Raw genomic sequence first — 284,289 nt, 5'->3', positions numbered from 1 at the left:
CAAGCTCCTGACAGTGGGACTTCATTTTGGATGGTCTGGGGAGCGGCATCTCTGTTTGAAAGTGAGCGTCATGCATTGCTTTTGTCTTTCAGGGAGTATCGTGAGTCTGGGCGAGCCAAAGAACAAATACACGCTGCTTAAAGAACTTGGACAAGGGTAAGTGTGACACTTGCTTTTGTACAAAACCGTGGGCCTTTCACTGGTGCAATTATCAAGCAGGAAGTCAGGCAAGCTCCAAACATGGTCAGACTCTGGCTTTACCTCCTGCCACCTCTCAGGACTGCTCAGTCAAGAGCAGTCAAGAAGGCATCATCAAAGACGAAGTGATGCTGGCAAGGTCTCGCTTGTGGCAAGGAGCAGGACCTGGCAGATTTCCTGCCCCCGAAGCTTTATGGCCTAGAAGAGCAGCTTGCCGCACAAGAGCTGCCAGAAAACAGCTCTCAAAGACAGTGTTTTCAAAGTTAGTCTTCTCCAACATTTGCGCCTATACATGCACACAGGCACACAGAGAGAGCCCCACTGAGGTTTGGTGAGGAGCTAACTGGGCATGTTCCTTGGAGATCTGCAGCAGCCCTTGGTCTTCATGTTGCACCTGGGTGTTCTCTTGGACACCTGCATGGCAGAGGGCTGGCAGGCTGATGTGCTATTGCCTGCAGAGGTGCTGCAGCTAGGCATTTTCTAAAGACTGCAGGCAGTCTGGGGACACCTCGTGCATAGGTTTGCTTTTACTGCCAGGGACTAAGGGGCTTTTTCTGCTGCCGTTTTCTTTCTAGGGGGTTTGGAGCTGTTTATAAAGCCGTTGACACCAGCACAGGACAACAGGTAAAATGCCAACACCACCGGCAGATTTTGCCACTCTGGGGTGCTTTCCATGCTGCTTTGAGCCATGGCTGGAGCTTTGGGAGGCCTCTCCGTCTCTACAGCAGGGGCTGTTCCTCTGAAGCACAGACTTGGCTCAGTGTGTAGAGTGCATTTGGGATGGGCTTTGGTGCTTCTCCTAAGTTCTGCTGCCTAGTAGCAAGGCTCAGCTGCGTCATTGCACAAGCGCTCGCTCTGTCTTCCTTGTGATCTCGTGCAAGGAGCAACTTGTCAAGTTAACGGTCTTCAATGTCCTTTTAGGTGGCCATCAAGAAAATGATGCTTCAAGAGGACATGTCCGAGGAGCTGGCTGTCAGTGAAATCCTGGTCATGAGGGACAACAGGAATCCCAATATTGTTACCTACTTAGACAGGTTGGGGTATTCTCATGTCAGTATTCCTTTAGATAGTGCAAGCCAGAAATGAGAAACCCCTTTGGCCAGTGGCAGAAAATGGAGCTGTTTCTGTTTTCTCTACTTGTGCCCGGTACCCAGGAGTAGGTTGCGCCTGGCGTGCAATAACCTTTCCTGGCATATGTAGCTTGGAGAAGAGTTGCAAGAATCTGGGTCACGCCTTTGGGTGACTGAGCTGTGCCCATTCCTCTCTCTCCATGCCATGGTCTTCTTCTTTCAGCTACCTGGTCAATGAGGAAGTCTGGCTAGCAATGGAGTTCATGGACGGTGGCACGTTGTTTGATGTACTCAGGGCAGTGTACCTGGAGGAAGGACAGATAGGCGCTATCTGTCGGGAGGTGAGGGATCCCGCTTGTGCTTCCCCTGGCCTGCACAGGATGGTCTTTGTCAACTGGTGGGTAGGAAGAGCAGAGATTCCTTGCTCCCGGGTTTGGTTTGGTGCTGCTGTCACGACACAAGACGAAGAAAGAGCATCTGAAGTGAACTGTCTGCCGTTGACCCTGCACTTCTTAGGTCTGCTCTTGCACTCTTACATACCCTCTGTCCTCTGACACTCATGCCCATTCACTCACGTGGTTTCACTTGTTTCCGGCAAGCTCATCCTCTTGACAGCACCATGATGCTGCGCTCACAACTCCCTGAGAAAGCTGTCAATCTCATCAAGCCCTTTCCTTTCTTATGGGATGAAATCAAGTCCTGGATTTTTACCCTTCCCTCCCTCCTTTCTCTCTCAGTGCCTGCAAGGACTGCATTTCCTTCATTCCCGCCAAGTCATCCACAGAGACGTCAAAAGCAGCAACGTTCTCATGGGCATGGACGGATCTGTCAAACTGGGTGGGTATCCCTGGTCAGGCACATTGTTCCCAGCATGTGCTGTGGGAATATTTTGGGTGACTGCCAAATGCCCAGAAGTGCTGCTTGGACAATATGTGAATCGTGAGGGCATTTTGGAAGCAGCCAGTGCCTCCTTTCCCTGGCTACCGCTGTGTGGAAGCAGAGCACTGCTGCTTTTCCAGGCAGATTCACAATGGCCTTGTCAGGCTTGGAGTGGGTGATGCTTTTGCCTGGTTTGCCAGTGGTAGCTGGCTTTGACAGGGTTTGTTTTTCTCCTCAGCTGACTTTGGTCTCTGTGCTCAGGTCACCCCTGAGCACAGCAAGTGCAGCTCCAGAGTTGGCACTCCCAGCTGGATGGCACCGGAAGTGGTGAGAGGAGAAGCTTACGGCCCCAAAGTGGACATCTGGTCCCTGGGGATCATGGGGCTGGAAATGGTGGAAGGGGAAGCTCCTTACCAGAGGGAACCCCCTCTCAGGGTAAGGCACATCTTAAAAAGAGGGGGTGTGTGTGGAGAGAGCTGTTGTGGCTAGAAAAGCAGCAGGTAGAGTGTCCTCTTCTGGTTTTTGTAGGTTTTTGAACTGATAGAAAGAAATGGGCCCCCAAAACTGCAAAACCCCAGGCACCACTCAGCTCTCCTGCGCGACTTCCTCCACTGCTGCCTGCAGGCAGATGAGGACTGGCGCTGGTGTGCCCAGGAGCTCCTGCAGGTAAGAGAAAGCAAAGCAGCAAAAAAGCCCTGTGAGCTGAGGGCACCTGTCTGAAGGGATGGAGAGGACTGTAGGCCACGTGGGCCTGGGTGAGACAGGTCTGGGACAGGAAGGTGGAGGGGTGGATGGTCCTCTGGGTACTCTTTGTGTGTCTTTCTCGTAGCTGAGGAATCCTGCTTGAGCCCGTGAGGATGTGATCTTGGAAAGTAATGGTTCCTTTCTTTTTTGTTTTTCCTCTGGGCAGCATCCATTTGTGACCTCAGGCGAGCCTGCCTCCAGCCTGGCTGCTCTGATCATCTCAGCCAAGCAGGTGCAGGAAGAATGGAGGGGAGACACTTGCGCCTGAGGAAGACTTTGTGCTTCACCAGCTCAGAAGAGTGAAAGGGGGATGTGTGGTGTTTAGGCAGAGATTCAGCCATCCCCTGGATTTGATGAGGAACTGTGCCATAGATAGGAAATCTAATGTTTTGTGATTTTCTTAGCTTAGACGTTTTTAGTTAGGACTGTAGACTGTAGGAAGATTCATTGTTAGATCCCTGTTTAGCTAAGAGTATTGTTGATGTAGGGAAGCTGTCTTGGTTTGTGAAGACAGGTATCTGCCAGGGAATAAAAAAAAAAAAAAACAACTGAAGTTTCCTTTGGAATGGAGAGTGTAAACCCCCCCACGCCCCTTTTTTTTCTTTTTCAATTATCAATTTACAATCAGAGGCTCTTAGGCAAAGATTTGGGAAATAGGAATAGCAGTTCTTTACTCGTATGTATTACAAAGCAAACAAACACACAAAAAAACCCCACCAAACAACTACAGCGTTAATAACAAACGAAAACAGTACCAAGAACCTTGAGGGCTTTGTTTCACAAAACCCAGGGCAGTTTGGTTTCGGTGTCCCTGCAGGAAGGATCCTGCAGCACCTGCAGCACTCAGAGCACCAAGCTGAAACAGTGGAAAAGTCCCGGGCTGGTAGCTGGGATGGCAGGGTGTCCCAGCAGGCAGGGGCAGGATGTCCCGGCAGGCAGGGGGTGCAGGGTCACACTGTAGCAAGAGGAGCAGCGCCGAAGAAGCCGAAGCCGAGGCAGGGCCGGCCCAGCTCCCGCGGGTGAAAGAGAAAACTCAGGATTCAGGTCGAACCGGTGATAGTAGATTTCCCAGGACTGGATCCCTTTGGCCACAGTGAAACTCTTCCAGCCAGCAACAGCCGTTCTCTCTCTCCCCGAACGCCGAAAAAAGAAGAGAAGAGCCCGCAGCTGCCTCCAGCTCTGTCCTTTACCTGCGTTATCTCCTCCTTCCAACTTTGTCCACCTCTTTGTTTTGGTTAAGTACTCTCAAGTATCCAACACTTGGTCTCCTTGGTAACTTATGGGGAAAAAATTCTTTAGAGAAAGAAGGAACAAACCTAACCCCCAACAGAAGCTCAGAAGTATCCTTTTGAGGAGAAGTGAATGAACTGTAATGCAAAGATTTAGGCTATCAAAGAAGAAGTTGTGACTCAGCAGAACTGGACCAGGCATACGCTCTGAGTTGTCAACCTAAGCAGGCCACCCAGAGGACAGAATGATGAAGATGTAGAAATAGCTAGAGAATATTTTGTTTTAGCTGGGCTGGCAATAAAACTCTAAAATATCCACAGTGTTGGAAGACATACTTCCTTGCTGTGCTGTAGGTAAGCTGGACAGTCCCTGTCAGAGGCCCAAAAAACATGCTGAGGTGAGCAGCTTTGCCCACCCGAACTGGGGAATGCCCATGGGCAGCTGAGAGAGATTCCCGGGCAATGTGCACCCAGCAATGAGCTCACATTCAGGACAACACCAGCAGGCAGATGTGCAGTCCTTCCTGTGCCTCTTGTCCCAAAGATGTCAGGGTGGTCATCAGGAATCACCATTTTGTTCCTGCCCTCCTCTCACTATGTCACCTGTGGGATGTAATGGCATTCTCATAGTGACATCCGGCTCTTCCTCCCTGCTCCCCATTTCTCCTTTTTTCACCACAGACCTACCCCAGAAACCCTCTGAGCCAGCCTCATCCCCCACGAGTGTGTGCAGACACGAGGGCCTCCTGCATAGTCCCAGTCTCACTCTGCTACATCCTTGGCCTCTTCCCACACCTGGGCCAGGCCGCTGTTGGCCTGGTGTTGGACATGCACACAACATGTCACACCTGTCAGCGACCAGTCTGATGGAGGAGCCCCTGCTACGCCCAGCTCACTGCCCTGGCACTTTCCCCACCACGCTGTGGCTCGGTTTGGACTCCATCTGCTGGGACACCCACAGCAAGGGGCTGCTCACGGACTGGGGATGCTCCTTGAGTGGTGCCCACAGGCCCGATTTCCATGCCTCCCCACTCCTCCTACCCCTAAGGTTGCCTCAGCCTTCTTCTAAGCAAAATTTTTCTTAGTCTAATGGCTTCTTCTGCTTTACTTTATGTAAGCAGGAGTACACACTATTGATCTTCTTTATTCTAGAATTATTAGAAAAAAGTTGATATACTCCTACGTTTTGCCATTTAAAAGTTGAACTAAGTGAGAAAAGTAGAGAAACTTTCTGTTCAGCTTTTAATTTAATTTGCAAGTCTCCTTCCTCTTCACTCAGTTTCAGTGTATCTGTTGCTTGTCCACGGCTATTGTAATAGATACATAGTTTTAAATTCGTGGATTAAAATTGTGTGTATTAAAACTTTGCAGTAGAATGTAAAAACCCCTGAATTCCTGGAAACAGTTCCAGGGCATCTCTTTGCATACCACAGTCTTTTCACAGTCCAAAGGTGTTACCTCGACATCTGCCAGAGAGATAACTGGGAAACGGCCCATTAAGCATGGGCTGACCACATCTTCACAGTTCACCAGGAGATCCGATACCAATCTGGGCGGAGGGCGGCAGAAACCTTCTGACAGAAGATTCAGAGACTTTTCATTCAGACGTCTTTTCAATTTCTCAGGAAACTGTCAGTGACATTGAGTGGCCCACCCAATGCTCCCACTGATGGCTGCCCCACCCCAGTCCACCTGCCCTTTCGAGATGTTGTCCCCTGTGCCCTGGCATCCCCCAGTTCCAGCTGCACCTCACGGCGGGACAGGAGGAACCAGGCCCTGCTTGTGCCCCTGTCCTGGCCATCACTTTGCATGGAAGAGTAAAGGAGGGCTGAAATGGCATATCTTCCTAACGCTCCCCTCTTAAACCTTTGGGGCACCCAAATGCTCTACTCAAGGGGGTCTGACGCCCTACACTTGGCTTTCCATCCTAAAGTGTCATTCGTCCTCCACTAAGCCCTACAGTTGGCTGGTTGATGTGAGCTGCCTAGGAAATGGGGAAAAAGAGATGCTTTCAAATTGAGGGAACTCGCCTGGGTAACTACTCCAGGTTTTCAGCAAGAGAATTTCAAGGTAGAACTGAGCCTTTCAGCAATTGCATCCATTTTCAAATGCCACCCTCAGCGTCCCATGTGTGAAGAGCCCAATGTAAAGCTCCTGAAAGACACTACACTGTGCTGTCCAGCAGCAAAGGCTGTGTCTGTGCTGTGTGACCAGGAAAGCGAGCTAAGCCTAGGATCGTTATTCCACAGGTGAACAGAGTTGATTTCCAGAGGAGTTGCATGCACTTTTTCCCCTCTCCCGGCCAGTCCATTTTTCCTCTTTTAAGCTGGCTCCTGGGTTTAACTTGGGATATTACAAAGGAAGGGAGCAACTGCATCGCATTTTAGCAGTTGGCATGTGACTATCCAAAAGTCTGCAAGGAATCTTACAGGGAGCACAGAGCCTGGGAAAACATCTGTGAGACTGCGGGTTTTTGTCTGTTCAAAAGGGGCCTCCCTTGGGCCCCGAGATTTGCAGGGCATTGCAGAGCAGTGGCGGCTGCCAGAGCTCCAACACAACAAAACTGTGGCAGCCCAAGAATCACTGGACAGCTCTTCTGGATGTTCTCTGACGTGAATTTGTCAGGGAAACAGCAAGTGGGAAGAAGAGAGGAGCTCTGTGTCAGGAGATAAGCCAACATCTCCCTGCCACAAAGCTCCAAAGTGAGTCAGAGCAAGGGTCAGCACGCACTTATGTGCTCAAGAAGCAACTGCACACTGCAATACTCCTGGAAATTTATTCCATTTGTTTCTTTTGTCCCCTAAGTATCATGGTAGAAGTTAGGCTCTTCAGAACCAACTAAGATGCCAGCTGGAAGAAGCGCACTTGCTTTCAGTCATGGCCTTGGGGACCAGAAGTCATGTTTGCTTTGCTTTCTTTCCATCCTTGTTCCTTCCCAGGGTTCTCACGGGGGTGAGGGACCTGCAGGATCACTGTTTTCTGAGCTAGCCTGGGAAGCTTTGAGCACTGGATTATGGACTGTAAGCATTTTTTTTCTGCTGTTTCATGACTGAGGAGAACTTCCCAGGCTTTTCTTCTGCATCAGCCGCACAGAAGATTCGGTTGCTGGCCACAAGTACGGCAACAAAGCCAGAGCGGCTGCTATTGTGATGTCAAGGGAGCAGTGCCACGTCACTGTGCTGCCAGCACAACGTTGTCCCAGTGTGCGCAAGGCCTCACTATTGGAGAGCAGCTCTTCTGCTCGCTTGGTGCAGGAGGATCCTTGTGATCAAGGAACTCTCAGCAGACGGCCTGCACCGCGACAGGAGTCTGAGTTTTTCCCTTTGGGTGTCATTCAGTGTGCAAACCTGCACAGCACTGCTAAATGATTGGGCAAGTCTGTGCCGTGGTTTGCACTGTTTTTTCTGTGGTATATTCTGGCTTCTACCTGACCCACCTGACACGTAAGGAAAGGTTTATCCTGGGGGTATCATCACCTGGCTCTTGCTTCACTCTGCTCCTTATGCCCATGTAGTGACCCAGTTTATTTGGGAAGAAAATTGCCATTAAGGTGCCAGCACCTTGCTAAAGCTCCTGCCAAAAGCATCAGCTGCAAAAGGGGGTGTCTGTACTAGGGGGAGGGTGGAGAGTGCACGGCAGTGGAGTCTGTCATTTCCTCAGCTTGCTGCTTCAACCTGCAAGTTACAGACTCTAAGGAAAGATCCTCAGAAGTACCTCTAAAAACCCTGTGGTTCTCTCCAGGAGTGAGGGAAAGCATCTTTTTGCTCCAGATTCTGCCATTAGAAGCCTTGGCTGTCTGACTTGACCATTTATGGTTTGCCAAGATAGCAATTCCCTTGGTGTTGAAGCACAAACTCCAGACTAGTTAGGCTTTGCTGCTGATCGCAGGAGCTGTTCCCAGGCTGCTTCTGCAGAGAACCACCACAGCTAGGTGGCCCTGAGGTGAAGCTTTCCTGGGGTAGCGTCTTCAGCAAATTGGTGGGAATTAGTGCATGCAATTAATTCCAAAATTTATAAAATGCAGGAAAGAGAGGAGGTAAAAGCTGCTCGTGCTTTTGGGCTGAGCAGAAGTCATGACCGTCAAAGAACAACTGGCATTTCCATGGCTCTGTTTCCATTTCTCTCCTGGCCAAAGAGGCCCAAACGCAGGCAGAACCTAGCATGCTGTCCTGGTTGTTCTCTTGCTTGCTATGGGAAAGGACTATTGCTCCTGGAGGGATGTTGGGAAAGGGAAATGCTCTCTGTTAAGACTGACTTGTCCTGTGGGACTACACATTACAGGCACTTTTCTAAGTGCATCTGGTTCCTTTTCTCTTTCTCGCTGCAGGTCACCTCACACGCAGATGGAGACAAGCCTGTCCTTTGGTGAGTGGCAAAGGAACCTCTGACTTGGCTGGTGTGTAAGAAGTGTGGAGCAAGGTGTGAGCTTGGCCTGTTGCAATAGGATGTTGAGTGCCAGCCTGGGAGGCTGAAAGAAAGCCCAAATGGCTCTTGGCATCAGCAGTAGCAAAGGGAGAACCTCTCAAGAGGTGGGAGCCAAGTGTGGCAGCCCAAAAGGTGTCTTGCTGATTCTAGCCCAGGTGGAAGATGGAATGCACAGCAAGATAGAGTGCCACCTAATTCACCCATCTTTATAAGGTTTTTATGACTCAGAATCCCACTGGTATCAAAGTCTATGATATCCCCTTAGTCCTGGTGCTTAGCTAGCTCAATAGGAACCAGGTCCTAAAGAATTGGCTGTTCCCAGTCTCTCTCACTGCTATCTGTCTGCAGGGCTCAACAGCAGGGTCAGCACCTCCTCTGATTCCCTCTCTTGTTGAGGAAGAGGCTGAAGAGGAGCATAACAACGTCAAAACTCCAGCTGCCGTCCCTTCACAGCCTGAACGTGCAGAGCCAGTAAGTGACACCTGTGGCTGGCACTGCCTTTGGTGCAGGGCCAAGCTTCAAGTTTCAGATGATCCAGGCCTTGGTGCTCATGGCTGAAGATGCTGGGGGCTGTGGGTCTGCCATGACCTAGTGCTGCTTCAGCCAAGCCACGGAGCCCTGGCTAATGGCTTCTGAACTTTGACTTTTAAGCATCACTTTGCTGGGATGCTGAGAGGGCCCGAGAATGTCTCTTGGGATCAGACAAGAGGCAGCATGAAATTATTCCCTGTGTAGAAGTGAGTCTCTGGTGCCCAGTGTCAGTGCAGGCTGTCTGTGGTCAGTGGACAGAGCAGTCCAAAGACATAGTTCACAGCTTTGCAGGATACTTGGGAGACAGCTGGCCCCTGGAGGGGACCTACCCCTCTCCATGGGCTAATTAGCTTCAGGTTCAACAGAGACTGCACTTCACTTTCATGTGATCAGAACAGAGTTTGGTGAGGAGAATCCTACACAGTTCCCCATTGTAAATGGCAGGTGGGTCTTGGAAGGGTAGGAACGCAGCTCCGAAGAGCTGCTCCCTAAAGCCTGAAATACCGAGGGGAAATCAGTAAAACAGATCAGAAAAGGGACATGCTCTGGCCTTCGGGTCAGACACTTCCGGGCCGACTCAAGGATGATTTCATTGCTCAGGAGAACTCAGGAGGAGGAAAGAAACAAGGCTCTGGGACCCTGCTCCAATCTCTTTCTTGATCATTGCAACCGTGTCAAAACCTTGCTGCAGTCTTCTTGCAGCAAAGCCGATAAAATGTAGCCTGGAACTGGCCATGAGCTGCTGTATCGCAGTAGCCCTTGGGATTTTCTCATTGCCTTCGAGTAAGGGACATCCAAAACGTGTGAGCTGAGGAGGCCTGAGGGTGGCAGACAGCATCTTCCTAAGGCCTTGCTTTTGCGATGTGCTCTCCGGAGCATCTGTGCCAGCCAGCCTTCTGACAGGCAATCCTTTCTTGTCCAGCTCGACTCGCACTCTGCAATTCAACATGCCGCCAGAGCAGCATCACCTGAAGCAGCCGGCACTCCCCCAGCTGCCGGCACTTCATCCAGCAGCCCACCCCAGCAGCCCGAGACGAGGGAGGAGCAGAGCCTGAAGAGACTGAGTATGTCTGGTGTATTTCTGGTCTGCTAGAGCAGTGTGTTGTCTGCTTGTCTCAGAAGTTCCTCCTGGGTTTAGTGTCTCAGAGGCACTTAGGCCTCTCTACAGAAGCTATTGTTCTTTCAGGCAGCAAGAGAGCACTCAGGGTGTTCCTGCTGCCTCTGAGGGCAGCTGGGCCTGGCTTGGCTCTGCCTGGGCTACCTTCTGTGCCAAAGACAAAAGCAAAGATATTTTTGGCTAAGCAGAAGGCTGGTACTCAGCGAATGACCATGCCCCCTGGGAGTTCTCAAGCTCCTGACAGTGGGACTTCATTTTGGATGGTCTGGGGAGCGGCATCTCTGTTTGAAAGTGAGCGTCATGCATTGCTTTTGTCTTTCAGGGAGTATCGTGAGTCTGGGCGAGCCAAAGAACAAATACACGCTGCTTAAAGAACTTGGACAAGGGTAAGTGTGACACTTGCTTTTGTACAAAACCGTGGGCCTTTCACTGGTGCAATTATCAAGCAGGAAGTCAGGCAAGCTCCAAACATGGTCAGACTCTGGCTTTACCTCCTGCCACCTCTCAGGACTGCTCAGTCAAGAGCAGTCAAGAAGGCATCATCAAAGACGAAGTGATGCTGGCAAGGTCTCGCTTGTGGCAAGGAGCAGGACCTGGCAGATTTCCTGCCCCCGAAGCTTTATGGCCTAGAAGAGCAGCTTGCCACACAAGAGCTGCCAGAAAACAGCTCTCAAAGACAGTGTTTTCAAAGTTAGTCTTCTCCAACATTTGCACCTATACATGCACACAGGCACACAGAGAGAGCCCCACTGAGGTTTGGTGAGGAGCTAACTGGGCATGTTCCTTGGAGATCTGCAGCAGCCCTTGGTCTTCATGTTGCACCTTGGTGCTCTCTTGGACACCTGCATGGCAGAGGGCTGGCAGGCTGATGTGCTATTGCCTGCAGAGGTGCTGCAGCTAGGCATTTTCTAAAGACTGCAGGCAGTCTGGGGACACCTCGTGCATAGGTTTGCTTTTACTGCCAGGGACTAAGGGGCTTTTTCTGCTGCCGTTTTCTTTCTAGGGGGTTTGGAGCTGTTTATAAAGCCGTTGACACCAGCACAGGACAACAGGTAAAATGCCAACACCACCGGCAGATTTTGCCACTCTGGGGTGCTTTCCATGCTGCTTTGAGCCATGGCTGGAGCTTTGGGAGGCCTCTCCGTCTCTACAGCAGGGGCTGTTCCTCTGAAGCACAGACTTGGCTCAGTGTGTAGAGTTCATTTGGGATGGGCTTTGGTGCTTCTCCTAAGTTCTGCTGCCTAGTAGCAAGGCTCAGCTGCGTCATTGCACAAGCGCTCGCTCTGTCTTCCTTGTGATCTCGTGCAAGGAGCAACTTGTCAAGTTAACGGTCTTCAATGTCCTTTTAGGTGGCCATCAAGAAAATGATGCTTCAAGAGGACATGTCCGAGGAGCTGGCTGTCAGTGAAATCCTGGTCATGAGGGACAACAGGAATCCCAATATTGTTACCTACTTAGACAGGTTGGGGTATTCTCATGTCAGTATTCCTTTAGATAGTGCAAGCCAGAAATGAGAAACCCCTTTGGCCAGTGGCAGAAAATGGAGCTGTTTCTGTTTTCTCTACTTGTGCCCAGTACCCAGGAGTAGGTTGCGCCTGGCGTGCAATAACCTTTCCTGGCATATGTAGCTTGGAGAAGAGTTGCAAGAATCTGGGTCACGCCTTTGGGTGACTGAGCTGTGCCCATTCCTCTCTCTCCATGCCATGGTCTTCTTCTTTCAGCTACCTGGTCAATGAGGAAGTCTGGCTAGCAATGGAGTTCATGGACGGTGGCACGTTGTTTGATGTACTCAGGGCAGTGTACCTGGAGGAAGGACAGATAGGCGCTATCTGTCGGGAGGTGAGGGATCCCGCTTGTGCTTCCCCTGGCCTGCACAGGATGGTCTTTGTCAACTGGTGGGTAGGAAGAGCAGAGATTCCTTGCTCCCGGGTTTGGTTTGGTGCTGCTGTCACGACACAAGACGAAGAAAGAGCATCTGAAGTGAACTGTCTGCCGTTGACCCTGCACTTCTTAGGTCTGCTCTTGCACTCTTACATACCCTCTGTCCTCTGACACTCATGCCCATTCACTCACGTGGTTTCACTTGTTTCCGGCAAGCTCATCCTCTTGACAGCACCATGATGCTGCGCTCACAACTCCCTGAGAAAGCTGTCAATCTCATCAAGCCCTTTCCTTTCTTATGGGATGAAATCAAGTCCTGGATTTTTACCCTTCCCTCCCTCCTTTCTCTCTCAGTGCCTGCAAGGACTGCATTTCCTTCATTCCCGCCAAGTCATCCACAGAGACGTCAAAAGCAGCAACGTTCTCATGGGCATGGACGGATCTGTCAAACTGGGTGGGTATCCCTGGTCAGGCACATTGTTCCCAGCATGTGCTGTGGGAATATTTTGGGTGACTGCCAAATGCCCAGAAGTGCTGCTTGGACAATATGTGAATCGTGAGGGCATTTTGGAAGCAGCCAGTGCCTCCTTTCCCTGGCTACCGCTGTGTGGAAGCAGAGCACTGCTGCTTTTCCAGGCAGATTCACAATGGCCTTGTCAGGCTTGGAGTGGGTGATGCTTTTGCCTGGTTTGCCAGTGGTAGCTGGCTTTGACAGGGTTTGTTTTTCTCCTCAGCTGACTTTGGTCTCTGTGCTCAGGTCACCCCTGAGCACAGCAAGTGCAGCTCCAGAGTTGGCACTCCCAGCTGGATGGCACCGGAAGTGGTGAGAGGAGAAGCTTACGGCCCCAAAGTGGACATCTGGTCCCTGGGGATCATGGGGCTGGAAATGGTGGAAGGGGAAGCTCCTTACCAGAGGGAACCCCCTCTCAGGGTAAGGCACATCTTAAAAAGAGGGGGTGTGTGTGGAGAGAGCTGTTGTGGCTAGAAAAGCAGCAGGTAGAGTGTCCTCTTCTGGTTTTTGTAGGTTTTTGAACTGATAGAAAGAAATGGGCCCCCAAAACTGCAAAACCCCAGGCACCACTCAGCTCTCCTGCGCGACTTCCTCCACTGCTGCCTGCAGGCAGATGAGGACTGGCGCTGGTGTGCCCAGGAGCTCCTGCAGGTAAGAGAAAGCAAAGCAGCAAAAAAGCCCTGTGAGCTGAGGGCACCTGTCTGAAGGGATGGAGAGGACTGTAGGCCACGTGGGCCTGGGTGAGACAGGTCTGGGACAGGAAGGTGGAGGGGTGGATGGTCCTCTGGGTACTCTTTGTGTGTCTTTCTCGTAGCTGAGGAATCCTGCTTGAGCCCGTGAGGATGTGATCTTGGAAAGTAATGGTTCCTTTCTTTTTTGTTTTTCCTCTGGGCAGCATCCATTTGTGACCTCAGGCGAGCCTGCCTCCAGCCTGGCTGCTCTGATCATCTCAGCCAAGCAGGTGCAGGAAGAATGGAGGGGAGACACTTGCGCCTGAGGAAGACTTTGTGCTTCACCAGCTCAGAAGAGTGAAAGGGGGATGTGTGGTGTTTAGGCAGAGATTCAGCCATCCCCTGGATTTGATGAGGAACTGTGCCATAGATAGGAAATCTAATGTTTTGTGATTTTCTTAGCTTAGACGTTTTTAGTTAGGACTGTAGACTGTAGGAAGATTCATTGTTAGATCCCTGTTTAGCTAAGAGTATTGTTGATGTAGGGAAGCTGTCTTGGTTTGTGAAGACAGGTATCTGCCAGGGAATAAAAAAAAAAAAAAAAACAACTGAAGTTTCCTTTGGAATGGAGAGTGTAAACCCCCCCACGCCCCTTTTTTTTCTTTTTCAATTATCAATTTACAATCAGAGGCTCTTAGGCAAAGATTTGGGAAATAGGAATAGCAGTTCTTTACTCGTATGTATTACAAAGCAAACAAACACACAAAAAAACCCCACCAAACAACTACAGCGTTAATAACAAACGAAAACAGTACCAAGAACCTTGAGGGCTTTGTTTCACAAAACCCAGGGCAGTTTGGTTTCGGTGTCCCTGCAGGAAGGATCCTGCAGCACCTGCAGCACTCAGAGCACCAAGCTGAAACAGTGGAAAAGTCCCGGGCTGGTAGCTGGGATGGCAGGGTGTCCCGGCAGGCAGGGGCAGGATGTCCCGGCAGGCAGGGGGTGCAGGGTCACACTGTAGCAAGAGGAGCAGCGCCGAAGAAGCCGAAGCCGAGGCAGGGCCGGCCCAGCTCCCGCGGGTGAAAGAGAAAACTCAGGATTCAGGTCGAACCGGTGATAGTAGATTTCCCAGGACTGGATCCCTTTGGCCACAGTGAAACTCTTCCAGCCAGCAACAGCCGTTCTCTCTCTCCCCGAACGCCGAAAAAAGAAGAGAAGAGCCCGCAGCTGCCTCCAGCTCTGTCCTTTACCTGCGTTATCTCCTCCTTCCAACTTTGTCCACCTCTTTGTTTTGGTTAAGTACTCTCAAGTATCCAACACTTGGTCTCCTTGGTAACTTATGGGGAAAAAATTCTTTAGAGAAAGAAGGAACAAACCTAACCCCCAACAGAAGCTCAGAAGTATCCTTTTGAGGAGAAGTGAATGAACTGTAATGCAAAGATTTAGGCTATCAAAGAAGAAGTTGTGACTCAGCAGAACTGGACCAGGCATACGCTCTGAGTTGTCAACCTAAGCAGGCCACCCAGAGGACAGAATGATGAAGATGTAGAAATAGCTAGAGAATATTTTGTTTTAGCTGGGCTGGCAATAAAACTCTAAAATATCCACAGTGTTGGAAGACATACTTCCTTGCTGTGCTGTAGGTAAGCTGGACAGTCCCTGTCAGAGGCCCAAAAAACATGCTGAGGTGAGCAGCTTTGCCCACCCGAACTGGGGAATGCCCATGGGCAGCTGAGAGAGATTCCCGGGCAATGTGCACCCAGCAATGAGCTCACATTCAGGACAACACCAGCAGGCAGATGTGCAGTCCTTCCTGTGCCTCTTGTCCCAAAGATGTCAGGGTGGTCATCAGGAATCACCATTTTGTTCCTGCCCTCCTCTCACTATGTCACCTGTGGGATGTAATGGCATTCTCATAGTGACATCCGGCTCTTCCTCCCTGCTCCCCATTTCTCCTTTTTTCACCACAGACCTACCCCAGAAACCCTCTGAGCCAGCCTCATCCCCCACGAGTGTGTGCAGACACGAGGGCCTCCTGCATAGTCCCAGTCTCACTCTGCTACATCCTTGGCCTCTTCCCACACCTGGGCCAGGCCGCTGTTGGCCTGGTGTTGGACATGCACACAACATGTCACACCTGTCAGCGACCAGTCTGATGGAGGAGCCCCTGCTACGCCCAGCTCACTGCCCTGGCACTTTCCCCACCACGCTGTGGCTCGGTTTGGACTCCATCTGCTGGGACACCCACAGCAAGGGGCTGCTCACGGACTGGGGATGCTCCTTGAGTGGTGCCCACAGGCCCGATTTCCATGCCTCCCCACTCCTCCTACCCCTAAGGTTGCCTCAGCCTTCTTCTAAGCAAAATTTTTCTTAGTCTAATGGCTTCTTCTGCTTTACTTTATGTAAGCAGGAGTACACACTATTGATCTTCTTTATTCTAGAATTATTAGAAAAAAGTTGATATACTCCTACGTTTTGCCATTTAAAAGTTGAACTAAGTGAGAAAAGTAGAGAAACTTTCTGTTCAGCTTTTAATTTAATTTGCAAGTCTCCTTCCTCTTCACTCAGTTTCAGTGTATCTGTTGCTTGTCCACGGCTATTGTAATAGATACATAGTTTTAAATTCGTGGATTAAAATTGTGTGTATTAAAACTTTGCAGTAGAATGTAAAAACCCCTGAATTCCTGGAAACAGTTCCAGGGCATCTCTTTGCATACCACAGTCTTTTCACAGTCCAAAGGTGTTACCTCGACATCTGCCAGAGAGATAACTGGGAAACGGCCCATTAAGCATGGGCTGACCACATCTTCACAGTTCACCAGGAGATCCGATACCAATCTGGGCGGAGGGCGGCAGAAACCTTCTGACAGAAGATTCAGAGACTTTTCATTCAGACGTCTTTTCAATTTCTCAGGAAACTGTCAGTGACATTGAGTGGCCCACCCAATGCTCCCACTGATGGCTGCCCCACCCCAGTCCACCTGCCCTTTCGAGATGTTGTCCCCTGTGCCCTGGCATCCCCCAGTTCCAGCTGCACCTCACGGCGGGACAGGAGGAACCAGGCCCTGCTTGTGCCCCTGTCCTGGCCATCACTTTGCATGGAAGAGTAAAGGAGGGCTGAAATGGCATATCTTCCTAACGCTCCCCTCTTAAACCTTTGGGGCACCCAAATGCTCTACTCAAGGGGGTCTGACGCCCTACACTTGGCTTTCCATCCTAAAGTGTCATTCGTCCTCCACTAAGCCCTACAGTTGGCTGGTTGATGTGAGCTGCCTAGGAAATGGGGAAAAAGAGATGCTTTCAAATTGAGGGAACTCGCCTGGGTAACTACTCCAGGTTTTCAGCAAGAGAATTTCAAGGTAGAACTGAGCCTTTCAGCAATTGCATCCATTTTCAAATGCCACCCTCAGCGTCCCATGTGTGAAGAGCCCAATGTAAAGCTCCTGAAACACACTACACTGTGCTGTCCAGCAGCAAAGGCTGTGTCTGTGCTGTGTGACCAGGAAAGCGAGCTAAGCCTAGGATCGTTATTCCACAGGTGAACAGAGTTGATTTCCAGAGGAGTTGCATGCACTTTTTCCCCTCTCCCGGCCAGTCCATTTTTCCTCTTTTAAGCTGGCTCCTGGGTTTAACTTGGGATATTACAAAGGAAGGGAGCAACTGCATCGCATTTTAGCAGTTGGCATGTGACTATCCAAAAGTCTGCAAGGAATCTTACAGGGAGCACAGAGCCTGGGAAAACATCTGTGAGACTGCGGGTTTTTGTCTGTTCAAAAGGGGCCTCCCTTGGGCCCCGAGATTTGCAGGGCATTGCAGAGCAGTGGCGGCTGCCAGAGCTCCAACACAACAAAACTGTGGCAGCCCAAGAATCACTGGACAGCTCTTCTGGATGTTCTCTGACGTGAATTTGTCAGGGAAACAGCAAGTGGGAAGAAGAGAGGAGCTCTGTGTCAGGAGATAAGCCAACATCTCCCTGCCACAAAGCTCCAAAGTGAGTCAGAGCAAGGGTCAGCACGCACCTATGTGCTCAAGAAGCAACTGCACACTGCAATACTCCTGGAAATTTATTCCATTTGTTTCTTTTGTCCCCTAAGTATCATGGTAGAAGTTAGGCTCTTCAGAACCAACTAAGATGCCAGCTGGAAGAAGCGCACTTGCTTTCAGTCATGGCCTTGGGGACCAGAAGTCATGTTTGCTTTGCTTTCTTTCCATCCTTGTTCCTTCCCAGGGTTCTCACGGGGGTGAGGGACCTGCAGGATCACTGTTTTCTGAGCTAGCCTGGGAAGCTTTGAGCACTGGATTATGGACTGTAAGCATTTTTTTTCTGCTGTTTCATGACTGAGGAGAACTTCCCAGGCTTTTCTTCTGCATCAGCCGCACAGAAGATTCGGTTGCTGGCCACAAGTACGGCAACAAAGCCAGAGCGGCTGCTATTGTGATGTCAAGGGAGCAGTGCCACGTCACTGTGCTGCCAGCACAACGTTGTCCCAGTGTGCGCAAGGCCTCACTATTGGAGAGCAGCTCTTCTGCTCGCTTGGTGCAGGAGGATCCTTGTGATCAAGGAACTCTCAGCAGACGGCCTGCACCGCGACAGGAGTCTGAGTTTTTCCCTTTGGGTGTCATTCAGTGTGCAAACCTGCACAGCACTGCTAAATGATTGGGCAAGTCTGTGCCGTGGTTTGCACTGTTTTTTCTGTGGTATATTCTGGCTTCTACCTGACCCACCTGACACGTAAGGAAAGGTTTATCCTGGGGGTATCATCACCTGGCTCTTGCTTCACTCTGCTCCTTATGCCCATGTAGTGACCCAGTTTATTTGGGAAGAAAATTGCCATTAAGGTGCCAGCACCTTGCTAAAGCTCCTGCCAAAAGCATCAGCTGCAAAAGGGGGTGTCTGTACTAGGGGGAGGGTGGAGAGTGCACGGCAGTGGAGTCTGTCATTTCCTCAGCTTGCTGCTTCAACCTGCAAGTTACAGACTCTAAGGAAAGATCCTCAGAAGTACCTCTAAAAACCCTGTGGTTCTCTCCAGGAGTGAGGGAAAGCATCTTTTTGCTCCAGATTCTGCCATTAGAAGCCTTGGCTGTCTGACTTGACCATTTATGGTTTGCCAAGATAGCAATTCCCTTGGTGTTGAAGCACAAACTCCAGACTAGTTAGGCTTTGCTGCTGATCGCAGGAGCTGTTCCCAGGCTGCTTCTGCAGAGAACCACCACAGCTAGGTGGCCCTGAGGTGAAGCTTTCCTGGGGTAGCGTCTTCAGCAAATTGGTGGGAATTAGTGCATGCAATTAATTCCAAAATTTATAAAATGCAGGAAAGAGAGGAGGTAAAAGCTGCTCGTGCTTTTGGGCTGAGCAGAAGTCATGACCGTCAAAGAACAACTGGCATTTCCATGGCTCTGTTTCCATTTCTCTCCTGGCCAAAGAGGCCCAAACGCAGGCAGAACCTAGCATGCTGTCCTGGTTGTTCTCTTGCTTGCTATGGGAAAGGACTATTGCTCCTGGAGGGATGTTGGGAAAGGGAAATGCTCTCTGTTAAGACTGACTTGTCCTGTGGGACTACACATTACAGGCACTTTTCTAAGTGCATCTGGTTCCTTTTCTCTTTCTCGCTGCAGGTCACCTCACACGCAGATGGAGACAAGCCTGTCCTTTGGTGAGTGGCAAAGGAACCTCTGACTTGGCTGGTGTGTAAGAAGTGTGGAGCAAGGTGTGAGCTTGGCCTGTTGCAATAGGATGTTGAGTGCCAGCCTGGGAGGCTGAAAGAAAGCCCAAATGGCTCTTGGCATCAGCAGTAGCAAAGGGAGAACCTCTCAAGAGGTGGGAGCCAAGTGTGGCAGCCCAAAAGGTGTCTTGCTGATTCTAGCCCAGGTGGAAGATGGAATGCACAGCAAGATAGAGTGCCACCTAATTCACCCATCTTTATAAGGTTTTTATGACTCAGAATCCCACTGGTATCAAAGTCTATGATATCCCCTTAGTCCTGGTGCTTAGCTAGCTCAATAGGAACCAGGTCCTAAAGAATTGGCTGTTCCCAGTCTCTCTCACTGCTATCTGTCTGCAGGGCTCAACAGCAGGGTCAGCACCTCCTCTGATTCCCTCTCTTGTTGAGGAAGAGGCTGAAGAGGAGCATAACAACGTCAAAACTCCAGCTGCCGTCCCTTCACAGCCTGAACGTGCAGAGCCAGTAAGTGACAGCTGTGGCTGGCACTGCCTTTGGTGCAGGGCCAAGCTTCAAGTTTCAGATGATCCAGGCCTTGGTGCTCATGGCTGAAGATGCTGGGGGCTGTGGGTCTGCCATGACCTAGTGCTGCTTCAGCCAAGCCACGGAGCCCTGGCTAATGGCTTCTGAACTTTGACTTTTAAGCATCACTTTGCTGGGATGCTGAGAGGGCCCGAGAATGTCTCTTGGGATCAGACAAGAGGCAGCATGAAATTATTCCCTGTGTAGAAGTGAGTCTCTGGTGCCCAGTGTCAGTGCAGGCTGTCTGTGGTCAGTGGACAGAGCAGTCCAAAGACATAGTTCACAGCTTTGCAGGATACTTGGGAGACAGCTGGCCCCTGGAGGGGACCTACCCCTCTCCATGGGCTAATTAGCTTCAGGTTCAACAGAGACTGCACTTCACTTTCATGTGATCAGAACAGAGTTTGGTGAGGAGAATCCTACACAGTTCCCCATTGTAAATGGCAGGTGGGTCTTGGAAGGGTAGGAACGCAGCTCCGAAGAGCTGCTCCCTAAAGCCTGAAATACCGAGGGGAAATCAGTAAAACAGATCAGAAAAGGGACATGCTCTGGCCTTCGGGTCAGACACTTCCGGGCCGACTCAAGGATGATTTCATTGCTCAGGAGAACTCAGGAGGAGGAAAGAAACAAGGCTCTGGGACCCTGCTCCAATCTCTTTCTTGATCATTGCAACCGTGTCAAAACCTTGCTGCAGTCTTCTTGCAGCAAAGCCGATAAAATGTAGCCTGGAACTGGCCATGAGCTGCTGTATCGCAGTAGCCCTTGGGATTTTCTCATTGCCTTCGAGTAAGGGACATCCAAAACGTGTGAGCTGAGGAGGCCTGAGGGTGGCAGACAGCATCTTCCTAAGGCCTTGCTTTTGCGATGTGCTCTCCGGAGCATCTGTGCCAGCCAGCCTTCTGACAGGCAATCCTTTCTTGTCCAGCTCGACTCGCACTCTGCAATTCAACATGCCGCCAGAGCAGCATCACCTGAAGCAGCCGGCACTCCCCCAGCTGCCGGCACTTCATCCAGCAGCCCACCCCAGCAGCCCGAGACGAGGGAGGAGCAGAGCCTGAAGAGACTGAGTATGTCTGGTGTATTTCTGGTCTGCTAGAGCAGTGTGTTGTCTGCTTGTCTCAGAAGTTCCTCCTGGGTTTAGTGTCTCAGAGGCACTTAGGCCTCTCTACAGAAGCTATTGTTCTTTCAGGCAGCAAGAGAGCACTCAGGGTGTTCCTGCTGCCTCTGAGGGCAGCTGGGCCTGGCTTGGCTCTGCCTGGGCTACCTTCTGTGCCAAAGACAAAAGCAAAGATATTTTTGGCTAAGCAGAAGGCTGGTACTCAGCGAATGACCATGCCCCCTGGGAGTTCTCAAGCTCCTGACAGTGGGACTTCATTTTGGATGGTCTGGGGAGCGGCATCTCTGTTTGAAAGTGAGCGTCATGCATTGCTTTTGTCTTTCAGGGAGTATCGTGAGTCTGGGCGAGCCAAAGAACAAATACACGCTGCTTAAAGAACTTGGACAAGGGTAAGTGTGACACTTGCTTTTGTACAAAACCGTGGGCCTTTCACTGGTGCAATTATCAAGCAGGAAGTCAGGCAAGCTCCAAACATGGTCAGACTCTGGCTTTACCTCCTGCCACCTCTCAGGACTGCTCAGTCAAGAGCAGTCAAGAAGGCATCATCAAAGACGAAGTGATGCTGGCAAGGTCTCGCTTGTGGCAAGGAGCAGGACCTGGCAGATTTCCTGCCCCCGAAGCTTTATGGCCTAGAAGAGCAGCTTGCCACACAAGAGCTGCCAGAAAACAGCTCTCAAAGACAGTGTTTTCAAAGTTAGTCTTCTCCAACATTTGCACCTATACATGCACACAGGCACACAGAGAGAGCCCCACTGAGGTTTGGTGAGGAGCTAACTGGGCATGTTCCTTGGAGATCTGCAGCAGCCCTTGGTCTTCATGTTGCACCTTGGTGCTCTCTTGGACACCTGCATGGCAGAGGGCTGGCAGGCTGATGTGCTATTGCCTGCAGAGGTGCTGCAGCTAGGCATTTTCTAAAGACTGCAGGCAGTCTGGGGACACCTCGTGCATAGGTTTGCTTTTACTGCCAGGGACTAAGGGGCTTTTTCTGCTGCCGTTTTCTTTCTAGGGGGTTTGGAGCTGTTTATAAAGCCGTTGACACCAGCACAGGACAACAGGTAAAATGCCAACACCACCGGCAGATTTTGCCACTCTGGGGTGCTTTCCATGCTGCTTTGAGCCATGGCTGGAGCTTTGGGAGGCCTCTCCGTCTCTACAGCAGGGGCTGTTCCTCTGAAGCACAGACTTGGCTCAGTGTGTAGAGTTCATTTGGGATGGGCTTTGGTGCTTCTCCTAAGTTCTGCTGCCTAGTAGCAAGGCTCAGCTGCGTCATTGCACAAGCGCTCGCTCTGTCTTCCTTGTGATCTCGTGCAAGGAGCAACTTGTCAAGTTAACGGTCTTCAATGTCCTTTTAGGTGGCCATCAAGAAAATGATGCTTCAAGAGGACATGTCCGAGGAGCTGGCTGTCAGTGAAATCCTGGTCATGAGGGACAACAGGAATCCCAATATTGTTACCTACTTAGACAGGTTGGGGTATTCTCATGTCAGTATTCCTTTAGATAGTGCAAGCCAGAAATGAGAAACCCCTTTGGCCAGTGGCAGAAAATGGAGCTGTTTCTGTTTTCTCTACTTGTGCCCAGTACCCAGGAGTAGGTTGCGCCTGGCGTGCAATAACCTTTCCTGGCATATGTAGCTTGGAGAAGAGTTGCAAGAATCTGGGTCACGCCTTTGGGTGACTGAGCTGTGCCCATTCCTCTCTCTCCATGCCATGGTCTTCTTCTTTCAGCTACCTGGTCAATGAGGAAGTCTGGCTAGCAATGGAGTTCATGGACGGTGGCACGTTGTTTGATGTACTCAGGGCAGTGTACCTGGAGGAAGGACAGATAGGCGCTATCTGTCGGGAGGTGAGGGATCCCGCTTGTGCTTCCCCTGGCCTGCACAGGATGGTCTTTGTCAACTGGTGGGTAGGAAGAGCAGAGATTCCTTGCTCCCGGGTTTGGTTTGGTGCTGCTGTCACGACACAAGACGAAGAAAGAGCATCTGAAGTGAACTGTCTGCCGTTGACCCTGCACTTCTTAGGTCTGCTCTTGCACTCTTACATACCCTCTGTCCTCTGACACTCATGCCCATTCACTCACGTGGTTTCACTTGTTTCCGGCAAGCTCATCCTCTTGACAGCACCATGATGCTGCGCTCACAACTCCCTGAGAAAGCTGTCAATCTCATCAAGCCCTTTCCTTTCTTATGGGATGAAATCAAGTCCTGGATTTTTACCCTTCCCTCCCTCCTTTCTCTCTCAGTGCCTGCAAGGACTGCATTTCCTTCATTCCCGCCAAGTCATCCACAGAGACGTCAAAAGCAGCAACGTTCTCATGGGCATGGACGGATCTGTCAAACTGGGTGGGTATCCCTGGTCAGGCACATTGTTCCCAGCATGTGCTGTGGGAATATTTTGGGTGACTGCCAAATGCCCAGAAGTGCTGCTTGGACAATATGTGAATCGTGAGGGCATTTTGGAAGCAGCCAGTGCCTCCTTTCCCTGGCTACCGCTGTGTGGAAGCAGAGCACTGCTGCTTTTCCAGGCAGATTCACAATGGCCTTGTCAGGCTTGGAGTGGGTGATGCTTTTGCCTGGTTTGCCAGTGGTAGCTGGCTTTGACAGGGTTTGTTTTTCTCCTCAGCTGACTTTGGTCTCTGTGCTCAGGTCACCCCTGAGCACAGCAAGTGCAGCTCCAGAGTTGGCACTCCCAGCTGGATGGCACCGGAAGTGGTGAGAGGAGAAGCTTACGGCCCCAAAGTGGACATCTGGTCCCTGGGGATCATGGGGCTGGAAATGGTGGAAGGGGAAGCTCCTTACCAGAGGGAACCCCCTCTCAGGGTAAGGCACATCTTAAAAAGAGAGGGTGTGTGTGGAGAGAGCTGTTGTGGCTAGAAAAGCAGCAGGTAGAGTGTCCTCTTCTGGTTTTTGTAGGTTTTTGAACTGATAGAAAGAAATGGGCCCCCAAAACTGCAAAACCCCAGGCACCACTCAGCTCTCCTGCGCGACTTCCTCCACTGCTGCCTGCAGGCAGATGAGGACTGGCGCTGGTGTGCCCAGGAGCTCCTGCAGGTAAGAGAAAGCAAAGCAGCAAAAAAGCCCTGTGAGCTGAGGGCACCTGTCTGAAGGGATGGAGAGGACTGTAGGCCACGTGGGCCTGGGTGAGACAGGTCTGGGACAGGAAGGTGGAGGGGTGGATGGTCCTCTGGGTACTCTTTGTGTGTCTTTCTCGTAGCTGAGGAATCCTGCTTGAGCCCGTGAGGATGTGATCTTGGAAAGTAATGGTTCCTTTCTTTTTTGTTTTTCCTCTGGGCAGCATCCATTTGTGACCTCAGGCGAGCCTGCCTCCAGCCTGGCTGCTCTGATCATCTCAGCCAAGCAGGTGCAGGAAGAATGGAGGGGAGACACTTGCGCCTGAGGAAGACTTTGTGCTTCACCAGCTCAGAAGAGTGAAAGGGGGATGTGTGGTGTTTAGGCAGAGATTCAGCCATCCCCTGGATTTGATGAGGAACTGTGCCATAGATAGGAAATCTAATGTTTTGTGATTTTCTTAGCTTAGACGTTTTTAGTTAGGACTGTAGACTGTAGGAAGATTCATTGTTAGATCCCTGTTTAGCTAAGAGTATTGTTGATGTAGGGAAGCTGTCTTGGTTTGTGAAGACAGGTATCTGCCAGGGAATAAAAAAAAAAAAAAAAACAACTGAAGTTTCCTTTGGAATGGAGAGTGTAAACCCCCCCACGCCCCTTTTTTTTCTTTTTCAATTATCAATTTACAATCAGAGGCTCTTAGGCAAAGATTTGGGAAATAGGAATAGCAGTTCTTTACTCGTATGTATTACAAAGCAAACAAACACACAAAAAAACCCCACCAAACAACTACAGCGTTAATAACAAATGAAAACAGTACCAAGAACCTTGAGGGCTTTGTTTCACAAAACCCAGGGCAGTTTGGTTTCGGTGTCCCTGCAGGAAGGATCCTGCAGCACCTGCAGCACTCAGAGCACCAAGCTGAAACAGTGGAAAAGTCCCGGGCTGGTAGCTGGGATGGCAGGGTGTCCCGGCAGGCAGGGGCAGGATGTCCCGGCAGGCAGGGGGTGCAGGGTCACACTGTAGCAAGAGGAGCAGCGCCGAAGAAGCCGAAGCCGAGGCAGGGCCGGCCCAGCTCCCGCGGGTGAAAGAGAAAACTCAGGATTCAGGTCGAACCGGTGATAGTAGATTTCCCAGGACTGGATCCCTTTGGCCACAGTGAAACTCTTCCAGCCAGCAACAGCCGTTCTCTCTCTCCCCGAACGCCGAAAAAAGAAGAGAAGAGCCCGCAGCTGCCTCCAGCTCTGTCCTTTACCTGCGTTATCTCCTCCTTCCAACTTTGTCCACCTCTTTGTTTTGGTTAAGTACTCTCAAGTATCCAACACTTGGTCTCCTTGGTAACTTATGGGGAAAAAATTCTTTAGAGAAAGAAGGAACAAACCTAACCCCCAACAGAAGCTCAGAAGTATCCTTTTGAGGAGAAGTGAATGAATTGTAATGCAAAGATTTAGGCTATCAAAGAAGAAGTTGTGACTCAGCAGAACTGGACCAGGCATACGCTCTGAGTTGTCAACCTAAGCAGGCCACCCAGAGGACAGAATGATGAAGATGTAGAAATAGCTAGAGAATATTTTGTTTTAGCTGGGCTGGCAATAAAACTCTAAAATATCCACAGTGTTGGAAGACATACTTCCTTGCTGTGCTGTAGGTAAGCTGGACAGTCCCTGTCAGAGGCCCAAAAAACATGCTGAGGTGAGCAGCTTTGCCCACCCGAACTGGGGAATGCCCATGGGCAGCTGAGAGAGATTCCCGGGCAATGTGCACCCAGCAATGAGCTCACATTCAGGACAACACCAGCAGGCAGATGTGCAGTCCTTCCTGTGCCTCTTGTCCCAAAGATGTCAGGGTGGTCATCAGGAATCACCATTTTGTTCCTGCCCTCCTCTCACTATGTCACCTGTGGGATGTAATGGCATTCTCATAGTGACATCCGGCTCTTCCTCCCTGCTCCCCATTTCTCCTTTTTTCACCACAGACCTACCCCAGAAACCCTCTGAGCCAGCCTCATCCCCCACGAGTGTGTGCAGACACGAGGGCCTCCTGCATAGTCCCAGTCTCACTCTGCTACATCCTTGGCCTCTTCCCACACCTGGGCCAGGCCGCTGTTGGCCTGGTGTTGGACATGCACACAACATGTCACACCTGTCAGCGACCAGTCTGATGGAGGAGCCCCTGCTACGCCCAGCTCACTGCCCTGGCACTTTCCCCACCACGCTGTGGCTCGGTTTGGACTCCATCTGCTGGGACACCCACAGCAAGGGGCTGCTCACGGACTGGGGATGCTCCTTGAGTGGTGCCCACAGGCCCGATTTCCATGCCTCCCCACTCCTCCTACCCCTAAGGTTGCCTCAGCCTTCTTCTAAGCAAAATTTTTCTTAGTCTAATGGCTTCTTCTGCTTTACTTTATGTAAGCAGGAGTACACACTATTGATCTTCTTTATTCTAGAATTATTAGAAAAAAGTTGATATACTCCTACGTTTTGCCATTTAAAAGTTGAACTAAGTGAGAAAAGTAGAGAAACTTTCTGTTCAGCTTTTAATTTAATTTGCAAGTCTCCTTCCTCTTCACTCAGTTTCAGTGTATCTGTTGCTTGTCCACGGCTATTGTAATAGATACATAGTTTTAAATTCGTGGATTAAAATTGTGTGTATTAAAACTTTGCAGTAGAATGTAAAAACCCCTGAATTCCTGGAAACAGTTCCAGGGCATCTCTTTGCATACCACAGTCTTTTCACAGTCCAAAGGTGTTACCTCGACATCTGCCAGAGAGATAACTGGGAAACGGCCCATTAAGCATGGGCTGACCACATCTTCACAGTTCACCAGGAGATCCGATACCAATCTGGGCGGAGGGCGGCAGAAACCTTCTGACAGAAGATTCAGAGACTTTTCATTCAGACGTCTTTTCAATTTCTCAGGAAACTCTTTCAGATATCCCTTGCGAACACCAGCCATTTCAATGATTATGTTATGTACGTGATGTCATGTTCTTCGGGTTCTTTGTTACCGTCTTGTTTATGCCTCAGGGTAGAAAAATGGTATAAAACACCTACCCTGAGACCCTGAATTTGTGGGCAGTACTCCGGAGAAGCACCCTTTGCTGCTCCCGGATTGTCCACCCAACATTCGACCGATGTTGTCCTGATTTATCATGGCGTTTCCCGAAATTGCTTTTCAAATTTCTTAAATAAATCTTTGATTTTGGAAATTGGCTCTGATCATTTATAACAGCTATCATCTTTTAAGCTTCATCACTTGTCTGTAGAGCTGTAAAAAAACCCTGTAAACCTGAAGCAAATTCACTGTAGTTTGTGTTTTTCCTCTTCTGGAAAGGCTGAGGGCCTTGTGACCTACTTCTGTCACCTAGACTTTGATTCCCATTCTTGGCTAAATGTAATTTTTAAACTGCTAGTAAGGTCTGCTAGCAAAGGTCACAGTTAGAGAGCTAAGCATGATGCATCTCTCCCTCCCCTGAATAAACATCTTCGTGTTTAGGCCTGGTGATTTCTAGAGGCACCGAAGCCACTGCTAAGGAGAAAAGTTTCACCATTGCTGGTTTTGACATTGATTTTTTTGTAGGATTTTGATCTATATCTACAGTGATCTACAAGAACCAGATCTTTGACACGAGCTGCCTTCAAGAAACATTTCTAAGCATAGTGGACAGTGGAGTCTGGATACTAATGAGTTGTGGTTGCTTTAACTCTGTGTGACATATGGTACAATAGCACAAAACATGTGAGGGTTTCAGGCATTTTAAACTTAGACTTATTCTTGTCAACAGTTTTCTTTCTTCCCTTCAGAAAGCTACATGTCCAAGTACTCATTTCTTTCTCGGTTTGCTGAAGCTTTACCAACATACAAGTTTTGTGCTTTATAGTCAACCACTGAAATAAAATAGGAACACACATGATGAAATTTCAAGTTCTGAAGAGTGGTGTGTGTTGGGGTGGGGAGAAGGGGAAGAAGGGAAATTATTTAAAAATAAATTAAAATTAAAAATGGAGCCCTCATCCATTGTGAAGATGTTTCAGCCCGTGGTTAATAGGCCGTTTCCCCGTTATCTCTCCTGCAGATTTCGAGGTAACACCTTTGAACTAAAAAAAGACTTTGGAATGTAAGGAGACACCCTCAGATTGCTTCCAGGAATCTGGGGTTTTACATTCCACTGTATAGTTTTACACACACAATTTTTAATACACGAATTTAATATAGTACATCCAATACAGTCCCCCACCTTTTTGTTTACCAATTAAATTCGTATTTATTTTATTGTTACATTTTAAGCATTACATTTAACACACCCTTTACCAAGATTTTTCTTTTTTTTTTTTTCTTTTTTTTTTTTTTTTTTTTTTTTTTTTTTCCCCAAGGACATCCCAACACTTTTATTTATTGTTTTTACCAATTTTCCCAGATTTCAAATTCATCATAGTCTCCATGTGTTATTTCACAGTATTTTTGAATCTTTCCTGTTCAATTCTTTTTCTTTTTGCCTCTGCCTCCTGTCTCCTCAGTTCCTGTGATAATATTTGCATTTTATTTTCTGGGTCTAATTTTTCCTTGTTCCTTGAAAAACAAAAAGTTTCATCAAATTGTGAACATGCTTTATCATCATCATTCCTGAGGAGATCCAGTACCATGGGTTCATTCCCAGAGAGTGTTTTGCCCACATATTCCAAATTCTTTCCTACCCAGTACATTTTTCCCACCCATTGTACACATTTCCAATTTGTTTTTATCATGACACTATTGATTTGATAATATCCCAAAAAAGGTGGATTTCTTCCTTCCACCTATTCAAACAGTTTGGTTATATTTATCACAAACGGGGATAGTTGGCATTCTTTTTGTTTCCCGTTGGTAGATTTTATGTACCATGGACTACCTGATGTCAGTAACTGCCTTTGGGTTGTGGCACACCATCCCCTTTTCCAATTTGCAAATTTGGAATTGAGTGCTGTTGATGTAACAGTATCCTTTTCTCTTCCCCGATTGGCAATCCTGTTGTGCTTGATATTCCAGGGTCATTTGTCTGTCTTGTGTAGTCTTTAGACAAAACTCACAATTGTTCCTGGGGTTCAGCCCTTGCAGGTTCCTGGGATTGAATCCCCCTGATTGGCTTAGGGTCAGGCTCAGGACTACTAGGATTGCCCACCAGAACATACCTCTGCCTCTCCCTTCGCCCATGGGGTAGCAATCCGCAGCGGGGCATTCCATCTTCTTGGCAGCAAGCAAATGCCTCTGGGATCCTGTGAGTCCAAGCTGCGAATCTCCTTTTGACAAGACCCAAATGAACAAAGAGAAAACATTCACACTCTGGTTCAGTGCAACTTATCTGCTCCCTTCTGTTCATTTATGGTGACGTTGTAATCTGATCTTGAGGTCTCCAGGAGACAAGGATACTTTCCACTACGGAGTATGTTGTTTAGGTTCCACCTTCTTAATTCTTGATGCGTGGGTCCAGCCTTTTTCAGCAGGCCTGATTGCTGTATCTGTGGTGAGAAGGACAGTGAAAGGACCTTCCCAATGAGGTGCTAGAGGGAGTTCCCTCCAGGTCCTCACTAGGACTTCATTTCCCGGCTTTATCCTGTGGATTGCAAATCCCAGAGGAGCACTCTGGGGAATCAGTCCCATCTTTCGCAGGTCCTACAAATTCCTATTTATTGTGATTAAATACGGTTGGATTTGGGTATCCTCTATCTGAGGATGCCCAACAGGCATTCCATGCTTATATGGCATCCCATAAAGCATCTCAAATGGTGACAATCCTGTATCAGAGCGAGGCATGGTTCTAATGTTTAGGAGAGCTAGAGGAAGACAATTTACCCATGACATTTTTGTTTCTATCATCAATTTTGAAAGTTGAACTTTTAAAGTCTGATTTATTCTCTCCACTTGTCCTGACCTTTGGGGGTGCCATGGAGTGTGATACTGCCACTGAATACCTAAGGCTTCTGCAATTTGTTTGATAATTTTGGAAGTGAAATGTGTCCCCTGATCAGAATCAATGTTATCAACTATCCCATAACGAGGGATAATTTCTTCCAATAGTGTTTTTGACACAATTTGGGCTGTGGCCCTTGCCTTGGGGAAGGCTTCCACCCAGTGGGTCAATTTGTCCACTATTACCAACAGAAATTTGTACTTCCCCACCTTAGGTAAGTCAGTGAAGTTGACCTTAATCCTTTCAAACGGGCGATAGGCAACTGGACAGCTTCCTAAAGCTGTTTGTCTGGATCTGGCTCGATTTACTTTTAGGCAGATCACACACCCATATACCTCTTGTTTTGCCAATTCATAAATTCCTTTACATCCGAAAAACTTTAAAAATTGTTCTGCTAGGGCTTGTGCCCCTCCATGTGTTTGCTGGTGCAGTCTTTTTAGAAGTTTTCTGGTGTATTCTTTGGATACCAATTCCCTCCCATTGGGCAATTTCCATTTCCCTTCCTCTAGCTTACCTCCTATTTTCTCGAACCCCTCAATCTCCTTTTTGGAAGGTTGTGGGGGATATTCCAGGATCCCTTCTTCCTCAACCTCGGGTATACTTACTGTAAGTAAGGCAGCTCTTTTTGCCTCCATGTCAGCCAGGTTGTTTCCTCTGACCTGGAATTGTATACCCACCTGGTGTCCTTTGATGTGAACGATTGAGATCGTTTCTGGTTCTCTGATTGCTTCCAGGATCTGTCTTATTATTTCCCCATGAATCAGTCCTCGCCCTCGAGTGTTGATCAAAACTCTTTCTTCCCAAATTTTTCCAAAAGTATGGGCCACCCCAAATGAATACCTTGAATCAGTATAAACCATGCCTACTTTTCCTTTTAGTCTTTTGAGTGCTCTGACCAAAGCATATAATTCGCATGCTTGAGCAAACCAGTTAGAATTGAGAGGTCCTGATTCCACCACCCCTCCATATCTGCCATCTATTATGGCATATCCTGATTTTCGTTTTCCCTCAATCACTTTAGATGATCCATCTATAAACCATTTTTCTCCTTCTTCTAATTCCTGTTCTCCCAGATCTGGCCTTACTTTTTGTTTGTAGCTCTACCATTTCAATGTAGTTGTGTGACTTTCCTTCCAGTGCTTCCCCAAACAAAAACTGCATTGGATTCTGAGCAGTTGTTGTTTTCAGTTCCAAGCCATGGGAATGCACCAGGATAGCTTCATATTTCAGGACCCTGGCATCTGTAAGCCACTTGTCTGCTTTTTTTTGAAGAATGCTCTTCACATTTTGTGGTGAATAAAGAATCAGGGGAGCCCCAAAAGTTACCTTCTTGGCTTCTTCCACAAGCAAGGCTACCGCTACGATAGCCTGCAAACATGTGGGCCACCCTTTGCTTACCGGGTCCAGAAGCTTAGAAACATATCCTACTGGCTTCTTGGTCCCGGCCCAGTCCTGGTTTAGGACACCATGGGCAGTGTGATTACTGACATGTAAAAACAATTGGAACTGTCTTTTCAAATCGGGCAGACTTAACACCAGGGCAGTGGTTAATGCCTCCTTTAATTTCTCAAATTTCACTTCATCTTGTTCAGTCCACTTTACCCTATCAGTGTTCAGTCTTTCATAGAGAAACTTTACCTTTTCACTGTATCCATCAATCCATTGTCTACAGTTGCCTAGAAGTCCTAGTAATTGCCTAATTTCCCTTTTTGTGAGTGGAGAGGGCAGAGCAATGATTACAGCCACCCTCTCAGGATCTAATTTCTTTTTGCCTTTTGATATCCAGTGTCCTAGGTACTTTACCTCAGATTCCGTGAATTGCAGTTTTGCCTTTGACAGCTTCAATCCCTTTTCCCCTAGGAAGTTCAGTAATGAAATAGTACATTCCCTTACCTCATTCTCCCTGGGGCCAGCCACTAGTAAATCATGGACATACTGTAGCAATTTTGTTCCTTCTGTTTCCGATAGATACACTCAGGATGTTCCTTTTTTTTTTTTTTTTTTTTTTTTTTTTTAGTCCAGAATCCTTATCTGAAGGATTTGTGGTTTTTGGTTTTTCTCTGCGTTGTTCTTACCTTATCTCGATAGCGTTCTTGTTTTTGCACCTCCTTCACAGCCACTCCCAGTACCTTAGCTTGTACCTTTTGACTTTCCTCATCCCTCCTCATGTATATCTTTTGGGTTTCCCTTAATAATTCCTGCAAAGTTTCCTCATGCCAATTCTCCATTTTCTCCTTATGTCTTCCCAAGATTTTGCAACGAATTGTGTTTTAACAACACTTCCCCAATAGGGGAATTAGAATCCATTCCGGAATAGACCTGTAAACTTTTCCGGAGTCAGTCTAACCAATCCGACGGGGATTCTTCCTTTCTCTGACATTCTCCAAACACTTTACTGATGTTCTGCCCCCTTGGTACCGCTTCCCATATGCCCTGAATCATGATATTCCTAAGATCTATCATATTTTGCCTACCTTCCTCGGTCTGAGAACTCCATTCCGGACTTTGTCTAGGCCATTTCAGGTCCCCAGGAGTACCCTGGGTGTTGCGGCAATCCCAGTCTCGGATCCCTGCTTGTCGGATCATGTCCCTTTCTTCGGGGTTAAGCAGTGATCTTAAAGTGGACATAAGGTCCTCAAAAGTGTAAATGCTACCTTCCAGGAAATTATCTAATCTTTCAGCTACCCCAAACGGATCATCCAACAGTCTGCCCATCTCTTTCTTGAAAGCCCTTACATCTCCAGTATTTATTGGAACATTTACGAAACCAATAATCCCAGGGGCTGTGGGCACTTCCCTTTAAGGGAAGAGATGGTGCTTTTCTTCCCCATTCTCGCTTCCCTCCTCATTCGCTTGCTTCGCCTTTTGTCGGGTTTGGCTAGGTGGGGCAGGGGAACCACTGGAGTCGGTTTCCAGACTCCCGTGGGTTGCGGGGCCGGTGGATGAGGGAAAAGCGGCTGAGGAGAAATCAGGAGTTGTGCCAAGGGATGTGGTATTTCTGATGGTTGTGAGGGAAATGAAGATGAACTCTGTGAAGCGGCTTGTGGGACTTGTAGTCCCAGAGCCTGCAGGTGCGGTGTCTCTAGAGTTTGAGGAGACAATGCCGGGGGTTTTGGTGTGACCGCCAGGGTTGTGAGAAGGGGTGTTTGATTAGAAGTTGTTTCAGGAGGTAGAGGCAAAAGTGGGGGAGGCAATGGAGGTATTGTTTTAGAGTCCTGTGGTGTAAGGTATGCGAGGTTTTGGTCCAATCCTGTGGCCGGGATTCCTTGTGAGGGACCTGAGCCAGCAAAGGCTGAATTAAATGTCCCAGAGGAGCTGAGGGAGATGCCTGAGCTGGTACAGGTGGCAACGTGGGTATTAAGTATGGAGGTGGGAGATAGTCAAGGGGGTCCCATGTGTCACTTGGAGCCAAGACACCATTTTTAGATCTTATAGCAAACAATCCTGTCCTGGATCCTACCCATAATTTTGCATATTCCTTTTCCTCATGGTCCTGCAGTTCTTTATTAGCTACATAGTTACATAAAGCCTTGCAGGTCCATTTTTCAAATGTGCCAAAAGTGGGCCAAACTACATGATTCCTTAGCTCTTTCCCTCCCTAAACCTCCATGCAAAAATAAATCATTTTTTCCTTAGACTTACCTTTTCTCTTAGAACCATCCTCCCAATGTTCTAACATCCATCCCAATGGGCTTTCCTGTGGGATCTTGAGAGACTTACTCTCTTTTTCTGAATCATGTTTCTCTTTTGGCTCTTTCTGAAACTTACTCTTTTTCTGTCCCATTTTCCAAGGGTAGCTTACCTTTTCAGAGGTGTTTTCTTAGCTTTCGCTAAGAACTGATTTCCTCTCCAAGGTGTTTCCACACACACCGGGTCCCGCTTTTTGAGCTGGTTTACTTACCCTTTCAGCGAGCTGAGCTGGGGGCTTTTCAATCAGCAACGGTCCTCCACCTTGTGTCCTGGGCTTTTACCAAGCCCGTAGCTAAAAGGTTTACCAATTTCCCAAACTCAAAGGAGCGTAACCTTCTCTTTTAGCTTTCCCGTGATTAGTTCCCTGGACTCCCCTTGAATCCAGGTTTTATGAGCAAATGAGTTTTTTCCCGATTCGCTTCCCTGTTTGCTGACCAAGTCCCTCGCGGGAGATTGGAACTGCGGCACGCAGGGCCACACTCGGTTCATGACAAAGTCACGTCTCACTCACTCACCCAATCACACTCACTCAAGCCGCCATACTTACAGCTATTTTCTTGCATGGAGTCTTCGTGCAAGGAGAATTTTACGAGTGAAAGTTTTAGCCACGGCTCCGAAGGACCTTCCTTGGTCCTTCCCGAGTTCCCTGATATTTCTGGATCCAGAACCTCCTTTTATCGTGGCATTTGGCCTAAATTTGTTCGTGATACAATAGGTACCAAAGGATTTCCCGTTTTGCAGGGGCCGCCAAAAAAATCAGCAGAGGTGCCTTCCCACAAAAAGGGGTTCCGTAGGACTGATATTGTATCCGAGTCACTGGATCCAATTTGTTATAAATGATCAGAGCCAATTCCAAAAATCAAAGATTTATTAAACAAATTTGAAAATAAATTTTGGAAAATGCCACGATAAATCAGGAAAACTTCGATCGAATGTTGGGTGGACAATCCGGGAGCAGCAAAGGGTGCTTCTCTGGAGTACTGCCCACAAATTCGGGGTCTCAGGGTAGGTGTTTTATACCATTTTTCTGCCCTGAGGTGAAAGCAAGACTATTACAAAGAACGTGAATTCGCCCAAAGAACATGACATCATGCAAATAATGCAATCATTGAAATATCCTACACCCCGTGAGGGATGTTTGAAAGGGCTTCCTGAGGAACTGAATGAAAGTCCGAAAGAAGAGTCTCTGAATCTTTTGTTGGGAGGCTTCTGCTGATCTCCACCCAGATCGATATCAGATGTTCTGATTAACTGTGAAGATGTGCTCAGCCCGTGATTAATGGGCCGTTTCCCCATTATCTCTCCTGCAGATTTCAAGGTAACATCTTTGAACTAAAAAAAGACTTTGGAATGTAAGGAGACGCCCTCAGATTGCTTCCAGGAATCTGGGGTTTTACATACCACTGTATAGTTTTACACACACAGTTTTTAATACACGAATTTAATACAGTACATCTATTACAATATCATGATAAACACAAATTAATTTCCAAATATCTATCACACTAATCATCTTCCAGCTGCAGCAAAATATTACCTCCTGTCTCAGAGAGGGAATCGGGGATGAGCCTGTGGCTTGTGCATTTGGGTGGGAGTAGAAGGGTTTCAGTAGGTAATTTGTGTTTTCTTGATTAATTTCTGAAAGAAAGACACAATGTGGCTTCAGTCAGCAAACACATTTTCAAAGTACAGTGATAAAATGCTTGGGAGCAATTCCCAGAGAAGGAAGGTGCTGAGAAAATCTTGAACTGAAACATATCATGAATTCCTTTGGCATTAACAGACAGTGTTGAGCCCTCTATTTCTTCCAGTGCAGTGATTAATGTGTGCGAGTGGCTACCTTAGCCTTGAGACTAGAGTAGTCCTCCTAAGAAAGTAGCTGGAATGCATTCAAGAGGAAGCAAGTGGTTGTAGGAGGCTCTTGACCATCAGAGGAGAATTTGAGGAATGGGATGTTCCCTGAATGACCACCAGAGATCCTCAAGAGACCCCTACTCTTCCGTTAATAACTTCTGAGAAGTGATTTAAATTTGTCCAATAATTTGAGGGAATGTTTAACCTGTGAGTTTCTGCAAAGTAATGAGTATGTCTTATTTCCATGGTTACAAATCAGTAGGTGAGATTTCTGAGTGAGCACATGTTAGAGAAGTGATTTCCCACACACCCAGCACTGAAATAAAGTAATGCCTCCTGTCTCACACTGAGCTGGTGCCAGGGACCAGGCCCTGCTTGGGAACTTTCATTTTAGTCACTTCTATTGAAAGGTGAAAATGAAACTTCTTCCAGCTGTTTCCCTCTGGTTTCCCTTTTTGAGGGCCAAAGCTCTGTGCTGCAGGTGGCCCAGGTGTGTGCAGAGCAATGCAGCCTCTACAAACCCCTTGATTTCCCCACAAGTCATCATGATTTGTTCCTGGATGTGCCCAGCTCTGGCAGAAGAAAAAGCATATGGCACAGTGATCACTGTGCCCTGCCCAGCCAGGGCTCTCTGGCACACAGCGGCAGCAGCAGCAGTGCCAGCACCTTTCAGCCTACTCCTGCCTTGGCTTTGCCTGGGACACAGAAGCCTCTGGAAATCAGCACCACCTGTTGTTTTCCTGGCTTGGAGTAGCTGCTGCTGGTGGCGGGCAGACCCTGCCACTTCTATTGCTTCCAAATGGGAATCAAGGCAGAGGTAGAGACATACATACAGAGAAACCCTGGGCTTGTCCAAAAAGTGGGTAAATGTATGGGGGAATGTGTTAGGAATCATTTCATTTGGTATGCCAACACTGCCTACTCTCCTTTCTTCACATTTCCTGTTCTTTTCCCTCTCACATTTTCACCCCTTCCCACTCACAATTCTCACAGTTTTCCTGTCAGGTTTCCCTCCCAACATTTTCTTTTTCCCCACCCTTTTCAGCCCACTTTCCTCATACTTTACCTTTCACATTTCCCCACCTTCCCACTGTTTCCTGCTTTTTTCTTCCCTCATGCTTCTCACAACTTTTCCCTCACTTATCCTCCCCTTTTCTCCCCTCATGGGTCTTCCCTTTTCTCAGTCATTTTTCTCAACGTTTTCTCCTCCTGTTTCTCACTTTCACCCTCCTGTTTCTGACACTTTTCCTCTCACATTTCTCACACTTTTCCCCTCATGTTTATCATTCCTTCCCTGTCAGGTTCCTTATACTTCTCGCATTTTGTGCCCCTTTTTCACTCCTATTTTCTGCCACTTTTCCCATCAAACTTCCCACCCCTTCTCCCCCTCACCTTTTCTGTTTTTTTCTGCCCTTTGGTTTCTCACTCTTTTCCCCGCAGGATTCTCACAATGTTCCCCTCAAATTTTCTGCCCGTTTCTCTCTCTTTGCCAGTAAAGTTTCCCACTCTCTTCCCCTCACATTTCCATCCATTTTCCCCCCTATATTTCTCACTCTTTTCCCCTCATGTTTTTAGAATTTTCCTGTGTTCCACTGTATTTCCTGTCTTTTCCTCCTCTCACCTTCCTCTCCTATTTACACTCACATTTCCCACACTTGTCCCCTCACATTTGCTGCCTTTTTTCCCTCACATTTCTTAAGCCACTGGTTCCTGTCAGTGACTGTTCCTCTTCAGAAGTTGAGGAGCTTCTCTTCTTTCCTCCTGCAATCCCCTACTCAAAATAATGGGTACCAGAGCAGCGGTCCAAGAAACCCCTGCCTGTGAGTCTGCTGAACTGAATGTCCGTGTTCAGCTTGAAGAATCTCATTAAGAACAACCTCAACTGCACTGGACTTCTTGCTGTAGTTTTGGTTTGTATTTCAATTCTATGGAGTCTTCATAGTGTTCTAAATAAATAGGTATCCTGAGGGATACACATCGCAGGTGAGCAGCCACTGCGCCATCTGCCTCAAGCAGATGCCATCTCCATTTTCATCACCTCACAGTCACTAGGACTCCTGCCTGGAAAAAAACAATTGTGATGCTTCTTTATGCTAAACAAAGTCCATCTGCACAGGAAATGCTTTTGGCCCTCTTTTGGAAAAAAAAAAGAAAAGGTGTTTTTTTTAAACATTCAGCCCCTGGAGTTTCTTCCTATTTTCACCTATTTAAATGGCCTCGACATCAAAATACTGCCAGCTGATGTTCTAAACCAGCTGGTATACGGTTGTGTTCACAGACCAAAGGTGTCACACCGTGTCCGTTTCCCACGTGTCTGTTAATGTCCATTTAAACAGACAGCTGAGGGAGTGGGCTCTGCCTGCTCCGCGTGGCTCCAGGGCTGGGGCTGCTGGCAGGGGCCGCAGGTCACACTGGGAGGCACAGCCTCATCCCCAGCTGCCGTCTTGTGCGTGGCTGTCTCTACTATCTGGCCTCCGTCTTGGGTGTGGCTGCCTCAGCCCTGGCCACCATCTTGTACATGGGCCTAGTCCAACTCTGAAGCGAATGTGCTGCTGCTTTGTCAGCAGTCAGTGTCAGCAGCAGACACCAACACCAGCTTAAGGAATAAGCGGCATTTACAGTAATGCAAAGCAGCAAAGAAGTACCAAAGGATAAGCTAAGCAATGCACCTGATTATTACTACAGAAGACTGCCCGTAGGGATTAAGAAAGGTACATCACCAGTTACCCTAATACTTGACCATCACCCTGACACACTCGTCAGCTGGGGAGCCCTTGTCACAACAAAGGATGGGAGAGGCACTCCCAGTAACCGGGGATTCCCATGTGACTGGCCCACCTGCAGGCGAGGCTGCAAACTTTGCTGTGAGAGGCCCCAGATTTTATCCTGTTGAATAAACAAGCTACCATAACTTCTAGTGCAGGAACATCTGGTTTCATCCTCCTCTTGGCCAGGGCTCACAGAGGAACCAAGGCAGTTTGCTTTGACCATTTATCTTCAAGCAAGACCAGATAGAGAGACCTGATTCTGTGGCCTTGTCTGGCTTCTAAGTGTGAAAAGGTAAAAACCTGTTTCACTAACGAATGTATTCATATCTCATACTGGTAATGGTCATGCGTATTTCGCTTATGAGCGAATAGAAATACAATGTTTGTTTGGAAGGTTTGTCTGGAGGTTAACTTTGGCTTAGGGCCTGTTGTTCAGTCCTAAGTAATTCACTAGAATTGTGCTTTTACAGGCAGTGGTCCTGTCCCCTCAGCCGCAATGGAGTCTTCACCTGGTGCCACAGGGATTGCCAACGCTCTGGTTGTGCTGAACTCCTTGTGAGTGGAGTCATCAGTTTCTTGGGTGAGCAGATTCGCTATCACGGAGTCCAAAATTTTGCTCTGGGATCCACCAAGGTAACAAGAGGAAAGCGATTCTGCAGCTCTGACATGGAAATTGTCCTGCTGGGTGGGCTTTGCTGTGAGTCTGAAACACAGCAGCTCTCTGGCCATATGGTGCAACTTGCAAGCTAGCTGCGGCCTACTCAAGGCTCAGGTAGGCACCTGAGCTGCCTTGTTCCACTGCAAAAACCATCTCAATACTCATGGCACCCCCATATCCCTTGTCTCAGTCCGAGTCCCACTGGCAGTGTCAGAGCAGCAGCTCCTCAGCATCAGTGCTGCCAGTGCTCTCCAGCCTGGCCCTGGCCCTGGCCCTGCTGGTGCTGGTCCTGCTGCCCTGCACGCACAGGGAATGGGAACTGCTGCCTGAGGTTTTTGAGCTGCACCACTGCTGTTGCTGAAGATACCTTGATGAATGGATTAGTGGGATTGTGGGCCATATGAGCCTGTGATAGCAAGGTCCTGGACATGAAGGCAGAGGTGCAGAGTGTCCTGCCAGTCCTATTTCGGCATATTTCTGGAAACCAGGGAATCTCTCTTGATCCTGTGAGGCACTGAATTTGCAAAGTAATGGTTCCATTGTTGCTGTTGTTGTTGCTGCTGTTGTTGTTGTTATTGTTGTTTTCCCTTTGTGCTGCATCCATATTTGATGCCAGCTGAGCCTCTGTCCAGATGGGCATCTCTAATCATTGCAGTGAAGCAATCGGGGAGTTCAGGAGGTGGTGATGACCATTTCAGGATGACTCTGTCCAGTTCAAGCCCTGAGTGGGACTCAGAATAAAAACTCCATTGGAAGGTTGCCTTCCTTGTTACCCTGTGAATAAGCTCTACATTAACTTTCCGAATTGTCCATTGCTTTTTCAAGATGGAAAGTCCTGGTGATGGTGGTTTTGGTATGGTTAGGAATTGGGGAAGAGTCTCCTTCTGATGCCAAAATGTTTTCTGCTTTTATATTTCCTTCATATGTATTCCTAACTCTGTAGACTATTGTTGTATAGTTACATAGTTCCTAGGTGTCCTGGGTTGTAGTATAGGATGTGTACAAAGTATTCTATCACCACCTTCATGAACTGCTGAACCCAGGTGGGGCAGTGTTTTCCCAGACCCCCTCCCTCTGGGCCATTAGCTTCTGTTAATGCCCCATCAAATGCCTTGCCCATGACTCATAGATAACTCCCTCCGGGAGCTATCTCTGTTTAATGGGCCATCAAAAACCCCCTGCATGACTCATCATCCCATTGTGAGATGCTCCGCCCAGGGGGAGGAAGCAAGCATTCTCACCTGGATACAATATAGGGTTTGGGACAGTACAGGGGCCCCTACCCACTGGGTTCCCAGAGGACCGAAGCTACCAGACCTTTCTACAGGATCACTGCTTCAGGAAGACCACCTCATCTGGACTGCTTCCATCACTCTGCTCAGGTTGTATTCTGACTCTGTCAGTGGTCTTTTGTATTATTGCATCTATTTTATTTTACTTTTTTTCCTTTCTTCCTATTAAATTGTATCTCTGACTTAGAGCCTCTCATTTGTTTTGCTTTCAAATCACTACACTAGGCAACTCCCTTACTTTTCCTCCTCTGATAGGCAGAAAGACAAAACATGTTCCAAAGGCTCCTATTGTGTCTTTCCTCCTATGGGAGTTAAGGTTAAAACAGCTTCTCAAGATACTTTCTCATAAACTAGATATAGGCAGTACAGCTAATACAGCTAGTAGCAAGAAAGAGGGTCTCCAGAGGAGGTGGAAGCAAAGCATGGATATTTCCTCATTACTTGTGCTTCTAATTGAGAATTCTTGTCAATTATGCTAATCTTCCAAACTTATAAAACCACATTCACCCTATGTGGCATGGGCGTTTTTCCATATCTGCCCCTGGAGGCCTCCAGTTAAAGACCAGATTTGATATAACCTGCTATACTAATGTTGTCTTGAAAGCATGTTGTTTTATTTCTCAGTCATTAGGGCATCACTTCCTCCACACTGCGGTGCCTTTGGAATACGGCCCACCGGCCCTTGTTTGCACAGGTTGTGGTCTCCCTTGACATCACAATAGCAGCCGCTCTGGCTTTGTTGCCGTACTTGTGCCCAGCAACTGAATCTTCTGTGCAGCTGATGCAGAAGAAAAGCCTGGAAAGTTCTCCTCAGTCATGAAACAGCAGAAAAAATGCTTATAGTCCATAATCCAGTGCTCAAAGTTTCCCAGGCTAGCTCAGAAAACAGTGATCCTGCAGGTCCCTCACCCCCGTGAGAACCCTGGGAAGGAACAAGGATGGAAAGAAAGCAAAGCAAACATGACTTCTGGTCCCCAAGGCCATGACTGAAAGCAAGTGCGCTTCTTCCAGCTGGCATCTTAGTTGGTTCTGAAGAGCCTAACTTCTACCATGATACTTAGGGGACAAAAGAAACAAATGGAATAAATTTCCAGGAGTATTGCAGTGTGCAGTTGCTTCTTGAGCACATAGGTGCGTGCTGACCCTTGCTCTGACTCACTTTGGAGCTTTGTGGCAGGGAGATGTTGGCTTATCTCCTGACACAGAGCTCCTCTCTTCTTCCCACTTGCTGTTTCCCTGACAAATTCACGTCAGAGAACATCCAGAAGAGCTGTCCAGTGATTCTTGGGCTGCCACAGTTTTGTTGTGTTGGAGCTCTGGCAGCCGCCACTGCTCTGCAATGCCCTGCAAATCTCGGGGCCCAAGGGAGGCCCCTTTTGAACAGACAAAAACCCGCAGTCTCACAGATGTTTTCCCAGGCTCTGTGCTCCCTGTAAGATTCCTTGCAGACTTTTGGATAGTCACATTCCAACAAAAATGAGATGCACTCGTTCCCTTCCCTTGCAAAGTCCTGAGTTAAACCCAGGAGCCAGCTTGAAAATGGAAAAAATGGACTGGCTGGGAGAGGGAAAAAAGTGCATGCAGCTCCTCTGGAAATCAACTCTGTTCACCTGTGGAATAATGATCCTAGGCTTAGCTTGCTTTCCTGGTCAATCAGAACAGACACAGTCTCTAATGGTTGACAGCAGAGTGTCTTTGAGGAGCTTTACACTGGGCTCTTCACACTTGGGATTCATAGCACTTTCATCAGGAGGAACATCTGAAGAGCGCAAGTGAGTAGGAAATAGGTTTACCTTAGCATCCCAAGGCATGCCAGATATTTTCAGTTGTGAGTAGAGTTTTCAGGAGTAATGGTGACTTGAAGATATCCCGGGATTAGATTGCCTATTCTGAGTCACAGCATTGCAGAGTGACTTTTCAACCCAACCCTTTCAAAACCAGGAATTACCAACCAAAATAGATTGTCTCAAACTTGTCCAGATTTACCTCTGCTATGTGAGCAGATTTTCCTTACAGCTTTTTTATCAACATACAAATTCTCTTATTTCCCCTACTTTGGGCTTAAGCATTAAAGTAAACCCCCTGCTTTTGAAATGCAGCTCAAATGCAACTTCTTCTGCTCTTTTGTATAACTTTTCCTGCATGAGATGGAAATATTAATTTGTGTTCTGCTTTATAGCATTCTGTCTAATTGTGGGACTGAAAAAAGACCACAGGAACTTCTCCCAGCAATAGAAAGTATGTAGAATAGAATTACAAACATGCTCTGGCAATATTAATGCTTTATATATAACTTTATTAATTTCATATTTTAGCATAAATGTTACCTAGCAGGATTTCAGCTCAGTTATAGCAGTTGCTTTTCAGCAGTCAAATTTTCCTGTAAGAGTGGACAAGGAAAGTAATCACTTAGGAAAATTAGTTTTCCACATACATGTGCAGCACTCTTGCGTCTGGCTTACTCTTGAAAAGGTCTGAAATTGCTCAATTTTGCTGACTGAGCCCATAAGAAACTTGGTTTTTCTTGAAAATAAATTAAGGTGATCCATTAAATTACAAAACTACTTTTAAAACACCACTCCAAGGTACTATGTACTTCTAGGACCAACAGCTCCCGGGTATTTTCCTGTTGTGGATGGATCCCTCAAAATTAAAATCAAGTATCCTGCGGACTCTGGAGTTCGACTCCAGAGATATCATAGTTAAAAGTCACACCTTGAAACATAGCTCCCATCAGTTTCAAAATAAAATAAAAGACTTCCATGTATGTCCAATTCACACATGAGGAGGGAGGGAAGAAACGTGCTAGAAGATTTGTTGGGGAAGATGAATCAGGGAAACCTTATAAATATGATTGCTTAGCAAAAGATTCTGAAAATATGAAACCTATAATCGAAATAGAAATGGAAGCTTACTTTGAGTTGTAGGATACCGAGTCTTAGTTACTATATAACCTGAAAACAATAGCCTAACCAGCTGAAAGAGAATCCCTTTTGATTGAGCAATACCTTTCTGCTGGCTAAGGGATCCAAAGGTCAATGTCGCAAAACAGAAAAGTCTAAAGAGTAGTTTTTAGAGTTTAAAATATAACACAGAATGGTAATCTAGTAGTTCTTTTTGGCCATATGTAGATTCTATAGGATTTTGTGTCTTGTATTGTTTGGTAACTGTAAATTAGAATATTCATCACAAAAGGAGATATAACGTATTGTAACAAGGACCTCCCTCTCCTCTTCCCCCTACTCTCACTCTCTCTTTTGGCACTCTTATCCCTGCTCTCTTACCTCTGCTCTCTTCCCCCTGCTCTCTGACTCCTGCCACCTTGCTCCCTCGCTCCCTTCTCTCTTAACTCTTACTTAACTCCCTCTTGTTCTTTCTCCCTCTCTCTTTGGGACTTCCCTTTAGCTGAGGCTGGTGACTGAAGGCAAAGCCCTTTTTACCCACGACCCTTGCAATAAAACCACGTATTATAGAATATCTCAGATCAGCAGAGTTCCTTCTCCCTGCCATCCATGAATGCTCCTACAAAGATTCTGAGAGGAGGAAAAAGATATTATAGAACTACTCATTCTTGTCCATTTTTCCACCTATGTGAACTCCTTGCTGTTCAATAATTAGACTGATATTACAAAATGATCAGCCACTTTATAAAAGTTTAAAAGGTTACGTTAACTATGCTATTAACTAGTTATGTTCTCTCTTCCCATACCACTGCTCTGGGCATGGGGCACATTGTCACTCATTTCTAATGCAGCAGAGGAATATGTTACTTCCAGTGGATTGTGTCCAAGAACATAATGTGGGTTATTCTAATTAGTAATTAAAGTTGCAAGAACTGAGAATTTTGTCAGAACCTAATTTTTCCATAGTTTTTTTGATTCTTGTTCCAAACATTCCTTTGACAAGGCAGATTGTACCTGGAACTAGATTTTCAAATGAGCTCATGTTTCAGTATGTCCAACTCTCTCAGTTGCTGGGGGTTGGACATTTATTCATTTACTTGGACCTCTGGTGCCTGGAGGACTGCCCCCAGTCACCTTCTGTAAGCAAGACCTGGGAAGGTGCCTGGGACACCAAAAAGCTTATTGTATTCCATATCTATCCATATCTGTGCCCAGATACTGTTACTGTGTGTTTAAGGCCCAGCGACACAGGTCGACCCAAAATCACAGGGCAGGTGCAGCTCATGCTGCTCCCTTTAACAAGCTTGGAGTACCCAGGCAGACTGCCCGTTTTGGCCTTTGGCCCACTCTCTTGCCTCTTGCCTCACTTGTTTCTTGGCTTTTGCCTTAGAGCTGCGGTAGACTGGGCAGAGGCTTCCCTTTCGGTCCCTCTTTTGCCTGATGTCATTTTGTCAAAGGCAGACAGATGTTTAGGGTGGGTTTTTCTGGGCTTGCAACAGTAGCAACTTGGCAAAGCTGCATCTCCCACTCAGAAACTGTTTCATAGTGACCTTTTCAAACACTATGGTGAATCTTGAACAGTCTGGGGGCCAGGCCACCCCACGTCAATGCCGACAGACAGTCTCTTCCCCTCCAGCCACAGTGCAGGGGACAGCAGTGCCAGCACTGGTGGAGTCTGGCAGGTGGCAGGCAGAAGTGGCTGTTGGCAGTGCTGACCTAGGCATGCTGGCTCTTCTCTGCAACTAGAACTGTTCTGTAAGCTCCAGCCTTACTGGTAGGGTTTGCTGCCACCCTTTCCCCTTGTCTCTCAGACCACATAGCCACCTATGAAGGCTGCTGTATTGAGGGGAGGGTCAAATGCCAGTTTCCCTTTGTCTCCCTGTGGCTGGTGCCATCTTGGAAGGGGTATTTCCACCATTTTGGGTTTCTTCTTTTTCTGTGGGGGATTTGTGAGATTTAGCAGTTCTGTATCTAGTGATTATTTACTGGGGATTTTTGTCTGTTTCAATTTTGCTTGTTAGTAAGCTGCTAGTCTTTCACTTATATCCATTTGTATTTAGTTTCTCTGTATTGGTGGAAAGGGATTGGTTAAAACAAAGGGGGGGGAACTCATTTTAGAGTGTTCCCCTGTAAATTGCCTTAGGTGAGGCTGATTCCTGAAGATGCTGTGGATTTCAGTGGCCCCAGGCTTCATCACTTCATCTGAAGTGACAATAAGAGTCCCTGAAAGGCTGCAGGACTCAGGCAGGTCCCTGCCTTGGCCTCTTGTTGGACTGAAAAGACTGGGGACTAGGGGCCTGTGTCTTTTGAGTGTGCCAGGGCCTCCTGGGTGAGCAGGTCCTGACCTGGCTGGGAGTGGAGGGGCTGTGGCTACAGCCCTGGGCAGAGGGACCTGCCACCACTGCCCTCCCTGGCTCTTCCTGGGGTTGGTTGCACTCTGTGGGGGCAGGCACAGCTGGTGGGGAACTGCAACTTCCATGGAGGGCAGCCTCTGATGTACCAGCTTCCTCCTCCACATTGGAGCTTGAAGGGCTGCTGGCAGAAATCCCCTCATAGGAGCTGCTGGAGCTGCTGAAGCTGGCAGACCTGATGCTGGCTGAAGGTCTGTGGGTTTCCTCCTAATCAGCATGGAAGTGCAGCAGTCTCTCGGCTTCCTTGTTGCATTGGCCCACAATGACACTGATGAGGCCATGAACCAGCTGTGCCATGCCTTCCCCGAGGCTGTTCTGCAGCCTCAGGACCAAGGTCTCCACATCCAGACCACAGACACAGAGATCATTCAGGATGCTTCTCTCTGCAGCCTGGACCAGCCACCACCTGCCCCAGGATATTCTCTGCAGCCTTTGTCACAGACAGGGCAGCACGGGGTCCAGGAGATGCTGTTGTTGTTGGAAAAGTTCTGCCCATACCTCAGGCAGAATGTCACCCATGCCTGCTGAGGTGGGGATAGTGTCTCCTATGGAGAAGATGGAGGTGACACCACAGGATAGTGTCTCCCGTGGAGAAGATGGAGGAGACACCACAGGGTAATGGCAGCCATTTCCTCTATCACTGGGGATACTGTCAACTATCCAGGAGCTCCTCCTGCCTGGCTCCTTCTGGTGACCTCTGGAGAGAGTAATAGCATACTGTAGATAGTCCCATTCATTCTGCTCAGAGAACCTGAAAGATCTTACCACTCTGCAGAGTGGGCACGATGGATTTCTCAGTGCCCATATGAGGATGCAGCCCAGGCAGAACTGGCGGTGACAAGGCAGAGCAGAAGATGTATCATTCTGAGTGTCTTGGCAGATAGGGCAACTCCACTTTGTTTCCATGGCCATTTCTATGCCCTGCAGCATACTGGGGAGAGGTGAGGACCAGAAGCTGCTCCCCCTTGTTGGTGTCATGCAGAGCAGTGTACGAATTATGTGAGTATTGGGGATTAGGTTTGATCCTTTTTTACTCTAAAGAATTTTTCCCCATAAATTATTAAGGAGATTAAGTGCTGGGTACTTAAGGGTACCTTACCAAAACAAAGAAGTGGCCAAAGCTCGGAGGGGGAGATAACGCAAGTTTTGGGGCAGGTAAAGGATGGAGCTGGAGGCAGCTTCAGGCTCTGTTTTTCGGCGTTCAGGGAGAGAGAAGGGCTCGGGCTGCTGCTTGCTGCAGGAGGAGTTCACCGTCACTGGAGGGATCCAGGCCTGGGAGGTCTGCCATCATCTGCTCCCCTGCCCTGGAATTCTGAGCTTCTCCGCCTGCCCTGCTGGAGCTGGGCCAGCCCTGCTCCACCCCCACGCTGCTCTTTTTTTGCTACAGTGTGACCCTGCACTCCTTGCCCTGCTGCAACACCCTGCCCCTGTGTGCCAGGAACATCCTGCCGTTCAGCTGTCAGCCCAGGACTTTTCCACTGTTTCCAGCTTGGTGCTCTGAGGATCCTGCAGGGGCACTGAGAACAAAACTGCCCTGGGTTTTTTTTTGTGAAGCAAAGCCCTCAAGGTTCTTGGAACTGTTTTGTTATTAATACTATAGTTGTTGTTTTTGTCTGCTTTGTTATACTAGATCTTACTTTGTTACTAGTAAAGAATTGCTATTTCCTATCCCCAGATCTTTGCCTGAAAGCCTCTAACTGCAAATATATAATTGGAAAAAAAGGCGGGGGGGGGGGGGGGGGGGGGGGCCGGGGTGTGTGTTTACATTCTCCATTCCAAGGGAAAGTCCAGCTTTCCCTGGCAGATATCTGTCTTTTCAAACCAAGACATTGAGAACCTTCCTGACTGTCCCAGGGAAGGGAAGAAGAAATGCCCAGCCCTGTCAAGGACACCATCTTGGGTGCCTGAGCCCAATCACCCGCCCCACTCTAGGGGGATGTTTTCCTGCACAGCCAATGTTCACTGCTGCAAACACCTGTGGTGCTCAGGTGACTAAGCCAGGCAGGACCAGGGAACCAGTACTGATGGCTCCAAGAGCTGCCAAAGGCAGCCCCCAGTGTAGCACCCAGCACTGCAAAAAGCCTGGCTAGACCCTCCAGACGATGCTCAGCAGGAGTCAAGCCTGGAGCCAAATCGGCTCAGGTTCTGCCAGTGCACAAATACAATTAGCGAGTGATGTGATGTTACAATCCATCCCCCAATGACGTTACAACCTGACACTTGGGATATCACCTTATCACTCAATGATGACATCATGGGATGCTCCCCCCTGTAGATGCATGGTGCTAGGAGAAAAATAAAGGACCAGCTGTTGACCAATGACCCCCTTGCAACTAGACCATAGCACCAAGTGCCACATCCAGCTGTTTCTTGAACACCTGCAGGGATGGTGACTCCACAATCTCCATGGGCAGTCTGTTCCTATGTTTAACAACCATTTCCATGAAGAAGTTCTTCCTGATGTTCAACCTGAACTTACCCTGGTACAGCTTGATGCTATGTCCTCTTGCCCTGTCACTGGTAGCCTGGGAGAAGAACCCAGTCCCACCTTGCTACGATCTCCTTTCAGTTGTAGGGAGAGATAAGGTCTCCTGACATCTTATCCTATCTGGCTAACCCAGTGGCCTTCTACAATGCAATGACTGCAACAGTGGAAAAGGGAAAAGTCCCAGAAACCATCTACCTGGTCTTTTGTTAAGCTATTGAAAGTCTTCAGCAGTATTCTTCCACCTAAACTGAAGACAGATGAGTCTAATGAATGAAGTAGTCAAGTGATTAGTAATTGGCTGGATGGCTGCATTGAAAGGGTTACAGTCAATGTCTCAATGTTCAAGTGGAAATCAGTAGCATGATCTCTATTCCTGTGAACAAGAAATAGGGAAAAAAAGGGAACATCCAGGACTCACTGGAAGATGTTAGAAAGAACCACTGTCTTAAAGCATGGAGTATTGATTCAGAATTTGCTCTTGTCCTCAGCTTTCCAGATCACAAAATTTCTTGAGATTTAGGATTTGCATCCTACTAGTGTAAATAGAGTTGTATACTAGTCTTTGAAAATGTAAAATCCAGTCCCTCACAAATTCTGTGGAGGTAACTGCCCTGAACTGGTAAACGGCTTCCACTTACAACATCTAAATTTTTGAAGCTGAAGGCTGAAAATCTGTTTTTCATAAGCTCCTAAATTATTGCTGTTCTCTCTAATTACTTTCTAGTTGCTAACATCAGTTGTTCCTTACCTGCCTAGTAAAGAAAAACCACAAAAAACCCTGTAATTCATTGTTCTGCTATTACATGGCTCCCAACAGAAGGGCATAAACTAGAGTTTACTTAGACTGGGATTAAAGTTCTACCATTTGTATAAACAGGGAGATGTCTTTTTATGCACAACATTGTTCTACAAAACAAATTTTAACAATTTACATCAAAATCAGCCAAAGCAAAAGTCAATATATACAGATCATAGATATAGAAAAATTACCTTAAATTAAAAAGATTTTTGGGGTTGGATTTGGGGATTTTAAAAAAATGTTTCTGGGAGAAAGTAAAGCTACTTTACATCACTGAACAACTGAGCCCAAGATTAAAACCAAATATGAAAAAGCTAGATTGTACTGAACTTTCATTCTGATCAGCAGGAATTTAGAATGTTTTATACAGCAGTTAAGTAGGATTTCAATGTCTGATTAGCATCAAGACTGCATGTTCATCTCAAAAGGAAAATTTGTAATCAAATTTGTTTGGCAAGTATTGAAATACACGACTTTGGAATGAAGTGCGTGACTATATCTGTCATACCCATTTGGAAGTGGGAACTTTCCCTCAGAAACACCCCATAATAGGAAACACCTGGGAAGGCTAAGACTAAGGTTTTTCCCATCCAAAATTAAACATTTATTTGGATTGTCCCAAGTATTTTGATGCTGAAACAAAATTCCTTTTTCCTCCAGAGGAAGTGCAAAACAAATTGTTGTGGGTGACTTCCTTCTCAGGGAAAAGAAGGGCCCAATATGCCAACTGGACCCATTCCACAGGAAAGTCTGCTACCTCCCTGATGCTCTGGTAAGGCACAGGAGTAATTCCTGAGAAAAGCCCTGATATAAGGGATGTTCTCTTCTGCCATGTCTCAAGCAAAAGGACTAGAAGAAATGGCCTTAAGTTGCACCAGGGGAGGTTCAACTTAGATATTAGAAAATTTCTTTTTACTGAAAGAGGGCTCAGGCATTGGAATAAGTTGCCCAGCAAGGTCATGGAGTCACCTCTCGAAGCATTCAAGAGGCATCTGGATGTGGCACTTGGGGATATGGTGTAGGAGTGATTATAGTAGTGCTTTGTTGATGATTAGACTAGATGATCTCGAAAGTCTCTTCCAACCTTGATGATTCTTGTAATTCTGTGTGATTTACCAGAAAACTACATTTTTAATTAAAAAAAAAAAAAAAAACTCTACTGATAAATACTTCATCTGCTCCAGCAAGAGTTTAAGCTTCTTAAAGCGTCACACTCGTATGGAGTTCAGGCTAAGCATGAGAGCCTTTGCACTCAAAGATGCCTTTTCTTGCCAGGGCCAGCAGAGAGCACAAGGTCAGTTGATATCACTGCAGAGCTGGGCTTTGGAGTGGGTCACTCTGTCCTCTGCTTTCTGACACTTAGATTTTCCAGAGGTGATAGTGACAGCTAACCTCTGGGCTGTAAGTTTGCTCCCATCTAGCCTGTGTAAGGCTATTGGCCAGGTGAGCTTACCTCCTCTGGGAACACATTCTTGCCATCCAGGGCCTGTGGGCTGAGTTGCATCTACAGATGGCTCAGGAGTCTCTACCAGAGTGACCCTGTGTTGGGATAGATGAAAGTTTACAGGAAAGTTTTAAAGATATGGATGCTTAGCAGAAGGCTTTCTGAATGTAGAACCCAAAAGCGGAATAGAGATAGAAGCAAGTTTTGATATAGAAGAATAAAAAAATGTTTAAGTTAGGGGTTGCTGAGTTAGTTGTTACTGAACAAAGGATGAGTTGGAAGAAAATTTGTATGGTTAAGAGCAAAGGCTAAGTTGTCTACAAACAAAACCATGTTTTTAACAAGAGAAAAACCTAGGCAAACAAAAATATGTTTTTACCAAGTAGAAAAAAGGTGTAAGAATTTTCCACTGCAAGAAAAGAGAAAAACAACTTTAAGCTTAAACTGTAACATACTAACTCAATGTGATTGGATAGTACTAACCATAATAAGATAATAATAGTAGTTGTGATAGGCTATAGGTAAAAGTATTGTGTATGATGCTGATTGGTTTTTATGTATTAAGATGCTCAGTAAAGAAAACTATATAATGCATTGTAATCAGAACTAAAGGGGCTTCAGGTTTTGCCTATAAGCTGAAGCTGACAGCTATAGGCTTGGCTCTGTTACCCATGACCCATGACTGCTGTGACTTCAATCTATGAAATAAACAGCACCTTTAAAGAGCCGCCTGGAGACCAGAACTCTTGTTCAGGCTCTTACAACCCTGGATGTGAGAAATGGATTTGTAGAAGATTTTAGAAGTCTAATTGAAAGCTACATAGTTTTATATACCTGTATAACCTGAGGGCTCACAGCAGCCCACTTAATCAGTAAAGCCAACAAGGGTCAATGGCCATGAGGATGCAGCATGGCGGTCATGTCTGTTTAGTTAAGGTATTTGCTCCTTCTTAAAAAAACAGGTCACAAAGCTACAATTTTTCCAGTGTATCTCATACACTTTCATTCTCTGTGTTCAGATTTACCTGTGGTAAATATTTTGAAGACATATCAGAAAAAAATTTACTTATTACTTACATGCTTAATATGGCTTTTCCTTTCCTTCTTCAACTGCCTTTAATATTTTTTTCCTGCTCTCTAAAGAGTATCAACCACTATATAAAATGAATTTGTCTGAAAACAGTTTCTGAAGTTTCAAAGAATATTGTGTAAAAACCTTTTTTTCTGTGTTTTGGGTTTTTTCATTTTGGTTGGGTTTGGGTTTGGTTTTGCTTTCGTTTCATTTTGGTTTTTTTCATTTATATATTTATATTCATTTATATTCACTGGGAATATACCAGTAGTGTTCATATGAAGAGTGCTTTCGGTATTACTTACTTTTTCCATCCATGATCTGCTGTATCTTTTCCTTTCTTCCTCCTCTCCTCTTAAAATACTCATTTTTATATTAATAGGGGTTTTACATCATAGGGGTTTCTTTCTTCCCCTGCTTAAACTGAACTCTAACTGCATTAAGGAAACTTTACTGTCTGACTTTTCAAGAGCCCTCCTGGCAATCACACACCCATCACCAGAGACTTCCACTTCTGGCATCAAAGCCCCTTTAATGGTAAGCAGATACTGTACTAGGCATTATTAGAGTTTTCCTCATCTTGCATGAGGAATGCCTAGCCAATCTTTCACTCATGACTCCTCTATAAGCATGACTCTGGTGTTTTTTCAGAACTTCTTCCATTGTCCTGTCTGCTTGAGAAAGCACCACTGCTACTCTGATGGGACTTGCAGAGCTGAGGAGAATCCAGGGGCTGGGGGCCTCCTCTCTGGGAGATTACTGGGACACCCATGGACAGCAAATTCTGACTGCTGTGTTGGTCTGAATATCATGGAGATGGACATCCCATTGTGATGTAACAGGGTAGTGGAAGCAGATGACTGGCAGTGGACTGTGACATCTACTTGTTGGATTGTCTCCTTGTGTCCCTTACTGTGTATATTTGGAAGCCGCCAGAGCCTGGCCTAGTCTGGATTATGCCTGGACTCCTGCTGAACATGTCCATGAGGTCTGGAGGGTCAAGTCAGCCCTCTTCCAGTGCTGCATGCTGCTATTGGCAGCTCTCAATACCCATCCAGGAGCCCTCAATGCCCATCCAGGGGCCCTCAATAGTGTTTCCCTGGGCTCAGGCAGCTGGGCATTGCAGGGATGAGTTGTGCAGGGAAATGTCCCTCTAGGGTGGCCACAGAATAAAGTTCAAGCTTGGGGAACTGGAAGGGTCCTTTTTGAGGGGTCTGAGCATTTCTTCCTCCCCCTCCCCAGGACAACTCATGACCATGGTATCCCCATTTTGTAGTGTGTGACATCTTTTGGGAGTGCCATCCCCAGTGATGGGGAGCATCTTCTCATTCTTAATTCAATCCAGACTGCCAAAAGGCATAGACAGGGCCACAGAAACAGAATGGAACTGCCCCATCTGCCGCAATGCTCGAGATGACCTTGCTTACGTGATGCCCTGTCTCCATCAGTTTTGCCTGGCCTGCAGTATGCGTTGGGCAGAGATGCAAAGAGTGTGCCCACTCTGCAGAGAACTGATCGAGGCTGTCAGGTTTTATGTGCAGACAGACAGCTATATAGACTGTGTCTTCACAAGCTCTGAAGAGTCAGTAAACGCCAGCAGCTGGACAGGAATAACTCTAGGACAGCTGGTTAAAAACAGCCCCTTCGTGGAGTCCCCTTCATGTGCTCCACAGGGGATGCCATGCACAGCAGACCATGGGGGCACAGGAACACAGCCCGTGGGTGGCCTCCCACCTAGAGTGTGGGCAGAACTTTTCCAGAGAGAAGAGCATCTCCTTGACCCTGTGGTGCCTTGGCTGCATCAGGAGCTGGAGGCAAAGTATGGAACTAGGGGGTGGATGGCAAGGATTGCAGAGAGCATCATCCTGCATGCTGTGTCCATCTGTGGTCCAGCTAGGAATGTCTTGGTCCATGTGCTGCAGGACTTCCTTGAGGAACATACAGAACCTCTAATCCATGGCATCATCAGCATCATTGTGAATAACTGCACACAGGAGGCCTGAAGGCTGCTACACCCCCATGCTGTCTTGGAGAATAATCCTGCGTCCATCTGCAGCAGATTTCAGACGGATACTACCGCTTCCCACCCAACCCCTGCCAGCAGCCCTGCAGGGTCCAGTGAGGAGCACCAACTCAGCACATCGGAAGCTGTCCTCCACACCCTCCACCCATCTGCTCCCACCCCTGCAGAGCAGGAGGATCTGGGGAAGGAGGCAGTAGCAGAAGAACCTGCCAGAGAGGAGGACAACAGTACTGTGGCCATCTCCTCCATCCCTCAGGAGGATAATCTTGCCCCACAGGCAGCCCCTGCCAGCAGCCCTGCAGGGTCCAGTGAGGAGCACCAACCCACCATGTCAGAAGCTGTCCTCCACACCCTCCACCCCTCTGCTCCCACCCCGGCAGAGCAGGAGGATCTGGGGCCAGCAGAAGTGGCAGTTCCCTCTGCCCACAGTGACAGCCAAAGCCCCTCCACTCCTAGCCAGGGTAGGGACCCCTTGGCCAGGAGGCCTCAGCGTTCCACAAGGAGGAGGGCTGCCAGCCATCTGGACTCTCCCCAGCCCCTCAAGAGGCCACCCAATCAGCAGTAGTATCAGGGCTGCAGTAAGTCTTTATTAAAGAAAAAAGAAATAAATTCCTGTATCCCTGATAAAGTCTCTGGGTGCTGCTTTCTCTCACTTCTCTTACTGTCTTTTCTTGATCCTGCATAACCTCACCAGCCAAGGGCCCTGAAGGTCTAGGATGTTATTGGGAGTGCCATCTCCCACAGGAATTCCTACTGCAGCCACAGCAATGGACATGTTTCCAAAAAGGCCTGGAAAAGGAGTACTGCATTTGCAAAGGAGAATGTGCAAAATCAAGCCTTCTTGTGCCTGTGCCCAGATTACATGACCATGCTGCTCCCTGCATTGCATTTCATCTGCAGCTGAGGGGACAGAAGGGGCCCTACAGCGACCTGGTCAGAAAGGTTTCTGGGAAAACAGGCCAGGGAGCTTCAGAGCACTTCTCTGCATCCAAACACCACTCTGTAGGGATAACCATAGCTCTGTGGCTGCTCACAGAATGCTCTCAGAGAAAATTTGCTTTGGCAAAAGAAAATGGTGGCTTTGAGGCTCCTTGAAGAGCCGTACTTTTCATGAAGGTATGTTCTTCATCGAAGATTCTCCTCAGTTGAGCCCCTGATTTATCCTCAGAAAATATCCAATGACCTTCTTGGTATAAAGTTTTTTCATGTAGGAAAGAGAGAAACTTTTAAAAGAGAAAAAGAGAAAAAAAAAAAAAAGATAAAAAGAGAAAAAGAGAAAAAGAGAAAAAGAGAAAAAGAGAAAAAGAGAAAAAGAGAAAAAGAGAAAAATGAAATTTTTTGCTAGGTAAATTACAGACACAGAAGAAGAAAGCTGTAATCAGAATCACAGAATCACAGATTCACAGAACCACAGAATCACAGATTCACTAGGTTGGAAGAGACCTTTAAGATCATTGCGTCCAACCCAGCCCAAACACCTCAACTAAATCATGGCAGTGAGTACCACATCTAATCTTTTCTTAAACACATCCAGGGATGGTGACTCCACCGCGTCCCTGGGCAGATGATTCCAGTATTTTATCATCCGTTCTCTAAAAAAACCTTTTCAGGAAGGGTATAGAAACACTAACAGAAGCACATACAACTAAGGCACACATGTCTAGCGTGTCAATTTACAAATGTCTCCAAAACAAAAATGATGCCTCTAATCTACTTTATGGACACAGTGAGGAACTGGAATACTCAGATATTGGAATCTCAGGTATTGGAATACTGACAGCTCTACAGAATGGGTTAGATTTTATAGAAACCCCAGGGGCTTAAGTGAAAATCATCTAGAAAAGCAGGGGGGGAAAACCCCATTAATTTTCCTCTATCAATGCAGATAGCTTAAAAAGAAACACACATGAGGCAGTAAGCTTGACATCAAGTACGAGCATTTGTAAAGAGGTGTTTCCAATTCATGGTAGGGTGACAGAAATAAGCAGAGTAACTTTTCAAGCCAATTAGGCTAGATCATGAAAGAGCTAGTCCTAAACCCAGCTGTTTTGGAAGACAGTCCACACAATGGAGAAACTTCAGAGCTGGAGGTTTCACTTTTATGGGTGCTCAGTGGAGACAGGTAAATAATTGCAGAAGGGTGAACTTCAGTGCAGAAAAAACCAGCACATGTCTGCTGGCTACTTCTCAGCTCTGGACATGTGGTTTGTTCAGAAACATTAATGTGACCCTGAAGGACATATTTTCAAAGACACTTGGCATATGTGGCACTCAAAATATGGTGTTCCAACCAAGTGCTTAAATATCCTAAAAAAATGGGATTTTCAGTGAAAGAACTTAACTGATATTCAATGACTTTTTCTTGTATTTTATTTTCAGATTCTATTTAAAAGCATAGGTAGAAGATCCAGATAAATATTACATTAACCCTACTGAATGGAAGTGTGTTTTGTGTGCTCGGAGGCAATGTAACACCTCAATACTAACAGGAAGGAGCATGCAATTCCTCCTTGCTGGAGGAATGCAAACTGTCATCACCCCCTTCCTGCCAGAGCTGGCTAAAAGGTTTCCCGGGGTCTTACAGCCAGTGCTTTGAGTAGACAAGAAAGAAGCAACTGTAGGGACACTGTGACTTTAGAGAGATCAGCATTATCTGCATAAGAATAGTATGGACAAAGTTCTGCTCAGATGCAGTGTTTAGAGAAAACAACTGAAAAAATGATTATAGAGAATTCTCTCACAGTGTAAGATTTCTTCTGATAATACTTTTTACTTAATAAAATTCCAAATTTTTGGATAGCATGAACGTAACTTCACTGAATTTGAACATGTACAATTCTGTGTGTTTAAGGGGAAATAAACACTACTGCTATGGACTCTCACTATTAAAAGTAAAGAAGTTGATTTTTACCAGCCATACATCAAGGTCTTAGTGATGATGACACAAACAGACCAGCTGACAAGTAAGTCTAGTCGAAGTACCTAGAATTACAAAGTTATTGGCTATATTATAAATATTGCTTCCCTCTGTTGGAGAAAATATTTTTTAAAAAAAACCAGATTGAACCAGAGTAAAGAATAACATTCAAGAGTTATGTTATGAACTATGTAGAGAGTGATAAAGAAGAGCAAGTCAGTATAAATCTTAAATAACTTCACTTTAGTAGAAAAGTAAGAATGGAAAACATGCTACTTTCACTGACTGGAAATTCCAGTGGTTCACTTGGAGCAATGGTTCACTGTGTGAGCAGCAATATACTTCTCCCCATCAAGACAAATCAGCTGATTTCTTACAGCTCTGTTTTTCTCTTATGTGCACATATCTTCAGGCATAAGTATGTATTTTTCCTACCTGCTGAACAAGAAGCTGGAAAGCAGCACCACAGAAAGGGACCTAGGCGTCCTGGTTAATGGTGAGTTGAACATGCACCAGCAGTGCCCTGGCAGCCAGGAGGGCTACCATGTCCTGGGGGGCATCAGAAACAGCATTGCCAACCAGGCAAGGGAGGGAATTGTCCTGCTCTGCTCAGGGGCAGCCTCAGCTTGAGGCAATTCTGGGCACCACAAAAATATGCTAAACTGCTAAAGAGTGTCTCTTGCCATCCACTTCATGGGGGTGCAACTACTCCCCTGGGGCCCTGGTGTCTCAGACAGCCACTGATGATCAGCGTAGATAAAGATGAGACAGGTTCTTATTTGGAAATCCGAGTATTTTTTATTACAACATAACTCCAATGCTGACCAGGAACAAGAACAAGAACAAAGGTAGGGTGGTAGGTTTTATAGGGTAGAGCAAAGACGGAGTTTAGGGTCAGGGTCCAATAGCGAGAGGAACAAGGACTGCAAAGGGGTGGGCTGAAGTAAGGTTACCAATAGGAATAACTGAAGTGGGGATATTGCAGTCTAACTTTAATCAATGATAACAAAAGAGGAGGAGAATATTCTAGGTTGATACCTGATTTGTAACTTGGGGTGGAGTGCTTTTTCTTGGGCTTGCAGGGGCATACCTCACAGATGATTTTGAAGAAAATTATCTGCCCAATGAGCCTCCCAATTATGATTCATCTGTAAGACGGATCACCACCTCTAACATCAAGAAGAAAAGAAGGGTAATTGTAGAAGGTGACTCCCTTCTGAGGAGAACAGAGGGCTCCATATGTCGACCAGACCCATCCCACAGGGAGGTCTGCTGCCTCCCTAGGGCCTGGGTATGAAATATCACTGGGAGACATCCTGGGCTGATTCAGCCCTCTGATTATTACCCACTGCTGATCCCACTCTAGGCTGGCAGTGATGAGATCGAAAAGAGGAGTGTCAAGGCAATTAAAAGGGACTTTAGGGCACTGGATCACGTGGTTGATAGGACAGGGGCACAGGTAGTGTTCTTCTCAGTCGCTTTGGTGGCGGAGAAAAATGATGAAAGAAATAGGAGAACTCACATAATTAACAAATGGCTTTGAGGGCTGGTGTTGTGATGAATATCCTGGAATTAATTCGTGTTTATCATGATATGCTGTATAAAATCGTATTTTTAAGTTTAAGGAATGTTTCATTCCTTAGGAAGGACTGCCTTTGCCAGGAATCCGGGAGTCGCCCACTCTCAAGAGAAGGGAGGGAGGCACCCATGAGAGATGGAGCTAAGCACCGCCATCAGCGGTCATTGGCCCGGTGATCAACACCTGATATCAATCTCATCTATCTCGTCAAGGATGTACATCTGAATACTAGATTCCTGTAAGCCCAGACAAAAGCCTATTCCTCCCCGGAAAAAAACTGTTCACCAGACCAGCGACCAGAAAAGGAACCAAATGAATATGCATCAAGAACCAGAGGAACAAAGACAGATGAAGTAATCGACTGTGCAAACCAGAAAAACTGTATAAATGTAAACCCTGCACAGACTGAAATTGTGAATCAGGGGGGATTCGCTGCCAGAAAGCCGGATCCGTAGTTCACCCAGCGCCGATTCCTGGGATCGGAACTGCATTTTGCTTGTAGCTTTATCAGGTTTTTTATTATCAATTTTTAATAAATTCTTTTATTTTATGAAATTAGCTGATCATTTATAACTGTGTCATTGGCAAAATTTTGGATTCTTTGATTGTGGGGCATCTTTTTACACCACCTGCTCTGTGGGAACCAGATGGGATACAACTCTGTTAAGGGCAGAAGGTTTTTAGCTCATTGTTGGGGGTTAGGTTTGTTCCTTTTTACTCTAAAGAATTCTTTTCCTCATAAGTTACTAGGAGACTTAAGTATCCAACACTTAAGTGTTGGATACTTAAGAGTACTTGACCAAAACAAAGAGGTGGCCAAAGCCCAGAGGGGGAGATAACTGAGTTTTGGGAAAGGTAAAGGAGTGAGCTGGAGGCACCTTCGTGCTCTGTCTTTTTGGCATTCAGGGAGAGAGAACGGCTGGTTGCTGCTTGCTGTGAGAGGAATTCACTGTCGCTGGAGGGGTCCAGTCCTGGGAGGTCTGCCATCCACTGCTCACCTGACCTGGAATTCTGAGCTCCTCTGCTGCCCTGCTGGAGCTGGGCGAGACCTGTCCCGCCGCCTCGTGGCTTCTTCAGCACTGCTCTTCTTGCTACAGTGTGACCCTGCACCCCCTGCCCTGCCGGGACACCCTGCCGGGACATCCTGCCATTCCAGCTGCCAGCCCGGGACTTTTCCACTGCTCCAGCTTGGTGCTCTGAGGAACCTGAGGGGGCATCGAGATTAAACTGCCCTGGGTTTTTGTGAAACAAAGCCCTCAAGGTTCTTGGTACTGTATTGTTATTAATGCTGTAGTTGTTTTTGTTTGCTTTGTTATACATACTAGTAAAGAGCTGCTATTTCTATCCCCAAATCTTTGCCTGAAAGCCTTTAACTGCAAATATATAATTGGAAAAAGCGGGAGGGGGGGGGGGGCGGGGGGGGGGGAGAAGGGAAGGGCATGGTTTACATTTTCCATTCCAAGGGAAACTCCAGCTTTTCCTGGCAGATACCTGTCTTCCCAAACTGAGACACTCATGAACTAGCAGACCTCATTAAGAGGGCTTTAAACTAGGTTTAAAGGGGGAAGGGGATGCAGCTGGGCTGTCTGGCAGCAGGCCCAAGGGTGGTAAGCCTGAGTTAGGGGTGAAGTCAGTAGCCCAGCTGAAGTGCATGTATACCAATGTATGCAGCATGGATAACAAACAAGAAGAGCTGGACACCATGGCGCAACAGCAAAGCTATGATGTAGTTGCCATCACAGAAATGTGGTGGGATGACTCATAGTTGGAGCACTGCACTGGATGGCTACAAGCTCTTCAGAAGAGACAGGAAAGGAAGAAGAGGTGGAGGGGTGGCCCTTTAGATTTAGGAGACTTTTGACACCATAGGTATTGAAACTAATGAAGATGGAGTTGAATGCCTATGGGTAAGAATTAAGGGGAAAGCCAACAAGGCTGACATCCTACTGGGAGTTTGTTATCATCCACCCAACCAGGAAGAAGAGGTGGACAACTTCTTCTATAAGCAGCTAGATAATGTTTCAGGATCATCAGCCCTTGTTCTTGTAGGTGACTTCAAACTGCCAGACATCTGCTGGGAACTTAATATAGCAGAAAAGAGGCACTCCAGGAAATTTTTAGAGTGTATGGAGGACAATATTTGTCGCAGCTGGTGAGTGAGCCCATCAGGGGAAGGGACTGTGTTAGATCTGCTGTTTGCAAATAGAGATGGCCTGGTGGGAGATGTGGTGGTTGGAGGCTGCTTGGGGGAGAGTGATCACGAAATTATAGAGTTCTCAATATTTGGTGAAATCAGGAGAAGCACCAGTAAGACTCTTGCATTGGACTTCCGGAAGGCAGACTTTGGCCTAGTTAGGAGACTTATTCAGAGAGTTCCTTGGGAAGCAGCCCTCTACAAACAAAGGAGTTCAGGAAAGGTGGGCATGCCTCAAAACAGAGATCTTGAGGGCACAGGAACAGACTGACCCTGTGTGCCAAAAGATAAGTTGACGAGGTAAACGTCCAGCCTGGTTGGGCAACAAGATTTTGGAGGAACTTGGGAATAAAAAGAGAATGTATCATCTTTGGAAGGATGGTCAGGTCTCTCAGGAAGTATTTAAGGGGGCTGCTAGAGCATGCAGGAAAAAAATTAAGGAGGCCAAAGCTCAGTTTGAACTTAAAATGGTGACTTCTGTAAAGGATAATGAAAAATATTTTTACAAATATATTAATGGTAAAAGGAAGGGTAAGACCAACCTTTATTCTTTATTGAATGAGGGAGGGAACTTAGTATCTGCAGATGAGGAAAAGGCAGAAGTGTTTAATGCCTACTTTACCTCAGTTTTTAGTGGGAAGATGACTTGCCTTCAAGACAACTGTCTTCCTGGGCTGGTAGATGGTGTCAGGGAACAGAATGGTCCCCATTATCCAAGAGGAGGCAGTCAGAATTGCTGAGATGTTTGGGTATTCATAAATCTATAGGACCAGATGGGATCCATCCGAGAGATGAGAGAGTTGGCAGATGAGCTTGCAAAGCCACTCTCCACCATTTACCAACAGTCCTGGCTCACTAGTGAGGTTCCAGATGACTGGAAGCTGGCCAATGTGACACCCATTCACAAAAAGGGTGGGAAAAAGGATCCCAGTAATTATAGACCAGTCAGCCTGACCTCAGTACTTGGAAAGATAATGGAAGAGTTTATACTGAGTTTCATCACACAGAATTTACAGGATGGCCAGGGTATCAGACCCAGCCAGCATGGGTTTAGGAGGGGTAGGTCATGGTTGACCAACCTGATCTCCTTTTATGACCAGGTGACCCGCCTGGTGGATGCGGGAAAGGCTGTGGATGTTGTCTATTTGGACTTCAGCAAGGCCTTTGACACTGTCTCCCACAGCATACTCCTGGAAAAGCTGGCAGCCCATGGTTTGGACAGGAGCATTCTTTGCTGGGTTAGGAACTGGCTGAATGGCCAAGCCCAGAGAGTGGTGGTGAGTGGTGCTGCATCCAGCTGGCAGCCAGTCACTAGTGCTGTTCCTCAGGGGTCTGTGCTGGGGCCCGTTCAATTCAATATCTTTATTGATGACATGGATAAGGGAATTGAGTCTTTCATTAGTAAATTTGCAGATGACACTACGCTGGGAGTGTGTATCGATCTGTTGGAAGGTAGGAGGGTTCTGCAAAGAGACCTTGAATGGTTGGATGGATGGGCAGAGTCTAACAAGATGCAGTTTAATAAGTCCAAGTGCCAAGTCCTGCATTTGGCCACAATAACCCCCTGCAGCATTATAGGCTGGGCACAATGTGGCTGGACAGTGTCCAGGAGGAAAGGGACCTGGGGGTTCTGGTGGCAGCAGCTGAACATGAGCCAGCAGTGTGCCCTGGTGGCCAAGAAGGCCAAAGGTATCCTGGTCTGGATCAGGAATAGTGTGGCCAGCAGGAACAGGGAGGTCATTCTTCCCCAGTACTGGACACTGGTGAGGCCACACCTTGAGTGCTGTGTCCAGTTCTGGCCCCTCAGTTTAGCAAGGATGTTGAGACACTTGAGCGTGTCCAGAGGAGGCAACGAGGCTGGTGAGGGGCTTGGAACACAAACCCTGTGAGGAACGGCTGAAGGAGCTGGGGTTGTTTACCCTGGAGAAAAGGAGACTCAGAGGTGACCTTATCACTCTCTACAACTTTTGAAGGGTGGTTGTAGATAGCTGGGGATTGGTCTCCTTCTCCAGGCAGCAACTGACAGAACAAGGGGACACAGGCTGCACCAAGGGAAATATAGGTTGGATATTAGGAAAAAGTTTTTTTTACTGGAAGAGTGATAAAGCACTGGAATGGTCTGCCCCGAGAGCTGTGGAGTCATCATCCCTGGATGTGTTTAAAAGAAAGGTTGCCTGGATGTGGCACTCAGTGCCATGATCTAGTTGAGGTGTTAGGGCATGGGTTGGACTCAATGATCTTGAAGGTCTCTTCCAACCTAGAAATTCAGTGATTCTGTGATCTCGACCTCTTGGGGCGGAGGAACTCCACAGGTGTTCAAGGAGGGCCATGAGTCTGGTGAAGGGCCTTAGAGGAGAAGCCTTATCAGGAGTGGCTGAAGTCACTTGGTTTGTTCAGCCTGGAGAAAAGGAGTCTGAGGGGAGGCTTCATCACAATCTACAATTTCCTTGTGAGGGGAAGAAGAAGGGCAAACACTTTTCTCTGTGGTGACCAGTGGCAGGGCCCAAGGGAATGGCCTGAAGTTATGTTAGGGGAGGTTTAGGTTATATATTAGAAAAAGATTCTTCACACAAAGGATGTGGGCACTGGAACAGGCTCCTCAGGGAAATAGTCACAGCACCAAGCCTGACAGGGTTCAAGGAGCATTTGGACAATACATTCAAGCACATGGTGTGACTCTGGGGTGTCCTGTGCAAGCCAGAAGTTGGACTCAATGATCCTTGTGGGTCCCTTCCAACTCAGGATACTCTGGGATTTTTTTTTTTTTTTTTTTTTTTTTTTGGTTGGTAAGGAGTGCTCTAAATCCTGAATATTTTGGTTAAAAAATAAACAAACAAACAAACCAAGAGATGCAATACGGGTGCAACTCCAAAAGTGACTTCTGCACCTTTCTCTGAAGAGGAGCAACAGCTGTTATCTGAGTCAATGACCCGTTTTAACATGCCTTATTTTCCTTAAGTACCAAAAGCTATATTTTTCATATTTCTTGAAGCCATGTCTAGACAAGCCAAGCAGGTGTAAAATTGTTTTGGCTGAGCTAGAGAGCCAAACACAGTTGAAATAATTTCCAGATTGTCCTTCCTTGGAGTGCATCTAGTGGAGAAGGACAAACCACGGTCACGGCAAGACTTTGAAGGGAAAACAAGGAGGAAGAATACTGGGGGATGGTAAAGTTAAAGGGGGGTGGGGGGCGGGAGAGGGAAGATATGAAAGCAGGGTAGAAGTTCCTCTGCTCTTGCCTCACACAACATGGCAAGCACCCAGGCATGGGTGGCATTCCACCCACGTTCATGCACACACAGGACACACGTTCTGATCTCTGCCAAACCTCGTCCACTCGTTGGGGTGGGCGCCAAAAATGCGAAATGCAATCCAAAGGCGTCCCGCACCCTCCTCCCAGTAAAGAGTTATTTTAAAACTTTACGCACAGTGCTCGGTAGCAACAGTGACCAGGCATAAAAGGGCAAAGGAGAATGGCAAGGGAAGGAGCACAGGAACAAGAGGACGGGTAAACCCCACCAAAACTATCGCAAAAAGGCTACAGCAGCATCAGTGGGGAGACCCGGGACGGGAAGGATGGCTCAGGGTCCGGGAGAGCAGAGGACGGCTTCCGAGCTCCGGCGAAGCACCTTGCGCCGGGCTCGGCGCCGGCTGGGAGGGTAGCCCCGCCACTGCTTGGTCAGGGCCGGTGTTGCCCGCCGGAGAGCGCAGCGGAGCCTGCACGGGAGGCGCGGCGGCGGAAGCGCCGCAGGAAGTCGGTGCCTGAGGGGCTGTCACGGGGGCGGGGGCGGGGGCGGTGGCGGGGCGGCCCCGCCCGGCCCGGCCCGGCAGCCGCAGCGGTTGCCCGCTGAGAGCCGTCGCCCGCGCCTTCCGTGTCGCCCCCGATGGTGCTGCCGGGGTCCCGCTGCCCCAGACGGCGGCGGGCTCTCTGTCCGCCGCGGGGCCGGGCTTTCGTCGCCCCGCCTCCGCCCGGGCGCGCCGTCGCGCCGCCGTCCGTGCCCCCCGCTGCCTTTCCACCCGCTGCTTGGGCTGGGGCTGCTGCAGACCGGCCTGGGATGCGCCCTGGTGGCCCTGAGCTTCGGGGCGCTGTCGCTGAGCAGCGCCCCGCAGGTGAAAAGCGCGTGTGCCGCCTGGGCCGGCTGCTGGGTAAGTGACGGTCGCGGGCCGGGACACGCCATGATGGGGTCCGGCCGTGCGTGCGCGGCACCTGCGGGATTGGCTGTCCCGAGGGAAGCGTGATCCTGCTCTTCCGCGATCGCTTGGGAACGGTCGCCGGGTATCGGGGTAACGGCTTTTTGCAAGTTCTGTAGGATGTCTGCAGGACCTCAGCTGTTAACAAACGTCGAGACAAGCTGTTAAAAATGGCAGGAGACACAGTTTCCTCCTTTAAATGCCTTTATTAATAAGCAGGGGTCTCGAGGGGTGGCCTACGCCACTGCTGCTCCCTTTCGTCCACACCGCTGAGGAGGAGGTGCAATCCACTTTGCTGCTCATGCTGCACACTGGGAGTTCTCGCCTCGCGGGGGTTCCAAAGAACTCCCCTTGGCTCATAGAGTCCAGGTGTGTCTTGCTCTTTAAGTACTTTGGAAGTTATGGTGAGATACAAGAGCTTGTCTATGAATACCCTCGGCATAAATACCCTTGTGTATGGTCAGTCTAGTGCTGTCTTTGGCAGATTTAAACTTTGAGTTGGCTCGTTTCGGCCAGGGGCTCTTGGTGTTGATCGGGTCCCATCATGCAGCTGGGCTCTTTTAATTCCCATAAGGGTGGCAGCAGCAGCCTGACTGACAGGCCGATTGTCATCAGGAAGTAGGAAGAGGATCTGACAGGAAGTGGAGCAAGCAGGGAACGAGCCAATGGGACAGGCTGGGTACAGGCAGGTAGAGCAGCAGCAGAAATGGAGAGTGGTGATGCCAGGGAGCAGCAGTGGCTTGACCCGACGGAATCAGGTAAGTGGGATTTTGGGGTAAGGGATACAGAGTGGACAAAACTGCCAAACAGCATTATAACTCTTGAACTAAATTTAGCAAAACATTACAACTCTATAACCAACAACTTATAACTTCATCACAATTCTTATTTATCACAAAACGAATAGGTGAATTATTTAAAAAATTATGAATATCGCCCTAATGCCAATATCCAACTATGACGGACAAAAGACTCTCTAACAGTTTAAAGTTAGAAAGTGTATGTTTAATTACGACGCCGGGCAGCGTGCGGGATAGCTCCCAAACACACGCGCACCTACAGAAGATCACAGGGTCTTTTTTATGTACAGAAGTATTGAACACCCAAAACACAAATGTATATTCATGACTTTAGTACATCCCATTCCCCGTTTCGTATGGTAATTAGCCAAAAGCTATTAAGCATGCGTGGTTTGTTCTTTGAAATGGGTCAGTGGTCTTTTTTTATGGGGCAGGGTCTCAAAATGATGAAGTAAGTGAGTCTTCTTCGTTTTGACTTTTGAACCTTTTAGTGTTGCATGACAACTGAATCCTGTTTTCCCAGGAATATTTAATTTATGAATTCATTGTCCTTCTTGAAGCCTATTGATTAGTCAGAATACACAAACATAAGGTGACAGGCCTCGTGATTTATCAGTTCCTTAAATCCAGCCTCTGCTTATCAAAAGGGAAGTTTATCTGTCTTACTTCAGCAATATTTAGTTAAAGTCTTTAACTAAATAAAATTAATGTTTCATAGGGGATTTATTTCCTATTTTTGAAAGACGTTTTTGGAAAAAAAAAGTACTTGGTTGTTTTGCACTGTCAGACACATGATTTTCAAAAGTTGTTGTGTATGTAGATGTTGCATGTTTGTGCTTTGTGCCTTTACTCGTAGGCATAACGTACAAATAAATCAGCAATGTTCGTGGGGAAAAATCATGGGCTTAGGACAGTTTTGTAAGGAGTACTGAGAGAAGTTATTCTATCTCCTGGTGGACCCTGCTTTAAATCTCAGCTTTATTAATACGGAATATATATGAAGGTTTGTATTGCAGGAGCTAGGCAGTAGGAAGCAGAAGTTAATAAGTGTAGGAGAGTCAGATTGATTTGTCCCAATTTGTGGGCCTTCCAACAATCCGAAAATCCTGTGCTGGGACAGAACACTCAGGTCTTGCTGCCTGTGTGAACAGTATCAGCTGGCTTTAAACATTTCAGTTAAATTGCTGGTGTTGTTCACCACTTGTGAAAATGTGCTCAATGCAGTAGTTTGGGGATCAAGTAGTTCCTGTTCACCTGTATAATGCAGTGTTCATCCCTGAAAGTACACAGTCCTTGAGGGGTGAGGGAAAATCCAGACCATCCAAATGTCTATGTATGGTATCTCTTGAGATCTTTTGTCTTTTTTTTGTTTTCTTGTTGTTTTTTTTTGTTTGTTGGTTTGGTTTTTTTGGTTTTTTCCTTTTTTACTCTAGGTTAAAAGAAGTTTAAATGTATGTAACCAATGGATTTTCTTTGAATTCTGCACACAGAACCATGCTTATGCTTTTAAAATACTTTAAAGTTGCACATGTAAGATAGAAGTATTCAGTATTTTTAATAATCAAGAAGGGTATTGGTTTTGTTTGGGGTTTTTAAATTATATTTCTGAAACAATAGTACACTGAGAAAAGTTACGAAAATACCATTTGTGTGTAAAAATATCAGTGAAAATTTTAGCCCCGAAGCAATCTGGAAAAGCAGATGCCATTAAAAGCTGACTGATGTGTCTGGTTGGGTGCTTTTTGGTTTGGTTTTTTTTCATTATGGATGTGACATGCTAATTTGTGAGGGGCATGTCAGGAAAATTTTGAGAAAGACTTTCACTTATTCTCTTTAACAGATGCCATGAAATAAATTGGTTGCCCTTAAGGGAAAAAAAAAATTACATCAGTATTGATGTGCTTTGTTCTAAAATCTTGTGTCCATCTTGCATTCAGAGAATTAAAATAATACTTTGTTATGAAACAGCAGAGTTATGTATGTGGTTTTGCAACACCAGTGATGATAGCAGTAGGTGTTTGGCCAAGTCATATATGTGTGTTACGCTAGATCAGATTGGTCATGTCAAGTGAATGAAGTTACAGAAGGGATTTATTAAAAATACTGGTGGATGACTTCCTGCTTGTTCCAGTCTTCCTGTTTCTTTTTAGGGTAGGAGCTTGGTGTCCACTGGCTTAGTCCCAGAGTCCAATGAATTAAAAGCATATCTGCCGATTTATGGGATATAAATGTATTTGCTTTTCTTTATAGGGTTCCCATTCTTCCCATTCGAGACAATGTTCAGGTAGTTTAGAAACTGTTTGTTAAAGTTCTACAGCGATTCTTTACCATTTCTTAATTGTTTTGCCCTGTAAGGTAAAGAAAGAATCATAGGGTTCAATTCTGTGGTTCAGCAAGTTTGGTCTAACAGCTGCTGTTGGCGAAGGGTATGGTTTTATTTTGACTTCTTTTCTTGTGCTGATACTAGCATACACCTGATTAAATAGCAAAATGTTTCAGGGAGCTAGTGCTGGTGCTCTTTATTGATTTTAGTAGGGTTCATGCCCTGGGTTTTTGTTCACCAAAATGGTCAGAAGTCCACAAAGGGGAAGACAGAAGTAGGCACTTAATGAGTGCTGAGCTGGTGATTGAGAGTGGGGCGGAAAAGGACAGCTTTTAGACTTGCTAGCCATGTTGCAGAGAACAAGTACTCAATTAGCTGAAAGCAATTACTTAAGGCAAACGTGGAGGTTGGAATTGCTGACCTACTGCTTCTCCCTATGCATGTTTTCTGGGAGAAAAAAAAAGAAACAAGCAGATTTTATTTGGTTGTTATTTCACAAGATTCTCTTAGGAGCAAAGAACCTCATCAGCATTCTCTGCTGATGGATGTTCTCTGCTCTAAAGAGGATCTTCGTATCTTCCTAGCATTGCTGTAGTGTTCCAAAGCACAGTAATAAAAACAGTGTAAATGGCATTTTGTGAACAGTTCTTTGCTTCTTGGTGATGCTATGTTTTTTGATGTTGTAGGCAATCTTATGTGGAATCTTAGGGTTAACAACATGGAAGAGGCCAATGCTGCTTTTGGTAAGTATGGATTTAAGTTTGTAAGGAAATTATAAAAAAATCATGCTAGTTTAATAGTCATTGGTAAAAAAAAAATCACCCCTTTCTCCTTTAAAAAATAATGTAAAGTCTTTCTTTTCCAATTGTAGAATCATAATTATTTAAAGAGAAGTCAAAGGCCATGAAAGGCTATATTCTTTCCTGCATGGATGAAGTCCCCAGTGAGAGCAAGAGTGAAGTCTGGAAGAATTGTTAATGTTATTTAAAGCTCACGTTTTATGTTTTCGTATGTATAAGAAAATGCTGACTTAGACTAAGTAATTTAGGTTCTCTGAGGCAGTGCATCTTAAACTGAAAGGAAGGAGATGGTTTTAAATCTTAGCTTAGTTGTAGTGTTACAGTTTTTGACAATGGGTTTGAGACCCAACTTAACACCTTACAGCAGGATCCAGTGCTAGTTTCATATACAGTTGACATTGCATTGCTGTGAGAGAAGTAGATTGATGTGCAAGGTGTGTAAGCTGTTTCCACATGTAAGTGAAATCTTGAGCTGTGTTGCTTTTAACGTCCCAGAGTTGGGATTTGAAAAAGAGTTTTGGAGTTGCTTTTGTTTGTGTGTGGGTTTAGAGAATTTTTTCATTTGGTTGGTTGATTTGGGGGTTTTTTGTTTGCTTGTTTATTTGTTTGGAATTTTTTGCCTTACTGTCACTTCTGAAGACTTTTTTTGGGCCAAGGCAGTTGTTTCATTTTTCTGCAGCACTTCTTTGGGATCCAAATGGGTATCAGTGAGAAGTACCAAGGATTAGATGTGTGAGCTTAGATGAGTGGATAGAATCACAGAATTGTAGATTCACCAGCATGTTGGAAGAGAGATTTGAGATCAAGTCCAGCTGTCAACCCACCACTGCCCCAAACCCCTAAACCACATCACTCAGTGCCAGGAGGTGTTCAAAATGCCTCTTGAACACCTCCAGGGATGGTGACTCCACCAGGTCCCTGTTGCATCCTATTCCAATGCGTGGCTAACCTAACAGCAAAAAAGCTTTTTCTAGTATCTAATCTGACTCTCCTTTGTCTCAATTTAAGGCCACTTCCTCTTATCCTCTCACTGCAGGCACTATAGCAGATACGGGCCCCCGACTCACCACAACCTCCTTTCAGGGAGTTGTAAAAAGCAATCAGGCCCCCCCTGAGCCTCCTCTTCATGACACTAAACAACCTCAGCTCCCTCAGCTTCCCTCATGAGAGATGTTCTTTAGTCCTTTCAGGAGCCTCATTTTCCTTTGCTGGACAGGCTCCAGCCCCTCAATGTCCCTTTTCAGGTGAGGGACCTAGAACTGAGCACAGTTCTGAGCAGAATTGAGCAGAGAACTGAGGCCTCCCCAGTGCCCAGTAAAGGGGCATGATCACTGCCCTCGTCCTGCTGGTCACGCTGTTCTTGACACAGGCCAGGAGGCTACTGCCCTGTTTGGCCACCTGGGCACACTGCTGGCTTATGTTCAGCTATCTGTCAACCAGCACCCCCAACATCCATTGTTATTTCTCAGTGTGCATGGGTTAACAAGGGCAAATTTTTTAGTTTTGTGGATATAGAGAGGAGCCTAGTGTTAGAGACTCCCAATCTGGAAGGGCCATATTTTCATCAAGATAAATGTACATGCTATCAGTCTCAAACTGCCTAAGACTTGTGCAGTACTCCTGTGTCAGTATTACCTGTGTTCTGTGCTGTTTCTATAGCATGCTGTTGCTCTTTCACTCTTTAATATTCTCCTTTGTATAAACCTTATTTTTCTTTCCTAATTTTACTTAAATAGAAAGCTCAAACTCTTCTTTATCCCCTCTTTTATTTCAAATGATCTTTAGGATGGTCACATGCTGAAGCAGGTTGCCCTCGAATATTGTGCAGCAGATGGGAAAGTCTCTAACATGAAACTGATGAAAGCTCTGAGCAGCCTACTGTGATTTCATAGCTGACCCTGCTTTTGAGCAGGAGATTACGCAGGAGTCTTCCTCAGCTCTCATATAGCTACAATTATTATGTGATTCAATGATACTGTTCGGGATTTTTTTCTTTTTTGTATGTGTGTTCTATAGAGGTTTGATTTTTGATAGCCAGATTAGATCAGCCTTAAGACTGGGAAGCATTTCTGCTAAAAGAGCAGTGAAACCCTGGAACAGGCTGCTAGAGATGTGGTTGATGCCTCAAGCTGTCAGTGTTTAAGAGACATTTGGACAATGCACTTAATACTGGGCTTTGATTTGTGGTGAGCCCTGAAGTGGTCAGGCAGTTGAACTAGCTGGTTGTTGTTGGTCCCTTCCTACAGAAATATTCTGTTCTAAGTGGAAAAATAAAAAGAAAAAGGAAATAAACATTAAACTCTTCTTGAGGGTAAGAAATTCATGCCTTAAACTAGCTACAGTCTTTCAAGGGCAGATGGTTAGTTTTTGTGAGCCTATATATGTATATATATATAAAAATAAAATAATATATATGAATTATAATATATATTATATTATATATCTTATGTATATTATAATATATAATAGAATGTATATAAAATATATATTATATACATATATATATTATGTCTACCCTCTAATAATTGAGTTATGATGAATGGACAGTTACATGAATTATAAAAGCAAGCTTCTAAATGTCTTAGCAGTGAGAATCATTACAGAGTCATGACTTAGAATTATGACATTCTTAAGCAAAAATAAAAAACTCATTCAGAACTAAAACATATCCTTTTGTCGGTTGTGACTGTCCTCCCTTTCTAACTCCTTGTGTATGGCCTAAGCACACCCAGTGATGGTTTCTTACTATCTGTGTTTGGGTTTTTGTAAAGGGTCAGGCTGTCATGGCTGCCACTTCAAGCCACAGCCTTGGTCATGGAGAAAAACAACCAGACTGTAAGCTTTTCCTGTGATGGGAAGATTCTGGTGCTGCTGATGCTTGCAGAAAGCACAGGGCTGCAATGCTGTGAGAAAGGAGCTGGGGTTGGGCGGTGGTGTTTCAGCCACTCGTGTTTTTCCTTGGAGGAGAGAAAGGAAGGGAAACACATTGGTTAGATGTTAGCACCATCTACTACTGTGAGAAAACAGCCATGAAGTGGGATGGCTGCGATAAGACGTCAAAGTGAATAAAATGGAGAGCCATATTTGGGGTTTGCCATCTGCGCTGTTTTACAACTGTATTAACAGTATGGGATGATACTAGATAAAGAATGTATCTGGGAGACAGGGTACTGCAAGGCAAAATCAAGCTACAGTCATATCTTTTCAAGGACAGTTTTGCAAGAGATGCCTAACCTTGAGCAGTACAGCTGCTGAGAAGTCTGGGCTTTGAAATCCTTCCTCGGTTTAGGTGTTTGAGAAATCTCTGTTCTGGATATTGGTTGTCAATCAGTTTTGGAAGTCAGCTTGTAATGCTTGTGCTTTGAAGCTGATTTTTCTTTGAGGTAATGCTGAGTTAACACTGGACTCAGTGATCTTGGAGATGGTAATGATCTTATGTTTCTTCTTTAGGTCTGTCCAAATGTATTAATGGGGAAAGGGAAACTCACCACCACCACCTGCCCATCCAGATTACTTGGGTATTGACTCTGAGCTGTTCTGGGCTCAATGTTATCTTTCATGTATAGAATCCGGTTCCTTCCTCTCTGCTCCTAAGCTTCTTCCTTTCGCACAGCTTTAAATCTTAGTTTTACCTGAAGGAACCAAAGTTTTTTCAGAAAGTACATCAGTTCTCCATTGTTAGATTGACTGTGTGTGTTTTGAGGGCAGCTCACATCTTTGACAGGTCATGCTTGCTGTTAAATTTTCTGTCCTTACTTGTATGCCATATTGGACTAATTTGAGTTTATGTTGCATTCCCAGGAGTTGCCAGAAGCATACATGCTTTGCTGAATGCAGAAGCCCTTAGCTAGTGAAGCATCCTTCCCTTTCAGTTGCACATAAATTAGTTGCAATCCTGTAGAGTGATTTTTAGGGGACTCTCTGATTGTGTTTGTTTCTGGTTTTGGGGTTGTTTTCACCCAGCTGAAACAAAGACTTCAAGTTAAGTATCTCTCTGGTGTCTGCTTGGTGCTTGGGTTCTGCTGCTAAAGGGGAGACTTAGCTGTGGTCAAATGAAAGGGAAAGGAGTGCCGGCATCCAACAAGACACCAGCCTGTTGTGCTGTGCAGAGTTTAGCTGCTGCAGCTGCACATACTGGGGAGCAGTGTGGTACCTGCAAAATGCATGAGATCAAGAAGTCAACAGAACACATGCAGGCTGGTTGAATGAGACTGTCTTTCAGCTACATCAAGTACAGCATGCTTCTGTTGTTTGCTAGTGTGGCGGCTTTTGTGTTCATACATGTCATTGTTTTCATGTAAAGCTTTGAGAGGTTTCACAGAAAACTTGCATGTGCAGCATGAGTCATTCGGTCTGGATTCTTCACATGTTTTACAATGTGGTCACATAAAGATTTGAAATTTTTATTTGAAATACTTTTAATTTAAATGTGTTAATATTTTTGTTTATGACAAATATTTACACATCTTACATTGAAAAAAGAAAAGTTTATGGAATTCAGCCTTTATTTAAAACCTGGAAATTTTCGAAGAATGTTTTTGTGGTCAGCCTTGTATTTAATAGAAAATTTTTATCCAAGGAAAAATATGTTCCAGAAAACTTTAAACAAAGATTTCTTTAGGGTGACTTCTGCTACTATATCTGCACCTTCACAGATTTTCATGAATTTAACTAAAAGTTAATGTATAGATCAAGATACTTCATTCTGGTAATGTTCTTAAATTTTAGCTCTGCTAGTAGCAGTGAACTGTGAACAGAAACTCCATATCATGTCCTAACCCTGAAAAACAGGCTCTCCCTAGGCATGTGCTTTATAACAGTCATTTGACTTGTGAAAATTACTGTAATAGTATCTTCTTTCCCTGGATTTTAGAAGTAAAATAACTCAGTGTTAACCTCTTTGCTCACACTCCAGACTCCAGCATTAAGTCAATAAGCAGTAATTATGCAAAGGTTTTAAAGTCAGTATAAGCAAATAGAAATATGCTTTTAAGTGTGAGATTATGAAAAGCCATTAGAAGCTTATAGCCATTTTTATGCTGCTGAGACTTTTCTCTTGTGCATGGAGTGTTTTAGTGCTGCATTTGAATATGTGACATTTTAAACTAGATTATTTATTTTGTCTTTTCTTGTGGGCTTTCTTTTGTTGACAGTTGTCTTGTGGGTCTCCATACGTACAATAAATAGCTCTCACAACTGACAGAAATCTAGTAAGGTCCTGTGAGTTTTAATTATTGCTATTGCTGCTGTATGTATGGACAATTATTAAAGGATGTTCTCTTTTCTACAGGATGTTTTTAAAAAATATACATAGGCAGTAAACTGATACAAGAGTTGCTGATTGTGAAACAACTGTTTTTTCTTTCATTTAAGTGCTTGCGTGGGCATCAGTCCTGCATCCTCCTCTCTGCAGCTGTTCACAATCCATGTGTATCTAATGCTCCGAAGATGAAGCTGTGAGCCAAACTAAGGCCATAATTTGAGTTGTTTCCATTTTTATAACTGTAGTCAAGACCAGTTATATCCGTTTTTGTTTTTGAAATACCATGTTTGCCTTTCTCTGTTTTGTTCTAAATTGAGAAGTACTTCTCTCCTCTGGGTAGGATCTTCTGTCACTGGGATTAAGTGTAACCCTTGTTTTTACTTGTAAAAACACAGGGAAATTATCCTATTACACAGGAGAGAACAACTTGGTGGAAAGCAGCTCTGCAGAGAAAAGGCTGGGGAACTGGAGGACAGCAAGCTGCCCATGAGTCAGCAAAGTGCTCTTGTGGCAAAGAAGACTAGTGATGTCCTGGGCTGGATTAGGCAAAGTCTTGCCAACAGGTCAAGGGTTGTGATCCTTCCCACACCTGGAGAGGTGTGAAAGCTGGGGCTGTTCAGCCTGGAGAAGAGGAGGCTCAGTGGGAATCTCCTGCATCTCTATGCATAGCTGATGAGATGGAACAAAGATTATGGAGCTCGACCTTTCTCAGTAGTGCTTACTTCCAGGACAAGAGGCTGTGAGTAGAACTGAGAAAATAGGAAATTCCATCTGAACACAGAAGACAACCTTTTTTACTGTTATGATGGCCAAAAACTGGTGTAGGTTATCTGTAGAGATAATCAAAACTAATCAGATATTATATTCAACAACTTGCTGTACGTCATAATATCATAGAACGATCTGGGTTGGAAAGGATCTTATTGTTCCAGCTCCCTTGTTGTGACACCTGCTTGAGTGGGACATTAGATTTAGATGGTGTCAAGAGGTCCCTTCCAGTCTCAGTGTTTGTGTAAAAATGAGGACCAGTGATGGAGCAGAAAGAAAAAAGATATTTTCTCTTGGTAGTCAAGTACGTCTTGTCCACTGTCAGATGTGTGGTAGAGAATTTGTGGTTATGGTTCAGATCATGGTAGTGGTTTAGATATTATGTAGAGGAATTATTCTTATCTTCTGCTCATTTGGCAGGATTTTCTGCATGTTGGATTATTCAGTCAAAAATACACTATACATACAATGAAAAACAGATCATGATTATACTTGTGCATGGTAGAACTTATTAGAGCATATATGCAGAAATTATCATCCTTCTTTCACATATTTATGATAATATTCCTTCTCTTCCTGTTTGTTCTTTGATTTCTGTGCTTTCTTTAGAAAATTATTAATAATTTTTTTGGTTTTCAAAATTTTGGATTGGAAGTCTGGATTTTAACTGTAACTTTTTGTATAGCTGTAGATGGAATTGTTTCTATTGCAGCTTCTGTGCCAAAGAAGACAACTTAAATGTGGGTTTGCTAGTTTTTTGAGGGTTTTTTTGAGTCTTTCTTTACTTGGCCACATAACTTTTCTCCGTTTGTTCATCAGTTGAAAAAAGACAAATACACCTCTTGTTTTTATTAATATCATTTCAGGAGATTTGTGCTCTAAAGATGTTTTATGTTGAAACAGCTTCTATTTCACTTACAATACTCGCTAATTCCTAGTTGTCAGTGCCCTGTGTTGAACCCAGTTGAAAAGTTTTCTTTATATGAAATACCTGTGTGTAGCAATTTTTTTTTCTTAAAGTAGTTTTTTTTGTCAGAAGAATAACTATGATAATTTAGGTAAAAGCATAAGGAATGGGTTTGATTAATTTGTGTGCTGAGCAGGGAGTTAATTTTTAAAAAATCATTAGATTCTGTGTTTGTATGGAAAAAGAAATGACATTCAGAGTGCTTTCTAGAACTAAACACCCCTTATCTGTGGTTTTGTGATTAGTACAAAGCTAGAACAAAACACACTTCCTCTTAATAATTTATAAATTATTTTGTTCTTAGAGTGTCAAAGACAAAGTAGTCCCAGTCCTCTTCAGAGATTTACTAATAACTACATCAATTACTGGGGTTTTGGGGGTTAAAATCTGCCTTACGGGAAAATGTTATGATCAAACTAGTAATGACTAATAATGTAATTGAAGAATTTAGCTTGCACAGTAATGCTCTTTGCCATTTGCTCTTGTCCATTCACAGGGGATTATTTCCCTGAACCTCAGAAAATGGGAACATAATTTGTGCAATAGCTGATATGTATTTCTGCTTCAGATTCCAGGTAGGTAACTAGGGTACATCAGCTACATTTATTTGAAAGGCCGTGGTGTTCTTAGCATGTTTAGGAAGTCCTTGTTGCTGGATCTCCTGAAAAGCTGTCTGTAGCAGAACTGAAACTCTTGTCCCTCATAGTGTCCTTTTTTCCTCTGTTTTTTTTGTCCTGTCCTGCTTTTTTAATTCAGACCTTTTTGATACAAAGAAAGCTGAGTGAGCAGATTGTTGTTAAAAAGGATGCTTTAGGACATTAAGAATCTGATACTTGCTTTGTAGGATTGAATGCTTAAAGGAGGAATCTTATTTGTCTCTAAAGTAGTAGTGTCACCCATAGTAGTTTCTCTTGGAATACGGAATATTTTTGCCTGTATGAATAGGGACAGGGATAGTTCTTTTGTATGTTCAAAACCCATATCCAAAATCATGGAAACATGGATTGCAAGGGCATATGTGAAAGCAGGACATAATTTTGTCCCCTCCTTCTGCTTGTCCTTTTTTCATGCATTTATTACGCCTGCAATTTCTTGATTTCAGCTGGATTATAAATCTGAAAGTATTGTCTGATTTATGAATATTCTGCATTTATTAGCCAGGAGGAAATAAAATCATGCATCTGCAGTCTCTTAAGTGTTTCCATCCTCACTGTTCTGGGACAAATATTTTACATTTATTTGTGCTGCAGAATAATTTTGGAAATGCGTAGAGTGAATGTTGGCTTCAGATGTTTCTTCCTCGCCATGTTTCTTTGCTGTTCGGCATGTCTTGAGAGCTAAACTTTGTGGAAAAGTATGATGCACCGTGGAAGTTGGGCAACTTGCAGATCATACTTTGCACTCCAGCAAAACTTTTAATTGTTTCTACTATTACCACTGACATTTTCAATAGTTGCATATATTTTATTTCTGCATAACGAGGGTGGAATAAGGAGAGAGAAGACAAAGAATTTTGGGACCAGGTTAAAACACCTTGGGGCACTGAAGTCATGGTCAGTTTTGAAAGAGCAGAGGATCATTCCCAGCTTTAGTTTGTGACTGGGATTTGGTCTGTAAAAGGTTCCTTGAGTTGTGTTCCTGTACCCACTGAAGTTAACTTTGTTTTGGTGTTCCAGGTTAACCTGTTTGTTCTGCTGTCTGTGATCAGTGTTATGCTGAACGTGACTGGATTAATACTAGGATGTCAAGGCATTCAGTTTGTGTCCAGGGTACCCGGATGTGATTTGGTGAGCACACATACTGATTTACACTTATTTCTTCTCATTATGGCATATTACCTTGCTGTGCTGAGATCACAAAATGTCCTGATTTAGAGTTGCAAGTAATTTAAAAACTAGCATAATTGTAGTAATGTAAAATTATAAACTTGAAAAAAGCCTGAGTGTGGGTAACAGTGAGCTACCCATAAAATGTTCAGTCTGTTATGATCTGTGGGTGGGATTATTCTTTCTGTTTGGCTTACCTGGTGAGGACCATTGTGTCATACCTTACAGCAGAAGCTGTGAGGAAAAAAACTAAGATAGATCAAATCATGCTAACTTTTTGGAACAGTTCCACTTAAGGAAGATGCAATCTGTACAAGGCAGGGCAGAATGCAAAAGATTTTTCTCAAGTGGTTGTCATGAGAAATAGAAGAATCACTATTTATGAACTGGAAACTGTGCAGTAATTGTAATTTAAGAGTACAATACTGGGTCACTTGGTGATGAAGATGATTGAGTGTAAAAACTTGAAGGACTTTGTGGGTTAATGGAAAGATCTTTGAATATCTATTCTCATTCATTTATTCTTTCAGGAAAGCAACCGTTGGTTCCTTGACATGCCAGTAGGTGTATTGCAGTGACAGTCCAAGACTATAAACCCATGGCAATCTAGATTCACCCATTATCACTACCAAAGCCACTACCAAAGAGAATTAATAATGATATTCCAGATGAGATGGTCAAATGTTGCAGGAGTTTCTGAGATGTCTGTAGTTGGAATTATAGAGTACAGCAAAAAGACATTCCTGAAATCATTATTTTGTAGGGTGGCTTCTGTAGGTGGAAGAGTGTCAACATTGTGGCTCTAGAGTTTGAAAGCTAAAACCACAATTATTTCTAGATATAGGAACATTGAATTTCTACTTTGAAAGCTAAGATGATAAGATTAAATTGAAAGTAAGACTTACAAACAACAGTGGTATACAGATATGGCTGCTGGTGATTTGACTGGGTTGAAATAATAGTTGTGGGTTTCATTCCATCCATAGAAATGAAAGATACATTCTTGAACCATAGAAAATATGCACAGGTTATAAAGAGTGGTTTACACAATAGTCACAGAAATAATTTCTAGGCTATTATGCATTGGAAAGAGTATAGGTAGTCAAATTGCTTAGTAGTCAGTGCAGCTTTGTTCACAACTAAGTTGTATTTAAATGTTTTAATGCATTACCCATAATGCTTTCTCTCAGATAGGAAGTGTATAGTACAGCTTTGTAATGCAGGAATCATTGGCAAACCAAACTGTTCAATTATATGATCCTGTATTTCCAGTTTGCTTTGTGGTTATGGGTTTAGTTTAAGACATAGGGTCCATATTATGCAGGTAAAAATATTGCATAAAACAATTTAAAAAGTAGAGTTTTGTTTTTTAAATATGGGTATGGATGAAAACAAGACTTGTTTGTGCTGTGAAGAACTTCATTCCACTACATGCACGGAAGTAGAGGCTGTACTGAAGCTATATCATGTGAAGTCATGCAGTGCTGCTCACTTTCTTCTCAAGGTACTCTGCACACACATCCGTAGTACTGCTTTTATAATGTCCAAGCTTGTGCAGCAGTGCAGTGCTAAGTGATTGCTGTGTTTACTGGGAAAAGTTGCTGTTTTTCTGATCTTCCACACTGGTCAGAAACTCGTCAAGGTTCTCTAACATGCTTGGGGTGGGGGGCAGGTTTCATGTCTGGGTTTTGACCAGTACATTGCTGAGCCAATAACCAGTTCTTGCTCATTTTTGTGTTTAGTGCAACCAAAACTGCAGTTGAATTCAGACAAGATTACAGGGGTAAATAGGATCTAAATTTTAGCTAATGATTTGATGCCTTTGTTGGTCTTTTGCACTTCTCAGCCCTTCATGGCTTACTGACTGCTGAAATAAAACTCCCAACCATCTTCAAATATCAAAAAGCTTTGACATTTCTTTAAGGGTGATCATCTTGAATCTGGATTTCCCACAGAGAATTTATGAGGAAGGTTATAATTCTTGGATGAATAGATGGATAAATCACATCTGAGCTGTATTAAACCCTTCTGGATCTCTCTGTGAGGACAATAAATAGTGTAAAACAAGTTTTTGCAAATTAGTTCAGTCTTTGAGATTGTGCTGAAGACTTCATCCCATACATTTCTTAGAAACAACTGCCATGGTCATCCTTGTGTTTTCTCTATTTGTTTTATTATAATAATTATTATTATTTTGACATTTACTAATACCATTTTTAAATATTTTAATTTCAATAATCATCATGTTCTTCAGAAAGTTCTCTTGGCTCTTAGTGCCCTGAATCCTCTCACCGCTACAGTTTGCTTCATAGCAGCTGCCCTGCATTACTTACAGATACTTGCATCAAGAAGATCCTGCACAGTAAGTGAGCACAAGGCATTGCCATCCATAAAGAGTGGTACAAACAGTATTAATAGATTACAGTGTTCAGCAATATTTATAGCTCAGAAGGGTTTTAACAGAAGTTTTGTTTGATTAGGGTGAATGTGAGATTGAAGATGATCACAATTTGGATCCTGTTGATTTTGTCCCACCTGTCCCACGTCCCTCCTATTTTGCAACTTTTAATTCTTTTACTCCACGAACAAGTGTCAGGTAAAACAGTACACGCTCCTCCTTTCTTTTAGTGTATTTCGAAACACTGCCTGATCTTTTAAGACTGTTTTCTCTGGTGAAAAAGATTTGTGATTTTAGGGTGATTAAAAAAAAAGAAGAACCCATTAGTTTGGAGATAGCATAAATACAATGCGGGTAAGGGTGGTAAAATTTTGTGGGTTTGAGTTTAGATTCCCTAGGAACTATTTCTGAGTGAGAGAAATACTACTGCTTAACACAGCTGAGAACTTACATGATGATGTCAAGAGCAGATGAGAGCAGCAGTGGGCAGCCAGACACTTGGCATGCCAGAGACCCTGAATGATGTTCCCCCGTGGACCTTCCTCCCAGAGTCATTCTCCCTCTTGGATTGTTAGGGCTGACTGAAGAGTGTGTTTTGACTGCACTGCCTGGAAAAGTAATCCTTTACCCTGCAGGTGGTTACTTGCTCTTAAAAGTAACTTGCAGGTTGGCTTTAGTTTATGACTCAGGTGGGGCCCCATTATTCTGTTCTGAACACACAATATTTATACATAAAGTATTTTGGTGCTCAAGCAGACTGTATGGCTGTTGTTTAAAATTCCTTCATTTTGCATTGTGCAGGAATGTTTAATTTATTTCACTGTTTCATCAGGAATAGCATGCATGACTTTCAAGACTCTCTGTTCCTGGCAGAGGTAATTACAGATCCTGGGATTGCCTAGAAAATGATAACATGGCACAACAATAGGATTTAGAATGAACAGGTCCTCTGAAACACCAGAGACTGGAGCTGAATGCAAAATTTTACTAAAAACTCCTATGTAATTCTTGGTGCAAGCTGCTTATGAGAGCAGAATGGAATGTGTAGTGATCTCTTTGGAAGAATAATTATTTATCGAAACATGCTTTTCAGAGTTCCCCTGCTTTAAAATGGACCTGTTGTTTTTTGTCTAGCATGTCATTCTAGATGGTTATCTCTTTCCCAGATAGATTTTTTTTTTTTTTTTTTTTTGCAAAGGAGGTGCTGCTGAACAGTATGTAATGCTCCTGTGGTCTAAAACTGAGTAACTGCCTTGCCTATGACTGTGTTAAAACTTGTTGATAGTAATGTTTAAGTGATGATGACATATTTCTGAAGTCAGGCTACTTGTTTCAGAGTGCTCTGGGTAGTTATACACCAGTGCAGAAGTTAAAGCAACAGACAGGCTTTATTTCTGTTTTGGAAGATGAGTAATTATGACTCAGCCCAGGCTGGATCTGCATGAGTGGCTGAGATGAGATGTGGCCATTTCTCAGTCAGCCTCCTCACACTTCTTCCTCCCAGACTGTACTCTGAACTCCACTGCCCTGGCTTTCTGTGCTGAGCTCCCTGGTGCCTGCATCCCGAACCTTTGTGTGCAAGGAGGGTGTGACAGGAATCACATCCAGGGAGGTGAGCCCCATCTGCAAGCTCCAAGACAGATACATCCCCTGAAAAGGGAAACGCCACAGTCATCAAAAGTTGTGCCAAAGACATGTTTGGAATGGGTAGGCCTTCTCTGCCACTCTTTAAATTGAAAAGTCAGAGGCCCAGCCATCAAAGCCAGTTGGTTTGCCTGCTTGTTCATGGGAAAATTGTACATTTGTCTTATTTAATGGCAAAAAACAAACTAACACTACAAGTGTCTGGTCAATTCCTACCTTTACTCTTGTTGTTTCATACCTTAAAAAATACTAATTACATTATTTTTCAGGATTGGCACAACATAAACTGAGAGTTGAGTTTCCAGGTGAAAAACAAAATGTGAAGTTTGCCAGGAGTTGGACTTTGATCCTTGTGGGTCCCTTCCAACTCAGGATATTCTATGGTTCTGTGAAAATGTCACGAGACACATAAATTTAAGGGAAGAGGTGATACATGCTGGGCAGCAAGGCCTAGAAATCTACCTCAGTTCAAAGTACTGTTTGGGTACATCCTGGAAATGACTTTTACTATTAAGGGACTCAAGGGAATGCTTTTCTAGTTGCATGTTCTGTAATAAGTTTTAACATAATTGTTGGATGTAGCATTAATTTTCAAGGTGAGACTGAGCTGGGTGGGCCAGATCAGGCATGTTTAAAGACAGAACTAAAATTCAAACTGCATATAACTTTGTGGCTTATATTGAATGTAAATTCAGCACGAACATACTAGGAAAATGTGAGGAAGTAATGTCAATGGAGGATCTGTCTCCATCATACTCCAAAATTATTCTGAAGCCCTTTTGGAACAGATGAAGTAGATTGTAATTAAAAACTATTTTAACGTATTTTATCTCCCTGTTTTAAGGACTAAAAAAGACAATGTCCAGCTGTCAAAATATCTGCTTTTCTTTACTCAGATTTCTCCATGCGTTGCCTCCATTGCCTTCACAGGAGCCTTTCATAAGAGGGCTTCCAGGTTCTCATTTTGAAAATTTTGTTCTTTTCCTGTCTGTGCAAACAGTCTTCCATAGGCATTTCTGTAATTCTTTCCTTTCCTCTGAGCTTGCAAGAAAAAAAAATTCCATCATCTTTATTCCTTTCAGCTAGTGTCCAGAGAAACCCTAAATTCTGGGAGGAAGAACTTTGTAGAGAGTAGCATCCACTAGTGATAGTGGATGAATCCTGACCAAAATCCAGAGACCAAAATGTGGCTTTCTGTGTGTTGCTCAGCACCAAATCAGCAACTTAAAAAAAAAAAAAAAAAAAAAGGCAACAAGCAGGAAGAATGCTTGAGATGCTTTGAGCCACAGACTTACCTTGGGATTGTGTGGGGAAGGTCTTGCCAGCTTTGCTGTTGACCACTACACTTTGTTACAGTTTTACGGGGCCAATGTAAATGTATATTGTCTTGGTTTAGATAGACAGGTATTTGCCAGGGAAGATTGGAGTCTCCCTTGGAATGTAAGCTCCTCTCTCTCCTTTTCTGAATTAATATATATTTGTAATTAAAAGGCTGTCAGGCAAAGATTTTGGGAATAGGTATAGGGATATTAAAATACAAATGTGTAGTACAGAAGAATAAGCAAGCAAACAAACAAACAAGAAATCCTAGAAAACCCTCACAGAGTCAGAAATACAACTTGACACCCTGTTGGTCAGGGTGTTGGAAGCAGTCCAGAGTAAGTCCTCCTGGAGTGGCAGATGTGGTTCTGTTGGAGTAGAGATGGTTCCATCGAAAAAAGGGTCCAGTAATGGTGAGGTGGGTCCGGTCTTCCTCCAGGAATCTGGGGGAAAACTGGATGACTGGTGACACTTGTGGCTCTTTTTATCTAGGTGAAGATGGTTTGGCTTCTCCTGCCTGGGTAGAGCGTCTTCAAATGGTATGATGTAATGTGTCATGTCATTGGTGAGCTTTAATGGTCCATTAGCAGAAGATATCCCCATGGGGGTAGTGGAACAATGAACAGAGATAAGTAACACTGCACCATCATCTGATTTCAACAGATGGAATAGAATAACATTTTTTTTGGTTACAAAACCCAAGACATATATCAAAATTAAGGTTTATCCAGGCACTGTGCTGTTTTCTTCCTTCTCAAAGCTACCTTCTAAGAGAAAGATGTTACAGCAAAAGGTCTTTGGGATTTCTGCTGTGTTAAAGGTTTCAGAGAGCTCTTTGGAAGCTGGGGAGTAAGGTTAGCCATGAGGTGCCTTTGCCCCATACGAGCCTTTGTGAACTGACAACCATAATATTCTTGCATGATCACAAAAACAGTCTTTGGTTTGAATTTGGCTTTTTCTCTGCAGTTATATATGAACATAAGGCACCAGGTGAGAAGTATCTTGAATTTAGGTTATAGTTAAGAACTCAGTGGTTCACAAAACTCAGAGCTCAGCTGTCACATTTTGAGTGACAACCTGTACTTTAATCTTTTGTAACTAAACTGAATCTCTGAAGTAAGACTGGAATGGTTTCCTAGGCCTAGTACTGTGCAAAGATCTTTGAACACTGGGGAACACAGTGGAGAGGTACATCCTAAGGAGCTAAACTGGGAATTACTCTTGCCATCTTCTGGGACAGTGTCTTGCAGATCTTGGCAAGTCCAGTATCTGTGACTTACATCCCAAAATCTGAGCTGGCAGAGGAAAGCCAGTGGAGTTTGGTAGCAGGTGACATTTTTCTGCAGCAGGAAAGCCATACTGACAGATTTGCTCTGTGTTATTTATTGCAGCATTCCTGTCTCTCATGTGATTTCACTGTCGTATATTCATGGAACGCGGATCAGAGCGGTTGAGGTGTTCTGCCATCTGGACCCACCTCCACCTTACGAAACTGTGTGCAGCTTAAAAAGCTCTGAGCAGGTATGGGCCACAGAAGTTTAACCTCTGATTTGTTGTTCCCACTCTAAGGGAGAGGTTGCACTTAAGCATGGTAAATGTAAGTCAGGAGGATACATTTGATTACAAATGTAAATTTCACCAGAGCTTTTAATTACTCACTAACCTCTAGAACTGAAAAGTTTTCTCCAGTTGGAAAACTGCCTGGGCATGGGAGAAGGAGCAAAAAGCAATGTGGAGCACACCTGTTGCTGATTATTCTAAAAGACCTCCTTGCTTTACTTCACTTAAGTACCTGCACTCCTCCTGTGAAGGACTAGGTAAAGGTTTTGGCATCATTGGTCATCCCTTTTCACTGGTGTTTTCAAAAGGCAGGTGCTTTCCCACAGAAAATTCTGGATAGGATAAAATTGACTGACCTGGATCATGAACATGAATGTTAGACGTTCACTGGCCTTGATTCTGCCATGCAATTAAATTCACATCACATGGTCTCTGTGCAATTAAGAACAAGTATTCCATTTCTAAGGTGGGTGTTGCAATTCTTACGAAATGCCAGAGAAAAATGGTAATCTGTGATTTTTCAACTCTAGCATTTTATTCCAGGGAAGTGCAATTCAAATAAATGGCATGGAAGATGTTGGTTCAGGGGTAGTAAGTGACAGGCAGTCCTCTCAAGGTAAAAAGTAATTTTAAAGTTTGTTCTAGAATGTTCTCTCCAAAACGTAAAACTTAATGCAGCAGCAGCATTATTAGTTTTTTGAAAGACAGCCACGATACTGCAAACCAGAAATAGAGAATCATGATTGTTTTGGGCAGTGGGAACAAGGATTAATATTTAAAATGTTTAAAAGCGCAAGTTGTTTTCCTACAAGATACAAAAAGAAGGACATGTTTCCTCTTTAGCAACCTAAAAGTTAGTTTTGACACTATATCCATATGTTGCAACAAATGATGTCCAGCTCCAGTGCTTCCATTTGCGAAGTGTACATGATGGTGCCTGTTAACATTTTGTGGCTGGTAAAAATAGGAAAAGGATAGAATAATGTGGTACTGTGTGGAGCTAAACTGGGAATTACTCCATTATCCTGCCTGAACTGGAAGAATTGCTAAATAGTTTCTGCATCCTGGTACAGGAAGTAGCTAAACTGTCTTAGTGACCACATCTCTAAGATGCTTTGCAGCTTTGCCCTGCACTGTTTTAGAAAACCAGGCCTATGGCTCCAAGTTATTTTTAGCCTAATGTTTGTTGCAATGTGTGCTTGTGGCTAAACAGTATTAACTTCCAGGTTTTCCACTACAGCCTATGAAAATGTGTTCCAATTTTCATTTGAACTTGGCCATTATGGCAAGATTGTCTCATCTGCAGTATTCACAACACAGTAAAGACTGGGGCGGGGGGAAGCCCCAAATCTTTTATTTGATTGTGGCCTGTCTTCTGCCAACTTACTTACCAAACAATAAAAAAACCTCGAGTTTTGAACTGAAATCGTTCCTATTATGTGGAGTCAGGAAAAAAAAAAGATTTTGCATAAAATCATACTTAAGCCAAATGTGAGCTTTGTCAAAGTTCCCTTAAACTCTGACAATCTGCCTGAAACATCTGAAAACAAGTACCTGGATGCTTCTGATCTCTTGCCAGCTGTGATAACCAGAATGAAACCTTTTGCTACAGTTTCCCTGGATTTCTTTCCCAAAGCTTTCTCATGGTAAAACTTCTGTTGCTTTTCTGAGCTTCCTGAGCTCAAACTAAAAGAGTTTATCAAATACAAGGGTACATGGTGACTTACTTAAAACTATACGGACTGGAAACAGGAAAAAAATAGTATAGAAAATGCACCTGCAGTGAAGGACAGTCAGGAAAGTCTCTTTTTTTTTTTTTTCTTTTTTTTCTTTTTTTTTGTTTGTTTGTTTTGTTTTGTTTTGTTTTGTTTTAAAAAGAGGCTCTGATAAGACATTGTTTGAGGCATTTGTATTTAGAAATTTCCTGTGTAAGAATTGGAGTTACCTGAGCAGGTATGGCAAAGTGTACCCTCCTCTCCATCATCTTAACTGGTTTGCTCAGTTTTTTTTTTTAATAAGGACATCTGTAAAGAGATGTTTAATTATCAGCCTGCCTGTTAAATTCTGATAAAAAAAGAAAGTAAACCTCTTAAGAAAGAAAATTAACACTGCTGCTTCTTCTAGATGCCAAGGCTTCCTAGAATTTAAGAGAAAGAAATACTCTGAACAGTATCTCTTCCTTTATTTAAATTTGGAGATGTGTACTACCTCTGGCTGGAATTGAGTTAATTCCTTTTACAGCAGCCTGTGGTGCTGGTTTGGAATTCTGACCTGGGAGGAGTACGGTTCAAGTGTTGTCATTGTTCAGGGACTGGCTGGGCATCAGCCAGCTAGTAGTGAGTGACTGTGTTTGCATCACTTGTTTTCCTTTGAGTTTGTTGGGGTTTTTTTCTCCCCATATCACTCCAGCTGTCCTTATCCCAGCCCATGAGCTCTGCCACTTTTGTCCTTCAGTTCTTCTCCCCATATCGCTGGGGAAGAGTGAGAGTGACTGTGAGGGACTGAGCTGCCTGCTGGGGTTAAACTGCCGCAGGAGGGAAATACAAAGTGGGGGCTTATGTTAGAATTATGTTGGAAGGCAGAGGAAGTCTATGGGCTGTCTCAGCTGGTGCAGTGTAGCAGTCTGTAAATAAAACCTGAACTTTCAGTTTATGCTGGCAGGCTGTCATGCCAGGGTATTTGTGTATGATGCTGTGATTCCCTTGGCATCATCAGGGCTGATAAACTGAGCATAGCTCCCAGTGGAAGTTAAAGCTGAGCACTACTCTGCCAGCAGAGTAAGGGGAATCCTGACTCCTGGCTCCAGGAGGAGCTCTAAACTTCTCTATGCCAGCTAAAATTGTTTTGCTGACTTCATAATCATTCCTGTCAAGCAGAATGGGATTTCCCCTGCTGGAGGTAGTAGGCAGGCATGCAGCCTTTTACTGGTGGCAGGAAGTGCTTGGTAGCTGCTCTGTATCATCACAAACTAGTTATATGCATTTCCAGTACACACCACCATATGACAATTATCTCTCTGAAACATTAACATTATTAAGGATTATCTTAAGATCATGAAATCTGTTAATTAATCTGTTCAGAATTAAAAAAAAAATACCAAACAAACAATTTCTCCAAAGTAACTGCAGCAATGTACCTCCAGGACTTACTGCTAATACAGCTCCACTGGTGTTGAAAAGTTTATATTGGTGATGGATTCTGTAATCCTGCATGTTTCTTGGTCTGCCTTATTTTGTTGCTGGGCCTTACCTTCTGATTTGCTAGGCTGGCACCTGTTTTATATAGGTTGTGTCACTCTTCTCTTTAGAAATTCTGAGTTGCATTTGTGTAGGTGATAAGGTGCTGTGTTCAACAAGTACATATCAACCAAGCCTAAATTTTCTTGACTGCTCCTGCCACAAGTGCATACTTGTTAGAGTGACACCACAGATTTTTGCCATGTTCCGAATAAAAGACTGTTTACATGAACTTGGTTTTGTATTGGGTTTGCATGGCCAGGTTTTGGTAGTGGCGGGTAAGCTGCTGGAAGGTTTGAAGCTTCCTCTATGCCTGCAGAGCTTCAAAGATGGACCTGCTGCTGGAGTAGGCTGGACCAGTTAGAAATTATGGTAACACCTCTGTGACAACATATTTAAGAAGGAAAAAAAAGTTACTTTGCGGGTGTATTGGCACTCAGAGAAGAGTGTAGTGAGAACATGTGAGAGGAGCAGCCCTGCAAACACCAGGATCAGTGGAGAAAGAGGGGCAGGAGGTGCTCCAGGTGCTGGAGCAGAGTGTCTCCTGCTGCCTGTGGTGCAGCAGATGGAGAGGCAGCTGTGCCCCTGTAGCCTTTGGAGGTCCATGGGGACGCAGAGATCCACCTGTAGCTCATGGAGAACCTTTGCTGGAGCAGATGGGTGTGTGCAAAAAGGCTGTGAACCCCTGTGAGGCCTGTGCTGGAACAGGCTCCTGGCAGGGACCTACAGACCCATGGCGAGAGGAGTCCGTGCTGGAGCGGGTTTCCTGGTAGGACTTGGGAGCCTTAGGGGAACCCACGCTGGAACAGGCTGGGCGTGAAGGACTGACCCCATGGAAGAGTGACCCACACTACAGCATTTTATGTAGAACTGCTGTCTTTGGAATGGACTCAAGCTGGAGAAATTCCTGAAGAACTGTCTCCTGTGGGAAGGACCCCACACTGCAGCAGAGGAAGGACTCCTCTCCCTGAGCAGCAGCAGAAATGTGTCATGAACTGACCATAACCTGTGTTCCCTGCATGGCTGCAGGGCAGAAGATAAAGTCTGGGGGAAGGTTGGGGGAGGGTGTTTTACTGCTCATTATCCTGCTCGTTTTTGGATGAAGTCAGCCAATACCCCAAGCTGAGTCTGTTTTGCCCGTGATAGTAATTGATGAGTGATCTCTCCCTGTCCTTATTTCAAGTCATGAGCTTTTCATTATATTTTCTCCCTTATCCAGTTGCAGATGGGAGTGGCTGTGGTGGGTACCTGGCATCTAGCCAGGTACAAATTTTTTAACTCCTGATCAAGAAAATTGTTTTGTATAATATGCCAGGTGCCACTAGATGGTGGTACAGAGCCAGGCTTAGTGAGAAATGTACACAGCTTCATCCTGTCCTGTTCATTAATTTGCAGTATGTAGTTTCACTCTTAGGAAAAGGCAGAGTGGGAAGGATGTAACATATCACAAGGATCCAGGAAAATATTTAGGTAAAGATTTTAATTCCTGTTTAGGGACTGGTGACTGATTTATAAGATAACTAATTGCAAAAGTTGTCTGACTCCTCTGACCATATGCTGTCATGGTACAGCTGATTATAAGCAGGAGGATTTGGGGCTCTCTGAGATTTGGTTTTTGGCAATAAAGCTGTAGCTTCCTTCTCTCTGAGCAGGTAGTTTAAGGTGATTTTTGTAGTAGGGTTTACTAGACTGGAGTCTTTTGCTACTTCAGTTGTATAAGACTGAACAGGTTTTTGCAAACATTTTAACAGACTAATATTACTGTTCAGTAAGCGTGGGTCTGAGCACACATACATACATACACCTCTAGACCTTTGTGTCCAGTTATTACAGATTTGCAGGTGGGATGGGGGAAAAAAACCCCAGTCTAATAGAACCCCAGGCTTCTACAGATTACTACTTTTTTGTTTCTAGTAATTCAGATGAAGAAATTCAGGAGCCTTCCAGCAGAGCGAGCCTTTCCCCTTCAAATGCAAGCTGTGTGCCTGCAGGAGCGAACAGGAGAACCTTTGATCCCTTGCAGAAACATTCTAAAAGTGACCCTGTGCTCCTGCGCTGCCAGCTGCCTGAAGGTGACTCCGTTTTCTCTGTCAGTGATTGTGTAACGGTTCTTTAAAAGAAAGCTTTTCAAAAGCTTGGTACACTGAACCTAGTACCTGCAGAAATCAGCTATTGTTTCCCAACAGAGCACCAACATAACAGGAGTTTGTGCTTTGCCAAACCTTCTCCACCCAACTCCTTAGTCTTGCTGCTCTTGAGGTTTTCATATCTAGGAACAGGGTCTGTAGAACAGCCTGGGTATGAGGGAGGTGTAGTGGAAAATGAGGAGGGAGAACACACAGGATTCCTCAGTGCCCTGACATCTAAGGTCTTTTAAGTGCTGTTGTCAATGGAAGCAATTTAAAGCAAAATTGGCTTGGGGATTTGGTATTAGCCTATAAATTTGCTCCCCTTTTCTCAATCCTCATATCATCAAAAAAAAAAGCCTCAAAACTCAACACAACTCATGGTGAAGAGTAGATGAAACTGCTTTGGTGTCAGTGATCCTATTCTGTTGCACTGGGAAAACTGCTAATGTGACTACACAGTCCATGATACTGCTGACAATTTTGAAAAATGCACCAGTCAGGGGTCTTGCAGTTTTTACTAGAGGATATTGGAATCCCCACAGTAGCTGCTGACACTAAAAATGGGGCCAATGGGGCATGTTAGTAACAGCCGTTTATTCTGGATATTGGGAGCATGCCTATCTGGATTACATTTGCTGTTTTTGTGGAATGTTTTCAGGGCTCTGCTGTATCATGTGCTTTGTCTTGTCTTCCTATCAACTTCCACCACAGCAGCCCAGAGAATCTGATGCTGGAGCAATAGTTACATGACACAGAGCCTATTTATAACTGTGAAAGCAGAGTGTTTCTGCTGTGCAGAGACTCCATGTCAGATGCATTTGGAAGCTTTAGCTCAATGTTACTGAGGTTAGGTCTGTTCAGCAGTTAGATCTGAGTTAGTCACAAGTGCTAGAGAAAAGGAACTCACTGAAGCAATGGAATTTACTTCGGGTTGGTGCTCTTCTTGCTGAGAGGTTTTGCATCTCCTTCTGATATTTTTTGGTCTGAAGCCAACATTAAAGTGCTTCTTGAACAATCTGTAGTTGTGGTTTTGGTGGGGTTTTTTGTTGTTGTTTTTTCTTCCTTTTAATGGGGTCAAAATTTGGTAACTTGTTTACACCGAAGGCAGTGAATTTTTATTTTGACCAAAGGCAGTGAAATTGATTCTGTATGGTCCTTTGTTTATTCCCTGCAAGAAAACTGTGAACATTTTGGTGTGGGTTTGTTTGGTTTTTTTTCTTTTCATTGAATTTCTACTTTGTAGTATTACTAGTTTCCAGCTAGACAAGTAGTTATTTTCAGGTACAACTTGTCCTCTTGACTGCTAATAACTAAAAGTTACCAAGAGTTTAGGAGAGATCATAAAAGCCTTCTACCTTTATATTTACGTTAACATTCAACATTCATTTCAGGTCTCCTCAGATCAGAAACAAGAGAAAGGACCAATGTACACAAAATGACAAAGAGCTTTCCAAAGGGCAAGAGTCCCTCCAGACCCTTTGACACGTAATATGCACTCAATCATAGCTATGTATTACTATTTTACAGGCATTTTGTGTAAATCCAAGTGTGACTACTCTGACCATGCCAGACTATTAGGTTTTTCAAGGTTAAACTATGCACTCTATCCTCATTGAATCAGGAGGAGAATCTCTGGGAATACCGTGAACTATGTGGATTGTTTGCTTTGTTTCTTGTCTTCAGGGACAGTGCTCAACTGTGAAAATTCAACACTCAATGACATAAATCCACTGAACGCTGTCACCTTGAGGAAGAGTTCAAGAGCAACAGCTTTGAGGGGAAGACCCCAATCTCTGATAGACTATAAGTCTTATATGGACACTAAACAGCGTGTGGTGTGGATCCTTGAGCAGTCCTCCTGCAGCATGAGCACAGACATACATGACTTGGTGGAAACTATCAAGTCTATTTTAAAATCAGATGAGAAACATATGGCAGAAGCTGTCACCAGTGCCACTTTCCATGAGCAGGTAGTTTTATTACTTGTATTTATCAGGTGATGTGGAAAACCACTGCCCCTGGTTTGGAAGTACAGGTTTGCATTTGTCAGTCTGTGTGTCAGTTTTTGGACCAAATTGGCTTCCCTCAGCACTTTAGTTTCATGTAGGGAGTGTGCGGGAGGCTGTGACATTTCTTGCTTTATCAGCCACAAGCCAGAGCATGTATTTAAAAACTGAGTCAGTCTTCTGTTGAGGAATCATGAACTGCAAATAACACGACAGCATTTTACAGTGAGGGCAGGGGAGAGGAAGGTGATGTTATAAATATGCATTTGCTATTGCAAACCAGAAGGAATGGAGGCTGACAAGGAAATTTTTATGTAAACCCACTAGAAGCAGCTTTTTTGTGATTGGCTCCCAGGATAAAAATAAGACCTACTACTAAAGAATAAAAAGCAGAAAATAGAAAATATGTGTTTACCTTAATGGAATGAATATCTGGAAGTTTTAGATACCACAGACTTCATCAAACAAATGTTTTTGTAACTTAAGAGACCATTTGGGTAGAATTGATTCATGCATAGCACAAGTGATTTGCTATGACAACTGGTTTTGGTTTGGGTTCTCATGCAGAACACATCAGCATCTTTTAGACTCTGCAAATAAAGTGGGATTTCCCACTGCAGCCTTCAGGCAGCAAAGGCCTTGACAAATTTGACAGAAACAGGAGAGAAGAAGGCTCTATATGAGAATTTATTTTTATCACACAGGCTTGAAGGTTATTACAGTTCGTTGACTTCTGCAAGGAACAACATTTAGGTTCCTTCTAAACAATACCACACATGCTGTAGGTTGGAGTGAGAGAATCCTGTGCACCTTTGAGAGGGATACCTAACCAACCTAACAAAAACCTCACAAAAATCAAGAAAATAAAAAATTACCCCACTCATTTTCCCAACTGGGACTTCCTTTCCCATGCTTCCTTGGCAAATGCTGGGGTTTTATAGCTTTTTAAATTATTCTTTAAACAAAACAGATAACACTATAACTAGCTTCTTTCCAGTTGGGTAAAAAACTATTTTAATGGAACAAGAGCCTGAAAACAAAACTGGTTTAAACTTTTCTTTTTAAAGGTGATGACACCTGCCCAGCAAGCCGCATCATTGAGAGTCCATGTATCGCCTTTCAGACTGCATCCTGAATTGCTGTACCTGGAGAGCTGTGGTGACCTGAGTACTTTCACCATAGAGGGAGAACAGCAAGCAGAGAGGAGAATACAAAGAGCAAAATGTGAATGGCCTCACAGTCTTATTGGTGTTGTCAAGGAAACTGTACTTTGAGCTGGATTTTTGGTTACTCCTTAGCAGAGCACTTACCTCAAACATACACATACTGCAGAGGAAAATCATCTCTGGCATGTGGGTGGATGGGTTTCTCAATAATCACCTTCTTTTTTAATACTTTTATGCACAGACTCTAAAGGGGAAGATCATTCTATCAAGAGTATTAAGCAGACTGAAAGCTGACCTTTATTGGGCTCTCAGCTGCAGCTCATCTGTTTGTGACAGAATAGTGCCCTGCATCTCTGTGAAGTTTGGTAACTTATAGTTGTGGGGTATGATGATACACCATCCTTGAGGAAGGAACTGTCAAAAGCAGTATTGAAGAACTCGGCAAGTTTTTGGTTTAAATTAAAATCTCCTGTCACAAAATGGAGACCTTCAGATACAAAGTAAGTTAGAAAAAAAAATGGTGTACAGAATTCTAAAATAATTCTTTATAAAAGAAGGTTGTTGATGTGCAAACTGGACCAAAAATAAAAGCTATCTTGAAGAAGTGCTCTTTTGGCTCAGTGAACAACTCATTTAATGGCAGAACATTATTTTTGTCTTAATGATGGAACAACATCCAAACCCAAAAGCACAAGTGTTTTGCAACAGGTGATGCTGGCTTGCTACTGTCCCAGGAATAAAGACACTCTGTATAGTCTCATTTAAAATGCTGTTTATTACAGTAGGTGCTATGAACAAAGAAGCTAGTATAGCTAATTTTATATTCCTTCAGGTGCTGGGAACCCCCAATTATGCAGCATCAAGCAGGGCACAAGTTATGCAGATCCTATCCATTTTATGCCACTTAAGTCATTTGAAGTAATAAATTTTTCTTAAGAGAACAACTCTATTCATCACTTTGGCTGTCAAACAAAAGGACTGTTCATGTGGGACCTTACTGCTGCACGAAAGCAGGGACACACATGTACTGCTGGATGGTGTTTACCATTTTGTGTACCAATGGGGCTGCCTGCAGGCTCCCTTCTTATAATCAACCATCTAAATTTATTCTGTGGCCAAAGGATTTTCCTGGAGGTCCATCTGTAGGAGCAGCACAAAGAACAGCACAGGCCTGGCCCTACTCAGGTAAGAGGCACATGGAGCACAAACTCTTCATATACCATGATTTTAGGTCAGGATTGTTCCATATGCTTCTGCACTGAACATTTATTTAAATTACAGTCCCAGCCCTGACACTGACACAGTCAATCCACATAGGTCACCAGCATCACCTCTTCAGCGTGCAAGACACTACAGGGTGCTGGAACTGAGAGGGAGGGGTCTGCCTGTGTGTGGATGGATCCAAACCACCAAAACACTGAAGGAGAGGGCAAGAAACGTACCCCTGTCAATACAGCAGATCTGCAAAATTTTTGTCTGTACTGCTAAAATAAAGGGCTTATGTTTATCCAACAAAATGCAGAAAATTTTGTAACACAGAAATTGGTATGTACAGCTAATGGTAAGAATAAGTAGCTGGATGGAGAGTGGCATACAGGGAAACGCAGAAAGCAAGCTCACTTTGTCTACTGCACCCTTTACCAGGGACTTCACAATTTCTTCCATCTGCCATTTAACCAAGTAAGGTGAAATACTTAAATCTCTCATATTGATGGTATTTGTATTTCATGTTATGAACAGTCACTAAGTGACTGAACGCCCATGTTTAGTTTTCTTCTGAATCAGCTGTGGCATATATTTTCATTTCTGTGGTTTCAGAGTACTCCTAACAACCTATGAGGCACAGAAAATCCCATGAAGCCTCACCAGAAGAAACACTCCCTTGATGACTTTTTTTGGTTGACTTTCAAATATAATCATACTTTTCATAATCTCTCATTATGCAAGTATTTTTAACCTTAGCACAGGCAGTTCCATGATTAATTCTAAGGATAGACATATTACAATTCTATTTTTTATTTTTTCAGATGGTGTTAGGTCTTTAATAATAAACCATGCTGATGACATTTGAAGGAAAACAGTGATTTCAGAAATTACTCTAAGTGTGAAGAATTTTTATCAAAGCCTCATCTATGAAAAAATCCTTCTTAAAGTTATTCAGTCAATGAAATAGTATTTCTGTCACAATCACAGTGGCATTTCACACAGTAAAAACTGGGATGCCACCTTAGATTAGGAATCAACTTTTTTTAGGAGCACTAGTATCATGTATTGCCTGAAAAGAGTGCTGTTTTAAAAATAAAGGTAGCAGCATTGCTTCACACCTGCAGAAACACAGAGTTACTCCAGACTAAGCGGCAAAAAAGAAGTTCAGACACCTTCCAATTATGTATGCATTCAGCATTGGCAACTCGGCCTCCAGGTCAGTATGAGCAAATTCTCAGCCTTGTCTGAGGTATTTTTGTTTTGTATTTTATTGTTGCAAATCTTAACAGACATTAGCGCTCTGTTAAATAAAGGAATGTAGCACAGTAAATACATCACAACAAAATAACTGGCCAGAAACCCCCTACCTTGTCCCCTGTTTCTCCCCAAATCAAACCAGCACAGCTTCATTAGAGAGGTCAGAGACCTGTGGCAGAAAACATCAGAGTAACTACATTCAGTAGATGTGCAATATCAACATTCCAGGCTCACATATATTTATATATATTTATATTTATATATAGAGATCATTAAATGTTTACAAAGAACAATATTGTTACAAATACAATACTATGCTTTTCCCCAACGCTTTACAATAATTTCTATTCATCCTCTTTACAGAACAATAGTACAACTTTGTAGTCTAGGTACTGCACTAAATATATACAAGAGATCTCAACCAGGCTGCTGTCTTGAGAAATGCATTTCTTTTAGAAAAGAAGGAAAGCTAGCAAACTTGGAAACCCAAACTGAGACTCAAACAAGACTCAAAACAAATGGGAAACTTTTCAAAAATAAAAAATACAAGGGACATTTCATCCTTAATGTAAACACTGAAGAGTTAATTAGACTGTATGAAGTAGCAAGGATGAAAGAAAAAGAATTCAAGTCTGTCACTGAAGACGGAATGTAAACCTTTGAAGGAATGTTCCTTTGCATCTGTTAAAAATCCCCATATCTGATCTATCAAACTGCTGCAACAGTCTAGAGAACAGCCAGCTTTCCCTTTTGAGTTCCATTTTCTTGGAACTCTGTCTACAGAGTAAAATGGGATTGTTTAGAAGACTGTTCTCAGAAGTGTGCACACACTATGGACCTCTCAGTTTAGGAGTCTTATGCACATATTGTAACTGAAAAAATGAGATTTTTTTTTTGCTATGCTCTGGTCCTGCAAGGATTCATTTGCTTAATGTTAAGCACCTATTTAGGATGAACAGCAACTTCACAAACTCCCAGCTACAAGATTTCCAAAGAAACAGTTGTTTCTTCTCTAAATACATTTGCATGTTCGGATTTTCATCATTTCCCAGTGAAGTGAGCTAAAGACTTCACCACATAGGCTAGACAGAACCACAGAAACAAATGAAGTGGAGAGCATACACATAGCAGGAACCAGGAGCGTAACTGTGTCTTCAAGAGTTCACTAAGTTTCCTCAGGCAATGTATGGAAAGGCTGCACTGTATATAATCTTCTAAATTGTACATGGTTATATACCATATTTACATTTATTACTACATATATGGAAAGGTCTAGAAAAGAGGTTCAAATTACCATAAATCAGATGTCTACAGTTTAACAATATATTCACAAGCCATTAATTATCCTGTTGCATCAGTGAGGCAGCAGAGTTAAGTACTAACCTGGAGTACTAACACCATTCTCTTGTGCAATCTGCTATTCCAAAGCCTTGAATTAAATTATATAACAAGAAATGCAGTAAAATCAAGTCATAGTACATTATTCTCAACACTAAAACGTATCCCCTTACTACAGTTTATGCACCACTTCATGATGTCCCTTAAATACCTGCTTCCCACAGAAATACAGTTTAACTCTGATCAGGCCGTGGTTATCCATGATTTTAGAAAGCCAAGAAATGGACCCCTGACAAGAGTGCTCAGTGGTTCTCAGAAGTGTTTGCAACAAGTGCACATGCACACACCCACTTCCATGAATCCCCACAGCAATGTCTAGGATCACTACTGGACAGCAAGCAATGCTTACTTTGCACAGCTCACGTCACAACAAGTGAGAAACAAGTGACTATGAACAACACCACATTTGCAAAGCAGAAGTGGCATGTGACTGTGTGTTGTCTGCTCTTGTTTTCATCTCACTGTACCTTCCATCACAGCAAAACACAGCACAAACTGTTTCTTTAAAAGAAATCAACATTTGAACATGGATTAAACGCATGGTTCCACTTTAGTATAAACACCAGTATATAGTCCTTAAAAAAGTAACTACAGAGAATGTAGAATTCTCTCACTAGGAAGAAAAGACACTGCTTCTTTTTTATCTTGAACCCTCTTAAAAAAACCCAAAGAACCCAACCCAGCCCCCTTTCCCCCTTTTGTCTTTAGCATGCAACTTAGAGGCTAATCAAATACAAGATTTCATACATCCGTACAGTTAATCATCTTCATACAAGTGCATATAGTATACACATATCTCTTGTAAGTGCCATACATATGGGGAAAAAATCACAAGCTAAATTATATAACAAAATAAATAAGTTTATTCCTGCCTCATCCCTTCCACTATTACCTATATCATGAACTAAACAGGAAGTCAAGAAAATTAGACAGGTCTTTGGACAAAAATATATGTAAAAACTGGCTCAGAACAAAAAAAATTGCTTAGAATAGTCTGCAGATCTCTTATATTCAAACTTCATAAATAGGAAGCACAATTTTAAAAATGTCTATATACACTGGCACACATAGCTATGTGCACCAAAATTGGAATTAAGAGCCTAGAAAAAGTGTAGCTATTCAGCAGATCCCCTCATTATTTTTCTTTTGGATATTTAAAGATCCTCCCCCTGACTTCTTTAACCTCTAAAATCAGGAAGGGACTATATAAGACAAAGCAGGAGAAAACTAGGAGATAGAAGCCTGGGGGCAGAGAGGGGGAGGCAGCTGTAAAAAATGCCTCCCAAATTTCTTAGTGTCAGTAATGCAAGAATAACATGTTTCAGGAACTTATGGAGTATCTTTTGGAGTCCTACTATCATGAAGAACTGATGACTGAGGGTAATTAAGACGTGTGTATTTGGACAACTCATTTTACAACAGCAGCATTTACTGAGTCTTCATAAGCAGGCAATTTTTCCTGAGGGCAAAACAATCCTTTTGGTATTCTACTTCCCCACAGACACAAACCTTTAGTATTGAGCTTGGTGCCTGTGGGAAAATAGAGCAAGAAAAGCAAGTCACAGGCAGGATATTCAAGAGAACATTTTGTACCCTATACTTTTGTGTTTGGTAAAATCATCTTTCATTCAGCAACATTTAATTTACTCAGTTTGTAAAATTATAGCCACAGAAATGATACTGATTATGTAGCATGTAAACTATGCTGCTGTTATTTTCCTGTTTTGCATGAGGAGCTGTATGAAGTTTCACTTGTAAAAAGATGCAAACAAAATATTTCCAGAGATACATTTTTCCCCTTACCAAAATGCAGGAAAGTGGTGGGAAGGAGAGGAAAAAGGGATAAAGGAGAGAGCAACAGTGTATTTGTGTTTGTGAAGTGGGGAGAAAGAAATGTCTTTGCAGACACAGAAATGCAGCACTAGAAAGACAAGCACTAATGAGGAAAAACATCTTCCATGCACAATGTGGCGGTGAGATGTCAGCTTCAGATGTAAACTGGTTGCTCCTGTGCAGTCAACAGTCTGTACATTGCAGCTGGCATAGTCTTCATATGGATCTAGAGGAAATAAACCAAATTAATCAATGTTCCTAAACACACATACCTCATGTGAAGGACCCAGATAAGGTAATACAAGGCAGAAAAAAAAGTAAAACTTGAGAGCTTTCATACCCTTAATAAAGTATTGCAGGTGATGATTTTATGAAACAGTATGTTTGGTATTAATGAACCATCTAAAATTGTGGACACATATTTTCAAGGTACAGTTCTTCTAAAGCATAGAACTATGGGTCAAATAATGAAAGAAATCTTGTGCAGGTTTGCTCTTACTTCAGTGTTTTGGCTTTGATAAGCAACAGGCCAATAGAGGTAGAACCACAGAATTATGGAACAGTTTGAATTGGAAGGGACCTTTCAAGATCATATAGTACAAACTGCCCTGTTGCAGGTATCAACATTTTTCACTGGAAAAGATTGCTTAGAGCCCCATCCAACCTGGCCTTGAACGCTTCCAGGGATGAGGCATCCACAGCTTCGCTGGGCAATCTGTTCAGTGGCTCACCAACCTTACAGTGAAGGATTTCTTTCTATGCCCGATCTAAATCTACCCTCTTTCAGTTTAAAACCATTGCCAATTCTAGTGCACTGGAGACCCTGGTAAAAGTCTCTCTCCATTTTTCTTAGAAGATCCCTCTATACATTGAAAGGCTGCTGTCAGGTCTCCCTGGAGCCCTCTCTTCTTCAGGCTGAGTAACTGAACCTCCCTCAGACCTTTCTCACAGGAGAGGTGCTCCAACCCTCTGACCCTTTTCATGGCCTTCATCTGTATCTGCTCAAGCAGGCTCATGCCTTGCTTATCCCGAGGGCCCCAGAACTGCACACAGTACTCCAGGCAGAGTCTCACAAGAGCAGAATACAGAGAGAAAATCACCTCCCTGTTGGCCATAGGCAGGGTTTTTGATGCAGCCCATGATACACTTGGCTTCATGGGCTGCAAGTGCCCATTCCTGGCTCATGTCCAACTTTACTTCCACCAAGTTCCTCTCTTCTGGGTTATTCTCAATCCATTCAGCCCCAGTCTCTATTGATGCTGGAGATTGCCCAGACTCAGATGCAGGACCTTGCACCTGGCCTGGTCGAACTTCACAAGGGTTACGTAGATGACTTTTCTAGCCTGTTCAGGTCCCTCTAATGACATCCCTTTCTTTAAGCACCACTGATCTTGATGTCACCTTCAAACTGGCTGAGAGTACAACTCAATCCCACTATGTCACTGATGAAGACATGACAGAGTGCTGGTCCCAGTACAGTCCCTTGAAGGACACTGCTTGTTACTGGTTTCCGCTGGTTGTTACTGGTAACAGCAATGAACTGTGCTACAGTGCCTAGACACACTGCTGGTTCTTACCTCGCCAACAGCATTTGAGAGGATGTGAACAATTTTCTCATGGGGTGTTGCTACAACACTCTGCCCATTGATTTCAATGATCCGATGGCCAACACGCACACCTCCTCGCTCTGCTATACCTCCTCTCATAAGGCTACAGATCTGGAAAGGAGAGGACAAATTTATCATAAGCTGGGTATGGAACAGAGACTTTTGATTACCCATTTTTTGCCTGCAAGCTATGAATCAACATTTCAGCACAAACTTGCAACAACAAATTCTAAGATGAAATCAATCACTGACTCAAATGCAAAATTTGTTAGTGACAAGTAGCTAATGGATATTCTCTTCCAAGAGCAGAACAAACTGCCAGAAAAGGCTGTTTGTGTTGTACATTACATGTCTTGTGGTTTGGAAATTTATGAGTGTATGAAGGACCTCAATTAAACGATGTTCATTAGGCAGATGCCTTACAACAAAAAGAATCAAGAACAGGCTTTTTCTTTTGAGATCATGCAATGGCTTGGTTAAAGACATGTACGGTGCATGCTGAAAGCAGACTCTTCCACACATTTTTTGTTTTATAAGCAGAAACAACTTTTTTATTCCTCTGGCTGACTGTAAAGTTGTGAAGTAAGTAGAGTCAAAAACAAAAAATAACTCCTATTAACACAACTTTTATATCTCAGACTTAACAAATGCAAAATCCTGCTTGCTTTAAGGGAGAAAATAGCAGCTTCCTTCTTCTCACACTGAAACTTACCCACTAATGGAGAGGAAATTTCATGTATGTTAAAGCTTGATCAGAAACTGTGGAAGCTACTTACAATCCCATTCTGCACACTGAAGCCCAACTGATATCTGAGGTCTGGTCTTCTGATCAAGACTGTGGTCACTGGAGGACATCTAACTATGTTCAGTTTGACCCGTGCCTGGTTTTTCAAACCCTGAAAAAAATTGAGAGTTAAACATGTAACATGAGCAGAAAAAAAAAAAAAGGCATCAGAGCACTGACATGGGAGCAGCCTTGAATAAACAGATCATTGTATCCATTGTACCAGAATCTGATCACAGACACAAGCATCAGACTATTCAGTGAGAAGAGTGATAAAACATCAAATTTTTCTTGCCAAAAATCGGGCACAATTGTTTTAGGAAAACCAGATTCCTGTAGGGAGTTTCTCCATTTGATAACAGAAATCATGGTTAAAAGGAATATTAAACAGGTCTATGCAGCTCACCAAAAAAGTCAATGGCTTTTAAATTAGTAGCTAAGTTAGTTACAAAACAATTCTTTCCCTAATGAAATATAGTAAATTCTGTCAAGCACACAGCAGGTCCTTCTTTTATCATTGTTGTATCAGCAGTGCTCAGGATTTCCATTATTCACAGAATCAGGAGATGAGTAAGGTTGGAAGGGACCACTCTGGGTCATTTGTTCCAACCTCCCTGCTCAAGCTGGGTCATCCCAGAGCACATGGCACAGGATTGTATCCAGATGGTTCTTGAATATCCCTAGTGAGGGAGACTCCACAGCCTTCCCAGGCAATCTGTTCCAGTGCACGGTCACCTACACAAGTTATTCCTTTATGTTCTCATGGAATTTCCTGTGCATCTGTTTCTGCCCATTGCCTCTTATGCTATTGCTCAGCACAACTGAGATGAGCCTGGCTCCATCCTCCTAGTATCCCCCCTTCAGGTACTCACATTGATAAGGCCCCTCTCAGTTCTCCCTTCTTGAGGCTGAGCAGGCCCATAACCCTGAGCCTTTCCTCCTAAGAGAGATGCTCTGGTCCCTCGATCATCTTTGTCCCCCTCTCCTGGACCCATTCTAGGAGCTCCATGTCCCTGTTGTACTGAGCCCAGAGCTGGACACAGCTGCACTCCAGATGTGCCTCACCAGGGCTCAGTAGAGGGGCAGGATCACCTCCCTGGAGCTGCTGACAGAGCTCTTCCTAATGCACCCCAGGACAATATTGGCCCTCTTGGCCACAAGGGCACACTGCTGGCTCATGGACAGCTTGTTGTCCACCAGGATCTCCAGGTCCTTCTCCACAGAGCAGCTTTCCAGCAGGTCAGCCCCCAGCATGTGCTGGTGCATGGAGTGGTTCCTCCCTAGGTGCAGGATCCTGCATTTGCCCCTGCTGAATGTCAGAAGATTTCTCTCTGCCCATTTCTCCTGCTTGTTGAGGACCCTCTGAAGAGCTGCACAGCACATGGGTGTCAACCACTTCTCCCAGCTTGGAGTCATCAGTGAACTTGCTTAGGAGGCATCTGCCCCTTCATTGAAGAGATTGATTAATAACTTAAAAAATACTGCACCAGTATTGAACCCTGGGGGACATTGCTACCTAGAGGTTTCCAACTCCAATCTGTGCCACTGACTATGACCCTCTGAGATCTGCCATTCAGCCAATTCTCTATCCACCTCACTGCCTACTAACCCAGTCCACACTCCCTGAGTTTGCTTATGAGGACGTTGAGAGATAGTGTCAAAAACCTTGCAGAAGTCAAACATACATTCCTCTCCCCTCATCCATCCAGGTAGCTGTTCTTCCTTAAGAAGGCAATTAATTTAATCAGGCATAATTTATCTTCAGTGAATCCATGCTGACTACTGCTGATCACCTTATTGTCATCCACATGGCTGGAGATGGCCTCCAGAATGAGGTGTCCCATCACTTTTGCAGGGATTAAGGTGAGGCTGACTGGACTCTGGTTCTCTTTCTTGCCCTTTTTGAGGACCAGGGCGACATTTGCTTTTCTCCAGTCCTCAGGCAAGTCTCCAGATTGCCATGAACTTTCAAAAGATGATGGCCAGGACCCTTACTGTGGTGTCTGCCAGCTCTCTCAGCACTCACAGATGCACTGCATCAGGACCCATGTATGTGTGGACTTTCAGTTAGCCTGGGTGTTCTCTGGCACAATCCTCTTTGACCAAGGGAAAATATTCCTTTCAACATTTTTACCCTGATTTCCTGGGTCAGAGATTCCTGAGGGCTGGTATTGACAACAAACACCAGTCCAAAGGCAGTGTTCAGTAATTGTCTTGTCAATTACTGAACAATCCCCTATCACCAGGGTACCCCCTCAATTTAGAAACAGGTCCACCTTATCCTTTGTTTTCCTTCTGTTGTTGATGAATTTGAAGTAGCCCATCTGGTTTTCCTTGACATCCTCGGTCAGATATAATTCCAAATGGGCCTTGGCCTTCCTTGTCTCATCTCTCAGTCTGACAACCTCTCTATATTAATTCCAAGAGGCCTGACCCTGCTTCCATCTCCTGTGTATTTCCTGCTTATGCTTGAGTAATGACAGGATTCTTCATTCATCCATGGAGGTCTCTTGACCCCTTGTCTGACTTCCTGCTCATTGGGATGCATCATTCTTGAGCTCAGAGGAAGTGATCCTTGAGTATCAACCTTCCTTCCAGGACCTCTTCCCTTGGAATTCTGTCAACACCCCTAAAGAGGCTAACGTGAGCCCTCCTGAAGCCCATGGTTACAATCTTAGTTGGTCACAGGCTGGCCCCAATCTTCACACCTCCAACATGCCCTTTCTTGTTTGTTGGATGAGAACAAGCAGCACACCCATTTCTTGTGGGATCTTCCACCATCTGTGCCAGGAAGTTGCCACCAATGCTTTCCAGGAGTCTCCTGGATTGTTTATGCTTTGCTATGTAGCTTCTCCAGAAGATGTCAGGGTAGTTAAAGTCCTCCCCAAGAACCAGGGCCTGTGACTTTGAGGCTGCTTTGAGCTCTCTGTAGAAGGCCTCATCCACCTCTTAATCAGGCATCCTGCAGCACACACCCACAAGTGTCACCCTTTGCAGTCTGCTCTTTTATCCTCACCTATAAACTATCTACTCACTCATCATCTACCCCAAGACAGAGTTTGATACATTCCAAGTACTCTTCTTCCCTTCCAATTGAGTTATATCACATTCATCATAAACTCCTTGCTACTAGAAGAAAACTGAATTAGAAAAATTTATTTTTACTGTCTGGGTGGTAAAACACATACTACCCAGAGACGCTGTTGAGTATCCAGTCTTGGAGTTACTGAAATCCTAGTGGGCACAACCTTAAGAAGCCTGCTTTACTTGGAACCAAAATGTTGGTCTAGACCAGCTACAGGAGTGACTGCCTGACTCAGAGATTGTGTTCATATGGCTCAGTGAAAACAAAAATGTAATAAACCACAAATAAATGCAATCTGACCCCTTGTACAACTTCAAGTACTCAGAGCTCTTGGAGACTGTTAAGACAGATTTTTGAAATGCTTAATTCACACAAAATATTACCCACAAATCCATACATAAAAAAATCCACATAAAGAATTAAATGCTTTCTAAAAAACACAGCAACTTTCAGCTCACATAAACACCTGCCAATTCCAGTATCTGCTTCTGAATTCCTTTCATATGTACAACTGAAATGTAGGTCCCACTGCAATCAAGGTGTCAGACACGGAATTCAAATGATTAATTCTAGAAAGTAGTTCCTACTGTAGCTAAGGTAATACACTGAAGTCTCTACATACAGTTTACTGCTGCTGATTCTCCTGAGCAGAGCTCCAGATTCAGCAGTGACTTGAGAAAACTGGCATCCTGGCATGACGAACTACCTTGAAGTCTGTTTTTTTGTCAGTGCCTTAAACAGGATGTCATTCACACTAGGTGCAAACAGCTGCCCTCACTTCCACACAGTTCTGAGCTCAGCTTAGCTCACTCTTGAAAGTGGCTGCAAGACAATGAATGGGTGTCTTAACACAAAATGTCAAAGCTCATGGTTGTGGGAACTGCCTGTACTCCACACTCTGGAGAAAGAAGGTCTGAACTCTACCAATTCCATGACTATGGACTCCTCTGTTCTGGTGAGGAATTAGCAGTGCACCTCCCACACTCAAGGGCCATTCACTTTCTATAGGCACGTCTTGACAACAACACAAACCGTAGAGGACAGGGACTTCTCAACTTGAATGACATTGTGGGCATGAAGTTTATGGAAAAGTCTAAGGGGCTTTTACCTCAGTGCTCTAATCCTGAAAGGTACGAGTCATGCAGAGTACTGGGGATGCCCATTTCTATGAAGAATTTAAGTGTCTAACTTCAGCCATCTGAATTCACTCAGGGTACATGCCCAGAATAGACTTAATATCATCATGCTCTTACTTCCCCGATGAATGTGCAAGTTACTTACACGTATTCCTTGGGGAAAAAAAAGTAATGAGATCCCTAACAAAAATTCTTTTAATTTTACACAAAGTGCATATATTTCAGAAGTGGGTGATCTTCACTAGTACACAGACTGCTAACATAAAGTGTTCAGAAACAAACAAATTGCATATTTTGACCACCTTTCTTTCTTTATCTAGCTCCTGAGTATACTTCTGATAGTAGCGAGCACCAGATGCTTCTGAAAAAGAAGCATAATCCTATTAGAGAATAGTCACAACATACGGAAAGTTTCTTCAGCGCTCTGTCAGTTTGCAATTGGTTCATGATAAATTAGGAGCAGAGATTACCTGCATAATACTGAATTATCTTGTTTGAAGTGCTTGGGACATATGTTTATCCATATCATCATCTTTTCATCGGAATCCTTCCAGCATGCTAAGGAAATCTGAAATCTGGAATATTTCTACCACATTTAATGATCTGCACTTAGATCATTCATATACATACTTATTTCCAATAGTGCTGTATGAATAACTCCAGATATGTGGTTATGAAGATCTGCAAACATACAGATTAAGTTCTCCTTAGAAAGACAAAAAAAAAAAGGCTGGCAGTTCCTGTGGAAACTGTAATATCAGTGAAGAACAGAAAAGCCTGCAGAAGCTGGAAACAGCAAAGCTGACTGGTTCTGTATTGAGAAAGTACTGACAAGCACAACAAAAACTCCATCTGAATAAGGGAAATATAACTTATCACAGTTTTAGAAATAAAAATTATGCGGGAAACAATCACAAAGAGCCTAAATTTGCAGGGAGTTTTGTTTACATGATGCTGGCACAAAGATATTTAATATAATTTTTTTTCTTCCTTTCTTTACAGATGTAAGAATGTTTTTGCCATATTTTCAGTATGTCACACAGGCTATCGTTTCTACTCACTGAATCTAAAACGACTGATTTTGTGACTAATGCATCTATTACTTATCAGAACTCAGTATTAACATTTTGGGAAGCCTGGATGAGAAGTCTTTAGAACAAGCATCTTAGTTCAAGTATTAAGAGATAATCTATGAAGAAAAAAAAATTACTTTGCACTTTTTTCACTTAGCAAATTGACCTTGTAAATGGAAAATTTATTTTGCAATTAAAAAAAATACAAAGTGAAAGAAAAAAAGTTACACAATACAACTTGTTACCAAAAAGTTGCCCAAATGAATAAATCTAACAGGGAATGTCTGTATAATGCACCATCAGCATTACATTATGTATCTGCATGTGATGATCTGCACAGCTAGGCAGGACCATTTCAATAAATAACTAATTTCAATAAATAAACAATAAGTAACTAATGAGGTTTGTCACAAACACTCTCTAGTGATGTATCTCTCCTGTTTTTTAAACTCTGATGTTCAAATACTTATTCCTTTATATGCGACAGCTGCCCCACGCAGTGTTCAGTTCCAGATGACCTGCAAGCTCTTCATTGTCACATACTTTGCTGACAACTAGAAGAAAGCTTTTCCAATTAAAATATCCCACTTATGCAAGTGAAGAGAAGCATCAAGTAAGTGAAATACTTTCAAATAACTTGGGCACAGATACCACAGAGAGTATGTCTTTAAGCCAAAGTTTTAAAGCTTTAAATATAGGTACAAACAAACTAACAAAAAAGCATTTATGCTATTTCATCCAAATATTAAGAGGTATTTGTCAGCTAGTAAGGTTTATGACAAATACTAGGCATCTGTGCTTTCATTTGTGATATAAAATTTCAAGTGTGTATCTGGTAATATCTTCCTTCTGCACAAAACACTCCCTTGCAAAGTTGTGCACAGAGCCCTGGTACACAAGTAAATGGCACAACACTCTGGAATGGCACTGGATGTCGATCTGGACTTCATCAAGACTTTTGATGCTGTCTCTCAAGATAACCTCATAATCCTCAAGCTCACAAAGCAAGTAGTGAGGTGGCTGGAGAACTGGCTGAATGGCAGAGCTCAGAGGGTTGGGATCAGTGACATAGGTCTATTTGGATGCCTGTACCTAGCAGTGTCCCCTAGACCTAGCAGGTCTATACTGGGCCCAATCTTATTTAACTTATCATCATGGAGCACCTCCTGAGGAAGTTCACTGATGACACAAAAGCTGGGAGGAGTGGCTGACACCCAAGTGCTGTGCAACTCTTCAGAAGGATCTTGACAAGCAGGAGGGGTGGGTAGAATGGAATCTTCTGAAATTCAACGAGGGCAGATGCAGGATTCCATATCTGAGGAGGAATAACCCCAGGCCCCACAACAAGCTGACCATGATCCAGCAGTGCTCTTGTAGCCAACAAGGCCCATGTTATCCTGGGGTACATTAGGAAGAGCTCTGCCAGCAGCTCCAGGGGGGTGATCCTGCCCCTCTACTGAGGCACATCTGGAGTGCAGCTGTGTCCAGCTCTGGGCTCCTCAGTACAACAGGGACATGGAGCTCCTGGAGCAGGCAAGTCCTGTCGAGGGCTATCATTAGGGGGGTGGAGCTAGGAGGTAAAGGTCTGACAGTTGGACTCAGTGACCTTAGAGGTCTTTTCCAACCTAAAAAATGCCACAGTTCTGTGAAAGGCTGAGGGAGCTGCCCTGCTCAGCATTGAGAAGAGACAGCTGAGAGGGGACCTCATCAATGTGTGTAAGTATCCGAGAGGAGGATGTCAAGAAGATACAGTCAGACTCCTTTTAGTGGTGCTGAGCCATAGGATGAAAGGCAAAGGCACAACACTGGAATACAAGAAGTTCCACCTGAACATGAGGAAGAATTTCTTTCCTGTGAGGGAGACTGAGCATAGGAACAGATTTTCAGAGAATCTTTGGAGTCCCCTTCTCTGGAGATACTCAAAAGCCATCAATACAGAATCTTGAGTAAGATGCTCTAGGCAGCCCTGCTGGAGCAGGGAGGTTGGATTAGACTACTTCCAGTGGACCCAACCTTACCCATTCTGTGGTCCTGCATGGAGTCAGAAAATTGGTGTAGCATAACTCACATATGTTTATTAAGATCATTAAATGGAAAGTGCTATGCAAACATTTGGTAAGAATTTACTTCACAGTTTTATACTTTCTGCTCTTCAAGTATGTCATCATTTTAAAATGTGTAGCTTCCAGAAACATTTTCCGTACCTTTATAATGCTCTGACACGTTGAGAGGGGTAAACCAACCAAGCTGGTCCCATTGATTGACATGATCTGGTCCCCTATGTTCAGCTTCCCAGACTTCTCTGCTGGTCCTCCATGCATCATGTTGGCTATGATAACTGTAGGCAAAATAGATCCCCATCCAGACTCCACAATCACCACACCTAGGATTTCTCCCTTTTGCTTTTCAATATAAACCTGTATAGTAAGAAAAAGTGTTTCAAGAGTTTCTTTCAAATCCATGGAACCAATATCTTTCCCCTCCAAACATTTGCAAAACCAAGAAATATATCCCTTTTCATTTGCAACCTGCCTTCCTAATTCAAAAGCAAAACAACATAGGGTACATGTTTTATTACCCTTCATTGATTTTCAAACATTAAATGATATACAATACAGACTTAGTGCAAAACACCTCTCAGAAGTAATTTCTGTATATAAGCAGAAGAAATTGCAGTGAAGGAAACCCTGGTGCCATCGGCTTTGGGGGACAAAGCTAAATAAGAAGAGATTACAAGATTTTAAAACTTTGCATTGGAAAACCATTACTTAAGTGTTCCAGTTGCACACTGGTTCATTTTCACTAAGCAAGCTGTAAAGCCTTCTGGCACATACAGTTATTTAAAACCTGGCATCAGTCATGTTCATAAACACTGGTGCTTCTATAAATTTTGTATTGTTTACTGTAATTTTTAAAATTGTATTAATCTGTAAATCTGCTTAAAGTTCATATTCAAACATGTCTGAAAAGTGTCTGGTAAAAAGAACAGAAACAGATGGTAAATCAGTTGACTGCTCATAAATTTGGGGTTCATTGATTGCCTTCGAAAGAGAACTGATGAGAGGGTGTCCTACTAGGGAGGATATTCTAGACCGAGATAATTTTTAGGAAGTGCTAATATTTTTTTAATTTCTGCCAACATAGGCCTGCAACTGATAAGAGCAGCTGAATACTTCTGCGAAAAAAAAAAAAGAGACATACATCTTTGCAATTTTCAGATTTCGAGAAGTGAATCAGATCATCATTGTACATGTCCTGGGTATTCAGCAAGTCACTGTATTCCTTCTGGCTAAGGTCTTCAGGGTTGATTCCATTTGCCCTCAGAAATTCTTGGTAGGCCACACTAAATGCTTGACCTATGGACTGTGCAATCAGCTGCGCCTGTAGCATTTTCCAGAGAAAGGAAAAGAAAAAAGTGAAAATTCTGACGATCATGCCCACTGACACTTTCTGTTACAACCACACTGTAAAATGGATCATCGAGTAGATGAACCTACAAGTTACCACAATATAGCCTAAAAAATATTTGTGCCTTACGAATTAGTTTTAAAGACCCACAAAATGTCAACACATTCAGCTCTGCCATGAATCTAGCTCAGTAATCAATTATAAATTACAAATATGAGGAGAAAAAAAGACATCTTTTTATAGGTAAGAACCTATATTATAGGTAATATAAGTGTAAAGGTAGAGTCACTGCAGTGACTGTGGCTTGCACCCACAGCTCTTCCCACACAAGCTGTTCCCAGATGGCTCACCCTTCCAGCAGAGGCAATGTCATTCTCTGACAAGACAGCAGTGAAAATGAAAATGTCTACTAGGAAACACACAACCACATTTAAAAGGGTATTTCCAACTTTTCTTACCATCTTTAGAACATTGATAGTGACTACTCCTACCTCAGCCTCAGACAAAAAAAGGAAAAAAGCAGCAAGTATTGACCAGATCAAGCCTTGGAAGTAACTGCAAATGATCATATGCATCTCCTTCTTCACCCTGCTACCACCTTCAGCCTTTATCCCCTACACTTATTTCCCTCCTTCCAACCTGCACGATCCTGCCAGCTCTCTGCCTCTTTCCTGCTCATTCTGTCCTTTGTAGGCAGCCTCTTGCACCTGCAGCTTTCCACAGTCTTGTTGGCACCCAAAGCCACCAAATGCACCAGTCACTACATTGCATCGCTCCCACCATGAGCTGTTTTACTTCTGCAGTTGTGGGAGAGAAACTGGGCAGCAGGCAGACATGAGGAAAGGTCTGTGCTAAGCAAGGCCAGAGGGATGCCTGTTTCTGACACAGCAATAATGGTGAGGGAAGTAACAGACAGGAGAGGAAGGCACAGCATGGTGCAGAGTTCTGCTGTGTATGGGTGGAGCGATTCATGCAGTGAGAACTGTGTAGTGCTCAGGAGGTGGCTGTAATGTGCATTGAAACACAGTGCTGGCTGTGGTAAAGGCAGGGAAGAGAAATGGAGAGCTCCACAGCTGACAATGGAGGCTGGCAGAGTGCTGGTAATGAATGAATGACTGCTGCTCAGGTGTACTTTTACACAGTCTGATGGCCATATTTAAAGCCCAGTTTGGGCCCTAATAAAAGAAAGATTCCCAACACTGAAATAAAAATTTGATCTTAAACACTCAAACTAGCATTAAACCTGCTGATGAGGACAGCATGATTGCTGGTGCTGAAAAGACCAATATGCAGACTGGTAGTATATTACCAAAGCTAGGATCGAGCTAATTTTGACAGCAAGAACAAGACAGCAAGAAAATGGGAAAACTGCACCTTCATAACTCAGTAACCTAAGTGAAGAGCGCAGACTTTACATTCATACACACGTATCTTCACTCCAGGAAGAGATCAGCTCCCACTGAGACATCCAGCATTTGGACACAACACCAAGGTTCAACTCATTCAAAGGTACACCACTAAATACAGTTGAAAATCTGGTGCTGTCCTCCTTAGACAAAGACTCATCCAAGCAGAGACATGTTGTGGCCAACACCCACTTGCAGGCTTACAGCTTCTGTTTCACTTACTGTGGAGATTCTGTCAAGTACCCAGCTGTCCCACAAGAAAAGACAAGTTTCATAACATAAACAGGCCATATTACTACACTGGAGGTGCAAAATCTTTGAAGCTGCCATTTTCTTGCTGTTAACAGGTGCTACAGTGCTTCCATTCTGACTGTTAGCCACCTCAGTATTTGGGATAAATTTTGCAAGTTACCTATGAGCTATATACCATGATTAAAGAGAGTTGATATAATTGACAGTTTCTCAGCTTATTTTCCCCATCAATGAGCAATGCTTTTATTGGTTCTATAGGCATTTTACAGGCCAGCTGGATCTACAGGCAAAGAAAGGATCACACATGATACAAATACAGGCTGATCCAAACAAACCATAGATTGGGAAGCTCAAATTTTAGCTAGCCAAAGTACTAAGAGCAGCCTAGGAAACAGATTCAGGAAGTATGGACCATGCAAGGTGTCAGACCACCCCACAGTGAAGGACAATAAGTCCCAGACTCTAGTACCTGACAGTTTGATTTCTGCTTTTTCAACTGGCCAGTAAAAGAGCAAGCACTGTCCAAACTTGTGACTAGAAACACATGAACAGCAGCCTCAAAGTGGGTAGCATGTCAAATGATTTGCAATTAAGCAAAAAATACATTGGCTGCTCTAACACTAGATTCTCAAAAGGCTTTGCAAAACAGGGTTATATGCTATTTTGTGGAAATAATCCAGAATTTTTATACTCTGTCAATTTTCATCCAGGATTACTTTTATCAATGCTCATCCTTACTTTTTAACTTCAGCAGTGGTCACGTATATACATTCATGTGCAATCAGATAACATATTCATACACTGTTTAGAACAGATTATATGAAATAAAATCATTACATAAAATCAGCTTATTCAACACTACCTTCCCATCTCAAAGTCCTCGCTGTTCACTGTAGATTGAAAAACATGTATTTTGTAAGAAATCAATATTTTCACTTACTTTCTCTTGACTATGTTAGTTTCCCAAATAATTAGGGCTAACTTGACTACGATCCTAAAAACTACATATCTAAGTACTTCAATGCGATAAGTTTGATTTTATTTTTCAGTTACTGAAAGTTATTTTTTAAAAGTGCATTAAATCAGCAAGTTATACACACTGATTGTGAAGACAGGAGATCAAGTCCCATGTAAAATAATTTAGTCCTGTGTAAAGTAACTTAACTGCACCACAGATTAGAATTTTGTCATTTTTGTCTCTATTCAGCATATTTTGGGATTGCTGAAACCACAAACTTTCTTTGCTGGCTTTTTGATATGATGACAGCAACTACAGCCACAACACAAACCTCCTGAAAAACAAAAATCACCTTTCTGGTATGTATCAGGGATCAATCCTCAATGCAAGACTTGGGATTAGAATTTCCCCATGAAAATAAGCACTTCTGATAGACTTTCCCTCTCTTACTCAAAATTTGAGCTGGTGTTTGTAACCTGCAGCAACTGGACCCTCCTAACACTATGACTGGAAGGCACTCACGAAGTTCCAAAATGATAAACATTTCTATAAACACCAATTTCCTGTGACACATCAGGTCCAAACATACAAATGGCAGGCAAGTTCCTCTGCTTAGATGAAATATTGGTTGCAGTTAAAAAGGAAACAGGACCACTCACAACGGACTTTGGGTCTTTTAAAATGTGCCCACTTTTCTACTCCTAGAAAATTACAAGACAATGTAATTGCTTACATCCTCAGACTCAAAGACATGACAAATCATTTTGTACTGCCTCTTTCTGTCTTGAGAGGGGTGAGATGCTTCCACATTATCCTGGGAATTAGAACGTGGCATTCGCCTACGAGCCATCAAAACAACTATATTTCCTATATCAGCAATGTAAGAAATGGTCCGCAGGGGATGATCCATCATGGTTTCCTAGGGAATAAGAAAATAAACATAAGCAGCTGCTTCAACTAAGTTCTTATTGCACATCTAGTATTATCAAAACACACAGACAGCCCTAAGACCACTGCTAAGTGAAGTCTGTAATACCTCTCATGCATTCAGGAAGACACCACCAGAAATCAAGAGCTTCACTTTCCAAAAATAAAACAGAGAGAAAGATTTACAGGCTTTTTTACTCTGCAGAAAAGCACATCAAGACCACAACTGCAGAACCTGCATACGCTGGGCATGTATGCGTAGAGGACTATGAATAAATTATTGCAGCTAAACATTTTGGGCTAGTCTGGGCACCGTCAATACTTGATGCAGCATGGACTGCAATTATCTTACCCGCAAATTCCAATTATTTCTACAGTCAGACACACCAGAGTAATTGCTTGTATGACATGGCTCTTGACCATGGATTTCTGACTAGAGGGGAATACAAGAGCCAGCACATTTTAAAAACAAATTTCAACATCTAGGTGAAAATCTATTCCAGTAGTATACTCTAACAATATTGACAAAGGTGCCTATATCTATACCTGTGTGTCTGCATTCAGTACTTTAATTCTCTGTGTAGAAATGAAGAGGTCCACTTCAGTCATGGGTTGAGATTCACCTTCTGGAGCCTGCAAATAAATGGATTAGAGTCAAACAAACACATTAGGTAACACACTTACTAATAATGATGTTAGTTCACGTACATGGGTGCACTAAGACACAGTCACCAGAACAGCAATGCAGGATAGTATTAGACTGCAGAAGCAGAAGATAAACACAAAGATGTGGAAACTATATCACATATGTGAAAGTGAATTTGGTATTGTTTGAAAAAAAATTCAACCTCATAAAAGCTTGCCTGCTGTTTTTCCTGATTCAGTAAAATTATACCTGACTGCAAAATCAACTATAAAGACTTCTTGAAAAGCAGTATGATTTTACCATTTTCTGCATACTGTGAATCCCACTTCAAATGAAGTTTTTATGCAAGCCATAGAAAGGCCTAACAGCATCTCCTGCCTAAGGAATTTCTATTTGGGCTAGCAGTGGGTGCCAAGACCAACGGAAAAACCTGTACCACAAGAGGTACTGTTTGAGCTATTCATAATGCAGTTCTGGCAAGAAGACCTTTACAGTCAGACAACATATTTTTCAAGCAGTAACCCACTTTAGAAGTCATATTTTGTTAATAGAAAGCAAACATTTTTAGTATTTTTTAAAATTACATTTGTTAAAAGGTAATTGGAAATTCCACAAACAAAACTTACTAAAAAGATGAGTTAATCTCAATATATTACTGTATGTATAGACATAAACTTTTTTTTTTTTTTGCATCCAGCAATTTGACATCTCTGTAGGTCAAACAAAGCACTCTTACATAAATATAAAATAGAAGGAATAGTAAAAGAAAAAAAAAAAAAGAAAAAACAAACAAAAAACCCCCGCACTTCATTTTAATATTTTAATCCATCATTTTACAAAGTTTAAACTTTTGCCATGTCAGCCCTGATTCTTTAATATGCATTTTGGGTACTGCCTGTAACCATTTGATAAATCCAATCTTTCTTCTATTTCTAACATGAAATGGCTAATGATAAGCAACAAAAAATGGCTGATCAGGAAACTGATTTCCAAGATATGTCAACTTCTATGATGGTTCAGAAATAAATCTGAAAAGACCTTGCTGGATGCAGAAAATAAAACCACAAAATAAAAAGAAAAGAAAAAACCCTCCCAGAAAACAAAAGAACAAGCATAACATCAAGCTGATGGAGTTTGTACTGCACCTTCTTCCTGCTTTTGGCTAATTTCTGGGCCATCTGCTTAGCATGGAACAAACAGAGACAGGAGAACAGTTAGAGCAGAACTTACAGAGACTCCAAGTCAAGCAGGAATCTAAAAACTAATGTCAGGGTTCACAGACTACTAGCTGGTCTAAATTAGTCCCTGCTTAGATTAATTTCCTCCTTCTCTTTTTAGCTTAAAAAATTATAAAATTTCATGTTTAGCACAAATAATATTGGAAATGAAAAGAAACAGCACCAGAAGAGTCAGGAAGAACACAAAAGGATTTTTTTTTTCACTTAAAATGTTACTTGCAACAAACAAGGTTATTTTGTATGCAATTGTTTTTGAGGTTTGGTGGGGGGAGGGTGGTTTAAGAAACAGAACAGAGCTTCCCCTCATGGCAGTGTAAACCATGATATTATTTCTTTTGAAGGCACACCAATATAAAAGGTAAGAGAAAAATTTTATGCCTTATTATTACAGCTTTTTCAGATCTCATACTTCAATAGACTTAAAAAAAAAAATAACCTCCCTAATACTAGGCTATTTTTTCCTGGAAAAATAAAATGACAGACGGTAACCATCACCTTCATTTTCTCTTCCTTCTGAGCAAATAAATCTCAATGTTCACACAGTGTCTCTGGTCAACAAATTTTCCTGTGACACCTACACAAAGATATGTCCACACTATCACATGCTATTTTTTCAAGCAAGCAGTGGAGCATGTATTTCAGCTCCAGAAACACCTTAAAAGAGGTTTCTACTAACAACCCAAATAAATTTACCTTTTACAGTCTTGCAATCATGAATTCAAATCAATGGTGAACTGAACTTAAGAGACCTGCCCACTGAAAGAATGCATATTCACCAGGCTGGCAGTCAACCCTTAACTTCCAACAAAAACATCCTCTTTGCTATTTAAATTTACAGGTGTGCTTGTGGTGGGAAGGAAGCTTATAGTTACAAGCTCCATACAGATTCAGCACTAACTACTTTTACAAAGAGCAAATAGGACCCCTGAACCATAAGACACATCAAACATTTTATACTGATGTTCACAACTTATATCTGTCAGGTTTTGTCTAAACAAATCGGAAAGCAGATACTTAAAAGTTTAGGCCACGCTGTTTATTTACAAACAGAAAGAAAACCTAATTATCAAATTAGCTTTTAGTCACCTTTTTCAAACGAAGAAGTATTTTATAGCCTGATAGGTTATTTTGCAACAGGTGATTGCAAACTACTGCAAAAGCAATTAAAACTGCCTTACATGGCAAGCTCTTCATTACATTACCCTCAACTGAAGTTAATACTCGGAAATATTATACTTATTTTGAATAACAGCTGCCTGTTATTCACAAGGGGCACAGTGGGCAAGGAGGAGACACTCCTGAGATAGAGCATTTAGATTGCTTTCCAAAATCAAGCTTTTCTTTCTCACCCTTCCCAAACTTTAGAATGATGGACCTCCCAAAAGAAGAAAAGCACAGACCAAAATGAAGAAAATGGGGGAAAAAAAATCCTTGAGCTACAGCTTTACAATGTAGAATCAACAATTTATCAAAATACACTATGATTCGATTTACTGAAAAATATGTTCTTCAAATGGAAGCATATTGAAGAACTACTTCCAAGTACTTCATAAAACCAAGGCAATGATATGGAACAAGCACTTTTAATAAGTGATTTAACACTGCACAGAAATGTCACAAAAGACGTTATGGTTCCACAAACAACAAAAAAATTAGGGTAATTCTATGCAAGATACTTTATTAGACAAATATAAATCCCTTAATCACCACATTATTTTGCTAACAAAAGACTCCTTTGGTATTCCTAGAAAAAAAAAATGGAAAATATCTAATCTATACAAGTTTGTTTGTTTTTTTTTAATATACAGAATTCAGGAATTTTCATTTTAGGCAAACTATCTATTTAAATAGATGCAATTTCCAAAATTACAAAACATTAAAACCCAACAAGCTTCTGCTTTTGGTACAGGGAGGTCCTAAGTTTATCCAATCCATTTAGTCTTGACAAAAAATGTTCTGCAACTCAGTGAGCATTGAGAGGACACTGAGTGTGTGAAAATGCGTGAAATACAAAACTAAATATCCACATATGGGTTCTATTCTAAATTACACTCAGAAATTAAACCAGGTGTTACCTAGAAATGTTCAAACCTGCACTTAGCAAGCTAAAAGTGCCTCCTAATGAAATATTCCTAACTGCATTTGATGAACACCTTCAAAGCAGTGTATCTGTTTTAACTTAGCAAGACTTCACAGAGATGAAAGTCAAGCAAGAAAACATCCAACTCTTGTACCTTTAACTGAAAAGATACTTCTTTAAAGAAGAAGCACGGAGAATTGTTTACAAAGCCTGAAATGAATATGTGGTCTGAAGGCTCAGCTAAAAGAAAGCACTTTAGGGGTTAATAATTCAAAAGGTATACACTTATGTGAAGGTATAAATAGCAGGGCTTAAGAATAACCCTTTTAAATACTCAACTTCAAGTCTGTGTATTTTAAAAGCTCACTCTTAATTCATAAGCTTTGTTTTCTGTTATAAATGATCAGCCAATTTAATAAAATAAAAGAATTTATTATTTTTAAAAAATTGACAGAAAAAAAAAATGCTGATAAAGACACAAGCAAAATACAGTTCCGATCCCGGAAATTGGTGCTGGGTGAACTAAGGATCCGGCCTCTTAGGCAGCAAATTCCCCCCGGTTCACAATTTCGGTTTGAGCAGAGTCCACTTTCATACAGTTTTTGGGTTTGTGCAATCAATTACTTCATTGGTCGATGTTTCCCTGGTCCTTGATGCATATTGTTATAAATGCATATTGTAAAGTTGGCTTTTCATGAAATGTGTGCTATATGATTAATAACGTTGTGGGAAGGATATGAGTTTTTATTGCTGCTATTAAAAATGAAAACTAGGCAAAGTGGTAATAGTTGATATAGTATGTTTAAACTATCTGTTTAATAGATAACATCCAGGGAACATGTAAAGAAGACCCTGCTATTGAGACACCAGCTATCAGCATCTAACATCTAAAGAAAGTATGGATCAAGGCCCAAACTGGAGGTGATAATGAAGACACAGCCAAGAAACATGAATGCTCTAAAAAGGCAGACCCAAGGAGGGACCATGCAAAACACTTCCTGGAATATGGAAAGTAGTTTATGGAAAAATATGAATATTCAACAGACTGATGCAATAGAAAGGGTATTCAAAGAATGACTCTGATATAGCAGTGTGTGGACTTGGCTGAATGCTAAGTCACCCAGCCAGCCAGCCTTACTTTGCTTTTTTTCTATCTCCTAATTGTCTTATTTTTTTAATTAAACCTATTTCTTAAAATTTACACAGAAAGTGAACCTTGTTTTTCACACATATTCATTGGTTCCTTTTCTGGTCGCCAGTCCGGTGAATAGTTTTTCCGGAGAGAAATAGGCTTTTGTCCAAGTTTACTGGCATCTAGCATTGAGATCTATGTTCTTGACAGATAGAGGAGATTGATATCAGGCATTGAGCACTCAGCCAACGACCGTTGATGGAGGTGCTTAACTTCATCACCCATGGGTGATACCCTCTTTTCTCTTGGGAGTGGGTGATTCTCACTTTCCTGGAAGACGTGCTTTTTCCAGGAATTCCACATTCCTTAGAGTTAAGAATATGGCTTTATACAGTGTATTATTATAAACATGAATTAACTCCTAAAAATCTACCACATTTTCTTCAACAATGAAGAAAATGGTTGACATGCAACAAGCATGGCATCCTGTTTAATACATATGAGTAGGGCATGTTATAAATGATTAAGAGCCAATCCAAAATCAAAGAATTTATTTAACAATTTCCAAGATCAATTTTGAAAATGCCACAATAAATCAGGACAACACCGATCGAATGCTGGGTGGACAGTGGAACAGCAACAAGGGTGCCTTCTAATCTTGCCCACAAATGCTGGGTCTCAGTGTACGGTTTTTATACAGTTTTTCTGCCCGGAGACAATGTCCATTGAAAAGTCTGAATATTCATGCATTCCTTTATTTCTACGTGGAGTTTGAAAGGATTTATTGGTGGTATGAAAAAGACGTCCCAAAAATCCTCCTAAATCTTCTCTTTGGGGCGCTGATACAATTATCTTTCGGATCCTCCACCACAACTGATAACAGATCTTGAGTATCTGTGAAGTGTGGTCCACTCTTGATGAATGGGCCATCTCCAGGCTAGCCTTATCGTTTCTGTTGCAAATTTTGTGGTTTTCACAGCTGAACAATGGACTTTAGAATTTTGAGGATGCCCTCAAGTTGCTTTAGAGAATCCAAATTTTAGTGACAATGTATAACTTTACCACATACAATACTTTATAAGTGAATTTATACACTGCACCTATTACAGGCACAACCTTCATAATCACTGTGCAAAAGCCGTAATTTCCACATGTGGGATGTAGAATATCTGATGCAGAGATGAATCTGGCAGCAGGAGATCCATCTGTCATAATGAATTTCTCTCTGAAAATCTTTAGCTTTAATGACAACCAGAAAAAAACCAGCCAAAGCTAACCCTAATAAGTCAAAGAGCCTAAGGTGCAGGGGGGTTGCCTGAACTTTACTTAGAAGCAGAAAGCAGTAATTGCCCAAGAAGTGTTTAAAGGAATTGTGTACAATATCATACAACCCAATATTTTTCTGAAACGCACTAAGTTTCAGAATATTAAATATACCAGATAGGATTTTACCAGGTCAAAAAATGCAATCACTTGGGCCTCAAGCCTGCGACAAATATAATATAAGCAAGGATATGCATGCCTGTTGATTTACAAAGATGCACAAATCATACGGTTTATGAGTGAAATGCATTAAATAGATTTCTTCGGTTTTGACACACAGAAATGCTGAGGTATAACAGAATCCTCAGAATGGTATTTTGTTAACGAATTTCTATAAAATATGTTTAATATCAGACTAAGATTCTACACTCTTACATCTCACAGGCCCAGTTTGAATCAATTCTGTTTCATTTTTGTCCACCATATCCCTGCAATCTTTTGCTAGTGGGTATTCCTACACAAGCTTTACCTTCTAGGAACAAACTCCCTGTGTAGTCCCAGGTTCAAGTTCCACACCTGATATCTATTTCCTATGATAGCTGAAGCTAATCTTTCCTTTCACCTTCCAGTGATGCGCCCCTCCTAGATCCAGCCTCACCAAAGCCCTTGTTTCTCTCCCTTCTCTTCCTTATCTTTTGTTTCCCAGCTCATTCAAATCAGATAAGCTGATTCTAACACACAGCCAAGCATCAGGAAGGAACACAAAGAGACTATTAAACACAAGGGCACAGCCTTATTTGCCCAGAGCAGGAAAAAAACAGACTCTATAAGGAAAACTCTTTGCTGAAGGTTTGGGGAGAACTCACGAAGACCTGCCGCTGTTGAAAAAGCTGCATGAAACGTATTTTTAAAGCATGTCACTTAATCCAGAGTCTCCAATGAACAAAGATAAACCACACTTTTGCAAAAGGCTCAGTAGTTCAAGTTAAGTGAAGACTTCTATAGAGATGGTGGAGGATAATCTCTAACAAGAAGGCTACATTCCTGCCTTTTCTAAAAGGTAAGAGTGTTAATGACTTTCAGACACAAGGTTACAAGAACTTATTCATTTGAATACCAGCAAAATTGCAGTTTTTGAAAGTTGTCTCAAGGGCTCTATTTGGAGCTCCTGTGACAAAGTTATATACAGAGACTAAACTGAACACCTGCCCTGGAAAGCACTGAAAGGAATAACAAGAGTAGGAAGCAACAGCTGACCTTAACCAACAATACTATTGGTCTTGCTGATAACCTTCTCTCCTCTTCCTTTCTCTTTTATACAATAGCACACCAAATCTGAGTTGGTACCCAAAATAAAATATACAAAAGAAAAACACACAGATATTAAACTAAGAAAAATTCCCAGAGTAGGTTGTGTTGATTAGCTGAATCAGCAGGAGAAGCTGTGTGCCTAGCAGCAAGTATGGGTATTGGGAATGTTGCAATATCCTGTTCAACTGTGTGATACTTCATTCAAATACCTTAATTTCAGCTGACAATGTCATAATTGTAACTTACATTCCCATTGCTGAGAATGGCCTGTACAGAAATCAGTTGGCATTTCTCTTCTGAAACAAAATTGTACCATCTTCTCTGTTCCTTCACATGCTTTTTTTTTCTTTTTTTTTTCCTTTAATCAGCTCACAGCTGTTACGTGTAGAGAAACAAGGATCCATAACAGGGTCAAAAACAACTGCAGTCACTACCACAGCAGCAGTTCCACTGAGTGCCAAGCCAGAAGTAGCTGCAATACTAACTAATTATTTCCTTAACCTGTTCTTCCAGATAATATATAACTATGACCACCACTCACTTCAGATTCTGCTTTAGTGTACATGGCACAAGTATTACCAAAGGGAATTAAAATGACTTGGTAACATCCCCTTATCTGTCTTGTTCCAAAAGCAGTATTAAATAAACAATTTATTTTGCACAAGGAAAGGTGAGGCCCTTTTCATTCTGAAACGACAGAGAGCCTCACCTGAAAAAATTACTGCCTAAGAAAAAAGTTCATACCCACAAACATAAAGCAGCCATACAAGAAGCAGCAGGAATTCCTACTCACCTTGATCCTACTGACAGCTTCCTGAGCCTGCATCATTCTCACATTCTTGGATGGAGTTTTATCAGAAAGGAGATGAGTTGAACCAAGGTAATTGGCAGCAAAAATTATTCCATCAATTAAGTCTTCAGGATCACAAGGTCCAGGAACTGTAACACAGGAAAGCCATCTCTGAAGACAACCATGGTGAAATACAGCAAAACAGGAGAACTCTGACAACTTGAGCTTGCACCTGATGGCAGCAAATCCTCCTCTGAAATACTTCAGTCCAGCATGACAAAAAGGCAACCAGTACTACCAAAGGCACAAAATATCAAACAAATTATATCAAAATTTGTGGTGGGTTGACCCTGCCCAACAAAGCCCTTCTATCACTCCCCTCCTCAGAAGAGCAAGGGAGACAAAATATAACAAAAGTCTCATGGGGCAAGACAAGAAAAGGGAGAGATCACTCACCAGTTACTGTCATGGGAAAAACAGACTCCAGTTGTGGAAACTTGTTTAATCTATTACTAATGAAGTAAGAGCAGAATAATGAAAAATAAAAACAGATGCTCCAACATCTTCCCTCATCCCTCCTTTCTTCCTGGACTCATTTTCACTCTCAATTTTCTCTATCTCCTGCACCCAGAGGCACAGGGGAATTGGGGCTGTGGTTAGTTCTTTCTGCTGCTCCTTCTTTGTCATGGGGAAGAGGCCTCACACTCTTCCTGTGCTCCATTCCTGTGCTCCAGAATGGGATACCTCCTGCAGGAGACAATCCTTCAGAACAGACTGCTCTGGTGAGGGCTCCCTATGGGGTCACAAGTCCTGCCAACCAATCTGCCACAGGTGCACTCCTCCCTCCAGTGGGCCACATATCATGCAAGGAGCCTGCTTCAGCTTGGGATTTCCATGGGATCATAGCCTGCCTTTTTTGGTCATGCACATGATCTGGCATGGGGTTCTACAGGGTCTGCTTGTGGGTTTGTGGTCCACTGTGGACTTCCATTGGCTGTAGGGACACAACTGCCTAACCATGGTCTTCACCATGGCCTGCATGGGAATCTCACCTCTGGCACCTGGAACATCTCTGGTCCTTCCTACTCTACGGACCTCAGCTTCAGAGATCTCTTTTTTACACATTCCCAGCCCTTTATTCTCTGGCTGCAATTGCTGTGGTGCAGAGCCTTCTCCCCCTTCTAAAACGAAAAATCCCAGAGGTGCTACCACTGTCACTGATGGGCTCAGCCTTGGCCAGTGGTGGGTCTGTCTTGGAGCCAGCTGGTGCTGACTCTATCAGACAGGCAGGAAGCTTCCAGCAGCTTCTCACAGAGGGACACCCTTGTAGACACCCCACTACCAAAACCTTGCTATGCAAACCCAGTACAACATCTCTACAGCAAAAGCTGCAATTGTTCATCCAGCCTGCTTCTCACAATAGTTCTTTCTTTTGTGAGTAGGGATCAGCTTGGAGCAAAATAAGCTGTGATTTTTCACTGTGATAAAGGACAGACACAGTTACTCAGCTTGCTCCTCATCCAGCAAAAACAGCCTTGCAACAGTCACAAGCAGAACGAGGAAAGGTGCAGTTTTATACCAGCCACCAGCCTCTTTCTTGCTTATGCATTAACCACAGTTGGTGCAACAGGCAGAACAACCTCCCTGGGAACGCTCTACACATACCACACATCTCAATATTTTTATGCCACAGAACTTTAAAAATAGTAGACTTAACAAAGATACTGTGGTAAAATACTGAGTTAAATAAAATGTTATTAAATACAGAGAGTATGGGCACTCTTGATGGCAAGCAACTCCCTTAGTCCACAGATCCTTAGAGATCCAATACTCATCAACTTCTGTGGAAAGTGATGGGGTGTACAGTGTTCATGACCAAGCAATGCAAATCCTTACAAAGCAGCACTTATGATTTCTAAGATTTTTGGTGTTTGGCAGCTTTATGTAAAAATTTCATACATGAAAATGTTTCATTTTGATACCATGTTCAAGCTGTTATGATCCAAAAGGGAGGCTGGTTAACTTAAGAAACTTCCTGTTCTTAGAAGGGAAAACCAATTGTTGTTCAAGACAAGTATCAAAGAATGCTCATGGTAAATACATTCACATTCTATCACAAAACACCTGTGTTTACATTTGTCTTTTGTTTTTTCCTCTTAAAAAGACCAAAGGGTGTCTTGAATTATAAGGTGAGGGGCTTCAAGTTTCAAATTACTCAGAATGCCGATTTTGTTCTAATGATAACATGAGACTAAGAACCCCTCAGAATGAGCATGGGCAGTCTTGTTCTCAAGGAAAAGCAAGTCATTATTATGATTAAAATAACAAAGAAAGAGCTGGAGATAAATATTACACTGAAACTACACAAACAGACAGAAGCACATGTATAAATCTTGTGAGTAGATTTGTCTTCTTTATCATTTCTTTAAAAACAAAAATTTATGACTAGCAATTTTGAGATACTTATCTCCAGTGTGCAGTTTGCTCAGGCAGTATGTATCTGAAAAATTCTCAAAATGAACAAGTCACTGCTAAGCACATGACCAAAATTTACACAGAAGTCACAGCACATTTTAAGTGTTGCTATTTATGACTCTACACATGAAAGCCTTTTCACCACTTCCACCACTTTACTACAAAGGGTGCAAAACTCTTTACAGTACAATTTCTGATCAAAATGAGAAAAAAAGTATGAGCAAAGGTGTTAAGACTCCAAGAAACTGGCATATAAAATGCCAAAAAGGTACACGCTCCAATTGCATCAGTGGTGAATTCACAGATAGCACTGCTTTTGAGAATACCTCCGCCTTTTATTATTTCTTACAACAAGACTATTACCTCAATGAAAGCATAGCATAGGTGCTACCAAATTTTTCCTTGCACTGCTGGTGCATAAAAATGGAACAGTGGTAATTTTAAGGAATTCTGTGCTGGACAGTGAACCAAGAAAATTTTAGTTCACAATTTATTTGTTTTTTCCTAAGGTGGAGACAATTATTTTAAAAAGCCCTTGAGAGACAGGACTATCAACAGTGCTTACCTACGGACTAAGTGAATTCTAACCAGAGACTCCAAAACAAGCAGCTTATAATGCAAAGACTAAAACAAGGATCAATTTGCAGTCTAAAGAAAATTATCACATAATCAATTAAACAGAGCGCACTGTAAAGCAATCTAAGGAGTGACAAGGAAGTCCAAGTAAGGTATTACATCAATTGTATTTCTAAAATTTGATCAAGCATGTGGAACAACCACTGTCAGGGGAAAAGTTAAAAAAAAAGAAAAAAAAAAAGAAACTCCTATTTTCTGCTTCTATCATAACTGCACACAACTTGGGTTCTCCTTGCAGTACACACAGGATGCAGACTCATACAAAAGAATACAAAAAGTAACAGCAGTTCATGAGGCAAGTAACTTGCTTTTTCATATTGTTCAGAAAAAATTCAGCACTACTGAAACCTTAACTCTGAGATGGGAAGCAGTAGAGGGAAGGAGCTGCCAAGCAAAGCAGATTTTCAGTGGCAGGCCTGCCAATAAATCCAACTGAGATTAGACAGAGCACTAGTCTTGCTTAGTCTGTTTTCCTTGACCACACACATTCGTGTATGCTGTTATCTTGGTTTGAAAGACAGGTGTCTGCTAAGGAAGGCAGGAGTCTCCCTTGGCGAATGGAAAATGTGGACCTCCTCCCTCCAAATTATTATAATTCTGAAATTAAGGGGGCTCTCAGGCAAAGATACGAGGATAGGAATAACAGTTCTTTACTGGTGTGTGTCACAAGGCAAACGACCAACAGCAACTCTGGTGTTTACAGCAAACAGCAACAGGAGCCCCGTGACCCCTTCCTGGCCGCGGGCGCTTTCCCCGCCGGTGCAGTTCCAATCACAGCCAGCGGGGGCGCTAGTGGCTCCCGGCCAGCAGGGCGGGTGCGCTGATTCCCCTGCGGCTGCAGGGGGCGCTGTGGCATGGGGAGCAGGCGGTAATGGTGGCTCGGCCGGGACGGGAAGGGATGGAGGAGAGGCCTTGCTGCACAAACCCCTGGGACAGCCGATCTCGGTGCCCCTGCAGGGATTCTTGGAAACAGCAAGCTGGGATGGCAGGAATGAGAAAAAATCCGGGGGCGGTACATGAGGTGTATCACAAGCTCCGGAGCTGTAGCTGGAACTGCGGGAGGTCGCAGCAGGAAGGGGCTGCGGGGCTACAGGGCAGCGAAAGCTCGGAGCAGTGCTGGAGAAGCGGGGGCGGGACAGCGGCAGCCCGGCTCCCAGCAGGGCCAAGAGGGGCGAGCTCGAGATCCCCATGGCAGAAGAAGGCAGGACCGATCTGGGTTCCGGCGGCAGCAGGGAACTCCTTTGCCCAAAACAGCAGCTCCCAGTGTCCTCCTCCAAAGCCAAGCAAGAGAGCCCGGCCAGCCACTGCCCCCCACCCCTTTACCTGCCCAGTTCCCAGGGTATCTCCGCCCTTTGGAGAGAAACCCCCCCCAGATAAAAGAAGTGCCACCACATGCCTGAGCTTGGCCACTTCTTTGTTTTTCTTAAGTACCTATAAATACCCAGTAGTTAGTGTTTCCTAGCAACTTAGGGGAAGAATTCTGTAGGTAAGGAGGAACAAAAGAAAAGAAAGTAACCCCCCAACAGTTGTGTAAATATCATAAAGAAAGCAATGTTTGATGTGATTTTGAGAAAAAAAACCCAGTACAACTGATACAGAAACTATGAATGAAGCACTAAAAAACTGAAAGCTCCATGCTTCCAAATTTTTGAAAGAGCACAGTAGGATTTAGCTCACGTTCTAAAAAAGACACATTGAAATCCAAATCAGCACACCCAACCATAGTAGCTTTTCTATTCAGCAAATAAAAGTAAAATTCTATACATTATAAATACAGGTGGGTTTTTTGATGTGAAAAAATGTTTAGAAACTGTAGAACTATCTTACCTTCAACATACGTTGGAAATGAAGCCAAGCTTTTTCTGGACTGTAATTAAGACAAAAAGGATTTCAAACAGAACACAGCATGCACAAATATGCATTAAAAATTTCTCTATGCCAAAAAACCTCTGAAGTTAAATCAACCGGAATTATTAATAAAGGTAGAACACCACTTATTATTATTTATATTTAGTATTTTTAAAATCTAAGCACTTACTAGAGTAAGTTCAATGTATTCCATTTGTGTCTGTCTACTAGACAGTATGGTAAGACCAGACATCACTTATTTGTTGGTTTTCTCTAGTGCACTGATTATCTACCAAGAGTGCTCTACTTTTAATAATCAAGAAATATGCAGGAAAGTACATAATACCTCAAAGATAGCACATCTTCCAACTACAAATAAATGCATATAGAGTATAATATTTGCACTTTACAGTTATAATTCATAACTGAAACCATCATAAACAAAATACAATTATTCATTAGGAATGGTTTCAGATGTATCCCTCACATTAACAGAGCCTACAAAAAGCTTTCTAGATTTTAACGGTTTAGGGAGCAGTCTATTCTGTGGGATAACCAAATTCACCATGACTTCACCACCAACTGTGCTTACACCATATTGAGCACAAAACCACGTTTGGTAGCACCAATTACATAAAGAGTGAAGGAATAAATAGAATCTTGACTTGTGCATGTAAATACACACACTGAAGTAGTACCAAACATCCTACTGGTATTTTCTGTGAAAGACTATGGGACTAACCCTTCAGACATCTGAAGGTTACAACTTTCAGAGCGTGAAATTTGTTTAATCAGTGATGTAAACCACATACAAAAATTTATCAAACAAAATTGTGTGTGACACTATATAATTAGTAATGGATATATTGAAACACCTGCTGCTATCATAGGCAGGTAAGTGGATAGTTAACGAATCTGTAACTGATTGTACTAGGCATAACTCCTCCAATGACTGCCTAAATATTTCCATTTTAAAAAATCTATACAAATTATCAGAATAATGCATAAAATCTTCATTAATTTTCAGTATATTTCTAGATGATACACATGGAAATACATGCCAAATTATTTTTCCTTATGACAGGCAACTTACCAGCATCTGTGTACTAGTGGAAAAACCAGGTAAAACTAGAAAGGTGACAGTTATGTAACAGGTGGACTGACTTAGCCCCAAGGAGTTTTTTCCTTTGTACTATATGGAAAATTGATATCAAAAATATTTTTAACCAATAATGCATGTCTTGCTATAAATTAAAATTTATGAATTAAAAACAAAAGGCATCTGACACAGACAGCTGAGCCTGTGGAAGCTGTAAGTTCTTTTCACGCCCTATGAAAATTACTAAGGTATACTGAGAATTCAACAATTCTGTCCATCAGATTCTGTACTAGCATCAATAAAGATGTCAATAATCAGTGATCTGCTGCTGCCAACCTATTTAAGCTACTGTGAGGACACTGACATGCCTTTTCACATGTGTGGTTCCTTCACCTCTTTCAGATGAATGTTCCTACTGAACCACTTATCCATACAGATTCCAACAACTGTCTGCAATAGTTGCTGATGTAGTGCTAAAGGAGAAATTCAAACATTGGGCTCTGTCAGGCTTAAAGGTCAAATTCCCTACACATGAGAGGCAGCTCACATATATATATACTTCACAAAGTATTTATTTCTTTTTAAGCAGTGAACAAAATCTATGATACAGATTTAGGAACTGTTTAGCACTTTAAGTAGCAACTTATTTTCAGGATAGAGTGGTGCAAACCACCATCATCTATGTCCTTATTCTCGCTCACAAATTTCATTTTTCTTGTTCATTACCCATGTAGAAAGGCATTCTACTAAAACCACTAGAAGAGTAAAGTAACAGATAAAGTTACCAATAGGTGGAAACCTACACCTTTTAATTGTACAGAGCCATGAATAATGAATTATCTACGTCATTAATAATTTATTACTTTCAAAAATCTTGTTTCCATCTTGTATTATAAATTTATATTTAATAAAAAGGTTTCTCTAAGACCTAAAAATCCAGAAATTATGAGGCTGTTTTATCACTTTTATTCTTGCATTAGAAATACTAAAGCAGGAATAATTCCCCATCTGAGGGAAACTAATAGCCCAATACATCCTACAGTGAAACCTGGTTTACCACCTCTGTAACTATGTGTAAGCACATCCTAACAATGGAAATCAACAGTGTTTAGTTTGATTTCGTTCTTTTAGTAAGTTTATTGATACCTAAAAATAGCTAAAATATAGAATACATAGTGACAAAGTCTGTAGTGAAGAATGCTTAAGGCTTTAATAAGGTAACAGTAAAGCAGATGAAAAAAAGCATGATCTATAGTTGAAAACTTGAGAATATGAAAAATTATGGGTTTTTTCAGTCTTTTGAAATTTTTCAGTATTTTCTAAATGCAAATGCAGACTGGCACAATTACATACATGTTACAAGCCTTCCTATCCCTTGATAGTTGCAAAATTTAAAAGGAACAAATGGATTATTTAATTAGTGGTTCATTTTCAAACCACTTATAGTAGATAAGATTTTTAATTTTGGAAGATAACTCATGCACTGCTATAAGTAACAATATGGTATTTTGTAATGGTAGTTTCTAGATTGTTTTCAGTTTATTTTAAAAAGCCAAATAAACCAAATATTTGCAGATTTTTCTTTTTACAGAACCTACCACTCTATACTAATCCAAACCCTTCTTACAACAAATTATTTTCTTTTCATACTACAAGCAATTCTATTCACACTTATTTTGTTTTGGTGGAACTACTGCAGTCTAAAACACTACCAGGTGAGGGGGAAAATCCCCAAATTATGTAGCTTTGTTCAGAGAAGCCTGGAGTCAAGAACTGAATTCTGACTAAGAATCACTTGCAGGCCAGTTTCTACAATGACAAAATATTAAACAACATAAGTTATTACATAATTAATTTTAATTAAACACTTTTTCATCTGGCTGAGAAATACTCTTTTGTAGTGGGGGGAAAAAAGGACTTCGTTTCGTCTCTACTACGGAGTGAATGTTGGCTCTTAGGTAAATCAGTACCCTGCAGCCTGTTAAACAAATTTTGTGACAGCTGAACACAAGAGTCAGAAATGCCATGACAAAGAGTCTTTAGCATGTTAGAAATTCAGTCAGATAGCTAAGCAAGCATAAGGGAAAGAAGCATAAGGAAAGAAAAAAGAAGAAAAGGGATTGCACAGGTACAAGGAAGCAAGGAAAATTAAGAGGCATAAGCAACATGAACAGGACTGTAGCTTTAAAAAAGGTTTTACCTCTTTATTAGTAGAAGCCTCTGCTGTACTGCAGACATCCTGGTGATGTGGCCTGCTTGATGATTCAGCACCTCGAGGTGAAGAGGAATCTGGAGATGGAGACTAATGGCAAGAAAATCAAGTTATTGAGAATATCCAATATAGAAATAATTCTTTCATATTCTACATCCTATGCTCTGACATTCTAAGAAAGAAAAGGTAAAGTCATCTAAGAGTAAGCTGTGATGGGAGACAAGCGAATTGATCTTAAGCAGCACACAGGGATTCAGCTGAAGTTTATTTAGTTGTCAAACTGGGAAAAGTGAAGAAAAGACTGAAATTTCCCCATAAGCACACATGCACTCAGGTATTATTAACCTGAAGTGCTAAACTAAACTAATCTAATCTGAGCAGTGAAAGGCCACAACGGTTGCCCATAAATGTTATTCCATTATCTCAGAAAACAACTTTTATAAACTGTGCAGAGTAATATTGATGTACTCAAGAATTTATTAATATATTCAATGATGATTTAATACCAGTGTAATCAAGGACTGGGATTCCTCATTCTAGATACAGTAGAAACTGGGAAAATATTCAAAAGTTCATGCTATAAGGTCAGTACATGCTATTTAGATCAGATTCCCTCACTCTTCTCCTTTTTCATAAACAATTCAGTAGAGCAATTGTCTACATGACTAATCAGCAAGTATCCTGACAAAGGGGAAGAATATTCTGGGAAAGGATATTCTAATCATAGGCAATTCCTAATGAATGCTGGTGATGTGAAAAATCTGTAGCAAGGTATCTGAAGTATAGAGCAGGGGGCCCTGGTATGACGGTGTGACACAAGAACACAGAATGTGGAATTAATGAAGGTGACCAGAATGAAAGAGAACAAAGTTTTAACCCAGCAGGCATTTTTAGAGGCAGATTTTAAGGAGATACATACAAAACATGTCTGCCCAAGCCAAAATGGAAATCATCAAAAGGGAAGTTTAGCATTTAGCTACAGCTGGGTATTTAGCCCAACAGTCCTGGCATTCTACACTCTCCTTTAACATAGGAAGCTTTGCCAGCTCAACAGTACATGACTGATGGCAAAACACGTCAAATGCTATTCTTATCTTTTCATAAACAGTGTGATATAGCTTTTCTCTGAGACAACAAGTCACACCAGAAAAGGGACACATTTCCAGTGGTCTGAGCTGGCAGCAGCTCCACCCCCGTGCTGTGCATCTACTGCAGCTGAAAAATTGAGTTCTATGAAATAGTCTACAAAAAACCCACAAAACCAAAACCAAACCAAGAACAACAACTAAAAACCCAAAGATCTAAGTTTCTCTTAGCCTCCCTTAGATATGAAACGAAACAAGAAAACATAACTCCCTTCTCCACTTCTTTCTCTTTACAGACATTCCTCTGAGATAATAACTATTAAAAATATAGCTAACTAATAAAGTCTTCCACAGAGTTAAGAAGCAGTTCTTTACAGATATTTCCTTTGTTAAAGAGCAGTCCCTACATCTCCCTGTATTTTTAATCCCAACTGCGAAACAAAAGAAGATGCAGCTGTGAAAGAATCCCTAGAAAGATGGCATGTGGTTACAGCATCAGACTGAAGAATTACTTGCCCAGAGAGCATGTGAGCAGGGGCTGTGGGAGAGATACAGGCTCCCTTGACTTGCTGTGTAATTACCAGTCAACAGTGACACAGTGATGTAACTGCACAAATGGCAACTCCTATTTATATAAACAAGAGTTTTCATAGGGCTCACATTCTTATAATTATACAGTATTTTTGTATTAGGAATAAATTTTAAAGGTGCATAATGCTATTAATGCAATAATGACATCTAGACATTGTAGGATTGAGCTTTAAACAAGAAACAAATCAGTTTAAGCATCAAATGTGTATGTGCACACCCAAAAAAGCACACTGTACAATGACTGAAAACTCTCATATTCACACACTGAAGGATAAAGATTAATGATTTAATTTAAACCAGACAATTAACATTAAGAAATTGTGCATCATTTGAAATATACTAAGGGTTACTCCAGTGGCACTATACCTGCCTTTACTCCGCTATTTTCATCTACAAAGTACCAGAACTAAGTTATTACACAGCTTTCTATGTGCTCTGTTTGAATGTCTGCTCAAATATTTATTTTGGGGGAGAAAACCCCTGAATAACAACAACCTAACAAACAACCACCCTAAAAAAACCAAACCAAGAACCATAACTACCAAACCCAAATATCCAACATCTTACAAAGTCTGCTGCATGACATGACATAGAGCTGTCCTTGAAAACATTTGTACAGGACAGCCCACTCTTTGAAGAATTAACACGCAGTTCTCTTTGACACCAAAACGCATTTTTAGAGGTACTGCATATAACGTACAAGGAAAGAATGCAGTCACAGCAGTAACAAGAAATATTTTGATGGATCATAGCAGATAGATAATTTGCACAGCTGCTCTAAAGTCTAAATAAATGCTTAGTGACCGTTTCACTGCCATTAGTCATTAACAAAACAAATTTTAGAAGCCTAACAAAGTTGCTGTCAGAACAAACACAGTAAGGTCACATGATGCACGCTGTTACTGGGCACAGACATCTGTCAATGAAATTATAATATTTTTTTAGGTGCAGCAATAAAAAAGTGATAGCTATCCCTTTTCTCTTTAATATCTACTTACATTTTTCTTATGAAACTCAAGCTGGTACATCCAAAAATTCTCCATCTCAATTTTGGCGTTGTTTGATTCTAACTAACATGCAACCCACTCCACCTGAGAAACCTTCCCTGCTCTTGTGCAGAGGGATTTAGTAACAGAACTTACAAAAGGAGAACACTGTGTTGCATCTAACCTATCCAGGTCAATCCAGCTGTTTCCAATACAGTTCATGACGAGACATGTAACTGACACTGAAACACCTTCAATTACAACCACTTGCTCTTGCTTTATGAAGGCAGTGTTGTTTTATGTGCTTTCAGCAGCAGATCATTTGAAGAGAGTACAACTTGTGGGTCACATAGTCACACACAAGACTAGGACAAATGGGATGAAATCATAGAATCACAGAGTCACAGAATATTTTATATTGGAAGGGACCTTAAAGCCCCATCCAGCCTGGCCTTGAACACTTCCAGGGATGTGGCACCTGGGAAAATTCAGTGCCAGTGCCTCACCACCTCTGCAGTAAAGAATTCTTCCTTGTATCTAATCTAAACCTACTTTGTCAATTTGAAGCAGCTCCCCCTTGTCCTATCGCTACATGTCCTTGTAAGAAGTTTTTCACTGACCAGTATCCTCAAGTCCTTACCGGTAGAGCTGCTCTCAGTGAGTTCTTCCAGTTTGTGATTGGGACTGCCCTGTCCCTGAGCAGGACCTTGCACTTGGCTTTGTTGAATTTCATGAGGGTCTCACAGGTCAGGTCCCCCTCTCAAGGCTACCCATGTCCCTCCGCATGGCAACCCTTCCCTCCAGTGTGTCAACCACACCACTCAGCTTGGTGTTGGCAAATTTGCCAAGGGTGCATTCAATCCCACTGTCCATATTGTTCACAAAAATGTTAAAGCTCACTGGTCATTTTTTGTTTCAAAAAAGGTAGTTTATTCAGAGGTTTTTTATAGTGTCACATGACGCAATGCCAGAGAATCCCACCTAGCTCACACAACCCGGAGTGTGCCGAGAGTGGCTGCTCCTGCTCCACACCAGTTTGGGCTCGGATGGCAGTGGAGCAGGGCTGCTGGTGCGGGCAGCAGCAGGGCTGCTCTCTACAGCACCAGCTCTGAAGCACCGAGTAAAGACCAGGGAGGGGTCTTTTGTGTGCTTCTCAAAGGACTTTATTCCCCAAGGGGGACAGCGATGAAAAAACTGAAGAACAAAGCTTTGCACAAACTTTTAAATGGGGAGATACACAGGGAGGGTACAACTCTTCAACCAGTCAGGAATATGACAGGGAGATTATGGAGGGGTTGAAAATATGACAACCAGTAGGAAAGAACATGGGAGTTGAAAGGGTCACATGCACCAAAGGGGCTTGGAGGAATAGGAGAATTCCTGGGAGGAGTTTAGGCAGGGAGTAGGGACAACAAGGACTAACAGGGAACCTTCTGGACCCAAGGGCAGGGATTAGGGAGGATTGACATTATGTAGATTAGATAACAGGGGGGGTCTAGGGAGTGAATGCCAACTGGGCAAGAAAGGAGAAAACTTGGGGTAAAACCATCCACCCGAGGGGAGGAATAGGAACAAACCATTCAAAAGAATTTAGAAAAATATGCATAAAGAAAAACACACCACCACAATCATATGTGTGGACAGATCAACAGATGCTTCAGAAATTCAAGAATCACTGAAACAACAGGGCATTACTTATTTGACACTTCTGTCTCCCTACAGGTATTATGGCACAGGTATGGCAAAGTCTCCTTGCACATTAGCTCAGGAGACAATGGGACAAAACAAGGCTTTAAATGTTGTTGCTGTTTTTTAATTTTAGAGATAGTGTTCTGAAAAGAACCCATATACATGAGGAAAAGGTCAAAGCACTATGGAATCTTCAGGTCCAACAAGCGAGTATAGTCAGATGCATTCTATCACAAGAACTGCCTTTATCAGGACAACTACGGCAGTAAATCTCCCAGGTTTTAGGATAACTATGTGACAGTAGTGTCCTCTGTCATTTGTAGAGCTCAAATTCTGTTCACTAAAATATAAACTGAAACCACAGGTTATAGCTAGCAGAAATACCCATAAAGAATGAAGCTAAAAGCTAATGATTATTGGTTGTCTTCGTTGAAAATTTGTTTTAAGTATAGTGCTAAAAACGGTGGGCTTGAAAAAGATGATACCAACTTAGCACTTTACAAAGATTTCCATAACGTGGCACAATCTATACAATTCAATTTATAATGTTGATGTATGGAAAAACCTAACTTTTTACTGTAGTTTTGGTATAACTGTCTCTGCACATACCCCATGCAGTTACCCATCAGTTTGCTGGGTATATCAGAACCTGCTCCCTGTCAGTTGGTGCATACACGATAGGCCAAGGTGACCTGAGACAAGGCTACTGGCTGAACTCACTCAGAACAACACGTGAATAAACGCTATAGGACCTCTCCATACAGAAATTTCAGGCAGCCTAAAGAGATTCCCCCAAAAGGTTCCTCCTGTGCCCACAGTAACTGATAAGTATCGTTTATCATTTTAACTACCACCCTGGGTAGTTAGTATCTAAAGTGAGGGGCTCTGTCAACAGGCAGCTGTTGGGTCAGGACTCTGACTGATCAAACAGCTGAGTCATGCAGTTGCTGCAGCAGAAATGACTAATTTACTTATGGGTAAGACACTTGCTGGTAGTCAACCGAAATTATTCCTGCCTATGCAGATAACATCATGTACGACAGTCTTATGTACACATTTAACAAAGGTGTTTTGTATGTAGCTTAACGTAAACAATAGGAATGGATCACACATGCTGAAGTGATCACATAGGATCGCAGACCAACTGTATCTAAGAACAAATGCAGTTTGGGAAGTCTTGGTTTGTGGAATTTCCCCTGATCCAGGTGATGATATCCTGCAAAGACAGAGCCTCCTGTCACTTGCCACCATCTGGACAATGAAAAACAATCCTATCTGAGAGTTGGACTCACTGCTGGCTGCTTCTCTGAGTACAGACTTCCTTAGCCATACTTGAACTTCAAGCCCAGTTACAAGTCAGTCTGAAAAAATAACTGTGGATTCGTCTTGTGTGTTCAGAAGATTTTAACTATAGCAAGTGCCATTTTAGTTTTCAACAGCACAGAAAAATCAAGTTACTTTCATCTTTCAATAATTCAAAAATGTAATCAAACGAAACAATATTCAAGGGGTTATGTATCAAATGCTCACCGTAATTTAAAAGCCAGTAGTTCATCTGGGAGTTTGCCTTCAAGCTGACTAATTGCTAAATTTAAGCTTTCTTCTGTGTGATTGATGAATAGAATACTTTTTGTTTTTGTTTGCTTTGGTTCTTTAGTGATTTTTGGTTTGGTGAATTTGGGACTTATCTCCCTGCATAATCTTAAGTCTGGGTCTGTCATAAATGATGGAAAGCTGACTTACAGTTTGTGTGCTCAACCAACAGTTTTAAAAGATCTGCTCAAAAAACCCCTCACCTGTCAATAAAAGTTCATCTTTATTTTAATTGTTTCCTTTCTCTCTTTTCCCCTCTGAGCTCCTTTATTACTGAAGCCTGCTTAATTATTTAAAAGGCTTCTCTATTGCCTTTTAATAATACATTACTCCTGCTGTGGAAAAAGTGAAGCAAATTCATCTCCATGAAAACACGGAGGTATCAAAATTGAGAAAATCCTGCAACTGAGAATGCAAGGGTTGAAATAAAATATGCATAACCAAAAACCACAGAGAAGCAAAACAACATAGCTCAATTCTGTTCCACCTGGAAGACTTGTCTTCAGCTCTGAATTTCTCCTTCACAAAACAAAACCATCCATATATGTGATTTTATTTTGTTCTAGGGTTTATTTTAACACCCCACCACCTCAAATGTCTGCAGAGGAACAGAGATTATAAAACACCAGTGACAGGGCTTTACAAAACCAAAGTACCTGGCATACAGAAACAAATCATGTCTGCAGGTCAACAAAGCTTGGCTTTCAAATATATAACCCCACGGATAACTGAAGAGACTTCAGAAAAAAGTAGTAAAAAGTGGTTCTTAAATGGACGATTTCTGCCACCAAACCATTTTTTTCTCCTGATTATGGCAGAGTTGAAGCAGGCAGCCTGCTTCTACTGTTTAATTCACAGACCAAAAAATTCTACTTGACTTTTTGAGCCTTCCAGCACTTTTCGCAGTAGGTTTTTGTACTTCCACAACTAAGAAAGCCACTCTTCTCAAAGCTCTGTAACAAAGATACTTTTTTTCCCATACATTTTAAGCACCAGAATATTTCACTGCATTTTGAATTATCTACTACACAAAACTGTAATCCTTTCCACTTGAACATGTGGATAAGTATTCATCCTCAAATCCAGATCCATGCACTGCAGGTCTCCTATTTAGACCTTTAAACACCACAATTTCTGTGCTTGGTTAGGCACATTCACAGGTTTCCAGTGGAGAATCTGACAAGAATGGTGAGCAAGAGCTACCTAAATGGGATATGGGCCTACCTGTCCAGTGAGGTAACTGTGTGCATCTAGAAGGTATTTTCCTAAAGAATGTATGTCTCCTGCTCCACTACTCTCAGGCAGAGATTGTGCTACTAGGTCCATGCTTAAGCTTTTTCATAGCTCCAGCTACAAACTTTATTCAGTATGATTAAAAGGCTGAGAAAATTGGGATTGTTCAGCCTGGAAAACAAAAGGCCTTGGGTAACCTAACTGCAGCCTTCCAGTGCCTGAAGGATGCCTAAATGAAAGCCGGAGAGAGATTACATGAAACAGCAGGTAGTGACAGGACAACGGGAAATGGCTTCAAACTGAAAGAGGAAACGTAGAGATTAGATATTAGAAGAAATTCTTTACAGATCTCATTTGTGTGGCAAATGTTAAAAAGTACTCTTGCTACCTTTATTCAAAAGACACTGAGGATTTTTCAGCTTTTATCAAATACACAAGTACAACACCTTCCCCACAAACTCACTGTCCAGACCACCCCTGATGCAAGTGAAAGCATGCATCACTAAACCAGGGTGCACAAAGCACATGGCAGCTAATACTCTCCATTGTTAAATATTAAGCAGATACCCCTTTAAACTATTTATTTATTCACAGAAGTCTGCTACCTGCCTCCTACATCATATGAGTACCATAATTTATTACAACAGATCATCCATGGGCAATGAGCAATTTACTTTTCTCATACACTTGACCAAGCATTCCTTTTGAGAATGTTTGAGAATTTTGAGAATAAATACTCAGGAATTACTGATAATTCTGGTAGATTAATCTGTGAATAAAAACAGAATCAGGACATCTTAAGAACACACAGATACAGTGATCTGTATCTTTCTTACCGTCACATTCATTCCATGTCTTTCCTAACAGTCCCAAATTATACCTAGCTGCAGGTTAGCTGAATACTTCTGAATCGTTAGCTTCTTAAAATAGTCTCTGGACACTTCCAAATGGCATCCAACCAAGCATTCTGCTGTGAATGCATTACTCAAATGCTCAGGACTGGGATGCAACAGCTACCTTCTTGGGAAAAAAGGCAAAGAAGGGTGTTGTATTTAATGAGTCTCAACCACAAACCATTCTTCTGGCTTCACTAGTCTCAAGTGGAGATCTTCTAGCCAAATAAAAAGTGACTGCTGTTTTTATCTAAAGAAGTCTTACAAGTTTCAATATCATATGATTAAGAAGACAATATTATTAGAGATATTTTCAGGTAAGTTCTGTCTCTAAAAGAAAATTGTTTTGCAAAAAAACTATTTGAGGGTAATTTTCAAAGTAGACTTGCAAAATAACTGAAGGCAAAAAAAGCACCCAATTTGCATTATTTATCTGCAGTAATTTGATACTTCTGGGGCAAGAAACTACTGTGTCTGCCTGAAGGTAAAAACACTCATATTTCCAGGTCAATGCTATAAATCAGACTGAAAAATATCTCTGGCATATACTGGTTGCACTGAAAAGCCCTCATCTGAGATCCTGCTTTCTTCTTGAGGGAGACAGAACAACTTACAATTAGATGAAGGGGCTTCAACTATATTTTAATTACACTGAGCACGGATAGTCACTTAGCACAAGCTACTTTTGCCCAATATACAACTAAGCAGTTCTAGGAATGCTTCATTAAAGATAGCAAACAGTTTTTGAGTTGCCATCTAAATTAAAGAATCCAGTAAAGCAAATACATACCTCTTCTTCAGGGAAAAACAAAATTCCCACTCAGTCCCAAGTCTGTTCTACAAGTCTTCTCCTCAATCTGCTTTAGATCTTCTGAATTATTTGTGTAATTTACTTCTTCCTTCCAAGAACACAGATTCTTTGTACATCTATGCCATTGTTTCTCTCTTCACTGAGCTATACTGTCATTATACATCACTGTTTTGATTTCAGCCAGCCCTGGAAATTTCAGTCAGGTTCTTATCTGACATGGTACAAAAAAATTGAATAAGAAATAAATTTTTTGGTGCAGAATGGGAATCTCTATGTACTTCAATATTTAATGTATGCAGAGCCAAATAAAAACACCTGTTTTGTTCACTATATGAGCATACCAGGCTGAGTCATATCAGCATATCTCAGAAAACTTCAATTTTGCACGATGCACCTGGATTTTGGAGAGCAGGGGAAGCACCTTCAGGAACAACTTGGTGCCCTCAGGATCCTCAACCTAATGTCACCAAGACCATCCCAGTACTCAGTGTTACAATCAGTTAGGAAGCAACAGAAAGTTTTTTGATTCTCCAAGCAACAGCATTTACAGACAATATGGTAAACAAAATGCGAAGAAAAAGAGTAATGTGACCTATTTGAAAATGGGGACAGAAATTATTTTAGTTTTGGAAACTCCTGAAGTTAAGTTAAAAATAATGGTTTCCCACACAAAATAATCTGGGAAGACTTCTTCCCTCACATGACCGCAAATCAACTCTGTAACAGACACAATTTTAAAAATATTTGCAGAAGTAACTCTTGTAATATGATTGTTTGGGCATTAAGGTTCAATTAGGTTTTCTATTAAGAATCAAGAAAAAAAACCCCACAACACACTCATCACTGTGTTTCCAATGGTTTTGCAGGAAAAATAAAATCCAGAAGCTATATGTGTAACATCAGCTTGCATGTTTTTTCAGCATTCCAAACACCATGCTCCAAAAATCTCTTCCCATTTGTAGGATACTACTCTTTCTCATTTTGAAGGCAGATAAACAAATCAGAAGTCTGTCATAGATCTACCTGGCATGTGATCTTTTTTCACCATCTGAATTCCCTTTGTAGTAACTGAGATGTCTTGAATAGTTCTCATGCATTCCTAGAATGTTACAATAATTCAGTCTAAAATAACACACAAGAAGTTCTACTTCGGCTGCTCTTCCCCCCACCAAAAAAAAAACAAAAGCAAAAAGTCACAAAAACCATTCCAGAGCAATAAAGAGGAAGGGAGCAATATTTGCAGGTACTAGCCCTTGAAGTAATAACATAGGCACGTGTAATAGATAATTCTTGGTCAGTAAATTTAGCCTACCAGCTCTTTTCAGTTTTCAGCCCATTTAACAGTTGTTTACGAGTTTATTTTACAAAATAATGCAAAAAAATCAAAAAACTTGAAGTAAAAATTATCTTATAGACAGCTGGAATCACAAACTGGTGGACAACTCTGATCTAAGTTAAATCTCATGCCAAAAGCACACAATTTCAGAAATGCCAGTGCTTAAATCTGAACAACTGCCCTCAATACTCAGGTTGCTGCAAATATACTGTAGGGTGATAATGTCATACACTGAGGTTCATAACATATTTCTAGAGACTCCAAGTTAACATGGAACTTTTCTAGAATATGAATCTGATCTATGATACCATCATAAAGAGTATTACCAGATTTCTGACAGAACTGTTGGGACTGTTATATGACAGAACATGAAATGTAGAAAATTAAGAGTTAACAAAAGCACAAAGATAGACAGTAGAAAACTGTTTTGAGGGCCTGACAGATTTTAGCCTGGTTAGCAGCTGCTAACATTTTCCCAAGGAAAAGTTTCTCAGGAAAGCTTTTTCTCAAAACAGTCTTGGTAAACAACTATCCTTTCTCAAAACAATCTTTGTCCAGCTGGTGTTTTCTGTTTCTCTAGTTTAACCAACAGTATTAGAGAGGTGTTGCTCCTATTCACCAATCATGTTAAGTCTGTATCAGAACACCTTATAAAAGGTAGTAAGAATTAGACAATAAGGAGCCTGCTTTTTCCATACTTTTGCCTTCTGAAGTATCTGGAGTCTTTCGTGTTCTACAGCGACACTGTTTGGTTGGTATACTAAAATACATTAAGGCAAATAAAAAATATAACAGCATTTGTTTCAGAAAAGACACGTAAAGAGCTTCACGTGACAAATTCTTGTACAGCATACCTGGGGTCAGCAGTGTTAAAGAAAGAAAAATCTGGCCACTTGTTAATGCATGTTTACTTCTCTTATGCTCTCCAGAGTACAATTTTAAAACACAGCACTTTTTCAAGAATGAGACACAGAAGAATGAGGCACAGAAGAATGAGGCACAGAAGAATGAGACTCCTTCACTGCCATGCATGTCACAGTTAAAGGAATTAGACACAGATAACCGGAGAGGTTAAAGTTTCGTGTACTCACATTTCCATCTAGTGGCCTCTGGTCATCAGAATCCCTGGATGGACTGATGTCCTGCCGCATCACCCAGATAGGCTCCTTAGGTTCATCAGGGGTGTAGGGAGAACGGATGGTCCTTGTCTTCACTTCCTCAATAGCCTCTTTAATATCCTTGATGGCCAGTGAAATAGCATCTCTTTTTTCCTTGCTGTACCTCTGTACAGATTCTCCCGAGCCACATTTAACTCGAGAACCAGATGTGAGCTGGCCATTAGTTTCATGCCCACCACTCACAAGAGCCTGACCATGCTCCAAACTCTGCTCTGACTCTGGCATGTCTTCAGCTGCCTTGTCTAAGCTCTGGGAGCTCATACTCTGCTTCACCTCTGCTACAATCTGATCAATGTCCTCCTCTTGTTCGTAACTATCCATTCTTGGGTAGGGTGCAAACTCTGCTTCTTTTTCAGGGCTGTCAGACTCTCCATCAGACCGTTCATCATAATGGTGAAGGCGGGCACCAAGTGCCTCCTTGCGGTAATTGTCAGCTTCCTCCTTCTCCCGCTCATACTGCTGGATGCCCTCCCTCACATCGAGATCTGGTGCGTCTCCTATTTCCTCATACACGTGCTCCTGCAGTCCATAGTCAGCGTAAGCCTCAGCATACTGCTCATCCTCTCCTCGGTGGAAGAGGCGATGCGTGTAGACATAACCTGAATAGGCTGCATTCATGGCTTCTTCATGCTCAATGGAATGGAAATGTAAGTGATTGGGCAATGTTCGGTTATGAATGGCCTCTCCATGCTCAGCCTCGGCATTCTCCGTGTATTCCTCTGACTCAGGCCTGTACTGCACTGCATATGCACTCTCATCCTCATTTTCCTGCACTCTTTCAATGTCATAACTGTCCTCCACTGTGGCTATCACATCCCCTTCTGCAGTATCTGTGTGAGTGTGGAAACCGCTCTCAGTGCTGGCTGACCGAGCTAACATGCTTTCCTCCTCCTGCCCAGACAGCCCCACGTGGCTGCTGTTGGTGTGCCTTGGGTAGCGAGCTGCATACCTCTGTTCCTCTTCCACCTCCGAGTGCTCCAGGTCAGCCTCCACTGACTCATTCACTGCTCCATTTGCTGGCTCTTCACTGATCTGCCCCTCAGGTGGTCCGACCAAATGGTTCATGGCAAGTTTTGTAGAGTAGGTCACTTATTCTGCTGACATTTTGTCTATCACAACTGGAAAGAAATAAAAAAAAAACCCTCTGACATTACTGCCAATAAAAAAGTGGAGTTAGTAAACAGAAGCAACAAAATGCACCCTTCCTTCCCAGCAGACAAACATTTGACTCAGCTCTGCAGTCAGGTAGTAGCACAACAGTATGATCTCCCATGCAAATGATCTTCCATAGCAGCAACCAACAACAGCACTCTTGGGGACTGCACTTCTCCATTCCATGGACAAATTCTTTGTGGAAGTATCATTTCCAAACAGCCCTCTGGAGATGCTTGTATGCACTGCAGTGGTATTGCAATGATGCTGGCATGTTAGAAAAGCTAATTTTTGCCAGGAACTGAACCAGGGCAGAGATGACAGAAACATTTCACCTTCGCTTCAGAACTCTCCCCACAGACCACTAACACGGAGCAAAGGAAGGATCCTGTAATATAAACCAGCAGATTTAGTCCTGTCACAGGAGTCTGCAGTTGCTCAGACACGACAGTTACATGCATTCAGTACTTCAGTATGACATCTTCAGATGAGCTTGTCACTCTATGCACTTCTAAAAAACTAATTTAAGAAATTTAACTGCACTCTCAGGGTGCAGTACATCTGAAGCACCTGTTTCTTCTCCCTAGAGAAGCGCACAACTAGATACAATACAGTTATCTCTCTGGAATCTATCTATAATCAGTTAAGACAGCTTCTTTCCTAAGGCATGGAGAAGACATTAATATTCATAACCATGATCACATTGAGACTAGTGGGACATCTCAGCCTTGCTAACTTTAGCAAGTAAAAAAGGTTTAGTAAAAAACCTTCAAAGGTTACATGATTATTAGAAAGGTCTGCCAATAAAAAAAAAAAATATGCAGGGAACAGAAACAGGCCTATCTAGCTCATAAGGTTTTATTTTTATAAAACTGCTTTGGCTATTTGGAACCTTGTCCTATGTTTTTAAGATGCATAAGTGTCATAAAGAGGAGATGAAATGTCCTTTTAGCTATGTAAATCAAGACATATCCATAAATAAAATACAGGTCTAGCTTTTGACTTACTGATAAGTTCTAAAAGAAAAGGTACCTATTGGAAGACTGCTAACTTGAAGGATCTATAAAAGCATGTGTCAACTGCCAACTAAAAAAATTAATGTGAATGTGAAATAGAACTTGGATCAAATCTAGTAAACTGAGGCAGGGAAGCTCAGGTGGCACTCTGCTGACTAAATGAGCTCTGTGCAGAGTAGTGGGAATAACTTCCTGTGATGAGAAGCAACAGCAATTTTAGTTGCTCTCTATCAGAAAAGCTGACAGGCAGGCAAGCCAAGGTGTGAGTCACTTGGACTATAATTTCACAGGAAATCCAGAGGGTGCAGCTTCCAGCTCAGTGAACACTCATTTTTGTTACATCTAATGTTTTAGCCCTTTAAACACAGGAGTCCTTAAAAAAAATCACAGTTGTAAAGTAATAGCTAAAAGATACATTAGGTGGACCTATAAGGATGTTGCACACAAACTAATCCCTTTTCAAAATAACTATGAAAAAACTCAGTTTGTTTTTTCCAGTTAATGAAGGTGTTACTAACACTTCAGAGACATGACACAGTCTTTTCTAGCTAAGACTTCCAAAACATTAGGAAAGAATGAATGGAAAGATTACAGGTGTATATGTTGGTGTGCACCAGAACTAATAAACCAAACACTGTCCCCCCCCACCCACAGCATATGATAAGAAAGCAAGAACATTGGACAGCTTTCCACTTTTAGCCCACAAAATGGGTGAGAATGCCAAGGTGCAACACCTCTTTGAAAAGTCCTTTCCAAGGAGGATGACAGCAGAGGAATACAGTCGGTGCAGGTAGCTCAGTTTGCAGCCCACAGTGTGAGCTGCAGATTGAGCTCTGGGTAGCAGGAGCCCCAGGCAAGAGGCTGGGAAGTGCCAGCTCTTTGCATAACACAGGACATGAAGATGCTGGTGCCAGCCAGGTGGATGGACAGGATGAACACAGTGACAAGGCTGGAGCAAGACTCTGGGAGGGAAAGTGAGACTTTGGCACACTTGGACTGTGAGGGGATAAGAGCCCTGGGGTTCTTCTCGAGACTCAGAGCATGAGCTGATTCTGTGTTACAGCACTGAGAATAAATGGTTTTATGGAAAGAGAGATCCAAGCCTCTGCTGTGGGAAGCGTGGGGTCAAACAGGCCAGAAAACCTGAGCCTGTGAGAATGTGTAGGAGTCAGGTCACTGGGGTGGCCACCACGAAGGGGCTTCAGTCCCAGCTTTGACAGTCCCTGTTGGTGGGAGTGTGACAGTCTCGTGAATGGTCAGGCCGGGAAGGTTCTGTAGTATGGCCTGCTTTCATGGAAGTCAGTTATAAAACCTCCACTCTTTTCCACATAGACCAAATTAGGCTAAAACAGAAGGCTGGTTAAAAAATCTACCTTAAATTTGTTGCATTCAATTAGCATCTGACTTGTGGTTCAGTGTCATTGTCTACCGCCAGAAAAAGGGTAGTGCTAATCAAAAGAAATGAAGTTACAGACAAACACAGGAGAATGACCAACTATCTGAAATTTTATCTCATGTATCCTGATACATCTTAAACTTAATTATATTTTTAGACAAGAAGGCAAAAAATCAGCTACAAGATTACTCAAGTCAAATACGGTATCAAATGCCATAATTTTTATGACAATAAAATTACTGGTAATTGCTGAAAATACATTATCCTGTTTTAGAAGTCTTAATACATGCTTGCAACATAATGAGTTTTATGGACAGACAACATCACTGACATGTCTCAGAGAGATTACAAATCATAGAAAATATGGCTAAAAAACACATGGCAGACCCATCATTTTCCTTTGACAAAGTTATGGCTTCCAAAGTTCCACGTGTAAAAATTTTCTCATTCGAAAAATTCTCTCAGGTTGAGTTCAACTACTGATATCCCAAAACTTTCAAGGTTCAGTATTTTGAAGGGATGAGGAGGAAATGTTAAGATTTACTAAAAGCATTTGTCTTGGTTTAGACAGACAGGTATTTGCCAGGGAAGGTTGGAGTCTTCCTTGGAATGTAAGCTCCTCCTCCCCTTTTCCAAATTATTATAAATTTGTAATTAAAAAGCTGTCAGGCAAAGATTTTGGGAATGGGTATAGCAGTTCTTTACTAAAAAAATACAAATGTTGTAGTACAGAAGAATAAGCAAGCAAGCAAACAAGAAATCGTAGACAAACCCTGACAGAGTCAGAAAATACAACCTGACACCCTGTTGGTCAGGGTGTTGGACGCAGTCCAAAGTAAGCCCTCCTGGAGTGGCAGATGTGGCTTTGTTGGAGTAGAGATGGTTCCGTCAAAGAAAAGGGTCTAGTACTGGTGAGATGGGTCCGGTCTTCCTCCAGGGATCCGGTGGAAAACTGGATACCTGGTGGCACTTGTGGCTCCTTTTTATTTACGTGAAGATGGTTTGGCTCCTCCTCCCTGGGTGGAGCATCTCACAATAGGATTATGTAATGTGTCATGTCACTGGTGAGTTTTAATGGTCCATTAGCAGAAGATACCTCATAGGGGTACTGGGACAAGGGGCGCACTATCTGTTAAGGATCACTGCACCATCTGATAAGCACCACTTGCCCATCTGGGCAAAGATAAGCAACATTGCTCCACCCGATTTCAAGAGATGGAATAGAATAACATGCTTTTTCGGTTACAAAACCCAAGGCAGCATTTGACTAAAAAACGCTCTTCTGTTTGCCTTTCCTCCTATAAATTAAGTCAAGCTTTTAATTTTGAAAATAATAACAATATTTATTTTGAAATCTAAAAAAAATCTTCATTGTTTCAAAACAGGTTGACTTAGAAATCTGATCTGAATAAATGTCCTTAGGACACCTCTGTCTAAGTAACCTTCAATGAAAAGTAAGCTTCTGAGTCAAGAACACTCATTTTAGTCTTTAACAATCAGTCTTTAGGATAGTGAATTAAAGAACACTCGTTAAGACTGGGGGCTAGAAGTTACCAAATCCTTGCTTATACGTGGTAGCTGGAAGACTACTAAACCCCACTGTTGGGGGGTTACGTTCTTTTCTTTTGTTCCTCCTTACCTACAGAATTCTTCCCCTAAGTTGCTAGGAAACACTAACTACTGGGTATTTATAGGTACTTAAGAAAAACAAAGAAGTGGCCAAGCTCAGGCATGTGGTGGCACTTCTTTTATCTGGGGGGGGTTTCTCTCCAAAGGGCGGAGATACCCTGGGAACTGGGCAGGTAAAGGGGTGGGGGGCAGTGGCTGGCCGGGCTCTCTTGCTTGGCTTTGGAGGAGGACACTGGGAGCTGCTGTTTTGGGCAAAGGAGTTCCCTGCTGCCGCCGGAACCCAGATCGGTCCTGCCTTCTTCTGCCATGGGGATCTCGAGCTCGCCCCTCTTGGCCCTGCTGGGAGCCGGGCTGCCGCTGTCCCGCCCCCGCTTCTCCAGCACTGCTCCGAGCTTTCGCTGCCCTGTAGCCCCGCAGCCCCTTCCTGCTGCGACCTCCCGCAGTTCCAGCTACAGCTCCGGAGCTTGTGATACACCTCATGTACCGCCCCCGGATTTTTTCTCATTCCTGCCATCCCAGCTTGCTGTTTCCAAGAATCCCTGCAGGGGCACCGAGATCGGCTGTCCCAGGGGTTTGTGCAGCAAGGCCTCTCCTCCATCCCTTCCCGTCCCGGCCGAGCCACCATTACCGCCTGCTCCCCATGCCACAGCGCCCCCTGCAGCCGCAGGGGAATCAGCGCACCCGCCCTGCTGGCCGGGAGCCACTAGCGCCCCCGCTGGCTGTGATTGGAACTGCACCGGCGGGGAAAGCGCCCGCGGCCAGGAAGGGGTCACGGGGCTCCTGTTGCTGTTTGCTGTAAACACCAGAGTTGCTGTTGGTCGTTTGCCTTGTGACACACACCAGTAAAGAACTGTTATTCCTATCCTCGTATCTTTGCCTGAGAGCCCCCTTAATTTCAGAATTATAATAATTTGGAGGGAGGAGGTCCACATTTTCCATTCGCCAAGGGAGGCTCCTGCCTTTCTTAGCAGACACCTGTCTTTCAAATCAGGACACCCACTTATTATTTATTCTTAGTAGCACTTTCCTCAAGCAAATACAAGGTCTGCCTGATCCTTCCCACGAGACCTGCAAAAAGCAATTTATTTCCTGCAAGGAAACAAAATAAATAACCTACATAAAATGCCACAGACAGAAGAGAATATAAGCAAGAGAGGTTATCTGGCCTTGGAAATATAGACACAGTACTCATCTGAACAATATTATAGTCCCATATTAATTACCCAGAACAGCAGCTGTGCTCTGGTAATCAAACATATTTAGTAAAGTGCTCGGTAAGCACTCTTAGCTCTGCACACAGGACTTGACGGATGCATCTGTCTCCACAATTGAAAAAATCAGGGATTGTACCAGGGACTCAAAAGGGAGGCAGTGAGTGGCTTCTGGCAGACTCTGAGCAGAGGAAATGGTTCTTATCCTACCCTGGCTCTCAGGATCCTATCTGTCTCACACTGCCCCAGGTGCTGCTGATCCTTATTTTACCGTCTGGGCCTTGTCTCAGATCTGCTACTCGCTCACCAGATCTAGCCTGTATCATCATGAGGGGTACTTACATACATACGTATGTTTTTTTGTAATTAATTATTTAATTTATTAGAAGCATGTTTCCTTTTATTGTGCAAGGACAACAACAACAACAACAACAATTACAGTAATTATTCTCTTAAAATTATAAATAACATTATTATTAATAATAATTTATTCCTTTTATTATTTGTGTGAGCAAAAGAGTTTTGTCTTCCTTAAAATACTTCAGCCACGTTTACCCGTGTGTTCCATGAAAAATATCTATTCTCTTTACATACTTACACATTACTCCAAATGACACTAGGAATACAGAGACCTCTGACTGAATTTACAAAGGCATCCCACCTAAGGTGAAATCCTGGCACACTCTCTGAAGAATTTCATAAAGCCCCTCTGTTCTTCCTGACTTCAGCAATACACCAATGTTTCAAGCATACAGATCTCAACAAGACAAACAAACACAAGCTACCTCTCAAGAAACCAACATAGTCTTTTAGCCAAGAGATGACTGAGAACCACCGTATTTTTTTTCTCCTTAAAGAGCCCCTATGGTAGGAAATTTCTGAGAATTTAACAACATATGCAATGTCCAGTTTGAAGTTCTCCTATACTAGGTAACTCTCTTTTCTGAACTGCAACTTGCCAGGGAAACCTCATTGCTTCTGCCATGTGCTAAGTAAGCTCATCCAAAACAGCTTTAAATAAAAAAGCTGTGAAACTTGTATTTCTTGCCAGTCAGCAAAAGCAGCACCTGGAAAGTGGCATTAACATCCACCACATGCACACATACACATACTGGTTCATAATAACAAGGCTGAAGAACTGTGAACACTCAGAGAAACTATAAAGCAGAAAAGCTGCATGCAAATACTGCTCTCCACACAAGAACTCACAACTTTTGTTAATAGTAGACAGATCTAGAATTACCAGCATTAAGAGCACTCAGAACACACTTTTCTTCCCTTCCAATTCGCATCTTATTCAAAGCTAAAATATACTCCTGAGCAAGAAACACCATTCAATAATCATCAATGCAGACAGTCCAGATATCATAAATACTTTAGGGCTCTGGAGATGGGGAAGGCTCTGATTAGAAAAGAAACAGATCCTTCTCACCACCTAACACTGAAGTCCTGCCTGCACAAGAAATAGGGGCAATACATGGATGGAAGCCATCCATTTGCTGCCAGATGAAGGTTAACAGATATTATGGCCCAAACAGACAAAATTAACCAAAAGCACTAGAAAAACATCTTGACAAGGAACCATAGGAAACCTCTGCAGTGAAATGCAATGATTAGACACACAAGACCAAAAGCACTTTAAAAAATACAGCACAAATCCCAGATCATAAGTGGTTGAGGGAATGGTTTGACAAAACTGACTGTTGCCATCATCAAAATGATTACGTTTCCTAAGTAATAGTCCTATTAACAGCTAAACTAAGGAAAATTGGGGTTTTCTTTCACTCTGGTGTCATTTTCTGGCACATTACTGCTGGGTTTACTCCTTAGTATTACGTCTTGCATCTTTAATTAGAAGACATATAAGTCCATGGCTGTTTGTAATTTACCATTCTTTCTCCTCTGTGTAAAAGGGCAGAACTGTCCCACAGAATACAGTATAAAATGCTGGCTCCCCAGTCATGAATTCTGAATTCCAATTATCTTTACACTAGTAACATTTTTATAGCAATGAAGACAATCTTTTTCTCTCTGTTTAAACAAAGAGGGATTAGATCTATCCTACCAAAAGAAAAAAATCACCCCAGCAAGCCCAATACCCTTTCCATCCTCTTAAGAATCATTAATAGTGCAATGTAAATAAATGTAGACAGAACTGAATTATATGATCCAGTGAACTGCAGGGCATGGCTACCTTCAGGGTGAATAAGAAGGCCTCAAGCCTTATTTACAGAGTAAGAACACATATGTCAAAAAATCCCTTGGATTTTTCTCCTACGGCTACACATAAAGACTTGATCAAACCTTTCTAGCTGTAGAAGTTTTACTCCAGCTGCATTCTAGGCCAGTATTGCACAGTCTCAATACAACTATCTTGGATACAAGCCAGACAGCAGATCCACTGAATTCCCCCTCAACTTTTCCTCCTTAAAACACAAATTTTGTTACAGGAAGCAAAGTTTTAAAGTGACTTAAACTCTAGCTTTTTGAATTGTTTTATGCAATAAATCCACAGGTTGTGTCAGGTACACAGAAGCATCTGGATGATGCTGAGACCGTTTTAAGAAAAGATGAAGGGTTTGCTAGAATGTGATGGAAGGCTTTTCAGCAAATACACAGCTTTAAGGAATACCAAGCTAAACAGAAGACAGTGAAGTCCAGCTAGTCTGTCAGCCTCATCAGCTTCCTCAGCTGAGTCACAGAACACTGTTTCAACTCATGGAAATGGTACAGAAATAGTGCTGAAACCCTAATAAGCAATCAGCAAATGCATTTATTCTGAGAGACTCATTATTACCTGAGAATTTAAAGCTAAGAATATTTCCTCATAAAAAAAAATCATGGTTCAGACAGTACAGAATTAAAAGACCTGATCCTCCTTTAATTCATTTTATTTCACAAGTTCCAAAGGAGCTGTACCTGAATTAAGCTCAAAAACTGAGATAGGTAGGATACAGAACTTGCCTGCCTTTCATTTACTTAGAAATGTACCATGGCCGGGCAACTGTAACACACAGTCACCAAGAACACTGGATTACACAAACCCAAAACCCAACCCTTCACCCATTTTTATACTAACAAAAGGAAACACCTTAAAATAGATAGCTATTATTTAAATTTTTATTAAACTTGCACTTTACTACGTGTTTTTTTGACAATGACTCTTCCAAGTCCTTCTCTGAGAAAGTCATTGTCAAAGACAACAGGTAAGATGTGAGAGATGAGATGAGATGAGATAGCTAAAACAGAGAGAAAGATGAGATAGCTAAAATTCCCAAGTATTTGGTCATGAGCATGCAAGTTCTTGCCAATCAGAAAAACTGAGCTAATACTTTCTATCTACAATACAATAAGCTTTTAAAGGACCTGATATTATATATCTGGACTACATTGGTGAGAAGAAGGTTTTAAGTACAAGCTAGTTTGTCTATTATTATTTATTTCTGAGTGACAGCAAGACATCAGGTATCTGCTTCCACTGACAGACATTAAGTAAGCATGAACATGTATGGGCTGTGGCTTAGCAAAAACTCATGAAGGATCAGTGAAAATCCCACCAACAAAGGTATTTCATTTAAAGATTACAGTCACAACTAAAGCTAAAAAAAATAATAAAATAAAAACAACAACAACAAAAACACCCACAAAAAAAGCCCCCAAATAAACAAACAAACAAACTCCCCCAAAACCAAAAACCAAAAACAACCAAAAAGGAAGGTAAACCTTTGTGGTTTCAAACCACAGCGTTCCTGGAATTAAATGCTACTTCAACAGATTCAGTCTTGTAGGTACACTTGTAGGTATATAGCAGGGGTAAAAAAACTCACAAGAAACAAGAACTACGGCACAAAACAAGAACTATGGCACAAAATAATAGATGAAAAGGAGGAGGAAGTAGGAATGCATAAATGTAGCTTACAGGAGATTACAATTAACTTTTTTCTCCTCCCTACATGGAGAGCCTTCTCTTCTACTTATTTTCTGTTGCCATTTTAGCCCACATAAGAAGCCCGATCTCATCTCTAACCATCAACTTCTACTAACATTTGCAGATCATTTTACTACTTCCACTTCAAGGAGAAACTGCTGATTCAGTCCACATTTAAAAAGGAAAATCAACACTACACACACAGTCCAGTTCACAAGTTTCCAAAGGCTCAAAGGAAAACTGATCTGCCACTTGTATTTTCTCAGATTGCAGCTGTTTGACAGTGCCCTACCATACAGATAGCTCCACAGTCATCTCCAAAACCATATGCGAAGATGTCATACATTTACTTCCAAGCATAGTCCTGAGTGAAGAGGTAAAAAACTCTCAAGCACGTCTTCCACTATTACAATCTTTCTGAAATGCTGTGGCTGCTTGTCAGCACTAAAGCAGACACACCACAAGGCCCCACACACTGGATTTTCATTAGCCAGAGTGGTCTGTGTGGCTAGACCAGCATCTAACTGCACTTGACCGGCCTAACCAGACATGTCTCCCTGCTCCAGTCTCCCCAAACAAATTTTTTTCCTAGCTTGTAACGTAAGCAGTTTCTATGCCTTCCATGAATTTGAAAACAAGATACAGCCTGTGCTGCCCCACAGAACCCACAAGACAAGGGTTACTCATCCAAACAGGGAGGACATCAACATCACTTGTTTCTCGGTACTGAGGAGGATCTCGACTGAGACCTTTTTCAGCACAAGCACATTCCTGTTCCTGGAAATAGCTGCTCCAAGGCAAATACACATGAAATCTGTTCCCCAGACATAATTAAATCCTAATGAAGGCTGGCATTTCTCCACATCTGCAGCTCAAAACAGAACTTGAGGAGTATCAGCAATCGCACTGTACATGGCTCAGGGTACTCAGACATGCAGCTTGCTCAGAAATTACAGTCTCAGCAGGGAAATGGGAGTGATGCCTGGTTGCAGCTACTGGGGTTCCATCAGGTTAAGGAAAAAAAAAATCTGTTGATGCTAATCAAGTTAACTAGATCACACACACTACTGTCAGATCATGCAAATCAAAAGCAGATGCATTCTGTAAAAGGGACATTTCCACACACCTCCCCGTATCTACCTGCTAAGGAAACTGACCAGAACACAGCTACACAGGAGACTGTATAGGTAAAAGGATATAGTATACCAGCATTTAAAGATGGAGTCACAGGCAAAACAGAACATAAACTAAAAATTTTCTAAACACTCACAATGTGGCAGTTGCCTAGTTTTAAAAATTATTTGCACCCTGCCCCACAGAGCTTTTGTCTACCTTCAAAAGAGAATCAACACCCAAAAAAACTCACATGGCTCACATTTCTGCAAAAGTATGTCATTTTTTCTTCTCTTACATAGCAATACTTAGATTATAGTAGAAGCGTGTATTCCATTTAAAATATTTTATTATGCCTTTTTAACATAAAATCCTTTTATATTATTAACACATCCAACCAGTTGAATTACAGTAGAGGAAAGTGGAAACTAAAAAAGCTGATTCTAAGGTAAAACATACTTAACATGAAAATTAAAGGAAGAATAGAACAATTCTGAAATGTTTTAACACTATAAGTACTTTATGCAGTTATTCATTAGTTAGTATTTTTCTCCTTTTTGACTGCAGACAGCCTGACTGTCAATGGCTGCTTTCACTTATCCTCAGAAGTTTTATTAAGGCAACATATTTCAAAGGCACCCATAACCCTTTCTCTACAGGAAATAGGAGCCCTAATTATTTTGCTTTGTTATATTTTATAAAAAGACAAAAAGGTATCTGGCAAATGTTCATTAAAACTAGGTAAGGGGGATTCTATAATTCCAGGGTGTCTTGGTTTGGGAAGACAGGTATCTGCCAGGTAAAATTACAATCAGAGGCTCTTTGGCAAAGATCTGGGAAATAGGAACAGCAGTTCTTTACTAGTATGTAATACAAAGTAAACAAACACAAAAAAAACTTCCACCAAACAACTACAGCATTAATAACAAACGACAACAGTACCAAGAACTTGGAGGGTTTTGTTTCACAAAACCCAGGGCAGTTTGGTTTCGGTGTTTTTGCAGGATTTTCAGAGCACCAAGCTGAAAGCAGTGGAAAAGTCCCAGGCTGGTAGCTGGGATGGCAGGGTGTCCCGGCAGGCAGAGGCAGGATGTCTCGGCAGCACAGGGGGTGCAGGGTCACACTGTAGCAAGAGGAGCAGGGCTGAAGAAGCCGAAGGCGAGGCAGGGCCTGGACCAGCTCCCGCGGGTGGCAGGGAAAACTCAGGATTCAGGCTGAACTGGTGATAGTAGATTTCCCAGGACTGGATCTTTTTGGCCACAGTGAAACTTTTCTAGCTAGCAACAGCCGTTCTTTTTCTCTTCGAACGCCAGAAAAAGAAAAGCTTGCACTTGCTTCAAGCTTTGTCTTTTATTTGCGTTATCTCTCTTTTCCACCTTTGTCTACTTTTTTGTTTCGGTTAAGTACTCTCAAGTATCCAACACTTGGTCTTCTTGGTAACTTGTGGGGAAAAAATTCTTTAGAAAAAGAAGGAACAAACTTAATTCTCAGCATTATTCACTCCGAATTTTTTCCCATACTAATATATTACATTGAGTTTTAATTGTTAAAAAAAAAAATATATATGCAAATATGGATACAGCCACATTGTCATGGGTAGTTTACCTTAAAACAAGGTCCCCTTGAGGTATGCATCGGGTCTCTCCATCCTTTTGCATCACTCACCAGGTGCAACCTGGTCCCTGAGCGAAGACAACCTCACGGATGGGATTGTCTTTGCTGGAGGCAGGATTAATTCAAACAGTTTTTCCCAGCATACCTCTCATGTGTACCACTGGAACCTTATCTTCGTCTGTCGTTTGCAAAGGCTCAGATTGGGCAGGACCTGCTCGGTTGGTGGAACCTCGAGTGTTCACCAACCAGGTGGCTTTTGCTAAATTAATATCTCAATTCTTGAAGGTTTTTCCACCCAGTGCCTTCAAGGTAGTTTTAAGCAGGCCATTGCACTGTTCAACTTTCCCGGCCGCTGGTGCATGATAAGGAATATGGTACACCCACTCAATGCCATGTTCTCTAGCCTACGTGCTTATAAGACTATTCTTGAAAAGGGTCTCATTGTTTGACTCGATTCTCTCAGGGGTGTCATGTCTCCACAGGACTTGTTTTTTCAGGCTCAGGATGGTGTTCTGGGCAGTAGCATGAGGCACAGGGTAGGTCTCTAACTATCCAGTGGTGGCTTCCACTATGGTTAGCACATAGCGCTTGCTTTGGCGGGTTTGGGGAAGGGTGATGTAGTCAATCTGCCAGGCTTCTTCATATTTATATTTGGACCACCGCCCACTATACTATATGGGCTTCACTCGCTTGGCTTGCATGATTGCAGCACATGTCTCACAGTCACAGATAACTTCAGAAATACTGTCCATGGTTAAATCTACTCTTCGGTTTCGGGCCCACTTATAGGTGGCATCTCTGCCCTGATGATTCGGGGCATCACGGGCTCATCGAGCTAGGAACAACTTTTTCTTGTGTTGCCAATTTAAATCTATCTTTGACACTTCTATCTTGGCAGCCTGATCTACTTGCTTGTTGTTTTGGTATTCTTCATTAGCCCAACTCTTGGGAACATGGGCATCTACATGGCGGACTTTCACAGGCAGCTTCTCTACAGAAGTGGCAACGTTTTTTTATTCATTAGCAGCTCAGATTGGTTTTTCTCTACGCTGCCAGTTGGCTTTTTTCTACTTTTCTAGCCAGCCCCACAGAGCATTGGCTACTATTCACGGATCAGTGTAGAGGTAGAGCTTTGGCCACTTCTCTCTTTCAGCAATGTCAAGGGCTAATTGAACAGCTTTGAGTTCAGCAAGTTGACTTGATCCCCCTTCTCCTTCAGTGGCTTCTGCAACCTGTCGTGTGGGGCTCCATACAGCTGCTTTCCACTTACGGTTCATTCTCACAATGCGACAGGAACTGTCAGTGAAAAGAGCGTAGTGTGGTTTTTTTGCTGGCAGTTGGTTGTACAGAGGAGCTTCTTCAGCCTGTGTCACTTGTTCTCGTTTCTTTTCGTTCATGAGACTGAAGTTTTCTCTTTCTGGCCAGTTTGTAATTATCTCTAAAATCCTAGGGCGATTTGGGTTTCTAATACGGGCACGCTGTGTGATGAGGGCAGTCCATTTGCTTTATGTGGTATTGGTGGCATGGTGGGTGGAGGGAGCTTTTCTTTTAAACATCTACCTCAGCACTGGTAGTCGGGGTGCCAAGAGGAGTTGTGTTTTTGTGCTAATCACTTTTGAGGCAGCTTGAACTTTTTCACAGGCGGCCAAGATCTCTTTCTCTGTGGGAGTGTAGTTGGCTTCGGATTCTCTGTAACTTCAACTTCAAAATCTTGGTGGTCGGCTTCGAGTCTTCTTTGGCACTTTCTGCCAAAGGCTCCAGGACAAATCGTTGTTCCCGGCTGCAGAATAAAGTACATTCTTTACATCTGGTTCTGTCCTGACTGGGCTAAGGGCTACTGCATGAGCAATCTCCTGCTTGATCTGGGCAAAGGCGTGTTGCTGTTCAGGGCCCCAGTGGAAATTGTTCTTCTTGCGGGTAACCAGGTAGAGAGGGCTCACCATCTGACTGTACTCAGGAATGTGTATTTTTTTAAAAACCTATGGCTCCTAGGAAAGCTTGTGGGTTTTTTTGCTGGTCGGTGGAGACATTGTTGTGATCTTATCAATGACTTCAGTGGGGATCTGCCGTCGTCTGTCTTGCCACTTTACTCCCAGGAACTGGATCTCTGGCAGGTCCCTTGACTTTGCTCTTCTTGATGGCAAACCTGGCTTTTAGCAGAATCTGGATGATCCTCTCTTCTTTTTCGAACACTTCAGCTGCAGTCTTCTTCCACACAATGATGTCATCGATGTACTGTAGATGTTTCGGAGCCTCACCCTTTTCTAGTGCAGCCTGGATCAGCCCATGGCAGATGGTGGGGCTGTGTTTCTACCCCTGGGGCAGTCCGTTCCAGGTGTACTGCACGCCCCACCAGGTGAAAGCAAACTGAGGCCTGCATTCTGCAGATAGAGGAATGGAGAAAAATGCATTGGCAATGTCAATAGTGGCACACCACTTCGCTGCCTTTGACTCTAGCTAGTACTGAAGTTTTAGCATGTCTGGCACAGCAGCGCTCAGCAGTGGAGTCACTTTATTCAATGCACGATAGTCCACAGTCAGTCTCCATTCTCCATCAGACTTGTGCACAGGCCAGATGGGGCTGTTGAAGGGTGAGTGGGTTTTGCTGCCTACTCCTTGGCTCTCCAGCTTACGGATTATCTTGTGGATGGGGATCACAGCGTCCTAATTTGTCCGATACTGCCGATGGTGCACTTTCGAGGTGGCAACAGGTACTTGTTGTTCTTCTATCTTCAGGAGTCCTACTGCAGACACGTTCTTTGATAGTCCCGGCAAGGTGTTTAACTGCTTAATGTTCTCTGTCTTTACAGCAGCTATTCTAAAAGCCCATCTGAGTCCTTTAGGGTCTTTATAACAGCCATTCCTGAGGAAGTCTATGCCCAGAATACACAGAGCCTCTGGGCCGGTCACAATTGGAAGTTTCTGCCACTCCTTCCCAGTCAGGCTCACCTCGGCTTCAACCAGAGTCAATTCCTGTGATCCCCCTGTCACCCCGGCAATGGAAATTGGTTCTGCCCCTACATGTCTTGATGGCATTAGAGTACACTGCGACTCAGTATCTACCAAAGTTTCCTATTTTTGTGGCTCTGATGTGGCAGGCTATTGAATTTACACAGTCTAAAAAACTCGATTTTCCCGTGCCTCTTCCTGGCTAGAGGCAGGGTCCTTCTAGCACTGGTTATTACTCCCTTCTTGGACATACATAGTAGAGGTTTTTTTGAGGGAATCTGACACAGCATTCCCACCTTCGTAATACCTGGCAGCTTGCTCATGGGAGGCTGAGGTTACTTTTATTCTAGTGGAACTCACTCTGTTAGTGGTTTTTTTTTTTTGAGCTCACGTACCTGTGCTGCCAGGACAGAAGTGGGTTCCCCATGCCACGCTCCTATGTCCTTCTTATGGTCTCGCAGATAAAACCACAGGTCAGCTCAAGGGGTGTACTTTCTTTCTCTCGCTGGGGGATGTTGGGCTCTGATTCTGGGGCCTGTGACTTGCACCGGTGCTACATGGGAACTGTTCCTTCTCATATTTTCTTTTATTTCTCTTATCTTCTCTTTGAGTTTTTTCACTACCGCAGAGACATGAGCTTGCATTGGGCCACTGATTATACTTTTGTAATTTCTGAGCTTGTTGGCAACAGAACTCACTGTCTCTCGGTTATCCTTGGCATTAATTGTTGCGATGAATGTGGCATATTGAGATGGTCCATGAGTTGCCAGATTCTACAGCATGTGCCCTGTGCATCTGACTTTGTCGGGGTCATTATCATGCTGTTCGGTCTTCCTAAAAAGTACTTCCAATACTGCCACTTCTCTCAACTGTTGGATTCTTTCCTCAAGTGTCTTCTATCGTATTCTATTGTTGTGCTCTGGCATTCTGTCTCTGTGGACAAATCTCTCTCTCACACTCATTAGAAGTCGTTCCCAAAGGGAAAGGGGTCTTTGCTCTCTTACAAATACCTGATTTATACTCGAGTCCTGGGTCAAGGGTCCCAAATTCCTTGCTTCAGCACTATCTAGTTGTATGCCTGTACCCATAAGGTCCCAGACTCGAAGGAGCCAGGCTGTATAAGCCTCACGTCCTCGTCGTGCAATATTTTTTTGCAGATTACGTAGACTTTCATACGTCAGGGACTCAGTGATGATCTCAACCTGTGGCTCTTCTGTGGATTATGAGGACTCTCTTTTCTTATTTTTAATACCAGGATCTGACGATTTCACTTTACACTTCCTTGTTTCCACAGGGGCGACTGCTGCTGGCTTTGTGGTTCAGCTGGAACCTGGACAGTTTTAACGTCTGTGGGTTCCACTGCTGCACCATCAGTCTCTGCCTTCTTGGGGCAGGGGGAGAGTTTTTCATGAGCTGGGGAAATGTACTCTCTCAGCATTTGGCTCATCTCATGCATCTCTTTTACCAGAACCTCAACCCAATCCGGGTGGGTCCTTTCTGAGGCAGGCTGTGGGGCAGAGTCAGGCTCTGGGGTATCATCCCTATTCTGTGGGGTAGGTATCAGGGTGGTTATCCAGGACAATCTTTTTTTATCTCTGAATGCTAAATAGAATACGCATATTAGCAGCACCAGCCACTGTATGATATCATTAGCATTCAGAGAGGATTTAAACCCTTCAAAAACTGGTGGGGCAGACCCAAAGAGATGGGTAAAGGGTTGGGAAAAAAAAACCTCCCCCGGTGCAATTTCCTCACAGTAGGTACCATTGTTAAAGTAACTCCAAAAACACACAGTTAGTGTACGATAGCCCTGAATCCATGTGCCTGCCTTCTAGAGGAAATTAAAAATCCATGAGTTCTTCACCTTATTAAGCCATAAAATAAACTGGATGACAGTCACAGTAGCCTTAGTTATAGGGTCCATGTTTAGATAAGGGCCTGCAAATGGAAGGAATACAGCCACAACCACATGCCACCCAAACCAGGCTAAGTTAGACCACATGATGCAGCCTAATGAGGTTTTTATATTCAACGCACACAAAAGAAAGTACTAGGTTAGTTAAGAACCGCTATTTCTTTTCCTTTTTCTTTTCTCAGTGCCTTCAAGCCCCACATTGGGCGCCAAAATCCGTCTTGGTTTGGGAAGACAGGTATCTGCCAGGTAAAATTACAATCAGAGGCTCTTTGGCAAAGATCTGGGAAATAGGAACAGCAGTTCTTTACTAGTATGTAATACAAAGTAAACAAACACAAAAAAAACTTCCACCAAACAACTACAGCATTAATAACAAACGACAACAGTACCAAGAACTTGGAGGGTTTTGTTTCACAAAACCCAGGGCAGTTTGGTTTCGGTGTTTTTGCAGGATTTTCAGAGCACCAAGCTGAAAGCAGTGGAAAAGTCCCAGGCTGGTAGCTGGGATGGCAGGGTGTCCCGGCAGGCAGAGGCAGGATGTCTCGGCAGTGCAGGGGGTGCAGGGTCACACTGTAGCAAGAGGAGCAGGGCTGAAGAAGCCGAAGGCGAGGCAGGGCCTGGACCAGCTCCCGCGGGTGGCAGGGAAAACTCAGGATTCAGGCCGAACCGGTGATAGTAGATTTCCCAGGACTGGATCCCTTTGGCCACAGTGAAACTTTTCCAGCCAGCAACAGCCATTCTCTCCCTCCCTGCCAGAAAAAGAAAAGCTCGCAGCTGCCTCAAGCTTTGTCTTTTATTTGCGTTATCTCTCTTTTCCACCTTTGTCTACTTTTTTGTTTCGGTTAAGTACTCTCAAGTATCCAACACTTGGTCTTCTTGGTAACTTGTGGGAAAAAAATTCTTTAGAGAAAGAAGGAACAAACTTAACTCTCAACACAGGGAATCATATATTTGAAATTACTCTGTTTGGTACTTTTTTATTCCTTTTCAAGGAAGGACGATTCCTCCTATAACAGAACATATTTCTTGTCTGAGATCCAGGTTCAACTGGTATTCTAGGCTCTACCATTTGGTGGTATTTAACTCAAATTAAAACCCATGCCCTGGTCTCTGTTATCCATTAGGCAAAGCATTGGTCTGACCTCTCTTCAAATACCTGAGCTTTGCATACATGACATTATAAAAATGCACGTGCTAATTTCCCTTTTCTTTGCTATACAACAGCATCCTTTCATTTTTAGATTCTTAAATGCAAGACAAAAATACTGAGGATGTGATCTCTCCCATGCTTTAAAATGAAGGTAGGAGGTCACTGAATTAACTTTAAACATAAAATTAGATCTTAAAAGCAATGAAAATAAAGAAGAACTATATATTTCTCATAGCTTTCTAGGTTGCTACAGGATTATTTTAAGATTACCACTTTACTACAGAATTCAACACTGTGCTTCAAATTAGTCAGGCACATGGCTGTTGTCACTCTTAGGTTACATGAACTTCTCTGGACAAGTAAACTTTTAGCTTTATAGAAGCTGTAAAATCCATGATTATCAGTAAATCCAACCTCCAAAAAATCACAAACCATTACGATCCCCCGAGTTCTTGCTTGCCTGAACTCCAGCATACACCATTTAGAAAGGCCTGCAATTTTCAAAGTTTGTCAACCCACAACACCCATTCCATTATCCTACAGAGAACTGATATTAAACTACCATGCTACAAGTATTAGACATTCACTTCACCTTTTAAAGTACTTACACAACACACTCTTCCTTACAGTCTTCTGAAACTCTGCCATAAGGGTTACTAAAAACTAAGAGTCCAAAATGTTTTTCTAGAAAAACACTTCTAAACATGTTAAATCAGTCAACTGAATAGAACAACTTTTATACATAAATGCAGCTGGTGAACAGTAGGAATTTCACACCACCAAGTTTCAAGACTTTCAGAAGTTCAGGCCAGTTTTCAAACTGCCAACAGTTACTTGTATAGATCCTGAGCTCAAATACATGCCATCCAAGCTCTGGAACCAAAAGGGAATCACTACAAGCTGAATGTTTCAAAAAATTGATTAAAGCAATGATTTAAAAAATTAAAATTAGTCCTGGGAAAACAGTGATGGATCTTTCAGGCCTATGACCGGGGGTTTGGCTTTTCTGAAAGTCTCTGAACTTCTAACTCTCATCAGTTGTAGGGGGAAAAAAGTGTGAAATAAATGGAAACAAGAGAGGAAGGCAAGGAGCGTGGAAAAAGATCTGCAGTTTGCAAGGGTGAATAGACTGTCTTATACACCTGTCAGAGACAGTTTCTCAGAGTGGGTTTACCTATGTGTTTTAACGTGGACCTAAATTACACTTTTGAATGCAATTTGTGATGGTTCCCATAGACTGTACTTCAGTACACACTGCAGAGCAGACTTGGAGATCACGTAATAGATTTCTTCCAAACAACATCAGAATTGGCAGAAGAGAGGTTTTGAGCAAAGAAATGCACATCAATAGGTGCAAAATAAATAAACCTAACATAACAGCAAAATCCTAGCAGAAAAAGAAATCACTGTAGTAGCAGAGAAACAGATACATTATTCAAAAAAACCCACAGAACATCCCCTTTCTCCCCAAAGCTTCAAATAAAACCCAATCCAAGCCAACCCAATCCAAACAAACAGGAAAAAAAACCCCAAAACCCACACCCAATAAAAAACCATAAAACCACCTAAATAATTCCTTGTACTATGTTACTTAATTATGCATGGTTTGAGAATCTAAGTAACAATAACAGTTCAGCTAACCAAGGAAGCTGAAAAGCCAATTACAGACTTATTTTACAGCTTCTATGAGTAACAGCATGCAAATATTTAGAGGGTTCATCCAGGAAACCTGAATATTACACTGAAAAGAAAACGAAAAAATATCAAGCAAACGTGGATGTTAAATGTGCAACGAAGAAGAGCCAACAAACTCAAAATCAATAATCTATACCTGCTGCAAAGAACTAAGCCACCAAAAAACACTGAAGGAAAATAAGCAAGAGAAAGTTTGTTGGTACCCCACAACAGCAGAACAACAGCACCAGAGTGACTACAAACAGAGCAGCCAAAGGCTGCTGAGCAGCAATGACACCTCCCTTGTCTCCCAGCCATGGCAAGTGCAGCCATCTCCACATATTTCCCATGTCCCAGAGAGGTTGGCCTCTGTACCACCACAGTCCAGGTTTTCCTCACCTCGGACTCATTACTGCACAAAAGAAAATGTAGCTGTGGCTCTCTTTGCACTGTTTTGCCCAGTGGAATCTGAACTCAGCAAAGTAAAAGACTTAAAGAAACATTCGAACAACCTGTTCCTGCTCCCACCATCTCCACCTCACAAATAACTCTTCTGGTTATACACCAGGCAATTCCTCCTATGCATGTACATGTATGGGGGAAGAGGAGTCTCTTCTGTGAGAGATCACCTGGCATGGGGACAGCAGAAGTCCATGTCCGGACCAAAACTTGCAGCACCAGCTCATGCTGGGGCTTTGCCAACCACAGACCTAAGCACTCACAGGACAGCATCAAAGGACCATCTACAAGCACGTTAGCTTCCTAGATTTCCTACCAAGCTAGTGGGCTTGTTAGGTTTTTTTCCAATAAATGTCAATTTTACCATTTTGGTCTCAAGGCCTGCATTTCTCCTGTCATCTCACCAAAGACCCTGCCCAGTCACAGGCACCTGCACTGGTCTCTTCTGCCAAACCCCAAAACCCTCAACTCAGCACCCCCTAAGTAAACCCAAGGCTACCCAGAGCTCCCTGCTGCACACTGCCATAACTGATTCTAGGCTCCAAGCCTCACAGTACAAACACTTGCCAAATCTGAGTCATAATTTAAGAAGAAACTACCTCTCTTTTCCCTCCTGAGCTACAGCTGCTCTACGTAGGGTGTAGTGCTGAAATGGGGCGCGATGCTCTACTCCAGGAAAGAGGAGGTGGAAGAGTCAGAAATGAAAGAGTAAAGTTGAGCATGGGAAAAGGTGAGGGGGGAGAGCAAATAGAGTGGCTTTACATTTTGCCCCTGTTTCTCACCAGGCAACTCTATTTTAATTGGCAATAAATTAATTTCCCCCAAATCAAATCTACTTTGCCCATGACAGCAAATGGAAATCCCCCTCTTCATCTCAATTTACAAGCCTTTCCATCTTATTTTTTCCCCAGTATCCTACTGAGAAGGAGGAGTGAGAGAGAGGCAGGGAGATGGCAGCCATGCAAGGTCAATCCACTACAAGCTCAAAAAGCTTGAAAAAAAGCTGAAAGAATTATTACAAAAACAATTCTGACATATATTCAACGCTTTTTAATTTAATGCAAATATGGGGAAAACCAACTTCACATCAGTAGACAAAAAGAGAAGCCTTACCCTGAGAAGGTTTGTGGCCATCTATATTCCCTTTGCCTCCTGGGCAGTGCCACCCTGGTGGAGACACTAGGCACCATTTTCCCTTTGTCTCCCTGTGGCAGGCACTATCTTGGAAGGTGTATTTCCACCATCTGGGGGTCTCTCTTTGTTCTGGAGGAGTTGGTGAGATTTAGCAATTCTGCATCTTATGATGATTTACTGTTATTTTTTTTGCCTGCTTCAGTTTTGCTTGTTAAGTAAACTGCTATTTTTTGACTTTCAACAATCTACTTATATTTCTCCTCACTGGTGGAAAGGGATTGGTTGAAACTAAGGGGAGGTAACTCACTTTAAAGCGTCCACCTCTTTAAATTGCCTTAAACCAAGAAAGACATAAATGTTGTTGGTCTTCTTCTCAATCCTCCAATTGTCTTGGCACTGAAAACCCCGTTTTACAGACCGCTCTGCAGCAATCAAGCAAAAAAGCCTCTCAAATCATCTCGCCTGGCTTACTATTCCACAGTAACATCAACAATTTAAATCTTCAAAATTATTATCTACACTCTTGTCTATTTTACTTAGTGCTGCCTTAAATAAAATGAAAATGGAGAGTCCTTTGCCTATACTTTTTTGTTTACTTTCTTGTCACAAGTTTCTGTCACCAGACACTCAAACATTACAAGTGACGCCTTTCTATCCAATGTGCAACTATGAAACAGGCAAAACCATTATGCCTTCAATAAATAATATATTCAAAAATAGCACAGACAAGCCACCATAGACTCCTGTGGCTCTTCCAAGTTTTGTGATCCCAGCTATGGAGGATACCTTGCAATTTTTAAAATAAAGTTACTCTGAATTTTTTTGATGCAGCAGAACACACATACTATCATCAATAATACTTTCAAAATCTTTTAGAGCTGCTCAGCAGTACTGTTACCTTCAGCTGCCTTGGAGGACAAAGTGTTACTTAAACAGAATTGCAAAAGAACTCTAATCCTACCTTAATAGAATTACAAAGAAATCCAAAGTTAGAATTTACTTCCAGAATTCAAAATCAAATAGTTTTGAGCCCATATTTACTTTATCCTTTCTTTCTATGAGATCTGCAATGTTTCATGTTAGTTAAGGAAACTGCTGAAGTGCAGCCATTACACTATCCTAAAAATAGACATTACAGATAATATAATATAATGTAATATAATGTAATATAATGTAATATAATGTAATATAATGTAATATAATGTAATATAATATAATATAATATAATATAATATAATATAATATAATATAATATTTATAGCAGTTGTTATATCATTTATTATCATATTAATCCTTATATATTATTAATTTCATTTCATCTATATTTATATAGTTTAAAGAATATATCAATATAACACTACTTTTTCACTGATTGGATTTTTTAAAAATAAACTGTATTACTGAGAATACCTGATTGCATCACTGATAATATTACAGATATTATTTCTGCCCCAGGAGGACAACACTGATAAAACTAACAACTTAGTTTGATGTTAATGTACTAACTACTCAGTAAAAGTTTCTTAATATCCTTTGGAGCTAGGCAGAGAATTCCACAGAAGTCCAAAATCCTGACTTCAGTTCTGCTTTTCTTGTCAGGAATATCACACTATAAAAAATGCTAAGCTGATGTCCATATCTGATGAATTAAATAATTTTTCAGTAAACTAAATAATGTATTATATCTGGCTTCTGTTGCAAAAATATCTTTTTTTTTACAAACCAATTTACAGTTTGAAAAGGCCAGCTAGTTTATTAGGAATTATTTTCATGTAAGTTGTTAGGTTATACTTGGAGTGCCTTTTCATAAACAGGATAAAAAATCACTGGTGCAACTTGCAAATCATTGACATATTCATGTAACTGGAGCAAACTAACAATTTCCTTGACTAAAACTCAGAGACTTGTTCTTATTTAAATATATGGTATCTGGTGCACTGAGGTTAAGTCAGTACACTAAATGTTCAGAAATAATGTTACCCACTTTGCAAGGGGAAATCAGCTGCTCCTTCAAATCTAAGACTAAACAGTTCAATGATTCTACATTTCTTTAAATAACAAGAAGGAATTATTTTGTGACTACGCGTTAATTCAGAAAAAGGAAGATCAAGTAAAAAAGCAACCAACTAAAGCACTTCCTAAGAGCTTCAGTTGGTAAAAAATAGTTTCTAGTACACCTCAGAGTAGTATGCCAACAACTCTTGCTCCAAATAGACTGATAGATTCAGGTATAGAATTCTGCCTGCAAATGTATCATTACAGAAATGTGTCTCAAGTCTCTACAATCCAAGCAGGTGGATTTAAAAAAAAAAAACAAAACAAAACAAACAACCCCAAAACCACAGCAACAACCCAATTAGATCTACATCTGTAAAAATCTTTTGGCCCTATACTTGCATGCTGGTGATTTGCGGATTTACCAGAAACAAGCTTTTCTTGCTTATTAAAAAATTTTTAAGCATCTGTACAGGAAGAAAACCAAGAGTTTCAGCTCTACATGATTTACTCATATACCACATCATTTCCTAGCAAATTAAACAGAAAGACTTCAGTAAGAAATGGATGCTATCTAAAGAAAATTATAAAAAGTAAATGCAGAGTACACTGCCTTACAACAACTTAGGCCCTAGCAAGGACCCATGACAGCCCACAGTGAAAGTGTGAAAAAGAGGGTACCCTGCTGCTCTGGCACATGCTCCAGCACAGATGGTAAGAACCCCATCATGAGGAGTTGGATCTAGGTAGAAGTCTAAAATAGAAAATTTCTTTGCAGTAATTGCAAAACGTAAACTAAACCCAAGCACCCTAAGATAGTAATAATGCATGAATTCCGGACTGCCAAGCCACCCACACTGAAGCACTCCTTTTGATAATACTGCATAAGGCTTATGCTGCCCATAGAACAACATAAATTGTGAAATCTGAGTATGGATGTAGCAAAACTGGGACCAATGACAAAAAGGCAATTACAATGGGGCTGTTTTCTTCCGAAAAGTTTTGGCAGAGACAAGGAAGTACAAGGTAATTGAAATGCTCAGCTCAAAACTCAAAAAAAACCAGAGACTAACGTAACAAATAAAGAATAAAATGCCAAATCAAGGGGAGAAAAAGGAAGGTGGGTCTTCCACCGGTAAGTGTGTGGATGCCTCTAGATGGTAGTCATGCTGACATGTGGATTGAAGTCCTCGTCAACGAGGATGGAAGAAAACCCTTTGGATGACATAATGGACTCTTAATCAAGTTTTTGTTCTTAACGTTGTTTGTTCCTATTTTCTGGGTTTTGGGGGTAGGAGGAGAAGGGCAAGAAATGGATTTACACCTCAGTACCTAGGAAACTGTAATTCAGTAGTAATCACATGTGATTCCTCAGAACCTGCACTCTGTACCATTATGGAATTATAAACCTGTATACTTGATTGCATAGATTCTTTTGCACAGACTATTTTGCTGCTGTACTCATTTACTCTTTGAGCGTTCATTAAGCAATAAATATTTTAATAGCGCGCACCAGCTACGAGAGTGATACAGCGGGACTGTATGCCTCATAAAAGGAGAAGGGGTTTGGCTACAGAGAGTGGGCACCAGCCAACCCCTGACAACAACGTAAGCAAGCAGCTATTGGCCAAATGAGCTGGGTGGTAACCAATCATAGCCAATCAGGTTGGAACATGGAGTCTTGAATAGCCTATATAAGAGCTGTGCACGCCATTAAATACTCTCTGCTGCATGAACCTCAGAGTGTTGTGTCCTTCCCGTCTCCCCCGACTGCAACAACCAGATAAGTCTGAAGTCCCCATTCTAAAGACAGGAGTGTCAAATCTTGGCAGCAACAGGAACTATTCACACAGCCATTTTTACTCATGTTCTTCTACTATGTGTGAGTGAGGCTGTTTGATAAAATCCAAGGGTCATAAAGCAGCAGCAGCCTCACCTTCCTCAGATTGTCCAATCCAACAGGATCTGTTTTCCTCTAACAATTAAACCAAACAAACATGGTATGCAAGCAGTGCACCACTCTCCTGCCAAGATAAATCAAAATCAGGTTGACTCATATTAACATGTTTTAAAAATTACTAAGTAAAAAACATACTAACAAGTAGGGAGCAACATAAGAATCCAATTTTCTCCATTAAAACTAATAAAGAAATAGGCAGCTGCAAAGCTTATGCAATTTTTATTGTAAATTTGGTGCCACTACTTCAAGTTTGTAGAGTTTTGTTTTTGTACTAAGGCAGAAAGAGATGATTGAAGCACACAGAGTGCAGTCAGAAAATCTTGATTTCTATCTAATTCTTTCCTTCCGGACAGTAGGCAAGTCACAGAAGAGTTACTCCTTTAGTGCAAAGAGCATGACCCAAAACTTCCCAGGCTACTAGAATGAAGTGAAAATTAATCAATGTTTATTTATTGTAAATTCTGAAAATGAAAAATTTGAATCAGCAAGAAATTCTAAAACAACACAGGACTGGCAACATGAAATACAGGGAGAAGATGAAGTGGCAGTTTTCTGGAATACAGTTTCTTTAAGCACATGGAACAGTAACTCTCCATTTCCTTCATCTATTTTATTTTTGGAGCAGGGGAAAAAAAAACCAACTTAAAAAAAGGTCAGTCTTCTTAAAACATTGAGTTTATAAATACAGAAACTGTCATCGTGAAACAAATCTCCTGAAGAAAATCATCTGGGAGAATTTATGAGAAATGTGTACTTAGTACATAAATGCACACAACAGCAGTAATTAAATTATAACACATCTCTTGAGCATGTTAATTATTTGTGATGTGAATTTTTAATTTCAAGTTAAATCAGGCATACTGCAGCAGACTGAAATTTAAGTATATATAAATATAGACTATTTATATAAGATGTATTATCAAATTCTCTCCACATCCTAAGGGAAATGCAGGAAGCTACGAATAATTTATTGTTTTTAAATCAAACTAGGTAGCCCTTGAAATAAGGTATGCTTATAAGATGTCACAAATAGAGGGAATGAGTTGAGTTACTCTTTGTGATGCAAGGCCGTAATGTCCTCCAAGTATTAAATAGCTGCTGGCCAAGCTGAGCAGTGCACTTCTGTGTTTGAAATTGATGCTGTATTTTTCAGCAAAAGTACAGAAATTCTCAGTTTGTACATTTAGGACTACTTGGACAGTTCTATTTGCTGCAGTCTTGCTGAATCAAATGGGCATCAGAAAGAGGTCACATTCCTTGTAAATATTTCTACATATTACAAGAAGTACATTGAATGGCAGAGATCAATCCAACAGTTTTACAGTACAGCTATTCCACTCATTTGCAGGACAGATCCAGATTCTTCTGAGAAGGATCACAGACCAAAACACAGATCGACAGACACCTTTAATCCATGTGTGCTGCTTATCTCATCTTGGAACTACTTTGCAAGGGAAGTTGGCAGGTGCTTCAACAAGAACTCCAGGACTGGTCACAGGCTTTCAATCTGCTATAAAATAATTAATATCCCAGTTCTTTTTCCTTCAAAAAACGCTTGAAAAATTTACTTGAAAGCGGCAAATCTTTCTTCTGTTAGAATTCAATATTGGCATTTTATTAAGTCCACTCAACTCAGTAGAGTGGGTTACCAACAGCAAAAGCTGAAAAACTCCCAAACATAAGTTTTGCATTAACAATGCCATCTTGCAACTCGATAAAAAAGACTACACAGTTTTTGAGAGACAGGATTTAAAAAACCCCATCTCATAGACACTGGCCTCAAAATAATGGCTAAATTCAACTTTGTTGAATTTTACCAGGGATTATAATTATCTGCTCTAAGTAACGTATTTTCTTATTCCATAGACAGTTGGGAAGGCAAACTTCCAGGAGAGTTTGCTCCTGGAGAAAAGGATCAGATCATTCCCTCCAAACAGTTATCACAGAAATCAGCCCAAACTTCTTAACTAGCCATGTGATCCTAAGGGACTGATCTCTGGTGGAACAACAATGGGCAGCATACCAGGTGGCTTCCTGAAACACAGACTGCTATTTCATAAGGCAAACTTGTGTACTGTCCCCAGAGATGGCACATGATCCAAGGTACAAACAACAAACTGTCATGCATACATCTGCTTTATCAGTAGAGAGCCCCAGATCTGAATGCACATGCAGATATGAAATATAGCTTACATTTTAACTATTAAGGATCAAAAGCTGCTGCCACACTGGCAGGAAGCATAACCACAGTGTACAGACAACCATGCTGTATGGGAAAGTCCATCCATTTCATATTTCTCAAATGCAGCTGAGTGACAAAATAACCTTGATCTACAAACTCCCCAGTGACATCAGCCATGCAATTGGACCCTGCAGCCCATGCTACTAACAAGTGAATCTCTATGTATACATGGAAGGATCTGCTCCTGTAATCCTTTCTTTTATCCTAGAGTCCAACAAGCCATGAACACTGTCAGTATCTAGCCCTACACAAGACAAATACATACACACTGGCAAAAATTAGTTGGGAGTTTTTCAGTTAATTTTAAATACACCTTCACAACACACTTTTCCCAGGTGTCCTGTGGAGACTCAAAAGGTACATAAATACCAGGGGTTTAGTCTGAAATACTTCAGGGTGAAGCAGCTTAAATACAGCACTGTGAAAAATACTGTGAAAGTTCCTTGTTTTCTTACCTTTGGCTTTCACATCAGAAATACACTGAGGACTATTTTTCTGAATGCAATATTTTACCATCCTGTTCTACGTTTTATGTACAAATCCAGCATTGAACACAAAACCCCAAAGGATCAAAATTAAAATTTCAGATAAAGGTTACTAGGCAAGAGAAGTAAAGAATTTGCAAAAGAATTAATGAAAACCTATAAGGACCCATAAGGGCAGGATCATGGTAAAGATGTAACACAGAGGAATGAAATACCTACCTGCATAGATTTCATTATTTTGGCTTGTTTTCTGCATATTTTAAAATACCTCTGATGCCCTCTAGACTAGTGCATCTTGGAATTTACTGCTTAAGAACTAGGCACCAGTTTTAAAAGCTGTAAACACATGTTCATGGACAAGGGCAGAAAACACACTGCCACATGTTAGTCAGAGGGAAATAGCTGCATATATTCAGCACTGGAGGCTCTATCAGACTGTATAACCCAAGTCTTGAAAAAGAGCAATTTCTGATTGCTTATTTTTAGCACTCATTTACTTGGTGCTTTTTAACATGTTATTGCTTTGCTTTTTTACTCTTAAAGAAACTTAATTCCAATTTGAAACTTTTCAAAAATTTAACTGTACAGTTCCATCTGAAAGCCCTACAAACATCAGACTGCACCAGGCAGCCAGCTGTGCCAAGGTACAATCTGGATGGAAATGCAACAAACAGAAATGCTGAGATAGACTGGTTACTTTAGCCATTCGTTTATACTGAGAACCCCTGCAACACTACAGAGAGGCATAGTGCAAGAATCGGAGCAGAATGGATTTTGTATTATTTTTGGACCCAACATGTTGCAGTTCACTCTCCCTGCATAAGCAATTTCCATTTCTGCTCTCTCAGGCCCAGCATGCTATTTGTGACATGACTCAAATGAGATCGCAATTGTCAATTACTTAGATATAGGACAGTGTTTTGCACCAAACCAATCTCCTTCAAATCCCTTCACTTCCTCTGGGAATTATGTTGGACAGTATCCCTAATGCTGAATGACTCAGTAAGCAGAAAGAGGGAGCAGAGCTCATTTTAGAGATAAACGCTCAGGAAAACTGAGCAACATCAGCCTGCAGAACTCATTATTGAAGGCTTGAATTGTGGCTTTATTAATTTGCAAACATCTACTCTCCTTTAAATTGCATCACAGAACTTGTATTTAAAGGGGAAAAAAAGGAAAGTGGCAGGAAAGAATCCATAATCAGAGTTCACAGTGTAAATGTGTTCTAATCCAATTCATGCTCCATCATAAGTCAAAGCTTCTCAGACTATCAACCAGACAGGATGCATGTCAGGTGAAAATACTTAACACATATAGGCAAGAGCAAAGGCTTCAGATCTTGACAGAGAGAGGATCAGCCAGCCGACCTGAGCTTTCTGGGATTTCACATCTACTTGAAAAGCAAGAAAAGCCATACTCCTTCCACTTCCCCTACATTATCTGTGTAGAGTGTGCTCAGATGTGTTACAATTATTAACTAACGTAGGAGACAGGGAGCATTCAATATAGAATTAATACAAACCAGCATGTTTAAACCACCAGCAAAAAAGCAGCCATTACATTGCGTTCACAGCTCTCCCTTAAAATCACAAGTTGTAAACAGACCCCCTTTACAGATACCTGCTGTGTATGTCGTACCATTTCAGCTCAACATCTAAACTACATATTGGAAGTCACTGGTTACAGTTTTGACAAAATCATTGGTATTTTCTCATATATTGGTATATGAAAAAAATATTGGTATTTTCTACATGGTTCTTATTTTATCTGCTACAGATTACAAATGAAATCTAACCAGTAAAAATGGAAAAATAATGGATGGAGTAAAGAACTATAAAGGTGATCATAAAACTGTATGAGTATTATGAAGGAGGCACTTTTTCAGTGAACACTTGGGATTACTACTTCACGAATTAAAACCATTCTATAGCTCAGGCAACTCAAAAGACACTCAAATCCCTATGTCTGGCTATTCTTTGTCTTCTAAATTACCTTCTATTAGCACTAAATCAAAATTCATTCTAACACCTGAAGAAATCCTGATCAGGCAAAAAATAAAACCACATAGTCACAGAATGTGCTGAATTAGAAGGGACTCATCGCAATCATAGGGTCCAACTCCTGTCCCTGCACAGGACACCCCAAGAGTCACACCATGTTCCTGAGACCACTGTCCCAACGCTTCTGGAACTGTCAGGCTCGATGCTGTGACCACTTCCCTAGGGAGCCTGTTCCACCAGGGCAGAGAACAGCAGGACAATCCCCTCCCTCACCTGGCTGGCAGTGCTGAGCTTGATGCCTCCCAGGGCACAGGTGGCCCTCACAATCTGCAATGGGTCCAGAGCTACACGAGCAATATCAGTCCAACACATACAACTGCATGGTAAACTTAGCAACTGCCAAGTTCAGTTTGTGCTCTTTTCAGAGGAGAAAGTCAATATAATTTCCCATAATCTCATCAACAGTTTCATTAAAAATGAATGGTTTATCTATTTTTTAGGTCTCCTCTTCCAAAATGGTCTGAAACTAACCAGCAAGAATACTGCCTGGAGAACAAAAGTGAAAAATAGATAGATGCTTTACAATCCCAAGTTGGGGAAAAAAAAAAAAAAAAAAAAAAAAAAAAAAAAAAAAAAAAAAAAAAAAAAAAAGAAGGAGGTGGTTCCAAGTGGATTAATTTTACCCTCATGCTCACAAAACCAATCAAACTGCAGTTCTGTGACAGCATACAAAAAACTCAGCAATCACTGAGCTGGTATCTTGGGATTCCATCTGACACAACCATATCAATGCGCCTGTCCCTGAAGTCAACATCAGTGATAATTATGACATTTCTGATACGTGTATTTTTGCATGGCTACTTACTCAGATTTGAGTGTATTGATATTCTTACTGCTGGCAGTTTTCCCAAGCTCTCATCTGACTCTTCACCATCTCACTGCAAGCTGGTACCAAGAACAGATTGCCTGCTGCCTCTTTCTTCACTGTAGATATTTTCAGTGCTCTGTACACACCATCCCTTCTTTAGCCTAAACAATCCCCACTTAATAGTGGGGATTCCTTCTTCACTCAGTCTGTCCTCTAGAGACTTCCATGACCCTCCTTCAAACTTTCACCAGCTCTCTCCAGCACAGCATGCCAAACAGGATACACCACCTGAGCCCTCACTGAGCATCCTCTGCACCTCTCCTAAGGTTTTATTTCTCTTCTCAGTACAGTACCTCCCTTCAGTAACAATACTTCACAGACAACCCATCTTGCATTAGCTGCAATCCCCGCAGACATTTTGGCAGACCTGCTACTTATCCAGCTGCTCCCTCCCCACAATTTCATTCACCTTGCTTTGGCACCTCCTGAAGGGCACCTCCCATCCTCTCTGAACACTCACTGCAGCTGTTTTCTTGTCCTCTTACACCCTGGTGGATCCCCTTCAAGACTGCTGCCTCTCCACTCTAGTTTTCAAACCTCTGATGAAAATGTTGAATACTATTGTCAAAATCCTGAAAATTCCACCTTGATGCAGGTTTCCACTTCAATAATGAGACTCCTCTCTGTGGTTTGCATACTATGTCTTACAGCAGAGATTACAAGGACTCTCAAGGGAAGCACAACATGGAATCCACCCAGACTCTCCCCCACTCCCACTAAAACTAATAAATAAATAAAAACCAAAAACAAATCAATTTAGACCAGAGGCTTATCAGGAAAGCTTCTACAAACTGAAGCAAAATATTAAATTAAAAAAAAAAATTATCACCAAAAAAAAGTTGACTCGATTCATAGTAAGAGGACACTTTTGTAGCTCACCTTTACCAGGGGAAAAAAAATTTAAAACAGGTCAAAAAAATCACCAAAATAAATCACAGTCCTTGAACAACTTTCCCTCAGGAAGTGAAATTAAAAATGTAGACATCAACAGAATAATAAAATCATATATTGATAAAATAAAACCCTATCTTCAAAATTCTTCAGAAAGGGAAAAAGAGTAACTCACTCCAATTAGATTCATCCTAGTATCTTTAACCTGCTATTAATGGAAATCTCTTGATTCAGTCATGACAAAGAATACTTTGTCTGTCAATCATCTGTCAGTTCAGACAATAATATCCAAGACAGAGAACAAAAGACAAAACAGGAATGAAAATGCCAGCCCTTTCCACTAAGATGTGCTAATATATCAATTTTGATGGCCTAAATTCTACTTTAACTCAGTGAAAAGGTTACACACTAAATCAGCCTACTGTCCTGAAAATTTATTTCTAATTGATGAGTCCTCCTCTCTATAACCCACTTTTTCCATTATTTGCCACTACAGCAGTAGTCGCACAATAGTGATAAATGATAGCAAGGATTACCAAAATTATTTCAAACATTTATTGAAAATGTCAAGAAAACAGTTCAAAAAAGAAAAGGTCTGGTTATCACAGAGTTCTGTATTTCTTCTGAAGTAACTGAAATTAGTCTCTTGAGGAGCTCAGTCACTTGTAAAAACATTGTTCATGCAAATAAAAATACTAGTATTAGCTGCATGATCTTTTTATGAAAGATGACTGCAACTGCAAAATGACAAGTGCTGAAACTAAAAACAGTCCTCTAAGGATTCTAATAATCTCATTCAGTAATATTTTATTCAATTAATCATAACTTAAGTCTTTGACAGAAAGAAAAGAGGAATAAAAAAAGCAAAATGAAGTAATCATGGTCTGACATTTAGGTTATGGAGAATTCTAAAAAATAGTTTTTAACATCAAAACATTTAAATTCTGTTTTTAGAAACATAATTGAAATGCTGTACTTTATATAGTATCCACTCTTTAGAGATGTGTGGAGAATGCAAATACCAAAGCACCAAAGCCATAAGCAAGAATGAACTTATAAAGCATAAACCATAAAATAATTATCTGTTCATAAACAGTTTTGTGGAGAGTCAATTGTATTTGTGATGTATACATAATGTTTTTATTCAACTTGATATCACTCAAACAAAAATACTGGCATAATTGTATCATCATTAAAGATTTAAGATATTCTGTCCCTGATTTTCACTTACTGTTTACCAAAACAAAAACAAAGAGCCACTCAAGCTTGTAAGATTACAACCTATAAATAACATTACACTGAGAAAAAACATGCTGTGAATAAAGAGGCTGGAAGGTAGGCTCTGCTGCTAATCCACAAACAATAGTTTTAAGTGTTTAAACATTTGTTTATTTCTCATACTTAACTTTTTTAGCCACTGGCCAATTTTTAATTTATTTTATAAGAGTCTCAAAGATAATGGACTTTCTTAAAGCTTCAGAAGCAATCCCAGTTCATTGTCCCAGCAGGTGAAGGGTGAGGTTCAGCAGCAGCTGGCAGGCCAAACCCACACACAGCATGACCAGGCCCACAGTTCAGCAGGTCTTGGGCATGACCCTATCCTCAGCCTCTTCTCCTTCATGACCAACTTCCTGGCTTTCTAGGGAGATGTCTAGTAAGGATATGGGGAGTAGACAAGAAAGCAACAGACCACTATAAGAACAGTAGACTTATGAAATCCATATGAATCTTACAAATATCAGGTTCCTTGTATCTTTGTATAATTTCTTCTAAGTGTTCTCCTCCAAAGCATGAGAGAAATCACAGTCCCATGGCTGTATTTAGTGCACCACACAGATCCACAATGCCAGCCTCCCTTCATCTCACCAGTTCTGGCTTTGGACAAATCTCCCAGATCCTCTCATGGAAGTTCTTCCCCAAAGCAGCATTTTCCTGTCTATATTGTACTAGCCACTCCTGTGTCAGGTTTCATAACTTCACTCTCACTCATCTCCAAACATAAACTACTGTATGGTGAAAGTGAATAGTCCCGACAGCCTGCTGCTTTGAATTATTTAACATTATTTTTAATTATTTAAATAATTAAAATAATTATTTTAATTATTTAACTGCTTTTAATTATTTAAACATTATTTAACGAAAAAGCTTTAGATTTTGAAACACCTGAAGCTGACACAGTTCTACACCAGCGTGGCAGCGAAGAGTAGGTGTCCTACCTTTTCCTTCCAGGTGCTGATGCCAGGGCAAAGAGGAGGCAGGCAACCTGGTCACAGGTCATAAACGGGAAGGTATTTGGTTTGCCTGTGGAAACATTTTCAGCTGCAGGTCTATTTTGTGAGATTCTATACAAAAATTTCCAAACATCATACTGTGATAGATAAGAATTGTTGTGGAGTTATAAGTTGTTGGTTATAGAGTTGTAATGTTTTGCTAAATTTAGTTCAAGAGTTATAATGCTGTTTGGCAGTTTTGTCCACTCTGTATCCCTTACCCCAAAATCCCACTTACCTGATTCCGTCGGGTCAAGCCACTGCTGCTCCCTGGCATCACCACTCTCCATTTCTGCTGCTGCTCTACCTGCCTGTACCCAGCCTGTCCCATTGGCTCGTTCCCTGCTTGCTCCACTTCCTGTCAGATCCTCTTCCTACTTCCTGATGACAATCGGCCTGTCAGTCAGGCTGCTGCTGCCACCCTTATGGGAATTAAAAGAGCCCAGCTGCATGATGGGACCCGATCAACACCAAGAGCCCCTGGCCGAAACGAGCCAACTCAAAGTTTAAATCTGCCAAAGACAGCACTAGACTGACCATACACAAGGGTATTTATGCCGAGGGTATTCATAGACAAGCTCTTGTATCTCACCATAACTTCCAAAGTACTTAAAGAGCAAGACACACCTGGACTCTATGAGCCAAGGGGAGTTCTTTGGAACCCCCGCGAGGCGAGAACTCCCAGTGTGCAGCATGAGCAGCAAAGTGGATTGCACCTCCTCCTCAGCGGTGTGGACGAAAGGGAGCAGCAGTGGCGTAGGCCACCCCTCGAGACCCCTGCTTATTAATAAAGGCATTTAAAGGAGGAAACTAAATCTCCTGCCATTTTTAACAATACTACCCAAAAATTCACCTTCTCTGTGTACAGAATCTACCTACTTAGTAGTCACTTTAATAAATGATGTTCCTGTTTGGCTTTACTCCAGGAGTAACTTCTAAATTTTGCAACCTGCCTATTGAAATTTTCTGAGTTCTGACAAGGCCATAAGGTGGGGGCAAGCTATGACAGAAAGCAAAGGATAAAGCACAGGAGCAACTGTAGAAGAGCACAACTCAAGTACAGAAATGCAGCACTGTTACTTCACTGAAACATCATTTTTCCATCCACCTATTACCTCTCAGGAGAAGCTAAAAAGATAGCCACAAATTAAGGCTGAATAGTGCCTCTTTCATCCCAAAAGCACATGCAGGATTTTGTTTTTACCTACACATACTGTCCCAGTGGACAAACTCCTGATGAATTCTGCACAAGGTAGTGTAGTGTCATGACTCTTATTAATGCAACAAGCACTGACTAAATTGTGTAGAAACTTAGAATTAAACAAACAAAATAGTAATTAAAAGCTTTTGAAAGTTCCTGCATCACCTAAAAAATACATCCATATTGTTCAAGACAGACAATTTAAAACCCCTCAGTCTTTTACCTGGAAACTATTATATGATTACTGTTTTAGGAATTTTTTCTATCTATTTACATTCCCACAAATACGATCTGGATAAGAAAGAATTTTATTAAAAAAATTTCCTTAAGGTTCATAAGCCTGAGTGAAGCCTAATGTTCTCCACATTAGAGGAGAGCAACTTTTAACTGCTCACAGTAAAAAAATACCTTATTAACAGAAAAAAATGCCTTGAAACAGCTGCCCAGACTCCAAATTTACTAGCTTCTGCCATTCTGGGGGGATTCTGTTTGTGCTGGGTTTTGTTTGGTTGGCTGGTTTTAATTTCTTGCTCATTTTTCTAAATTAAAAAGTAAAATAAATTAAAAAGGCTAACTAAGCAAAATTCCTACAATAAAAACAGAATCAAAACTACAACCAAGAGGAAAAGAGATAGAAGAGCAGTAATATCATTTTGCCAAAAAAAAAAAAAATTGTTCAGAGCACTATTTAGGACAGTCTACTTATTCAGTATGTCTGTTCTCTTACAGATTTCTTCGGTTGTACTTCTTCCCCTCCTACAAACAAGTGTACAAAATTTTACAAAGTTTCTTCATTCTTGAGTGCAACAAAAATTCAAAAAAATCATAAATCAACCAAGCCATTCTGATGTTAGGACAATGCAAGCATAAGAAGAGTTTGGTCTACATGCAGCTGACAAGGGGGAAAAAAGAAAGTTATTTACACAGATTTCTTTTTTGAGAGCAACATTAAAAACAACAGCAACAAAAACAACAGGAAAAAGAAAAAGCTAAAGAGCAGAAATGTGGAACTTGGGGAACGACAAAATTGCTTTCAAACAGAATATGGGCATATTCTCCCAAGATGTTCACAATGCCTGTGTCACCTCAGCTCAGTTTCCAAGTAAGCCTTTGACAGTGTAAGTAACAAACATATGGATTATAGAGTAAGCAGGGACCTCTAGTTTATTCTAAATAAAAGCACCTCCACAGAATTGAATCCACTTTTGTGCTAATAGCAGGATCAGAGCAAAGCTACAGAGATTTAAATCAGATGCCTCTGAATTGTTTTCTCCTCATAAAAACATTGTTTTTTCTAAATACCTGGAGCAGGAAAAAATCACTATTTGGGACTTGGCTAGTTTAGCTAAAAGCAGATCAGTGAGACTTGCCAAGTCAAAAAATCTTTAGGACTCTCAGACATTTCTATTTCCTACTTTTTAAAATATATAAGATTTTGCAATCCTGGGATCCCCAGGCAAAAAATCTCATTTAGGTAAGATATAACTAAGCTCAGCAAATATGCTGTTGATAATATCTTTCACTCTTACTAATTTCCACCTCAGTGATTTTGTATGTTGAGGCTCAAAAGCATAGCTTCAGCTATTATCCAGGGCTTCCATAATGCCATGCTCAGCTAGCCTATTCATCACTCAGAAAAAGGCTTTACAGAGCTTTACTACAAGCTATTCAAGAGCAAGCAGTTAGTGAAAATGTAAACAGAAGCATGCAATGTAATAACTACTATCAAAATAAACTAAGTGCTACCTAAAAATAAAAAGGTCATCTCCCACACAGAGAGGATTATCAATTCATTACTTCTATCCTTACTCCTTCAACACTGAAGCAGCCATGTCACCTACATTGCTTTTTATTGTTGCTTTACACAGAAAGGAAACAAAATGTATTTTTCGGGTATTTGTACGTATTTTCAAATAAAACATATGCAAGTTAAACCTTTGCACAAGCTTTAGTGAATCTTACCAGAAGTCACGGAGGACTGTGCAACCCCTCAGTAATAAGCTCCAGGCATCAGGCAGAAGTTGTTTAATTACATGTTTTGTATTTATTAAAAAGATAAAGCTAACATTATTAATATGCAGGTTGAAGTCACAAACTCTGCACTTGAGCTGCTCAACCATTTCACCACTGTCTCAATGACTTCTGATCTGGGTTACATTTGCAGCAATAACATCAGCAACTTACTATCAAACTCAGAACCAACCCCAAAAGTTGACCGCTTCTGGTGGATTTTCCGGTGTGCCTTCAAACACCTCACACAGCACAGCAGAAGTAGAGCAGTCACTAACCACAGCTGGCAGGGAGGTCACTAGGACAGCAAGTAGCTTCTCTGTTTCACTGAACAGGCTTCTCATCAGAAATCAGAGCTCCAGTAGGTGTCGTGGGGCACCCCACCAGAGTCAGAAACCCACATCAGCACACAGCTATGGGGACCACACGACTTTCTGCATGCTACTTCACCACTGTTCCAATTTTAAAGATCTAAAAAGGTCTGCCAAATAAATTGATTTCATACAGATTTCAAAAGCAGAAAAAACATCTTAAAAATATAAAATCAACCAGTGACTGTTGTATACATGTTATAAAAGGTACTTTATTAAAAACTGTAATTTTTCAACCCTAACTCAAAACCCTCTGCTGGAAAAGCTGAGGGGTAAGGGAAGAAGAAACAAAATGTACAACCTCTTAAGACTGCTCAGTACTTGCAAGAAAAATATATCCATGGAATTGGCTAATTCAGTGACATGCCATACAGTGGTTTCCTCAATTCTGAGTAGCACTGAACCCACAACACCAGTTTCATACAACTGCAGTCACACCATGTGCAATCAAAACTTCAGCACTCACTCAATGGAGATAGCCTTGATGCCTGATTATTGCCTTTTGGTCTGCTGCAAGTTGTGGTCGTGCAACAGGCAGCATTGCTTGCTTTAGGCATTACAGTGATGGGTAACGTGTAAAATGTAAGTCAGGATGATTAGAGAAACAGCAATAGTGTACAAAAATAATGTTAGTAATTCCTCCACTACTAACAAATATTTCCTACAATGTCAGATTTTAAGAGCATGGCAAAAAAGATTCAGAGAGAAGTGACAATAAGAATCCTCAAGGCTACAGTGGCACTGCTTGAACCTCCTATGGGGAAGCAAGGAGAAATGTTTTCAAGTAGCTTAAGGCATTTTGCAACCAAAATATCTCCTTCATCTTTTCATAAAAACATTTGTGTACAAACACACAGCACATCCTTTCAATAGGTAGCTATGGCAGTCAAAGACACTTCTAGCTAGAAATAACATTCGTCCTGGAAATAAAATCTAACAATTAGGAGCTAAAAGAGTTTTGGTTCAACTATAGTAACTCCCAAATCCCATAGAGAATTTTCCAAACCTATTCCCTAGCAGTGTTTCTGCTAATCCATCATTACTATTACAGTTTCTCACAACATGCACGATTATTTTTTCCAACACTTTTAACTCTGAAACATCCATTTCTGTTTTATCACTTAAAAAAAAATAAAAATTAACAAACCCTCTTCCAAGGTTGGCCATTATTTCATTGAGGGTGTTTGCTTAATTTTTACTATTTTTGTCTAATCTCTTTTTACTCAGCATTTGATTGCACTCCCTCTGCCACCCACTGTGAATCTATCTGGTCCTTACACATGAAAGCAGATTTTTCTACAGGTTTTACTTCCCCTGTATTTTTAAAGGAGGAAAGGCAAGTGGCAAAAACTGTGGTGGTAACGTTTGAAATTATATCAAACATAGATCCATTGGTACAAGGGACCCTTGATTCCAATCAGAGGCAGAGGAATATAAAAAAATCACTACAAAGCATAACTATATGTAAGTACACTACAATCACTGCATCTTCCTTTGTACAACCAAACAGATAAGGTACATCCCCAAATTTTATTGTATATTACTCAAACTTGAAATATCATCCTAAAGAAGTTGACAAGTGAAAAAGTCATGGAATGCTGCTTCGAGGACAAAACTAAAGTTCAAAATAATTTACCACATCATCAAATTGTTGTTCCCATGGAACAAAACAATATTAGAAAACTACATCTAGTGACAAACAAAAGAAGAAAAGAAAAGCTACTTAAATCAGTTTCAAGGGTGAAGTCATCCTGGACTGTAAAAAGCAAAACTATGTGAAAATTGCTCTGAAAGAGATTGTTTAAGATGAGAATTGCCCCCTACTGTATTGTTGAAGTCCTTGCACCACTGAGTACTCACTTCCCTGAAAATCTATCTTCTCTCACTCCCTGGGAGATTGTTTCACAGTCTGGTAGACATCAGTGTTAAGATGTTTTTTGCCAATGCTTAGTTCTTTCTCTGTCTCACCATATCATTCACAGTTAAATCCTCCCTACCATATATAGCTTTGTTTCATACTATTTCTACCAGGGCCTTTTTTGGTTACAAGGAAAGATTATTCCTCTTTACTACCTAGAGGGAGAAAAAATTTCGTTCCTCTCAAATTACTAAGTGTCATTCCTCCCCTGTGAACATCTTTGTGTTATTTGTGTAAGCCAAGCAACCTAAGCTGTAAAATGCACCAAACCTGGGCAGAGTTCAAAAGTTTTAAGTGCATTTAAAGCAAAGAGCTTCAATAGGAAATCACACTTCAACACTAGAAACTTGCTATCAAGATTCTAACATTACTCTTAAATCAGCTCCTGTACTCCTTGTTCTCTCTCTTCAACAGGTAAAAAAATTTGTAGAGTGAAACCTTGTCCTCACAAGAGACATTACAAACCATGGATTTCTGTCATGGTTCAAATGTAAAGAATAAAGTATTTTTTAATTTAGAAACAAAATGCCCTTTTCACAGGGTAGACAAATTACCCAATTTCTGCCCCAAATTACCGTAGTTCTTTCTTTGACAGCATAAGGTTTACCAGGTAAAATGGAGAAAGAATGCAAGATTGCATTTGCTCCTAGTAAATTGAATAAACCATGCAAACCCTCACCTAAAGCAGTGTAGAATCACAGCAGCAACAACAGCGTAACTTCATCTGCTGATCAGACACTACAGAAGTGCCATGCACTTCATATGCAGACATGAACAAGAAAAACTGTCCATGCCAGGCACAATGAGATCTTCTGCTCTTTGGTAATTCACTAAGCATCTTTATTAGCAAGGCAGAAGAAAATCTAACACCATCTTATTCATATATACAGAGATAGCATCCCAACAATATATTCAGTATTAATAAAAAGAGGCAAATGTAAAACAGAGAAAAATGTCTTTCTTTGACTATAAATTCACAAGGCCACAGAAAAAGACTTTCCCTGAGTCTGACATATCAGAGCTACACATAATGGTCACCACCCATTGCCAAGTTCTCAGCATTATGTGACTAAGATTTATTTAGATGCTCTGGGCAGTGGATCCTAACTGTGGACTGCCAAGCTATTTCCATGTTCAGAATGGTCAAGCATCTGTCAATTTTTAAGCTCCAAGTTACTGCCATTAACCTCGTCTATCACTGTCCAATAATTTTCAAGAGCTAAAGGTGGTGTTTTTTTCTGAAAAATATGGTCTTAGGTTAAACGCAATTCTTCCCCAAACCTCCAACACAGGTTCACCAGATCCTTGGCAAAGGCTTTTTTCTAACCTTGATCCCTTGCATGTAAAAATCCATCCATATATTACATTGTTGTTTCTGCTTGGGAAATATACCATATGTACTGTGAAGTCATGAACAGGGCTACATTTAGAGTCAGAAGAATTAATCGCCTCAGGACAAAGAACAAATAGAAAACATTATGATGTTACTTACAAACCAGATACAGCTGGGAGAAAAGAGAAAAAGGAGGATTATTAAATCTCCACCACACGCAATTCAAAGGCATGTAAAATACAAAGTACCTACAGCAAAACTATACACATAAAACACACCACATGCAAAACACAATATGTACATGAGATTATGTTCCACTTGTCACAAGTGCCATGTAGATGGAGCTGAACTGTAATAATGCTATGCCTTAGGAGGAGAAATTCAATGTTTACATGCTACACTTAAGGACAGGAAAAATAAAATTGTAACCAGCATAGAAGAAGGTTTCTTCTGAGGTACCTGGGTCTGAGACTGAAGAATGTGTGGTCATAAAGATAATCCTGGAAACAAAAAAAGAAGGCACTGCTACCACCCCGAGTCCTCAGGTTAGAATTTGCAATACCGCTGCCATTTCATAAAACGTGAATCGAAACTGGTGTATTTTCACTCCATGTTTGCTTCTGACACTTAAATTCCTCCTCACAACTGAAAGTGTCAAAAATATCATCAGTTCCCAGTGTCAGTGCTTACTTGGTAGGCTATAAAAATCAGCAAGAGCAGACTTGTGAGCCACTACAACAGAATTCAGAAACTACTGCCTGTGGGGAAAGCCTATCACAGCCGATGAGTAACAGAACAAATGCCTAGATTTGTACTGCTTTAGTCTCTTCTCAGCAGAAAACAGCTTTCAGATTTACACTCCTGAAGCTTAATGTGTTGGTCTGTACATCTTCTCTTTAGGCCGGACTGCAGCCCAAAGATTTGCTCTTTGGATAATGAATGAATGTCAGAGACTGTTGGGGAGGATGAATCAGGGAAACCTTATAAATATGATTGTTTAGCAAAAGATTCTGAAAATATGAAACCTATAATAGAAATGGAAGCTTACTTTGAGTTGTAGGATACCGAGTCTTAGTTACTATATAACCTGAAAACAATAGCCTAGCCAGCTAAAGGAGAATTCCTTTTGATTGAACAATACCTTTCTGCTAGCTAAGGAACCAAAGGTCAATGTAGCAAAACAGAAAAGTCTAAAGAGTAGTTTTTAGAGTTTAAAATATAACATAGTATGGTAATGTAGTAGTTCTTATAGGCTATATGTAGATTCTATAAGATTTTGTGTCTTGCAGTGGTTGGTCACTGTAAATTAGAATATTCATCACAAAAGGAGATATAATGCATTGTAAGAAGGACCTCGCTCTCCATTCCTGGCTCTTACTTCTACCGCTCTATTCCCTGCTCTCTCACTTCGACCTCTCTATTCCTAGCTCTTAACTTCTACGTCTTTTAGCTCTTACTTCTACCTCTCTTAACTCTTACCTCTTCCCCCTGCTCTCTGACCCCTGCTACCTGGCTCCCTTCTCTCTTAACTCATAGCCCCTTGTTCATCCTCTCGCTCTCTCTGGGACTTCCCTTCAGCCGAGGCTGGTGGCTGAAGGCAAGGCCCTTTTTATCCACGACCCATGCAATAAAACCACGTATTCTAGAATATCTCAGGTCAGCAGAATTCCTTCTCCTTGCCGTCCGTGGATGATCTTACAAGAGACCTTTTGGGAGATTCCTTCCTCTTGATTTAAAAAAGTTCTGCTTCGTGAATGTTGTTTTAAAACAGCTGTGGTCACTGGATCTTCAGGTGCCTTCAAAAAATTCATTTAATAAACAAGTGTGCAAGAATAAAAAGACATCAGAAATGACAGCAGTTTCAATATGTAATTCAGGCACAACAGCAGGTGCTTCTTACACTGTAAGCTAAGTCGTTGTTACATATTTGGCATTGCCTTGGTAACAGCAAGTAACAACACACCAACAGGTACCAGATAGATGCTGCAGTTACACAAATCCCTTCCCCACTACTTTCCTCCAAATAGGATGTAACTTTTAAGAGCAATGACAGGCACCAACATGGAAAAGCTATGTTGATAATCACTTCCCTGCCAAACTGTAATGACTGTACCAATAACTTTAGTCAAAAATGGTGGAAAATTTTGGACTTGATCTCAAAAGCCACAGTGTTTGCAAGGTTTCACAAAGTTTGACCAGGTGAACATGAGCTATGCATAACTGAAAGTCTCAGTCAAGTCTGATTTTTTTTCTCCTAAATAATCTGCTTCTGTCACCAGCCTCAAGCTCCCTGGACACTGCCAGAAAAGGTGACTGGTCTTTTTTGCACTTTCAACATCCCAATTTGTCTTCCTAGAGAAAAAGAAATCAGCCCTAGACTCCTGTTTCCAATGTTTTCTCCACTATGAACTCACACTTCCTATTGACTGATGTTTGAGCAGACCAGATGTAAGACCAGGGCAAGGCCTCTTCCTCATTGGGTGGCACCAGTGGAAAACAGGTGGGTTTTCCATGAGGCTGCAGAACAGACTGCTACTCCACACTGAGCAACTTTTCTCTGCAAGCATAGTCTTCCTTCCTAAATGCCACCAGCATTACAGGCTGTTCAAACTAAATGCAAGGAATTATAGGTAACTTCACAGCACAGTACCTCATATTTCAAAGATGTGAAATATGAGATGATTTGCATTGGCAACAATGTCTTCCCACCTGAACATGAATGCCCACAGGTGGCAGGTGAAGACTAATGAAACCTATGTGAAGGGATGAGTTTAATCTGGACTGCACTCATTGTTTAGAACCGAGATGAAAAGTTAACCCACACAAGGAGGCCACCAAGGTTTGTGCACAACTACACCACAGTAATTGTGTGAGATACTGCAAAAAGCTATGAAGCCATGGGATTGATTCCAGTCATATGCTGGAGAGAGGGAGTCTTCAACAGGCAGAGTAAATCAAGTGACTGTAGATTTGCATATGATTGGAGGAAGTTAGTCTTTAAGGAGGGAGGTGTATGCCTGATTTTCTGATACACTTAGAATAATAACAGAGACACAGAATATTATCAAAACAGAAGATGAGCAGGGCTTTTTGATTTACTAAACTTTTAGATTGATTTTGGAATTATTTTAACTGGCTGAAAAAAATATGATCCCCTCCCTTCCATCAGAAGAAACTCTGAATTAGTCAGATCCTGTGACTATCCCATCCCGTGAATCCCTTCCTGGTAATTTCACCCTCTGGTTTTCAGGTGTAAGACACCTACAAGAGTATACATAATCCTTTGTGTTTCAAACGACCAATGGCCCTAAAATGACTGTTTTACACACTGCAGTTTGAAAACACAAGGTTCTTGCACAGGCAGCTAGAAACCTTTATTTTACACACAAATGAAGAAGTTCTGTTTCTTAACGTAAAAAAGGAACTCTTACCTTACTGCTGTTTATGCTGTTCTACTATCCAGATCGTACCTGGTGTACATATATGAACTTGGACTACAGTGGCTGTGGATGCCACTGCTTACAAGATCATAACAAAGACTTTAATATTGAAGATCAAAATTCAGTTGTGACCTGCCCAGATTTCAACAGTTACATACCAGAAAGAAAAAATAATTAAAAAATATTTGAACCCCTAGTAATTATCTTCATGGATAAAGTAGCTGAAGAATAGGTATTTTCAATAAAATAAGAATTTACACATCAGAAATGTGACACATAGAAATTCTTTGCTCCATGCTCAAAAAGGTTGTTCACTCCACTTTTAATTCATAGAGTCACCAAAGGTCAGTCAGTTTTGAAGTAGGGACCCTTTTACTTCTCTGAAAATTGACTGCATGAATGTTAACTGTATAAAAGCTGCAATTGTGCTTTTAATGTTTACTTTTCATGCAACCATATTTCGATGCTGACATTCAGCTTCAACTGCTTCTATTTGCTATCAGGAGGCAATTTATCCTGAAGGAGGTCTGAGAGAGAACCACGTCTTTGAGGAAATGCTCTGTTGTCCTTGGTCAATGATAGCTAACAATGGGACCCCAGGGACACAGACACAGTGCACTGCCACACCCAGAGCAATGGACGACATCTGCTGATGCTCTATGTCACCTGGATAACTAATATAACCCAAAGTGTCATCCAATACATTATTGAGACTACTTCATATCTAAAAAATTACACAGGCAGCTTACACACATCCTAACCAATATATTCTTCTCTTCTCTTTACAGCTTACGTATTTGGCCTTCTTTGAGACAAAAAATTTGTTCAAGATACTGGGTTACCTTGACTTCAAAACCCAGAAATAACCAAGACTGTAGCTAATGAGAAATACTAGCTTGCTTTTTTTTTAAAAAAAAAAAAGTAGTTTGATTTTAATCAAAAAAATGTTTGATGTATTGTTGATCAAAGCATTAAGTCTGTGTTACTCTTAAAATAAAAACGCTTGATGCAGCTTTTAGATTTGTATTCAAAAGTAGCTTGACCTAAGCTGAAATAAAGACAATCAGTTTTAACAGTTTACCAAGGTAAAGAAATCGAAAGATATGTGAAGATGTGTTAAGTCCACACTTAACTGCAACTGAAACTGCTGATTGCAGAATCAGTGTGGGCGCAAGGGTGCCACACTGAAAATACAATGTATTAGAACTGCCTGACTTGGACATAACTTTAAACTAGGGCTAAGCAGTTAGACTAATCATCATGAGGCTGCAGTTAAAAGTCTAAAGCCTGGACATTGAAGCTAATGCAGAGTCAATATTATGAAGAACAGCGCTGCCCCCTCAGACTAATGCCCACCTCCTTGCCAAGAAGGCATCAAGCCCAAATGTCTCCTTCCCACGCGCCTTGCAGCATGGTCCTACACAAGGAAGATCTTGAGGACCTGGGGATTTTCTCATTGTTATAAAATAAAATTAAGATGCCAAAATCTGAATGGGGCTGTGGCAATCTCATAAGTGGATTACATTAATCATTTATCAGCAAGGAATGATTAATTGTTAAGCAAGAGCAGAAGCCTGAGTTCATCCTTATTTATCACTCTGAGACAAAAGGTAAAACAGCTGTGAATATCAGAAATACACACCAAGTTTGGGGAAAGGTTCTGTAAAATGTCCACTAAAAATGCAATGGATTTACAAAGCTAAAGGCTGGTTTTGCACTGACTCTTATTTAATACAAATTTCTGTCACCTCACCACAGCATTACTGGGAGAGATTTTCTCATTAAGTTAAATGTGATGGCATTGCATATAGATACTAGGAATGCTGATTAGAAATATTCCACTCCTTAAAAACAGTGCTCTAATTTTGAAACTGCTGCAAAACAATTTAACACCAAGCAAATAGTTTTCTAAACTTCTGGGCAATAATTTCCTCCATCTTGACCATCTTAAAAATCCAATTCAAAAAAAAAAAAATTCAGGTCACTGAATTGGCCAATACAGCAAATACACCTGTATTTCAGAGCTTTCCTAAGGGAATGCCAGTGGTAAGAAAACTTAAAAACCAGCACCCATCAAGAGGAGATTTACCACTACCCCCACACGGTACATGCCCTTCACCCCAACACTCCCCCAAATGCCAGCAGCAAAGCAAGCAGCTTTCTGCAGGGCAGCTTGTTTGGCAGAGGATGAGGAGGGTAGGCTGAAGGAAGGTCTCTGTCCAGCAGTCATTTCCCATCCCACCAGGACTCCAGCAAAACCTGCTACACAAACTGGTATTTGACACCCATGGGAGGCACAGCTCTCCATTTTCACAGCTTCTTGCCTTGGTTAAGACAAGAGGTACAAACATGGCATGTGCAGCCCTTGTCTCAGTCACTTGATTTGAGCAGAGCTTAGAACAGATGCCATCCAAGGATCCTTTCCAATTCAAATTACTCTGTGATGATAAAAAAGCTGGTGTGAGAAAGCTGTTAAGAAAAGAGAAGGAAAAAACTCAGCTCTCCATACACACCATACAAAAATACACCAATCTCCCCTTCCAACACTGGAGGCAGTACTGGGACAGCAACATATGAAAAACCTACTGGTTTTGCCCGTTCTTTGGATTTGAAGAGTGTTACTTCAGGCATTCTGCTGGTGTTAGCATGGGAAAAACCTGGAGCAGGAGCTTTTACCCCGTGCTTCTTCACCTGACTTCAGTGTGAGCTCAGTCTCACTTCTTCTTTTAAAAATTTTCCCAATTTAATTTTATTTATTATAAAGAGCTACACTTGAGGCTTCCAAAGCACCGAGATTTCAAATATGATCAAAGTCACATCAGAACAGACACTACATAAATACATGGTAACACTAAGACTGCTGGCGTGAACTGCAACTTGTGTATCAGAATAAATAAATAAAATTTTAAAAATCCACAAATAAAACTTTAGCATATAGTAGAAAAACTAAGTCACAGTCATGTATGTTTAAAATCCTCTATTATGGTCTTTCTTTTTTTCCTCTTCCTTCTGTTTTAAAAAAACCTTCCTTTTACCCAGACCATAAGTTCTTGTCCACTCAAGTTTTGAGAAAACATGTTTATTTAAAAAAACAAATCAGAATGATCACCACAAGACAAATAATGAGAAAGCTATTGTCTTAGGTACAAAAGTGAAAATTCTTGCAGAGAAATAAAAAATATTTAATCAATATTTAACAAATCAATACAGGACAACAAACCTATAAATACTAGACATGGAACCAACACCTTAACCACATACATACAGAAAGGCATTTTTCACCCTGACATGCATCCCGAAAATGGAAAAGATAAGGCAACAGTGAGTCAGTGTGGGGTAGTCACTCAAATGATCTTTGCCAAAATGGACAAGTTTTGTAGCCTATGTGGCTCTGCTGTTCTGGTGTTTTTCTGACCTGTGTTCATCTTTTGGAGTTCAAAGTCTGAAAATTAAATTCAGCAGGGATGTTCCTGATACACAAAAAAGGTTCAGAAGAGTTTCATTAGTTGAAAAAAGAAACTACTACCAAGAGGATTCAGCCTAAATTCCAGGGATATGTGGCTCAGTTGTGACTAACTCACAGACGTTTAATGAAGTCTCTCACCCCCTACGCTCACATTTTTCTCAGATGGGTGACAAGGTGGTCATCTTCCTAAGGAAAGCAGCATTTATGGAAGTGCTCATCAGAAAGAAAGATGCAAGTAATTCTTAACTGCTGGCTTATGAACAAGATCTGATGGACCAAACAGCCCAAGAACAGCCTGGACAACAGAGGGGGAAGGTATATGGCTAAAAAAAAATACTTAAACATTCTGAATTTTTGGTTTTAATTGCCTAAATACTGAAGAACAATTCCTCCTTTTGTTATAGGAAAGCCACAGGAAAAATAGAGGCTCCCAATATCTAGTGCTGTGTAGACTAGGTATTGTTTAAAATACTTCTAATATAATTATTTCAGTTTCCTTGACAATGTTCAAAACCCACTGGTTATCCACAGACAGTTATTTACGCAGGCTCATGGGTGATGGAAACTTCTCTCAGTACGTATTTTTAATTAGACAGAAATCACCACAGGAGACACGACGGACCAGGTGAGATGCCACCTGCTTAGCAGCATCTCCGTAGAAACAGAACTCCCTGGAAATAGAATTGCACTTTCAGTCCTCCTCTCATGTCCAACCATCCATGGTTTCTAGCAGAAAGGGTTTAGCGTGGAAACATATTCTTATGGTTCTGGAGTATCTTCAGCTAAGTCTTCTGCCATCCACAGCTGTCATGTACCCTTTGTACTGCTTCTGTGTTTATTTCTTCAGAAATAGGACAGACATTATCATCACATGCCTGCATATGTCAAAGCAGCAAATAAAGCTGTTTCTCTAGGCCCCTTCAGTAAAGTAACAAACATGCACATTTTTGGAAGAACATTGATGCATGCAGAAAAATACTATCACATTGCTCTAAGTAGCTGACTTACCAAGTCAATCATTACCATGAAGCAAAACCAATCAATCTGTTTCTCAGAAACCTTTAACCCCTATGCAATATGTATTACCGGCAATCTATTAGAGATAAATGAGCAAAGGGTTGTTTGCTAGAATTCTCATTAAGCAGAAATCTTCATCTTCTAAGAAACCAGCAAAATACATTTAAAAATGCATTCATCTATGTGTATGGTAATAAAATCTTGTTCAAAGTTAAGATTTCATTAATCAACCCGCACTGCATAAGGACAACATGCATTAAACTACCTGAAGCACCTCTAATATTTTTTAATTATCTCTTTTTAGATCTTAAGAGAAAAGGTCTTATTCTTCTAATTCATAATCTCATGCAAACCCAGAGCAGCTATGATCAATAACAGACAGTTCATATGCCAAGGGAAAAAATGCTGAATTTGAAGTACCTAGGCCATACGATGCAAGTGAAAAGTTTTAGCTCTCAGCTTGATTTTTCCTGCACTTTGTCTATTTGAATACTCTGAATTTTATATTATAATTCCTTTTTTGTTTTTTTTTTAGCATGTTCTTTAGTTTTGCTTACTAACCCTGAACTCACATACATGTAGCAACATGGTGTTTATTTTCCCAGTCACTTTTTCTGGACTTATGATTAGTTTTTCCTGATTTTGCTTGCCATAAACGTTACCACACACTGACATAACCTAAAGCCGAGCAACAAAATCACTGCAAATGACTACCCACATTGGCCTATTAAAAATACAAATCAAGCAGCTGAAAAGGAGATCCCATTTCTTTTTACCCTCATGACTTTTCTGGTGGCTCTAGAGTTGGTAAGCACTGCTTATAAAAAGAAACGTTATCTACGTTTCAAAGATGCAAACAGTCCTCATACTGAAGGCTTTTTAAGTTTAAGAACATAAGCATTGCATATGACTGCGGCTTAAAAAGGTATCAAAGTCAGATGCCAGCTCCAGGTTCAATTAAAATCCCTTCAAATCTCATTTGCAAAGAGTTCAGGTTTCTCATTTGTGTTACTGTTTAGACAGATGACACAAACTTTAGCCTCAAAATTAGTACTCCCTTTATTCAAAGTGTTATGGAGTACAAAACAAAGCAAAATCTTCAGATTTCTAAGATCAAAACCCCACACCAAATTTCCCTGGCCCAAAATAATAAGGGCATGGCAGACTACAAGATTTTCACCTTTGGCACCCATGATGCCACCACATCCAGTATCACAGAATCTCTTCTAAATCATTAGCTCCCACGTTTTAAATACATGAAGGCAATTCTATTAAATTAAAAAACAAACAAAACTCAAAAACCAAAACAAACAAAAAACCCAACCCCAAAAAACCAACAACAACAACAACAAAAAATCCAGAATGCATTCCCTGACCAACAGATACGAAATTGCAAACTTGTCATAAACAAGGGATTGAGAATTAAACTAACAACTCAGGAAAATTGTGAAAACAATTTCATATTAAGTAAGCAAACAGGGTTATACTAAAAAGCTTTGCACATCTCCCTCTTGACACACCAAAACTATCTTTTCTATCTACCTACACGTACCAAATCACCTGCCCAGCATTCTCACTTTTTTTTTTAACTGAAGAGCTAATCTGTAAATACTTTTGAAAGCCTTCCAATAGGCTGGCCTTGCATCTGTTAAAAGACAGCACTATAGCCAGAAAGTTTGCCATTTTAAGTGAAGATAATGCACTAATGTAAAATAAAAGTATCATTTTAAGCTACAACTAGAAACTCAGAGCAATGAATTACATGATTCACAGTACCCAGCCAACCTTGAACCACCATTACTTTGTAGAAATCAGTTTGGCATAAAAGCCCATTGATGTATCAATCTCAGACCACATTTTTCAAGGTAGACAAGCTGTCTTTCACTAAAGTTTACATTTCACTCATTAAGCATCCACAACATTCAGATAAGGTGCATCACAACACTAAATGCTCTGCTTTTGCAGAATTTCTTGTGGTCATCCATTATTATTCACCAGATGCTTAATTTTTCTATACAAACACACACGAATGCACAGAATTCAATAGCAACTGTTCTCCTTCCCTCCTGAACAGCACTTCTGGGCAGTCTATCCTGCCCCTTCCCCCCACAGCATTAGAGATGAAAGTAAACAAGCACCTCACTTTTGGTTTGGCAGCACGCAGAGAATAAACACATTCTTTGTCACCATCACCTTTTGGGAAGAATAGACATTGCGTGCTTTTTCCCGACATGGGCTGCAAAGGCAGGTGCAGCTGGTCCAGATTTAACAGCAATGCAGCAGGACCTGGAATACGACTGGAATATTTTGCAGGGCAAGTTTTTTAGGACCCCATGGGCCCCAGGTTCAGAGCAGAAACAAAACTGCAGCCACCTGGGTGTACTCTTATCAGCTGGCGAAACGTGAGGCATGTCAAAGACAAGAAAAACGCTACATGGCTGATCTGCCCTGCACCCACATTAGTTCACTCTTAACATATGCAGAGTCAGGCAAACATCTCTGTCTTCTAGTTCTTCAGCAGCTATGAAAACAGCCAGATCTGCAATGCACTCTCTAACCCAAACTGCAGTTCCACAGCCCAAAAAATCTAAGCAGGAGAAAGCAAAAAGATAGAGTGTTCCATCCTAGACCCACAGCCCCATCTCTCTCAAAGAGGAGATTTATGATGGCAGTAAAACAAGTCTTGGTAGACTGCTCCCATTGACTCTGATCCTTACAGAAAGCAGATGCAGTGCACACGGCTGCATTGACCACGACTGTGATTCAGGCAACTGTTGTTATCAAACTGCATCTCCAGAAAAAAAAAAAAAATTAAAAAAATATATATCAAGACGCTTTTTTTTTCCCCTGAAACCAGAACGTAGCAGATGGTAGCAGATGTCATCTTCCCTCCAGCCCAGGGGTGGAGAGCACGCTCCACGCGGAGGATGGGATGACCCAGGCCCCGTTGGGTTCCCGGCTGCCAAACCGGGACGCGGCCGCAGATCCCGGCAGCATCTCCCGACGGAACGGGGCTGTTGAGACCGACCTGCTGCGACGGCGACCACCCGATCGCCGGATGCGAAATCCCTACACTGCCCCCTCCCCCTCCCATTTCCCCTTTCCACCATAGAAAAGGTGCGCGTGGGGAAAAAAAAAAAGAAAAAAAAAAATATATATATATGTTAAAAAAAACAGTGCACTGGGGTATGCATGGCTCCACACAGCATTATTCTACACACATCCCACCCCCACCAAATAAAATAATGGAATAAATAAACGGAGGGAAAGCACGCAATGCCCCGGCGGAGGCTGGGATGGAGGCGGTCATGGCCGCGCTGGCGCCGCTTCCCGCAGCCCGGGGCAGATGCAGAGCTGCCCCGCCGGCTCGGAGATGCGCGCACGCCCACGCAGCCGGACGGGCAGCCACAGCGCCCGCATCCGCGGCGAGCAGGAGACGCCGGGCGGGGCAGAGCCAGCATCCCACGCCGGGCAGGCACCCCGCGGGCCCGCTGCCTCCCCGACACCGGTGCCACAGCGGGGGCACGGCCAGACCCCCCTCCCGCTCCCGGCCGCGACCACTCCGCACCTCGTGCGGGTCCGCGCCGCCTCCTCAGCAGGCACGGCGGCTCCGACGGGGACGGCAGTGCGGCGCAGAGCGAAAAGCCCAGCAGGCGGCTGCTCCTCCCGCGGCCACCATCTTCCACCTCCTCCTCCTCCGGCCGCCGCCAGCACCGCCCGGGCCGGCCCCGCCCGCCGCACCGCCCTCACGCGTCAGCGCGCCCGCCCGCTCCCTCCCTCCCTCCCTCCCTCCCGCTGCCTCCAGGCGGGAGCAGGGCCCGACGGGCGTGGGTGGCACCACCCCGCTGCCCCGGCGGGGTCGGGGTAGGCTCTGCTCCTCAGCTCCCGGGGAGTCCCGGCGCGGGGGGGCGCGGCCGTGCGGGCGGCGCAGCCCTGGCCCCTCGCCGGTCACGCGCCCGGCGCTCTGCAGATCGGCTGCTGGTGCCTGGGCAGCTCGGAGCGAGGGACGCCCTGCCGGGCACTGACCTGTCTGCCTTACCTCCCCTGAGGACGGGCCCCGCAGCCTCGGTGGCCCAGGAGGGAGGAGGCTCCCACCGCCGAGGAGGTGTGAGTGTGGGTGTGCCGAGGCACTGCGTCCCCATCGCAGCTGCCAGCGGGCCCTGGCGTCCTCCACACCTGGGGGGAAGCTGCGAAGACCGAGGTGCAGCACACCTAACCAAATTGTGCACTCAGCCTGCCGGGAGGCTAACTGCCATGCTAGAAAGGGCTTGGCAGTGCCTCTTTGCCAAAATATTTACTCCTGTGCTCACATACACAAACACAGCATTGGACCTTGGCTTCATCTATACCCCGGCTGGCTCATATTTTCTCCAAGCTGCTGTGCCCTGTACTTAACTGCCTCTGTGGTTCCACACATGCAAACAAAATCCTAAATTCCTCAAGATGGTATCTTGTATTTTTTGGTATTTAAACAAAATAAACTATCAGAAGAAATACACCTTTTCTTTTTCACAGCCAGATTGATACCTAATCTTTTTTGTTTGTTTGTTTTTAAAGAGGCCAGAGGACTTTAAAAAGCCTAACAACTGATGAAAAATTGTAGTACTGGCAACCTAAATTGGTACATTTTAACAGTATTGTTAATTTATCTCTTCAGGGAACAACTTCAACATCTGTGAGGTGTTTAGGCAAACCCCACTGCAAAGTATCATAAGTACTCTACATATAAAGGCTTCTAATTAATTACTATGATAACTTGGTGTTAGTTTGGATTTAAATTCTCTTTTTCCCCTTCTAGTGGATAGAGACCTTTTGGTTCTTGGAAACAACGCCTGTTCCCCTGTTATATTATTGTTCAGTCACTCTGTATTGCACAGCTGCATTTTTAAATGCCTAATGCGAAAATGTTACAGTATTCTCCAAATGAAGACTTCGAAAATGAGAGTATAAAAAAAAATGTTGAAAAGAACGAAGAAGTGAAGGAAACACAAGCAATGTATTCTTTAGACAACTGCTACCAAAGTCCCTTCCTCCATTTTTAATACGTTGCAACACTTCATTTCTTTCCCTCCCATGCTAATAGTTTCTATTAATCACTGTTTTTCTATCCTTTTCTGGAGGAACCTAATATTTGTAGCAGAAATAAATAAGCCTGGAGGCCATGTCTGTTCCCTTCTTTGTTGCTATGTCCTGCATATATGGCCCTGGAATAGCCCTGGGTTACCCCGACTTAAGGTGTATAGAATATAAATGATGGATTTCCAAAACTATCGATTCTCGGAGAGTTACATTAGGTAAAACACTTCACTTGCAATCAAGTTTCTTCCCCTTGTTCTTCCTCTCAAAATAATGAAGCAGTTGGTCCTGAATGTGGTCTAAATTCGTCCTTCTCTAAGAGGGAAGTTTGCCCAGGTGACCTCTAGGGGTCCCCCCGACCCACGTTTTGCTGTTACGTTTCCATCGTTTGAAAAGATTAACAACAGCAGTCACTGCTAAATTTTACCCTAGAAAAGTTTCGTGTCCTAAATGCATTTTTCTCCCAGAGCTCCACTTACCGCATGTATTTCACAGCTCGTGATGATAGGTCTTCTAAAACGTAAGTTGTTTGTGAACCTGAAGAGACAGACGCTGCTAGAATGCAATGGTATTAGTATTGCTAATGCTACATTAGCATTGACCTTCAGGCTCTTACTTGTTTTCATTATCATCATTAGTTAGTCAAATTTCAATACAGAAAATTAAAACCGACTTAAAAAACAATAGGAAAAGTACCAAGACTAATCTGTAACATTTATAAAATCAAGTAGCGCTACGGATGAATCAATACTGTCTGCTGGATATTAAAGTACAACATTCTGAGGTGACAGTTTTGTAAGTAGCTGTGGTAATCAGTGACAAATACATATTAGCCAGCTTCTGGCATATTCAGACAATCTTGCTAGGTAAAGAGTGCTATCTACACTGCGCCAATTTTTTCATTGTTGGGGGGAAGAGGGAGGAGAGAGGGGGGTGTTGCTATCTATATACCCATTAGCCTAGATAAAAGCTTTGGCCCCGGCAGTTCAGACACAATTTTCCTACATTAGTCTACTAATCTAGTTAGTTTCCATGTATTTTCAGGAACTGGGCATTGCAATGATCTTAGGTGTGTGTGACTTGTTATTTTCAGGCTTGGGCAAAAATCAAAACAGCTCTCACAGGCTAAAAAGACCAGTGCAAGCTTGACATTTTTAAGGTCAGATAGCTCAAGACCCAGAAAGGATGGAAATTAATGCTTTGTAGTGTCTGAAAGCTTAGGATTACAGCTTTCATATCTCAAAAAAAAAACATTACTCACTGACTCTAATGACACTGGTGTGTGCCTGTTGCTAGAAAAGAGTAGGCTGTTTCAGAGGTGATTGCTGGTACTGAAATAGGAGGGGTTCAGAAATCAAAGTGTTTTCAAATTCTAATAATCAACTAAAGGAAGGCAGGTTTATGAATAGTATCTTCCAGACTCAACCATCTTATCTTCTTTACTAGCTTCTTGGTCTGAAATAGCTAAGTCAATAGCATGGAATCAGACTTATGGTTTTCAAGCATAAAAATCCAACTTTGTCAACTATTTTGACTTCCCATATAAAATTTCAGATGTCTCACCATCCCTTTGTGGTGGCCAGAAACTGATGCCTTGGGGAGGCTGACCCGATACACAGACTGGACAGAGCTGGAGAATAAAATAGTTATTTATTAAAAGGCCTTTAAGGGTACACCTTGGGCAGGACAAGAGCCTGACCAGGGCTACACCCAAGATGGACTTAGAATGGTCACAAAATGGATGACCTGTCATGAGGTCTTACACTTTTATAAGTTTTGGTTCATTTGCATATTGGGGTTTAATTGTCCAGTTACAGCTTTGAGTTGTGAAGTATCATCCTCCTTGTTTTCCATCTTCAGTCCACTGTTGTTTATGCTTTTGGGCCTGAAAGTTCTACTCATTGTCCTTGGTCTTCAGCAGGAAAAGGATTTGTTTTGTCTACCTACCTTGTGAAGAGAGCTTACTAACACTTAAAATTATGCTCAGAACTACATCCCTAGGAAGCACAGAATCTGAAAAACATGAAAGCTAAAACTTAAGGCATCACCTTCATCCAATCTGTCTGTAACTGCTTAGCAGCATAAGAGAGTTTCCTTCATAAAGCGATTTTCCTTGTCAGAAAATCATACATTAACAGAACTCCAAGCATTCCTGCAACCTCCACGTGCATGAGAATGCTCTTCCTTATCACTTTGATAGGTGTAGTCTTTAGGGTAGCATTGGAAGAAATCAAACAATTTATTCTGTAAACACTACTTCTGAATTATCTTTGATTATTTTTAATGGCACATGAGTAATAGAGCCTCTAATTAATTGGGATTCAACACCACTTTAAGTCTTCTAGTGCTGTTTCAAACATTAGTCATTGTTGCCAAAAAGTTGGGATGCTTGCTTTACAGAATGTGGAAGAACCCCAAGTTAATTCTACAGTTAATGAAGTAACTATATTTTTTTCTGATAAGGACTGTTAATCACTTCAGCAACAAGCCAAATGGTGTTCTCACAGGTGGGCTGGTTCCTGGAGTCAGGTACTTCTGAACACAGTGCCATAGAAATCAGTTATGTGATCAGGCCAGCTTGTTGGCAAAACCAAGTCAGAAGGAGGCTCAGGATCAGTTTTTTAACCCATAGGACATGGTTTAGGAATGGTATTCCACAATTTAGTGTTGGCACTGAAACACTACAAACCATGTACCACTCATTCACTTCCCCAGCCCCTCTCTTCCCTGCATCCCTGCAGAAGGCTAGAGAGGAGAACTAGAAGTAAAAAAAGGCAAGGATCACGGGTTGAGATAAGAACAATTTACTGGAAGCAGCAAATGAGGTAATAAATGAACAGTAACAGCAACAATATTAAGAACAGTGTGTACAAGAGAGGTGAAGGATTCACATGTGCTCACCATGCAGAAACAATATTACCCTTTACCACACACTTCCCACTTCCTCCTGCCCCTGTGCACAGCATCAGGTAGTATGAAAAAACCTATAGGTCCTGGTCATGCCCTTCTGAACTACTGCAAAAACTAACCCTGTCCTGGCTGGAACCAGGACACAGGGCCTTCTGCCTGTAATTTCATATTTTAAATCAATGATTTGGCACTACTGTCCTTCTGACTTTGGAACTGAGGCACTTCCACTATTAACCCCAAGAGGTCCAAGAGAGAGGAGAAGGAGATACACCCAGCGAAGGATCCTCAGAAGCATAAACTCCCTTCTGCTGACAAAGGGAATCCAGCATTGCTTGCATATGGGGACTTTCAGAAAGTGCTGCAAGCCTTGTTAATTTCAAGGTGGTATTTGTGGCAGGTATCAGGTGCAATCTTTCACCATTTGCTTTCTGAGGCACCTAAATGTCAGAGTGTTAGCTATATTATGTAAAAAATATATCCATTATATCAGACCTGCTGTTTGAACACTTTGCAACTTATACCTTAAGCCTCACCCCACTGCCTGGCAGTATGGAAGTGCTCCTTTCAAAACCATTTGAAAGAGAAGTGCCAGTGAAACTGACTTTTTAAAAAAATTCATCTTCAAGTGGACAGTAATTATATGTGATCCCCTTTCATGTGTGAGTCTCATAATACTGTGATACCTTGCTGATGAGCATGCTGTAGGAATACAAGTCTGAGGTATTTGGTGTCTTGATCAAAGCTCAGTGAATACAAAAAAAAACCATAACAAAGAACTCAACCCAGCTTAACTTACTCCAAATCAATGAGAAAATCATTCAGCTAGCAGCCTTTATTCAGACCAAGGGAGCAAATGTAAGAATAAAAAAAAGTCCAGCATTTTTACTCAAATACAAAGTAAGTGAAATAAACAAGGTTTAGCAGAGCTAACCCAAGAGTCGCTGTCACAGCACTCAGGGATATTTGTGTGGTTTGAATGATGAGTAAAATTGGATAATAAAGCCTTGTGGAAAACTGAAATAACCTTCATGTTCTCTGAAAAAACAACAGGAACAGACTAAATTGAAACAATTGTCTGTCTAGTCTTGCATATACACTTCTATTTACTTTCATTCAAATAATAGAAGCTATTAATATATCTTAAGTCCAGTTTTTAAGGTGATGGTAAAGCATAGCAATAAATGGACTTCTGTATGTTTAGTGTGACTGAAGGCTGAAAATGGAGCCTCCTCCTTGTCAAATTCACCCAGGAGGTTGGCTTGTTTAGACCAAGTTCAGATATATTTGTTATGTTCACTATAGAAAGACCCTTTTACACCTTTTAGTTTTACTTTGCTTCATGTCTGTATGTGTTAAAAGATGTAAGCTTTTCATTTTAGAGTGGATAATGACAAAGCCCAGACTGATCTTTCTCCTATCTTCTCTTTGACTCCACTTGGTAATCACTAACTGCCATGGAAACCACTAAGTGCAAGTTCAGTTATGTCACTTTTCCCAGTCAGAGGTGTGACACAGATTAATACTTCTGTTTAAACAAGCAACTTTATATGGTGAAAAAAACAAGACCTTTTAAAATTCACAGGTTCCACAGCTAAAAATCTTTGTTATCCTCATCTTTAGAACTATAAAACAACGGCAAAGGGTACTTCAGCATTAAAAAAAAAAAAAAGATACTAGAGGGTATGTCAGAGTTCAGAATATATTCAAGATTAAAAAAAAAAAACAACAAACAAACAAACAAACAAAAAAAAAAACAAAACAAAACAAAAAAAAAAAAAAACAAAAAAAAACACAAAAAACAACAAAAAAACACAGAACCAAAGCAAACCCAAAACACCAAAAAACCTGTGTCATATTAAATAGAAAACTTCTCACTTCCCTTGTGAACACTCCACCTCAGAATCTGAAAAACTGAAAAACGCTTGCCCTCTGTATTGGTTTTGCACGGCCTGGTTTTTGGTAGCAGGGGGGCACAAAGATGGCTCCCACGAAAAGCTGCTGGAAGCTTCCACCATGTCCAGAAAAGTCAATCCTGGATGGCTTTGAAGACAGACATGCTGCTGGCCAAAACTGGGCCAGTGAAAGAGGCTCATAACACCTCTGTGATGACATATTTAGGAAGAAAATCAAAACAAAGTGCACACAGTATTGCTTCTAGTCAGAGAAGAGGAGGAGGTGAGAACATGTGAGGGAAAACAACATGGAGACATCAAGGTCAGTGGAGAAGGAAGAGCAGGAGGTGCCCCAGGCCCTGGAGCCGAGATCCCTCTGCAGGCCGTGGTGATGACCATGGTGACGCAGCTGTGCCCCTGCAGCCCATGGGGATCCACAGGAATGCAGAAATCCACCCACAGCCCATGGGGATCCACGGGGGATGCAGAGATCCACCCACAGCCTATGGGGATCCACAGGAGATGCAGAGATCCACCCACAGCCCATGCGGATCCATGGGGGATGCAGAGATCCACCCACAGTCTCTCTGCTACCCAGCTGTAGCAGGGGAGGGTGAGCAAGCAACTCTCATGGATGCCTGCTGTTGGGCCAGTGTCAAATCACGACACCCCCCAAAGGCTTTCATCTTCCCCTGGGAACTGCTTTCCTAGCATGTCAACATGTCTGCATATCAGACATAGCTCATGCAGATAATAGCAAGGCTGAAACAAAAAACTATAAGAACTACTTCTGTTGTGCTTTTTTCCACACCGTGCCCGACAAACTAATTAATCTGCTCTCTACTGGTAATTCTTGACGTACCATTTCCACTTCTTTTTTTACCTCTTTACCAGACACTGCAGAAAAGGAGTTCTCTAAGTGCTTCAAATGTTTGGTTACAAAGGAAGTGGTGAATCCATGGTTTGACTTCAGAGGTGTAGAAGCCCAAACAGACTACAGAGTTAACGGACAGATACACCACACTTCTGGAAACACAAACACCACCTCCTGGTATCCAGCAAAGGAGTTCTAAAGTGGTAGCCCTAAAGAGGTGTTAGTAGCTCTGGAAGATGTAGACTTACTGGAACTAGAAAACAGTGGAAGACTTGAAGCCCTGTGTCAGAGAACAAATAATTGTTACCAAGTGCAAGCAGAAGAGAATGACCATGCAGAAGTATTTTTAACTTCTTTCCCTATAGAACAAGAAAACAAGATGACAAGACAGTCCTAAATTTGAGAAATATTGGACCTATGGCTGCAGCATTCACTCAGTCTATGAAAGAGATCTAAACATCTAAGTCAGCTTTGCAAAAAATTTAATAACTGTTCATAAATTAAATCATAGAACTATACATGAAATAGAATACTATTTGAAGAGTTTAACTGCAGATTGACACTGTGGATCCAGCTGTTAATGTATTCATACATGCATAATTAGAAAGTTTAAAAAAATAATGAACATCCTCAAGCGTCTTTTCATCCAGTTCAGATCAGGGGTCAGATTAGGGAGGGTTCTTCTTCAGGTAGTCTCATAAAATTTATACAGCAGAATTTATGTTCTAAAGGCAGTCAAACTGGAATCAAAGTACCATGTATAGTAGTACTTCTATATTACATCTATCTTTAATTTGAATCAAAGAAGATATACTTTCTTAACACAAGAGGACAATTACCTGCTTTTAGTATCTATGAAATGCTTTCCCTTCTATTGTAACAGCATAGAAATTGTACGGAACCTGGAAAGACTGGCACAAGTTATTCTGGTTGATCCCAGATTTTAAAAAAGGCAAGCACATCACAGAACATCATGCTAAAATTTTAAAAAATTAGAGAAACATAAACAGCAATCAGCTGTCCATGTTCTGCAACTCTAGACAATATAGCCAGCTGTCTATTGCCAGAAAAATATCTTAGGAAGAACTAACTTCTGTTCATCTCTGTCCTTTTAGAAATGAAGCTTGAACAAAGACCTAAGAAAACTTTTGAAAAAGGCCTAAATGTCAGTGTTTAAAAGAACCAAAAGTAAGTCTGCTACCATCACCTAATTCATAAGAAAAGATGAAGCTACTGTCAAAGAAAGCATATCAACAAAGAGATTAGCAGTAATTACAAGGGGTGTCTGTTGAACAGTGAATGAAAATGGAGTTCAGTGTTGTCAGAAAACAAAGGTTTTTTAGGAGATGAAAAGTTTATTTAGAAACTGCCAACATTTAACAAAAACAGTATTACACTATTTTCCATTTTCTACAGAAATACAGTAACTTACACCAGTGCTTAGTCCATTTTGTCACTAATACATAAAAAACAAGTCTGCTGATAAATAAGTGAAAAAATCTGTTTACCAACCACCACCACTAAAATTGTACCTGTAAATTTTGGACAATATCTGCATAGAACAGTTAGAATTGTAAGGGTGCTCTTTTTATTTTGTAAGTCATTTTGTACTACTAGGATATGCAAAAATTTAATTAACATGCAATACAAAATATTTGAGATAAACAGGGTATAACTCAGTGTGCACAACTGGAAAACAGTGCTAAGATGCCCTTCTATGTTTCTAACTAGACATCAGGAAAATCCTTGTTTTATATGGTGGAATTTCAAATTCCCTTCACAGCAAAACCAGATTTATAACTATGAAAATGTATACTCGGCCAGACCCCAGGGAAGAGGGACTAAAGGCGTCGTGGAAGTTATCGATTACTAGATAACAACAAGTAATTGAAGAACATCACAAATCAACATTATGTAGATGCATTTTACAAAACAGATTAGCTGTTAGGTAGTGATAAGCATTTGTGGAGATGGAAGAGTGACAAATGTGCAATTTATTGGTGACCATAAATGCAGCATGCCTGGAGAACAGCAACACTCAGGCTGTCCATTGTTTATTAAGACATTCCTGTTCAATGTTGCATCAGTTATCACACAGCACTTAAAACCTCACCAGTCATCCCTAAATGTCTTGCACAAACCTCAAGCACTGGAATCTATTTGCTATTGATATGCAGTACTTCCAAAATTGAAGTGTTATCCTGGCTTGCACGCAGGTATATTGTATGAAAGTTTTTGCCACTAGAAAAGATGAAAAATCATGGAGGCAGGGGAGAGAATGGGGAGTTTTGAGCTGGGGCAGGAGGTGGGGGAAAGAGGGAGAGAGAAGGAGAGGAGAAGATAGAGAGAAAAAAATCAAACCAAACCAAAACAAAGCAAAAAACCCCAAAAAAACCAGAGGAGAAAAGGAAACTTTCTTAGCTACTGACAGTAGCCTGTAGTACACTTAGTTTTCTTCTAGCTGCCCTTTTAAACCTCTAACATTCCATAACATTAATGGCTGCTTTTCCACAGTGCTAATGACTACAGACTACACTAACTGGTTATTTTTGGAGTTTTTTTGGGTTTGGTTTTTTTTGTTTGTTTTGGTTTGGTTTGGGTTTTTTGGGTTTTTTTTTTTTTTTTGTTTTGTTTTTTAATTGAAGCCATAAATACAACCATTTGTGAAGGACAAACAAATCCCTTACAATTCATCACACTAAATATGTCATGGCTATCAGGTAGAGGCTGATACTCTTTCCACAGCATGGCCTGATCTGAAGTAAATGAAGTTGGTGGGAATTTTGAAACTCATTTCAACTGATGTAAAAATAAAGCATTCATATCACAAACAAATAACCAGATCCTGCAAATTACTTCTATACAAGGACCTGGGTGGGTTTATTACTTGATCCTTTCTGAACTAATGGACACCCAAATTAAGTAAGCCAAGCTTGCTCACATTGACTATGGGCTTCCTTACATATTCTTTCTATCTGGTAGCTAGAAAGAGAAAATGAAAAGTTAGAAAACAAGAAGTATTTGAGATAAGCTTTTTTAGGATTTGCATTTAGGATGATGAGCAATACTTTCAGTAATGCCCAGTGATTTCAGGTGCTCAATTTAGAACACTTGGAATGAATCACATTGTCTAAGAGGAAACAAGAAAGGGGCTAGCATTTTCCAGTAAAACTGCTTCCTTTAAGAATAACTCTCAAATCAAGTAATTCAAAATCAGAAGACACTCAAAATGCAGAGTAATTCTGAAAATCTTTTATGTTATTTTTACAAAAAGAACGTAAAAAACCAAACTACTAAAAAAACTACTTGCTGTTTGTATTTAAATACCAATTTAAGTCATTAGTTATACTTTTTTCAGTCTCCTGTGATGCTGAAGCACTCATCCAAAACATGTCTGTCCATTTCCTTTCTGGAGGACTTGTGGAAAGTATCCCCTGGGTATTGATTGAGCACCTCCAAGTTTTCTCAGCTTGCACAACCTTACAAACTCTTTCACAGTCTCAAGTACTCTCTACAAGCACTTGGAATAAACACCACCACTAATGATTTGGTTGGTATGTGCAGGCATTTGCCCAAGTATCAAGACAATCAGGCAGATTAATACAGAGAGGGGAAGCAATAGATCTCACTGCTTTCAGCAGACAACCTGGCACTGGCCCTGCTAGACTCACTCAGGACAGGTCATCCATGGAGGAGTCTGTTAGCAGATAGCCAAATGTGGGTGGTTTTTGCAGTGTTCACAGGACATACATACAGTTCCACCATCCATTCAGACATACATGCACACTTATTGTGGGAGAATAAATATAGATAATTTATTCACAGATAAATTCTCTACTGATTACAAAAAAAAAAAAAAAAAAAATCCCCATCTGACAGGAATTCATCCTTTGACAAATTAAGACCAGTAAAGAACAAACTTAATGCTTTACATTCAGTATACTGTAGAACAGTGGTCATTTAGCAGATTACTTTCCAGTGTCTTACTGTCCTGTCATAATTTTAGTCTTTCTGCTACAAAATTTATGATTTGTCTAATTTATCTTGGAAATCTGCATAAAATTTACAGTGGTCACAACTGTGCATCTGAGAATTTTTCATAGAAAAAAATATTGCTAAATATTATGTTTAAAACTAGTTATATATCCCCCTAATAAGAAAGCTATGAGAATTAAATATTTTTGCACATATCTTGATAAAATAAACATTTCCCTACATAGAATAGTACTTTGATGAACATGATGGTGTTACAAAATTAGTTTATTGGCTCACTTGAACACTGTAGTGCTGTCACTGCCTTGGATCTTAATGCTACTTAAAAACATTTAAGACATCTATTATTTTGATTATATGAAAATCATAAGATTATACAAAGTAAAATGTGTTCCCAAGCACACTTTTCAGGATGACTGCCCAGTTTTTAATGTAGCCATTTCAAAAAAGAAAAACTGGTACAAAAGGGAATGAACACAGTACATATATTTTGCTTTCTAAAAACAAATTCTGATACCTCATATCATTTATGTGATTTTTTTTTAACAACAGATTTTAAAAAACACATTATTTTATCTACTCATTACATGCAGCCATTCAGGATATCTTACCATATTAATGATGTACCAATTACATAACTTTATTCACAATGAACAGACAGGTGCACCTCATCCAAGAAAAGCTCTTTGTTTAACCATAATTATATTCCATTCAGAAAATGTCCCATGAAGAAAATATGCACCTCACTGTGGGTTCTCCCCACCTCTGTCTATAAAGTAGGATGTACAGCAGGTTCCAGATGGTGCAGATAAGTAAGTTTAACAAATCAGACTTAAGAGTTCTGTTTTGCAGAATAACTCTGTTGCATGTAAGAGTTTGACAGCTATAAAAAAAGATGTAGCATTCAGAATCCTAACAAATGGTGTTTAAATATTGAATCTAAGAGCTATGGTGCATCAACACAGATGCTGTAAAAAGCTTCCCCATCATTAAAACAAACTGTGAGATACTAACTACTCTACTGAATACTACTGGGAAACTCAAGAGAACAAATCCAACAACTGTCAGGAGCTTCCTGCAAGACTGCAACAGCAATTAATGATACAGAATAACAATATGGAGCAGATGAGGTGGTGAGGTCTATTGTACATTACTGGGTACAGTGTTGGTATTGGCATGTGGTAGATTATAAAACACTATGGTAGACCAAAAAGAAAAAAATTAAAAGCCAGTTATTACATGTTTAGCTTTTTTTTTCTTTTTAATTAATATTTATAAACTGTAAAAATGCATCCTAATTCACTACAATAGACTATGCCCTGAGAAGTAACATTACACACTAAGCAACAGCCACTAGGAAGTGTCAGGTCTGCAGGTCAAAAGCGTAACATATGGAATTCCCTGGAAGCATATTTCCTCAATTCTTCAGCAAGCGTTGCTTCTTCAGAGGAAAAGACTAATGAAAATTTATGTTAATTCTAGTTTTTCAACTTTAACTACAAGATTCTTTTTTCCTTTCTCCTTCAAACACTCCCTGAAAAACTTGATAAACATTGATAAAGCTCTTGGTTTTCACATCTGAAAAAGGATATAGGCCTAGCATGAGGTTCTGAAATAACTGAGCCTGATGAACTCCACTTAAGGACATCAGTCAAAGTACTTTTTGGGAGGTAGTCAGAGTTACTCAAACACAAAGTTAGGCCACCTCACCAGTGCTTCGCTACATTCTTCTTTGCTGGTTGGAAGAACAGAGAAGAGGCTGAGAAGAAATACCTCTGAGTGCACAAGGAAAATTATCATAGACAGGGACACTGAACTTCCTTTGAAAATAACTTGAATGTTAAATGCATTTGAGAATTGGTGAGTTACACCCTTTTCTTTGTATCTGACACTGATAAAACAGTAAGATCTAATTATACATATCTCTCATCACCCAGTGAGTGCAAAGATATATTTAGAAGTGACATCCACGTTTCAGAGTCAGTTCACTGCTTTTTCCAAAATTGCTCTATGAGATACAATTCAGCAGTTGTGGGTTTTTCTCCCCACAACTTACAATTGTAAGTGCAATGGTTCACCTTCTAGATTAAAACAAAAACAAAAACAAAAAACCAACACAAAAAAGCACTCTCCCCTTACAGAAGGCAAAACAAAACTAAGCAAAAAACAACTTGTCCAAAAATTTCATCATCAAATCCCTTAAAGACTCACAAATTATTCTCTGGTACTCACATTTTGCTCAGTGTATTACATGTTTTGGAAAAAGTATACTTTTTGAGCCTGGTTATGCAGACAAATCTTTCCAAAACCCTTTGTTTCTTTTCATCAATATTATACAGTACTGTTATAAAAATTCATTAACTATCTACTTAGGAATAAAAAAAAAAAAAAATCACTCCCATCCATAAAGTCTAGATACACATTCTAATTAAGCAGCACTAGAACATAACTGGAAATGCCAGAAATTATGATTATGAGAAAAAAATCTTAAGCTTTCTCACTATATTATCACTTTGCTTATTTGTCTTAAAGCAAATTACATACAAGGTAATTAATCAAATAGTATAAACTGACAAGTTCCTTTATCCCCTATTTAAATGACACATGGATTTTGTGTAGAAAGAATATGTAAGCAGTCAATAAAACACAAATATGAAAACATGAGTACATTAAGAATATTAATCAGAGCAGCTATAACAATGCATTTCAGTAACTTCATACAAGTTTGTTATTGTAGCTATCTTTAATGCTGCATTTCTCCAGTGACTGTAACACACAAGACAAACAAAACGCCAGTGAAATAACAGTTACTGTATTTAGCAGCTGAGAATTTACCACTTAATAACATGATTCCTTCTATTCCAAATTCTGTAGTTTCAAATTACATTTGTTCCTCAAAACCCTTTGTTTCTAGTACAAACAGATTTCTACAAAGACTAATCCAGTGAACAAAAAGAATCAATTCAAATGACACATACTACAGCAGAAGACAAAATTAGGAAAGATGCTGAACTTTACATGAAGATGTTTACAGATGTAAAAAAGTTTGATTTTATATTTGAAGAAACTTCAGAGAGTGAGAGCCTTGTATTCTGCAGCTTCTGCTGGACATTTTCTCTTCAGGAATGTCCACTGACTAAACCTCCAGTCTCTGATCTCTGAAACACAAACAGCTGAAATGCCTTATGTAAAGTAGCCATACTCAGTGTATTAACTACCAATGGCCTAAAGCCACTTTGTTTTTTTCAGGCAGTCCCCAAATGGGACTCTGCAGTAACACCAAGTGGTTAGACAGGTACGCAAAGGTCATAGTCCCAGAACTTCACATCAGTTCTGAGCCCAATACAGGATGTTAGAAGTACCTCTTCAATCATTTCATGCATAAGGCTTCAGGACATTGACAGTTTGAAACAATTTAAATATTATTTTCCTTTTTCATATAATTTATATTGTTACCACTAAAAAAGCTTGAATTTAACAACTGACTGTTTGCATTTCCTTCAAACAGAAAGATACTGACTTGTTTCAATTTCAAGTTTAGTTTTCAGGTCTGCAAACATTTCTAAATGTAACTATTCTCACTGGATTTTAAAAAATGAAGTCTGCAGGTGCAGACTTTAAAAACCCAAACTTATGAGTCATACTACAGCCATCAGTGTTTTGTAAAAGTAGTAAGAATATCAGCACCATCTCTAATCAGAGTTCTCAGAACATTTTCCAAGTACTAAAATTCAGTGCAACTCTATTCAGTTACATAGGACCAAATCTTGTCATTCTACATACAAGAATGCATCCCTTGTGCTGACATGAATAGGAACTACAAACGTATATGAGGGCACCTGCTTAAATGTTTATGATGACAAGTTCAAAAGCACAGAACTTCCACAGTACAACTCTAAGAATGCTAACAAAGGCTCCAGATTATAGTTTGGAGGAACTATATAATGAGTTTCAAGTCAGATTCTAGTATTAGTATTTTCTTCTGAAAGCCTCTGTCATTCCATTGCAAGAAGAGAGAATCTCTTCTCTTCCACAGTTCAAGAACTGTTTCTTAGCATGCTCCCACTCCCAAGATTGCTCCTATCACTAGTATTTTTCTCAGAAACACGTAATTTTTACTAAGGTAAACAGAACACACAACTACATTATTAAGTAATCTAGGACCAAGAACCTGATCTTTAATACATTGCCCCCTTGACTTCACACTTTTCAGATTCACACATGAGAATACATTAATGGTATTAATGGGATACAGTTAATCAAGCTGATCCAGGCTACTACACATACTTTAATGTATCATCCACATTCAGTAAACATCAGGTCCCCTGGGATGTGTAAAAGTTCTTGCTCAAGTTAAGTTCTTAAGTTCAGACTCCTGTTTATACTTGAACATAGCCATTCGTCAGTGATCACTGAGGCAACATCTTATGACAAAACTATCCTCTCAAGCCAATCTCACACGTCCTTCAGACAACAATTATGTTTTTCTGCAACTAAAACCATCAACCAAACCACCACAGCATCCCATAGCACCTCAAAGCTAACAACCATGTAATACATCCATACCTATGGAGAGGCAAGTGTTGATGCCCTCTGAGACAAAGCTTTGACATCGAGATGCTCAAGCCTAGATCAGTCCTATCTATGTACTGTAAACAGAACAGTGTACATTTAGAAATGTCATTGTTAGTTACTTTGTGCCTGAAATAAATCATGAACATACTTTCAAAGGCTGGAGGTGGTCTGTTTTCATTTTGAAATGCAAGAGTAAACTTCATTCATCGAACTACTTAGAAGTGCAGGAACTTCACATTTCGAGTGCTTTTTTGATTCAAAGTGACAGTTTTTGAGCAGGCTACCTGTGTTTTTTCCTCCCTCATTGTTTGTCTCTCTGCCCAACAGAAATAGCATCTTGAAACTTACAGTCAAGAGGCATTTGGGGCAGGAGATAAATGAAGCAATTATGGCAAGGACACTAACTTGAAAATCTAATCCCCCAGAGAATAGTCTTTTAAAAAAGAGGCAATGTTGCCATTGTATAGACTTCTACAGTTGTAGAATGTTTCCCCTAGGTCTGTGGACCAGCACAATTCTACTAGTGTAAAAAATCCCTTTTATAGACAAGTTCTAAGGAAATGACAAAATATACCATTCATATTTGATTTCAAATTCCCTTAAAATTTACAGTTATGTAAACAGAGATGTATGGTTGGAGTAGAGCTCTTCCTTAAGAGTAAAAAGGAAAAAATACCCAAAAACCCAAAGACTCAAGCTCTTAAAAAGAACAAAATGGAAGAGTTAGCTTCCTCCTAGCTGTCACTTTTTTTAACCATATAGTCTCAATGATCAGTTGGAAGAGCTACTTTTTTACTCCATCCAATACTGGACTTGTAGGGACTTAGTTAAGTACAAGTTACCAATGTGTGATCTAGCAGGGTATGGACAATTTGTAGTGTAAATAAGACATTCAGAAATGTGTATCAAATGGGATTAATTCTGGATTGTTGAGTTAAAATAAACAAACACCAAGTAAGAAATGAAGGTATAGTAGTCTGTTTTAAGAAAACTATTGCCGAATACAGCCACATACAGCTCTGACTGTGGGTGAACATGTGTTTGAACTATTTTCTGCCACATTTTCCTGTATCTGCTTATCAACATTTCAACCTTATAGACCTTCCGATCAAGCTAACATGACAATTAATAAGCAAACAAAACCCAGTTAAAACAGTAAAAGGCATGACAGCTCCAAAACGGTTACTGAAGCCTTCATAACAAAATACTGTATTCTGGTGTTCTACCAAAGACTGCTGTACAAAAATACTAGCACTCACCAAGATATAGTTTGGATCTAATAAGGTGTTAGCATGATGCTATACAGGAACAAACTGGGAATAGGTTTAGCTGATACTGAGAGATTCTCCCATTCTTTTTTCAGACACTCTGTTTCACAAGCATTTCAAACTTTTTTTTCCTTTACCTCCATTTTTTTTTTTAAGTCAAATGATTCTGAGTCCACCTTAATGGTGGAAGTTAAAAAAAAAAAAAAAAAAGAAAATGTCATGGTAGGAAACTGATAAGAGGGATTTTTTAGATTAAGTAACAAACTGCACTTGTTAAATAAAAACATATGCCAGCTCTTTTAATAAAGTGACAGACGTCTACACTTGAAATTTAGCTTTAGGATTGACCATCAAAAGAGAGAGAAACACAGAGTTAGCTAACACTTGCAATCAAGACATGCATTTGTGTCTGGAAAGAGAATATTGCACTAGGAGAAGAACCCTGAAAGCTTTAAACGCTTCCATCACTGACCTAAAAAAGTAACTAACCATTTTCTATAAGCAGTAGCAAACCTGGCTTGGTCCACATCCCTGCAAGTTGACAATACTTTATCAACAAACCGGTATTCCATTTCTGGACCAAGAGAGTCCTGCACAGGAGCACGCTTCAGGCGTTTTGTTTCTTGGGTATAACCTTGTTTGCTGTTGGACTCATTCAAACCATCAATATCCATAGCTTGTGCCACGTGACTTGTTGCAGGACTGTGGTGAGAATTACTCAGACTTTCATCACTGCTGTCCACAGATGATACCACTGCACTCACAAGAGGAAGTTTGTTGCTTAAGTGCTGTTGAAGGTAGAATACACACCTTCTTCAAAGGAAAAGAAGAAGAAAAAAAAAGAAAGTCATGCACTGAAAATAACCTGCTGTTGCTGCTGAACTGTTTAAATTAATTTGCCATCCCACCAGATTTCCCTCACAGACACAAAATCTGCTATCTCTGCACATGCTGTACTAGAAAGGGCTCCATGTCACTTTGCCAAGTCTACTGTTACCTAGTCAGGAACCTGCATCCAGCTAGTAAAGCAAACATTTTCTGCAGCCAGTCTTCTGTCTACATTTTGTTCATTTTTTGTTGTTTGAATATTTAAAGTGGGAGAAGGCTCATTAACAGCATCTTGTGTCTCTTGCACAAATTATAGGGACAAACGAAGTTTACACCACAAGATATTTAAGTGAAATCAAATTTCCCACACAATAGTTATGATTATGCTCTTGAACATTTTCCAAAGGCTTAATACATAGTAGCTTAAAAATCTTTTATTGAGTGGTACTTCCTAAAATCAGAACAATTTGTTTGGAAATATCATGTGAAGAATCATCCACAAATCAGAAGGAAACTCTTTTGACCAAGTCCTCTTACCTATGACACCACAAGGTTTCATGCCCTGGGTAATTATCAATCAGTTCAGTGCAGAGTTCCATCTCTTCGTCTAAACAGCGGGGGAGATCCACACTTTGCTCCTCTGCACAAGCAGCTTCTGTCCCTGCACTCTCTTCCTCCTTCTGAATGCTAGGGTTTTGTTCATTTACCGTTTGATTTTGTACCAGTATGTTATTGTCAGTCACTGTTCTGCGTATCAAGGAATTGAGTAAGAACTGGCGGTAATGAAATCCACTATGGTCCGAGACATGCATGGATACCCAATATTTAGTGGATGAAAGTTCATCAAGGAGAACCTGAAACAAAAAGCAGGGACAGTGATCAACCAGTATAAAGGACAAACTTACTGTTTCTGTATTAAGGTAATCTCTTCTTTGGGTGATTTCAGCCGCTGTGGCAATGATTCAAGAATACACAGAAAAATGAATAATCACTGAGCCTTTTCTACTGTGTGCTGAAAAGCATCTTGGCATCCCTGTAAAAAAGACATTAATATTTCTTCCAAACTCTGAAAAGGCAGGTTTTTCAGAAACCTGCCCACAAGCTGAGTGGGAAAAAAACCGAAACCACTTCTGATATGAAATAAGCAGTGTAACCATCTCAAAATGGTTAGTAATAAATACGGTTTAGAGGGGGCACAAACTACACTGCTATTAGCTTTACAAATTTTACTTTTTTCCCAGTGGATTGTGGGTGTCAGAAGGAGGGTGAGTGTCTTAAAAGGAAAAAAACCTCAAACTTAATTTATACTGTCATTTTCCGTGAGAGAATGTCAACCATAACATTATGTTTAAAGTCCTAGAGCCTGTGAAATATTTGTCCATAATCAGGTTGCTTGATTTTACTACTGAAGAACGCCCAGAAGGTCTTTCACAACAATTATGGTAAATACTTAAATTGCCAACTGTAGCTCTGTTTTTAACACTGCTGGCTCCTGTAAATTGTCTCTTAATTCTGAGCACTTTTAAACCTTCAAAATTAATTTCTGGAGAGAAATGCAAGTTTGGCTCACAGACAAACCTTTTACTTTGCTTTGCTTTCTCTGTTAGAGCCAGTGGTTTGTTTTTTTTCACAGGCCTTAACCTCTTTCCTCAGAGTGCTTCTCCTCTGGAGCCTAAACTATCCAAAGAGATCAAAACTACCTTTTACATTTACTTCTACAGACTTTTGGAAGTAATCTTAACAATCTTACGGTATACTCTTGCTTTTAACCTCTTCTTCGAAGCTACCTACATCACTTAAGTGGACCAACTGATGCAAAACAACTTTCATAGCTAGAAGTCTTTCTTTTAGATACTGCAGCACAAAAGCCACAGAAAACCATGGAAACACACAAGGCTAGCAATACAGCTTTTTGGTGCAAATACAATGCAGTGTCTTCTACCCCAGATAGTCAACATGTTTTTCTAAATCTTGCCGACAGATACCAGCATCCCTTCCTTTTAGAGATCAGAAAACTGAAGTGCAGTATTAAGTAACAGTCCACACACAGGGCTCTTAAAGATGGCAAAATTCCATGTTCAGATCTGCACTTTAAACCATAAAGATCAGTTTTTCCTTTCTTCATAGAATTGAGCTTAGTATTTCAACCTTTTGAACTTCAAAATTTAGAAGTCTATTAAGAACAACATAAGGCTCAGAAAAATCAGATCAGCCTTTATTCAGCTGTGATTGATACTACACACATTTATGCTCAACTGAGACCTTGGAAGCTTCAAATTCATTTAGCTGAAATATTTATAAGCTACAAATTTACAGGGGAACATCTTAATTATGCATTTTAATTCCTTGTACAAAGGGAACAAAATTATTCCCAGCATCACTCCTTACTTGAACCAGAATACCTCTTTTGAAAAAGCGATACAGAAGATTGCCATGAACATTTCTTGAGATCTATAAAAATAGAGCCTCCTATGTAGGAACCTCAGAGTACCAGTGGAAGATGCTTCTAACAACTAGAAGTAAAAGCCAGCTAATATCTGAATTCTGAGAGGTTCTTTCCTAAAAAGCCAGCTTTTTCCATTTCCATCTGTATCAGTACAAGCCCTTGTACAAACCCTTTGCCACTGTTCTGTGAAGAATGAGGAAACTATATGAAAATTCCTCACTCTTGACAGCCTCTTTTCTACCTATGGTGGTGAGCTGACGACCACGGAACTGACAGCCTCCCCCTGAATGAGACGTGCTCAGTGACCTTTGTTTCAACCTCTGGGTCTGCACTCCCTCTTACACCCTCCCTGACCATGCGCTCACTTGTTTTAAAGGGCTTTTCCAACCTCTGTAAACTGCAGACCAAAACCTCCTCCCTGGTCTGGGACACTAGGGAAATGAAAAGGAACTTGGGAAACAAACATTTAAGGATAACCAGATAAATACAGCAATGTCCACTCGCAGAAACTAGTACCTTTGAAGACCCAGTCATCTACGAAAAAGCCAAGGCCTTACTGAAGATGGCTACAAGAAAAACTACTTTGTGCCTAGCGAACATGTTGTCTTCTGGGCATCACACAAGAGAAGTGCTGCCTCATGACAATTATCCCACAACTTGTTTGGTTGCTTGTTTTATTGTAGGGTCTGATCATTCAATCTCCATCCTTTAATTACAAAATTGAGCATTCCAATCTAAACAAAACAAAAGTTTGTCAATCCTTTCTGAACTACATCCTATTGTTCTATCTGCATGATTTCACTGAAGCAACAGGGGTGTATGAATATTAAGACTATACCCCTACCACTCTCTGACCCCAGTTCCCTAACTAATTACGCACCCACATTTTAGTGGGTATCTGGAGCCTATGACCTAACCCCACTAACCAACTGTACAGTCATGTGAGAAAGCTGAAGTCAGGCTTTCCAAGGCAAGTATTCCAATACCAGTAATATTAGATTCATTTCCAACAATCTATTCTTGACAAATCCTTGATTTATGTAATGAACACTATTTAAACACTACATAAACTTGCTAATGCCACTAAAATCCTGCAGCTAGAACAAACTGAAATTTGTTTGAAAGAAGGTAATGTTTTTGATTGTCTACTGTAAGAAAGAAGAAACATCTACATCCTGTGAGAAAATCTTCCTACTGGGCCAAAACTTTCTTCTCTAGCATTTTAAATCTTTTTCGCAGAGCCTGAGCTGCGATTCAGTCTGCAGTAGCATTTAGATTATCAAACCAAAGGAAAAAGAATAGCCAAAATCCTATTACACAGCATACCTCTTGAAATCCTCCAAAGCAGGCCAACAGTTTTGTTAATGACAAAACTGTTTTGAGAAGTTATATTTAAATGATAATACAACATACAATTTATGTTTCTGGGCCTCTCCTGTCTTGTACACTTCAAACTACAGGCAAAGTTTGTATTACTGCAGAAATACAGCTCTAAATAATACAGATACTCCTTAATTTCAGGCAACCTTGCAAGACCTAAATGGCTGTACAATTGGTGACTGTTTTATCTGCCCATTTTTTAGCATGGTTCCAGTCTTTTCATCATAATTTTCAGATACCGAAACAGAAATTGCTGCAGGTGGAACATGAGACACCAAGCAAGTAAACAACATCTACAGAATGGTAGGGACAGGGTCAGAAAAGCCAAGGCCAAGGTGGAACAGGACTTGGCAAGAGGCACAAAGAATAACAAGAAGGGATTGTGTAAGTACACAAGTTGCAAAAAAAGACCAAGGAGTGTATGTTCCCTGATAAGCAAGAACTGGTGACAACTGATACTGAGAAGAATGACGTACTTAGTTTTGTCTCACTCTTTCACTGGCAGTCATGCCTCCCTCCCACTTCTCTCTAGTCCCTGATCCTCTAGATTCTTGTAGGGGGGGAGCAAAGTCCCTCCCACTATAAGCAAAGAGCAGGTTCAGAACCACTTGAGGAAGCTGAACAGCCACAAGTCTATGGCATCTGAAGATCCACATTACAGAGTTCTGAGACAACTGGTTGATGTTGCCAAGAGACTGTCCATATCTGAAGTCATGGCGGTTAGGGGAAGTCCCCAGTGACTGGAAAAAGGGAAACACTGCTCTCATTTTTAAAAAGGGGATAAAGGAAGACCTGAGGAACTGTAGACTTGTAAGCCCCACCTCTGTGGCTGGCAAGATCATGATGCAGATCCTTCCAGAAGATATGCTAAGACACATACGAGACAAGGCGGCAACGTGAGGCAGCCAGCAATCATGCCTGACCAATCTGGTAGCCTTCTACGACAGAGTGATAGCTGTGGTCAACAAGAAAAGTCCAACTGATGTCATCAATCTAGATGTGTAAGACATTTAATATGGGCGCCACATGACATCCTTATCTCCAAATTTGAGACAGATGGATTTGATGGAAGGTCTGTTTAGCGGGTAAGGAACTGGCTGGACGGATGCAGCCAGAGGAGTGAGTGGTCAATGGCTCTACGTCCGGGTAGAGACTGGTGATGATTCCCTCAGGGCTGTGTCTTGGGACTGCTGCTCTTCAGTATCTTCATCAATAACACACACAATGGGACTAAGTGCACCCTCAGCACATTCGCAGATGACACGGAGCAGAGCAGTGCAATTCACACAACTGAAGGACAGGATGCTAGACAGGGAGATCTGGAGAAACTTGAGAAATGTGCCCATGAGCTCAACAAATCAAAGTGCAAGGTGCTGCACTTGGGCTGGAGTAATGTGAGCACAAACTGGAAACAAATGAGAACAGTCCTGTGCAAAAGGACTTGGGAGTTCTCACAGATGAAAAGTTGGACAAGAGCCAGCAACGCCCACTTGCAGCCCAGAAAACCAACTGCATCCTGGACTGCATCAAAATCAGTGTGGCAAGCAGGCTGAGCAAGGGTGACAAAGATGCTCCAAGGACTGGTGCACCTCTCCTACTATGACAGGCTGAGAAAGCTGGTGTTGCTCAGCCTGCAAAAGAAAAGGCTCTGTGGTGACCTCACTGTGGCCTCTCAGTACCTTAAGAGGACTTACAAAAAGGAGGGAGAGGGATTTTTTATGTGGCTGTATAATGCCTGAACAAGAAGTAATGGTTAATGAAAGAGAGCAGGCATAGATAAGATATTAGGAAAGAAATTGTTTACTGTGAAGGTGGTAAGGCACTGAAACAGGTTGCCCATGAGAAGGTGTGGATGCCCTCTCCATTGAAGTATTCAAGGCTGGGCTGGATGGGGCCCTGAGTAACCTATCTAGTGAGTAGCATCCTTGCACATGACAGGGTGGTTGGAATGAGATGGAGACCCCTCCCAATCCAAACCTTCTGTGATTCTATGAACCTGCATATTTTTGTGGAAATCTGTAATGCCTGACTTTTCTCTGTTTTCCTTCTTACTTGCTTTTTTCCTTGCATCATATCTTGCAAATAATCCCTGTATATTTCTGCCTCTTAAAGTTACCTACAAATTCTACCACAAGTTTCTTGCTGTCTTTTATGTTCCGTATTTTTTCATTATTTTCCTCTATCCCAAACATCTTCCACTAGGTCCTCAGATGAGATGCATTGGTGGTGCTATGAAAAAAACCTAGAGCCAACTCAGAGACTTCCCAACAGGTTAAACACATTGGTGGGGGAACAAAAACACCAGTGAAATTTTGCCAGTGGTAAGAGAAACCAGATGGACAACTCTAGACAAAAGAATCACTTCCACAGTCTTCATTCTAAAAAAATGTATGAGTTGGGGAAGTGGAATGGCAGGCAAAATAAATGGACTTTGGAACGATCAAACAAATTTAAAATACTTCCTACACAGGCACATTTGTGATTTGTCACCAAATGCACTCACAACTGACAATGAATATAAACTCACCAGAATAATTCCAGTCCTGCAGAAAGTTATTTTTTTACAATGCAATTATTTTTCTTTAATTAAATTAGTAAGGAATAGTGAGTGTAAAAGCACTCAAGGTGCAATCATGACCCTCAGACTACTGTTACCAGTAAACGAACACAGAGCTGTTTAGAACTTGTTTTAAGGCATAAAATTACTTGAATTTTCTTTAACAGTGCTAACTCCCTTCACCTTTTAATAAGCTCTGGAAGATATTAAAGTTCCTGTTTTCTACTAATACAGACCTCTAACCCTAACTTCTAACCTCCAATCTATCTCAATCCTGCAATTCTTCTGAGTTTTCTGAAAGCTAACTTTTCATTTAAACTTGCTAGGCAGACAAGTCCAAATTCTGCCCTGCCTCTGCAATGGACATAAAAATAATGGTTATATTGACGCAACAATGTCCAGTAAATTCCTCCCTTACAACGCTACATGGCAAAATGCAGTAGTTGCTGTTAAAAGTGAATTATGTGTCACTGCATCAACCTAATATTCACAAAGAATTCACCTAACCACTCAGAAAACACAGTAGCACAAAACTGCCTAAATAACTTTAGACCATGTCACATTAACTAATTGAATTTTCTGCAGGTCTTGATGTTAGAGATGCCAAACTTTCAACACTGCATAGCGTCCTTGCTGTCCCTGAAATAGTTTAACCAGTTCCCAGTATAAATGCTGTCAAAAAATACTCCTGGAATTGAAGAAATTAGTTACAAGCACTACTATGCTTTCTCGAAAATTCCTGCTGTCTTTACTTGGTCCTTCAATATTCTGAAACCACAGGTAAGCTGAATAAGGGCATGAAAACAATGAGATTGCATTATCAAAATAATATCTGTTATGTATTACCTTTTTCCTCTGCTAGGAATTTCAAACTGGTGCTGGAAGAATTACTTAGAGTTTCCCATTCCTTACTTCGACACCAAGTACTAGGAGATAAACAGAACTTCGTACACAGGCAAGAAAAACGTGTTATTTCTGCTGAGCAGAACCTGCTTACACTGGCAAGAAAAATGCAAAACATATTCACTGAAAGATTTTGCCCACTTCTTTAAAACATTCTTAGCTACCTGTGATAACTTCACTTGATACTGTTCATTCATGTTATACAATCTCCTTTGCAAACCAGTATTTGTTTTTTTTGGACAAGAAAATTTAAGAATTTATTCACTATTGTATTATACCTTGACAGTGAGCTTTGCCAAATGCTGTAAAACCCAGATGCGATGGGACCAGGCATTGTAGTTGCTTGGATATCTCCCAGCAGCTTCAGAGCAGACTTTCATTTCCTCCTGCACTAGTCGGTGAATTCTCTCCACAGGTGCTGCTCCCAGGTTTCCTTTAGTTGCAAGACTGGGCAAGGAGTTTTCCTGAATTAGTTCTTGCAGCACCCATCGTCTGGTTACACAATGTAAAGTGTTAATGGTGAGAGAGCAATTTTAAGAGAAAAAAATGGGTTTTCATTTGCAGAAATCCAATCTTATCTTCCCAATATTCCTATTCTCTGAACTACACTGTAGCTAGGTAATGAGTGAGTAGTAAACAACCATCTGAATGCTTGCCATGCTAAAAGCTACTACACAGTGATGACACTCCCAATACACCTGTATCAGTTTGTTTACTTTAAGCAAGTTTGCTCACTCTAAGTCTTGATCACGGCTACTTACAGCATATTAAAATAAAACAGAAAAAACCCAGCAAGTTTATGAAATAGTGCAAGTACATGAAACTTTTAATGGGCTCCTCTTTCCAAGTCTTGCATAGCACTAAAATGAAGTAGCCAAAGTGAGATATAAAAAAGTGATTTGATAAAAAAATTAACTCTGCTTAATATCTTTTACATCTGATAGTACTGCATACCACAATTCAAACTGGTTTCCCTACATCACCAGCAGTAGTGAAGTCCAAAAGGTGAATGGTTTCAAAGGCATAGGTATAAGCAAAATGAATGCTTTTACTGATGAATGGCACATACTTGATTTCATGTGTCTGAGATAAGCATAGATTCCTAGGTGTTTTGGTTTTCTATTTTACTTCAGATAAAGTTTTAGTAGTATTTTTAGAGGCAACTTCAATGCTGCATCTGCAGCCCCAACACAAAAGGTTCTACAAAAATAGATTATAGATGTGTAAATTTCGATGAAGCAGCACATGTCAATGGAATTGCAATGGTCCAGTGTGCAATGCTCTGGAGAGATGGACATCCTCTGGTGCACAACACAGAGGTTATCCTGTTTTGTACTGGCTCACATCGGTTCCAAAATCAATGAATTGCTACTTTCAAAGGTATCAAAATTTCTTTTAACTCCAGGTTAAAAGAAATCAATAAATAAAATACAAGTAATAAATTCATTTTCTTGAAAGAGAGATTTCTATTTTACAAGCCATATGTAAAATTATGTATCTACATATTTACACAAACAGATAAGTCAACCATGTACTGAAAAAAAGTTGTTACCTACTTTTTCTCTCATTTGAAGACGTTCATAATATGCTTGTTCACTCATGGGCTTTATCTACACTGCATCTTTTTCACTCAGTTATCAAAAAAGGACAAAGTATTGGAAGACAATATTAAAGGTAATTTGTAAGAATGTAATTTTAAACTGACTGTGTTTCTGAGCAGAAAATTAGAAGCAGCATATGAAAACTCTCTTCCTATACACCATTTGTTTTAAATAAATATACACAGCTAGGCAGACCATGCTCTGACTATTGTGTAACAGTATTTTATGAAATGTGCTAATTTTGAAGACTTAACTTTTAGTTTTTAAAAATGTCATTGATCCAAACATCCACATTTTAGTGTTTTTTTACTTCAGTCCACAGCTATACAAGAAATGGAAAATTCAAAAATAGTCTAGGCAAAAAACTCAATGAGCATTGTCACTCTTTTAACAAAAGATATGTATTATTTCATTAACATCAGCATCAAGACAAATGATTTCAACTCTGTAATTACTTCAGTTTCATAAAATGAGCATGCTTTATAGAACAAGGAAATCTGATAAATTATATATAGAGGAGAGAGTGAAAAAACACAGATTTTATTATCTCTGTGGCTACAGCATCAAAAATCCCATAAAATTAAATTAGAGCTACTTTCCAGACAGCGCAATCACAGCCTCAGAAGATTTAAAATATATTTCTGGAACCTGTTGAATATCATGGTATTATTTGGTTTTTATGCAAAATTTCCTCAAGTTAATTTGGAGTCACTTTCATTTCTGCATGTTCCTATTGCTCTTACAGTTCCTGGAATTACTACAAACAAATGAAGGATTGTTAAGTGACAACTGCACAATCAATAGATACACTGACTGTATATGCACAAGATACATCTGAACCCCCAAAATATACAGCAGGAGGTCATCTGACAAAATGAATGACAGGTATCTCAACATGTTGAGTGAGTGTATCTGCCACATATAAGAAAAAACAATTTGGTTATGTTTTTCTGAATTTTATTTGTAGCCCCATTATAGGTTTTTACATCTTCTGTCTAAAATATAATGCCATGGGGGAACAGGAAACCCAAAATTAATCATTATGTTGATGCAGAGAAATATTTTTGAAAATCTTATTTTCTAATATGTATCAATCATCGTCAGCATATCCAAGCCAAACATTTGTGCAATCACCCTCAAATATACTTTTTAATGTAGGCAAGTAAGAGAAAAAAAAAATATTTAAAAGAAAAATTTAACTCTGGAGTTGAATTTTCCAAACACGTGATCTGTTATTTTAAGATCCAGTAGCAGTGACTGAACGATTTACTTTAAGTTAGAAATTATAAAAATAAATTCACCAAACTAAAAAGTCCAGTACTGATGTGGAAAAAACCCAGCTTTGTTTATAAAGGTTGGCTTTAACAGAATCTTCACTTTCCAAAATGCCCATAGACAAGTAATACAGTAGTAATTTGAGGGAAAGAAGAAACCTACAGTGCTTGAATACTTACAGTTGATGGAATCAGAATTTTCAGGTTGAGAATTTTAGATGCTGCAAGACATGACAAACCTCTAAGGAAATTCATCCCCCATCTGAAGTTTATTTAAAAGTATGCAGCAGAAAAGGTGCATATGTTTCAATTCCAAGTGTAGAATGTGGACAGGTAGCTTCAAAAACCAAAGCACAATATTCTGCAATGACTGGTTCAAAGAATCTGATACATTTCTAGATGTCCTCCTGCACCTATGACCCTCCTTAACCCAAGAACAGAAAATAAAAAAACCCTAGGAAAAACATTAGAGGAGTCAATAGAAGGTAAAGGAAACTAACCTATGAATCCACGTTTCTGGACTCTTTGGGAACTTGGTTAACGCCAGTTTTCCAAGATGCAAATCTTTAAGTGGATTTAAAGTGCCAGACAATATTAATTCTTTCCTACAAAAGATAAAATGAATCGGTGTGAATAAAAGTAGTAACCTGAAAACAGAACACACTCCCCAATAACAAATTGCATGGCATCTCCTTTGTATCAGAATTTCACTGTCAAACTACAAGAGTTTAAAAACCCTTTAGTGCATTAACCCATTCTACTATACATACATATGTACTATACATAGGTGCACAAAAAACTTTATCTTAAGTTGAACACATCTGAACACATACAACCCATTACTTCTCAAACCTACCCAGAAATTCTGAGTCAGCAACCAGTAGGGTTACATATATGAATAAACATCCCTTCCTGAAATTAAGCCTGTAGATCACTGTGTACATCTGAAAATATTCTTATACAGAGCACACCCCCACACTTACATTTATTTTTTAAATACTGCTCAATATACAGTGTCAAGGTTCCCTAAATTTATAAAGGAAAGGGAAATGTTGTCTGTGTGTAGAATGTTTTACAATCTTAACAAAAAGGCTGCAATTGCTCCATTTACTTAAATGTACAATAATCTTTGGTTAAAAAAAATAAAAAATTTTGCCTGGACAAAACTTAAATATTCATCCAACACAACAACCCTTCCCAGAGTACCTCCCACAGACAGAGCAAAATGGAAATCTGTACTCGGCCTTCTCACCTTCTTTGCACAGAATTCCCTGCCCCTCACCCTCTTCTTTCTAGCTTTGTAACTTATTGCCTGTCCTGAGCATGTTTGTAGGTATCACCCCATATCTGGTTACTCCAAGGGCATTAGTCTTCATATCCTATTCTCCAATCTAGTAGGTAGCAGCTTTGAAGTAAAGATACAAAAAGTTCCAAAGTTACCATCTGCAGAAAGAAAACACACATTCCCCAGAACCTGCAGAAGTCACAACTGAAAACTGAAGCAATTTTCCCATGGGTTTGGGTTTTGTTTTTCTATAAATTTCCGATTCATCATAATAATAGGCATGGCACTAGTAAGTGAGGAGCAGATGATCAACTTTTTGAACAAAAGACCCCAGTGGGACAAGAGGAAATATATTCTGGAAAGATCTGGTATCAAATAAGAAGGCAAAACTCCTCTGCAGTCTGATGCAGAAAACATGTCACCCTAAAGTTATGGCCCAAGTCTCACAAACAAATTGATATGCTTCCTTTCTGTGACTACATATTTTTTGTCTGACTTGGTAATTTTTAGTAGGAAACTGACTCCATCTGGTACATCTAGCTTCGTGTTGCTGTAATTGAAACTTAAAACCACAGTCAGAAACTAATGGTTTCAACACTAATAGTGAGCAAATATTATTTAAAATTGAAGCAGAGTGGGGAAATATATAAATCATTATGGAAGTTTTGCTTCTGATAGCTGCTGGAACATCTGGTTTTATCCCAACCAAGTTCCAGCAGGCTTCAGATTGGATGCTTTCAGCTGGTTTTTAACAGGCAGTTCAGATATATGAACCAGAAGTGGCAGACTGACCAGACTATTCTGTGCCAGTGCACCCAAATTTGGAAAGCAGACAAAAGAAAGATTCAGGGTCAGCACTAGAGCAGGTAGAACAACTGCGTCATTATTGCAATGCAAAAGATGACGTTTTGGTAGAAATGACTTACCACACACACAGAATGAAAGAAAATACAGCCTAGATCATTCTGATACTTAAGACAAATACATGTACATGTTTAACAAAGACTTAGATTACCAGGCCACCTACCTCCCAAAACCTAAACTTTCAGTGAAGAAATTGTTCTTTCTATATTAAAGCATTCACTGTTAAGTAAACAGCCTCACACTTATACACTCTTAAAGTAAACTTCTTCTTTTGCAAAGTTGAGGAACGGTACAGGCAAAATCTCTGCTGTAGTAAAAAAGCTGGTTTTAGCTGCAATTATTTTCAAATGAGAGATTCTTCCATTCACAAAGGACTGCAAGCACTAGTACAACTGAAATACCACACACTCCCACATAAATCTCTTCTAAGCTCTCTCAGCTAACATCCAACTTGAAATGTAATTCCTAGTTCACTTTCTTGCCATGTGGATCATAGATAATATTTCAGCCTTAAGGATTATAGCTGCCATAAAAGATAATATGGAGTAATTTTGACTTGCCTTATGCTACCACCTTTGAAGTCATTCATATCTGAAAGCAAAATGTGACTTTTCAGAGTGTCATGTTACCTAGTGTCTTTCCATCAACTGTTCATGCTAGGAAGTATAACAGGAAGAACAAAGGCATTTATGAAAATTCATTTACAATCACCGACATAAAAATTCCAGTTATTTTAACTGGCAAGACTTTTCAACTTCTAAAAACACAGGATAACTGAATTTAGGATTAACAGCTGGAGATCTCTCTTATCCCATTCAGTATAACAGGGGTTTCTCTCTCAGTTCCTAGGAAGTGACACACCTACTCTTTAGCACACCTTCCTCCTCCATGTAATTACCTCTTTTGCAAGTCCCAGGGTTTAGGTTATAGTCCCTGCCCTTCTGTAGCTTTCCAGTCACTTCTAATTTAAAGAAATAAATGAACAACAAAGATATGTAGTAGACAACATTACAACTGTTCAGAACAGCTACAAAGTCAAGGCAGACCATCCATTCCTAGCCTAGATAACATGGTTAAAGTTCTGTGTTTCCCTGTGCCTCATTAGTCAGATATGACTTGCTATGATTGTCAGCTGAGCTGAAATCCCATTTGTCTTCCACAACACTATTTTAGTCTTCTGACTTGGCTCTGTCAAGTCCTGTGTCCATTTCTAGGAAGGGATTTCCTTTTCTCTCTCTTCCTCTGTCTTCAAGTTCAGTGCTACTGAGTCAACCACTGTCTCTGAAGCTTTCAATAGAATTCAACATATGAAAAAGGGATTATCCCAGCCTACAATGAAAGAGTCAATTACAAGAAACACACTGTGTGCAGGGCTGTTATTCAGCAAACAACTAGAACATACTTAAGAGTCTATGATGCTATTTTTCCCCTCAAAATAAAGCAGTGAATTTAGCAGTGTACAGAGAACGCAAGATGAACCTGGCATGCCAAACATTGTCTAAGCAACAAGAAACCAATCATTCCACAACAGATCCATTATATTCTGCAAGCAGAGTGCAAGTATCATTCAATTAATTCTCAGCTCAGGATAAAGATTTATCACTAGCATCTGTACAGAACGCAGTCAGTCCTCTACTCTGTGACTGATTATGACACACACCTGGCTAGCTTGACCTGTAATCACAGAGAAGCTGCAATATTTGTCAACATAACTAAAGTGCCTCCCCTGCAAAAGAACAAGCTCCCAGCAGAAGCCTAGAACAATGCAGGGTGAGATTCAGCAAAGCAGATCCTTTGCTAGAGTGGGCTCACGGGTAACCTCCACAGATACTGACTGGCTTGTGTAACAAGATCTCTCTGGATGCTAAACAGAGCTTCAAAGACAGACTGACTGGTAGATCACTAGTCAGCAATTTGGGGAGTAAGGCCAACTTCTGTAGTAATTTCTTGGTATATTTTGGTAAATCACAAGCATCATAAAAGAGAAAACAATCCTTATCCATATTCCTTAGCCTTTTTAATTCCACTTATAACTTTGAACTACCCTTCTCATGCACATAAAAGCTAACTCTTTCAGCTGTCAGGCACAAAAAAAAATAGCTAGACTGATAAGGATGAATGCATGTGCAATAAAAAAAATTCCACAAAACATAAACCAAAAATCAATTTTAAGTACCATAAGATGAGATTACTGAAACATCTCTAGTACTTATACAAGCTCCTAATTCCATTTTATCACTTCAAAGCTACTCAAGCTATACATTTTCAGGAAAGTAAACTCCTTGCTATCACATTCATCCCCCTTTTTTAGACCTGAGAGCTAGAAAGATACAGAACACAGCAGAATCCTGCAGAACTACATCAGCAGTGAAAGAAGAAAAAAGAAAAAGCTGAATTTGCCATAACTAGGGCTGACAACTAGATGCAGCCATCATCTTTATAGGTCATTTTGTTAATGTACCCCCTGCAATAGTGCACCATAACTACAAGAAGTCCTGTTTCCCATTAATGCACTCCTAGGGGTTATCGTAGTTTTTTTGTCAGCCCTCCAGCCCTTCTGAAACTATAGCTTTAAGACTGTCTCCAGTCTTACCTAGGCGGTAGAAAGAGAATATTTCTCCAACTCTGAAATTTACAGAACAGTCTTAAGATTACAAAGTTGTAAGGAATTGTTGTTTCTGCAGCTTCTGAAGAGAAAGGAGGTAAAATCCTGCTCCTCCTCCATTATGGCTCCTGGACAAGTTCCATAGCTTGACCAATAGTGAAGCTATACTAAACCCAAAAGGTACAAGAGGGGATGGGGGAGACACGTTCGAAATAAAGGGTAGACACCTTCTCCCCCTCTCCTGCAGTGTATCTACTGAGCTTTGATAGCCTGCACTGGTAGTGGCAGCAAACTGAGCTGGAATCTCAAAAGAACTCGAAGAGAGGTAAAAATGGCAACAGTGAATACACACAGCAGACATCAGTTGAGCACTACCCTCAATAACTGAGGGTAATGGAGGAACGAGGAATGGTAGTCACAGTGGGACTTAGACACCCTGAAAATGTGGTGCATACCTGCCTTCATATGAAGCATTTTATTCTTCAGCCTGCAATTAAAAAAAAACCAAACAAACCAACCAAAACAAAACCAACAAGAAACCCAACCAAACAAAAACCCACAAACAAACCAATCAACCAATCAGCCCAACATAAACCAAAGAAGGGCAGTCTCAAACTATCAGCAATATATAGGAAGGAAGAGATTTTTAACATTCCTTCAGCACATCTTAGCTGACAAGTTCTTGCTGCGTCACTAACAACCACTTAAAACAAAGCTTTCAGCTGACACATGTAAGGCATTTTGATGGCATTTTTTGAGTGCAACATACCTCACATTCCAACCAGTAGTGAAGTCAGGGTTCAGCAGTAGCAGGGTACATGTGATATCTATCAGCTCTAAAATGATGGAACAAGAGACATTAAGATTAGTAATGATATGCACACAGCACTGACGTCTCTGCAGTCCCTTACTCCGTCTCATTCCTCAAAGTCTCTCTGCTACGGGCTGCTGTATCTCTGTAAAATATTGCTCCTATTCCAGAAGAAATGATAGCTTAACTTAAGAGGGAGCAAGATCTGCCATATCCTCCCTTTTCATTATTTAAAATAATTAACTAATAATGAGCATGCCCTCAGCACAGAAAAATGATTATGTAAAATCCTTGAGTATTCAGTGATTTTAACCACACACACTATATATGAGAAGCAGAGAATTCTTTGAAGAAAATCCAAAGATTCTTAAATACTATAGAGAAGTAAAAATATACCCTACTATTTTAGAACAAGTCTGAGCTGCAGATGGCTGCCATATACCATACTGTTACAAAAAAGACACACACTATAAAAATCCTATAGCTAAAAAATGAAACACCCAGCTATGAATGAGGATTACTAAAGTACTCCCTATTGAACTGTACAGAAAACACTTTAAATACATTGTGAAGCACTTCAGACTTAAGTTTTAACACTAATTCAATAAAAAACCCAAAGCAAAACCCAAAACATTTGCTTGCATCTCTGCATTTAAGCACTGTACACTGTATATTTATGTATTACACTTATTTTTAACTATGTCATAAAAATTGAATGTCACTATCCGATCATCTACTGTCAATTAAATTTGGCAACATTCTCTCCTAATCATCCCGCATTTAACATACTAATTACATCATACTTCAGGTGATTTCCAGCATATAAGAGGTACTTCATTACCCAAAAGAAAAAGAAAAGGATGGTATCTCATGGAAACAGATCTCTGGTTAGTGCAGTTAATGACTGCAAAATGAACTGTTGAGAATTCAAAAGTAACAGGACATAAATTAATTCAGTACGCAAAGGAACACAGCTTCATGTATTTTTAAAACGAGTCAATATGTAAGTAGGTCTAAAAATGAAATACCTTCATATACTACTGTGTGTCTGATTGATCATTTATGTCCAACAAAGACATTTTGTGTTTTCCATGATGTTCTTCCTTATGAGGAACACGCTAAGTCACCACATAATGCAAGGGATCATGATGGGGCGTGGGGGGGTGAAATTCTTTAGTGTACTGTTGACTTTGCACAAGTCTGTAACGTTTTCAAAAATGTTTCAAGGAATGAATTTAACTTTCTATTTTCTCAAGTTTTAGTTAAACTCCTCTTTGCTGCTAAGGAGTAAGTATTTCTCACACATGCACAGCTTCTTCCTCATTTGCTGCCCAAACGTACAAAATACTATTCCTTGGTTTACCCAGTTCCTGAACCAGCAAAGTATTTCAACATTTATTTTTATGCAGCTGACTATCCCAATCCAAATCCAAGGATTATTCACATACACAAAATCAAACACATACATAAAATTAAACATCTCCTAAGTGTTTTGTGGCTACTGTTTCAATTTTACATTCAAAAATTAGTTTGGAACATTTACCAAAACATCATTTTTATACGGAGGTATAGTTAAAATTTTGAGCTGTGATTGTTTCATGTACATTTTTAATTTTACCTACAATAATGGCTTTAGTAACTATTAGGTACTACCACTGTACATGTTATATGCACATCAAACAAAAGTTTATTATAGCTTATTAGTCTTTTGAATACTTCTCTGAAGAGATTTTCAAAGTCTACTTAGAACAATACAACTTGTTTAGTCATGAATTCCAGTTAATATGACCATTCTGGTAACCTCAAAGGTCTGTAACAGCATCCAGTCAAGTCCAACTTAAACAGTATTTGTTTGCATTTTGTCCACTTTTTCCCATTACAGAGGTTCACTGCATCCTGAACATTATCAAAGGAAAGATGCAGATAAAAGGAAAAGCACCAAGTAATACCCAGTTGTTCATATCAATGTTCTTTGATATAAGTAACAGATGAAGACTCATGAAGTGTGGATTCTGAGCCAGAGATGTGAAATGACACAATTTAGTAACCTCTAAGCCACTTTCTAATAGGAAGTCTTATGACAGATCTGGCACACAATGATTGTCATTGCCAATTCTTCCCCCTGTCAGTAACAAAACCCATCTTTTATTTACAATTTAAAATTACTTTCAACTAGGTAAGTTTCAGGCAAACTATTGCATTATAGGTGCTCACACTGAACGTGTCCTTTTGCACATTAAAGTCTCCCCAACTGCAAAAGGACAAATAAAATCTCTTCTCACACCTTTGAAAGTGACTTTGTAAATGAAGAGACAAAGCAGAATGGAGTTTCATTTTCGAAAGAAAGCTAAACAAGTTGCAGGCACTAGACTAAAACCCATGCTACTGCAGTATTCACTGACAGAGTTTTCTGAGCTGCATTTTGAGAGGAAGGGTTCTGCAAGGTTTCACCTGTGAAGGAAGCAGAGACCCAGGGACACCATCCCTGTGGCACTGGCAGGTGTGATGGCATCACGACAATGCACCTGCACTGGTGTGACTGAAGCAGGGTGCTTGCACAGTGGTAACGGCTATCAGCTGTCTTCAGACATTCAAAAATGTGACATAGATCTCAATGTTTGTAGTTTGGCTTGAAAAAATAAGTTTTTCTCTGTGTGGAAATTTCAATAGTTAGACTTTACAATAACAATTGAGACTAAAATGAAGTCTCCCTGGTGAAGATCTGCAGCATAATAACAATACACATCAAAAACTCCTACCTCAGACCTCCAAAAGCACTGCAATGAAAACCACTGGTGTTGCTAAGATTGCCTGTGCTAGTAGGTTCAACTCTTTAAATGCTAAAGAGTTGAAATTTTGTATTCAGCTATGTGTAAGTCAACATCAATTATATTCTCTGTATTAAAGCTCTGTTTATTGAATTTTGTAATAATCTGCATTCTGAATTTCAAATTTGGAATGATGTCACAATCATCAGTTTCTATCAGAACTAAATAAATCGGCAGCAGCAGGTTGGTGACTGTTATCAAAAAGATCCTGGTTTTAATAGGTAAAACCATAAACCAACCACAAAGACCAAGAAAAAACTGAAGCTTCTTATGTTAGCGATACATATCCCCAAGGAAGAGAGTCTTTTAAAGATGTCTGTAATGAGAAAAAACCTTCAAGAAAACAAATGATGTAGAAATAAAAAAAAAATAAACGGCAATGTAAAATCTAATAAGTCCACAAAATACTTTTCATAGATAATCACATAATGACATGACATCAACCCTCTAGGAGAAGTGTGGGAAACACAATGACACAAACACACACAAAAAATCAGTTAAGATGAAAACAAAACACAATCAATGGGTCAGTCATACCCAGCAACACATGAAAGAAAACCAAGTTCTTTAAGCTACTCTTTTGAAGGGTAATTAATTCTAAGGATCAAGCCAATGCACTATTACTCTAACACCACCCAAGGTGTACAGGTAGCACTGGAAGACTATATTGCCAGGAGAATGAGTTCCTCCTTGTCATGATGTGTCTGCCACTTCATGCTACTCTTTCCAAAATGCTTGCATTACACATCCATATGTTTATTGTAAGGAATCAAAGTGTGTTTAACAAATCAAAGTGCATTTAGCAAGTCTAGACCCCACCATCAGGCAGACAAAAGCAGACATACTCTCTGACTTAAGAATGCTCCCACTCGAAGATCCACTAAAGACCTCAATCTTCTTTCTCCCTATCATCTCTGAAAGCAAAAGAAGTTCAAGTGCACATTTACAGACCTGACCAACACCACCTGACTGTGCTGTACACTACACTTTATTGAGCATCAGTGCACAGCTGGCTTAATCCACTTAAAGTGAAACAGACTACAGCAATAAAACACTAAAGAAGAGAAAAGTAGGTATCAAAGGAGTAATGCTACTGACCAGACATCACCTCCACATCTCATATAAGCAGACCTACTCTCAAAACTTACCTAGTAGTAACACCAAGTAGTACACCATTTTAGTTATGACTAGGTGTATCAGATGTATGCTAGCATCCCACTTTTTAACACGTAATTCTTTAACCCACTATTTCATAAAGCAGCCAGGGAGACAGGCTTTGCTATAGCTGTAACCAACACAACCAAATGAATGGTGGCTGTTTGGTATGCTTCAGGAGAGGAAGACAACCCCACACATTTTGAAGCAAAATGGACACAGTCACTGCTTTATGGACAGGTCAGTTACACAGTAAAAAGTTAAAATTAGTAAAAGTAAACAGAAAAAAATTAAAATATGGTAACAGTCCGAAACTGAAACCCAGTTGCATGTGATACTAAAGATCTGAACTCTGTGAGTGGTCACAGGCTGCTCTTCAACAGAACAGATATCCCTCTTTCTGAGGGATGTGAAAAATACCATAGCAGATAATAGATACTAGAAAGAAGTCTCTAAAAGAAAAATAACAACAGAAATAAGACACTGAGAAGCCCAGCATAAAAACATTTTTTATTCCAACTGCTATTTAGAAGATACTGCAACAATACACAAAAAACTTGTTTCATAAACTGGTTATTCTTTTTTGTTCTTACTCTGAACAGAACACCTTATAAGCAAGTCAAATACCTCCTATGTCATTCCTGTTCATAATTCTTTACTTTGAATTTTTTTAAAGAACATATACAGAAGAATTTTTCATGCAAGTTAAACTAAACATCAAAACAAAACAAAGAGATGAGAAAGGAAATAAAACTTTACAATTACCAAGCTGTAGGGACTAACAATTTCTGGTACCTCTACATCTGAAACACATTGCACTCATTTCTTACAGTAGATATATACATTACCACATTTCCCTTTTGACTCAGGAAAACAGGAGAAAATTCCTTCTGTATCAATTAACATCACTTCCTCAAATAACTCACTGAAGTAAGTTGTCTGTCTCTAACCTTTCAAGTTTGGGCAAGAGAGAAAGAAATTTTATTTTCAAATGACTCTAAACTTGTTTAAGTTAAGATGCACAATCCAAAGCCTGTTCTCCTCAGTAGCCACCATTTCTTCCAGAACAGGTTAAACTGGTATTAGGAAGGGTAAATGATCCAGACAAGAGCATCGAGTGCACCCTCAGTCAGTTTGGAGATCATGCCACCATGGGTTGGAGTGATCTGCTGGAGGGTAGGAAGGCTCTGCAGGGGGATCTGGACAAGCTGGATCAGTGAGCCTTGGCCACTTGTATGAGGTTCTGATGGGTCCTGTCCCTGGGTCACAACAATGCCATGCAACAACACACGTTTGGGGGAGAGATGCTTGGTGGAAAAGGACGCAGGGACATTGGCCAAAACCAGCTGAACACAAGCCAGCAGTGTCCCCAGGTGGTCAAGAAGGCCAAGGGCATCCCGGCTTGAATCACAGCAGTGTGGCCAGCAGGATCCCATCAGTGACCATCTCCACGTACTCGCTGAGACATCAAGGGGCTGGAGTGAGCCCAGAGAAGAGCAACTGGAGCACAAGTCTCATAAAGAGGAGCTGAGGGAGCTGGAGATGTTTAGCCTTGGAGAAAAGGGGGCTTCAGGGAACCTTATTGTTCTCCAGAGCTACATAAAAGGAGACTGTAGCCAGGTGAGTGTCTCATTTCACAGGTAACAAACAATAGGATGAGAGAAAATGGTCTCAGGTTGCACTGGGAGAAGTTTAGGTTGGATATGAGGAAAAATTTCTTCACTGACAGTGCTGTCAAAATGGGAACAGGCTGCTCAAGAAATGGTAGAGTCACCATCCCTAAAGGTAATTTGGAAGACATGTAAACATAGCACTTAGGAACATGGTTTAGTGCTGGACTTGGCAGTGTCAGGTTTATGGATAGACTGATCTTAAAGGTCTTTTCCAAACTAAATGATTTTATGATAAACAAAAAAATTGCACTAGAAATCACATAATATACTCTTCTCCAACTCAGAACTCACCATCCTTGTTCAGCCACTGTTTTCTCTGTCTGTAGAGGAGAAGTTTATTGTGGACATACGGCAAAAGAAACTTCACACACCAGCTCTCCACACCAAGCTTGTTTTCTACCAGGACAATAGGGCTCCGGTTATATCTGGCTTCAGGGCAGGGTATTAATCCAATTTCATCTCTTAAAAAACAGAAAGAAATATAATTAAGCTTATTTTCAATATGTGACAATTATTTTTCTCAATACAGCATGCTGGCAACACTTCCATGCCAAACACTCCATCATCTTTTTTCCTCATCTTTGCTGAAATCTGTAATCTGAAAAGTTTTATTTTATTTTCACAAAGATCCTAAATGACGAAGGCCCCATATTTTCTATATTTAGACTATCATCCAAGCAGTTTAACTCAGCTGAATCAACACAAGCACCCCTAGTTGTATTTCTCTGGGGAATGTTTTTTCCCCCCAAGACCCCTAATGCCTGTAACCATATGGTTTGACCTTTCCTTCCTTTCTTGACCTAATTGGCTGAGTGCCAGCCATCCTCCCCGAGTGAGAGACTAGATAAGACCCCTGTACCTCCTTGTTCTTTCTCTTTCCCTCCTGGAATTTCGAAGAATAAACGCCTGGAACAAAGGTCCTGGGGAAAGGGCCTCTTCTGATATCTTAATCTCGTCCTTGGTAAAAATTCCCTCCAAAGCCTTCTAATAACTGAGTAATCTCAAGGCCCCGGAAGCGGGCAGGGTGTATTTTTACAACCCCTGGTTTTGTAATAAATATGGGACAAAGCCGTAATAACTGCTTTGGCAAGAGACACAGAACATGCTAACTAGTACAGGCACCTGACTGACCAAAAGCTACCCTGGTGCCCTGCAGCACCATGACCACGTGCTCTGAAACTAAAGATCACACAGAAGAATATGCTCACGTCCACACGTTCCATTTTTCATTGTCCTACGCAGGGCAGCATAATCAACAGGGGGAAGATTAGAGACACAGAGGCCAGTCTGATTAGATGACAACTCCGTATGAGAAACTTAAGCCTTTAAAACAACAGCGACAAACATGAGCATTTGTACCAGCAAACAAAGCAGAAGAGACTCAGCTGTTTAGTTTCAATGAGCCACACCATATTTTATTTTTCATCAGGTTTTTCTAGCATGCTGAATAGCAGCTTCAGCAGCTTCTTAAAAATAAACACAGCTCATCAAGGATTCACACTTGTTTGGACAGAAAGCAACATTATTTTATACTTTCCACTACACAACATTTCTCCAGCAACTCCCATTCAATGGAAAAAATAGTTGCTAAAGAGGGAAATCCTCAGATCTCACACAGGATAAAAAAGATTTCTAGTGATCTCAGAAAACAAATTCTCCATCTTAAGTCTTCTTAATACAAGATTTACAGATACACTTCAAGTATCAGCTCCTCAACCTCAACTCAATTATCTTAAATAAATTTATTACTGGGTACTCTGAGCATGCTGATTTAGTACTGTGTCCTCACTGGACAATTACTCAGGTAATCAAAAGAGGCATAGTGTGGTCGTTTAAGAATGTATTTGTTTGTCCTGGGTTGAAGTATATTCTATCACCATCTTCAAGAACTGTTGAAACCAGGTGAGGCAGTGCTCCCTGCCTCCTCCACTCTGGCTTATCTTCTGTTAATGGGCCCATCAGCACCTTTGCTACACAGCTCACAGATAACCCCCTCCTGGACTACCTCCTGTTAATGGGCCCATCAGGCCTTATCACATGACTCACCATCCCATTGTGGGATGCTCCGCCCAGAGGGAGGAACCAAGCATTCCAGCCTGGATATAAGCTGAGACTCTGAACACCAGAGCGGCGCTTACCCACTGGATTCCCAGAGGACCCGAGCTACCAGACCTTTCTACAGGATCACTGCTTCAGGAAGACCACCTCATCTGGACTGCTTCCATCACTCCACTCAGGTTGTATTCTGACTCGGTCACTGGTCTTTTGTATTATTGCATCTATTTTATTTTACTTTTTTTTCTTTTTTTTTTTTTTTTTCTCTATTAGATTGTATCTCTGACTTGGAGCCTCTCATTTGTTTTGCTTTCAAACCACTACGTTGTTTATTCAGAAAACAGATTTGATCTTCCATACATCACAACATATATCACAAGCTACAGAAAACACAGGTAAGGTAAACTCAAGGTAAAACACTTGCAAATCATGTGGCTCTGTCTCCAAACACACACTCAGGTCCTCTTTAGCTTCCCTGGTCAGCTGAGAACAGAGAGAAGAAAAAATCATTCTTCTACTCCCCTAAAAGCAAGAAATGATTATCAAACCAAGATCCTTATCTGTGCTGCTGCGTTTAACACAAGCTAAACTCTTCAAGAAGCAAGATTAAACCTAAAATGACATTCCAGTCTGCTTCTTTGAACACAGTATCTTAATAGCCAGAAGTCTGTATGCATTGCTGGGCCTTTCTTCTATGAATGCTAAACCCAGTCCTTGGCCAAACTTTGCTTGGCCTTGCATACAGGGACATGAAAGTCTCCAAAAGCAAGATGCAGCAGGCACAGCTTGGCTAATTAACTCCATGAACTGCCGTAAGAACTTACCAGCTCTAACTTACAAACAGTATACCAAAGGTGAACAGCAAGGAGAGAGAAAATCCACAAAACAAACATCCACACCTTCACCAGTCACCAAATGCAAGAAGTCTGACTTGAGCAAGCTAAGTTTCACAATACTGTTTCCAACATGCCAAAATAACAGACATGTACAGTTTGCACAAAGCTGGCAAATCAGCCTGAAACACTTCAGAATGCACTCTGGTAGCCAAAATCACCAGAGGACTAGACCCACTGCATGCTGAAATGTACAACAACACAGTCCAATACAAACAATGCTTTATCTGGTAACTGCTAAGTTTCTGCGAAGATGCAAACCAGGATTTGTCACCTGGTAACAATCTTTTCCCCAACACTTTGGTATTTTTGATGATTCATGTGGTACAGAAATCACGTTGCATTCATTTCCTTCCTGAGAATCAACAGAATTCACAATGCCAAATGCCAGGGATGCAGATTTATCTAAGGTGGGGTGCCTATCTCACAAAACAATTCATTCAGGGCACCATCTATTTGTCCTTCTGAAGGTCCCTCAGATCTGCAGAAGAACCAAACAACAGAGCAAGTCTACCAGGAGACACTACTTAAGAATCCCTGAAGTATCTGCTCCGTCATGTGTACCCAAAGCAAGCCTCTGCACCAGGACTCACATGCAGACAACTGCTGAATTAGTGCTTGTGAAATGAAATGACAGACTATGCAAAACACCCCTGGACATATGGTGGAAGCGGTGCCCGTTCATATGACAGGATTGTCCAAACTGACTGCAGAATCGTCAATGCCTGCATTTAGGTCAAGTAACAGGTTGAAAATGCTCACAAAACTGAAGGAGACAGCAACTGAAGGCTGCTTTTCATTGGTATTTGTATCTCTAGTCTAAAGGAAGGTTCAGTTTCCTTCCCAAGATTTCCCAATTTTCTGATATTGTCTCCTGAAGTTTGGAAGTTATTTAGAGCTTTTACATTTATTTTCCTCAAAGCAAGCACCACAGTCACCTTCCAAAAATTTCACAAATAATTTCTATATCTCCAGGATCCCACATCAGTTCATATTCCTGAAATACACTGTTGAAACAGTCATAAAGTAGTGGAAGGTTTTAGGTGAGTTGTAATGAAATCTTCCACCATTACAGAGCTTCTTCAACCTGAGCTGAGATCAGAGAAGATGTGCAAAATCCAGACCTGGTCCATAGTGCAAACCTTAGCTAGGGCAGAACAGTACTGACAAGACACTGCAGGATCTGCTTCAAGATTCCCAGTCTGTTGACTCAGCTGTACAATAAACCAATAGCCAATTTGCTTTAAACTCTTAAACTGTGACAATACAAAAAAGTTCCCTTTGTCACAAAACCATAATACCACAGTACAGCTAGGGGAGGAAGCATTTAGTGTGACACTACCGTTATGGGTCTTCAGTTTTAGGTACTCCATGTAGAGCGACCTTCTCTGATTTCTTTTCTGGGAAATCATCTTTAAAATAACCCAACATGTCTTGGCAGAATGTAAGTAGTATCCTCAGATTCTGTATCAAATGCTCAACTATCATCTAAGATTTCATGCCAGTTACACCCAACAAATTCATATATTTTTTGACAAGCTCATCTGTCTCTGCTTCACTTTACATGTAAAGGAACAGCAAAGTTCAAAGAGAAAGTATACACTAATCTGCTCAGTGTTGGTGATCTATTCAGTTTCAGTGGGATAGCTCATGTACATGACTTTATCAAGACCTATGCTTGGAAGACTGGGTAAAAATACTTCCGTGTAAATTTAAAAGAAGTCTTACAAAACTGAAAACTAGCATGCTGACACAGTTATCCAACGGAAAATAAACAGAGCTATCAGAGAGAAAAGGCAAAAAGAATTTTGAGTTCCATATTTAGCTAGAAGCTCATCTTAAAAAAAATAGTCTGGCAGCAAATTTCATTTAAAGTGAAAAAAAGAGAAACACCAATCCCATGTTACATTTAGTCTAAAATTTTATTTTTGCATGCTCTTTAGTGCTGATCCCACTTTAAAACTTTAGAAATTATGAACTGACCAAAACAAAATACCCATTCTGACAGATACTAAATGGGTAGGTGTAAAAGCAGCCATTGACATGGGCCAATAAATGCTGTAAAATAGGTGAGCAGGGGACAAAAGTACGGTAAGTGAGTAGGAACATCATGCAGACAAGAGATTCCTTATTTGCAGTGAAACTAGGCAGCTCCCATGCAAAATAATTCTAACCTGGATCTGTAACACGTTGAACTCGGGATACCCCCTGCCAGGAACTGCAGCTGTCCAGCAGCAGAAGACAAGATGCAGGTACACGGAAAGACCCAGCAAGCACGGCTACAGACTGGTGCTCCTGAGGCACAGAGGCAGCACAGCAAAGGGCCCGCAGCCTACACTGGCCTGCAGCATCCCACTTCAAGTAGTTTCAACCACTTCAGAAATTTGGCAGACAAAACTGCTACTACTTTGAGGGATAAACTAGCAGCAGCTTGTGCTTTTTCACTCGAAGCATGTCACGGTGCATCAGTCTCAGCACGCACAACTCTTACAGTCTACTTTCATCTCTGAGACTGCATCTATGAAAGAAAACTGCAGTAGCAGCAAATTCTTCAAAAACACCATCTCAAAGTTTGCTACCAATTAAGAATTCTGGCAGAGGAGTGGGCACTATGAAAAAAATCAGAACATTCATTCATTCATTCATAAATATTTCCCGTTTACAGCACATTATGTTTCACATCCTAAAAACGAAGCTTCAAGGCAAAACACAGCCTTTTTTTAAACAACATCCATATGCTGCATTTTAAAATCTGCCCGCCCACCCAAATTGCTTCCTACATTTAGAGAAACATAAGGGTATTTACTCTAATCTTCTCTTGTTAAGCAAAGGGATAAATTAGGTGCCATAAAGTTTTCCTGTACAATTGTTTAGCTTATCACTTTCTGGAACACATTAATAGGCCACAACCTCAGAGACTGCAGAATTTCCAGCTGACACAAATACACCTCACTTAAATTAGGAAGTTGTTATTCATTATGTGCTCCCTTATTTGCCATAACCAACACAGAGCTTCCATTCAGGTTGAAAAATACTTCCCTAGTTTGCGTCTTAAAGGCTGGGGAAATGTATTCTGGGAAACAGAAGTATGGGAGGCGCTTAAAACAGGGTCTGAAGGCTGGTCGACAAGAGTAAAAAATAAAACAGACCATCTGCCCCGCAGATTGCTGGATAAATCTGATTGTCACAAGATAGCAATTACTGTGGTTTGCATTTTCATAGTCATTCTGTCTTCCTCAAAACAATACAAAATGAAAAGCATTGGCACTTCTACCAACAGATACGGATTTGGAGATGGCGTTCACCACCCTGCTCTGTTTGTGCAAAGGTGCAATTCGGGAGGCTTCAATCCTAAGCTCTGTTCCCAGCAGCGCCAGAGCTCTGCTCCAGGCAAACACAGAACCCGCTGCCTTCTGCGGGGCTCGGCAGGGCTGGCCCACACGCCGGGAAGGCTCAGCCCTATCCCGACTGTGCGATGAGTTTAACACTGCCAAACACAGAGTGCAGAGAGAGATCACTTAGCAACTTTTCTTTGAAAATATATTCATCGCTTCCAGACTGCGGAGCCCCCGCTGGTTTCCATGACTCGGTACGCTCTACGCGGTCCCCGGCGGCTCAGGCTCCCGGAGCCAATGCAGGAGAAGCCGCGGCGGCAGGAGAGCACTGAGGACAGGGACATAGCGCCAGCGAGGCGCAGGTGCCACCGCAGCCGCCCGGACCCGGCCCTGGCGCTCGGAGGACAGCCGGCTGGTCTCCGCGGCCTCTCACGGCGTGACCTTGGGCTTGGGCTTGGGCCCGGGCCCGGGCCCGGCCGGCCCCGCCCGGACCCGCTCCCCGCCCGCCGGCGGCCGAGGAGCGCGCATGGGCCGGAGGGCGGGCAACGCTCTCTCCGCGCCGCCCGGCTCCGGCCGCACTCACATGTGTGGGTTCCGCTGGAAGGCGTTGCGGATGTCCTTCACGACCCGCTGCACCAGCACCGCCACCTCCTCCGGCGACTCGGCCATGTTCCCGCAGGCGGCGGCGGGAGCGCTTCCGGGGCAGCGCGGCCGCGGCGGGCGCGGGGCGGTGCCGGGGCGCGGCCGGTGGGGATGGGGGGAGCAGCGCCCGTTAATCCACACGGGATCTTGTCGTTCCCTGCGTTCGCTGTGTCAGAGGTCGCGCTAGCTTCCCTTGACTCCCAGAGACATGGGAGCCCCTATATTCAAGGCTGAATGCGAAGAGGCGATTGTAATTCTGGACCGTAACTTACGTATTTGTTTGTCTTTAGAAATCAATGTTTTACAAAGCATTAACTGTTGATTTGTCTCTAATTTGAGAGCTTACAATGTCATCATCATCTGCTTCATCCTTACCTTCCCCTCCACAAGAGTCCTGGTAGATCCTTGTGTATATTCTCTGTTACAAATGATTAGGAGCCAATCTAAAAATCAAAGAATTTGTATAGCAATTTCCGAGATTAATTTTGAAATGCCACAATAAATCAGGACAACATCGATCGAATGTTGGGTGGGCAGTGGGTCGGCAGCAAGGGTGCCTTCCAATCTTGCCCACAAATGCTGGGTCTCAGTGCAAGGTTTTTATACAGTTTTTCTGCCCGGAGGCAACGTTCATTGAAAAGTCCAATTATTCATGTATTCTTTTATTTCCAAGTGAGGTTTTGAAAGGATTTCCTGGTGAATTGAAAAGACATCCCAAACGATCTCCCACATCTTCTTTTGGGGAACTATATGTACTCATCTCCCGGATCTTCCACGAAGATCGAGATCAGATTAATGAGTAGCTGTGAAAGTGCAGTCCACCCTTGATTAATGGCCCACCTCCAGTCTAGCTTCACTGTTTCTCTTGCAAATTTGATGGTTTTCACAGCTGGACAATGGACTTTGGAATTTTGGAGACCCCTCGAGTTGCTTCTGAGAATCCAGGTTTTAGTTACAATGTATAATTTTACAATATTTTAATACGCGAATTTATACACTGCATCTATTACATTCTCCTTAAAAATAATAATAAAAAAATAATAAAGTGGCATATGGGACATTTTGTGAGGCCTTCTTAATAGCCTATATATTAAGTGGGAAAATTAGACTAAATAATGCTGGCTTCAGGTAATTGTGTTACATATCTGTGCTGTTCCAGGTTTTCATTCACTTCTTAGAATGTATAGACACTTTTTATGATGTGTGGTGTCTAAAATTATTGAAGCAAAGAGATACATTCTAGATGTCAAATAGGCAATACAAATATGAGGAAAGGTGTTGCAGCACTTGGTGAGTATTGGGAGGTATTTTTAGCTGAAAAATACAAATTGTTTTTTCAAAATAGCTTAGATTGCTGTATTCAGCATGACCCTAAATTTTTAATTTATGCCTATTTGCCTTGGTGAAAAGGACTGAATCAGTTTCATCCAATGGACAGTATATCTTTTCTGGCTCACTGCCTTCTCACTTTGTCCTGTGAAATTTGTTTGTGTATGGGTTTGAGTCACATTTGTGAAAAGCAGCAAATTGAAGTTCATTCTGGAAATACAGTGTCTGAAATAGTTCTAGCTGTGAGATTGTTTTGGGTTGTGTTTCTTTTGTTGTAATTCTATTAAGAGGCCTTGGTGAACTAGACGTAAATGAAACATCTTTAAGATGTCATTAATCATGACAAAAATACTCCATGGATTAAAAGTCTAATTTTTGGGTTCGTGATGGGTTGGGGTTTTGGTGGTTTTTTAGTTTTTTTATTGGGTACAAGTAAAAATCATAACAATGCAAAGTTCCTAAAGTACTGAAAATTGATACAAAATTACTAATGTACTTAATAGTTTCAAAAGTATTTAGAATTTTGCAGTCAACCAACAGTATACTGTCTATGACTTCATGCATACCTTTTGAAGAGGACTGAATATTAATATTTGAATATCATAATAAAGGTATTTAAACTGTACATCTTAGCAATTATATACATTATCAAAGCTTGTAAGGTGGGCATTGGTATTAATATTGCACATGATACTTTATAGTAGCTTGTGGGAGTGATTATTGAATTGTCAGTCAAGAATGCTTACTTGCTGTAACTTTGGAGAAATTATAATAATTTCTTTCATAAAATATTCTTTTGTTGGATTTCACATAAAGCATAAACTGTAGAAAATACACTGTAAATAAATAGTCAAGAATTATCTCTCTGTTATATACAGAAAAGAAATTTCCCTGAGTAATGCATTCCTGTGTCATCTGGGGCATTCTCAAAAGTATTGGAAACAATTTGCTTGAGGACTTCTTCTCTCACAGGTACAGAATAATATGTCCTTCTAAATATCTAAAGTGACATAACAAGCTCCTTGTGCATTACACTTGCCTTAATAAATGCCTAAAAGGTTAAAATCTTGCAATTTAGATCCATTTCAGGTGTGAAATGTAATTGTTAATTTCTTCATGGCCACCTTTGCAAAATGTGTAGTAATCTTGCCTTGTTTTTGTGCCCCACAACCATTTTAATTTGTTAGAGCTTTATGGACAAGTCCAACTGAGTTTAATGCAATTGATTTCAGTATTACATTTTTTGTGAAAACACCTCAGAGCTAGTACTAGTTGTCCCCCTTTGTGAGGGTGGAAACAAGTGGGTGGGGAAAATGGGCACATCAATCTTAGTGATTTCCCATGGCTTAATATTTTTCCAAGCAGGTCACATTGCATGGCCAACAAGAGGGAAAGTGCATCAACACTTCTAGTTATTACAAAGACTGTTTGAAAATTTGACAGCCATGGTACAAATGCCAGAGGTCGCAGCACATTTTTTGTATAATGAAAAGCATGAGTCTTCAGACTTTCCAGTGATGGTTCCTTAACATCAGAGAATGTGGTGGGTGCATATGTGGTTTTATACTTAGTTGTGCATGCGTTTGCATTTCGGGTTAGCAAACAAAGATTGTTGCTGTGACAGGTGCACCTGCAGTGGCTGAGTTAACAGTACTTTCTTTGATTCAGGCCATGCTGACAAACAGGCCTGACTGAAATCAACCCCGATGTGTAAACCCTGCAAACTTGTGTAAAGTCACATCGTATCGGGGACTAATGCCCTGAGCCAGAACCACAATACCTTGTCTGGTCTGGAACTGGGTGGAATGAAGCATTGCTACACTTTTACACCTGCACACACAGTTTGACTACAAGGCTTCACTTCACACTATGAGTGTCTACAGTCACCAGAGCCCCCTGAGCTCTCCTGCACTGACATCTTTCGGGCACAGATGCTTCTCAGAGTTACCTCTAAAGTGACAGATTGCCTTACCCAGCATTTGATGTCTACCATAAGGGATGATCTTAAAAGGTCTAAAACTGTATTGTAGGCAAGCCAATTATTTGTCATGCGGTAAGTACCATGTTGTATGACTGCTGTTCAGTCATTGTTTAATACAATATTTGGTAAACCCCACAATGTTGACTGAGAGCTACAGAAGCATTGCGGTTAGAAAAGATGTTCGAGATCACTGAGTCCAACCTCTGACCAAACACAATGTCAAATAGACCATAACACTAAGTGCCATGTCCTGGAGGAGTAATTTCTTGAACTCCTTCAGGAATGGTGACTCCATCACCTCCCTGGGCAGCCCATTCCAATGTCTCAGCATTACTCCTGTGAAGAAATTCTTACTGGTATCCAACCTGACCCTCCCCAGGTGCAGCTTTAAGGCGAGTTCTTCTCATCCTGTTGTCTGGGAGAAGAGACCAATCCCTACCTAGCTACACCCTCCTTTCAGGCAGTTGTAGAGAGCCATAAGTTGTCCCCTTGAGCCTCATTTTCTCCAGCCTAAACACCCCCAGGTCCCTCCATTGCTCTTGATAGAAATTGTGCTCCAGAGCCTTCCCCAGCTCCATTGCCCTTCTCTGGACACACTCCAGTCATTCAACGCCCTTCCTGAGCCGAGAGGCCCAGAACTGAGCACAGTACTTGGGGTGAGGCCTCAGCAGTACAGGGAGAGCTGACTCCTCTAGGGACTCATCCTGCAACTCCATTACAGCGGTGTTCAGACAGGGTCAGGTACTTCTGGCTTTGCTCCAAAGAAGCTCTAAGGTTCATGTGGAAAACCTCATTGTATGTCATTATTGCATCAAAATTTAATATTACAATATGACAGTTTTACTGCAGTAAGTTATATTTTATAACATAGGTTGCTTACCACTGTAGGGAGTATGGTATGGCTGTGTTCATTATGCAGTCAATAAGCATCAGTGGGCTTGTGGCCATAACATCGTTGACAGACAGTGCAAACATGGTCCTCCAAATGATCAAAGATAAAGGAATGGAAGCAAACCTCACTCTAAAATATGCTGAAATTTTTATTTTGGATAAAATGTTTCTGAGAAATAGTCCATATTCTTTACACTTTGGGTATAATGGATGTCATTTGTGGATACAAGTTTGTCCGTGTTTCTCCAAATTCTTCACTTCTTATTTAGAGAAAAACGTAGTTGAGGTGCCAAGAAGAAATAATCTTACACACACTGAATTCCTTATTCTCTTGAATGGAAAATATGTTAAATTAATAAAAAATTCTGCTTTTTTAAGAAATAATATTTTAATATTGTGAACATGTTCTTGACATGTTAACTACTGTCAAAAATTTTCTTAAAAACAAACTCTATATTAATTTTCAATAAAACCTGTGACTGGGAAAAGTTCCAGCTGTACTTTTGTATGTATAATATCAAATGATTTGAGTACACCTACACAGCCTGAAGAGTGAGATGGGTTTTCAGCAGCAATTGTTGGTCAAATGGACTCAAATCGGCAAGTCATGCATAGTTGATTATTGTAAGTCTGACACCTAAATTTTCTTTCTTTTCTCCATTTTAAAAAGTAATTTATTTTAATTTTATTAAAATCTCTCTGAAAGGAAAAATAACTGGTTTTAATGCTAGATGCACATTGCCAGTACAATGTTACCTAAGACAATGTTGAGATTTCTTTACAATTTCCATATCAGCAAACCCATGTTGAAGCTCTTTCCCTATCTAAATGTAGTTTCAGTATGATTTTACTTAGAATAATTAAGGAGTGATTCCGAGAAGTAATAATATGACTATTTCATTTTCCTTCCTATTGTAGCAGAGTGTGGGATGATTATTTTTGTAAATAAGCATATTTTTTGTTGTGGTTAGAATATCTTCATTGTTTTTTCTTACTGCTAAATGCCACCTTAGACTACTTTTGAAAATGCTTTCTCATTTTCCAGTGAAGGACAAAGTTCAGTTTCAGGAGTTTTTCCTTATATGTAAGAGAACTGATTTTATATATCATAGCACTGGTTTTGATTTACAATAATAATAGTAGAGAATGAAATTTTGTGTTCACTTAATTTCCATTAGGTGTATATTTACATATTCTAACTAATTCTTCTTCACAGCAGTCTTGCAATATAAAGGAGTAACAGAAATTTTTTAAGCCCTCACTCGCTCCCTCCCTCTTCCTGGGCTGAGATTGAAACTTTAAAAAATATATTGAATTGATAAAAGGAAACAATTTTGTTTAAGGGTAATGCATGCTAGCCTCAATTAGTTTAGTCAATCTAGATAATGAAAAAACACTTATAATCAGCAGAAGTCTACTGAGAATAACAATTCTGAAGTCTTCAAATCCTGCAATCCTCGGTCCTGGTACCTGTGGCTTAACGTGCTCTATCACATAATGCAGATATTAACATAGATCACTAAAGAGAATCAGGCACTTGTTTGTTGCTCCATTCTGTAAGTGATGAAATACATCACTCCACATGTGCAGCCATAGGTTGAAGTCTCGTCTTTCTTTCAAAGTCCAGGAAGCAAATAGAGGGAATCCCATAATATGTTTGTGATTTCAGTACCTGCAGCTGATCATACAGTTTTCATCCTTCAGTGAGATTCTTGTGGAGTTGTTGATGACTCACATTCTGAATATATCTTATTAAGATAAAGTACCTTGGAGGTGGTTAATAGGAGAGGACAGTTGTTGATCTGGAGAAGGTCTAAAGGGCTGCTATGAAGGAACTCTACTATGTGCCCATTAATGTAGGTAAAGAAGAGTTATAATAGTTCTGGAAATGTGCTACAGCTGCATTCATCTCAGCTAGTTTTGTTGCTATTTAGTTTAGTATTAGTGTAGTGATCAGGAAATTTGACCTTTTTTATTCTTTAATGCACAAAATACTGTGTCGGAAGGTTTTTTTGCCTTCTAGGGGCGGTATAGATCTTATTTGACACCCCTCAAATGTAATGAGATACAATTGCAAACATTATGTGAATTAAAGGTGATAGCAGAGAGGGTTGGAAAATAGTATTAAAAATAATACTGTTTTTTAGCCTTTATCCTGAAATTGAATTGGATCCTGGCTTTCCCAAAATGTGACTTGTACTTTTTTTTAACCTTTCTCCTTGCCATGCCCAGGCACCAAGAGGCTGATCTCAAAAGACTAGGATATAAATGAGATTCCTTTTAATTTATTTGATACAAAGAAGTACAGAAGAAGCAAGTAACTGTGCCGCCTCATTTATTATAGCTCAGAAATTGAAGTGCACATATCTGTGAAGTCTGTAGCTTTAACTTACAAAACAAGCATCTTCATGTCCTTTAGGTTTAGTTTGTTCAGCAAACATAACATTTAAATGTGCATTTTCCATTGAGAAGGTTAAATGTAAAATCACTTTAATTAAAGTAGGTAGCTTTTCCTCTTTGTGTAACAGACTAAATGTACAGAAAACAGGGTTTTCCAAATCTAGCAGGCATGGCTGTATATTTTCTGGGTCAGATCTGATGGCTAATAGCAATGTCACTAAGGCAGACTGAAGAATAGGCCTGTATCATTCCATGCTGGCTAACTATACTGCTCTGCTTCTATTGGAGAGAAATACAATGCAGTTATGCTGAACAGAGGTATTCATATAGAAATCTTTCTCCAAGGAGCTGGGCTGCAGTTTCCAAGGCAACAACACTCCAAGACTGTCTCTGGGTTTTTTTCTTCCTACTTACTTGGTAGGTTTCCTCAGGTCAGTGAATTAAGGTCTCAGCTGAAAGCTAGTACAGTTCTATTAGACACCTTTTTGATAATGAAACTAAACCCGTTCAGCAGACTAAGTCTAAAGTAAAAGATACTTTGATTCATTATCACCTATGCATTTTACATTTTTTGCTAGAAAACTTTAGATAAACTAGCTGTCATTTTTATTCAGTTGACTACAAAGGTGCATTATGTAATGTTTTTATTTTTAGATGCATTCATATGTCTGAAATAAAATAATTCAAAAGTGTCAGGCTTCTACAATTTCTGAAGTGTTTTCTGATAAAAACTAAAATTGAAGAGTGTTTTTAGAATAGAATCAAGGAGAGACTACACTTTTACACCAGGTGTATGTGGGACTTTCTAACACTTCCCCCAGCTTATCTTCACAAACCCAGTTCCATTAATACTCACATGGATGCAAATTAAATTCATCTACTTGTGAGAATATGTCCTAACCCATCTTTTATTTTGAAATCATATAACTTATTGTGTTTGAATTTGCTTATGTTTATCTGAGTGTTAAAGCTGTCACACAGATTAGTAATACAGTAAATATGAAGGGTATTAGTAAACCTGCAGTAGGTGTGAGAGGCTTCTAAAGTGACAGATTCTGTGTTGCACTGAACCTAACAAATATAAAACACAACCACTGCTATTTAATATGAAAAGCTTTCCACACAGTAAAAAGCAGTGCTGTAAATGTCTGCTTAAAATACTGAACAATATTTAAAACCACTCCTTAGCAACAGTCATTCTTTACAGAAGACAAGTCTTTAAACCAAAAAATTATAGAATTCTTTTAGTCTTACTTAGACTTACTGATCTGACATATTTACTGTCACTTTATTCAATTAGTACAGCGGTTCTCCGTGGCAAAACTTCTTATGAAACATCTTCCTGTTCCTGAGTGCTAGGGAAATGTGCTAGGAGTATGTGAGTGGTGGCAAAGTGTAGTGGGGGAGCCCTTTGATTTTGTTGCATCACCAATTGTGACGATGTCACAGGTTTTTTTTACTTCACTTCTCTACATGGGGCTGACAAAGCCCCATTTCAGATTTAATTAACTGACTCTTAGAAAAAGCGTTTTACACTCATTGCAGAAAGGAGAGATTAGAAGTTTCTTAAGTCCAGGACAAACAGAGATAGCACATCGATTTCTGATGTGTAGTGTTTCCTGCATTCCTTTTATGTTAAATCACAGCACTACACTGCCATTTCTAAATGCAAAAAATGAAGAAAAAAACAGGTAGCTGTGTTCTGCTGGAACAGCAGTTCGTACTGCAGTTATAGCAAACTGATTTATAGTAGAACTTAACCTCATTTTTCAAGCCTTTTAGGACTGGGGCTTAACTGTATTACGAGGTTGAGGTTTTGAAGTAACTCCCCACTCCTTACTTTGAGCAGCCGTCACTCAAGGCTTCCGTGTGGCAGGGAAGGTACTAAACGACATTTTAATGTAGTCTGAAGGGAAAAAAGATTAAAAATTAAAAAGGCCTTTATGATAAAAAGCACTTGCATTTTACGTATTTTGTTTTACTGTCCTGAGCTCGGCTGTGGCTGCAGAAAAAAGATTGGAAGGAAGATCAGCACCGGAGCAGGTCCCGGAACCTGACCGGGGACAGCAGAGGGCGCGGTGACACCTTATCCTGCTGCTTTGGGGACTGTACCCTCCCGGGATTGCGCGGATCCATGGATGGATGGATGGATGGATGGATGGATGCATTTCGTCTCTGTTGCTGTGCCACGAAAATACTGTGGCTGAAACACACTTATGCTGTCTAGAGTACTGCCTGTGGATTTTTAAGATGGAATGATGTTTGAATCCTAGTCCTAAAACCAGAACAACATAAAAACATGCAGTAGTTTGCATACTGCCCAGACCCTGTCTTGTATTAAAAAAAAAAAATTACTGCACCTTTCTCTGCCCCAAATATCTTTGCTTGTAGACTTGTTTGCTAATGGATGGAGTAATGAAGATGATATTTGAAGTCCTCAAGTATTTAGAAACTGTATGTTTGTAAGGGAATACTTAGTTAACTTAGTGATGAATCCCATAATGAGACAGACCTGAGTCTGTCCCGTTCCTGATGGTCTTCACTTGAAGTAACAATGGAAGTTAGTGTGTATTGTTGTGCTGAGTCTTTAGAAAGGATAAGCACAATGTGTAATAAAAAGCCACACATGATTGTGGAAAGCTGGCCCAGGAACAGTAAGCTCACAGCAGCCACTCTAGTGTGAGAAGGCAATAGAAGTGCAACAAATGGCAAAGAGGTGGATAATGTAATGTATTTTAGGGACTATTGTAGTACTACTGCATGGTCTAGGAACCTTCCAGAGTAAAATTTACTTTGCAGCACTGCAGGAAGTAATGTTACCATTGCTATTGCTAAAATAAACTCCCCGTGTTTTCCTGAGTAGAGAAACTTTTATTTTTGAACTCACAAACTGACAGTTGGCTGCTCAGTGCCAAAGAATCACAGGTTGGTTGAACTTGGGCCTCTGCGGGCGATCTGGTCCAACCTGCTGCTCAGGCAGTGCCACTAAGAGCCCAGGACCATGTCCAGATTACTTCTGAATATTGACTCCAGAGCCTCCCTGGGCAACCCGTGCCAATGCTTCATCACCCTCACCGTGGAAATGTGTTTCCTGCTGTTTGTAGGGAATTGTCTGTGTTTCAGTGTGTGCCCATCACCTCTGGCCCTGTCACTGGGCTTGTCTGGAAAGAGTCTGGCTCCTTCTTCTGTGTGCACTCCCTTCAGGCACTAGTACACCTTAATAAGATCCTCCCAAGCCTTCTCAGACTCTCCTCAAAGGAGCAGTATTCAGATCCCTTCATCATCTCTGCAGCCTTTGCAAACTCTCTCCAGTGTATCCATGTCTCTTGTGTCTGGGGAGCCCAGAACTGGACCAGCACCTGGGCGTGGTGCCACCAGAGCTGAGTAAAGGGGCAGGATCGCTTCTGTCTCCCCATCAGCAGCACTGCTCCTCACGCAGCCCAAGGTGCCCTTGGTGGGATTTCTTGTACCAGGGGCAGAGTGTTGGCCCATGGTCAGCTTAGCGTCTGCTGGGACCCCCCAAGTGCTTTCTCTGAAGCTGCTTCCCAGCTGGGCAGCCTCCAGAATGTATTGGTGCCAGGGCCTGTTCACTCATGCAGGACTGTGCACTTCTGGTTGAACTTTATGAGGTTTCTGTCAGCGTATTGCTTTGGCATTCTTTATGAAGAATGTATAGGTTTTTTCAGAAAAAGTGGTAAAATTAAAAAAAAAATAATTCTATAGGTAAATGTTACAGCATTTTCCATAAAAGTTCCACGAGATTTTGTACCGCTGTGCCAGAATATAACCATGAGAATTTCTTCTGCTTCCTTGCAGACTTGAATCATCACTTATCCAGCTCACCTTTCTCAGCCTATTATCATTATGTAATATAAGGAAATGATATTTAAGACTTCTAGAAATCCACACTAATGGAATGAGGACTTCATGCATTATTTCTGGTACCATAATGAGCATTTATCTACGTGTGTGATACAGAACTCTGAACTGGACCTCTGAATTAACAATTTGTAGCATGATGAACTGGAACAGCCCCTTCAATCTGATGTTTGAAGGACTTAATGTTTAGGATTTCTCCCTCGTCAATCCAGGCCTTTAATCCCTGACCTAAAACCATGCTGATGGAGAGGGCCTGATGGGGAAGAGAATGCATAAGGCCTGAAAAACATATAACACTATATGATACAAATATGGCTAAAGTATAATCTGTGTCTTTCAAATAAAAAGTTTTCTCTATATTTAGAGGAGCTAAGAGGAGGGACTGTTGAAAAACAACTATTTAAATAGTAAATGAGATAATGCATGCTGAAGATCATACTGCTTAATTTGCTTTGCAAATTAAGATTTTTATACCACTTTTTGGCTGTGGAAAGCCAGAGGACCAATATTTTGTGACAGATTTGTATTATTAAGTCTTCAGAAACAACCTTCCCTGAATGCAGGAAACACTATGAACCTCTAAAAATTCCTGTAAAACTGTTTGAATCATATCAGTTTTCTGTCATTAATTGTTTACTATTTAAACATTTCTTCATAACAGATGGAATGAAGTAAGTCTGAATCTCAAACTAACAGTGATTGATTTTCAGGAAACTGACAGAATGTCGTTTACACTGTGTAGCTGTTTTCTCAGGCTGTCATCCAGATCACTTTAAAATATTCATTTACTTTTATTATTTCAGGTAAAGAACATTACAGATCTGTATGGTGTAATATATTCATAGCAGAGGAAAAAGTTTGGGAAGATTGTAACAAATATCACACAGTATAGTTCAGAGTTGCTTTTTTTTCTGCTCTTGATTGTCAGGATGTCAATTTTGCCTTCCAGGAGTGGAAATAAAGCAGTAAAAGGATGTTGACTTCCAAACTGATTCCCCCAGATATTTATCCTAGAAAACTGTACGTGGAATGTAGAAAGGCTGTTTAAATGAAAATTCAGATGCTAGAGGCCACAGTGTAGATAGCAGAGGGAGGGCCTGTGTATGTATTTTACTCCTTGTTTGGTTTTCTCCTCCTTTCACCTTTAGTTGCAAATATAGCTGAGGATAGCCAAACTCCACAACTGGATGTCAGCCGTCAGGTGCTCTGGTTCAGCTCTTGACAGAGATGACTTAGTAACTCATTCTGCATTTTACAAATGAAGTTGTGATTTATTTTTCTTCTTTGTCCTCCTGTTTTATAATTTTTCAGTAAACAAATGTTGGAGGACAGTTTCCAGTCATCTCTGAAAATGCACTTAAAATACAGGACCTAAAAAAAGGCTGACAAGGTTGAAAACATGCAGGCTGTTGCATACTCTTGGATAAAGCAGTTCACTCTGGTAAAAAAGGTGGTGGCCAATGATGAATTGGTGGGTTTCACCCACCTGAAACAAAGGGTTTCACTCTAATTAAGAATAAGAACTTGTCCTCCGTGATATGCCAGTCACTCTTCCTCTAACTACACCCATTGCTGTGACCCATATAAGCATCATAACTGTTCACATTTTTCAATTTCCAGCTTTTCTTGTAAATCTCTTTTCAGAATTTCAAGGGTAGGAGCTGAACTGAGAAGTTGAATACGTTCATGTCACAGTTTAACACCAAATCAGTTTAAGATTTCTTTGACATTTATATTGCACTTAGATCACCTGGTTAAATTTGAGGGATGTATATCTGATTGTAGTGGTTTGAGAGCAAAACAAATGAGAGGCTCCAAGTCAGAGATACAATTTAATAGGAAGAAAGGAAAGAAAGTAAAATAAAATGATGCAATAATACAAAAGACCACTGACAGAGCCAGAATACAACCTGAGCAGAGTGATGGAAGCAGTCCAGATGAGGTGGTCTTCTTGAAGCAGTGATCCTGTAGAAAGGTCTGGTAGCTCGGGTCCTCTGGGAATCCAGTGGGTAAGGGCCCCCTGTACTGTCCCAAGCCCCAGATTATATCCAGGTGAGAATGCTTGGTTCCTCCCCCGGAGTGAAGCTCTCACAATGGGATGATGAGTCATGCAGGGGGTCCTTGATGGCCCATTAAACAAAGATAACTCCTGGAGGGAGTTATCCATGCATCATGGGCAAGGCATTTGATGGGCCATTAACAGAAGATAATGGCCCAGAGGGAGGGGGTCTGGGAAAACACTGCCCCACCTGGATTCAACAGTTCATGAAGATGGTGATAGAATACTTTGTGCACACCCTATACTACAGCCCAGGACACTGATACGAGTATTGACAGCTATGTCTTGAAACTGTTCTGACATACTGACAGAGTGTCTTCAAATGCCTTACAAGTAATTTAATTGAAGCCAACCGAGATAAAATGGTTCTTATTAAATGAGAATCTGCAAGCATAGCAGTTGTTATTATTTGACTGTTGACAAAATTTCATGTTCTTGCTAATTCAAAGGTGGTCAAACTTGAATGTCATGATCATTAGAAAACTTCACAAAACTGTAGAAAATACAAAATCTGTCTCTGTTACCTAAATGGACCGTTACCTAAATGAATACCTGAGTCTGGTGTATGCGTTACTCCATCCAGCTGTATAGGCCAGCAAGAACTTGTCTTGTAATGTTTCTCCAGCTGCAGGCAGCCACAATTCTTGGTGTATTAGGAAAGAATTTTCAAAATGCATTTTTCTGAAATTATGTAGTCTTGATTTTTCTTATGTTATTTTTCCAGTGTTTGGTTTTTTGGTTTGTTGGGGTTTCTTGTTGTGTTTTTGTTTGTTTGTTTGTTTGTTTGTTTGTGTTTTGGTGGGGTTGTTTTGTTTTGGTTTGGTTTTTTTACAGCTGTAGTCAGTATAACATCATAAAACCAGATGTTTTACCAAAGCCAGATAATTTTGCCTTTTTTTCCCCACTGTCTCATCTCAGAACCAAATGGAGAGTGTTGAGTCAAGGTGATAACAAAATAATTCTCATCTGGTCCCCAGCAAATGGAATCTTCTCAGGACTTTTTGGGAAGGTATTTTCTCAATGTTTTTAGTGGTTTTAATACAAAAATGATGATGAAAATGATGAAAAAAATGATGAAATACAAAAACAGATGGCTTAAGCTCAATTCTATAGAATTAAAATAACTATAACCCCCATCCCTGAAACTGCCCACTCTGAGTTACAATTTATAGGTTTTATTTTGGGACACTGGCCCAAGCACTGACCACTCTGAGTTACAAATTGTAACTCAAACTGGGGGATTTTCATATAAAAAATTTCTTGTGCTATTCCATATTTGGTTTCTTTCTCTGCAATTGAAAACACAAAGAAGATAAATTATTCTGCCATTAATAGCAAGGTAGAACCTAATTTCTTTTTAGATATGTCTGGAGATGTGAAAGCACTTCAAATGTTCTTTTCTTCATTTTTTTTTCATTGCAGTTCTTTGTATATGAAGCCACCATGTAGCATTGCACTCATATACAACCTTGAGAGCTCTAAATGTGATTGTGTCAAGTCACTGGAGCTTTTCCAAACATGGCTTAAGTTTCCACAAAAAACAGTATAACGTTTTAAGTAGAAGATTTTTAGTTGTTCCTCCCCCAAGATATTGTCTGTCAAGTTACCATCAAATACTCCATGGAAACAAATGGAAGCAAATATTTGCTTCCATTGTGTATGAACCTAGAAAAACCCAAAGTAACATTTCATTGTAAACGTCTTATTAGTATTCATTTGGTTAGGATTTCTTGTTGTTGAATTAGTCACAGTGGTAGTCATATTCAGTAAATCTGTGTATGGCATATGTCTTTCACATGGTATTTTCTGTGTTTTAGGTCTTGCCCAGTTATTAAAATAATATGTTACTAGGGAGAAAAACCCAACAGTGCACACAATAATAGATGGAACACCTTTTACTTCATCCTTATTTATTTGCATACTTCTTTTGCAGATTTTGATTAGGGGAAACAGTCTGTGTTTGAACTATCCATTAATTTTCAAAGATCAACAAGAGGTCATTATGAGGTGTGTAAATACCTTCTATTGATAAATTCATTGCGTCAAAACAAAACATTTATTAAAACTTTGCAACTATTGCTCTATAATGTGCAGTTGGAGACAAAAATAAGTCTAGGTAAGCCAACATGAAGAAATATTGAACTGTCGTTTACCTCCAGGTGCTTCTTAAGAAGAAATTACCATGTTAGGGAACCAAGGAATGTTAACTGTTACATATTTGTTAAGGCATACCTGGAAAATAACCTTTTACCTACAGATAAGAGTTTTATGTTTCTGTTTTACTTTCCTGGATCCATTTGGAGGTGGGTCCTGGAAGGGGAGAAAACTGGAGAAAATAAAAATTGTATTGGACCTAGAAGCAAAGCTACATTTGGACTCAGATTTTTGGTTTTGCAGAGGCTTTTTTGGAGGCTTATGTAATAAGCCTTTCCTGCTTTCATAAACAGCTCATTTTGTTACATTTGCATTAGGCTCATGTCGTGATAGACACTATGTTTTCAGGGCTATATCCTGCTTCTCTGATAATTTTGTTATGTTTAAGCTGGTTAAAGTGTGTTTTGCAAACAGTATAGAACAAGAGAAAGTGCAGTTGTGAAGGTGAGTGCATCATGCCTATCGTGTATGTCAAGTACATGATAAGGCGCCTAAACCTATCAGAGCATCCTAGTAACAAAACTACTTTTAATAGTGACAAATCAAACAGACCAGGAGAGACAGCTGATATTTTTGTTCCTGTAAAGTATTCTCTTACAAAAAGATGAATATGAGCCAGGTCTTACATACTCTTTGCCCAAGAAGTGACATAGAGCAGCAGGAAAAAAGAGCATAACTAATCAGGTACACCTGAAAGTTACTACCTGCCTAACTCTCATTTAGCCATTTGATTTCTATTCAAGTTGGCTCAAAAGTCTAAGATATCTGAACGGTATTAGTTCTGGTTCTGTTTTTTCCCTTAAAATCAATGGCTCGCCAATAAATCATTGAATCACAGAATATGCTGAGTTGAAAGGAGCCCATCAGGATCACTGAGTCCAGCTCCTGACCCTGCACAGGACACCCCAAGAGTCACACCCAGTGCCTAAGATCATTGTCCAAATTATTTTCAAACTCTCATCAAGCTTGGTGCTGTGATAATCTCCCTGGGGAGCCTGTTCCAGTGCTCAGCCACCCTCTGGGTGAGAAAGCCTTTTCCTAATGTTCAACCTAAACCTCCCCTGACTCAGCTTCAGGTCATTCCATTGCAGCCTGTCACTGGTCACCACAGAGAAGAGAACAGTGTCTGCCCCTTCTCTTCCTCTCACAAGGAGTTGTAGATAGACAGCAGTGAGGTCTCCACTCAGTCTCCTTTTCTCCAGGCTGAACAAACCAAGCGATCTCAGCCTCTCCTGACAAGGCTCCTCCTCGAGGCCCTTCACCACCCTCGTGGCCCACCTTTGGACACTCTCTAACAGCTCAATGTCTGTTTTGTGTTGTGGCACCCAGAACTGCCCCCAGCGCTTGAGGTGAGCCTGCTCCAGCTCAGAGCAGAGTGGGACAATCCCCTCCCTTGCCCGGCTGGCCATGCTGGGCCTGATGCCTCCAGGACAGGGTTGGCCCTCCTGGCTGCCAGGGCACTGCTGGATCATGTTCAACTTGCCATCAACCAGCACCCCCAGGCCCCTTTCCGCAGTGCTGCTTTCCAGCTTCCTATTCCCAGTCTGTAGATACAATCAGGAGTGCCCCACCCAAAGCTAAACCCTAAGGCTTCTACAGGATCAGTGGTAAGGCCTGACAAGTGCTTTTGAAAATCTTACATGTTAATTTCAGCAATTCATAGCTGAAGAATGTCATACCTGCAAAACAGCATATTTAGGAACAGATTGGTCTTTTAATGATAGTATTGTTTTACCTCTTGTGATCTAAGGACAGATAGGAGACAAAACATACTAGTTAGACCAGGTAAGTTAGCAGAAAAAAATACACAAACTGTTAAACATGTGAGCACTTTCTTGAGATAATTTTACTAACAGAAAATTTAGAAGACTGGAAGCTAACTTGTAGAGGATTACATAATAGATTAGGGTATCAAAAGAAAGTTTTTAGGCACATGAAGTCTAATAAAGAAGTAACAAATTCCTGGCTAAAATAATTTAGGACAGCATTTGGGATCTGCTTTCAGTATCTGATTATGTCTGTTGATGATTGTACTTCTTCTGGGGCAGGTATTCCTTCTCTATGTAGCTATGGATTTAAATGGTGAAATTAAATTACTAATTATATTCATAAACTAGACAGATTTCAGTGAAAAAGTTTAAACAAAAAGAAACAGAGAAGTCAGCAGAGATTTGGGAAAGACTGTAAAATAATATAAAATTCAGTCTTCTCTGCATTGGTTCAGCTTCTCTGTATTTGGTTTCAGCAGAAGTGTGAATTTTGTTAACAGGTTCATCTTTTCTGTATGTCTTTGTTGAAAATCAAGTTGAGACATAAAGATAGAATGCTACTTTTGAGAAAATATTGCAAAGATTAGGATATAATTTTCTTAGTCTTCCTCTAGATTGTCAATGACGTTCCTAATGGTCCTGTAGTTGAAAATTTCCTATCATTGTTACATCATAGGGTAATTTTTCTTTCATATAGAATTTAATCACATCTGAATATTCTTGCCAAAATATCAGTTTATTGCTCTTAAAGTTACTGTTTTATTAATGACAAATCACTCATGGTACAAGCTGGTATGTTAAATTAGTATGTAACAGGTATAAAAATTAAGCAATGTTAAAGCTGATAAATTATAGTAACAGTTAAAGAGATTGATTTTCATTGAATTTCCTGAAATAGTTCTTATTTAATCTAGTGAAAACAGTAAATTACTTAGTTTCCTAATCCTTTTCTGGTCAACAAGGCTGCTATAAGGATAGTTTACTATTGCCATGAAAATAATTTTTTGTTGTTGCAGAGCATGTTTTTCTAGAATTCAGCTGTGTACTGACCACTCCTGTCCTCTGTAATTTGACAATCAAAGCACTAAATTATAATGATGATAGATTGATTTAAAAAGTTTTTTCCAACCTAAATAATTCTATGATTCTAAAATGAAACGGCAACTGGCAGCTGAAGTAGCTTCCTAAAATCATATGTGTTGGGATAGAGCAACCTCTCAGTGATGAATGGAGAACACAAAGCTGGTAACAGGGTACATAATGAGTGAAAAGAGAGACCCACGTATGCATTGTTCAGATCCATGACTTCTACTCTAATCTACCTGTCCAGAAGTCAAAGTCTGTCACTGAAATCAAAAAATGGTGCAAAATTTCTAGAATGGGGATTGCTAGAGCTCTGTGTCAGGCAGCAGATGCCATGTGAGTCTGATGGACAAAACCTAGGGCACAGCAGGACATTCTTATGCATATGGCACAAGAACATTACTTGCTGAAAAGTGTATATACATATTCCTGAAGAAACAGACAGTACCATTTTTGCAGTTGCTTGTGGCAGTACCACTCAAATTTAATTTTTTTGGTGTGCTGCAATGCATGCTGTTCTGTTCTACCTTGGGTATATAAAAGATCCTGAGTCAGAAGGGACCCACCAGGGTCATCAAAGTTCAGCTCCTGGATCTGCACAGGGCAGCTCCAAGAATCCCACCATGTATCTGACAGCAGTTTCCACAACATCCTAGCTGTAGTTTGTAGTTCTCACCGAAGAAAATCCTCTGTTGAAACACATGCTCATAATCTCTCTTGACACTTATTTTGCTCTCTTATGCTAATAAACATGAGCAGTTGCAACTATTTCTACAAAACTATGAAGTAGTACTTGCATATCAGCAAACCTAAACACAGGTAAGATGACACAAAACATGCTTCAAGCTAGAACTGTTCTTCTTTCTCTGTTCCTTACTCTTTGCAACTAGCAGAGAAGGACTTTTATCCCTGGCCATTCCTGAGTCCTGGTTATGCTGGCAGCCCATGGAGGAAAAGTTCTTCCAGAAGAGATGTAGGCAGAAGGAAGCCTTCTCTTCTCAAAGCTATCTCTGTGTCCATTCTCCCCATTCTGTTCTGTTTCACTCGACTCTTCCTTCACTTTTCATCAATAACTCGACTCTTCTTTCACTCGACTCTTCTTTCACTTTTCATCAATAACTGCAACTAAAATATTTATGGCAATGGCACATAAAAAAAAAAAAGCAGGTGTAGGAGGTGTGTAGGCAGCTGTCTTGGTTTGGGAAGACAGGTATCTGCCAGGTAATAAAAAAAAAAAGCAAAACAACTGCAGTTTCTTTTTGAATAGAAAGTGTAAACTCCCTTCTCTGCCCCCTTTTTTTTTCTTTTTCAATTATAAATTACAATCAGAGGCTCTTAGGCAAAGATTTGGGAAATAGGAATAGCAGTTCTTTACTAGTATGTATTACAAAGCAAACAAACACAAAAAAACCTCCACCAAACAACTACAACATAAATAACAAATGAAAATAGTGCCAAGAACTTTGAGGGCTTTGTTTCACAAAACAGGGCAGTTTGGTTTCAGTGTCCCTGCAGGATCCTCAGAGCACCAAGCTGAAACAGTGGAAAAGTCCCGGGCTGGTAGCTGGGATGGCAGGGTGTCCCGGCAGGCAGAGGCAGGATGTCTCGGCAGCGCAGGGGGTGCAGGGTCAGACTGTAGCAAGAGGAGCAGCGCCGAAGAAGCCAAAGGCGAGGCAGGACCTGGCCCAGCTCCCGCAGGTGGCAGAGAAAACTCAGGATTCAGGCTGAACTGGTGATAGTAGATTTCCCAGGACTGGATCCCTTTGGCCACAGTGAAACTCTTCTAGCCAGCAACAGCCGTTCTTTCTCTCTCCGAATGCCGGAAAAAGAAGACCCCGCAGCTGCCTCAAGCTCTGTCTTTTACCTGCATTATCTCTCTTTTCCACCTTTGTTCACCTCTTTGTTTCGGTTAAGTACTCTCAAGTATCCAACACTTGGTCTCCTTGATAACTTATGGGGAAAAAATTCTTTAGAGAAAGAAGGAACAAACCTAACCCCCAACAGCAGCAAAACCTGTTTTCTACATCAACTGAGTTTTTGCAATCTGGGAATCTTGGGGATGACAAGTCCCCATACTGCTGTTAGTTTTCACAGTAGAAAACTTTAAACCAAAAGTTTTTCTCTTAAAGGGATATGCTAGTGACTATTGAGCCACATTGCTGTTACACAGTATGAAAAGTTCAGACTAAATCGCATCAATAGTGAAAGATTTACTCCCCACCTCTTGCTTCCTCATTTCTTTTCTTCCTAATTCAAGAGATGTTGAAGGAAAGTGGTTGTTACTTCAGTAACCTCTTTCCAAAACAACTGAAGAATAGATTTTTATTTACTGGGGAAACCAGAACAAAGTAGGAAGCCTTAAACATATTTTTTCAGCATAAAATGTGATGCATCTGTAAGGGCCTTTTCATTGTTCTGATGGTTTACTGGGTCATGCCTGAGCTTTTAAAGGTCTTGTAGTTATGGTCTGTTAGCTGGAGCTTCATGTACAATTAGAAACAAACAAACACTTACTGAATGTACAAATTACCTGCTAAAAAGATTCATCTGAAATCCCAGACCACAGAAATTTTATATGGGCCACCATAACCTTGCTGCAGGCATCTCAGATGCCACTAGCGTCTAGGTTAATAATTCCTTTGACATCTAGCAATAATGAGAAATAAAACTTTCAAAATACTGATACCTGATGTTCTGAACAGCTGTGTCATTTGGTACAATAGGGCTGGAGTCTCTCTTCTGGAGACTTCCATGAATGCTGGCTCAGTTGGATCCTGGTGGGCCTGTTGAGATGCTGGCCTAGGAGACACCTTTTCCTGCTGCTCCATGCACAAAGAACTTCTGTCCGGGGTTGAAGTATATTCTATCACCATCTTCCGGGGTTGAAGTATATTCTATCACCATCTTCATGAACTGTTGAAACCAGGTGGGGCAGTGCTCCCTGCCTCCTCCACTCTGGTTTATCTTCTGTTAATGGGCCCATCAGCACCTTTGCTACACAGCTCACAGATAACCCCCTCCTGGACTATCTCCTGTTAAAGGGCCCATTTGGCCTTATCACATGACTCACAATCCCATTGTGAGATGCTCCGCCCAGAGGGAGGAACCAAGCATTCTCACCTGGATATAAGCTGAGACTCTGAACACCAGAGGGGTGCTTACCCACTGGATTCCCAGAGGACCCGAGCTACCAGACTTTTCTACAGGATCACTGCTTCAGGAAGACCACCTCATCTGGACTGCTTCCATCACTCCACCCAGGTTGTATTCTGACTCTGTCAGTGGTCTTTTGTATTATTGCATCTATTTTATTTTACTTTCTTTCCTTTCTTCCTATTGAATTGTATCTCTGACTTGGAGCCTCTCATTTGTTTTGCTTTCAAACCACTACATTTTTGGCGCCCAACGTGAGGCACAAGGCACTGAGAAAAGTCAGAATTACAATTTTGTATTGAAGAAGACACCTGTTCGCTATGATGCTCAACATGCTTACATGTGTCTTATACCTATCTCTCTTTATTTTTCCACAACTGGGGCACTATCTGCCAGTCTTAATGCTCCTGCGTAGACCAGGGTATGGTACTAAAATTGCTTTAGTGGTGTATTATATCCATTGCTTGATAAACTCTGAGGCAATGAACATCATTCAGAATATACACCCAGTTTTGTTTTCTTGTTCTGGTCTAGGATGCTACATCTGGGGCCTCAACAATCTCACCCAGCCCCTGTGGGGAGGAGTGAAGAATGATTTTTTCCTGCTTTTCAGGCATGACACAGCAGTTTTTGAAAATATGGAGTACCCTTTGGATGCCAAGGACAGCATGATGTTGTTGTTAGTCCTGCTTTGTCTTCTCTGCACAGCCCACACCATGCTTAGAATCAAAACAATACATGGTGTGATACAGCGTGTTCTAGAGGAAGAGGGAAAAAGAGGCAGAGCAACAGCATCAGTGTCTACACAAAGTGTCACAGAGACGAAAGGAACCAAAGGCAAGGCAACAGTGTCCTCATCTACACAGACCATCCCAGAGGAGAAAGAAGCCAAAAGTGAGGCAACAGTGTCCACATCTGTGCAGACTGTCACAGAGGAGAAAGAGACCAAAGGTGCCATCAGCATCTCCACACAAACCATCACCGAACCGGAACAGCCTAAACCAGTAGCAGTTGCCTCCTTCAGAAGAAGAAATCAAGGACCAAATCAGTCCGCATAGTGACTGATGAGGGTGCAGCAAGACCTTCACACCCAGCAGAAGAGACAGAGTCAGAAATCATCACTCGCTCTCTATCTCTAGGTGAGCTGTGTGACCTGCGAAGGGAATTCACTCGCCAGACCAACGAGTCCATCCTGACCTGGCTGCTCCGCATCTGGGATGCTGCAGCCAATGACACCATTCTGGATGGAAGTGAGGCCTGGCAACTGGGATCGCTGTCCCGGGATGTGGTCACTGACCAGGGGATCGGGAAAACCCAAGAACCTCTCAGCCTCTGGCAACGACTGCTAACAAGCGTGAAGGATAGATGCCTTTGTAAAGAAGACCTCCAAGTGCACCAAGGAAAATGGAACACAATAGAACAAGGTATCCGATGCCTGAGGGAATTGGCTGTGTTGGAGATCGTTTTTTCAGAAGATGAGAGATTTCCTAAAAGCCCAGATGGTGTCCAGTGCACATCACGGATGTGGTTGAGATTTGCACGGCTTGGACCCAAGATGTACTCACGTTACCTGGCAACACTGCAATGGAGGGAAGGTGAGGACAGGGTAGGTGTCTTGGCTAATAAACTAAGAATTTACGAGGACACTGTCACTGCCCCAGTTCGTACCCATGTCTCGTCTGTGGAAACAAGACTGGCTGAACAAGTCCAGAGCTTGATTGAAGAAGGCCATCAGAAACTAAAAAAAGAACTTAAGGAAGAAATTTACCATATCCCACCAGAGCTGATGAGAGTCTCTGCCTTTAGGAGCAGGCGTCCCCCAGCCAGGGAGAGAGGATACACACCACGAAGTAACCTCTGGTCTTTTCTTTGGGAGCATGGAGAAGACATGAGGAAGTGGGATGGAAAACCCACCTCCTCCTTAGCAGCCCGGGTACGTGAACTGAAAAGAGAAACACCTACCACAAACAGCCCATGTAGAATCAATGTTGCTCCGGTCTCTCGTGCACAGAACTCCAGACGGTACAGGAATGATGGTATGACTGATCCTCTTAAAGGAACCTCAGAAATATATTTACAAGAAGAGAGCAATGTATGCCATGACCAGGAACAGGGGGGCCCTGCCTCTAGCCAAGTAGAGGAAAGGGACAATCAGATTTACTGGACTGTGTGGATCCGATGGCCTGGAACATCTGACCCACAAAGATATACAGCTCTGGTTGATACCAGTGCTCAGTGTACTCTGTTACCGTCAAGGTATGTGGGAGCGGAACCACTTCCATTTCTGGGGTGACAGGAGAATCCCAGGAGCTGACTGTACTGGAAGCTGAAGTAAGTCTAACTGGGAAAGAATGGCAGAAACACCCCATTGTGACTGGTCCAGAGGCCCCATGCATTTTGGGCATAGACTATCTCAGAAACGGGTATTTCAAAGACCCAAAAGGATACTGCTGGGTTTTTGGCATAGCTGCTCTAGAGACAGAAGGCATCAGACAACTGAGTACCTTGCCTGGACTCTCAGATGACCCCTCTGCTGTGGGACTACTGAAAGTTGAAGAACAACAAGTGCCAATCGCCAGAGCAACAGTGCACCGTAGGCAATATCGCACCGACAGAGACTCTGTGGTCCCCATCCATAAGATGATTCGTGAGCTGGAGAGCCAAGGAGTGGTAAGCAAGGCTTGTTCACCCTTTAATAGCCCTATATGGCCCGTGCGTAAGTCCAGTGGAGAATGGAGACTGACAGTGGATTACTGTGGCCTGAATGAAGTCACACCACCACTGAGCACTGCCGTACCAGACATGTTGGAGCTTCAGTATGAGCTGGAATCCAAGGCAGCAAAATGGTATGCGACCATTGATATTGCAAATGCCTTTTTCTCCATTCCTCTGGCAGCAGAATGCAGGCCTCAGTTTGCCTTCACCTGGAGGGGCATGCAGTACACCTGGAACCGACTGCCCCAGGGGTGGAAGCACAGTCCCACCATTTGCCATGGACTGATCCAGGCTGCACTGGAAAAGAGTGAGGCTCCAGAACACCTGCAATACATTGACAACATTATCGTGTGGGGAAACACAGCAACAGAAGTCTTTGAGAAGGGAGAGAAGATCATTCAGATTCTCCTGAAGGCCGGCTTCGCCATCAAGAGGAGCAAAGTCAAGGGACCTGCTTGAGAGATCCAGTTTCTGGGAGTGAAGTGGCAAGATGGATGGCATCAGATTCCCACTGAAGTCATCAATAAGATCACTGCAATGTCTCCACTGACCAACAAGAAGGAAACACAAGCTTTCCTAGGTGCCATAGGCTTCTGGAGGATGCACATTCCCGAGTATAGCCAAATCGTGAGCCCTCTCTTCCTGGTTACCCGCAAGAAAAACGATTTCCACTGAGACCCAGAACAGCAGCAAGCTTTCACCCAGATCAAGCAGGAAATTGCTCATGCGGTAGCCCTTGGCCCAGTCAGGACGGGATCAGAGGTGAAGAATGTGCTTTACTCTGCAGCCGGGAGCCATGGTCTGTCATAAAGCCTTTGGCAGAAGGTGCCAAGTGAGACTCGGGGATGACCACTGGGATTCTGGAGCCGAAGCTACAGAGGATCCGAAGCCAACTACACTCCCACAGAGAAGGAAATCTTAGCCGCCTATGAAGGAGTCCAAGCTGCCTCAGAGGTGATTGGTACTGAAGCACAGCCGCTTCTGGCACCTCGACTACCGGTGCTGGGGTGGATGTTCAAGGGAAAGGCTCCTACCACATATCACGCCACCGACACCACGTGGAGCAAATAGATCGCCCTAATCACACAGCGCACCCGTATTAAAAACCTGAATCGCCCTGGGATTCTGGAAATTATAACAAACTGGCCTGAAGGTGAGACCTTTGGATTATCCTCTGAAGAAGAGAAAAAGCAAGTGACACGGGCCAAGAAAGCCCCATCATACAACGAACTACCGGAGAGTGAGAGACGATATGCCCTTTTCACCGATGGTTCCTGCCGAATTGTAGGTGCTAACCGGAAATGGAAAGCTGCTGTATGGAGCCCTACACGACGAGTTGAACAAGCTACCGAGGGAAAAGGTGGATCGAGTCAGGTCGCAGAGCTTAAAGCTGTCCAGCTGGCTTTAGATATTGCTGAACGAAAGAAGTGGCCGAAGCTCTATCTCTACACTGACTCATGGATGGTAGCTAATGCTCTGTGAAGATGGCTAGACCACTGGAAAAAGGCCAACTGGCAGCGCAGAGGGAAACCCATCTGAACTGCTGAGATCTGGCAGGACATCGCCACCCGAGTAGAAAGGCTGGGCGTGAAGGTTCGACACGTGGATGCGCACGTACCCAAGAGTCGGGCTAATGAAGAACATCATAACAACGAGCAGGTGGATCGAGCTGCCAAGGTGAAAGTATCACAGGTTGATCTAGACTGGCAGCACAAAGGAGAATTATTCCTAGCTCGTTGGGCTCATGATGCCTCTGGTCATCAAGGGAGAGATGCAACATATCGATGGGCTCGTGACCGAGGGGTGGACATTACTATAGACAGCATTTCCTAGGCTATCCATGACTACGAGACCTGTGCTGCAATCAAACAGGCCAAGTGAGTGAAGCCTCTGTGGTATGGTGGACGATGGTCAAAGTATAAGTATGAGGAAGACTGGCAAATTGACTACATCACCCTTCCCCAAACCCGCCAAGGCAAGTGCTACGTGCTCACCATGGTGGAAGCAACCACTGGATGGCTGGAGACCTACCCTGTGCCTCATGCTACTGCCCGGAACACCATCTTGGGCCTGGAAAAGCAAGTCCTGTGGAGACATGGCACCCTGGAAAGAATTAAGTCAGACAACGGGACTCATTTCAAGAATGGCCTCATAAGAACTTGGGCCAGAGAACACGGAATCAAATAAATATACCATATCCCATATCATGCACCAGCTGCCGGGAAGGTGAAACGCTGCAATGGACTGCTTAAAACTACCCTTAAAGCACTTGGCAGAAAGACCTTCAAAAATTGAAAACTGAACTTAGCAATAGCCACCTAGATAGTCAATACCCAAGGGTCCATCAATCGAGCTAGTCCTGCCCAGTCTGAATCCTTGCATACAGTGGATGGAGATAGGGTCCCTGTAGTACACATAAAAGGTATGTTAAGAAGGACTGTTTGGATTAATCCCACCTTGGGCAAGGGCAAACCCATCTGTAGGGTTGTCTTTGCTCAAGGACCTAGTTACACTTGGTGGGTGATGCAAAAGGATGGGGAAACCCACTGTGTGCCACAAAGAGACCTTATTTTAAGTGAGAACTGTGTGTAGGTTTTCATTGTATATATATGTGTGTGTGTGTGTAGTTTAAGGAAGGTATTGATTTGGGATGATGTAGATGGTAATAGAATAAGGGGTGGATAATGTCCTGAGCTGAAGTATATTCTATCACCATCTTCATGAACTGTTGAAACCAGGTGAGGCAGTGCTCCCTGCCTCCTCCACTCTGGACTATCTCCTGTTAAAGAGCCCATCTGGCCTTATCACATGACTCACAATCCCATTGTGAGATGCTCCGCCCAGAGGGAGGAACCAAGCATTCTCACCTGGATATAAGCTGAGACTCTGAACACCAGAGGGGTGCTTACCCACTGGATTCCCAGAGGACCCGAGCTACCAGACTTTTCTACAGGATCACTGCTTCAGGAAGACCACCTCATCTGGACTGCTTCCATCACTCCACCCAGGTTGTATTCTGACTCTGTCAGTGGTCTTTTGTATTATTGCATCTATTTTATTTTACTTTCTTTCCTTTCTTCCTATTGAATTGTATCTCTGACTTGGAGCCTCTCATTTGTTTTGCTTTCAAACCACTACAGCTTCTCAGGCTGGGCACAGGCTGGGGTGCAGAGCAGCAGCATGGGCTGCAGGAGGGCACTGCAGTTACCCTGAGTGGCTTGTAACACAGAGCAGAACTAATGCTTCTACGTCGCAGAAAAGGAGTGATGTAGCCTGGCTGCCTTTGTTTTGCTGGAGCCATTATTTACAAGGGTGAAGTGTTCTTATAGCCAAGGTGTTTATACAGCTGTTCAACATAGACCTGTTTTTTTCTGCATGCTGATAATTCAGATTTTGTTGAGGAAACTCAACAGGAGGAGCTTCTCCCTCTGGTGGGTCTTGGGCCCACAGCATTCCCAGCTGATGCAGGAGCAGTGTCAACTCCATGATCTCAAGCACTTGATGGACACATGGGGCTGTTTCACAGAGAAGGCTTTGTGACTCCAGCAAAGTGGTGTTTGATGTGGCTGCATCTTTTGGTTTGCTTCACTGGTTTATGCTGTAGGAGCCTGCATCTCTATTCATTGCATAGACAAAGTTTCATGTATGAAAAAGATTGGGTTTTCTCCCTCTTTCTTCTTTGGCTCATCTATGTACTTCTTTTGTTAAGTGCTAAGTGTCAGCTTCAGATGTTTCATAAGGTTTTTTCAGAGTCTGCCCTAATATTTTCACAGGGTTTCTCATGACCTAGTAGTAACTTTCTAATGAAAAATTTTGCCCACGTTGTGACCTGCTGTGTGGGAGAAGAACTATTTCCAATAAATCCTGTCTACTAAATATTCTACTTATTTTGTAAGAATTCCTCTTCTGTTTGGGACACAGGAATCAGAATTCTCTCAATCACTGTCTAAAGAGGCAGAGTAAGCCATGAGAAGTGGCTGTTCTTTGTTAGAAAAAAACACATAATTGATCCTGATTATAGTGTACAACCGTGGAAGCCACCCAAGAAGAAAGACAGATGGCTTTCAAGCCATAGTCTAGTGGCCACAAATTTTAGGTTTTAAGTGGAAACTTAGGCATCAAGAAGAAAAAAGCCTCTTGTGGACCTAGTTACAGAGTGGACTAATATATGAGAAATGAAAGCACACAGATTAGCTCCTTTGACATAATTTTCTTTGCCACTGGGGAGTACATGGGAGTAAGAAGACAGTTTACTGTAATGACTGCTTTGCTAAGGGACCTTTTCCTATGGTTCATCAATGAGGATGTACTTGTGCTTTGAGGTGAGGCAAGGGAAACTGGGGCAGATCTGTCTGGGTGTTTCAATACATGGATGTTGACAGGCAGGCAGCACAAACACTCTTTGCGCCATGTGTGGCTTCTCTCACCACATGCAGTCCCAGGGGGTCACTGCATTCTGCATGCCCTGTGCTAGGACAGGCAAGATATATCAGCAGCATGATATTTCATTAATACTGTATTTCAGGGTTTTCACTGCGCCTTTTGTTTTTGTGCACAATTTGCCCCTAAAAACTCTTCAGAACAGGGTGAGACCTCTACCTACCCCCAGTTACCCTGTCTGTATGGCAGATGAAGCTGATGGTGCTGATGGTCATCTACGGAATACAAAGAGGCTAAGTGTTTGAACAGTTAATAAATAAATACTATGAGCTTTCTGAATTTGTTTGTTGATATTGCTGTTAAGGAAAAAGAAAATCACAAATCTGGATGCCCATTCAGCTAGTATGAACTGTCTGTCTGCTTTGGTCTACTTCTCTGGCAGACGTTTTACTTTTGTGGTTCTTTTTTTTCTCTTTCTGATTATGAAACAATCCCCAGTGGTGTGTCAGAAATCACTGTTATACTGACAATTGTTCTGGGGTTAGCATTAAAGGCTTTTAAAACCCAAGATATATCTGAAGCTGTGTATGTAGTCACAGGCTTCAAATCCAAGTTGCCCTCAGTTGTGAACATGCTACAAATTCTTTTAACACAGATATGCTTGTCAAATGCAAATCAGAACTTGGTCTTTGGGACACCACTCCTAAGAGGAAGGGAAGTTTGCCAAGGAACAAGTTGAATACAGTGGAGTGACTGGAGGTCCACGATCCCAGCTGGTGAAGGTGGAAGGAGGCAGAGGTTCTTTGTACCAACAAATTTTTGCCCTCAAGACAAGGAGGGACAGAAATAACTCTCACAGCTGTGCACAAACTGTTTGAAAAGGAAAAAGTATGCAAGGCTGTTCTGCAGATAGCAGATTAGTGCTCCTGCCTAAAAGACTTCGCTTCTTTTGCATGTTATTCTTCCTGCCTTGATTTTGTGGGTGTTTGCTGACTTTTATGCCTGATTGGATGAGACTAGGATTTGACCCATGGCCTCTTATGTGCACCTTTCAGTCGTTGAGAAAAGAGGGGTGTAAAGGAACAGGAAATGGGTTTAAGTTTGCCTCCAGTGAACTAGCAGCTGTTTTGCCTCCAGCTGAACTGGTATTTAAACAGGAATCTACAAACTGTGGCAAGAGAAAGGAGGAGACTGGGAAGTGTTCTGGGAAGTTTTACAGTATATTTTAAGATTTGAATCTCAAACATATTTAGAAAAAAATGCACACAGAAGCAAAGAAAATAACCTATTCATACACTGATTAATTTTGAAAAGTACTGGTTTGTTTCTGTTCTAAAAGTAGAAATCTTGACCCTCTACTGTGATGTACTGGATAAGCTGAAGTAAGATGCCTTTCATAACCTTTCATAACCAGAGAAAAGAATTAATAAATACCTTTAATACTGTGTTTGGATGTTCTAGCTTTTTGCTGCTGTTGAGATTATCTTTCTATTTCTAGGGCCAAATAACATTGAACAAAAGTAAAATAAAATGTAATGTTCTCTTTGTCTCCAGCATGGTGTTCAAGGATACACATCTTTTCAGTTTGCAGCATCTCCAGGTGACGGAATACCTTTGCCTATTTCTGTTAATATCAAGTGAAAGTCTTTTTCTTCCTTCAGTGGAAGCACAATTGAGTCATTATATACAGTTTCTTGAAAGCAATGTCTGATCCTGTTTTCTTTTACTTTTTACTTTTTCCTCCACATGTCTATTATGGAAATTAATAAATATTAATATTTTATTATTCTCTAGCCTTTTACTACACTCTTTTTCTATTTTCAAAATTCAGTCTGTTGTTCTGGCACACAAGAACTGTCAGTGGAAAGACTTAGTTAATAATATTTGGAGAGAATTACAAACAAAACCAGGGAAATATATCACTATGAGACAGGTTGAAGTAAGCTGAGTATTCAATTCTGCCTGTGCCAGCATTTCAGAAGTATGTTTTTTTTCAACACTTGTGTTTCTCACTTCTATTGTCATCAAGAGATTCTGAATCTTCATTGAAATCTACAAGGGAAACATGAAGGATTAATTCTGTTTTTTAAAGCAGGAGATTGTGTAAAATGTTGATATTGAACAGAGTGTTTGATCATGGCAAAGTCAAACATGACTGGACTCTCTAGTGCTTGACATAGTGTAATAGGGTTTCTGTTATTTATGCATGTCAAAATTTAGCTTCCAACACTAACAAACTGATGTCATTCTAGTTCTGGTTTGAATTAGCAAAAATCAGAACTTTTCTTTCTACTCTCATTTTGTAACAACACTGCCAATTAGGAAATTAGGCACCAGCCACGAACAAAGAAGCAGTTCCTGCTCTAATGAGTTTGTGGTCTGAATTCAACAGGCCTGATGGTCACCAGCTGTTTTACAGCACCAAACTTGTATTTCCATCTAAAATTGGATGTCCTCAAGAAATGTAGTTCCACTTGCTTGGGGAGCCTTTCCCTTGTTTTTGTGAACATACTGGAGATTAGAATTATCATCTGTATAATTACACAAATGTCTGAAGAATCATTTACTATATGTCTGTCTTTAAAACCAGATGTTTTCAGTTCTTCTGCTCACTGAAGTCTCCACTTCTGATGGTGTTTGGGAATTTCTTTATTTGAAGAAAACTAACACAGGTAGTTCTTAAGTACAAATTATTTCAATGAAGAATTTTGTAATTTTTTTCTGAATAGTCTCTTTCATACAAAAATTTTATTATTTTCTGATAGATACCACATTTCCTCACAGGTCTGCAGACAGGAATAGCTGCTGCTTTCACACTCATGTTTTATGTGAAGCTGTCTGCACCAATGATGAAAAACTCCTGGCAGGATTCAATCGGGGGATTCCAAGTAGGAAGACTTTGTTGATCATGGCATACCATTTTGGCACAGATTTTCACATGTCTTTTCCATGAAATTTCTGGCTTCTTCAAATTGGGACAGCTCATCTCGGCAGAAATACACTCACTTTGCATACACACTATAGATTTTAATTACGTTTTTACATTATTGCTACCACATCCATACCAAGTACTAAGCTTGCCATAATCTTTTTAGCTGACCTCAGACTTGTCAGCATCATTGCATGGTGTTATACCTTTAAACATGGATCCTTTTTATTTTAACACACTCAATAATTTCGGATACTGATATTTTATCTTTATTTCTATCGATTCTATACTTATTATGACCAAAATCTGCAAGTGTTTACTTGTGCCTACTGCTTGGTGAATAAGTACTGCTGTCTTTTTTTAAATATAATTACCCATAGCATAATAGGAAATCACAATGCACAGTCAGGCCACAAATAGAAGATCTCATTTTAGGGATGGAAAATGTAGAGATTTCTGAGCTCGATATAAAAACAGGCCTTGTGTCATGTTTTCAATCCCTGTGTGCTGTATGATTCCTTTGAGGAGAGTCTGAGAGAGCTCAAGGTGTTCAGCCTGGAGCTCTGAGAAGGCTTAGGAGGATCTTATTAAGGTGTGCAAGTGCCTGAAGGGAGTGCACACAGAGGAAGGAGCCAGACTCTTTCCAGACAAGCCCAGTAACAGGGCCAGAGGTGATGGGCACACACTGAAACACAGACAATTCCCTACAATTTTCTACAGTTCCCCACCATTTCCCAGCAGAAAACACTTCTTCACTGTGAGGGTGACCAAGCATTGGCACAGGTTGCCCAGGGAGGCTCTGGAGACTCCATCCCTGAAGATATTCAGAAGTCACCTGGACATGGTCCTGGGCACCTGACTCTGGGTGGCCCTGACTGAGCAGAGGTCCCTTTCACCCTCAGTCAGTCTATGGTTCTGTCCTTCTGTGCATGCCTCTCCTAGAGTCTCCAATGAAACTGAGCTCAAATCACTTATGTTTTCTTTTACCGACTGATTTCTACATTACAGAGATATCCATAAGTGCCGTTTAAATTTTTGATGTGGCATCATAATGTTTTATGAAATAGAAAAGACAAGTTTTCAAGTGAAAAGCATAGAGATCAAATTTAAAATTAACAGTAGCATCAAAGAAAACAATAGCAAATAAACAGAATTATGAGGTGAGTTGATTGCAAATCTTGTATGGATGAAGCACCTCTAAACAAGAAGTTACTGAATTACAAAAATAACTAGAGTCTATTGATTTTTAAAACTGGGCACTCTTAAATGGTTGCTGTGGTCATCTAAGATAGTTTAACCTCTGGTGGATGTATGAAAGAAATTTGCCATTCAGCATTATTCTTCATCTGCTTTTGCTCACAGTTGCTACTGTTGTGGCACAAGTTTCTTTTGCAAGCTTCAAATTTTCCGTTACAACAGAAATATCTAAGTTTTCATATTTGTTCAAGAGTCAGTCTGAGGTTTTTTTGCAAATTTGCCCGCTGATATAACAAGGGATTATATATACCTGTGATTGTAAGTCATGAAAAATAGCTGCAATACATGCTTGGATTTCTTTGTTCTTGCAGCCAGTCTCATCTTCTTCTGGCTCTGCTGTCCTGTAGAGGTTAGACCTCCCTGCCTATCCTACTGCTTTGTATTCCTCCCTTTTTTTCTAACAGTTTTCTTTCACTCTGTTCCTTGCAATCTCATGAGATCACTGACCAATATATGGTAACACCACAGAGATGTTCGAAATGCCTGCTGAACGAAGATGTGTACTGTTTCTTCCACCTCCCAAAAGCAACACAGCTCATCCCTTTGCCTTAATCGATGAACTCTCTAGTCCTTGTGGGAAAGGGTTGGTGACACGATCCAGTGTAATTGTGACTATGTCACCATCCCTTTGGGGCACCTCAGCTTGCAGTACTGCAGTAGGTTCTCAAGGTCCTGAAATTCTTCCTTGGCTTACAGCTGTCTCACAAGCAAGCATGGAGTTTCCTTTCTCCCTGTTTTTTTCTGACTGGCACCAAAACAGAAGTCAGACATAACATATTGTTTTAGGGTTACTTAAAACTGAAACAAAGTGAGTTCCACAAAAAAAGTTACTAGGGAAAACTAAAGAAGTAATTTGCTATAGTGCTCAGTATTCCCTTGCATTCTTTGCTGTTTCTGTATAAAGGCTAGTGCTTCCACAGGTCTTTGGAGTAAGCTGGAGAAAAAATCACAACTTCTTGTTTCTTGGTTACAGTATTTTTATTCCTAAAGGACTGTATACTAGAAGATGAAATAGAGGTTAAAATAAGATTATCTTTTTCACCCTCACTTTTGGAATGCATAATTTGAGTAGCAAGCACCAACTGCCATTAATTATCTATTGCAGCTTGGGGAGCAAATAGCAGGTATTAGAGATCTATGTGCATTTGCAAGGTCACAGTCTTCTCTGCAGTCATCTTGGTGTACTGGGATCGCTTACATGGCTGGAGTGCTGTGATGGATGGAATGAGATTCATTATGAAGGACAGGCTGGGAGAGTGGGGAGATGGAGCTGCACAAACGAGCAGCAGGAGTGCATGGAGCACTGTCTTGGAATGACAGGTGCACATGAGGGGTGTTGAGAAAGGTGTTTTCTACAGAAGATATGCTTAGGAAAAAGAAGATCTGCTTCAGAGGAGACCTGAAGATCTTCAGATAAGGTCTTCAGACCTCTGGAAGAAACTTCACTTTCACCTGCCCTGACCCTAAGGGGGCTCTTCAGCCACCCTGGTATCTGCTGCAGAGTTAATGCAGTAGAACACAAGCAATTCAATCATTTTCTGGACTCCACCGATGATGATATCCTGACATTGGTGACTGAAAAGTTCTGTCATTTCTGTTAATCTAACAAAAAAATTAGTTGGGAATGTGAATGTGGGAGGAGCCATGACTGCAGTTACCACAAGACAGAGTACAAATACCCAATGAGGGGAATAAAGAAGATAAAGCCAGACTCTTATAATAGTGCCCAGTGACAAAACAAGAGACAAAGAGAAATATGGGAAATTCTACTTAAAGAGAAGAAAAAAAAAATTTAGTGTTTGGACAATCAAACAGTGCACCATGTGTGTTAGGCAGGTGGTGGAATCTATATTCTTAGAGATATTATAAACCCAGTTGAACAACAGTCCTGGTAAACTTGCTGTAGCTGATACTGCTTGAGCAGCGGTTTGGACTAAATGACTCCTAGAGATACCTGCCAACCTCTGAGAATCTGTGATGTGAATCTGTGATAAAAATATATTCCAAAGTACATTTCATGGTAAATTTTAGAAAAACGTATTCATAAAGAAATTACAGCTGACAAACCAAACTGAAAGCATTTTTTTTTTAAAAAATGCAGGAGCATCAGATTTCTTTAGCCTGTTATGCACAATGCCATACAAATAGCAGAACATGCTCTTATTTATTCTCCCATACACTTCTGTGACCCTTTCAGCCCATGGCTTCACTGCTGTGCAGAAGGTGAGCTACGTGTCACAGTCAGTTGTCATATAACTGGGACTAATGTACACCATCAATTAATACTATTATTCACAAGCAGTCAGCTGGGGTAATGACTTCCAGACCGTCAGCCAAGCATAAAGGAGATCAATACAATGTTAATTAGGAGATGATGTGTTGACAATGCCCAGCTCTACCTTCTCATAATGCTAGGCCTGGACAAAGAAGTGAGTAGTCCAGTGCTTAGGAGAGGTGGAACAATGATGAGCAGTGGCTCTGTCAATCTGAGGAAACTGATGAAGTTGTTGCTATGTCACAGTGAGGGTTGTAAGATCTGTGTGGAAGCCTTGCTCTGGAGCTCTGCAGCAGAGCAATTCTTGTTGTCCCACCTGTAACTGAGCACCTCAGCCATTATTCTGGTTTGTTCCCTAGGTCGCTATAGATAATGGCACAATATAATCATAAACCTCTCTGTGAGATTTCACCTTGGAAAAAAACAGTTTAGGCACGCCTGCTTGTCTCAGAACAAGTAACAATTGTTGTCTAGAAACAGGGGATCTGGTAACTTGCTAGTTATTGAACCCATCTTGTCATGATGCTAGGAAGAAAAATGGAGTATTCCTAACCAGCAGAGAACAGAACTCAAAAACATATACATGTATTATGTAAGTCAGTCATAGGACCCAGTCCACAACAGCAAATTGTTGTGGAAACCTCATATCCTGTGTCATTAATTATTAGTCATTTCCCCCCTTGGACCTTGCCATACACTGTAATCCTCTCTCACTGCTTTTGTCTCTGCATGGTTACAAGAAAACCACAAAACTGTAGCTTTGTTGACAAATGAAATTGCTTGTTTACCATGATGTGCAGCTTTTGGTGCAAAGACCACTACTTGCTCATCTGACAGTTTATCTGGTGTGAGATAGCCAGGGTGCACAGAGATTGTTGGAGACATTGTTTGGATCGGCTGACAGGGCAAAACCACAGCCACAAGAAGGGGTGTAATTTTGGCTTTTTTTTTTTTTTTTTTTTTTTTTTTTTTTTTTTTTTGTCTAAGTAAAAAGCTTCAGAAGAAATAGCTTCATCTGTTTGTTAGCTTTAAAAACAGGAAGAAGAACTTCTAAAGTTTCTAGATTTAAGTTTTTTCTTTAGAGATGATCAGTGTGAGTTAGTCACTCCTTCTGCCAAGCTGGAAGTATTCATAATGTCCAACAGTCCCTAGTAATTCCTAGGGAACAAATATTTTAACCTGTGGAAGACATTTTTGTCCTTGCAGACTTTCAAACTGTCAAGGCTTTTTGGCTGGAAAGCAAATCAGGAATGACAAAGTAATGCTCTCTCTTTCATGCAAATTGGCTTCCAAAGAACAGAATATACTGGGATTTTTCCGCACCTCCCAGGTCTGCATTCTTTATGTCCATTATCCCAGTCCTATACTCCCTTGACTTGGGCTACATAACATTTCAGTTTGAGAAGCCTCACTCTTCTCACAACAACAGCAGGGCAAAGCAGGAAGAAGTAGACTGAAGTATAAAACTGGGATATAAAATGCCATCCAGTTAAACCCTAACTGTTTAAACAACACTAAATATATAAACATCTAAGCTTATTAGCATGCTGCCTTCTTGCTGAGGTATGAAATGGATGATTCCAAACAATAAACTACTACCATTTTTTCAAGATTTTCAACTGCTTGAGTGCCACAACATTTACAGGTTAGAGCAAATTGGTGTAGCAGGGAAACAAAGGGCCAGTTTTGCCCATAAAACAAGGTGAAAGTCAGATCAATTGGCTCTGCAGGAACACTGTGGAGCTGCCATTCAGGTTTCTCATCAGGTAGTTAACAAGTTATGACCTGTAATCAAAGTAAGCAATATATTACAGAGATTTTCCTTTGTTGCATGTAATCTGTTGAAATGCTGGCATTTAATGTGAGTGGGCTGGGGTACCCTGTGGCAATACCTGCCTGTACAGCTTTAAATATATATTTATCCTGTGGCCCATATATTTATGCTATGCATCAAATAGAAAAACAATGAGCAGCTGGAGCTGCCTCTTTGGAAGGTTGTAAAAGTGAAGCTATACATTTTGTATTGTGATACTCAGCAATCTCTAGCGTTGAATAAGTATCCTGATTTCCTTTGCAGTTGTTGTGAAAACTGCATATTTTGTTATGAATTTGTAAAACTGCAGCCATAGTTTCTTCAGGCAAAAATGCCATAGGTATGTCAGCTCTCTTGTTTTCGTGGTGGTGGGTTGGTTGTTTTTTGGTTGTTTTTCTTTTAAATCTCATACATTTCCCATTTGAGGTTGCAACTGAGGCTGCTACTGCTGTGACTGTGTCTTTCATTTATGTACATATGTACACATTCTTGCTCTATTCAACGTGCTCAACAGAAGAGATGGTTCCAGTGCTGGCAAAGAGAAAGGTCTGACACAGGCAGGAGGAGATACATAGCTGAGAGGTGGAGTACTGCATGATTTCAGGCCACACAAATTTCCAGCCCAGCAGCCAGGTGAGCACAGTATCTTCCAGCTGTAGGGCTCCAGACCCCAAAGATACAATGCTGACATGGTGTCTGCTAGTTCTTTGCTGACTCAGGAGGTCCTGACACAGCTGAGCTAGTCCTGTGACAGGAGATTTCTCTTAAAGAGAGCAAGCCTTCTTTGCAGGATTTTGCTACATTTTTGGGCAAAAATTTTGACCCTGACAAGGGGGTTCATTACCCTATTCCAGTCTCAAGAAGCCCCTGGAAAGCTACTTTATGGCAAGATTAGGTATATGCAGGCCCCGTTCACTGAATTCTAAAACATAGGCACTAATGATTTTCAACAGCACTGAATAAATCTTCCTTTTCTTGTCTCACTTCCTTTTTTCCCTCCCGTTTTCCATCTCTGCACATATTGTCATATTTGGCTTTGTCCTCTGTTTTCTACAAAGTTCTGCAAAAGTAATGTCGTCTGAGGGAGAAAATGTTAGCAGGGCATTTATTTGTACACAAATAATATTTTACCATGGCAACCCTATTTTTTTTATTGTGCAGTCCTCTGTATCATGAAATTGCTTTTGAACAGCTGGGCATTCCCCTGCTTCTTCTGCAGCTGATATCTCAAGGAAATCTTAAAAGTATATTTTTACAGGCACTGAACCAATAAAGAAAAGGGACACCATCCGTAGAAAAGGTTTTCTGCAGTTGTTAGTGGCTTTTGTTCATGACAATAAGTAAGAGTTACTTATTTTAAAACCATCAGTGATGTTATTTTGCTCATATTTGATGTTACAGGCCTAATTGTATTTACTTTTACATCTCCTGTAGCATCTGGAACAAATTACTGTCCAGAGTGTTTTATTATTTTTGGATTATAAATTTTTATTTACAATTTTTCTCTTACCTGATTCATTCTGCAATGTCCAAAGAGGATAATGGTACTTGAATATTTTTAGAGCAAAAAAATACTTTTCTATTTTCAGAGCTAAAATTTGCAGCAGAATACAGGGTAGTCTATTTTGGAAAGAACAGTTTACTGTTGGAGTCCAGGGCATGGGGAAAACCCCTCAAACTGCCCTGGGGGGTCCAGGACCTTTGCTGGGACCCCGGGAAAGCATTGTCTTTGACCTTAGTCCATAGGAAAAACTTCGAACACTTATAGATGAATTGAAAACAACAAAAATTTAAATTAGATAGTAGTTTAGTTTGTCACAGGGTGAAAATTTGTAGTTTGGGGTTTTTAGAATGGAAGTAGACAGGAGCAAGATGGAAAATTTTGGGTGGTGTCTTAAGTTCTTCTTCGACTCCATCTTCTGCTCTAACAGTGGCACAAAGACATTGGTAAAATGTATGTTATGTAGAAAATTGCGTGCCTAAAATTACTAGTGATGATTAGCATAAAACTGTAAATACAGTACATTTTAAAAGTTAATCAAACTAAAAATCTTTAAAAGACCTTGAACACTAAGCCTTGTGTTCTTGGCAACAGTGCCTTCCAGCGCGCTAAGCCTGGTGTTAAGTAGTGCGCAGACCTTGAAATAAGGAAATTAAATAAACACCTTTTAAGACCAAAGCTGCAAGTTCCTCTCATCTTTTAAACCCTGGTACAAAACTTTGTAAAAAAAAAAAAACAAACCCTAATCAGAGGATTCTTAAACTCAAAATACAAAAGTTTACTTTGGCCAATTGGACACTTTTCCACTGTGGTCCTCAGATAACTAACCCAGACCCTAACTAGCTGTCCTTCCAGGGAGTAAGACCTGTTCATGATTCATGTGTATTAAGTTACAGCTTTGTCCTGAGCCGAGCTGCCATCCCAAGTCTTTGGGCTGAGCAAGATGTTGCTGGCATTTCAACTCTGAGGTCTTTGATTTCCCTGGCCCTAAACCAAATCCTAACTCTAGCTTTCTGCAGAGTAAATGATAAACCATTCCACTTCAAAATGTATGATGTCTTTCTACTCTACCCTGTACCCATCTGGATTTTCCTGGAATTTTGTCTTCATGGGAAAACTTTGGAATTTACAAGGTAGAGTTATACTGGTAATCGCTGTATAACTGCCTGCTCTAGTACATCTTGTTTCAGAGTACTGTGAGTCCCTTTTAAAATGAAAAATATATTTGTATTGGAATTAATATTTAGACTATATTTTTGCAAGTAGTCCCTATTCTATATTTCACAGAAAAACAGGATATGGCGAGTTGGAAGGGACCCACAAGGATCATGGAATACAGGTCCTGACCCTGCACAGGACACCCCAAGAGTCACACTGGGTGTCTGTACTTATTTAAACCTATCTTTTCATGTAGACCAGCAAAGGCTGTTTTTTCATCTAGAAATAGTTAACCTTCAGTAACTGGACACTCACAGGACATCTTTAATTGAAGCATTTATTTTTGTTCTCACCTGAGTAGCTGAAGTACTCCCAAAAATGTCTTACTGTAATTCTGTGGGTTTGCTTAGGAACCAAAACCTCCTTGAATACTGATCCCCAACACCCAAAATATGGAATATTAATATTTCTTCCTTCTTTTTCCTGAGTTCGTTTCCTAACTGCTCATCTCTATGTCCTAGGTTGTAGTATAGGATGTGCACAAAGTGTTCTATCACCATCTTCATGAACTGTTGAATCCAGCTGGGGCAGTGTTTTCCCAGACCCCCTCCCTCTGGGCCATTATCTTCTGTTGGTGGCCCATCAGATGCCTTGCCCATGATGCATGGATAACTCCCTCCAGGAGTTATCTTTGTTTAATGGGCCATCAAGGACCCCCTGCATGACTCATCATCCCATTGTGAGATGCTCTGCCCAGAGGGAGGAACCAAGCATTCTCACCTGGATATAATCTGGGGTTTGGGACAGTACAGGGGGCCCTTACCCACTGGATTCTCAGAGGACCAGAGCTACCAGATCTTTCTACAGCATCACTGCTTCAAGAAGACTGCCTCATCTGTACTGCTTCCATCACTCTGCTCAGGTTGTATTCTGGCTCTGTCAGTGGTCTTTTGTATTATTGCATCATTTTATTTTACTTTCTTTCCTTTCTTCCTATTAAATTGTATCTCTGACTTGGAGCCTCTCATTTGTTTTGCTTTCAAACCACTACACTCTAGCAGAGCGTCTGGGGAATTGTAGCACAGAAGGGCTTGGCTTTGCCTTGCAAGGTCTTCTCTCGTGGTGGTTCCAGTCTCTTGTTAGTGAAGCAAAGTGCTGTAGCTTGGATTTATGCCTATAAACTCCCTTACATGCATGCTTGTGGAAAGGCTGCTTTCTACTGCTACTTTTTTCACCTGCAGTTCTCATGCCTAGGAGATTGCCTGTCCCTAGTGTATTGGGGACAGCTGAATAACAACACAAGATTCTCAGGTCTCAGAAGGCAAGATCTCCAACTTCATTAGAACTTGTGTCTTTTCTAGCCTGTTCTGAGAGAACTAGACGTTATCGGTCCACAAACCAACACCTCACAATTTCTGGCTCCTTAGGAACAACACCCTTTGTAAACACCTTGCAAGTAAACAGCAAGCTGGAAAAACAGCAGGTGCAAGGTTTGTTTTAAATTCTTTCTCACAGCTTTCCCAGACTGGTGTGTGCTTTCCCACAGGCTCTGCTGCTGCCTTTAAAATTTCTTTTTGACAAGGCTGTCAGCATCCACAATTGCCCATCTCACTTTGGCTCTCCTGCTTTGCCAAGGATGGTGCTACTTCAGCTGCTTACCTACTGGCTTCCTTTTCTCCACAAGACTGACCAGCCTGTGGTGTGAGGATGTAGAAGGGACTCTTGCAGAACTGCATGCCCTAGGATGGATCAAGCATGGGTATTCTTGTGACATTCCTGATCACTTACACCAATTGCAAAATCAGAGATTTGCGCATCCTCTGAAAAGGACAGAATTTGCAGCTAAGAGGAATATCCAGTGGCCTTCAGGGGCCATTCCCATCACTGGCCAGCAGGCTCACTATAATGCTTGTAATCAATATTTAGATATTGTACAGTCCAGTCACAGAATCACAGAATAATAGAATGGTTGGGGTTGGAAAACACCTTTAAAATCATCCAGACACTAAACTAACACTGAGTCCTTGATTAAACCATGTCCCTAAGAGCTACATCCACACGTCTTTTAAATTCCTTCAAGGATGATGAATCAACCATTTCCAATAACTTTCTAGCTGTCTGGTTTAAAAAAAAAAATCATATAACTCAGATGTGAGAGCAGGTGTAAAATAATCATTACCTATTAAACTGAGCATTTTGTGGCTAGCTCTTTCTCTGGCACCTGAAAGGTGTCCTTTTTTTTTTTTTTTTTTTTTTTAAAAGAGGAAGTTGCAGTTTGCTGGTGCCAGCACAGATTTTACAAAGTGACAGATCACTGGGATTTAACTTATTTAGTAATTTCACATGCAGGTATCATTCTTGACTGTTCCTTTTACTCTTCTTCACAAAACCACGATGATGTACAGCAAGAACCCACTTAGTTCAAGCAGCTGGCTTTCCTTTACAGGGAATAAAACAAGGTCTGAAAAGTATAATCTTAGTAAAATAATACAATAATTATAAAAAGCAGCCTGATTCTTTTAATGTAAGAGAGTACTTTTAGTGTAAGTGAAGGTTCCTGTAGTCTCTTAGTTGCTCCTCACAAAGAGTCGGCTTTACTGAGTAGTGCCTTCATGCCCAACTTTAACTTTTCTGAGATTGGCCTCCTGGTCTTTTTCTTACTTTGAGTAGCCTGCATATTGCAGAATGATTGAATTTTTTTAAGGATCCCTCAGTTCAGCCACTAACTAAATTCTTACCTGTAAGTACTGCACTACTTGCAGATACACATGTATCTCAAATATGTACACATACACAGCAAATGCTGACTTGATATATAAAACAGATTAACCCCCTCCTGTCTGTTGTCGTGGCTCTGTATCACAACCCTCAGCAGCAGCTGATCTTGCCAAGCCCAGTTGCAAGCAGGATTCCCTTCACTGAGCCCCAGCAGATGAACCAGCACTGGACTGATTGCAATTTCCATTAACAAAGTCAGGTGCTCCTCAAGATCAGTCACCAACCCTCAGCAAGCTAGAAGTATTAGAGAGCTCCATGGGCCTCCATGTAGTAGTTTTCAGAACATCAATTAGTAGATGCAACTTCAGTGCACAGAAGAGTAAATACACAGACTCAAGACACAGTATGTTGTATACAACATGACAAACACATGCACTTTGTTATGAGTAAACCGTGTTGGGCTGTGCAGAGCAGGGCATTCCAAAGCATTACACAGAATCAGTTCAACAGAATGTGAACAAATTTCCTCTCTGAGCCATCCCAAACAGCACACAGATGTACCTGTTTTGCTGATACACACATGTGGCTCATGCCATAGACAACAATGGAAGAGCTTTCCCCAGTGCTTCAGCTGACAGTTGCAGTTTGCTGCTAACAGTATAATGTGATAGCAACCAGAAAAATGAAATAATACTGCCAGGAGCTTTTCCTGCTCATCCCATGGGTACATTTTTTCTCTTACCCTACCCTCAAATGGTGAAATATATGGGAGGAGAAATGCCCAGCACAGCCACTGGCGCTAGTACCTTCTATCTTCCCAGAGGAAGTATTCCTACAGCATGACATACTTCCAGAGAATGGAGAAGACAGCAGCTGCAAAAAGTGGCTCATAGGCAAGATCAGAATCGACTGGAATCGTGGGGCACAGGATGCAATGGGCAAAGGACATAAGAAATATGGATGTACTAAAGCAAAGTTAGATTAGATGAGCTTGGGTCAAATTATTTGTATTTTTCTTATTGAAGATAAATATAAAAAGAAAAAGATGCCAGGACTTCTGCCTAAGTAGACTTGTAAGGCGTCATACATGATTACAGTTCCATTAAAGCATATAAAGCATAAAATAATAATATTAACACATGTATATAAGAAAACTGAAGTTTGAACACTGAAAGACTTCATTTCCTTTTCCAGTCCTGATGTCCTTTTCCAACTGAGAAAAGCACCGGTGTCCAGTGTCTGAGAACAAGTGGAAAGTTTGGATGTGCCAAGGCAGGCAAAGAGGTGTTTTTATGAAGTATATTTTCCAGGATTTCAAAGCAAACACTGGAGGAGACAGTATCTCTAGCTGTGCAGAGGATCCTGAAAAGCTCAGACCTTAATTGCTGCTCATCTGCTTCTCTGGTGTTGCAGTTGATCTGCAAAAATTAAAGGAGTCAACTTAATAAAAGTCAGATGGCAGCCTGTGGATTAACTTTGTACTTAAAGCAAGCTCACTTAAGTACTAGGAATTGACAGGAGGCGTAACTGGCTTTCTGCCTTGTCCTAGATCTCTGCATTCCCTGTCTCAAAAGGCAGTAAGGACAAATACAGCTTACCCATTTCCTGCCTGGTCAGGAACAAACTGGTCAAGTGCTTATGGAATTAAACTCTGGCATCTGTAGAAGCCTCATATGCCTCTCAAATACTCCTGTGTAGCAATTAATGACATTTCTCACAATTGTTTTCCCTTGTGAGATTGCCTGGTTAGCATGGCCTTGATTATGATACTCCCTGATATTAAGTGGACAACCTAATTAAATCAGAAGCAGGAAAGGGTGGGGTGAGATTTCAGGAAACATGAGTCAATAAGGGGCAAAATGCTTTTACAAATTCATTATTAAGGGAAGTATTTTCTATTCAGTTCTTGGAAAAGAGTGTAGTGGGCCACTCTGAGGTTTTACATCAGTTTAAAGAATTTTAATGTCATCTCATTCACACACATCTGTTACTTCCTTGGCTCCTGAGAGGTTGCAACAAGCTGGAGGTGCCAGTTTAAAAACCAGTTTACACATGGTGCAGTAAACTTTGGTGGCTGACATGTGCAGCTAGGCCATCTCTGGTAAGAGGTGGAACATCTTGGATATAAGCAAGAAAAAAACTGAGGGCATTAGCCACCTCAATGGTTCTTAGCGAGTGCATATATTGGTGAGTCATCAGTATCAGTTGGCTATTTGTGACATCAGCTCTTCAGAAGTGCTGTTTTCTGGATAATGCACTATACTCAGTTCTGTGTAAAAATGGGCATGTGTCAAAGCTTCTAGAGAAATTTAGCTAATCAACTGACTTAGCTGAAATTAGTTCATGGAGATGCTGAAATTGGCTAGAAGAAACTTCCTAACACAATTTGAAGCATTAGAAAGCAGGCATTCTTTATCTGCACAGCACACAGACAGGATCAAATTCTCCTCATTTTGTGTGTGAGTTGAGACTTTACAACAGGGGTTTTATCTATCATAATCAAATTAAAATGTGTTTCTTATCTAATACATAAACATAATTTCCCTAGAAATAATTTGCATGCATCCACCTCCAGCTGGAAGTCCTTTTATGGTCCTGGAGAGTAATAAAAGGAGTCTCTGGTGGTCCTAGTCACTGAATGCTTTGATATTAAAGCATGGTAGTAAAATGAAAGTCTGTATTTTAAA

General features: G+C 41.6%; 6 protein-coding genes across 7 annotated transcripts in view; 4 read left to right on the top strand and 2 right to left on the bottom strand.

The window, feature by feature from the left end:
* The window catches only part of LOC136289036 (serine/threonine-protein kinase PAK 3-like), a 5,162-nt gene extending 1,765 nt beyond the window's left edge, over positions 1-3,397 (top strand). Inside the window, exons 2-9 of the mRNA XM_066182503.1 lie at positions 93-156; positions 774-822; positions 1,120-1,232; positions 1,492-1,609; positions 2,006-2,105; positions 2,386-2,582; positions 2,676-2,813; positions 3,058-3,397. Coding sequence (XP_066038600.1) covers positions 93-156; positions 774-822; positions 1,120-1,232; positions 1,492-1,609; positions 2,006-2,105; positions 2,386-2,582; positions 2,676-2,813; positions 3,058-3,159 — 881 coding nt within the window. The 3' untranslated portion in view covers positions 3,160-3,397. The remainder of the gene's footprint in view (positions 1-92; positions 157-773; positions 823-1,119; positions 1,233-1,491; positions 1,610-2,005; positions 2,106-2,385; positions 2,583-2,675; positions 2,814-3,057) is intronic.
* A 3,768-nt stretch (positions 3,398-7,165) lies between these two features.
* Positions 7,166-13,847, top strand: LOC136289035 (serine/threonine-protein kinase PAK 3-like). The gene is made up of 12 exons (XM_066182502.1): positions 7,166-7,235; positions 8,448-8,485; positions 8,894-9,016; positions 9,999-10,140; positions 10,516-10,579; positions 11,197-11,245; positions 11,543-11,655; positions 11,915-12,032; positions 12,429-12,528; positions 12,809-13,005; positions 13,099-13,236; positions 13,481-13,847. Exons 1-12 carry the CDS (start codon positions 7,166-7,168, stop codon positions 13,580-13,582), a joined length of 1,254 nt encoding a protein of 417 aa, XP_066038599.1. The 3' UTR covers positions 13,583-13,847.
* Positions 13,848-17,590: 3,743 nt separating this feature from the next.
* Positions 17,591-24,272, top strand: LOC136289034 (serine/threonine-protein kinase PAK 3-like). The gene is made up of 12 exons (XM_066182501.1): positions 17,591-17,660; positions 18,873-18,910; positions 19,319-19,441; positions 20,424-20,565; positions 20,941-21,004; positions 21,622-21,670; positions 21,968-22,080; positions 22,340-22,457; positions 22,854-22,953; positions 23,234-23,430; positions 23,524-23,661; positions 23,906-24,272. Exons 1-12 carry the CDS (start codon positions 17,591-17,593, stop codon positions 24,005-24,007), a joined length of 1,254 nt encoding a protein of 417 aa, XP_066038598.1. The 3' UTR covers positions 24,008-24,272.
* A 37,032-nt stretch (positions 24,273-61,304) lies between these two features.
* On the top strand, positions 61,305-93,574 carry ENTREP1 (endosomal transmembrane epsin interactor 1). The gene is given in 13 exon segments (XM_066182500.1): positions 61,305-61,405; positions 63,548-63,654; positions 63,657-63,862; positions 67,717-67,773; positions 76,505-76,615; positions 78,015-78,158; positions 78,909-79,016; positions 79,135-79,250; positions 83,408-83,537; positions 84,120-84,192; positions 88,735-88,884; positions 90,625-90,911; positions 92,015-93,574. Coding segments are annotated over 13 exon segments (1,797 nt in total). The 3' UTR covers positions 92,222-93,574.
* A 507-nt stretch (positions 93,575-94,081) lies between these two features.
* On the bottom strand, positions 94,082-194,156 carry APBA1 (amyloid beta precursor protein binding family A member 1). 2 transcript variants are annotated; one of them, XM_066181335.1, is made up of 13 exons: positions 194,004-194,156; positions 140,482-141,686; positions 129,162-129,263; positions 125,842-125,881; positions 120,907-121,052; positions 114,235-114,267; positions 112,990-113,076; positions 112,250-112,435; positions 108,694-108,873; positions 107,697-107,909; positions 100,191-100,310; positions 99,385-99,525; positions 94,082-98,033 (listed from the first exon to the last, which is right to left on the bottom strand). In XM_066181335.1, the coding sequence occupies exons 2-13, from the start codon at positions 141,631-141,633 to the stop codon at positions 97,962-97,964; spliced, it is 2,472 nt and encodes an 823-aa protein (XP_066037432.1). In that variant the 5' UTR covers positions 141,634-141,686; positions 194,004-194,156; the 3' UTR covers positions 94,082-97,961. The 2 variants fall into 2 exon arrangements, with proteins under 2 accessions (XP_066037432.1, XP_066037433.1); XM_066181336.1 differs by lacking the exon at positions 114,235-114,267.
* Positions 194,157-203,727: 9,571 nt separating this feature from the next.
* Positions 203,728-240,185, bottom strand: PTAR1 (protein prenyltransferase alpha subunit repeat containing 1). Its single transcript, XM_066181334.1, has 7 exons — positions 240,100-240,185; positions 233,525-233,694; positions 227,536-227,602; positions 222,513-222,617; positions 219,416-219,629; positions 212,389-212,705; positions 203,728-211,836 (listed from the first exon to the last, which is right to left on the bottom strand). The coding sequence occupies exons 1-7, from the start codon at positions 240,183-240,185 to the stop codon at positions 211,488-211,490; spliced, it is 1,308 nt and encodes a 435-aa protein (XP_066037431.1). The 3' UTR covers positions 203,728-211,487.
* Between the last annotated feature and the right edge of the window lie 44,104 nt (positions 240,186-284,289).

Source organism: Chamaea fasciata, unplaced genomic scaffold (genome assembly GCF_029207755.1).
Source record: "Chamaea fasciata isolate MVZ Bird 193981 ecotype frontalis unplaced genomic scaffold, bChaFas1.0.hap1 SCAF_4, whole genome shotgun sequence".
Classification (NCBI taxonomy): domain Eukaryota; kingdom Metazoa; phylum Chordata; class Aves; order Passeriformes; family Sylviidae; genus Chamaea; species Chamaea fasciata.
This window is presented reverse-complemented; position numbering and strand designations above follow the sequence as displayed.

Coding starts and splice junctions, on each gene's coding strand:
- LOC136289035 (XM_066182502.1), top strand. CDS start 7,166: ATGACTGAGGAGAACTTCCCAGGCTTTTCTTCTGCATCAGCCGCACAG. Junction 8,486..8,893: donor GGAGACAAGCCTGTCCTTTG/GTGAGTGGCAAA, acceptor ATCTGTCTGCAG/GGCTCAACAGCAGGGTCAGC. Junction 13,006..13,098: donor AGAGGGAACCCCCTCTCAGG/GTAAGGCACATC, acceptor TGGTTTTTGTAG/GTTTTTGAACTGATAGAAAG.
- LOC136289034 (XM_066182501.1), top strand. CDS start 17,591: ATGACTGAGGAGAACTTCCCAGGCTTTTCTTCTGCATCAGCCGCACAG. Junction 20,566..20,940: donor GCAGAGCCTGAAGAGACTGA/GTATGTCTGGTG, acceptor TTTGTCTTTCAG/GGAGTATCGTGAGTCTGGGC. Junction 22,458..22,853: donor TAGGCGCTATCTGTCGGGAG/GTGAGGGATCCC, acceptor TTTCTCTCTCAG/TGCCTGCAAGGACTGCATTT.
- APBA1 (XM_066181335.1), bottom strand. CDS start 141,633: ATGAACCATTTGGTCGGACCACCTGAGGGGCAGATCAGTGAAGAGCCA. Junction 113,077..114,234: donor TAGCCAAAAGCAGGAAGAAG/GTGCAGTACAAA, acceptor ATTTATTTGCAG/GCTCCAGAAGGTGAATCTCA. Junction 107,910..108,693: donor AATCTGAAAATTGCAAAGAT/GTATGTCTCTTT, acceptor CTTACTATACAG/GTTTATATTGAAAAGCAAAA.
- PTAR1 (XM_066181334.1), bottom strand. CDS start 240,185: ATGGCCGAGTCGCCGGAGGAGGTGGCGGTGCTGGTGCAGCGGGTCGTG. Junction 233,695..240,099: donor TTCCAGCGGAACCCACACAT/GTGAGTGCGGCC, acceptor CTGTTTTTTAAG/AGATGAAATTGGATTAATAC. Junction 227,603..233,524: donor ACAGTGGCTGAACAAGGATG/GTGAGTTCTGAG, acceptor CCATCATTTTAG/AGCTGATAGATATCACATGT.